This window comes from Psittacula echo, assembly GCF_963264785.1.
Source record: "Psittacula echo genome assembly, chromosome: 4".
Taxonomy (NCBI): Eukaryota; Metazoa; Chordata; class Aves; order Psittaciformes; family Psittacidae; genus Psittacula; species Psittacula echo.
Genome location: NC_137738.1, coordinates 118,112,520 through 118,356,099, shown reverse-complemented (window position 1 = coordinate 118,356,099; position 243,580 = coordinate 118,112,520). Strand labels below are relative to the sequence as shown.

Sequence of the window (243,580 nt, the reverse complement as noted above, 5' to 3'; positions counted from 1 at the left end):
GGATGGTTTCTTCTTCTTCTTCTTTAATAGGAAATTGCACAATTTCGTTCTGCTTTACAAAAAACTTGTTTCTGTCTCCCCTTGTTTTATAAATGAATTTCATATTTAGCCATGGCACTGAGGAACTGGTTTGGAGGAAGAGTTTTCTGATTTGCTTATGTCAGTTTCAATGAAGCATAAATGCTTCTCCCAGCTCAGACTCCACTGAACTACGTGTAATTGCTCTTTGTGTCATGGAGATAGGGCTTAGAGAGCTTTAGAGATGGAATGTGTAGGACCCAAATAGGGAAGCCCACAGGGGCTTCCACCCACCCCAATTTCCGTTTGCCAAAGAAGCCCATTATTCCCATAGCTCAGGGTGCAAGATTTCGTGTATTAAGCCTTGCATAGCACTTGTATTTCTGTAATGAGAAGTCCTATAAAATGTCAAATCTTAATAATTTTTAACTTAAATATTAATCATTTTAATCTTAACTGTTTTCTTTTTAGGCTGGCTTTTCCCAGGGACACTTTATTCATAACAGTACTTTGTTTACTGTGGATATCCCTGGGACACTTTCATTGAGTGACACAGAACTGGACAGGGAGACTACACCTGGCTTCACTTTACAAGTAAATCTGGGGACAAGCACTGCAGCTTGGGCTTCATTCCCTTGAACTCTTTCTCGTATCTTCACGAGATGGTTAAAATGGCAATGCAGTCAACTAAAATTCCATTGTTGTTTCTTGCTTTGGCAGGTATGGGCAGTTGATGCTGCAACGAATGGCCTTAGTTCAAGTGCCTTGTTCCACATCACTGTTCTGGATGTGAATGATAATAACCCAGAGTTTCAGATGCAGCCATACAGTTTTGAGATTCTGGAAGGAGATTACATGTTGGGTGCTCCCGCTGGGCAAGTGACTGCTACTGATCTGGATGAGGGAGAGAATGCACGAATTACTTATCACTTGTCAGCTGAGGATGGGGATAATCCGTATAGCATCCAACAGGTAGGGATTTGGATATGCTGAAAACAGTATTTAGATATTGCTTTTCATGAGCTGGGCTTGTCCAGCCTGGGGAAGAGAAGACTATGTGGAGATCTTATTGTGGCCTTTCAGTACCTAAAGTGGCCTGTAAGGAATCTGGAGAGGGACTTTTAACAAGGACATGTAGTGACAGGACAAGGGGGAATGGCTTTAGACTGACAGAGGGGAGACTGAGATGAGCTCTTAGGCAGAAGCTCTTCCCTGTGAGGGTGCTGAGGCGCTGGCACAGGGTGCCCAGAGAAGCTGTGGCTGCCCCATCCCTGGCAGTGTTCAAGGCCAGGTTGGACACAGGGGCTTGGAGCAACCTGCTCTAGTGGAAGGTGTCCCTGCCCGTGGCAGGGGTTGGAGCTGGATGAGCTTTAATGTCCCTTCCAACCCAAACCATTCTGTGAAGTTGCTTGACACAGTAAGAAGATACATCAGGTAAAAGGAGCAGACAGTAACCATTCTAGTATGCATTAAAGTCAGCATGTACTCTCTAGTTTGGAAGTATAAGCTGATGTTTAAAAACTCAGGTATACTGACCAGATTTTGCTTGAAATCTGTACTATATTTGTCCAAAGGAGATGATTTCAATCCTACATCTTTTTTGAGAACTCAGTGTACAAGAGTTATCAAAATGATCTGTGCACTGAACCTTATTATCTCCTCTAGGATGGAACCATTTTAGTCACTGGCTATGTAGATCGAGAAACTAAAGACAAGTATGAGCTGCTGTTGGTGGCATCTGATAATGGAGTACCTCAAAGGCAGGTAAGAGAGGGGAACACATTATTCTTTATTTTCAGCTCCTTTTATTCATAAATGGAATTGTCTGTGCATTTTCTGAACCATGGTTTCCTCCTCTTGCATGCCAGAATTTCACCTACGTCAACATTCAAGTACTAGATGTGAATGATAACCCTCCTCAGTTTACCAGAGCTCAATACTCAGCCAGTGTACGTGTAGCAACAGCAAAAGAAGGAGTGTCTGTACTCTTCGTGTCTGCTACTGACCCTGACATTGGGAATAATTCCCTTATTTCATACAGGTAAATTTCTGTGAGGTTAATAAGTATCTTCTGTTAAAGAAGCAGAAGGGTGGTTTTATTTCTCACAAACTCTTTTTTATGGTCATAAGAAGATAAGACCTGTTCACAGATGGTTTCCAAGTGCTATAATTGGCAATTGTTTTTAAACCTGGGACAAAGGACAGTCGTTACTGCGTGGTATAGAGATTATCAAATCATGGTTACACCATAAGGAGAAGAACGCAATCAAATGATAAACTTAGCAACAGGGACTGAAAGCCGAGATTTGTTTGAATTTCTGCAATATTGAGTCATATGTTGGAGCTTCTTCTGCAGTTATCTTCCTTCTGAGTTGGAAGTAGATGAATCTGAATGAAGTATCTGCCTTCTTTTCATGAGAAGATCAAAGGCTTGGGGTGTAATGGGAACTGAAGGCATGAATGCTGCTGGTTTTGATGATGGAAGACTTACTTGGAAATCAAAAGGCCAATATATTTAGGCTAATGACACAGCAATTTAAATCTGTTGCTTAGCCATTCTTTATAAGTAGGCAAATACCATCTGTTGAGTGCTTGTTACAGTAGTAACAGTAAGTGGATGGTACTTCCAAGGTCATTAATACAATTGGTATATTGATTTCTCTTTATTCAGCCTCCTGAACCATTCTGATGATTTCCGTATAAATAACCACACCGGAGAAATCACCATCAGCCGTAACTTGGACCATATCACAGCCGACAAGGTTGTTACACTGATAGTCATTGCTAGCGACCATGGAGTTCCTCAGCTTACATCAAATGGTAAATGATGTCTTTTCACCTTCTTTTCTTATTTTCCCTATATAAACATAACCTTTGCAAACACTGAAATGTTAAATGAATCCCATCATGCCAAGTCAAAGTGAATTAGGGCTGGAATCCATGTTACATCTCAGCAATGAGGAATATTTGCTTTTCACCCTTTGATCTCCTTCCTAGCTGATCACATTAACAGGAAGTTTGGTTTAATAATCCTGGTTAGAAATAAACTCTGTATTTCTTGCAGTGATGCTCATGGTACAAAGCCCAGGACTTCATAGTAGCAGCCACTCTAAAAAGATGTATTAAAATAATATAAATAATGTGTGTTTCTCTTTCAGTTTTCCTTTGTTTTCTTAGAATTAGAAACATTAAAACAAATTGGAAACTGGCAAATGCCTCTCAGAAAAGATCCTGCTCTTGCAAAAAATATTCAGTCATGTGCAATTTTTGGTGACTTCATCTATTTTTAGGGATTAGCTTTGAGATGTCATGAGCAGGAGAAGCAACTGATTTTCTTACTATAGGGAGAGTGGCCATGGCAGAATTTGTACTCAGATGGTCTGACATATAGCCTTTATGTGTTGTTACAAAGGAATTTAGTATAAGATTATTAACAAGTAGCAAACACCTGCTTTATTCCATTGACTTCAAATTTGTGATCCTTGCCCTCCTCTCGTATTGAAGCAACACTGCTGAGATTAGTGAAGTGGGGTTGCTCTGGAACATTAGGTATAAAAGATATCATGTGCTATATATTACATATCAATCCTTATTGCTATTGAACATGAGCTGGCAGTGTGCGCTCACAGCCCAGAAAGCCAACTGTATCCTGGGCTGCATCAAAAGGAGCGTGACCAGCAGGTCGAAGGAGGTGATCCTGCCCCTCTGCTCTGCTCTCGTGAGACCTCACTTGGAGCATTGTGTGCAGTTCTGGTGTCCTCAGCATAAAAAGGACATGGAACTGTTGGAACAAGTCCAGAGGAGGCCACGAGGATGATCAGGGACTGGAGCACCTCCCGTATGAAGAGAGGCTGAGAAAGCTGGGGCTGTTCAGCCTGGAGGAGAGAAGGCTGCGTGGAGACCTCAGAGCAGCTTCCAGTGTCTGAAGGGGGCCTACAAGGATGCTGGGGATGGACTCTTCATCAGGGACTGTAGTGACAGGACAAGGGGTAACGGGTTCAAACTTAAACAGGGGAAGTTTAGATTGGATCTAAGGAAGAAATTCTTTACTGAGAGGGTGGTGAGGCACTGGAATGGGTTGCCCAGGGAGGTTGTGAATGCTCCATCCCTGGTGGTGTTCAAGGCCAGGTTGGACAGAGCCTTGGGTGCCATGGTTTAGTGTGAGGTGTCCCTGCCCATGGGAGGGGGGTTGGAACTGGATGATCTTAAGGTCCTTTCCAACACAAACCATTCTATGATTGTATAATTCTATGATTTTATGTATTTTTCTTCTTGTTCCTCTTTCAGTCATTTTCCCAGTTCCTCAAAATTTAGGGAAACAAAGCACAGCTCATGATGATTTTAGCAGCAACTTCACCATTTTAACTTGTTTTCTCCCATTAGCCTCTGTCACTCTCTACTTGCTGGTCAATGACACCAGCTTCGGACTGACCTTTGAAAGCTCCAGCTACGAGTTCAGCATTCAAGAGAATGAACCCGCAGGGACTGCTGTTGGCTCAGTGAAGGCTGTGACTGGCAGCATAGCTGTCCAAGTGGTGTACTCCCTGAAATCTCACAGCGACAGGTTCTCTGTTAGTGACCAAGGAGACATTGCGGCTCTGACCATGTTAGATCGAGAAGAAAGGGACCTATACAGCATCATTGTAGAAGCTGTTGATTCTGTGGTGCCACCCAATACAGCTGTTGCCTTGGTACAGTATATTGCATTTTAAAAAGGAATATAAAATATTAAGTATATATATATTTTAAATCAAGCAATATCCAGATAAGTATCATCATTCATTCAAGCATGATGATTGGAGAAGAGAAGGCTGCGTGGAGACTTCAGGGCAGCCTTCCAGTATCTGAAGGGGGCCTACAAGGATGCTGGGGAGGGACTCTTCATCAGGGACTGTAGTGACAGGACAAGGGGTAATGGGTTCAAACTGAAACAGGGGAAGTTTAGATTGGATCTAAGGAAGAAATTCTTTACTGTGAGGGTGGTGAGGCACTGGAATGGGTTGCCCAGGGAGGTTGTGAATGCTCCACCCCTGGCAGTGTTCAAGGCCAGGTTGGACAGAGCCTTGGGTGCCATCGTTTAGTGTGAGGTGTCCCTGCCCATGGCAGGGGGATTGGAACTGGATGATCTTGAGGTCCTTTCCAACCCTGACTATTCTATGATTCTATGATACTTTAAACCACCCAAATTGCATCATTTCCTGAAAGTGCCTCTGTGAACAACCCATAACCAGAGAAACTGATCGACCCTAAAACTGTTTCTGTGCATAGTTCTGTCAAACGCATGAGGTAGATGAACCCAAAACCCCCAGATTATTAATCCTACTCATGTCTTAAGATGGTATCTAACATAGAGACAACATGTGAGATAATGTGTTAGAATACCTGTTATCTCACTTCTAGCAGTTGAGAATAATAAAAATGCTAAGATGTTGAAGTTGTAAAAATGTTTTAAAATGCTGCAGTTTTTACATATCCCTTTGGATTTTTGGGGGTGTGAGTTTTGTTGGTTGGGGTTTTTTCCCCTATTGGCTTCTATAGGGGAAAATTAACCAAAATTCCCCTTTCAGTGCTGTTTCTACATTTCAAATGTGTCTTTTTCTTTCTGTTCTTTCTTTTTTATAAAAAACACAGGTGACTGTGAGAGTCAATGATGTGAATGACAATCCTCCAGTTTTCTCAACACTGATTCAAACTGAACTATCAGTTCCTGAGAATGCAGCAGATCTAGACTTGGGTGTATTTTCTGCTACTGATCTGGATATAGGAGTAAATGCACTCATAAGCTACTCTCTGCAAGATGATTTTGCTGGGACATTCCATATTGACAGCTCTACTGGCAAGCTGACTACAAAAACATCCTTAGACAGAGAGATGGTGGACAGCTATGAGCTGAAAATAATAGTAAGTACACAAATTTGATGCTTTCTCAACATAAAAACAAGAAAATATTGAGTCATCACAAGAAAACCACTTAATCTCAGTGAATTCCATTAGAATCCATTAGTGAATTTCGACTATTTATTATGTTTCGCACCAAGAGCTTTGTTTTCTGCTGTGTAAATTGCTATTAGTCAATAAATGACCTCTGAACATCAGATCTTAAAGGTCATGGTCCCATACTAGCTTACTGTGAAATCTGCAAAGTGTTCCTGAGTCCATTTTAGACCATGCAGTTGCCATACTGCTAGATTGCTTTTACTGCTTTGCCGTTCCATATTGTTTGTCTCTTTCCCTTATTTTTTGTCATTTTTCAAATAATATAGACTTAGATATTTTTAAAACACTTGAAATACAGATTTCCAAATTAAAAGTAAAAGCATCAAGTTTCATCCAATATTCATATAGGTATCTAATTATTCCGATTTACTTGATTCTTACTACTTACAGATTAATTATTGGGCATAAAAAGAAGTGTTCCAGCACTGGCCATCATGTACAAATGTATTTGAAGAAGCTCTTTATTGCTAACAAGCAATTTAACAGGTCAAGGAGCTTGTGGAATGTGATCAGGACAGCAAAGGAAACATACTAAAAATGGAACAGTGTCTTCTGAAAGCTTTAGAATTAATAAAAGTGGACACTTTTTAAGATTAATTGAAAATAGTGTATCTATAGATCAGAACTTTCCTATGGTAGATGTTCGTGCCGTGCAAAACTGACCATGAATCTGCCATCTACTCTTCACAGCTTGCTTTGTAGACACTTTAAACCCTCAAAATCTAAGGGATTTTCTTATTCTTTTAAATGCCCCATCACAAATATGTACCTGTTTGCTATAGTTTCATGTTGATTAGTGCTACATCTAATCCCATGACACATCTGATCTGGATCCAGGCTTGTGCTTTGATTAGTTGTTCACTAAGTGAGGCAGAGCATGTGTTATGGTGAGGATAGCAGCCGCAGGAGGATATGCAACACTTAACCTGGAGCTAGAGCAATGTCACGGGGTGACAACTGGTCCAGCAGAAAGTCTTCTGAGACAAAGCTTCACATTTTTTGGCCCAAAATTGAACTGGTGAAATGGGTTTTTTGTCAACGTAGTGCTGCATTTAATGACAAATTGTTTCTACACAGGCCACTGATTCTGGCAAACCGCCCCAATCTGCAAGCTTAGTTCTAAGCATCACCGTGGAAGACGAGAATGACAACCCACCAGTGTTCCCTCAGAGATCGTACTCTGTGACTGTGAAAGAGAATGAGCCTCCACATGTGGTATGTGGTATTGAAGAATAAGCAGGCCATTGTGTGATTGGTTTCTATATGTACACTTGGAAGTGGCAGTAATCCAATGGTGAACATATAACTTTTACTTTGTGGAGCCTGTACAACCACACAGCATATTCAATTTATATGACAGTGAAATGCCTGTCTCACTGACTCTTCCCAAAGCACCCTTTCCCTCCTGTCCCCAGCAGTGTGCCACACTGCATGGATCTAGCTTTTCAGAGCAATGTGTTTTAAAGATACTGTAGGTGCTGTGCATATATCCAGCATCCCCTGTGTTCTTCCTTCTCTTCTCCCAGTGTATCCATTTCTGGCTCCATATCTGCCTTGCAGATGTGAACTAATGATTTACAGCAATCAAGAAGTACCACCTAGGAATCTGTAACATCTGATACCTGCTCTGCTGTATGATATGTCACTATTCTAGCAATACAATTAATGGCCATATGAGTAATACCATCAGTAAACACTGCGTAGTTAAACACCAGTTTTGTGTGTGTGTTGCTGCTTCTTTGTTCTCCTCTGAACCTGATGGCTTTGGCGTTTGTTTTGTTGTTGTTTTTCTCATTCAGATTCTGAGTGCAGCAGCCACAGATGCAGATATAGGGTACAATGCCATTATTCATTATGCTATAATTGGAGAGACCTCTTCATTTCTTGTTGGAGAACTTTCTGGAAACATTACAACTCTTCAACCTCTGGACTATGAAAGTCGTTCTGAGTATGCATTTCTTCTGAGAGCTTTTAACCCTGGAGAGCCCAGTCTCCAGGACACAGCAAACATCACAGGTAGCCCCAATTTATCACATAAGATTTACCTTTGTTTCCCTCAGGGAATGTTTCACCATGTGTAATTATGAGGCATAAGGATAGCCTTCAGTAGTAACACAGTCTGCTCAAGTAAATAATCAGAAATGATGATGTGACCTTTTCACTGCAGCCAGATGAAGTTTTCCTCAGAAAATATTTGGCTTGTGTGAAAAATCTTCATTTTTGACTAACTGACATTACTTTCTTCAGTGTATTCACAATGTTTTCTATGGCGTTTTTGCAGTACCTATTGACATTTTGATTGAAAAGGTTTCCAAAACCATGAGTCAGTATTTTTCTGCTTGGTTACAGAAAGCCTGCTAAAAAAAATGTTGACCATGATTTTAGTGTTGTTAAAATAACAGTACTTGATTATTTGTGTTTTTTCCTTAAATCAATCTACCTGCCTACCTACCTGCCTACCTACCTGCCTACCTACCTGCCTACCTACCTGCCTACCTACCTACCTATCTACCTACCTACTTACCTACCTACTTACCTATCTACCTACCTACTTACCTACCTACCTACCTACTTACCTACCTACCTACCTACCTACTTACCTACCTACCTATCTACCTACCTACCTACCTACCTACTTACCAACTTACCTACTTACCTACTTACCTATCTATCTACCTATCTACATACCTATCTATCCATCCATCCATCTATCCGTGCATCTGTGTATCTGTCTATATCTTTCCAACACAACATAAAAGATTTCTGTGAAGTTATTTACGTTACTGTACAGCCGCTTCACTAATTGTGGACCCTCATTGTGCCAGGTCATGTACAAATATAACACTAAGCAATCCTGTCTCACAGGGTTTGCAATCTGAGCCAAAGACTAGAGATACCAGATGAATATGGACACAGAAGGGAGCTCAGTGAAACAATAAGATGGTATTATTTATGACAGATAGTAGTGACAACAATAAGATGTCACTACTATTTGTCATAAATAATACCAACATGTCAGCTAGAAGTTTCCCTATTGTAGAGAAACTATTGCTTCAACAGTAATAGTTTAATCCAAAAAGGCAAGTGTTTTGAAGTACAGAAAACAAGATTTCCATCTGGTTTAAACTGGAAGAGCTCCAACTCAACCCAGAGGAGCTGTGCTGGTTTATATTTGCTGAAGAAATAGCTTGTAACCGTTTAGGTGCAATTCTTGTTCACACTCAGACATGGACCTTCTTTTATTAGTTACCGTGGAAGATGTTAATGAAGAAGGACCCATATTTGACAAGCCCTCGTATCACCAGGTCCTTCTAGACAATTCTACAGCTGGCACACTGGTAGTAGATATCAATGCAAGAGATGAAAACAAGGATTATGATGAAGGCATTTTCTACAGCATTTCAGGTATGTTAGAAAAATATGGCTGTTTATTAGTGGGGTACTTGCATGATGCTAAACTGAGCTGCATGACACAAGAATGAGAAGTAATGGTAGCAAATTGAAATGGCAGGGAAAACAAGTCCTCTGTGAGGATAGCCAAGTACTGGAACAGGTAGCTCAGAGAGGCTGTCCTGGGTGGTTTTCAGCTCCTGATGGATCAAGGCCTTGAGCTTTCTATTCTGAATTCACTCATGACTGCTTTGAGGCAAGAGGTTGGACTAGAGGCCTCACAAGGGTTTTTGAGCCCAAGTGATTCTGAGATGCAGACACAGAATTAAGAGAGGCCACGTATCCTTGCTCCAAATCACATGGACAGATTATGATTTCAACCCATGTCTCTGAAGTCCTGTGTGTATAATTCAGTCTCTTGTCTCTGCTGGCCCTGTTAAACATCTCCAACACTTGTTTTTCTGTTTTCAGGTGGAAACTCAGAAGGCCTCTTCAGTCTTTCCAGTACCACAGGAGAACTCAGGTTAACAAGAGACTTATCCAAACTGAGTGCTCCTGTGTATTACTCCTTGATAGTCACTGCTACAGATTCAGGTCTGCCACCTCTTTCAACTTCTGTAAAGGTACTGAAATGCTTACTTGTGCAGTTTATTCCTCAGGTTGTTTTATTCTAAACTGAGTGTAACTACACCAGGAAATGGGTATTAGTGAGGCAAAACTAAGCAAAATGGGAATCGGAATGTCAGAGTCCCACTTCTGTGTCGGGAACAGGATACAGGATGATTACAAAGTTATGGCACTATATGTCGTGGTTTAAGCCCAGGCCGTAAATCAGAACCACGAAGTCCACTTCCCCCCCCACCTTTCTTCCCTCCACTTCTGGAGGGACGGGGAGGAGAATCAAAAGAATGCAACTCCCGTGGGTTGAGATAAGAACAGTTTAATAACCAAGGTATAACACAAATCACTACTGCTACCACCAATAATAATGATAAAGGAAATAACAAGGAAGAGAATACAACCGCTCACCAACCGGTACCTCGCCCCCACCCCGCCATGATCCAGCCCTTCTGGGAACTCTCCGTTCTACATCCTGGGCATGACGTGCTGTGGTATGGAATACCTCTTTGGCTAGTTTGGGTCAGGTGTCCTGTCCCTGCTTCCTCCCGGCTTCTCCTCCTCCCTGGCAGAGCATGAGACTCACAAAGTCCTTGGTCAGGGTAAACATTCTGACCAGCAACTGAAAACATCAGCTTTATCAGTACTATTCCCAGGCCAAAAGTCAAAACACAGCACTGCACCAGTAGAAAAAATGACTGCTACTGCTAAACCAGGACACTATACAATGGTCATTCCATTTCAGAAAGAAAGTCAGAAGTTCTAGACTCTGTGAGGGAGGAAAATGAGAGGAGTGGAGATTTCCGTGCAAGGTCAAAGAGTGGGACAGTCACAGGGGATGTAAAGGAAGTATGTGAGAAAATAAAGAGGAGACAGCAAATAAAGTGTTCCTGCTTACTTGCCTATATTAGAAGGAAGAAATATCTAAATTGAAGACTGAGGAATGTAAATATGATAAAAGAAATATTTTTTAATATAGTGCTTGTGACTTGCTGGTGATCTTCTGCCGCTAAATATCACAGCTTAGCAGAACTGAAAAACAGGACTAGAAAAGTGTATGGATCCGGACATACAGAAAATGATATTCAATACAACCTTAAAATGTAGACTTCTGAGGCATCATTCTTCAGAGCTTTGGGGAGCAGCTGCCTGGCATCATTTATAAATGAATTACCTTTATTTTTGTGAAGCAGCAGGCATTATTTGTGTACTGCGGGAGGGACTCTTCACCAGGGACTGTAGTGACAGGACAAGGGGTAACGGGTTCAAACTGAAACAGGGGAAGTTTAGATTGGATATAAGGAAGAAATTCTTTACTGTGAGGGTGGTGAGGCACTGGAATGGGTTGCCCAGGGAGGTTGTGAATGCTCCATCCTTGGCGGTGTTCAAGGCCAGGTTGGATGAGGCCTTGGTTGACATGGTTTAGTGTGAGGTGTCCCTGCTCATGGCAGGGAGGTTGGAACTGGATGATCTTAAGGTCCTTTCCAACCCTAACTATTCTATGATTCTATGATTCTATCTATGAAGTCAGTTGCTATGATCTAAAATACTTACAAACTCCTGCTCTGGTCATGCATTCTCCAGTGGAAGAATTTGTTGCAAATACGGGTCAGTACCTCTCTCCAGGAGCTGTTTAGTTAGAAAAGTCATCTCAAATGTGGTGTATGTGCCAAACTGGAATCCCTCTCTGCATTTAGGAAGGCGTACAGGTGAACCTAAACTGATGAGGCATTTTCACTGACCTTCACAGCCTACAAGGCACTAATGTCTCAAACTCAACACACAGCAATCATCAACTTCTTATTGACAAAGTTCTGGACCTGTGCTGTTGCATACCTCAGTAGGCAAGCCTGCTGCACCTGAAAACAGAACCCCTGTGGTCATCTCCTTTTCTCTGCAGGTGTCAGTAACCATAGCTCCCATCAACGTGTCATTCCCGGTGTTCTCTGAAGAAGTCTATCAGCCTGCCCCTCTGAGTGAGAAGACGCTGCCAGATACGTTCGTTGTACACATTGATGCGTTGTATAAGGACCCTGTGATATACAGCATTGTGTCTGGGGATGAAAAGGGTAAGCTCTTTATGTGAAGTAACGAGAGTGTGTTAAACAACTGGTGCTGCAGGGCGTTAGCTTTGACTTGTTTCTTCTCTCTCTGTTCTCTCTTATCTCAGCTCCACAGCCATTAATATTGGATGTGTATCATCCAGATGTACACACATGATATGGATCGGGTGTGGGCACATGATTGAATTTCTGTCAGATTAGGGTTGATACAGATACGTGATACAGAGCTGGCTGCACCAGCTGTATGCTTTTCTGTGCCTGCTACAGGAAGATCAGGTGGTGCCTCACCAGGCATAATATTACAGTGACTGGAGAAAGAATACCCAATTCAGTATAGAGCCTGCTGGTTGAGAAACTAACTCAGCAACGTCCTCTTAACAAATGTGAATGTGTGGAGTAAGTTTACATGGGATGGAGTAGACCAGTGCTTTGTTGTGTGCCTTTCTTTACTAAACATAGAGCTGATTTTATTGTATCACCAAACTTAGCACCTCTTGGCATTTCTTTTTTGTAAAGTGTTTTGTATGAAGCTGTGGTCTTCTTGAAGTTATTTGCAGAATTCTTCAGTAAGAACAGGACTTAAAGGAAATAAAACAGTTTCTGACTGGAACAGGGCCATGAGGATGATCAGGGGACTGGAGCACCTCCTGTATGAAGATAGGCTGAGAAAGTTGGGGCTGTTCAGCCTGGAGAAGAGAAGCTGCGTGGAGACCTCAGAGCAGCCTTCCAGTATCTGAAGGGGGCCTACAAGGATGCTGGGGAGGGACTCTTCATCAGGGACTGTAGTGACAGGACAAGGGGTAATGGGTTCAAACTGAAACAGGGGAAGTTTAGATTGGATCTAAGGAAGAAATTCTTTACTGTGAGGGTGGTGAGGCACTGGAATGGGTTGCCCAGGGAGGTTGTGAATGCTCCATCCCTGGTGGTGTTCAAGGCCAGGTTGGATGAGGCCTTGGGTGACATGGTTTAGTGTGAGGTTTCCCTGCCCATGGGAGGGGTGCTGGAACTGGATGATCTTGAGGCCCTTTCCAACCCAAACTGTTCTATGATTCTGTGATTCTATGAAATGAAGGTGGAGACCTTCTGAATAGAGTGGTGGAGAGAACTTCTCCCTTTTGGTTTCTATCTGACCTTCTAAATTACTTGTTTTTGTTAATTACAGACCTGGATATCTCTGACATTCCCACAAATCCAAGCTGAATTTTGCTTTGTTCTTTGAACGATCCTGTAACACACAATATTCATACACATAATGTATCATTTGCATTGAAGGATTCACATAATCAGATTTACTATTAAAATCATAAACAGAATAATTTCTCTGTGTGTTTGGTTTTTAAACAGGTTATTTCAATATTGATTCATCCACTGGCATTGTAAGAACAAGGAAGAATTTGGAGCTGGAAGATTTCCCAGCCATTTTCAATGTGCGAGCAACAGATTCTTCTACCGCTAGCATATTCAATGAAGTTTCTGTGAATGTGACAGTTATTGATGAAAATGATTTCCCTCCGGTTTTCCCATCCTCTCTACTAGAAGCAAGATTGGAAGAGGTAAGAAAATGCCATCAAAACTGAATCACAAAAATAAATCGTTAGAATAATAATAACAATTCTAAAACTCTTTTGGAGAGTGTGTGAGTAAACATCGTGGAACTGGACGGGCTTGCATTCTGTTCTGCCATATGGTCTTGTAAGGTTTATTTCAAGCTGAAAATCCCAATGCACAAGGAGAATGGTCTGGAAGTGTGGACATATTGAATGAAAAGTGCAACTTTAAATATTAAGGGGCTCCATGAAGGAAAAGCAGCCACCTGGTTTTGCATCTCTGTACACAGAATATTTGTGTGCATTCAAAATCCAGTGGATGTGCTGGGCACCTCATAGACTCCCACTCAGCCTTTTGGAAGGGAGCTTCCTACAGAGAAGTAACAGGCAGAATGGTCTCATTTAGCACCATTTCTCCTCTTTCTCCTGTACAATCTGTTGTGATTCTTCCTGACACGAAGACATCAGTGGCGGAAAGCAAGCCAGATTTCAGTCTGGGGCTGCTCTGTTATGATAAGCCTGCAAAAGAAGCCACTGGGTTTAATTATGCAAAAGCATCTAGCTCAGTGTTTCACTCCTCAATTTTCAAACAGCACTTTTCACACTTCAATCTGCTAGCTACATCTTAAAAACAAGCACACTGAATTTCCCAGCTGATTCCCACACACTCTCTCTAACAGCCACAACTGATTTAAAATCCCAGCCATTCCTAACACTGAGCTCGATATAGGCTTCATTATTGCACCTGTTTTTAACATTCCCAGTTAGTTCAGTGGAGAAGAGTTGGAATCACATTTCCCGACCTTAAAAATTGTTTTCCATGTGAAATATTTAGAGAGTAGGAATTGCTGGATGCCCTGTTGGATCAAATAACTTCAGAGCAGGTCTCAAATAGCCATGCAAGTGAAGCACTGATATTTACTGTCCATCTTGATTCAAACAGCGTTGTGAAAAAGGAAGAAATGTATTATTTATTCATTATTAGCCAAACAGTGTTCAGAAAGAAAAATGAGTTCGAAGTTGAGAACATCCATTGAGTTTCATGGAAGCAGAAACTCTTAAACATGAGTAATTCCTCAACAAGTCAGATGCTCAAGGTTAACACTTGATCTGTTTGAAATCACCCTGAATTTTCCTTCTGGAGGTTGCTGCTGTAGGTAGAGATATGGTGGGGGCAAATAGTTCCTTTCTGGAAATCAGAGAGAACAAGATATTCTCTTATTGTGCTCAACAAGTTGTATACTTTTGTACTCTTGTAAGTTTAGTCACTATTTGTCACTTCCACCCTTTTATATCACTTAAGAAACTGCAGCTAACCAGTCTCTGACGGCCTCAACCTATTCTCCGTCTACAGAATTTACCTGCTACTCAGATCATCCAGCTGGAAGCTCAGGATAATGATACAGGCAGAAATGGTTTCCTGACATACGGCATTCTTAGTGGAGACACACTAAAGTTCAGGATAGATGAAGCGACTGGAATTCTTTATTCCACCACCTCCTTTGATTATGAAGAGGAACCTACTGAGTATCAGGTTTGCTTTAAGTCTTAACTCTTCCGAAATCTTTCTCTTTGATATCAGGTCCCAATTTTTTGTTTAGCTTGATATTGCCCGAACATTTTATGCACTGTTTTAGGATATGAGCATCTCAAGATGTGATGCATTATTAGAGCAAGACACTGCCTCAATACTACAAGGAAATTCAAGCAAGGCTCATTGTTCATGTGGCCTACAAACTCTCAAACACTTCAGCACATGAATAACTAACTTTGCAATGACAGCTTGTGTATTCAGAGCAGTCTGTTTGCTTGAATCCATACTGGACTGATACCTTGCAGATAGATATATATATATCTCAGTTACAGATATATAACTGAGAATCAATTTGATTTAACCAATTAAATTTAATTAAAATTTTTATTAAAATTTTTTTTAAAATTTTTTTAAAAATTTTTTTAAATTTTTATTAAAATTTAATTAAAATTTAATTAATAATTAAATCAATTTGATTTAATTTTAATTTTGATTTAATAAAAATCAATTTGAATAACCTTCTTTACTGTTGCTGGAACTGCTGGTTATTTTGTGTGATCTTATTTTGCTTCATGTAAAAAGATCAGTGAATTTGTTTGCCCTACATAGAAAGACTTCATCTATTGACAAAGTACTCCAGTAATAATTTTGAGGCGAATTCAGACTTTGACTTAACATTTCAAAGAATACTCCAAAGTTTAAAATTCATCAACACGTTTTAATCCTTATGCAGGTACCTATTTGTATGATTTCTGACAACTGTACAACTTGCAGGTTGTGATATATGCTGAAGATGATGGAATCCCTGAGAAGAAGAGAGGTTACTGCACGGTTGTCATAAAGATCATTGATGTTAACGACTGGCCGCCTGTGTTTGATCCAGTGACTGAATTCAGTGTAAATGAGAATGTGCCTGTGGGATTCATAGTTGGAAAAATCACAGCAACGGACAGAGACACAGGAGACAATGCCTTTGTTGTATATAACCTTACAGGTAATAACAAGGAATTCTCTCAGTGCACTGGAACAACTGTCACTTTGTGGTCTACACTGTTACAAGTATAACAAGCATTATGTGTGTTATCTCCTCACCCCTTTCTACATAAGATTCTTTCTAACCTGGTTTGATATTTTACTAATTTATGCTCACACAACTTTCAAACTGATTGAATAGGAACTTCTTCTGCAGAAATGACAACTTGTGCTTTAAATCATACTCTTAATTCTGTTAAAAATCAGCTTTTAAAAAAGCCTTTAGCTGTGTGGCTGCCATAGCTGCAATCAGCAGGAGTAATTTTGATAAGAAAGATGCTCATGGCTTTCTTGAACAAAGCTTAAGGGTCTAGGGCCTTGAAGAACCCAGTGTGCCTGCACCAGGTAATAAATGCTGCTAAATTAGGCCCCTCCTCATGCTATGGACTGTGAGCACTTCACAGCTACTAGGAGCAGATGTAAATGGTATCACAAGCGTGTCAGGGACTTGAGTCACTACCGAGGGCTGCTGGAGGGCTGTGTTCTTCACCCTTGTGCTTGACACCTTTACCTCTGCAGCACAAGTGCCACAATAGGCAGCAGGTCACCTACTCTGTGCCTCAGATCTCTGCCCAGGCTATTAATACAAAGGGCCTGTAATTTCATTTTACATTCATGTGCCAACTTGTGAACTGAAGTGACCGATAGCTCTAAGTTGTGCTTCCTGTCACATTTAACTGTGGTAGCTGATGGCATTACAGTTGAGAGGAGCACCCCTTTGGCCACTGCTCCTATATCTGACAGAGATGGAGACCTAGCCTCCTCTGGACCAAAGGCTGCAGGAGTTGAAATAGCTGGTTTTGTTGTATGGACCATCAAGAGCGATATGTGTACAGTTTATATGTTTTTAGAGTCTCTTATTTCCAGTATGCATACAGACTTTGAGGTGGCTTTCGACATGGGTGGCCAAAACCAGCAAAAGTCACTGCCAGGTCTTTTCACAGTCAAACTGATTTCTCGTAGAGATCTGTGTGCCAATCAGTCCACCTGTGTTAGAATAAATTCAGTGACATCTCTTAGAGGTCTTGGCAGCAGCACTCTCTTGTTAACCTCACGTGGGCTCACGTTTCAAACATTCATCCACTGCAAGTATTATCTGGGTTTCTTCTACATTATCTAAATGATACTTAAAAAGTGGTTTTAATGAGCTCAAGAAACAGGTAAACATATAATTTAACAGTGTAGTTAATAATGTGTTTCTAAGATATATTCATGTGCTTCTCAGATGTATTCATTGATAATGCTTCTTTAAATGTATCTTAGGTGGTGCAGAAAATGTATTTGAAATAGATGAAATAACTGGCAACATTAAGATAAAGAACTCTCCAGACTATGAAACCATGAATAAATACAACCTTACAGTGAATGCAGTCAACAATAAATCTGCCCCTTTCTTTCAGGTAAAAGACCATTACTGTAATGAACAGTGACTCTTCTATTCAGAGTGGATTTGGCACTAGTAGAAGGGGGACCTATCAAACACATTTATGGTGCGGAATAAATTAGTCACCTAATCATGTTTGGGGTCAGACTTCTGTGCCCTTTGCCCATGCTGAGTACTATTATACACCATAATTAGTTGAAAATCGTGGTAGAATTTGACCCTGAATTGTTTGCAGACAAACCTGTGCTGGGAAACTGGATTTCTTGCCTGCTGCTGTCAGTACTGTGAGTGCCGTGACAATTTTTCATGGGAGGAAAAGTAATTTGCAGCAAATTGCCCTAGTTGTGCTGTATTTATTTGGAAAGATATTGAACACTCATTGAACAGAATTGGAACACGTGTGGTTCCCTTACCTGCATCCAGCAGCAGCAGTAGGACATGTTGGCATCCTGGTCTTATTCATTCAGACACCTTTCAAGAAGTAGAATCTACTGCAACACTGATTTCCTTTCTCTCTTGCATTAAAGTCCTGTAGTGATCTCTGATATTGAGCTCACAAAATTAAACCTAACACAATGTTTCACTATGGCATTTTCAAAGCCTGATTTATACTTTCTTGTGCATGAAAATAACGGAAAAATATCACTGAGACATTCTAAACCGCATGAAACCATTTTGTTTTCTAGGCAACTACTCATGTCACTGTTCTGGTGATGGATGTGAATGATAACGCTCCAGTGTTCACTCAGGATTCCTATTCTGCTTCTATAAACATGATTAATCCTGTAGGTGCTCATGTCATAACCGTGAGCGCTACCGACAAAGATCAGGTAACTACGCCTGATTGACACTGCTTGAGGCTGCAGCCCGAATGTGTTACTCTCCATTCTCTAGGCATGAAATACCAAATGCAGCAGAAAGTGAATTCTGTCTGACTAACAGCACTAGGAATTGGAAGTTAGGACTGTTGATGTTTCTGCCTTGATGCTCATGTACTCACTGTCTTTGGTCATGTTTCTTCAGCTATATTTGCCTTGATTTTTCCCCTTACTATATGGAGTTGTACCAGTCTGTCAGGAGTACACAAGGACTGAAGCAATTCAGTGTCTGTGAAGTTATTTGAACTTCTGAAGTAGAACTTGTAAAACAGATTCTATAGCTGTATATAGCTACAAACATCATATAGCTGGCTTGAACATGGCTGCTTACCAAACACCTCTGAAGTTGGCACTGCAGCTCACTCTCTTTGTTCCCATTGTTTGAAGTAATTTTGTTTGCTAGATCTGTACTGCACCCATCAAATAGTACCCAGGCACTGGCAGAGATATGCAGTAGTCAACCAGATCACCATGACAACATCAGCACTAATTATGTCATTTAAAAGATGAAACATCAAGAAGTGACAACAAAAGAGGTGTAGCAGGCGCCTTCCTAGTTCTTCATGCATCATTTTGGTTAAAACAGCGTCAGCTGTGGTACACTGCTGCAAAGAATCCAAGGGCCCCTTTTTGTCATCCTTCTCTATGATGTGAGAAATCTGGAGAGGGGCTTTTTACAAGGGCCTGTAGAGACAGGACAAGGAGAAATGGCTTCAAGCTGACAGACGGGAGACTGAGACGAGCTCTTAGGCAGAAGCTCTTCCCTGTGAGGGTGCTGAGGCGCTGGCACAGGGTGCCCAGAGAAGCTGTGGCTGCCCCATCCCTGGCAGTGTTCAAGGCCAGGTTGGACACAGGGGCTTGGAGCCGCCTGCTCTAGTGGAAGGTGTCCCTGCCCGTGGCAGGGGGTTGGAACTGGAGGAGCTTTCAGGTCCCTTCTGACCAAAACCAGTCTGGGATTCTGTGATTTTATATAAGAAGTGAAATTGCTTGTGAAAGTTGCTGGACCCTGTGAGATGTGCACTGAATTCCTAATGAAACTCATCCTTCAGATAAGTCTGTCTGGTCCTCTGCTGCACTTTGAGGATTCTGGGGCAGAGTCCAACACTGAAATTACTGGACAGTGTCTCTCTTCCTCCCTCTTCCTGAAATAACTCTAGCTATGCAGATTCCCTGGTACTAACAGGCATTCCTGGCAGGGTTTGCTCCTGCTGCCACAGAGCCATAGAAGAACAGAATCCAGTGCTTTTCAGAAATAAGAGCAAAGCTCAATAGAGCAAACCCTAAGGGTTTGTCAAAATGGCTTGTTTCAGGAAAGTGAAGTGATGTGCAGAGTAAAACGTGTCCAGCTGTCCTGTGGTGGGCACGAGTGGGGCTCACCCTCATAGCAGTGGACAGGCTGCACTTCTCCTCAAGGTGTCAAAAGGATCCAAGGGACTTTGGCTTATTGTCATTGACACCTTTAGATGACTCTTTCACTACTCTGACTGTCCCACTCTACACGTGCCCTTAACTTACTTCCTTCAGAGATCTTTTTAGTCCATGTTTTTACTATGTAACTGGCCAGCTGCTTCTGAATTTTCCTTTGCTATGTGGTTCCATCATCACCCATCTACCATAGCTAACCCCAGCTTTCCATTCTCGAAACAAATTCACTGGAGTCATTCAGACATTGTCAAGTCTTGTTTCAATGTGTACCCTACCCTTCAAGATGTGCTCCCAATGCATGTAGTTCTCTTTAGCTTTGCTATGGCTGTTTTTTGGCTCTTAGAACATCAAAATTAGTTTGAGAGGAGTTGGAAGGGTTCTGCCCACTGGCCCTTTCCCTTGCTGCGACTTTTGTGTTACAGCTTAAGCCCAAAGTAGCTCTGAGCCTGGTTCTCTCTAGTTACTTACAATGCCTCTGACATTCTGTCCTTTAAGCATGGAAATACTGAACTTGGGGCACTGAAACAATGTGGTCCTGCAAGCAAGAGTTTCATGAAGCTGTGTTCTTTTCACGACAGGGGTTAAATGGCCTTGTTGAGTACTACATCCTCCCTGATCAAAACTTCATCCCATTCTTCCTGATAGAAGATATGAGTGAGGGGAACATAATTACAACTGGAAACCTGTCTCGGTCTGGGGAGATGCATTTAACAGTGATGGCAAGGGACAAAGGCTCTCCCTCTTTAAATGCCACTGCTGTGATTACTCTCTACGTGTTTGACAACAGCCCATTTGTTCCTCAGTTTAACAGGAGTGAAATCAGGTGAGGCTTTCATATTAAGTAAGTACTCTGCTCTTGTGAGACCTCACTTGGAGTATTGTGTGCAGTTCTGGTGTCCTCAACATAAAAAGGACATGGAACTGTTGGAACAAGTCCAGAGGAGGCCACGAGGACGCTCAGGGGCTGGAGCACCTCCCGTATGGAGACAGGCTGAGAAAGTTGGGAGGAATATAAGGCTGCTGCTAGAGGATGTAGGAAGGCAGCTAGGATGGCTAAGGCCTCCTTAGAATTAAATCTGGCGAGAGGGGTCAAGGACAGCAGAAAGAGCTTTTTCAAATACATAGCTGATAAAACTAACACCAGAGGCAAGGTTGGCCCACTGGTGAACGAGATGGGTGCCCTGGTGACAGAGGATACAGAGATGGCAGAGTTATTGAATGCCTTCTTTGTCTCAGTCTACTCTGCTGGAGGCAGTCCTGAAGAGCCCTGTACTCCTGAGACCTCAGATGAAGTCAGGTCACTGGAGCAGTTTGCCTTAGTCGACGAGGAATGGGTTAGGGACCAGTTGAGCAATCTGGACATCCATAAATCCATGGGTCCAGATGGGATGCACCCGCGGGTGCTGAGGGAACTGGCGGAAGTCATTGCTAGACCACTCTCCATCATCTTTACCAAGTGTTGGGAAATGGGAGAGGTGCCTGAGGACTGGAGGAAAGCAAATGTCACTCCAGTCTTCAAAAAGGGCAAGAAGGAGGACCCGGGTAACTATAGACCGGTCAGCCTCACCTCCATCCCTGGGAAAGTGATGGAAAACCTTATCCTTGGTGCCATCTTAAGGCAGGTCAAGGATAAGAGGGTTATGAGGGGCAGTCAACATGGCTTTACCAAGGGGAAGTCATGCTTGACCAACCTCCTAGCCTTTTATGAGGAAATAACACGATGGATGGATGATGGCAGAGCGGTGGACGTGGTCTACCTTGACTTCAGCAAAGCATTTGACAGAGTCTCCCACAGCATCCTCATAGCTAAATTGAGGAAGTGTGGCCTGGATGATCAGGTAGTGAGATGGACTGCGAACTGGCTGAAGGACAGAAGCCAGAGAGTTGTAGTCTATGGGGCGGAGTCCAGTTGGAGGCCTGTATCTAGTGGAGTGCCTCAAGGGTCAGTATTGGGACCAGTATTATTTAATATATTCATCAATGCTTTAGATGAGGGAATTGAGTGTACTGTCAGCAAGTTTGCTGATGACACTAAGCTGGGAGGAGTGGCTGACACGCCAGAAGGCTGTGCTGCCATCCAGCGGGACCTGGACAGGCTGGAGAGTTGGGCAGGGAGAAACTTGATGAAATATAACAAGGGAAAGTGTAGAGCCCTGCATCTGGGCAGGAACAACCCCAGGTTCCAGTATAGGTTGGGGAACGACCTGTTAGAGAGCAGTGTAGGGGAGAGGGACCTGGGGGTCCTAGTGGACAGCAGGATGACCATGAGCCAGCACTGTGCCCTTGTGGCCAAGAAGGCCAATGGCATCCTGGGGTGTATTAGAAGGGGGGTGGTCAGTAGGTCGAGAGAGGTCCTCCTTCCCCTCTACTCTGCCCTGGTGAGACCGCACCTGGAATATTGTGTCCAGTTCTGGGCCCCTCAGTTCAAGAAGGACAGGGACCTGCTGGAGAGAGTCCAGCGCAGGGCGACAAAGATGATTAAGGGAGTGGAGCATCTCCCTTATGAGGAAAGGCTGAGGGAGCTGGGTCTCTATAGTTTGGAGAAGAGGAGACTGAGGGGTGACCCTGTTACTGTATATAAATATATAAAGGGGGAGTGTCACGAGGATGGAGCCAGGCTCTTCTCAGTGGCAAACAATGATAGGACAAGGGGTAATGGGTACAAACTGGAACACAAGAGGTTTCACTTAAACTTGAGAAGAAACTTCTTCTCAGTGAGGGTGACGGAACACTGGAACAGGCTGCCCAGGGAGGTTGTGGAGTCTCCTTCTCTGGAGACATTCAAAACCCACCTGGACACATTCCTGTGTAACCTCATCTGGGTGTTCCTGCTCCGGCAGGGGGATTGGACTAGATGATCTTTTGAGGTCCCTTCCAATCTCTAACATACTGTGATACTGTGATACTGTGATACTGTGTTCAGCCTGGAGAAGAGAAGGCTGTGTGGAGACCTCAGAGCAGCCTTCCAGTATCTGAAGGGGGCCTACAAGGATGCTGGGGATGGACTCTTCATCAGGGACTGCAGTGACAGGACAAGGGGTAACGGGTTCAAACTGAAACAGGGGAAGTTTAGATTGGATATAAGGAAGAAATTCTTTACTGAGAGGGTGGTGAGGCACTGGAATGGGTTGCCCAGGGAGGTTGTGAATGCTCCATCCTTGGCGGTGTTCAAGGCCAGGCTGGACAGAGCCTTGGGTGCCATGGTTTAGTGTGGGGTGTCCCTGCCCATGGGAGGGGGGTTGGAACTGGATGATCTTAAGGTCCTTTCTAACCCTGACTATTCTATGATTCTATGGTTCTATAACTAGTACATATTCTCCAGGCAGTTGGAAACATAGTACAGTTGAAGCTCATTTTTGCATTCTTCCATGCAGAAGAAAGGACATGGGTGTTTCTTCAAACAACACATCCAAGAAATTCTGCTATGCCACTGGTTCTGTGAATCTGATTTGAGGCATCACCTTTTCTTTATCGTGCAGCCTGTATGAGCCAGGCTCTTTGTCCCTTTCCTCTTGCACACTAATAAAGCATTTTTCCTTAGCCTTTACTCAAGGATAAACAACGTCTGGCTAGGAAAGTAGTGCTTGTACTCTGAAAGTCATGGAACTCTAGCAAACAACTAGAGGGGAGGGAGCAGGGTTTCCCACAGAGAACTTGCTATTAACGAGTTAAATTGCAAAGCCTGCCAGTGCAACAACTGCTGGGGAGTTTAACATTATGGTTTCTCATTTATTTCCTGTATCAGCGTTTCCATTCTGGAAAACACAGGAGTGGATTATTTAATTTATGATTTTACTGTGATTGAAACTTCAGGAAAACAGATTGACTACACGATTGCATCTGGCAATGAAAAAGGTGAGTGCTATTTCCCCTACGAGTTAAAACAGATAACAGAATAACCTGTCTTTTGTGTGGCAGATGTTGCTGTATGTAAATGAGGAGATGGAAAGCAAGGATAGAAATTTGTGTCTTATTTTAAAAAGAAAATACACAAAATTTGTTTCCTGAGCTTTTTTTTTTTCCAGCATGGACTTTGTTTCATCTTCTTTGGCTAAAAAAGGGGTAGTAACTTGCTAGAAAATGGGTTCCTGCAGTCTCAAGTTAGGGTAATTTGCAGGTTGAGGGAGCCAAAACTGAAGTCGTTCTTAGCAAGCAGCTTCCTCCCTGCCAATCACTTTCAGTCTATCATTTCCTTGCACTGGCACCTATGTTAGGGCATCTGCCTCCTTCAGCTCCTGCAGCTGTGCTGCATCTCCATATGGTGCACAGAAAAGGAGAAATATATATATGGAAACTGAGAGAAAAAACTTGGAAATCTGTGAAAAAGGAGTTGTGCAACGAGAAGCTGCAGTTCTGTTTCCCAAGTATATTGCTCCTTGACATGTTTAAGGCCTGCTTGCTGTGATGCCTCTTCTGCTCACCATGGGAAGTGTTGCATTTCACATTCTTGAGAGCAAAGGACCCATGGCAACATCCAGGGCAACTAAGAGGTAGGAGGGATACAAGTGAAATGGTAGCTATAACAATGAAGGTGCATGCTTTACCTTTCAGGTCATTTTAGATTGGATCCAAGAAGCGGTCAGCTGAGAACAGCAGTTAATTTGAACTATGAGGAAGTTTCTGAGTATGTGCTTTTAGTTGAAGCAAATGAAAACCTCCCATCTGTCACACAAGTCCAGTATGCCAGTAAGTTTATGCTTTGGAGGACATTTCAACTTAAATCAGGGGCAAAGAACACGTCTTCTGTATTTGCAACCCAATATAGGCTCTCACTGAGGCCTCCGGAGGAGTGAGTTTACAGTTCCTCTGGGCACATTCCTGCTGCATTCCCTTTCTTCTCTCTCCTCCTCACATGCAGCACAGATACGGCTGCAAAGCCACAGCCTGACCCAGCCTTTGAAAGCTGTACTTTGATGCTGTCTGTTGCTGCAGTTGTGTTTCTTTCACAGGCCTGTTTGCTGAAAACGTGGCAATGCTGAGAGTCTCAGTGCAGGATGTAAATGAAGAGCCAGTATTTCTGAGCGACACCTACTCTGCTCGGATACCCAACACCGTGCCGTACAAGTACCCTGTTATCACAGTGCAGGTAAAGCATCCTCCTCTGCTCTTCATGAGGACGGAATCTTTTGTAAGATTTGGATTTCTTCCATAGTTAAACTGGTTTAAAGGGGCTCTTCTATCTGCTCTTGAAAGCTTGAGACAGATTCAGCCCATCATCCAGGTTTAATATAATGCTGGTGAAAGACTGGGTGTTCAGGTAACTGGTCCATACTTGTCCTACCAGTGAGTCTGTCAGAAGAGCTAGATACTCTGTTCTGACCCATGCTGCCACTATGGATTACATACTGCACAGCCTATTGTTGTTTCTTTGGCACTGTTAACCACTTTGTTACCTATCAGACCCAAAAGGGAAACGAGTTACAAAATGAAGCAATTTCCAAGTCTGGTGTTATCACTCAGTTCTAGCCTGCTCCTTTTATGCTTGTGGCTGTAGAATCCTCCAGACCTTATTATGGCAAATGTCTTTCCTCTTTCATACCCTTGCTCTGATTCTGATAGTTTGTGCCCCACTTTGTGTTTAGTGCAAAGAGAAAAACATGACAGCACCATCCTAGAATACCTGGTCTTACAAACAGCAACTGCAGTTTAATGACTGAAGAGCAATGTGCAGCCCAAAAGCCGTAAGTTGAGTTTCACAAATTGCCTTTTTTAAACCCAGGCCACAGATCCAGATTCAGGAGACAACGGACGTCTGCTGTACAGCTTAGTGAACAATGAAAGCAATGAATTTGACATAGATGAAAATACAGGGCAGGTTTTCACCGTGTCTGTAGCAGGAAAGGCTGGAACATTTTATCTGGAAGTCCAAGCTACAGACCAAGGCACAAGCAGACTCACAGCCCGGACAACAGTCAATGTAAGAAAGATTATTTACAGTCCTGATTTGCTTCTATGTCCATACTCTGAATACAAGAAGGGTTTGGTAATGGCACTTAACATCACACAGTGAGAGTAGGTGATACACCAATATTCACTATGTACTTCCAGGCCAGAATTATGTGGTTACTGTTTCCGCTGACATAAAAATATGCTGCCATGAAGACTGGCTTTTAGAGGACAACTATTTTACATCAGAGGGGACCTTGGGGGTTTATTTATTACGGTTTTCTTTGAAAGTCAATCTAAGCAAGGTACAAATGCTTGAGAAAACCTTAGAATCATAGAATAGAATCATAGAATAGTTTGGGTTGGAAAGGACCTTAAGATCATCCAGTTCCAACCCCCCTGCCATGGGCAGGGACACCCACACTAAACCATGTCACCCAAGGCCTCATCCAACCTGGCCTTGAACACCGCCAGGGATGGAGCATTCACAACCTCCCTGGGCAACCCATTCCAGTGCCTCACCACCCTCACAGTAAAGAATTTCTTCCTTATATCCAATCTAAACTTCCCCTGTTTCAGTTTGAACCCGTTACCCCTTGTCCTGTCACTACAGTCCCTGATGAAGAGTCCATCCCCAGCATCCTTGTAGGCCCCCTTCAGACACTGGAAGCTGCTCTGAGGTCTCCACGCAGCCTTCTCTTCTCCAGGCTGAACAGCCCCAACTTTCTCAGCCTGTCTCCGTACAGGAGGTGCTCCAGTCCCCTGATCATCCTCGTGGCCTCCTCTGGACTTGTTCCAACAGTTCCATGTCCTTTTTATGTTGAGGACACCAGAACTGCACACAATACTCCCAGTGAGGTCTCACGAGAGCAGAGTAGAGGGGCAGGATCACCTCCTTCGACCTGCTGGTCACGCTCCTCTTGATGCAGCCCAGGATACATGTGCTTTCTTTCTTTCTTAGGTAACTGTGGATTCCAGTTCCAGTAACAACATTGTGCTGGTGGTACTTAGTGAGATGATCAATATTGTTGAAAGAAACATTATTGAAGTAAAAAGGTATTTCTGAAACTGCGAAGCTTATTGTTATATAATATCTAATGACAAGTTTAGGGTCCCTTTGAGATACAGGGGTCTGACAGCCTGTAGTGAGGGAAGGTGTACAGCCAGTGCCCATGAAAGACAAGGCCTTCAACTTGTTGCAGTTCAGGATAATTTGAGGGAATTCAGAGGAATCCACCAGTTTTTACCTGGTAAGGCTTTGGCTTAGGCTGATGAGTGCCAGAGTGGCCACTGCACTAGACAATTCCAAGAGGTCTCTTCCCACCTCCATGTTTCTGTGATTTTTAACAGCCTAGGATACAGCTTTCATTGACAGTAGGCCAAGATGCAAATGTGGAAACAGGCAGAAGCCACAAACCAAACCCACCTTCGCTACACATCAAAAACCCCCTGTGGTGCAGCAGCAGAGCTCCTCAAGGAGGTTTCAGACATACTGTGCTAATGGATTAGCTAGTGGTATGTGGATGGCCACAATTAGAAACATATTTTGGCCTTTTGCGTACATTAATGAAGACACAGGGTCTTTTGTTTGATTATACATAAACATGGATTTACATTGGAAATATTGAGTCTTGTGCTTTTGAGGCGAAATCACTTTGAAGGCTGGAAACATGAGTTTGTGATGTTGAAATTATTATGGCACCAGTTTCTGGTCAGTAAAAATTAAATGCATCAGCTGGGCCTGAGGTCTGATCCAGTGTGAAAACCTCCCTGTGAAAAACGAGAAAACAATGAGAATCTTAGAATGGTTGGGGTTGGAAAGAACTTCATAGAATAGTTTGGACTGGAAGAGACCTTCAGAAGTCATGTAGCCTAACCCCCTGCAATCAGCAGGGACATCTTCAACTAGATCAGGCTGCCCAGAACACGTCCAGCCTGGCCTTGAATGTCTCCAGGGATGGTGCATTATGAGGCTAAATATTCCTCCTCCCCACCTTTACTGTTTATAATACTCTATTGGTATAACAAACTTATAAAAGCCTGTATTTATAATGTCAAGCACGAAATGAGACATATGCCACTTTGAAAAGCATGACTAAATATATGATCTACTATACAATATTGGTTATGAAATCTAGGTAATAAGGGGTTTTAACCCTGCCTTTCTCTAATTAATTATTCAGCTATGCTAATGGCACCTAACTAAGAATTTTCAGGCTATATGCACAAGTTATGTAGCACTACTAATGAAAAGTATCTTTGCTTATCAGACACAAGGACTGGATTTCTTTTCCCCCCTGCTATTCACTCAATGATATTGGCCAAAGAGCTTAACTCTTTTGCTGATGATAATCCTGCATTTTCACATGCTTAGATTAAACTACTAAACATATGCCAAATTTATATCATTTAATTTCCAGAGTAAAACAATTTGTCATTACCCAGTTAATTTAAAATGTGTTCTTCATATGATGGCAGGGTCCTGGAAGATAAACTTGCATGGAATGTCTACATCACTGATGTTTATTCCAATGAGGCTGAAAGAAAAGCAAGAAGCAGCACTGATGTAACCTATGTAAAAATCATCGCCTTTGATGAGGCAAACCAGGAGGTACCTGCAGATGATGTAAAAAGGTCAGTATGGCACAGTTTGTGTTCACGGTGTCAGAGCTATGCAGTTGGGGTTTGTTTCCATGAAGGTTATTAATGTCTTGGACTGGGCAGGTTTAGATCAAATAACAGTTTATCTGAGGTTTATCTCAAGGTTTAAAGGGAGTTTTTAGAATTCAGAAAGCTTTCATTCTTTATTGAAAAGTAATTTTCAGAGTTTGTCAAAAACATGAATGTTGTTTATTGCATAGAATTATAGAATGGTTTGGGTTGGAAGGGTCCTTAAAGCTCATCCAGTTCCAACCCCTTGCCATGGGCAGGGACACCTTCCACTAGAGCAGGTTGCTCCAAGCCCCTGTGTCCAACCTGGCCTTGAACACTGCCAGGGATGGGGCAGCCACAGCTTCTCTGGGCACCCTGTGCCAGCGCCTCAGCACCCTCACAGGGAAGAGCTTCTGCATAATGAATAATCTAAAATCTCCCCTCTGTCAGTTTAAAGCCATTTCTTCTTGTCCTGTCCCTACATGCCCTTGTAAAAAGCCACTCTTCAGACTTCTTCCAGGCCCCTTTAGGCATTGGAAAGCTACTGTGAAGCTGCTTTTCCCCTGAGGAAAGTGCTGTTGGTATCTATAAGAGTACATGCCGCTGCCTTCATGTGGCTTTAAAGGATACTGACCTCTCAAGTTCCATTTTTCCCAGTGTTGCACCACTTAGCTCATAAGCAGCACAGTTTGTTGCTAGAAAACAGAGTTTTTCCTGAATTAAAGACATGTCTGAATCTTTGGAATAGGTCCAAGAAGTGCTATTTCTGTTGTTTTCTTCACTAGTCTGCAAGCCAAAGTGAAGGTCTGATAAGTAATGAGCAGTTTACTCTTCTATCTTCAGAAAACTTCAGGAGCAGAAGAGTAACATTGAGACAGAACTGGAGAAAATATTTTCAAGGCCTGTTACCACCAGCATAGAAGAAGCTCCTGCTGACTCAGCAAGTCCTGAACTCATTGCAACGATAGCGCTCAGTGTTCTGCTGGCCTGCAGCCTCATCGGCTTCCTGGTATATGTAGCTTTTACCATAAAAAGGAGAAGGTACAAATATTTTAACAATAAAACTTTGACTTACAACTAATAAGTTCACTTTAGATGTCAAGCTGAAAAATACTTAGCTGATGAATTACTGATATTTGCCTGGAGTATTGCCTAAGATTTGCTGCAAACCAAAATGCCTGGTGTACTGTATTAGAGACACTTTGTGTAACTGAACGTTGGATTCTCCTTGTGTTTGTCACGCAGCAACAGCAGAAACAAATAGATTTAAAATCAGAAATCTGGACAGCAGACATTTCAGCTGTGAAGGGGGGCACAAGGAGCTGTAATATACCCACAAACATTTCCTGTAACCCCACAAATGCTGAAATCAGAGCAGGTTTTGCTGCAAACTTCAGTGGCAGCAGGACTGCTTTGTAGAGGAAAACAAGTCCTCATTTCCAAGAGGGCAGCGGGTATTCACCCTCCTGCCATTATGGGAAAACAGGAAATACTCCAAACTTATCCTGAAACATTGTGTATTAAAGCCCTGACACAAGTACTTTGAGTTCTGTTTTTAAAACAACTGTAAAGCCAATCTCCAAAATGAACTAACCATTCTATTTGAATGTATTTATCACTTGCAGGAAGCAGGAGCAGCAGTATTTGGTTAAGCAGCGAGCTGAAATTGCGGAGGGTATTGATAATCCGTGGGCAACTGACAAAAATGGAAGTGTGAAAAGCTTAGAGAAACTCGAGCACGTCAATAATGTGTAAGTCAAATGGTGGTAACACAAACTTATAAAAACATAGGATATCAAAAGGTTTGGCTCTCGTTTATTCTGGTGACAGAGCATTTTCCTTGTATATTTCAGTGGTGTACAGGTCAATTCTTAAGAACCCTTACAGTTACAAGTAAAAACTCAATGCATGAAGGGTCCTAATGCCCTTTAATTTTATATCAAAAATCACAAGTGCAAACTCCTATTCATTCTTTAGCCTTATGCATAAAAAAACCCTTCAGGATACAAGAAGCCACTTAATGTTCCTCTGAATGTTAAATCCCATTCATTTTGAGATGAGCGTACATGCTGCTCTCAGTTGTAGAGAGGCTGAGATTCTTCTCACTTAACTGTTTGCCAGCTCAAGGTGTTGGGAATTCTCTTCACTCCTTCAGGGAAAAGGAAATGGTCGCGTTTAGCAACATGGGAAACACCAAAGGAGGAGACTCCGACAAAGATCTGATTCAGGCTGATGAAAAATGCAGTTATCTTGAGACGCTGCTGTTAGATTTCAACAGCAAACACGAAGATAATGGAGCATCTGGAAAAGCTGCTGAGCCCCGAAATGCGGATGCCCAGCACACTGCAGATTTCACAGCCAAGCAGGTAACCAGCTTCCCAATTGCAAAGAGTGGGGTGAGATTTTATCATCCTCCATCAAATAACTGACAGCATTATAAAAAAAAAAGTAACCCACTGATGGAAACAGAAATAATAGTAATAAAATCTTATATGAAGTAATGATCAGTTATTGGGGAGGGGCTGCTTGTCCTGCTTAGAAGGAGGACAATAGTTTTGTGGTCCAGAAATGATGATTTTCTTCTACCTTTTATGGAACGTGTAAAGGGTACTCATGGGCTGCTCCTAAAACCTGCAGCCTTAAAACGAATGCTTTCATTGCAAGCTTCGGAAACAGAATATAGAATTATAGAATGGTTTGGGTTGGAAGGGTCCTTAAAGCTCATCCAGTTCCAACCCCCTGCCACGGGCAGGGACACCTTCCACTAGAGCAGGTTGCTCCAAGCCCCTGTGTCCAACCTGGCCTTGAACACTGCCAGGGATGGGGCAGCCACAGCTTCTCTGGGCACAGCGCCCTCAGCATCCCCACAGTAAAGAACTTCTTCCTTATATCTAACCTGCACTTCCCCTGTTTCAGTTTGAACCCATCACCCCTTGTCCTGTCACTACAGTCCCTGACAAAGAGTATCCTGCTCTTCATCAGCGGTTGGATCTAATCCTCCAGCATCCTCGTAGGCCCCTTTAGACACTGGAAGCTGCTCTGAGCTCTCCACGCAGCTTCGCCTCTCCACAAAATAGATTTATATATATATAAAGTTAACCTCTGCTTGCAACGCATCACACTCCAGCACTCACCGCTTCCTGCCTCACCCGTGCTACGTTCTCTCGCAGGACTCCTTTCTGACAGACAGGAACCAGGAGCCAGCTCTTTCCTTAACCCCACACCCCAGAACACCTCCCCCTGAGAAAGACCTGAAAGGAGTGAAGTTCTCCGAGGTGGCCATCATTTTGGAGGCGGAGTCTGAAGACGATGAGCCTGACACTGCCGATGGGCTCTGCACCACCGGCAATGCTTGAAGCAGCAAGCTGTTAGGAAGAACACAGTGCCACTCCTTGGACCGGTACAGAGTGAAATGAGCAATAGGGATATGGGGATGCTATCCAGGTTTTGATTCCTTCTGCTCCTCTTGCGGTGCAAGAGATGGACAAGCAATAACCGTAAGCCCTAGGGCTGCAGGGTGGTTGTAACACAAGGTGCTGCCTCACAGCGCATTGATTTCAATGGCGAAACAATAAAACCGCTTCCCCGTGTGCTGCCGTGGCCTTACCTGAGGTGAAGCACAGCTCGGGTGCGGGTTCTGCTGCTCCTTTGCACTGAGCTCCTCCCCAGGGCTACTTTACCCCAAGGGACAAGGGATGGGACAAGAGGAACCGGCCTCAAGCTGCACCAGGGCAGGTTTAGATGGAGCTGAGGAACAATTCCTTCCCCAGAGGGTGCTCAGGCATTGGAACAGGCTGCCCAGGGCAGGGCTGCAGGCACCGTCCCTGCAAGTGTTCACACACTGTGGAGACGAAGCCTCAGTGCCATGGGTTAGTGGTGGCCTTGGCCAAGATCCACTTGGCCGGGATCTCAGAGCTCTTTCCCAACCCCGTTGATCTATGACCGGGACGCCCCCCCCTCCCCGCCCACCTCCCCCGGGGGCCGCCGGTTCCCCGCGGGGTCAGGATCCGGCCGCCGGCCCTGCGAGCGAGCGGGACCGATCCCGGTGCCTCCTCCTTCCCGCCCGCGCCCTGCGGCGCGGCCCTGCCTCCTCCCCGCTGCCGCCTGAGGGGGGGGGGGGCAGAGGAAGGGCGGCGCGGCCTCGCCTTCCTCTTCCTCCGGCGCGCGGGGCGGGGAAGGTTCTGGCACCTTCGGTGCGGGCGGCGGGAGCGGTTGCGCCGCGGGGCCGGGGCTGAGGCGGCGCCATGGCCAAGTGGGGACAGGGGGACCCGCGGTGGATCGTGGAGGAGCGCGCGGACGCCACCAACGTCAACAACTGGCACTGGTGAGGGGCGGCCCCTGAGGAGAGGGAAGGGAAGGGAACGGGGCGGGGGGGACGACACCCGTGGGTTCGCGGTTAACGGCGGCGCTCCCCGGGCCAGGACGGAGCGGGACGCGACCAGCTGGTCCAAGAGCAAGCTGAAGGAGGTGCTGGTGGGGCTGGTGGTGGAGAGCGAGGCCGGGCGCTGCGAGATCAGTGACCTGAAGCACGTGGAAGGCGAAGCGTCCTGCAACAGCCGCAAGGGGAAACTCATCTTCTTCTACGAGTGGAACCTGCGCCTCAGCTGGAGAGGTACGGGAGGGGTTGTGAGGGGAGGCACCGCCATTGCCGGGGAGAGAGAGGGCAGGGGTTGGGGTCCTGGTGTGCGCCCGCACCCCTGTGCTTTGGTGGGGGTTGGCCTGGAGTGTATCCTGGTCTGGCGCTGCTGGTTCTGCTGATGTGCCCGGGAGAGATGGCTTTGGGAAGGGAGCTCTGCTTTGGGTTGGAAAAGCGGGAATGCTGTAGTAAACTGAGAGTCAAGGAGATGCATGGGCCTGAACTCTATGCTTGTATTTAAGTAATGTGGAAACCCCAGCTTCTCTTCCTCTGCCCTTCACCCAGTTTGTTTTGTGCTACACATGTATTTTAGTGTTGTTTTAACAGTACAGTATTCATAGAGACATGGGGGAGGTTGGAAGGGACCTTAAAGCTCATCCGGTTCCAGCCCCTGTCACTGGTCGGGACACCTGCCACTAGAGCAGGTCGCTCCAAGCCCCGCCGTTTTGCTTTGCAGGAAGTAGATACTTGTGGTGAGATCCGTATTGCTCATAACAGCGGGTTTGAGTTGTCCCAGTGCCTGCCGTGTGAGAATTGCAGCTGTGCTGATAGCAGGAGGCAGGAGAACCCAGGAAGTGTTGTGCATGTGTTCCCAGAAATCCCGTGGCCTTTACATTGAGGATAATGAATTGCATGAGGAAAAAAACATCCAGGGGGAATAAGGAAGCTGCAGATCGTGATTATTTGGGATAAAGGGGCTGTGCTGCATCCCCTTGCCACACCGACTATTGGAGGTTCGTCCTCCGCTGTGCTTGTCCCGTGGCATCTCTTTGTCTGCAGCCTGACCTGATAATGTATCTTTTGGTAGTATCAAGGGATTATATTCATGTATTAGATGCCTAAAACTTGATGGCAGGCTGCGGACCATCTCTTGTATTGCAGTAAAAGGCAGCAAGAGCTGATAAAAAGAGCCTGCCTGCACAGTAAATTGTGCCTGGATATTGTAATGTCAAATGACAGCTGTTCCTCCCCAAAATACTGCACTTCCCAGGCCTCAGTTGTTACTGTAGGAGGTGGGAATAGCAGGGGCCATACTTAATGTCCCCCTCTTCATTGCCATGCCCCAGAACAGTTCTGTAGTCTCTGGATCAGTGTTTGAGGTGATGCTGTTGCAGTGGGTGTCTCTGTTTTGCACTTCTCTGTTTCATGATGCTCTCTCCAATGCAGTTCTTACAGACTGTTTCCTGTTTTCTTCCAGTTTTCCTGACTGGAACTTTAATGTTTCTTTGGATGCTGAGGCCAGTGCTCCTGTTGGAACAGATTTGCAGTTGAGGTCTGCTCCCACAGTAACAGGGGACTTAAAGAAGTTCACATTGAGAGTTCTGTTTTAAATGTTACAGGTGTGTTATAACCTACGGACACACAGTGGTGAGCTGAACATTAGCAGAGAGGAAGGCAAACATTATCCTCTGGCCTGCAGTTTGTACCAGTGCAGTTTAAGTGAAATCAGCTTTCTGATGTTCCGTTCGTTTGGGTGGTTTAAGGTTAAGTGTTAAACACTGGTTAGTTTGTTGGGTTTACTTCTGTGAACAAAGCTTAGAAATAGGCAGAAGCAGTATTTGGTTTGTATTTCTATACAGATCCTTTCTGCGTTCTTTTTCCTCTGCTTGATCTTTCTGCTTTTCAGAGTTTAACTATAGAGAGCTCTATTTTGATCAGGTACTTTGCTTAGTGTTGTGGTGAGTGGATAAGGTCTTGAGAGCTCAGTTTAAAGGAGTTTGCTGCTACACAGTGAAATCCTATAAGAGCAGGGGCTGATGATTTTCCCTCTTAATCTGATAGTGTTTTCTGCAAGCTCTGAATTAGACATGAGAGTTCAAACTGAAACGCTAAAAACACTAATTGCTGTAGTTAGATCCTGCTACTAGTCCTGTGGCATAGCTGGGAGTTCAAGCTATGATTAAGATGTGGGTACATAAGGACAAGATGAAATCTGCAGGCAGTTTGGAAAGTCTAATGTTGGAAAAACATTTCCTGTAGCCATTTAGATTACAGAGCAGCAAGAAAGTGAGGAACTAAGAGTAATTAATGGCACTGAAGCTGAGCAAAATGGCTCTTCAGTTTGTTTGAAGGTGTAGTGAGGATTTTTATGGCTTATTCTATGCTGTGGTGGAAGCTTGGGGAAAACGTGTGTGTCCTTTTAAAACCTAGGTATTTCAGCAGTGCGTTTATAGGTAGGTGTTGCTGAGACATTTGCTTTCACTGTTCATTTTCTGAAGTACCGAATTGGCAGGGCACACAAGAATGATGTATTCTTAGGTCTGTTATTGGAGTCCTGTGGGCTTCCAGCCAACAATGTGATTATTTACTTAATAAATAGGTAATAGTTTTGCCTACGTTGCAGTGATGCTGAAAATGCAGAGCTGTACTCAAGTTCTGCCTACGCCGGTGTTAGCTGACACAGCTTTGCTGTCCCGCACGGTACCATCTGCATTAACCCCTTGGACAGGCAGTCTTTTGAAAGGGAAGAAGCCCATCTATTTACTGGTTTAATGAATTTAAAGTTGTTCTGTGGCCTGTGTTGTTTGGCATTCTTTATTGTAAGAGTTGTGGAAATTGTTATTAAAATGAGCTGAGCGGGTATAAGTCAGGTTTGTGTTTTGTGCCTAAAATCTGCTTCCTGCATACTTGCACTTCCTTCTTGAGGAGAGTAGCTGGGAAGAAGATTTGCTTTGCTATCTGCAAAGGTAGTGTTGTGTGGTTTTCTCTGTACTAATCCTGGAGCTGGGGGAAAGCAGTAAAGAGCAAATTGAGATGGATGTGTGTGATTTTCTGTATACCAGAAGTGTTTCACTGGTAAAATTGAACTAGTTCACATGGCTTCATACTGGAGCTGACAGGTTCTTCTGGGACACTTAAAGATGCCCAAGAGAGGTCTTTTAGCTTAGCTTTTCCCTGCATGGATGTGGTTGCCTGTGTCTGGGTTAGCAGACTTTGCATAGTGCCCTGTGCTTCATTGGGTCCCAACTAGGAAGGGATCTTTGCTCTGTGCTCCACTTGGTGTTAGTAACCATCATGTGCTCTTTGTCTTGCCAAGACGCATCTGAGCATTTGTTCATGTACTTGACCAGTAGCATGTTAGGTTATATTCCTGCGTAGGTTACCCTGTGTGGGTTGTTTTCAGGCTAGTAATTAAAAATAATGGAAGGAGAGTGATGTTAAGCAGTAGCTGGACCTGAGTAGCATCTTTGAGGGTGAGAGAATCCAAAGAACTATTACATCTCCTTCCTGGTAATTCCCTTTCTGCAGTCATGCTTGACACTGGGTTGTTTGTATGTTTAGAGTTCTGCTGATAAGACTGCTAAAGCTTGTTGTGTTTTGACAACTAAGCTGATAAAACAGTACGCAGATAACTGGATTTGGGGTAGAACTGCATGTTCTGCTGCTGCTTTCTAAAGAGATCTAAACAGTGGATTAATTTAAATAACTAAATGCTTTTGCAAGGCCAGGGGGAAGAGTCTTCAGCGTAAGATAAAAAAAAAAAGCATCAGTCCTTAAATTCAGCCGTTTCACTGTCAGGCATGAGGTAAGAAAGTGCAGTGCAGGGTCATATCCCATATCCATTACCAGTCAGTGATGGTGGGCCTTTGCCCAGGAGGATGCAGGAGCAGAGTGTAACTTCTGTTCTTGCAGAGTCTTTCTGGTGTGTGCAGTGATCACAGGCAGTCTGCAGTAAAGCTGTTAGCAAAGAGTGTTCTAAAAAGTCTCCATTACATACCTGTTACACGTACATATGTTTTACAGTAACATGCCTGTATGTTGGAAGCTTTTTGGATATTCAGGAAGCAGGTAAGAGCATTCTGGGGAGCTTCTAAATAAAGGGCAGACATGTTTAGGGAAGAGGAAGTTATTTTTCCCCTACCCCCTTCTAGATACACATTTTGTGTTGGCAGACACAACACAAGAAGTAAGTGTAGAGTATCAGAACAACTGAGAGCTGAAGGTGAGAGCAGTGGCAGAACGAGTACCTGTGTGCGTGTAATGATCTGACTGCATCCATACAGGAACATACAGTCCTAGGAAGAGTTTACTGTCAAAACTTTCCTGCTGAGTTTACCTTTGAGACTTTCGGTTGTGGTTCAGTTCCTTTAAATCGCGTTAGAGGCAGCTTGCTTCAAGTAACACTTTGGTACAACTAATTTCCAAGCCTAAAAGTCTTGCTATGGGGGAAATAGTTTTTAATAATGCATTTAAGAATTCGTTATGTTAATACAGGTACAGTGAAAGAGTCTGGTGAGAAACATAAGGGATCTCTTGAAATTCCTAACCTGTCAGAAGAAAATGAGGTAGATGATACAGAGGTAGGTGTGAAACACTGATACGGCTGTATAGGTTCAGAATTCTTAAATCATTAATCAACATAGAGGCATCATGTTTTGTTTTATCCTGTGATTAAGTGGGGTAATTACACTTGGATAGTTTATTTCATGCTTTTGTTTCTTATACTTAGGTTAATGACTTATGTCTGTCCTCAGATTTACCTGCTAGGAATGTGCACAACTTACTCTGCTAATTATTGTTTGTGACAATGTATTCAACCACAAGTTTGAGAAGAACTTTGCTCATTGTAGTGTTAAAAGACCCAAACTCTAAGAACTTAAGGACCCTCCTTGTTGGTTGTGTAGCAGCAGTCAGTACTGTGGCTTCCACAGGTTCCTCAGCCTCAGCTGTGTAGTAGGCAACTCCGCTTATACTTGATGAACTTGACTAAGCTATTGTGGAGGTGAGATACAGCATTTATTTAAGTCAAAACCCAAGAGAATGTGTTTTTAGCAAAGGTGGGATAAACTGAGAAGATAATGAAGTTGAAGCTGTCCTCTGAATGTAGTAAACAGAGCCAAAATACTTTCTTCTGTTGCCAGAAGCCTCATGTTCAGACGCCTCTTAGATCCTGTAATTTTTCTGTTTCTAGATAAATGTTAGCAAAAAGAAAGGGGAAGGCGATGTCCTGAAGGATCTTATGAGAACTGAAGGAACCACAAAAGTCAGAGAGGCCTTGAGAGATTATCTGAAAGCACTTAAAACAGGTAAATCAAACCTTTGTGTGAAGGATGGTTTTATGCAGGCTACTTTCTTGAACAGATTGGTGATATATTGACAGGTCCGTGGGTTTGTATTGGTTGTAATTGCCACCAGCTGAAATGACAGAAGTTAATCCTACCAGTCGAAACCATTACTGCTGTCAGACGTGGCAGTGTCCAGAAGCCTCTGCAGTGACCCAGCCCGGATTGTGTTACACACTGCCCACAGCCATCACTGCCAGCCCTGCAGCCTGACTGCTTGGCTGGCAAAGCAGTGCCTGACCCTCAGCTTGTTGGTTCTCTGCCAAACTGGTCAGAGCTTTGTGGAGATGGTGCAGTACTTAATGGGCAGATGGTAGTAATTTGGGGTAACTTTGGAAAACCTGTGTTTTTAGAGATCACTCTTAGGCTCTGTTACCAGTATAAAACATACAGGTGAAGCGAGGAAGCTGGATTAAAGTTGTATGTCCCATTCTGTGCTCCCATTCTAGCAGTCTTTGTTAGGTATCTAAATGCCAGGGTGGTTTTTACAGCTCAGTTTCATGCTGAAAAGTGCTTTTCTTTATTCCAGAGTTTACCTTGGGAATGATTCTGCCAACAAAAGCTACTGGTGGTCAGGAGATGGCCACTGAGCGAAAACTAAGTGGGCACACCATGCAAGTACGTTGGCTTTGTGTGTTAAAGCTTAAGTTTACCATCGATGTAGCCCCTCCAGCTTTTGCTATGGTCACAACTGTGACCACCTGCAAAAGTGAAAGGCTTTGGGGTGGAACACTCTTCTCACTGCTGTGATTAGGGCCTGCAATACAGAAAGGACCCATCACAGCTCCCGGGTATGGGCTTGCCAGGGATGGAAGGAATCACAGCATTTATGTACCCCTCAGGGCTTTGTTCTGTGATGGTTGTGGCTCCAGCAGGGTGAAGCTGGAATCCACCTGCACAGATCCCTTTCCCCAGGCTAAAGTTAGCTTCAGGTGGCTTTAGAGCAGATCACACACTTAATTTAGTGAATCCTAATTAATAATACTGTCAAGTAAGTATGGAAATACATTGTATAATTGACATCTTTCACAACACAGTATGTTTAAGAATGCATAGGTAACACCATTCCTGCCATGCCAGATGTGTGTTTGATCCTGCATGCATTGACATGTGTGGTTTCTTCTTTGCAGGATTCTGTTTCACCACAGGATATAGTTGGTGTAAAAATCCCAACAGTGAAGATACTTATGAGAGAAATCTTCAACTCTCCAGCAGATGAACTTTACAGCATCTTCACAACTAAGGAAGTAAGTGATGCTTTCAATGGGCAATATAAAGTCATGTGGATGCTGTTATAGCTGAACAGTTGTGTAAGCAATAAATGAACCTCAGGTGCTCAGTAATGATGTTGCTGTGATCCACAGCTTGCAGGTTAATTAGATTAACTATTGGATGAGATGATAATGTTGCTTACAGGGTATGAAACAGAAAATTGCTAATAATTCAGAAGAGCCTGGGTTGGTATCAGAGAACTTCAAATCACAATCCCAGTGCCTCCAGTGGGAAACAGCAATGGCTCTCAGCAGCCCTCCTGCACCTTCCTGGAGCTGCTGCTAGGTCTCACTCATTCCCAAACCAAGCAACAGCCAGTCATGTCTATGTATATGTCTGTATGTGGTTTGTCCATGCCCCTTGCAGGTGGCTACAGCCTGTATTAGTCTTTATATTTGCCAATACATCGTTGTCACCTCACTGGACCCACCACGGAGCTCAGTGGAGTGCTGCATAAAATGAACCATCCAGTTAGCGCGTGATGACTCTTATGTATATTAGTTCATTTCTTCAGTAGACCTCCCTTGTCTCATACAATGTGCACTATGTATCAGTATAGAGTTGCAGTGAGATGACTTGTGCTGTGTTCTGGTTTTGCTAGCTGGTACAGAAGTTTTCTAAGTGCCCTGCTGTGATTGAAGCTGAGAAAGGAGGCAAACTTCAGATGTTTGATGGCTCTGTCTGCGGTGAATACACAGAATTGGTAAAAAGTTCCTGCTTTGCACTTTAAAAGTGGGGGGTGGCAGTGGTGCCTTCTTCTCTGAGGTAAAAATGGAGCATAAGAAAGTTCCTGACAGTTCAGTTTCTGTAATGAATGTTCAGTTCCTCTTCTTCAAAGCCAAAAAATAGCTATTATGGTGTGTGGCTTTTCTTCCCCATCAAAAGAGCAGGTGCTGAGCACACCTGCAGGTGCTGACCTGCTCTGGGGTAGAAAACTCTCAGCACTACCCTCTTTTACTGGGCTGGGGGGTGAGGAAGCAGGTTTAAGGTTTATCTCCCAACTCCCATATCAGTTATTCCTGTAACTGGAAAAAGGATCTCTGTTCCATTTGGGGCTTTTGACAATTAGAGCTCAGCTCCATTTGTGAAACCTCTGAAATCCATTTTCACAGTTGCTGAGCTTAGACTTGGGTACCTTACATCCATCCAGATGGCAGGCAGTGCGTATCACCAACGGCTGGATTTGGAAAACTAGATTCTTGGTCCAGCCTAGTAAAATCTCTTGCAGATAGCAGAAAGGGTCTGGAACACAGACTCTGCAGAACTGTTCTGCCTGAGCTTGGCTTCAGTAGTGACAGCCCACGAGGGAAGTAAGTTCCAGTCATCAGCCTTTGCAATTAGATGAGGAACTATTGAAATGAAACAGTCAAGATCGATATAAATTTAATGGCTTAGTGAAAACATTGAGCTGGTTTAGGCCAGCCTTCAGCTGACTGAATGCTTACACTGAAGCATTGCCTCCCTTTGCACATGAGCTGGTGCAGGCTGTAAATCGTTTTCATGCAGTGCTGCCTAACCTGGACATTCAGGCAGGCCCAGTTGCTTAACAGAAAGTCATGGGCAGGCTCTGTCATGCTTATAGATTTCAGAGCTGAAACCATTCCCAATGCCCATTTCAAGGTCTGCAAGAAAACCAGTGTTAGATGTTTAGTAACTGATCAGCCTGACCTTAACCCGTCCAGAAAACAGAACAGTGGAAGGCACGAAGCAGAGACCTTGATGAAAAGTTTATTTAAAACCCAAACCCCAATCTCTGTGTTACCTATTACATAAAACACCGCTCCTCTCGCTTCTCAGGGGAGAATTAGCATTGAGTAGGCGCGATGTGAATTGTCTCCAGTGCTAATGAGGAGAACCTTCTGCTCTTCTTCCAGGTGCCAAGCCAAAGAATTGTCCTGAAGTGGAGGTGTAGAAGCTGGCCCGATGGTGAGTCTTTCTGAGGACCTCTGATAGCAGCTACACTTGGCAGGGAGAAGGAGCAAACATGAGTGGTGCCTTGTATTCTTTGGAGGCAGCCTCGTGACCATAGCTGCTGTGGGCTGTGGAAAGAAGCTTTGCTCTCACAGGCAGAAGCAGATAGGAAATTAGCAACAACAGACATGATCCTTTAAAAACCACTATTGAAATGTCTTATTTTCTTCCCCCAGAACATTATGCAGTGGTTGCCTTGAGTTTCAAGGATATGGCTGCTCAAACAGAACTGCAGGTAGAGTGCAAAGGAGTTCCCATCTCTAGTGAAGACAGCACAAGGCAATGTTGGAAGCAGCAGCATTTTGAAGAAATCCATATTTTACTCCAGCAATCCAAAGACACCATGGAATGACGACAGCTCCGTCGTGTTGTTAGGGCATTACTTTTTATACTTTGTTAACATTTGGTTTTTTAAAAGAAGTAATTTATTTGTGGGAGGAATAAAGACCCACGTCTGATACTGTATATAACATAAGCATTATTTATGGATTTTTAGTGAATGAGGAGGCACGTAATGCAGACTCTGGCTATAAACAGCTTTACTGGGGGAAACTGATCTCTCTTCTGCTTGCTTGCAACTAAATCTAAAGTAGTAACAATCCAGCTGCAGTGAGGCACCATCATAGGTAGGTAAGTGAAATGAATCAGTAGGAAGCATTTGCTGTTCTTTCATATTCAGTGTATCCAGCGGAAAACTTAAATCCCTCAAGGACATGGGGTTCCCATCTGCGGTGAACTAAAAGGGATTATAAAACTGTTTGATACATTAAATCTTTTAAGAAATGGGAGGGATTTCACTTACAGCATCTTTAAATACTTCTTATAATGGCTTTAACTGCAAACTGAATTTGTTCCTAACTCTGTAGCCAATTTTAGGGAAAGATCATTACCAATCCATGTTCTGGTTGGTACAACAGTTACCACTGGTAAGTCTGCATGCACTTACTTGACCTCAGAATGAAATTCCCTTTGGAAGAAACCAACAGTAATAATGCTTTCTCTTCGCAATCCTGTGGCCCTTCCCCTCCAATCATTTATGGGCCTTTGCAGTGCTGTAGCTCAGATTGAAGAGAGCAACTGTTTGTTGGAGAACCATGACAGGAGCAAAGCTGGGCTGTTGAAGGTAAAGAATTGTTACTCTTACATTGAGGTTAGCGAGGAAAACGTAAATGTTTTATAAAAAGTGTATGAATTAAGTATGCAATTTGAACAAATTGACCAAAAAAAGGGCAAAATGCCTTTGGAAAATGTGGCTGACTCAATAAAAGGTTATTTTACGTGCAGTTTGTTTTCTCCATTAACTGATACTGACAAACTAAATGAGTCCGTGTTGAAGTTAAGTCCTACATACTTCATCTTTACCCTCCACCAACATGTGGCAACCTTACCACCCATAACCTTCCATCATCCAGGAGCTAATAGAAATGTGCTGCTCTTCTCCACAGGCGAGGTTTTCCCTGGAGGGTTTGCAGTCAGTTATTATCCCATTTGCACTTCAGTGAGGTTTGTTGTAGTAACACAAAGGAACACCCCATAGGGACAAAGTAGACGTACAAATTGGTTACTAAGTGTTGTGGTGTTGGTGTTTCAGGTGTCCAAATAGAGGGTGTGGAACCTCTTGAGAAGTGTCATGTTTTAGCATCTTTCTGCATACTTCAAATGTAGTAGCCTTTTGTAGTAAACATTTGAGGACAAAGAGCCTAACAGCTGGAATACAGAAATGATTTAGTCTTGGTTGATGGAAGGAACCTTTAAATAGAAAGTCTAGGCTTAAGACAGGCTGGACAGCTTTTTGTGTAATGACCCATTTTGTGACAATTCAGTATCTGAGAGTGGGCTGTTCCACGTAATTACAACTGTCCTACAGCCCTTGTACTTCTCTGGGATGTATTCCTCGCCAGTTCTCCCTCCTAAGAAAGCCCTTCCTCCATAGGGTCACAAGAGCCCACCCCTTGTGTGTTTTACTACGTCTCAATTTTCTTGTGTCCTCCCACAAGCAGGAGTATTCAGCTGCACCAACTGCTGACTACTGGCATTACAGAAGTGACTTACTTGTGTGTCCAGTGTCGCACCACTCACTTCAGGTGCCCCAGAGAACTGCAGCAGTGGCTGCTGGGAGGCCCAAGGAGAAGGCAGTGAACTGAGAAAGACACATCTTCTTTAGTGTTCCTGTCCCCTCGTGCCTGCACAGCTGTAGGTGTGATAACATGTACAACCTTTCTTGGGTTTAAACCATGAAGTACCTACCCTGCTGGTAAGGCAGCCTGGTGTAAGAAAGGGGCAGACAGCATCCCAGCCACGAACAGCCCCCAATGGCTGTTGCAGGCAAAGAAACCAGGATGTCTTTTTCCTTCCCCAGCATCCCTGCATTATTCCCATCTTCACCACATGTGCAGCTGACACCAGTGTTGTCACTGACCTGGAAGTTCAATTTCTGCACACAGTTACTTTGGAATGGAGAAAAATCAAAGAGAAGTTCATTTTACCCGCAGCAGGAGGGTTCCCAGCACCATCAGCTGTAGCAAACAGGGGCAGTCACCAGCTTACAGAGGCAAAATTCATTCACAAGTGCTAAAATTCCTCATAGACTCTAAGAGTAATCAGTAAACCCAAAGGATGTTTAACTCCTTTGTTATCCCCAGCCCTTGAGCTGGAGGGAGCAGTTAGGAATCACACATCAATTAGTAACAGGCTGATGATAATAATCTGATAGGATCATACATGATGGAATTACAGTGTCATGAATGTAGCTTGTTTTCCAAACAAGTCCCCATGAAGAGCTCCATACCCTGGAATTCTCCCCAGCATAACAAAAGGGAAAAATGACAGGAGTGGAGACAGATGCATGGAGATTGCGGGAATGTGTTCAGATTTACCCGAATTCCTGTTTTAAAGAGACGAAAATGAGCACGGAGGACACTCCAGGGAGAGCAAACAGTATGCAATAAGCAACAGAGCAGAAACAGGAAGAGACAGATAGCTTTGCTTGTGATGTAGTGCTTTTATAAAGTAAGGTTCTGGACAACCACCTGGTCTCTGAGAAAGCCAAAAGGAAAACTAATTAAATGGGAAGAACATGGTGTGTGTGACTATAGCCAGAGATCAGTGCAGAGGATGGTCTCGACAGTCTTGAGTGCAGGGGCAGGGACTGGCTGCTGGGGACTCTGCACAGGGAGAGAAGTACCCTAAAAGCTGAATTGTGAAGGGGTTAAAAGGGAGGTGGGAATTCCAGGAGGAAATGCACAATCACATGAGAGGTGGGATGAGCCATGGAACAGAATGAGAGCTTTAAGAGATGAGGATGTCGGTTAAAGATGGAGTTGTCAAAGACAGGGATGAAAAAGCATCCTGGAATGCAGAGAAATACAACTCAGAAACTGATTTTAAGAAGGGGAATACTGTGGAAGAAATGGGTCACTTACAGGGCATGGAACATGAGGACCCAGAGGAAGATACAGCAGCAGCGGCAGACAAGGGTAGGGAAGAGGAGATGAGTAGTGGGGAAAAATTCCCAGTAAAAATTGCAGGAATACTGCAGGGGGGCAGTGGGAAGGCGATGTGACGGAGGAGCAGGAAGAACAGTTACACTGCTGTGAGCCTGGCCCCAGTTTTTAAGTGAAACAATAGAAAAGGTCCTATTAAATTCAGTCAGTTGAGACCTACAGGATAAATAATGACAGCTCACAACTTGCTCCATGCCATCTTGTAACGTTTGCTCAAGCTTTCTGAAGAGACTGCAAGGGAGCTGCTGGCCTGACATATCTTGTTCAACATCTTTGTTGGTGACATGGACAGGGGGATTGAGTGCGCCCTCAGCAAGTTTGCCGATGACACCAAGCTGTGTGGTTCGGTTGATACGCCAGAGGGAAGGGATGCCATGAGAGGGACCTCGACACGCTTGTGAGGTGGGCTGATGCCAACCTGATGAAGTTTAACCATGCCAAGTGCAAGGTCCTACACCTGGGTCAGAGCAATCCCAGGCACGGCTACAGGTTGGGCAGAGAAGAGATTCAGAGCAGCCCTGCAGAGAAGGACTTGGGGGTGTTGGTCGATGAGAAAATGAACATGAGCTGGCTTCAGTGTGCGCTCGCAGCCCAGAAAGCAACCGTATCCTGGGCTGCATCAAGAGGAGCGTGACCAGCAGGTCGAAGGAGGTGATCCTGCCCCTCTACTCTGCTCTCGTGAGACCTCACTTGGAGCATTGTGTGCAGTTCTGGTGTGCTCAACATAAAAAGGACATGGAACTGTTGGAACAAGTCCAGAGGAGGCCACGAGGATGAGCAGGGACTGGAGCACCTCCTGTATGGAGACAGGCTGAGAAAGTTGGGGCTGTTCAGCCTGGAGAAGAGAAGGCTGCGTGGAGACCTCAGAGCAGCCTTCCAGTATCTGAAGGGGGCCTACAAGGATGCTGGGGATGGACTCTTCATCATGGACTGCAGTGACAGGACAAGGGGTAACGGGTTCAAACTTAAACAGGGGAAGTTTAGATTGGATCTAAGGAAGAAATTCTTTACTGTGAGGGTGGTGAGGCACTGGAATGGGTTGCCCAGGGAGGTTGTGAATGCTCCATCCCTGGTGGTGTTCAAGGCCAGGTTGGATGAGGCCTTGGGTGACATGGTTTAGTGTGGGGTTTCCCTGCCCATGCAGGGGGGTTGGAACTGGATGATCTTAAGGTCCTGTCCAACCCTAACTATTCTATGATTCTATGATCTTACATGTGTCTCAACTGTGTAAAGGTGCTTGGCTTAAGGAGCCACCAAATCCCAACACCCCCCAACACTGAGACATCATAGGGAATTGTAACTTTCAGAGTCCTTGTTAATGGAAAATCATTATAAATGGACTTCTGCTGGCACTCCAAATGCCACTAGGCACCCGTATTTGTGAGAAAATAATTGACAATGCAATATAACTACTGACAGCATTGGCAAATGACATATATGGGTCTGCAGGAGCAAACAAAGACCCGGGTCAGTGACCAGCTGAATATCAAAGTGCTGATGTTCAGCTGGAAGCACAGGAGAGCAAGAAGGATGCAACACTTAAAATACTGTTTGTACTTGTACACTTCACAAAGGGGGGCTGAAATAATGAGAAAGAAACATAAAAGGCAGAATTCCTTGCTTTAATACCAGAATTATGGTGTGATGTCATCCTCTATGTGAAGCTAAAGCCAACAAAGGGCACTATCCAACAACGTACCAAGGATCAGATGCACGTTTTTAACAGGAGTAATTAACTGAGGTTACTCACCCAAGGGTCAGAATGGCTGCTCCAGCTCCTGAAGGTGTATCTTGAAGGTATCTTCCTACACACATCTTAATCCAACCGCAAATAGTAGGCTTGGTGGAAGCCGACAGATGAACTCTGATACTCGTTAGGGAGAGGCTTTGAGTTATTTCTCTGAAGTTACAATCTATGGAGAAGTTGATCAGAAACAACAATAAAATTACTCCTAAAGGGAGTGAAACCATAATTACTTCATGTCTGAATAATAAGGAGACCAACTTAGGCACTCACCAGCATCAATACAGTGTCTAACTGCAGGAGTAAAAGTGCTGATTAAGGGGAATATAAAGTGTAAACTTTAAAGACACATTATTGCTTGTAGAAGGTTAAAAATACTGAGAGCAGATTCAAGGAAAGTAAGAGGAGCCACAAAAGCATCACGTAATAGAATCGTGGAGAAGCAAATGATGCTCAACTACATTAAATGGTAGGATGAAGGAATCTGGAAGAAAAAAGGCCCAGATAGATGCATCATGAAGACAACAGAGAAACAAATGAGCTAAGCAACTGGAAAATGAAGCTGAAAATGGAGTTTAATCAGATATTAAAACCAGTACCATTGACAGTCTGAAAAGTCACATAGGAAATAATGGATATTGCTCGGAAATCACAGGAGGAAGTGGGACAGGGAAAGATGATAAAAGTCATTCCAGCATTTGAGGGGTGCAGAAGCCATCAAGAAAGCAACAGCCAGAGGGAGCAGGCCCCTGGGCAGCAGGCGGAGGGGAAAAGGAAGCAAATCTATGGATGGTGCGAGGATAAAACACGGCTAACACAGGTCAGTGAGGGAAATGGAAAGTTCCACTGGCTTCTGCACCTCTTCGTGTTCCAACATAGGGGGGAGAAAGTCAACAACCACCAGTCCCTCTCAACTGCGTGACTGAACATCCAGGCAAAGTAAACCAGAAGAGGACCAAGCTTTACATCGATTATATACAACTGATCACCGCTCCTCTCTGCAGCCGTTTCAGTGAGCAAGTTGTCTTTGCTGGGGAATCCAAAGACTGAAGCCACATATCATAAACAAATGAAAAGTCATCACAATCAGTTTAATGAAGTGCACAGAAGAGCAATTGATCATGTCAATAAAAATAAAACAATTAATTTTACATCAAGTGTGCTTTATTTCCTCCACAGGTATTCTGTTAAATAAAGCACCATATATATACTGCCAGGCCACAGCTAAAGAGGATTCTTTACAGAATCAAATTTCTTGTGGTTGTTTAGTATACAAGTAAACTTAATTTTTGATAATAAGAACCACAGCGATCTGAGGCAATCTGCCTCTATTATAAGGTACAAAACTGGCACAGAGGACACCATATTATACACAGTAAAAATGCCATAAGTTTAAATTACATCATCCAGGGCCAGGAGGCCCTGTTCTCCCAGACAGCCAATATTAAATGAAAGCCACTACAGTGAACTCTTAATTACATAAAACATACCCATTTATCTGATTGCCCTTTAAGAAAGTGTACGGTAGATGCAAAAGAAAACAGAAAATCAAATAGAAAAAAAAAGAAAAACCAACCCAAATCTTGAGTTCTGCCTGACCAAGAAGGAAGCATAATAATAAATCTATCTTGCCATTCAAGCAGAGAGCACTGGACAAACTGAAGCACAAAACCAGAAATAAGCAAAACTTATACAAACAGCATTTTTTGGGGGTAGAGGGGAAGGAAGGAAGGAAGGAAGGAGAGAAAAATAAAAGAAAGACTTAAAAGCAGACATGCTCCATCTAATGTCAAGAAGCAGCTTGGTTTCCTTTTCCAGATATCCTTGTGACCACGTGAATCGTCGACTCAATGGTCCTACACAGGATGTCTAAAATGTCATGCTGCGGCATGTGACTAAAGAGTCCTCTGGAATGGCCACAACTGATTGATAAACTAGTTTCGGGGTCCTGGGATGGTAAGGCTTGACCATCACAGCCTCTCAGATCTGCGAGGTCGGATAAAACCGCTGAAATCGACGTGGAGGGAAACTCCGAGTCCTCCTCGGCTCCAATGGGATCCTTGGAAGCTTGCAGGTCTTTAAACTCTTTGCATTCTTCAAATTTACCGTTTCCTGCCTGCTCGTCCACGTGCTGCGGCCGCGTTGCTAACATGATGTCTTCGGAAAACGAAGATGGAACTTCCATTCTGTACTCCTTGACAGAACTGTTCTCGGGGGAAGGAGGATCTTGCTCGGTGCCCGGGTCAATGATGGAAGAGTCCCGTGTCTCGTTATCCGAAGTGCTCGTCGGGGTCAAGGCCTCCCGGGGTTCAGTTTTTATGTCACTGATACAGCTATCTACAGTGTGCTCCTCATCGCTGCTCACCCGCCGCCTCTTCACAGGAGTAGCTCCTTCATCATCTGCAAGGAACAGGGAAACTCACTTAGGGAAATGACATGGAACTGTTGGAACAAGTCCAGAGGAGGCCATGAGGATGATCAGGGGCTGGAGCACCTCCTGTACGGAGACAGGCTGAGAAAGTTGGGGCTGTTCAGCCTGGAGAAGAGAAGGCTGCGTGGAGACCTCAGAGCAGCTTCCAGTGTCTGAAGGGGGCCTACAAGGATGCTGGGGAGGGACTCTTCATCAGGGACTGTAGTGACAGGACAAGGGGTAACGGGTTCAAACTGAAACAGGGGAAGTTTAGATTGGATCTAAGGAAGAAATTCTTTACTGTGAGGGTGGTGAGGCACTGGAATGGGTTGCCCAGGGAGGTTGTGAATGCTCCATCCCTGGTGGTGTTAAAGGCCAGGTTGGACAGAGCCCTGAGTGCCATGGTTTAGTGTGGGGTGTCCCTGCCCATGGCAGGGGGGTTGGAACTGGATGATCTTAAGGTCCTTTCCAGCCCTAACTATTCTATGATTCTATGTTGGATGGGCCTCGGGTGACATGGTCTAGTGTGAGTGTCCCTGCCCACGGCAGGGGTTTGGAACTGTGTGATCTTAAGGTCCTTTCCAACCCAAACTGCTCTATGGCTCTATGTTTTTCATGCCATACATACACCCAAATGTGTTACATTTTTAGGCATGGAATTGCCTAGAATTTTAGCTCCATAATAAAATAACACTTCTTGTGTAGTACTGGGGATTGAAGCCAAGAAATGGCCCAATCTACTGTGGTGAGAAAACAATGTGCACATGAATCTTGTGACAGTTTGTAAAACCTTAGTCTGAGTGACATTTATAAGAGAAAGCAAACCTTTAGTTTTTCTTTCTTTGGCTTCTTGCTCTTGTAGTGAGTTCCTCTGTTGCTGACAAGTTCTACATTTGCTTAAAAGCTCTTGTAAGGTTGGAATCAGGGCTGAATTGAGCTGTTTGGGAGTATGCACCGAAAGCAGCAAGGCAAGTGCTCGGAGGTCCTAAAAATACAGAAGCAAACCGATTTCACTTATTTCAAGCGCATGTTCGATTAATCCTACACAGAGATCTGTGCAACGAGCAGAGGCTTCATGTTCTAAACATCCAAAAGATCAAGTTCTAAATATACTTACACTACTGAAATTTCCCACTCAGTACTAATGTGCTGACTTTAACGTAGATCTGTCCTGAGTAGATAACAGTGCGCTGCTTAATGTAGGATGAAATCTGTTGCTGGGTTAGAATGTTTCTACCATGAAATATCTTGTTGGCAGGGGTCACATTTCCCACCAGACAGGTGAGGGTAACAGCAACCCCCTCTTTGATTAGAACTGGGCACATGGCACTGAGGAGTCTCCAAGGGCAAACATACTGTCTCCTAATCCATGCCAATACTTGAAGGGCTTAGGAAAGACTCACCCCGTTTAAAGTAGAGCTTGCTTTGGAAATTTCAACTCTCTGGTTGCTGAAGTCAGATTCTAGGCTTTGATACTGATTAATTAGGTTCGTAATTAGAGTGTTGATTAAGTTGGCACAGTTTGCTTCAGAAAACACCTGCCCCTGGACCTGTGAAAAGAATTTGTTTTGTTTAAACCACAACAAACACTGGAATGCATTCTTTGAAATAGGAATGATTGCTAAAAGCCACATACCTTGAGAAGGAAGTGGGTCAGGAAGGTGTACACAATGTTGTTGTTAAGAAAGGTCCTTTCATCCATCAGAATGCATTTTATATACTCTGCAAAAACCGGGTCTTCACAGAGGAGCTTCACACAGTTCTTGGACATCGGGGACTGGTGAAGAGACAGAGAGCAGATGGCAAAGTCATCCCTAGAGGTACAGCACTGCGGTATTGGACTATTCTTAGTGATAACAGTATTTCAGGTCAATCAGTACCGGTACGTGGTACAAGTTAATTATTGTCAATTATTATTTCACATTCTCCTTTATGACATTTGTTCCATGGGAATGCCAGTTTAGCACAATCACTATGTATGTGAAGGGCCAACGTCTCCTCATCTGTGAACCAGTATGCACTGGGCACACAATGATGTCCAGGCTTGGAGATCTCCCAGTTTTTATTTCATCAGATCAGCATTTAAGCTACACAAAACCCTGGGAGCTCACCGAGGCAGGATGCAGCAGCCTTTGTGCACTGCGCAGACCACCACATAACCAGTGTTACACCGTGTGAAGGTGCTGCCTCTGTTTCTGCAGGGCCCAGGTGTATGGACTTGATTTATCAGGTTTTATCACATGACCGAAAGCATCAGCAGAAGTATTTTCTATTCAAAATACTGCTAGTTGGAATGATTAAACAATACCCACTAATTACAGGTTGATCTTTGTTTCCTACTCATTGTATTTTGCCTGTGTTTCCATTCCGTCAGCTTTCAAACTCACTGACTCTTACCTGAGTCTGACAAAGCTCAGTCCAAAGCTTGGGGAATAGCGCAAGGTGAAGTGGCAAACCTTCATATGCGACTAGCACACCTGCAATTTTAGGAGAAAATAAGATAGCCTGTGAGAATTCACTTGGAGCTACTCACCTCTTGGTAGCACTAGTACCAAGGCACCGTATTATTTCATAAGGCCACATTCTAAGCAGTTTTTACAATCAGAAAGACCCAGTGTGTGTAGGTGTGTGAAGTTTTTATAGGGCATTTAATAAGTAGAGGTATCCCTTCATTATCCTATGAAACGTAAAAAGCTGAAGAACTGGCTCTAGTTCTGGGTTTGTCATCAGGTTATTTTATTACTGCCTCACAATTTCACCTGGTCAGTACAGAACTTAAAGGTTTTAAATGGTTGGGGGTTGGAGCTGGATGATCTTGAGGTCCTTTCTAACCCAAACCATTCTATGATCCCATTCTATGATTCCAATAGCTTTTTTTTTTTTTCTAAAACAGTACGTAAAAGGGCAATCTTCCTTACTAGCCCTATCACCACTGTTATCTTTATCATTAACACAACCTATAGGAAGTATTAATAGTACCAGAGTGACAACCAGAAAAGCGTGACAAACAGTGAGCAGATGGGAGGTTCAGGGGATCAAAAGAACATTGCTACTATCACTGCTCTTTGGGCAAGATTAATTTTGCCTAGAAGTGGTATTTAATCATAGCCAGCAGCTTCTACAGGCAGAGTAAACAAAAGCAGCAGGTATTTGCAGGAGGTGGTTCATTCTGCTTAAGCTATTTAAGCATCAGAAGACTGAGTTTCTCCTGGAAGCAATCTCCATCTCTCCACAGAGATCAGAGGAAGACCTGGCTATACAGCTAGCTTTTAGACAACTGAAGTGAGATGTTTCCCAGTGCCTGGGTCCCTGTAGTAACTGTTTGTGTGGCACTGGGGTCTGTGCCCCTGCACTTACCATGGGCAACTCGGCTCATCCTTGGTCTGTGGTGGAAGGAATTTAAACCCCCGCATACTATGCCTCTGGAGTAGCACATGGATGTAACGGGCCAACTAGAGGCAGGACGTGGTGCTGCAAAGCCAGCTGAATGGCTGGAGTCATCAGATAAAGCCACAAATGCCTTGTTCACACCCCAAAACCAGGTTTACATTGTGAGAGGAGGAAACCCAATACTGGCAGTCTCTGCTGGCAGAGCTCAAGCAAGTATTGGGTACAAACTACAGGCTGAATGGTTATAACTGTAACCGAATGTTGTGATGGTTCAAAAAACTATGGGGTAAAATCAACCCAGGTTGCTATGAACAGAACCAGCATCGTCTGGATGATCATGTACATCCCTGGGCAGGCTGCCAATAAGTGCCATTAATTGCATGTCACTGTTGAGGATTCAGGATCTGATCCAAAGCCATTTAAACTGCCAACCAAAAAATAATGCAGCTTCAGTGAGCCCTGTATTAACCTCTAAATACGGAAGGAGACTGAATTCTCACTGGTTGCCTCAGCTCCTCTCTGGACAGTCACATAGGTAAGACTGCAATACATCATACACACCAAACCACACTATTTGTGGATACAAAATGATGTCCAGAACAATATAGATTCTGAACGTAAAACGTAGCGGAGAAGTGCTCACAGTTATCACAGAACAAAATCCTTCAGCTGTTTCACCTTCATACTTACTCATTTTAACTAAAGTTTCAGTAAACTTTTCACAGTTGATTGCAACTCGACAGAGTAGGTGGATGAACTGATGATAAGAAAAGAAGTAGTCTAGCAGCATACGATCGTAAACATCATCTTTGCCCTGAAGATTTAAGAGAGCTTCATTTAAACTACATAAGTAACTGGACAGCAACCAGGTTTCCTAAGCATCCAGCTTAACGTCACTGCACTTGATCATGTACTAGAGGAAACCCCAATGGGCATTTCCAGGTGTAACCTATGTCTCTTTGCTTTGGCAAGCACAACAGGGAGACTGGAGGAGGGATGGCAAAGCGATTCCCCCACCAGTGAAAACTTTCAGTGTAGGATTCTGAATCGACAGACTGAGAAGGTGCCAAGCTGTGTGAATCCCACATCTCGGAGATGACAAGGATGCAGTGATTTTATATCCCATACAGATACTTAGATACATACACATGACTGCTTTTTAAATCATCGCTTGTCAGTTATGATCTGTGGAAGTCAGGATTTTCTTAAGGCCAAGCTTCACAAGCTTTCAAAGCAGCTTTTTCAGGAATGCCTCAAACCAAATGATAAATATATGCCATGGTTTCGTTTGCCAATAATTGTCATGTATCTTGGACGTATACACTTAAAATGGCATCAGATTCTGTAGAGCAGACAGCCAAAAGGAAATCTCAAAAACTCAAGCAAATGAATGCAGCCTCATACAAAATGAATGAAAAATAAGCATGCACAACCACAGGAAGCTGTAATCATGGATGTGGTTTGAGGGGCTTAAAAATCTCCTGGTTCCTAATGTATCTGAATTCATTACAAGTACTGCGTCAAGGAAGTTGTGGCTGCCCCATCCCTGGCAGTGTTCAAGGCCAGGCTGGATGGGGCTTGGAGCAACCTGGTCTAGTGGAAGGTGTCCCTGCCTGTGGCAGGGGGTTGGAACTGGATGAGCTTTAAGGACCCTTCCAACCCAAACCATTCCCGAGTTTTAAGTTCCAATATTTACATTATTTAGCGTTGCATCCACGACCTCTGGATACACAACAGAAAAATACCACTACAGACAATTTCTGGCTCTATGCATGTTTTAAAAGCTTTGGTTACACAGTAGACTTGATGGTGCACAAATATACACAGCATCGTTCTGAAAGCTTTAAAAAAGAAGGGTTACTTACCCTACAGTAACCGTGCTTCTTCGAAATGTGTTGCCCACACAGATTCCCATCTACGTGCACATAGGCCCCATGTGCAGGAGATTGGATTCTTTCTGAATAGCAGTGTCCACTGGGGCTGTGCCTGCACCCAGTGTGTCCTTGCGACCACTGTACCTGAGGGCATAAGGGGTATGGCGGCTTCAACCACCACTCAATTCCTTCACCCATAAGAATCCCCTATGACAGGACTTGGAGTCAGCACAGGAGGAGGAGGACCACAGAATCTGTGTGGACAAAGCATCTTGAAGAACCACAGTTACTGTACAGCAAGTAACCAGTTCTCCTTCTTCAAATGATTGTCCATACATATTCCTTTTAGGGTGGGATTCACCTTACCTGACTTTAGCTATCTAAAATCTAGTCATTTCAGTATTCCCTGCAGTCAGTGGAGAGACAGACTCCTCTGGAGAAAGAGTCACCCCATCAGACTTGGGGGCCTAAGTCAGGAAGGAGAGGGACTATTTGTCTCCTTCCACAGGTAACTGTTTAGCACCATTAACCACAGAAAGAGCCAGACACCGACCTTTTAGATAGGCAAAGTTATGTGAGCTGAATCCCACCATTGCTGCACCTGTAGTAATGGGATGTTGTGAGCGACTACAAAGTAGCCCCACTAGAGCTGGCATCCCATCAGGAAGCCCACAGATGTGACAGGGACAGACTGAAAGCCCTGTTCCCTACTTCAGGTGCTGGTATTTCACCGAAACAAAGAGCAGATCCCACTTCAGTCCTGCTGAATGGACTCTACCGAAACCTGAAGGATCTACTCAGGTGCTTGGTAATAAACCTTAACACAGCTTGAAACCCATCTGGACAGTCCCTGGGTGGCTCCTGAATTGTCTTTATAAATGCCACAAGCAGACTGGGAGAGTTTTCCTGAATACAAGGTCCAACCCCTTATCATGTCTGGAATATGAAGCTGTGTGTCACCAAGGGCAGGGAAATGGTGCTTCTGGAGTGCACATCTAGAATGGAGTATATGAGGACAACACATCTTGAAGAAGAATTACGCTTTGCTTACAAAGAAAATATAAATGCATCATGCTACTGGATTCTTGTTATACTTCTAGAAGATATGGGAAAACAATAGAGAAATGGCTACTGATAAGCCCAAAGCTTTACTTACCTTGCTGGCTTCCACCATGGTGGGCAAGAGGCACATGTTAAGTTCAGGACGTGGAGGACGAATATTGCTTTTTCCCCCTATTAATTTCAAATTTTCACGACATGGAAAATAAGGTCCAAGAGACACTGTAGTATAAGTTAGGATAAAACAGGGATATATTCAAAAGGTCAATATTTGGCATCAGCAAGGAACACGGTAGAGTAATAATAGCATAAGAGAACTTCAAAATACAATCACTGAAATACCTACTTGGGATATTACTGTGGTGGTATGTACAATGATTGTGCTGTAGAAATGGAACCAGAGTATGTAGGAAATCATGAGGACTTAAAAGTACAAGCTCCTTGAGGACATCTACAAACAAAAAGTTGTTTTTGCTATTACATATTGTTATTTCTTTAACAGCAAACAGTTTAACTTCAGGCTCATGCATTTGCAAACTCGCTTTTGTATCACTCTCGCTGCACTTATTGTGCACCATGGAAGCAGGCTCTAGTGTGAGTAACCATGGCATGAACACCCCTGACTCAGTCAAGATTCCCTTCACGTCTGCACCGGGGGAAGACCTGCTCAGTGGCAGAGCAACAACCAGTGAGAGGGCTTCCAGCCTGTATAAGCTCAATAAAATTACCCTCTTTTCTTCTTAAACATATTGGGTTTGATGTCTCTAAACTGTCAACTGGCAGCGTCAGGAGGGCAATGAGAAAGGCACTCAAAATAAGGGGAAAATGCACAAAAATCGAACACGAAAAGTAATTTGGACACAGTTTTAGGCCTTTGTCAGCAAGCATAAAAATGCAGATTATATCTATTAAATAGTATCAAAAAAGCCCAAAGTAGAACAAACCCAGATCTTTGTGAACTAGACCTTGTAATGCAAGAGAGACACATCTAATGTCTACACCTACAACTTGGAAAGGCAAATCCATTCCATTCCACAAGCTATTTAAGCTTTACTGTTGTTCTTATACCTCCCAGTAACAGATCATAAAGCACATAAAAAAACTCAGTCACCATGCACCCTTCTGAGTGGAGTGTTAGTATTTTAATGTAAGATCTGGGATTTCATCCTAAACTCACTGACACCTGAATTCAGGAGTTATTATCCTTTAACATGCCCCTTATGAGGGAGAAAACTGGTCTCTCAAAACTGAGGCTGAGTTATTGGGGTTTGGAACTAGATGATCTTAAGGTCCCTTCCAACCCAACCATTCTACGTTTTTGGCTATGATTTTTGTGCATGTCTACATGCCCAGGGAAGTGGGAATACTAATTTTAACCTGACAAAATGAGGATTATTTAGGACAATGGCAATAGGGACGTATTGACAAAACCAACCCCAATCTACAGAGTATCTAGGAAGCATCTGCAGTTGCAAAAACATGATTTCAATCTCAGTGGGTAACTGCACAGAGCAAGTCCTCCCTGGCTGCAGTTACGCTGTTCCAACTTACCGATACAAGCATTTCGAAGCTCCGGAGGACTGTAGGAATTCAGCAGAGTTAAGAGCTTATGGGCAAATTCAATTCGCTCCTGCCACTGAATGAGAGCTTGCTTCACATCTGCAGGGACAAAATCCAGAGCAATTCCTTGAGTTCATTTCTCATTAAGTAAAGCAGAGGATTTTACTGCTGAAGAATCTCTTTTTCTTCCAGCATGATTTTAATCCATCTAGAAATCTGTTATATCTCACTTGTCTACTGCTCTTAAATTTGCTAAATCTAGTTTCATATTCTGCTAACAAATAATTAAGTACCAACTGAACAACTTTTAATTATCATATCCCCCACTGTATGGGAAGTTCTTAACCACAGACAATAATCAAGATAAAATACTGGGGTTTGGCTCATTTGAAGAGTTATAATCAAACCTTTTCTTTGAAGATATGGACGCGTGGACTTAAGAACTGAAAGAAAAATAGACAGAAGTTCTACCAGGTCTCCAGTCACATGGCAAGCTGTGGCCTCGTGGTACATCATGTGCAACGTGTTGAAGGACTGCAAAGAAAAAATAGCCAAAGCCTTTTGTTGACACATTAACAGACTTGTTTTACTTGTTATCATTTCTCCTTCTATCCTACAGAGACCACTCTGACATTTATTGTACGCTCAAACAAGATGTACCAACATGTACAGTGCAGATGCAATCACAAAGTTACTCAAAGATAACGACATTTTAAAAGAGAGTAATTCTGAGTACAGAATTAGGATATTTACCAATAAAGGTAAAGAGTGGGGAACAGGGAAAAGGGACAGAAAGGGAGGAGAAAAGAAAGAGAACAAATGAATAATCAGGTGTCTTTTGGAACAACCAAATACAGCCGTTGACTTGGACATGTGGTTCTGGGAACGAACACCAGGCAACCTTGTATGAGGGGTTAAATTGAAACTTCCCTTTTTGTTCTTCTCATCTGATCCATACAGAGTCATATCAGATCTTTATCACGTGCAGGCCAGAGGGAAACTGCATTTGTAAAACGCATGGTAACATCAACCATACATTTACTGGTTTAACCTGTACTACAGGAAACCCCTACAAGTAGCTACCACCCATCTCAGCTCAGGAAATCGGTGTTTTGGCAAGCACATCCAATACAGCTGAGAAACATTTAATACCAGCCTTAGGTTGTTTTCAAGGTAAAAGCTTTATATTAGTGGCTGAAAAGAATGACAAGGTTTTCACACATTTATCTAAGACCCAATAAGCAAAGCATTATTTGTAATCCCAATCTTTCTGTGCCAACCAACATACAAAGTGATACTAGGGATGTGTAAAGACAGGCATGTGAATTTGAGGGGAAAAAACTAAGATTAACATAGATGCTAGCCATTTTTCAAAGTGCTGCTTAAGGACCCACACTATATGATTGTACATCAGACAGATTATTTCTCCTTTATAACTAAAATATCTTCTGGGCATCTGTGATTTACAGAAATACTGGGAAGGAAAAGCAGCTTGTTTCCGAACTGCAGAAATTCCAGCACAAGATGTGAGAGAAGATATTTAATCTGCTGACATTTTAGAGGTAAGAGAACAGTAACCTCACTCCTTGTAACACAAAATCTTGACATGTCATTTTCATATTACAGTGACACTAAAGGACACGTGGCCAACCCTGCAAAGTGGAAAACTTCTCTGGATGGTCCAAATCCTTGATCCAGTGTTCACTTCTAGTGAACAACTGAAAATACGAGCCCCGGTTATTTCAAGCTCTAAGGCAACACCAGTTTTATCCAATTTCTCAAAATGTTTTACATAGGATAAATGACATCTTATGTTACACATTATTCAAAAACCTTATTACCCACTGTCGGTATGGATCAGGCTTAACTAAGCTGTTAAAGAAGTTCTTTTTATACATATATATGTATCTTAGTCTACTTACAAATTTCACGCATGGGTCAAGTTATAGCTCAGTTCCTGACTTTTTAGTCCATGCTTTTTGAATGCAAGCATTTACAAGACAAAGAGGAACAGATATTCTGCAGTCATTAACTACACTTAACTAATCGATAGCCTTGCATATATAACAAGCTCCTGAAAATTTTTCAGATAGCACTGCAGTGTCTCCATCTTTCTACCTGATTATTTTGTAATTCCAGCTTTTTCTGTCACGCTTTTCCCCAGAAAATACAAACCAGTGACGTAAAAAAAGTTAAAGAGAATTTTGTATATAAATCATATAAAAATGGGATTGCAATAAATCTCCAAGCATCACCTAGTACATCCACATGTCTTAAAGCAGACTAAATATCTTTATAGCCTTGACAGGTGTCTGGGTCAAGTCCTCCTGACAACTTCCAGTTGTGCTGGCTGGCACCTTCTGATGCAATCCATTCCAATGGTCACAGCTGCCCACTGGTCTTGCACCATGGACTTCCACCAGTTTATCACGTCTCCCTGACCACACCATACTACATATGACAAGAATGAGCTGCACCTCATTTATACACCTTCTCCAACACATCCAGACAATCTTAGTTTTTATTCTTGTACTCAAAAGGAGCTGTGTCCTTCCCCATTTTGCACTGCCAGGATATTTAATAAACACGTGCTCTCATCCATCGGCTCCATAATGGAAGTGCTGAACAGAATCCAAGATTACTTTTTTTCCCCTCTATTTTGAACTAACTCTGGTCTGGTCTCATGGCCCAAATACCCATATACAACTGAAATACACTGTATGTGCTGCAGAAACACACTTTAGGTTTAGTTGCATCAGAAAGAATTCCAGCTTGTCTGTTCTGAGACCACTCCTCTTTGCAAACAGAAGCACAATAGGTAGGAAGGGTAGGGAGAACTGCCTCAGAAGTGCCCACAAATATTAATCACAATTACATTTAAGGATCCTTTATTTCTGTATTTTAACCTGTTGCCTTAACACTTCATAACTAGTAATAATTGCGTGTCTGTGCTCAGCTGATCTGTAACAAAGAGAATGACACCAAACCAGCATTAACTCACTCCTCTCCACGTCATCTGTTGGTGGCTTTCCCTGTGTCTTGAGAACCTGGCAAACATTGTCCTGATCTTCTTTTTACTACTAAAGAAATCTTACTGAAGACAACAGGGGAAGTATCTACATGAAGAAGGCCAAGACTGATTCCTTCCTATTCATGACATCTCTTACTAGTTGCACTTTTTCCACAGGCTTAACTTGCACTCCATATGATACCATGCTAAAACAATTGATTCTATGAATTTAAAGCAAACAAGTTGTTGGGAAAGAAGGAATGACTTGATGAGAAAGCGAGATGTTTATTAGTACTAAATAATAACTTACCTCAGTCATCAGGATCAATCCTCTATTGAACACAACAAGAAGTCTGTCTTCATCAGATTCTAATAATATTCTGAAGGCACTAGGAAAAAAAATCCAAATATTGAGAACACTGAAAACTACAAATCATCTTGTCATAAACTCAGGATTCATTTTAAAATGCCTCTGATGTCAACTTCCCATTAGCCAAAGCAATTTATGAACAACCTTTACAGAAATATTGAAAGGATGCTGGGGAGGGTCTCTTCATCAGGGACTGTAGTGACAGGACAAGGGGTAACGGGTTCAAACTGAAACAGGGGAAGTTTAGATTGGATATAAGGAAGAAATTCTTTACTGTGAGGGTGGTGAGGCACTGGAATGGGTTGCCCAGGGAAGCTGTGAATGCTCCATCCCTGGTGGTGTTCAAGGCCAGGTTGGATGAGGCCTTGGGTGGCATGGTTTAGTGTGAGGTGTCCCTGCCCATAGCAGGGGTGTTGGAACTGGATGATCTTAAGGTCCTTTCCAACCCAAACTATTCTATGATTCTGTGATTTCCCAAATAAAGTCTGCAAAAATGCTAAAAATGAAGGAAAAAGATGGAAGTTTATGCTTGTGAAATGATCTGCTTAAATAGCTTCAGTTAAGCATATATCTGGACTTTCAAATGTATAAAAACATTTCTGACAGAAGATCTGATGCTTACAGCAGAACAGAAAATAAAGGATTATGCTACTGAATAGTTCCTCTCAATTCTTCCAGAGCATTTCAGAACACCTGGCTCTATAACAGACTATAATCCCCTCAGGTAACGCAGGCCCATTTTCCTTTTCATAATCATTTCAATACCTCGACAGTTGCACTTAAACCCTTAATTTCTGATCCATTTACAGTCATACCCAAACATCAGTTTCAGATGTACAACTAAGACTAGAAATGAAAAACTGCTTGAAGATACGATACAATGGGACTCTGTCCTACAAGCACAACTCCTAAAAACCATCTCTGCCCCCAAACAACAAATGTCAACGACAGCAGCTCAAATTACTGCTTTCCCCATCTAGACTGGGAATGGTAGGCTGAGAATGGAATTTCAGCTTAAATGCTGAAGTAAGAATTGACTGATTTGGTTTTAGGTTCTTCCCAAGGGCTCTACTGATGCAATTTTGTTATTGTGTTTCTTTTTGACTCCAACAATACACATCTTGGTTTACATCTTTTGCGGTAAAACATTTGCTTAGTTTCTCAATTTTCAGCTGATGAAATATTCTCAATAAATTATATTCACAAACAATAGATTTGGGAAAAAAACCCCAAACCTATAATTGTAACATTCTGTTTGCTTACTTCTGAATAAAAGTGTCCCCCAAACTTTTGCCAAAAGAACAGATATATTTTCCAAAATGCCAACACTAGTTTTTATGGCACTTTGCACTGGGTAAAATACAGCTCTTATTGAAACAGAACTGATTATTTCAGTACAAGTTCACCTCGACCGTACCTTATTAAAGTCGTCCAACAAGACCGTCCGTCCAAGCAGCGCAGGTAACAGCTTATGGTTGTTTTCTTAAATTGCTTGATGTCTTCTATCTCCTCCTCTCTCATGTCTGGTCTCTGAGCTACAAACAGCTGCATGAGGTTAAACAGCTCTTCTACTGCCTGAAACACACAAAACATTAGGTTAGAGTAACCTCTCTCGGTGTGTTATGGTTTATATCTACCTCACATTACGTACTGTGTATTGCTTCTGCTGAGGAGCATGTAGACCGAAGCATGTAGAAGCAAATTCAGATGGGAACACATTCTTAAGCATTACTACAATGTTCTAAAATCAGCAGACAACATTTTAACCTTAAGTAATTAAAACTAAATGGTGCTTACAAGCTAAAATTGTGACATGGATATTTCTCACCTATCTCTACCGTAGTTTGCTTACTGTGTGGATAAGGACACAGATATTGGAAATAACCCTTTTGAACCTGAAATGGATGTTTTGAGGCTTCTTGAGAGCAGAGCCCATTGTCCATATACCTATATTAAAAAATTATATCTGAAATCCTGATCCATGTGACAAACTTCCCAGACCTCCTTAAAGAATGCAGGGGGTTATCTTCACCATTCTGTGATGATGACAATATTACATTCTAAGTAACAGAATTCAGAAGGTTGCTTATGCTAAAACTTGCTGAAGCCCCATATGCATAGGAAACACTAAACACCAGTGGGGTAACTAAAGGCCCCTTCTAAACAATCAGCCTTCCAACGGGAGATGCAAACAGTGAAAGCAGCAGGACTACTCACAGGACTGTCAGAGTGTAACTTTACTTTGTGAGCTGAATGAGACCAAAAGTTCATCACAGAATCCCAGACTGGTTTAGGTTGGAAGGGACCTTAAAGTTCATCCAGTTCCAACCCTCTGCCATGGACAGGGACACCTTCCACTAGAGCAAGTTGCTCCAAGACCCTGTGTCCAACCTGGCCTTGAACACTGCCAGGGATGGGGCAACCACAGCTTCTCTGGGCACCCTGTTCCTCCTTCTCTCCACAGTGAAGGAAAACTTAGAATCATCGAATCATAGAATAGTTAGGGTTGGAAAGGACCTTAAGATCATCCAGTTCCAACACCCCTCCCATGGGCAGGGACACCTCACACTAAACCATGTCACCCAAGGCCTCATCCAACCTGGCCTTTAACACCGCCAGGGATGGAGCATTCACAACCTCCCTGGGCAACCCATTCCAGTGCCTCACCACCCTCACAGTAAAGAATTTCTTCCTTAGATCCAATCTAAACTTCCCCTGTTTAAGTTTGGACCCATTACCCCTTGTCCTGTCACTACAGTCCCTGATGAAGAGTCCCTCCCCAGCATCCTTGTAGGCCTCCTTCAGATACTGGAAGGCTGCTCTGAGGTCTCCACGCAGCCTTCTCTTCTCCAGTCTGAACAGCCCCAACTTTCTCAGCCTGTCTCCATACAGGAGGTGCTCCAGTCCCTGATCATCCCCGTGGCCTCCTCTGGACTTGTTCCAACAGTTCCATGTCCTTTTTATGTTGAGGACACCAGAACTGCACACACTGCTCCAAGTGAGGTCTCACGAGAGCAGAGTAGAGGGGCAGGATCACCTCCTTCGACCTGCTGGTCACGCTCCTCTTGATGCAGCCCAGGATACAGTTGGCTTTCTGGACTGCAAACGCACACTGCCAGCTCATGTTCATTTTCTCATCAACCAAAACCCCAAGTCCTTCTCCATAGGGCTGCTCTGAATCTCTTCTCTTCTTTGTAGTGTTTCTGTCCTTGAAGACCCATAAGGGACCCCAAGGCAACATTTACCGAATAATCACTCAAATCCACATACTTTGCCTCTTAAAAACTTTGTAAGCCTGTTTCTTCACCATTACACATGGACCATTTTAACTGGCATCTCCTCTCTACTGCAAGTGTCATAATGTTGCAGAGACAGTGCAACTCCTTGTGTTCCAATGCTCTGCAGATATTGTACAGAAGTGTTCCCAAGGTGAACCCCAGGCCATCCTCCATTTGCATGCCACAAGCTCAATATTAATGCTATTCCTCAAGCCGAAAGCCAAGAAGAAACTCACTGGGAATTCCTCCAGTTTAGTATGTTAGAATGCAACACATTCCTCTCCTGAGACCACATTAAAGGTACCTTTTGGTATCCATCTACTTACCCCTGGGTACTGACTGGCATGTGGCGTGAGGTTCTTGAAAGCCCACTGGATATTCTGGTGTGAAGCCAGCTGCCTCGTGAACGCAGGGGACTGCTCGCAGCAGAGGCGCAGGATGCCGTAGTAGGCAGGCAGCATCCCCCGGTTGAAGAGCACCACATCCTGATCATCATGGTCTGCAAGGATGTAATTGAAGGCAATGTTCTTTGTCACCACGGGGTTCTGTACAATAAGGCGGACGTTCTCTGGACAGTCAACACACACGTTGTACCAAAAAGACAGCAAAGCCTGTTTGTTGTGGTTGGTGGCTATAGCCGGCTCAGAAAGTTTAGGCTGGAAAAGGTTCCATAAGTCCATGAAGTAAGTAGAAAACATGAGTTTCTCGGTCTTGGAGATCAAACAGTATGTCATGAAACTGAAGTATGGCACAAGTTTTGTGGTGCCATGAACAGCAGCATCAACATATAGCTTAGCTCTTGAAAGAAGGCCAAGAAGCACGTTGTAGACTTGATGAAGAACTACTGTAGTATCTGGGCTGAGGGGCAGGTCGCGGGTAGGGATGTGCAAAGAGCGGGTTGATCGGAACATCTGACGGAAGGAATTGCTTGGAATAAGCGACACCAAGAGATAGGCTGCAGCTTCAAATGAAAACAAATTTGTTACACCTTTGAAAGTGACACACATGCTAAACAGCCATTTAAATACAAATTACATCATATGTTTCATTCACAGATCTCAAAGCATTTTACAGAATCTGGTATTACTACATTCACACTAGAGCCGAAATAAAAATAACCAGAGTGGGTAAGACTAGCACAAAGCATGCTGAAAGTGGTGCTGTGATTTGCTTTAGGGCCTCTTCCCCCATGCTCCCGGCTGCTGCTTGGTTCTAACTATTCTAAAACACACCCAGTTTTCAATGACTAAACTGTCTACTGCTTGATCAAGACCTCATTACCTCCTCAGAGATGTTTATAATCAGTCTGTTGTAAAGCTGTACCTCCAGTTTCCCTCAATCACAGAAAACCTATCAAAGTTCCCTGTGGCCTGTTGCTGTGGAATCAGGAAAGGCTGAGAATGCGATCTGGCAATCTGACAGTGTGATTCCTGGCAGAACAAATTAGAGCCAGGACACCCTGGAGCTGGGGAGAACAGGCTGCTTCTCCTTGACCCACAGTTCAAGGGCCTCAGCTGACAATTACTCCGTGAGAAATGAAAGATGAACTAGGACATGAACTAATCCTATCTACAGCACAACTCTGTGATGGACACTAGGGAGAACCTCTTGGCTCTTTCTCTTCTTTGGGTTCTCCTGGATCTTGTAGGTTAACCACATCAGATAAAGAACCTGCTAATGTATCATTCAAGTTATGAAATCAAAACCTAGTCTTCATCAACACAAGGCAGCATTCTTGATGAGGCACCACAGTTAAAATACAGCAATTCTAAAGAAAAGACAGGCACGACAGCATGGACTTCATTTGTGACATGAATGCCCCATGCATAGTAACGTGCTACAGCACAAGAATCATTTTCTTCAATTTAAATTAACTTACAAGTTCTGACTCTAGGATAGTTGTGTGCCAGAAGGAAACGTTCCACCCAGTTTTCCATGTTTTGCAGCACCCAGCTGTGAGCTAGTTTGTTTCGAGGTGTTTGCACAGCCAGCCAATCCAGGCACTGAGAAGGGTTGTATTCAATGACCTGAAAGAGGAGTGGAAAAATCAAAAAGAATACATTGACCTTGATACTATGTACTGATTGCATATATATATATCAAATACCCCCCACAACCCTAAAAATAATTGCTAAGACTTCCAAAATGTATTTCCAAATCACTCAGGGCTATTAAGGCACTGACAAGAACGAGGTGGCTCTGGCAAGCAAAGAAAACCCTTAGCAAATTTCCCTGGTTTGGGCTTCTGAATCTTTTCTGAATAGAAGTTCAGAGCTTTTGAAAGGTCAGTCCAGAGAGTTATTCGCCAAACCTGGTCTGCATGTGAATCCTTTCTGCATCCTAAGAGAAGAGAAGGGTCAGGGGAGATGTTATAACAAGTCTTCCAATGCCTAAAGAAATCTGGAGAGGGGCTTTTTACAAGGGCCTGCAGTGACAGGACAAGGGGGAATGGCTTTAAGTGACATTAGGAAGAAGCTCTTCCCTGTGAGGGTGCTGAGGTGCTGGCACAGGGTGCCCAGAGAAGCTGTGGCTGCCCCATCCCTGGCAGTGTTCAAGGCCAGGTTGGACACAGGGGCTTGGACCAACCTGCTCTGGTGGAAGGTGTCCCTGCCCATGGCAGGGGGTTGGAACTGGATGAGCTTTAGGGTCCCTTCCAACCCAAACCCTGTTTGTTAATGCAATGTTAAGCACTTGGAAAACTGAACAATCTTCTCTTTAGAAGAAATAAAGCCTTTTGTATTTTAAAGAACTAACACAAAACCTTAACATCGAATCAGTATTTTCATGAGTTCTATCAAAAGAACACAAACGGTATGCAAATGTGTGCATATAGCTTCATGCTGAGGGTAACCATTATGATTTTTATGAAAAGAAAATTTCAAGGAATAAATTCATCTGGTGCTTTCCATAGGTAACGACAAGCCCATTGTCGTAAGCACAATGGAGTGCTGTTGTGCAGTTATCAAAGCCTTACAAATAACAAGGCCAAATGGCGCTTCCTTGCCTTTCTGGCTCTGTGTAGTTGAAAATCTGCTGACATCAGGCCAATAAATGTAGTTCATTCATGTGCTAGTGTTAAAAAGCTGTTTTCTTTTTACCTTGAGACCCGGGTGCCCAGACAAGGAAAAAGGAACTCTATCTACCTAAAGAACCACAGGCAGTAATTCGGTTGCTGAAGCTGTTCCCAACTACTCCAATCCACCTGAAGAGTATGAGCAGCTGAAATGACCCAACTTCTGCTTATAAAATATTAATGACAGTTTAAAAATATACACGTTAAGAACAATCTCCTCCTTTATTTTTTTTTTTTTTTAGAAATGACAAATGGATCTGTCAAGTTTCCTTTGTAATAGCTGGAGGGTCTCTCCAAGAAAGAGACTGTCATTGTTCACTGTCTTCACAGCTCAAGCACTTTTTAATGCATTCCAGAAGCTGGAGTGGCTGCAAAAGTAGGTTCTACATCCCAAACCTGTCTCTGCACGAACAACTGAGCCCCTAGTCCGTGCCTGCACAATTAGTATCTCTAGACCCGGGTCATCAAGGGAAGGATAAAGATGCTGGCAACACCAGAGACTGAATCCGTGACTTTACCCCTGAAAGTGTGACTTCCCAGCAGAAACCTGTCACTGACTCGCTTATTCTGTAGGTTCAGTTTGTGTAGTAAGAATAAAGAGGGAAATAAACCAGGATTACTTAACAAATTACATACCTAAACTCTGTGGCTAACAGAAGCATAAAGCAGGGGTACTCACTTCATGCCACAGCTTGCGTAGTGTCATAGGAAGTTTAACTACTAAAAACTCTCTTGGAAAACAAGAGACATTCATAATCCACCACTTCCCTGTATACAGAAAGCAGCTAGATGTAATTCTTGACCTTGAGATCTGCTGTTTGGACTCTCTTTACCTGAGGTACAGCAGTTACAGTTAATATATATTATAATCAGACACCTAGCAAACACTTTGGTACGTGCTTTCCCAGATTACCTAGTGGTTCCTATCCTTAACTTCCCCCAGCCAGGAATAAAATACTCTTGAATATTTTATCCTGAAGTGCTTGAGTGGGTAAGACAGGTTTGTGTCTTACCAGAGGGCTCAGTACTGCACAGCAATAACCTGCTACAAGCCCCAGCCTCACTTTTTGAAGAGTATTAAAGGTAGTGAGTGTTCAGCAGCTTGCGCTCAGCAGTCTTCAGGCTGGACTCACTGTGCTCAGGCAGTGATAGACAGCAAATTTGTACTGGGAATTTAAAGAGCAGCTACCTGCAGTGAAAGCTTAATTCCTAACCTATCGCTCAGAGCAAGGAATTCCTCTCTCTGCCAACTTGGTTAAAAAGTCTCTTACTAGCTTTTGAAATGGAAGGAAGAATGGTCCTGCACCCTAGCAATTATCCACTACATTCAATTTAGCACTACTTAAGGGGTGAAAAATGTTAATGAGCATTTTACAGAGAACAAAAAATGTCAAACCAACACTCAAAGAACCAGCATATAATGGACACCCCCCTGAAATGCTTTACAGTCCTTGTAAAAGAACAACTGAGAAAAATCAGTGGAATTTGCCTAGAAGAAGCATTTTAGACCCTTATTATGAATCCAATAATTTCTCATTAAACTGCAATTTAGAGTTAAACTGAAATACCAATTAACCCAAATACTGTTAAAATGAAAGTTACACCAGAACTTCTAAATGTCTATTATCTGTTGCTCTTTATTTGGAAGAGAAATGGTCATAAAATAATGAAAATCAAATCAGGAATTGATGCAGCAATAACAACAAGGAAATGTAAAACTTTTTCATAGACATAAAAGAAACAAGAGAAAACCAATTTGACTTCTGTTTTCTTTTACATGTTGTACCTCCCATATCCTCTGCAGAATGTAAGAAGCGAAGGGTGGCATTCCCGGTGGTCCACCGGCAAATTCCATGAGCATGGTCAGCAATTTGAAGAAAGGATTGGCTGCCTGGAATGCATAAGGAAGAAAAATGTCCATTTGATCTATTTCACTCCCTAATTTTGTACAGTCTTTGTAAAACAGCCCAACTGTTTTTATAAAAATAGATTTCTATAAACTTCAGCCATGAACTGAATATTAGTTTTAATCCCTTATTATTTAATCTGCAAATAATCCATATATGTTGATATTCACGTGGGTACAACAGAATTAAGCCACTGGTTATAGCTAGTGCCAGGCAACACGCTCACACTACCTAGGATCAGTGTAGAAGTATATAGGTACAAGGAAGTAACAGTTCACACTTTGTCACATTACCCTGAACAAAGAAGGGGGATCAAACTGTACAGTGCTGAAGAACCCAATTTATCCTGGTTTATAGATATAAAGGATTTCCCTGCCTCAAAGAAGGTATTATTCTTAGGTATTTGCATAACATGTAACATGGATCCTGAAGAGTTTATCCTAAAGCAGCACATTCTAAGAGTTACACTGTTTTCCTCTGAAACAACTAACAGTTCTACACCAACATGTTGGCTCTACTATGAATTTTGTTGTTCAAGTTTGCTAAGACTCACCCAGCTTTTAACAAGGCTTCAAGAAAGTGCTTACTACTGCTGTTACATATTTTGCACCTCACCAAAAACATCTCCGGTGCATGTGTGTGTGTGCAAAGCATAAAAACATAGCATATGTTAGCATGAGGAGGGAAGCACACTGTCATCCGATAGTGTCCATTCCATCACACAAAGCAAAGCTGTCATGAGAGCGATTTCAGATGTGCCTCTTTTCCAGTCATGATCATAACTCCTCTGCTTGACATGCCCTCAATTTTTCCTGATTATTTTTCCTTTCCTGACAGCACTATATAAGAACTGCCTTGTGTGAGCATAAACTTCTCCACTCCATATTTTCCATGTGGAATCCATCTGGAACTCTCAGCATTTTTGTTATTACCAGGGCAGGAATTTATTCTGACTGAGAAACACGTTTGCATGCACAGAACTGCAAAGTAGTGCCCCAAAACTGAACAACAAGATGATAATTATGTCGGAGCAATCCCAGGCACAGCTACAGGTTGGGCAGAGAAGAGATTCAGAGCAGCCCTGCAGAGAAGGACTTGGGGGTGTTGGTCAATGAGAAAATGAACATGAGCTGGCTTCAGTGTGCGCTCGCAGCCCAGAAAGCAACCGTATCCTGGGCTGCATCAAGAGGAGCGTGACCAGCAGGTCGAAGGAGGTGATCCTGCCCCTCTACTCTGCTCTCGTGAGACCTCACTTGGAGCACTGTGTGCAGTTCTGGTGTCCTCAACATAAAAAGGACATGGAACTGTTGGAACAAGTCCAGAGGAGGCCACGAGGATGAGCAGGGGCTGGAGCACCTCCTGTATGGAGACAGGCTGAGAAAGTTGGGGCTGTTCAGCCTGGAGAAGAGAAGGCTGCGTAGAGACCTCAGAGCAGCTTCCAGTGTCTGAAGGGGGCCTACAAGGATGCTGGGGAGGGACTCTTCATCAGGGACTGTAGTGACAGGACAAGGGGTAATGGGTTCAAACTTAAACAGGGGAAGTTTAGATTGGATCTAAGGAAGAAATTCTTTACTGTGAGGGTGGTGAGGCACTGGAATGGGTTGCCCAGGGAGGTTGTGAATGCTCCATCCCTGGTGGTGTTCAAGGCCAGGCTGGACTGAGCCTTGGGTGCCATGGTTTAGTGTGAGGTGTCCCTGCCCAGGGCAGGGGTGTTGGAACTGGATGATCTTAAGGTCCTTTCCAACCCAAACCATTCTATGATTCTACGATTATTGTTACCAATTCTTTTAACTCATGTGGGTGGAGAAGCTAGAAATACATTGTCTTTGATTAGAACCTTCATCTTAAATTGCATACCAGGTTTAGAAAACTTAATACACAGTGTAGTTAGACTTCACTTCATGTCACAAAAACTTCCATGGATCATCTCCCATGCAAGAATTTTGGTTAGGGAAGGATTATTTAAGTAAGTTAAAACACAAAAATATTAACACAGATGATTTAATATACAAGCAGGATGTTTACATACCTCAGGAGTCAGCTTCGCTATAGATGTGAAAAGCATGGACACAATCTGAAAAACAAAACAAATAACACTCACTTAGACTTGTGCTTATTCAGTTAAAAGAATGCAAATTACCCCCTTACACTTATCAGATAAGCTTTTCAACAACCAGTTACAGTCTCTGATACTTACATGTTCTGCGAGCCGATTATTGTACCGACACAAACTGAAAATGAGATTGCAAGTCTGCCTGATGTTGATACCATCACGGATATGTTGAAACAAAAAAGGGAAACCCTGCAACAAACAACGAGATACTAGCACACTGTCTACAGTTATGTATGTACACATGCATCTGTGCTTTTCTATGAGGCTTATACAGTCATATTTAAAGGAATTACCTTTCCTCCTGTTAATGCTGCCATGTCGTTTTGTGACAGGGTCAAATGTCTAAAATACAAAAGAAAACCTTTATCAATCAGCAATTAAGGCAAAGGAGAAATACAGGACTGAGTGGTAGTTTATATTCTTTATATCACAATATATAAACGAAAATAAAGGTATTGATATAAAACTCAACAAAAGTGATAAATACAGTCTGATTAAACTAAATAAATAAAAGAAATACAAATGTGGGCAACTAAATGTGCTCAAGGATTTAGCCTGACTGTTATTTGGTCAACACTAACTAAACACTTATCTTTTAAATGGTTAAAAATATAATAGGCCCATACACAATCTCATTCATACTGTTAAAAAAGCACACAAGAAAACCTCCCTCACCAACAAATCCCTACAATCTGTAATTTCGTTCTGGCCTAGCTCAGATTAGAATTTACTTTGGGTTTTCAGAAGCTCTTGCCTTTCTGAGCGAGACTGTTCGACTAGAAGAGCAATCAGGGCAATCATCTTCTCCAGCGCAGCAGGTCTGTATTTTTCTTCTGCTAGAGAAAGTATGTCTTCCTCTTCCTCCTCTTCCTCCCCTTCTTCCTCAGAAAGCACTTCAACCTGTGGCTGAAGGGAGAAATAAGGTAACTTCAGTGTGGACATTCTGTGCCTTAATTTCAAAGAGCCTGTATGTGGGTTTTGTCATTTATCCAGAACAACCTAATAAACTTGCATGAATCAAACCAACCTCATCACTTGATTTTCACATTGAAATATTCAGCTTGCACAAGCTAAACTGTATTTACAAATACAAGATGTCGGTCGGTTGAAGGCACTACACAGCCTGATATCCTCATCTATGTAATAAAAAAGCAAATGCATTTAAAAGCTCAAATTGTACAGTAAGAGTAAGCAATTGATTGCTATTACCATTAACAGCATGGTAAGGGCAACTTTAATTGTTTCTACTTAAGAACTATTTCTATAGTAAATAGAAATAGCTAATTCAGCATCCTTCCGGAATATTATATTCACTTAAACATTGAAAAAAATAACATGAGTGAAGCAATTTAAATTTAACAGCTGAAAGGTGGCTCAAGAGACAGAGCACGAACAATGACATATGTAAAATAGGAAAGTGCTTCTTGTTACACAAGATATTCAAACTTACATTTTCAGGTCCTTTAGTTCCCATGTAGAAATGGACCATTGTAGATATGGCTTGCAGTGAAAGCAAGAACTGGCTCTGAAACAAGCAGATATTGAATTACTTGAAAATATATACGTGCTTATACACAACTCATTCTCCAAACTACCAGGCTATACTCACTTCCTCTTCTCCCATTTTGGCAAACTCATAAAGAAAGGCAAAGTATTCTGTGAGATGTTTACTGTGAGGCTTCACACCATGCTCCATGATTGACAAGAGCGTCTTCACAAAGCGTGTCACACAAGAGCGACTGCCGATGTCCTCCACAGGCCCATCCATGTCATCCGAACTGAAAACAAAACCCAATCTAGGTTATTTCATGCAACACATAGAGCATAAAATCATCTAGAACCAGGAACACAATAAAATATTCAGACAAACTTGCAGTTTTCTACTCTGTCCCGCTATCATGCACTGCTATCTCATACTTCCTCTTATGCTAAACATACCCCACGTAACAACATGGCTTAACATAAGGTAGCATCCACCACTCAAAATGTTGAAAGGGCAATAAAATCAGTATTCTGAGTCAAGATTCCAGTCGGGAAAAGAATTCTTAGAAAAACAGCATTAGGGGATCTCCTACTTAAAGTCATTCCCTTGATGAAGGGGATCTTACTCATCTACTGGAAGTCGGATCTTAACACTGAACAAAACAAGTGACAGAGGCTTTAAAAGTAAAGTTTCCAGAGAAAACGAAATTCTATTTATTGCCATGAAAACTGTATCTTCAGGTCCTGAATTTTGTCCTGGCACTGTGATTATTACAAACTCTGCCATTTTTGCTCTGGAAAAAAAGTTATTATCAGGATTAACAAGCTTAACCCAAGAAATGAAAGAAAAAACACTTTCTTCTTCTCATGATGTATCAAAAAGGATTAGGATTTCATAATTGGAGACAATGTGACAGCTTTCTAGACAATCGGCAGAAAAAATGGAATCCAATGGTTTTTTCCTACTTTTTGACAAAGCCTGTGATTTAGTTACAAGATACAGGACATCGCCAACCTCTTCTACCTGACTTACAACTAAAATTTGCACCTATATGCCTCTGGATCCAATCTACAATCAGATTCTCATGTGGAAGCAGTGAGATTTACACTTGCAGCATGTTACTGGCAGTGAAAAGACCATACTGAAAACCTAGGCTAAGGGAACAAATGTTTCAAACAATGTCTTCTTAGACACTGGCTTTTGCAACCATTGTAGTGTTTTTAAATAAATCAGAGCACTTTGGGTAGAATAATAAAGAAAACTAAACCAGAACTATTTTTATGAGCCCAAGCAGTTAGGGTAATGCATGTAGTAAGTAGAAGTGCTGAGGTGCTTTGATTTTACCAGTCTTCCATTCCTGGCTGAAGATAGAGATGCGCATGCACTGGCCTCAGTCTCTGTATCACGTGAATACACAAACGCTGGAACATCTGCAAATGGACAAGCAAATGAACTCCACATGTTCATTCTTTCACGTAGAGATGTCAACACTGATTTCCTAAGCAAGGACTATTCTGTCGCTGAGCACTACTTCCAGCTCTGTGGAATTCAAAGTTAAAGTTGGGATTGAGACACCCAAATTCCATTTCTTACTGCACTGACACGTCGTATTTTAACAAAGCTGGTATTTATAAACACATCTGACAGAGGAGCCCTAAAAAGTGCTTTTAATATTGGTGTGCACTGTTCACTACTGAAACATGACTCAAGACTGCTGCTCATAAACATTATTGTTTCTTCAATCTCTATTTTCTGGAATGCTTAGATATTTTTTGCAAGGTATTTCTTATTTTGCCTCTGGCTATAAGAATTTATGGATAAATTTTAAGGGAATTCCTTCCAGTAACTTAGAATTTGTAAAACATTCATCAGCTTTGCCTGAAATCTGGCATAGAGTTTTCCCGTTGAAGGAATATATTCCTTTAATGAAATGCTGCATATGGGAACTACGGAGGGTTCTGTATCTAAGTATTACTTCAATAATCAGAAACTCAACTGAGGTATTCAGATGAGAAAGTAATTGCTAAGGTTTTTACCTAAACAACTTGTGAAGAAGGTGTAAGTGAAACTATTAATAGTACTTGTATTTGTGAATATCAAATGCTGCTAATATAGGTTTGGGTTTATTTTCCAGTTTGAGCTATTTGCAGAAAAGGAAAACAAAACTTTGTCGCATAATATAAAATCAAATCTACCCACAAAAACCAAATGCAGAAGTTAAGAACTGAAGCTCTGAGTACTGAAGTACTGAATGTGCATAATCTATTCTTTTTTATTTGATGAATGTGTACCTTGACACATTATTGTTGAACTAATTCAGAAAATAAGATCTTTTCATGTAATGTGTTCAAATTTAGAGATCATGAGGCAGTTGTAGAAAACTTAACTTGCATCTATTGTGTCATTGTGTGACTACGGCACTATATTAATATCGATTTTGTTTCTAACAACAATAAAGCTCCCATGGCCAAATATATTCTCTAAGTTATATGCAAGAATGGAAAAGAGTAAGACAATTACAGGAATGAACAAAAACTTTCAGAATCACTGTATGTGTCATAATAATTGTCTGTTTCTGTTCATAGGTCAAGCAGTCACTTGACTTAGAAAGGAACATTCTTTCTTACCTGTCTCACAATCTGATTGGGACACTTTATTAGAATCTGCATTGGCCACCAATCATCATCAGCCATACGATCCAAAAACCACTGCAGAAGATACATACTTTGTTAGTTTTGTTCCAAACTTGTTCTAGTCCAATCTTCTTTTTGCATGATATTAAAGTCTGAAGAGAAATTGATGTAACTATTATTAAGGAATAAGCGAGTTTTAATCCAAGGGAAATCTAAATGTCTTCTGTGCGTGAGAAGAAAGGAATAAAGATCAACAGCAGTAAACATCAACATTAACTTATATCCAGTTTCTTCTGTGTTCTGCATGTCATTGTTCAATTAGCTGGAAGAACATACTCATCCTGAAAAGTGATGTCAACAGAATAAAAAGCAATGCTTACAATGAATCTTGTAGAATAGGGATAGGCTTAAACAAGAATGGAGCTCCTGAATTAATCTCTTATGCATTTTAACATGTGGAAAAGCCTTACTACCCTCCAGAGACAGAAAAGGTATAAAAGTGACAGAGAATGATTTAAAGTTAAGACTCAGCAAATAATACAGCTGAGTTTCCCAGGATTTTGTTTTAGTCACAAGGAAAACCAGTTTAATATCAAGAATCCAAGTTGTTCTCCCTTTCGTTGTAATTGCACCTGAGTATTCTTTACTAGATTAAATGTCTTCACTTGTTCTAAGCATCTTAAGACTACACCACACAAACAAAACTGTATCACCCACATACAGAATGTTACATAAAAATTGAGCAATCTAGAATCAATTTATAAAAGAATAAATCATTTAATTCTTTTCTACTGAATTAGGTCTAGTGCGGGATACAGGATGTACTGGGATCCTTGCGCATTTAAACTATCACAGAAAGTCCACCACAGTATCCCAGTATTGTTTTGGCTAACAGCACAGTGAATTCTTTGGTGTTTCTCAGTCCTCTTCACTTTGTCTCAGACTCTCTTCAGGCAGAATCTTTAAAAGCTTTATATAAAAACATTCCTCCATTTTTTTCCTTCTCCTTCTAGGACTTTCAAGTCTTTCTATACATTGGGTTCAAGGTCCACAGCTTCACAAGCACAGTGCCATACTGCTTTGTTTTCAGCCAAATTTGACTTCAGCTGCTCTTACTCCCCCCAGGCTTCTTCATTGCATCACAGCCTTTTATCCCACTGTCCTCTGCCCTTGGATCCAACTCCAGGCCCAGCTACTCCTTAAACATTAGTCTGTCTTTCCATTTCTCTTGGGTGATTTCATTTAAACACCTCTTAATGACATAAATCAGTATGTAATAATCAAATAACGAGGTGGTGACACTCTCTTTTTATTCAGTGTCAAAATGATTTGGGGCTGTGGTCTCACCACAGGTTTCTGAAAACAAAAGGTCAAGTCATTCCCCAGAATCTGCAGTAATCAGAGAGGATGAATTTCATCTTATAGTGCACAAATATGCCAAATACAGTAGTTCCAAAATATTCCAGGGATACGAACCTCCAGGAAAGTTAAACAATACATAGAAAGTTGGTTTGTACTTTGCTGAGTTCCTAAGTCACTTACTTCACAAGCTGCCTGACTGTTATTAAACTGTTTTGTTAACAGTTCAATCCACTGAAGCATTGTAGGCTGCAAAAAGAAATACAGAAAAAACTATAACTTAGAATAATAAGTTGTTCCTTAATCCTTAAACGTTTCTAAACAATCAGTCAGAACAACAGATTTTAAGCATACAAATAATAAATGCTTTATGAACTGGTTGTACCTACACGAAAATAACGGTACATACATTTGAAATCAATGCAAGTTGCAAGCAATGTGTATCAGCTACTCATGTAATTCTATCCAAACATAATTCTTACTAATCCCAGACCATCTAGAATTAGCAGCATGTCACCAAGGACAAGAAAGAAGTAATATCTAAGAATAAAGACGGTTCAGATGGAACAGAACTTTCCTGTTGTTCATGGGAGTATTTACACATACTTTAATATATATAAATACACATTTTTATTATGCGTTAAAACCAGAACCAACGCTTTCACCATTGTGCAGTGCTTCTTTTAAATGTGTTTAAATAGCACTATTTATCCATTAACTTTGTATCACCTGTGGTACTTATTACACCCCAAAATCAGGCTTTTAAAATGAAAAAGTACAGACATCCTTCCCACTGTATTCATGCAGCTATTTAATGAGAATTTACAAGTAAATGGAATACCTTTTCCTTTGAATGAATAAATGTCTCTAGCACAAAGGAAGTGCTTAACTGAAAAGAAAAAAATAATAATATTGCACCATTAATTATAGAAATGCCTGAATTAAAATGTAAGAAAGGTAAAAATACAGAATAAACATGATATATTTTCAAAGTACTTACTTTTGCTGTCATCAGGGAAACTGCTTTTGGGTCTGGTAGCGTGCTTGGGATGCTACTACACAACTGCCACATAAACCTAGAGCCAGAAATTTTACTTGTTAAGTAAAATAAATAATGAAAATCAGCAAGAAAAGATGCATTAATATTACATTTTTTAAAGGAAAACTTACCCAAAATATGTATGTTCAAAAATGTTCTTGTCTTGAAGAAACTGCATGTTATCATGCCATATCCACTGAAGAAAAAATGCTAACATCAGATACAAGAAAGCAGTTTATTTCACTACATAAGCATGATTTTAAGAATATTTAAACACTTGCCATGGCTAAGAAAGCAGCATTTTTTCTTATGAAAAATTATGTGTGGAAGCATTTTCTTTATTTTAAAGGATTAGCTCAAAGTTGTGCTATTCATATCATAGTATTAGTTTTGCTTGTCTTATGACTGCGAAACAGAGCTCAGAATCTTCTCTTTCTGTGATCTCATTTTTTACAACTTAATTACATTTTTAGGCTGAGATTTTCGAGAACTGATCCAACATGTTAAAAAAGGAACCACAGTTTCAGACCTTATTGTGCTGTCTGTGATAGTGTAGTAACTTAACCCCCCCCAAACCTCTCTAAACACAGTTTCACTAACTGCAGTCAGGCCTTCCAGCAGCCAGGTATGGCTGAAGTTCTGACCGAAAGCCCGGTGAGCTCTGTGAACTGTTGATAAATTCTCAAATAGGAATATTTAACTCTCCATCATTAACCAGAACAGGATTTCATGCCAGGTCTCCCCGTTCCTCTCCACAAAATGATGGTTTTGACCACATCTGTAGTGGTTTCACATAAAAATAAAAGTTTAACCTTGATAAAATCTGTCATTATTTTTAAGAGAAGGATGAAAAGCACAATCTGCTTTGCTGGCTAGGGATGAGTCTCTTTAAGTTAAGAACCTAACACATGACGGGTGATAAAGCAATGCCCTAGAGGGAGCAGGGAAACGGGCTTTTCAGGAGATAAAAAAGGAGAAGAATGTCTTTCAAATCCCATATTGGGGATGTATCTAGCACAGGGGGATCCCTAGTGAAACACTCTGCTCCTGTGCTCTACCTTTTCCAATTTCTCAGGCCATACATGGCTTAAATAGTATCTTTATATAAACAGCCAAGTGTCCTAAAACCAGCCCCATCACTGTGGAGAACAGGGAGGTTTAGCTGTAACTGGGGCTTGTTTCCCCTACCTCTTTTCCTAACACCTGGTCTACTCTATGCCTATGGGGAAGAAGGGATCCTTTTCTGCTTGATGCTTTCACTTTGAATTTCACAACCCACTAGCAAAAGTGCAAACAAACAGCGGGAACTATTATCTTGCCCCACCTCAAAGATAGAAGTTGCTGAGGAACTAAAGGATGAAAAGGATGGTGGTTAACAGGTACCACTACTTCCTGTAGTACTGCAACTGTTCACAAAATGCTGGTAAGTGCTCACAAAACCCAACCAACCAGTGTTCTACCAATTTTATAAATACGAAGCAGAATGATGCAGAATTAAATTAAAAAATACAGCACAGAATGAGAAAATGTCTAAAATTTACATTCAATGGAAATCTGAATTTACTTCCTATCAAAGAACATTGTCCTAAGGCAGGCAACTCAATGAAAGAATTGTCATCTTATTGATTTAAATTGTATTTGCTTTCCTGGGGTTACGGAGAGTCCTGATTTGTTTAGTATTTCCTACGGCATTTTAAAATTGATATTAAAACAAATCAACTTGTACCTCCAGCAATTCTGATGAAACATCAAATTTGTAGTCTTTGCCATTTTCCTCCTCTGGTTCCATCCGCTTATAAAACAGCATGTAAGCACTGTGTGTCTTTAAGAGAAAAACATCTGTATCATTTTTGCTTTGAGAGATAAATTGTGGAAGTAGAAATATAATCATGTAACAAGTGTTTGGAAGAGAAATACCTTTTCAAAGGAGAAGTCCATAAATTTATCAGTAACAGAATCGTAAGTTTTTGTCTGTCAAGAAGAAAGCAAAACCATTAATTACAAGTTTGTTAATGGTCTGGTTATGGACAGTTTGTGATAAATGTGCAAGTGAATTATATCAGAGAGGCTGCTGACAATCTATTTCTTGTTCAAAGTCATTTTCTTTCTTTTTTCCCTCCTTTTTGGATTTTTCACAGTTGCTATGCAATATTGTGATCTGTATCCCGTGCAATTTCCTGCCTCACCCATCTCATTGACACCTCTTCCTTTGAGGCACCTGAAGGTCTTTTATCCATTTGACAGACAAAATATGATATTGTTTCATTGTCTTTATCAGACAAAGAGTTTTCTTACGCACAGGACTGTTCTAGTAAGATCCTGCATTAATCCTTGTTTTATGCAACGATACAGAACTATAAAACATGATTGATTCAAGCATAACCTCAGAACATTTGAGTGTCATTCAACTATTATCTGTATTAATACCATATAAAAATATTCAGACTGATGTCACAGGACAGTGGGCTGACCCAAAAGATAAAGCTCATAGTGTATTACAAAACCTTGCCCTGCTGAAAGCAAGCAAACATTAACTTAAGAAACTTTATCTCCTTGCAATAAAAGCAAAACTATCTAAGCCTGGAAATCCTTTAGATCCGTTAGCTTGACAACCACTTACTAATATAAGAGCTCAAACTTTCCTGCTGAACCACAGCATAAGCTGTTCACAGATCTGACAAGTTCTTAGTTCCGGTCTGTCACCAATGAAAAAGGATCTGGCCATAAGAGATTCACAGACCAGAATCTGGAAATTACTGACACAAGGCACAGACAAAGATCAAAAAGTCCTGTTTTGAGGCATAAGCTTGAAGTAATTACTCCTTCAGTCAATGGTCTGAGCAAAGCAGCCATCCAAGCAAAGGATTCCTAAACTAGTTAAGTACCCACTTTTCAGTATGTATAATGTGATAAAATCAGATATAGTGAAGAAATACCTCTACTTTGGAGAGACACTAATTCCCTTAATTCATTTTGATTCATTAACGATACCTACACTGTACTTCTGATACCTGTCTTTCAAAACCACATAAAAATACCTGTATTCATGTTCACAAATTAAATGATACGAGAGTTGTTACAGGAGAAATTAAGCCCCTTCTCCTTTACTGTCCTAACTACACTTGTTGCTCTACGCTTTATTACTATAGCAAGTGTAGAAAAACTAGAAAGCTGCATCAGCAGTTGCAAGCAGTTTCACTCGGTCAAATCTTTCAGCCCCCAAAGGAGAGGGAGACCCTTTGAAAAGAACAATGGTGGAAGAACAACCATCTACTAAATGAACACAGGGTAAAAGTTCACATGCTCAACAAAGGTGTCAAAGGTTTAATAAAACCCAGCTAACACTTTTGTTTCATATACGTTCACAACAGATGGCAGACCACACGTGAGCCCTATGTAATTCTTCATGCAAGTACTGACAACAGTTATGGTAATGGTTGAACATGACAAAAATAGAAGTCAGAACTTACAGTCATTTCTCCACCAAAACATTCTGAAGCAAGCTGGGCAGAATCAAATGGTTTCACTTCGGCATCATTGAAAAGATACCTGTAAAACAGAAAGCTTTTGAAACAACTGCTGTTTGTCTCTAAGGGCAAACAAAGCGTAACAAGCACTTAAAACAGTTCTTCAGATTAAAGTATTCCTATTAACTTCTACTGTCTTGGTTGAATCACAGCAAACTAAACTAACTGATCCCAAAAAGGACTTCTTTTCAGTAAGAGCAAGAAGTCAGCATTTAACAGTTCTTGGTTTTTCTTATCAAGAGACACATTACTTCCCTCATTTTTCCAGCCTGACTCTCATACAGACAGGGTTTTAATGCAGTCAGGAAGATTTGCCTTTTCTTTTTCAGTATGAGTGACATGGAAATCAAAATTAAATAGAGAATCATTCCATAGAACAGTAGAACACAAAGCGGAAGGAGCCAGAGAAGATGGTACAACTGTGATAGATTTCCTCTGCAGCAGGGACTGGGTTACAAGTTGAACTGTTAAAAAATGCTCCAGCTAGCTATTCTGGGGAATGGGAATAGAGGAAATCTTGTCTCCCATGCCAGGGCCTCAGATAAGAATCCAAGATATGGCATTCAGAAATGAGAGGCAGAGTGTTTCCTGCTTTATGTCACCTAGCAAGACCCTTCTCCTTTCCACGCACATATCTCATCCCTTTCCAAGGTTACTTCTCCCAGCTTTTTCTTCCTCTTCACAACCATGATATGCCCAATGCATGTAGAATTTTCCTAATCAGAAGTGGGATGTCACAGTTAAAAGGTTATTCATCTATCGCTGATGTGCAAGAAGATCCTGAATCTTTTTTTAATCTTTGAAAAGAAGAGATAGAAAAACCAATGCTGTCTAACATCTCAGTACGTCACTAAACTGCATCTAGAAGGAGCTGGCAATAGAAGATCACCAGCTAGATCAACTTGAAAATCAAATGTGAAAACAATTCCATATATAAAAAGCAGAGTAAGAACAGATTTAGATAACCCAGCTACTGTAGCAGCATTTCCAAACTCACTGCATCCTGTGTGGCAAAGTGAAGAAAAATTCAAGCTGTTGTGCCACTGAAAATGGACAAAATGAAAAGGACTGAATTCCACAAACGTAAATGTAGCTGTATGCTTGTCAAAGGTAACAACCAGATTTTCTGAAGGATAATCTATTAAATATGACTTATAGTCATTAATAGTCCTGTCAAGAAATAAGCATTGGCTGTAATGTGAGGCTGGCGTGGCGTTCACCTGCTACTCCTGCATCCAAGGCACTCCACAACTGTTACAGCTACAGCACGCAAATCCATATGCTGATAGATTAACATACTTATACCCATCAAAACCCAACCTCTTGTGCTTTTGAGAGGAACCTACAGCACGTATCTCCTAAATAACTGTGTTTGATATAGCCAAATAATATTAGTTATTTTAAAATAAGAAATTGTAAGATGCTGTTTGGCATAACTCACCATTTGTTGTTTTTGTAAGCATGAGGATTGACTATATCTCTGATGAAACTGTAGTAATGCCCACCATCTGCTGTTCCCGTGTGAACCGTTACACCTATCAGATCGTATTCATAACTTTCAGTTTCTTTCAGATATCCACCATCTTCCTTAAACCCTGCAATAATGGAATGCAATATTTAATGTTATTCCCTGAACACCTGATCTCCAACATGAGCATGCCTTACATACACATTTCCTATAGCTGCACTTCTTTTCAGCACAGTACAGTGATGACAGACAGAAACTCCATACCCAGAACAAGGAGCACAGACCTCAACCCTTGTGAAACAATTACTGCAGAACACCACTACTGCAGAGATGAGGACTAATAACTAAGTTAGGCCTAGTTAGCACATCTTATTTATGAGGGCAGTTAGTCACCCATCAGCTGAAGTCAAGCATCACTCTGAAAATCAAAATAAGCCAGCAACAAACTGTAGGTAATTATGTGCAATTTCTCTCATATTTTAAAAACAAATGTAAGAATAACTCAAACTGAACAGTAAATGAAAGCAGAAATAACTGGCCAGTTTTCTCATATTAAATAGAATGTGTAATAGGTTGATTAAAATGATCTTTGATTTTATTTGTTTAAAATGAATTGTTTGCTTATGTTATGCATACATGAAGTGGTACAGCTGAAAGAGGCAAAGCTTGCTGAATTCAGTTTATGAAGCATACCTTCTTTTCTGTCGCTTTTTCCCATGAGGAAATCTTCAGTGTAAGGTGTCATATCCAAACGTAACGGGAATGAAAAATGTGTATTGACTTTCTCCTTCATCATGGTTACCATATTAAATGTGTATCTCATTGTGTTGAAGCTTAAGATTCGAGGTAGTTTCTTAAAACATGCCCTGAAGGATTAGAAATAATCATGATTTACAAAAGCTTAGCAGGTTGAACTGTATTTTCACAAAGATTTTAAACACATTTATTTCAAACATAAAACTGGAATTGCTAAGACAGATGAATATAAAATTCAGCTATCAGAATGCCCTGGAGCAGGGCAGCAAGAAGGTTAAACTCAGCCTCCTGAACAATTCTATCTAGCCTAACATCATGTCTTGGAAGAAACATCAAGCTTACTCATGGCTTGAATGACAGTTTGGTAAACTGATACCATAAAATGAGTCATGAACGTATTTAACAATGCAAATCCCCTCATTATATGGAGTTACTCTCCTGTAACTGTTGAGTTTCAATGCAGAACATATTGTGTATTAAATCTCATTAACGTCACAATACTGATTTTAAAGTAGGTTTCTCTTTCACCCATGTTGTTTTAACAGCTACAAAAACGATTAGGTTTGTCATTTGTAAATCAGAAATTTGTTAGCTGCAATATAAAGGCAATATACCTTTTATATTCAGCTTTCTCTTTATTAGCAGACTTAAAATACCAAAACATTTTTGCTGCATGGAGACCTCAGAGCAGCAAATGTCTGAAGTATCTGAAGGGGGCCTACAAGGATGCTGGAGAGGGGACTCTTCATCAAGGACTGTAATGTTAGGACAAGGGGTGATGGGTTTAAATGGGAGATTTAGGTAAGATATTAATTAGAAGTTCCTCCCTGTGAGGGTGCTGAGGCGCTGGCACAGGGTGCCCAGAGAAGCTGTGGATGCCCCATCCCTAGCGGTGTTCAAAGTCAGGTTGGACAGGGCTGGGAGCAGCCTGCTCTAGTGGAAGGTGTCCCTGCCTGTGGCAGGGGGCTGGAACTGGATGAGCTTCAGGTCCTTTCCAACCAAACCATTCTGGGATTCTATGATTTCTAAAACTATGAATTTCAATTAAGAACTTTGGGGTTGTGCATGAAACCCTAAGCAATTACATAGCATAAGGGGTAACACAGGTCCTGAATAACCTCTGAAAAATTAATAACAAGAGAAGCAACAGATTTCAAAAGGCACAAATTTCTACAGATTTACTTTTACTTACATTGAAAAAGGTCACAACCATTTTATTCTCTAGGTGATCTTTTGCTAAGTTACCTTATATTCCTTGTTTTGGCAATTTGATTTCTTATTTATGTGCTCACTTGCACAGGGACCACATCCTCACAGGCATACACAGCGGCAAGCCAAATGACACCACAGTCCTGCTCATCTACAGGATCACCCTCATTCCAATAGTAATTTCAGTAATTTACTAAAAAGACACATTAGGAAAGTTTATTTCTTCTTAATCATACCTTTTTTCAGCCCGCACTTTCTTCCCACAATGCGAACACGTATACATGTTGTCACCTTCCAAGGTATCTTTAATAGTCACTTCATCAAGAGATTCCTGATGGAAGAAACAAAGAAGGAGCTTACATTTTTCCTAGGTATCTATATCTTGTGCTTGCATGGCCTGCTTTATAAACCCCTCTCTTTCAATCTTACAGTTAATTTAACACTGCCATTAAGTTATGAAAGTAAAGGTGGTCAAAGGCATCAAAAAGGTTGCAAGAAGTACATGCACTTGAACTAAGAGCAGGGCTTGACAGGAAAACCAGTTCCTGACCCAAAAACAGAATTTAGGAGCCAATTCAGAAAGAGGGCACTCAATATTCCAAGCTGTCCCAAGGAATTTAAGTACTTAAAATTCAAATTCCAAGTGTGGGGATTAATACTTGTTTAAAACCTAAAATTATGCTGGTGTAAGTTTTAAATTAACTTAATAAGCAATAGTGCACATATCTATAAAACCTTTTGACATTCACAATTCTTCGATATAAAAATGGCCATGGTATTTTTAAAGCACAGAAGCAAGTAGCAATTACTGACTGTAACACAATCTTTACTCAATTCCAAATGGCACCAGCTGATAGCATGTTGCATTGAAAAGATGAAACAATTCAACCAAATCACCCAGTAATATAAACCTAGTAATACACCAAAATTAGATACAGAAAGCACCAACACATTCAACAGTGTACAGAAGAGTCTTTTAGACTCGACTGCACCTGGTTATAATTGTGATCTACGGTACACATCTCAGCCTGGCAGTACTTACATAAATATTCTTCATATCTGCCACCTGGCATCTTACTGTATAGAACTCCTCAGCAGTCTGACTTACATGCTCACAGTCCTGAATCACAGCAATGAAAGAGGAAAGCAATGAAGTAACTGTTTTGAGAAGTTAAACCCCCCCTAATCTTTAAAAGATAAGCATGAGGGATGAACACTTACCAAAGAAACAACATTGTTTGTGATAACACCTCCAAACAAGCTTTTCACTGTATTTTTCTGTGAATGAATTAATACATTCTGTCAAGGAAATTTGAGCAAATCTGTAAGTTTTCAAGCTCCCTTTTGTTCCCTCTTAATAACTCACCAGTTCTGGAGACATTTCTTCTATTTTTGTTATTAGGTCAGTGAAGAACTCTGTCATATCTTTCTGCTCTCCAGTGTTCAGCGGCTGCTTATCCATGGTGTAGGTTTTACAGAAAGGCCTTGGATTGTATGCCTTACACTCACTTTCCTTGAAGTAAAAAATACCAAGCAAAGCAAATCAACACCAATCCTTATATTTTATATTACACAGATACACCAAGCATATGTATCATATAAATTTAAAGTCTATTTAAAAAGGGACATACTTTTACATACATCTCCATATGGGTGTTACAGTTAAGTGTTTAAATGCTTCTGATGAAATGTAAACCCATTTTTAACAGATTATTATGAAATCCATCAGTAAAATATTAAATAATATTTAATAAATACTTAAAATTACTCAATAAAAGACAATAACTTGGCTGAAGATGTCACATATCCATTTTCTGCATGGCTGTTCAGATACTAAACAATATGAAGGACATTAGCCTGTGTTTATGTATTTCTGGACATTACTGACTTTAATCTTGACAAGTGCTCCATTCTCATTCAGACTTCTCTATGGGATAAACTTATCACCCAGTTCTCATGCATGTGTTTAGTCAGAGAAAAGAATGTGTCATATAAAGCAGTTCTTTAGAATACATCCCCTATTCTGCTGCCTTGCACACTGGGAATGCAGAACTTACTTACAGCAGAAGGAACTTTGTTGTTGTAAGTAACAACATACATAATGTTTTCTTTTAAGGACATGTGTCAAGACAGTGCTTCCTGTAAGTATTACCTTGTTTGGAAAAAGTCTTTCTCCAACATTATAATAATGGTAAATCATCCCAAGATTTTATGTTCCTGTATTATTTTATGCTTATGTAAATACATGGATTTATTTTTATTATGATTTATAGCAGGCACTACATGCCTAAATTCCTTTCCTCTATTTTGTCTTCAAAGTGGTCATGAACTTCTTCCACAAAAGCCAGTGCCAAGAACAAAACCACTCAGCTCTCCTCAGGTTTTTCATCATTTCAGGAATGTCTCACTATTTTAACAACAGTGAACACCTCTGAGCTGCCTCAATTTTTTTTGATTCTGGAATCTCGAAGTTTTTAGTGGCTTTTTAATGCTTTATTACATTAGATCAGCCTTTAAAATACTGGAGCAAGGAAAATGCAATGAATAAAATAATATAGTTTATTTTATCACCAGCAAAACTGGGGCAAACAAGTTGTTTCACGATACAAAGAATCAGGCTCAGAACCCTTTACAAGGTCCATGTGAAAGAAGGTGAATGGCAATGGTGCAGGACAGTCCCTCACAGCAGGGTGCTTGTTAAAAAGAACAAATAATTTATTGGGATTTATTGGCATGGTGCTCACATATGGAATCAAAACATCCTAATGGGACAGCCAGGCTGCGTTTGGTGGTGATGGAACTCTGCTGCTAGGGTCCTTCCTGTGCTTATCTTCGGTTAAGACCTGGGGAGGCTCCTTGAAGCACCACTTTGCTAAATTCTTATAATCCAGCTGGGAGCCCTCTGTGACCTCCCCAGCATCTGTGTAATTCACGACTATTTACTCACCTTATTACATACAAAGTATCTCTAAACTATCTTAAGTCCATACAGAAGACTGATGCAGTCATTTCTGCTGGAACAGTTTCTATTGACTATTCACAAAGTCAGTTTGGAGACTGGACTAAACACAGCAGTGTAATAGTAGAACTGTCCCAGATTCTTACCTGGAGGGCTCCTGTAACAATCAAATACTTCATTAGGAAGGCACAGTCAATTACCCAGTTTCAACCTGGTCTGCTGTCTGAATCCACCCTGTTACTGCGTCCAAGCAGACAGCTGGCCAAGGAGCTCCTGGGCCACTCTGACATTTAGCAATGTAAGGGCACAGGGTGTCCACACAGGGCACAGCCCAGACACAGCATGTAACTAAAAAGCAGCTGGATTTTCAGACTTGTAACTAATGTCCCATAACTATGGTAACATCCTGTTCTCACTTGAGCATTAATGTGCTGGGGTGAAAGGTTTATATGAAGGATGTTCAGACTGTAGCACCGGATCCTCATGTTCCCATTAATAAACATCTTTTAAGAACACATTAGACAGTCAGTAATGTCTGAGAGCTGGTGCTTGCTCGTTATAGTTGCTGCCCAATATCAAAACCTCTCTTAGATTAGGATTACATTGTCTCTTCATGGAAACCATTACATTTGCTTAACTGATTTGCTAAGTAATAGTTCCCAAGTAAGTAAAAAGTAAAGGAATTAAGATGCTGACGTACAGAATAGTAACTACATTTTTCTTGCCCTTGTCTCCCTATCCACACCACCCCCCCCCCAAATAAGATACTTCATAAAATATCCTCTATTTGCACCTACCATTAAGTACGTAAACATTTTCTGGAGCTCTAGGAGAGTGGTCTTGTGTTTCATATCTTCTGAATACTAAAAGAAATCCATAAAAGAAGATTTTATCTTTTGGCTTGTAACTTTCCCCAAACAGCCCTTAAGCAGATGAAATAACCATCTTTTGAAGGAAAACTCCAACCACTCTATTATGGACAATTATGGAAAACGCTTGTGTACAAGAACACACAGTGCACTATTTTACACTTGTATATAAAGCACCACCTACTCGATTTTTTGGCATGTCAACATTAAACCTAAGTCAAATAATGACTCTCTTCGCTAAAAATTTACTGCAGCTGGGAGCTTTTGTGAAGGTATTACAAAGACTGAAGCAATTTGGGGGTAATTTTTATCAATTCTCTTATGTGGGAGTTTTGATCCACCCACTATATAATGCATTTCACATACAACAGCAGCTGTATTGAATTTTTTTGTTTCTTTATAAATGGCTAACTCTAAATGAAGTTAAGGGAATACTACCACTAACACAACGATAACAAACAATGATGAGGTCACTGCAATGAGGGTGTTTCACACATACATGCCCTGTTGATGACAAGGACCAAAACAAAGCTTTCTCTTTTATAACGAATAGCTAGAAGTAATATTGTATTTCATGAATGCATGGTAATTTACAGGACTTGCTGTACTTCTGGTAGCATGAGATACATGCCTTCCAATATCTGAAGGGTGCCTGCAATGATGCTGGAGGCTGGAGACAGTCTTTATTAGGGACTGTAGTCATAGGACAAGGGGTGATGGATTCAAGCTTAAACATGGGAAGTTCAGGTTGGATATAAGGAAGAAGTTCTTTACTGTGAGGATGGTGAGGCGCTGGCAAAGGTTGCCCAAGGAAGTGGTGAATGCTCCATCCCTGGCAGTGTTCAAGGCCAGGCTAGACAGAGCCTTGGGTGACATGGTTTAGTGTGAGGTGTCCCTGCCCATGGCAGGGGTTGGAACTGGATGATCTTAAGGATCCTTTTCAACCCAAACTATTCTATGATTCTATGTTGTGGGCCTTTATAAACATTCAATAAGAATGACATTTACCCTAACAAAATGATGAATTAGGAGTTAAGAAACAACAGACAAGTCACATAAACCCACACTTGAATTTATCTAGTTGACAGCAAAAGAAACATGAGTTTGAGAACATATTTTATCACAATGCCACCTTAAGATCCTACCACATTACAAATACATTAAGAAGACAACTCTTCACCTTAGACATCAGCAAAATAATCCAACTGAACAACAAGCAAACTAAACCCTGCAGAAATCTTCTGTATCAAGATGTCTTAAAATTTATACTTTATCAGCATTTGCATCAATTCTAAATTTAAACTTCTATCAGAAGCATACCTTTGCAGTAAATATTGCTTGTCTGGCCTCTGGTATCATGTACAGTTGCTGAATGGTGGATGCCAAGTAACACGTTGCTCCAAGATTAGTTAGACCCACAAATCTGCATTCAGCACGAACATCGTCGTGTGGCCAATAATCCCACTTGTAAGGTGCATGGGAAGCTGTAAAAAACATAAATGACACATGCACAAAAAAATCAATTCAAAGTCCGATTAAAAAAGCATAAATACAATTAAAACTTTATGCTTACATTAATAAGATGGATCCTGTTTCTGCAGACTACATTTACAGACATGAGCTAGACTGTACCTGATGCACTACAGGTACATCAGGAAAGTCACTTGATACAGCAGTGAGCCTTTCTAGGTGCCACACTATGGACTGCAAGTGATGTGCTGTGCTCTCCAAAGCATTGCTCATGGCAAGTATCATCTCTCACACTTGTTTTGGTGGTAGTTTTACACATAGTTATGGTCTTCCAACCTCTTTCTTTAAACTGAAGCTTGGTAAAACCACAACGTAACATTTTCATTATCAAGAGCATCCATAAACTCTAAACATAATAAACATATGAAATTTGTTCTTATACTTTGTTTTTCAAGGCCAGGTTAAATAGAGCCTTGGGCAACATGGTCTAGCGTGAGGTATCCCTGCCCATGGCAAGGTGGTTGGAACTGGATGATCTTAAGGTCCTTTACAACCCAAATCATTCTGTGATTCTATACAAGCCAACCATAGCTTCCTTAACACTTGCACTGCCTAAACCACTGAGAACATACTTCTATCTCATCACATACTACACTTAGGAGCTCCCAAACGTACACCAGTCATTCCTCCAACACAAAAATTATTCACAGTTTCTACTACCCATTCTCACACACCCCTATGTCACACTGCAATAGAGCAAAGCAAGCCTCTGCACCCACAGAGACAAGCTTGAGAGCCTTCCCTTCATGTATCAAAGTACAAATTTAGCATCAGAGACAACCACACACCAAGTGAGACCTCCCTTTTCAGAAGAGAAGCTGGTTTCAGAATGACATCTACTATAAAGGATGCCAGACTAGCAAAAGATCTTTTTGACCAGTACAGAAGATGGATAGAGGCTTATCAGAGGAAAGACACAAAAGTGCAGTGGAATAAAGTGGTTGGCTATACACAAGCTTGAATAAACTTGGGAACAGTTTTTACAGGAAGAGAAGGAATGTTTTTTACTGCACTTCAAAGCCATACCTACCAAAGAAATGTGCAGTCTATAAGAAAAATAGAGAATCAGGTTGGAAATACATTTTCTTTCCCTGCAAGCTTTCTATTCCTCTATATTTCAGATCAGATGTAGCAATCTGTTTCTTACAGTGTGGCACTAGACAGTCTTCTTAATAAGCCTTGTTCTGATAAGGCTGCCAAGAAATCGGAAGAATGGGAAAGTTCTCCTCATCTGCCAGTCAAGAAGATGGTAACCAGACTAGACAAACCATTTGTAAGTGGTTAGTAGTGCTTCTAGACACTGACAAGCTTCTCTTTCTAGCATCCCACGCTGGAGAATGGAATGGGCAATTATTCCTTTGAGCTGCAGAGGCAACTAAACGACACAAGCACTGAATTAGAGAGGAACTAAGCCAGTATCCAAAGAAATTCTGCAGCTTGTTTTCCTTGGTATGCAAGAAGTTTGGCACAAAAACTTAGATCCAGCTTTGCTATTCCTACCCAAAGATACCATTCTCCAAAAAGGCAGTGTCCTATAAGTAATTCAACACTTCTACTGAAGTCTATGTTCAGATATACAGAGAAAAAGGGGAAAAAAAGTACTCTGGATTCATTTTACAATCCACAAAAGCCACATGGATTCAAGATTTGGATTTTAAATCCTTAATTATTTTGTCACAGATTAAAAGCTCATTAAGGATTATTCTCAATTCATACTACCAGCTATAAATTCAGGAAACTATTTGGCATCCTCTGAACAGATCCTCACATCTTCAGAGACCAGAGCCACAAAATGTTCTGTTGCACAACAAATAAGGGTTGTAATCTTCATTTTGGCACTGGCATCAAAACAACTATTAGCCCTGCAGCTTCAAGTAGGGAAGGGAAAAGTTTTACTTCTTCTATTTCAACAAATCTCAGCAGGGTGACCTCATGTTACCTGGTTACATTGGGCTGATCAGCCAGTTGAAACAAAGCTCTCCTCCATGTTTAACCTCCTAACAAAGTGATAAGCATGGTGTAACACTACAGAATTCCCTCCTTTAACTGAAATCCTTAAATTGCAACATCTCAATTCACCCTTTCTGATGTAAGGACTCAGCATCTATCATGCTGCTTACAGCTCACCAAGTTGTAATTACAAAAAAAACCAGATTACTACTTTATAGTAATATATATTATATATAATATATAAAATATATAATACATATAATAATTATAATAATATATTATAATAATATATATATACACACTGAGAACAGTCGGGAGCATCTTCCACCTACTTCAGTCTGACAAAGGGCTTTCAGAAATTTGACAAGGAATGGATCAGGAAGATCCTGTTTTCTCCACCCTGGGATTTTTAAGTGACTTGCCTTCATTTTCATAATAAAAGCTTTCCTTCTTCCATATGGATCTTAAGCAGAAAGGTAAATTTGAGCCTATCTTCTTTATTCCTCACTGTCGCAACAGAAATCAGCCTCTTCTCAGGTAGGGAAACCTGTACCCAAACTTACAATATTCACATTCTATTTTAAGCAAAATAAATCTTAATTTCTTCCTTTTGGAATGACGGTGTATGTCTCCCTACTCCACCTTCTCATCATGCTTCTGCTCCAAACATAACATCAGACACCATCTTAAAACTTCCAGGAAGCAAAGCGGCTGGTCTTGTTTCCCTCCTTTGAACTGAATGCTTTTATTAGTCTTGGTCTTTGAAGAAAGCGAAACTCCAAAACTGCGATTTTATGAGCAACAACAGAGGTTACCTAAATCCCCTCTTTAAGAAGATCAGAGTCTGCATAATTGTTAGCCTTGTTGAGAAAAGGAGGAAAGAAGTCCACTGACTCAGCTACTTAGTTCATTTCCTACAGTATCATGAAGGTCTTCAGTGAAAACCACCTATCTGTGAAGTAGAAAAAAGCACCCAAGTCATTCTCTTCTTCCACTCATCAATGAAGGAAGCTCCATTAGTGGAAATGAAGAAGCAAAATGCTGCTAAAATTGAAACTTTACTACAACTATGTTATGTTATTCATACTACTACAAGTCTGAACAACAGTATACAGTGTACATTTTAATGACTGCCAGAATAGAGTCTTAGTAACAGTATGCTTAATTGGAACCCTATTTAATTGTCTTTTTTTTGTCCCAAGGAAGATAAGACTAGAGATCCTTTAGTAAGATGGTTTCCTTTTGAAACTTCTACTTCATTTTGCTGCATTAAATTAACGCCATCTCATAAGAGCATCCTGGCTTCACTCAGTAAGGAGGAAAACATGGTAGAATAGCAGAGATAGCAACTGGTGAGAATAGGGGACAACAACTGTAAAGTTGCTGGCAGGAACAAAGTGGCAGGAACAAAAATTTCTACAATGAACCACAAAAGTAAAATGTTTAAAGCAAAGACAGGATGGAAATTTATGATATTTTCCTTAATATTTCTAGCAGCCTTCCAGTAGCTGAAGGGGGACTACAGGGGTGCTGGGGATGGACTCTTCATTAGAGACTCTAGTGACAGGACAAGGGGTAATGGGTTCAAACTTAAACAGGTAAAGTTTAGATTGGATATAAGGAAGAAATTCTTTACTGTGAGGGTGGTGAGGCACTGGAATGGGTTGCCCAAGGAAGTTGTGAATGCTCAATCCCTGGCAGTGTTCAAGGCCAGGTTGGACAGAGCCTTGGATGGCATGGTTCAGTGTGAGGTGTCCCTGCCCATGGCAGGGGGGTTGGAACTGGATGATCTTAAGGTCCTTTCCAACCCTAACTATTCTATGATTCTATGAGAAGAACAGGGAGACATGACTAAAACTAAGATTTTTAAAGACTAATAAGATCAGAGATAAGCGGAAAAATCCAGTTTTAAGCATCTTTGGATCACATCAGTGGAATAACAAGACTTCAAACAAATGAGGTATCAGAAGTCCTATGTCAAGTTGCACATCAGGAAGAGACAATGGCACTCGGCCAGTTGTAATAAAATTAGCATTCACGAAACTGAGATACACTGAATATGGAGCAGGAACACGGACCAGATGGCTCTGGAGAACTCAGGAAGGAACATAAAAATCTAGAGAAGAGCATTTGGAAGGAAGTAACAACTGTGGTAGATGTGACAGAAAACTCCAGCACGTAGGAATTACTGGGATTGGGAGTGATGAAAAATATTAACTGTGGAAAATGAATGATTGCACCTGGAGAGATACAACCTCAGCAGCAGAAGGTGTACTCAGAGCAAACAGAAATATTCAATCTTCATAGTATACCCTGAGCACAGAAGACTTTGGAATGCAGAACACAAAACACTAATATGATCAGATTTCTCTTTTGCTTCCTGAATTGTGAGGTGCTAAATCAATTCCATAGATTATAATAAATTACAGATCCTCAGGTGACAGGAATTTAAACCAGGCATGTGAAAGGAAATCTATCAAGCTAAAAACGCATACTGAGAATTTGCAAATCAAAGATAAAATATTAAGTAACTTCAAATTCTGGTACTTTACATATTATGCATAGAGATTGTGTTTCCAAAGCACAGGAAGGATGAAAGCCAAGAGGCAGAACAAAATTGTATTAGCACTGTATGCAGACACGTGGGTACAGACTGAAGTCAACTGCGGAGATATTAGAGACTTTGGAAACACAACACTGCTGTTAAGAGCCACTACACCTCAGTGTGGTTTATAGACTTTGGTTTATGTACCATGTTTCTTCATGTTAGAAAGGGAAAACAGAAATTTAAATCCAGCACAAACATAATGAAATATGGAAAATCCACTCTCACAATGTTATCTGTGTGTTGGTATCATTTAACAGGACCACATACTATAAGTAACCCATAGTTAAGAACAGATAATCTGAAAATCATACATGGGGTTAAAGCCACTCATTTGCTACGTGAGCAAAAGATGCCAATATCTGCTCTGTGACACTGCTGTAAGTGATGGCGGATGAGCAGTAGAGCTACAAAGTGGAATTTTAAGAGCAGCGTTAATGGCAACAGTGTCTTACTTCATCATCACTACTTTTGGAAAGTGGGACTATTCAGTATAATGAAAGTCCATATGACAAGTACCCTAATATTTTCTTTACTGAACTTCATAAATCCAGAAATTCAAAACAAACGTGAAAGAAACAGAGAATGTTCATTGTGGAAAAACGGACTTGTTTTCCACAAAATACTCAAAATCTGTATATGAATAAAGATCTTACACTGCATGTGTTGTGCCATAACCCAGTTGTGGAGCAGCCTGTAGTTTTCCACGGACCCCTTTACCATTTCTACCAGCAAGTCATAAGCAGCAGCCCTTGAAGAATGTGACTTGCATTTTGGCTGTTGTCTATCTTTCAAGCTTGGCAGCAAGAAGAGAAGATTGAAGATGTCTCTCAGAAACTCCTGTAAAACAGTTCAATTGGCACATTTAGCAGTTTGAACGCATTCCTAAAGGACAAGTAATGTATTAACAATCTTATAGAAACGTCTATAGACCTTCTAGACCTCCATGATTTACAGAACTTTCTGACTTGTATACAGGTTCTGAATTAGGGAATTCAACAACTTACTTTATGCTACATAAAGTGCACTGTAACCATACTAGAGCCTAAAGAGAAACATGTCCAGTGGAAAAGAATGATGAATTATGCTTGATTCACGATTGATTTCACAAACCGCACACATTTTTAGTAACGTTAAGGCCAGTCTCTCCTAGTGAAAGACAGCACATAACCTTAATAACTCGATTTGAGTTTTATGAGTTGCTAATCAACCTTAAAACACATACTAAATTATGTACCATGTCTACTATAAGTGTATCTTTGTGATGCTTCATGTTTGGAATATTAACTGAGCTACAAAAGACGTGATAGTTGTTCCAAGTCAGGCTGCCTTTGGATGATAAATACTTATTACACACTTATTTATCTTTACTGTCCCAGATTAATATTATTAATTAAATACTCTAATAATAATACACTAAAAAGATTGATCTGTCTAAACTTCAGCACCTTCAAAGAAGTGCAGAATGGTGATATAGCCAACCTTTCGGCTACGAAGTGAACATTAATACTCATTTCAGTGGTATAATGACAGCCCATGAAAGAAAAAACTGAGCAGGATTTATAAAGCAGTATTTCAACAAATACCCATAAGCAACCAGCAATTCATGTGCACACTTTATGTCTAGGGCTGGTGACATGATCCATCACCTGCACTCTGCTGCTTCTTGTAAAATGTCTGCAATCTAGCCAAACTCTATTCAATCATTAAATCATATTAATAGTGTACCACTTTAGTTGTCTATACATTCAGACAATAAATCCTCTACCTCTGCGGAACTTTCATTACTCTTTTCCCCCTCCAAAGGTGTCATCTTGATTTTTTTAGGGACAAAATTCCTCCCCGTTTGTTGAGCACAGGGTGCCAATCCAGCTATTACACTTCATTCTGCAGTTTCTACACTGCAATTAATAATTGTTCTTCCTGTATTTCCCTGCTCAGGAATACTCACTTTTGAAGCCTTTAAATGTTAAAAGGTAGGCTCTGCTGTAAAATCTAAACTCTAAATATTTCAACAAACGGCCTTCTGCAGAGTACACAGCAAAATCACCATGAAAAGCCTTGCTCCAGTGTGCAGGGAAATTCCTACAGTTTTAATATAAAAATCATAGAATCATGCAAAATCTTACAAGCAAGGTCTTACGGTAATGAAAGAATAATATGGAAAGGTCTTCCCCCTGCCAATATAGTTAAAGATCTTTCAGATTTCTGCACACTTTGTAGAAAAAAAACATGTAAAATTAACAATTTTATATACCTGGTTCCTTGGTAGCTAGTCTGTGCCAGGAAAGCTTCCGGGGCAGCAGCCTGCTTCCTTTTCATTCCTAACTGTATGTGTCAGGTTTAGATGATTACAGCTCGTCAGCAGACAGCTGCACCTACTAAACCAAGTTTTAGACTGTGCTCTCAGCTGCAGCCTAATGCTGTGCTGCAGCCTTCTTGAAACAGGTTTGTTAACAGATCAGCCCTGTCTCAGATCAGAAAAGAGGTAACTTCAGAGACCTGGAACTATGTTTTTCTGATTAACGTTCTCAATCTTGCGTTTGTACTCATTGAATTCTGACATGTTGGAGCAGGGGAGACAAAGAACACTAGAGATGATTTTGCTCAGAGAAGGAAATTAGTAGGGAAGAAAAGGCCCAGCAGAGCATCAGAATCCTCTAGGCAAGCCTAATCTATCTTCAGTATTTGACAATGTATTTTCCTGGCTGTTTTTTCCTCAGCCTTTGCTCAGAGGGAAGCGTATGGTTTCACAACCCTGTTCTATTACACTGAACACAATACAAAGCTCTTCACTAATGCACTTTATAATGTGCAGTTAATAAGTGTTCTTAATTGTACATAGAATTAAAAAAACTAATACTAGATCATGACTTGGTCTCAGAACATGTACTAAGTCCTTCTCTCCCAGCAAAGCCAAATTCCTTGCGAGTACTTCGTGTGGATACTGCTCTGTTCACATTCATCCATTTTTCCAATCAAATTCCTGGCCTCCCTGTGATATACTACATATATGCACCATATTTTAGGGTTCTGTATGGTATCACTCCTCTCTACTTAAGCTTCCCTTTTGCTTTCTTCTTATACTTTCCACATATCCAATCTACATAAACCTGATCTTTGGGTACCTCCACCACTTAAATTTCTACATCATCCTCCACGCTAAACTCTGTGAATTGAATTCTTGCTCTAATTTAATCTGCAAGCTCTCCATACTTAAAAGACACTTATTCCAGGAGAATTACATAGTATTAGTCTGTTAAAATGCTGTTGGCAGTGTAATTTTCCGTTAGGTCCTGCACAATGTGGACACTGTTGAAACTTTTGGTCAGTAAAATTACCTTAAGGGCCATTTTATGATAACAGAGTAAACAGACAGCATAGACACAACCTAATTAGATACAGAGGACTGTTCTTCTGGTGAAACCTCACTAAAGGTTGAATCATAAGCTCCGAGCAGCCTATAGAAAAACCCATCAGTTTAAATCAGGTTTTACACCAGGTGAAAACATCACTACAAGGTTTTTATTTAATAGACCATGTGTCCTTGAAACACAAAGTAGGAATTTTTCAGCAATTTCCCCTGCTTGGCCACTGTCCCATCTCACAAGCACAGGTGAAATGTAATATTCTTTTAAGAGGTGTATACCACTGTGCAGATGTAGAGCTTAAATGCTACTTTTAAATCACAACTGACCTAGGATATGGTCAAAAAGCAGCTGCTGTTAATGACTTAAATCAGTTGATGCTGATCAATGCTAAAATCCTTTAAGGGCTATGAATGAAAATAACTTACATTTCAAGGATGCAAGAACTCTACCTTGAAATTTAATATGGTTATAAAGGAAAGGGACTGTATGTACTACTTTTTAATGTGGTTAGATATAAGGAAGAAGTTCTTTATTGTGAAGGTGATGAGGCAGTAGCACAGGTTGCCCAGAGATGTGGTAAATGCTCCATGCCTGGCAGTGTTCAAGGCCAGGTTGGACAAAGCCTTGGGTGACATGGTTTAGTGTGAGGTGTCCTTGCCCATCGCAGGGAGTTGGAACTGAATGATCTTAAGGTCCTTTCCAACCCTAACTATTCCATGATTGTATGCGTGTTTTTATCGATCATCCTAAGGCTAGAAATATGATATACTGACCTCTGCAATCAAAATGGTGGAAAAACAGGTGAAATGAAGACAGTACAGTAACAAGAGATGACACGATTTAGATCTCTTTGTGGTCTTTTCTTACCTGGCCTTCACGAGAAAACTTAAATGGTGGTTTGTGCTTAATAACACTTGTTGCAAGACGAAGTAGTCCTGTAAGTCCATCATCTTCTATGTTGCCATCCTGATGATCAAGGATTTCTCTGCTATATGTACATATATATATATATAAAAGAAATGTTAAAGCTCTATCCCACTAAATATAATGCAATTTACAAGAGAAATTAGTTAGCAAACCTTACCTCCGAATGCAGTCAGCAAGATGTCTTGCTAGTGCATCTAAATCAAGCAGTGTTGTCTGATTAAAAATAAAGAAAATGGAATATAAATGGAAAAAAATTATGAACTCCATGAATTACAATTTATAAGCCCAGTCTAAAACTACGGCTATGCTTTCAGATGAAATTTTGCTATTGTACACAGGGACAATTAAAACTCATCTTTCAAGCATGCTTGCAACAGTATTTTAATGCATTTTTATACAGAGATGAAACTGTTTCTTAAAATCAATGTGATAGCTCAAATTAAGTAACATTTATTCTTTCAATTCCAGATCCCACAAATATAACACCATACCCCAAAAAAACAGAATACCACTATTTTAAAGAGAAATGTTTCATTGCTGTTTCTCACAAGAACACAGTTTGTCATCAGAAGTTTTACAAGTCCCATTAGCATTTCTTCCTTGAGCAACATACAGAAGAAGCAGGCCTCACTGTAGCCTATAGCTAAGAGATTCAATAAAGCAGAAATGGAAAGAAACTGAGCAGAGGAAGAGGAGCAGGGGAAACAAAGGAGCCAAATATTTGCCTCTACTGAGAACATTCAGAGTCAGGAGAGGACAAGACTCTTCCATTCGGGAGAAACCAAGATAAGGCTTTACCTTCCTTCCCTTCCCTTCCCACACTCCTGCTACAACTCTGATAATGAACTAGAAAGATCTATGCAGGGCCATGAGCCAGCACAAGCAGTTGCAGAGTTTGCCCAAAAGGTAGTTTAATTCTCTTGAGATGTTTTAAGAGTTGTGAGTAAGTTTTCTACCCTGTGTTAAGTGGCTGTTAACTGACAATTGTTCCTCTTTCAGCTTTAGTCAAATACTTGATTACCTCCTCCTTAGACCATACTGAAATTATGAACAGTGAATCTCACAGATATTTATAGTATTCCCAATGTGTGTCACCTTCACTTAAGCTCACCCTCTTTGTGTAGTATACCCTTCCCCCTTCTTGACTCCGCAGGTTCAGTAACTGAAGCTTCCTTTGGCCAAGAGCTACTAAATACATACCAGAGAGTAAGGAAAGCTGGGAGATGGGAAAGATCCAAGAGCTGTTTACAGCAGTTCAGCAGATCTTCAGTAAAAATGTCTCATGCTGCAGTAAAAGTGCTTTGAATACTCACATTTAAAAAAGCAAACATTCGTATGAATACAAAGCAAGCCCTACCTGACTTGCATCTTTGACGTGTATGTTATCAATCAGTTTGCACAGCAGCCAAAAATATTCCTTACAACCTGGTCGCAGCACGGTTTCTTCTTCATAATCCTCTATCTGTGAAAAGAAATTGCTTTTGGTCTGAAGCACATCAGACAAAAGAACAAAAGACTTAATATCGCAGTGTATCAGAAACACTATGTCAGACGTAGCCAGATAATTTGTCTGACGTGATAATGCTATTATTTTTTCTTTCTGTATTAACAAAAGGAAGTTTAAATAGATCTGTGATAAAGTCTTGTAATTTCTGAAGTCCTCACCCGGATTGGTTTCAGAGCTTGAGCATCAGGGAGAAACTTTAATAACGTTGATGCAGCCAGCAGCAGAAAGGATCGATTAATTGAGTCTCCTCCATCCAGTCCAGAGAGAGATAACTTGTACAAACCATTGCAAGACTCGTGGCGAACAGCAGTCTTCATGAAAAACCAAAGAATTAAATGACTAAATACATTAAATCAGAAGATTTTTTTCTTCTTGATGTTTCTTTCATATGTACGTAATAACTTCCTCTCAAAATCTAGCATGTTATGCAGGGTAGAATGCGTCTTTCTAAAAACACTATTACAAATAACATACATTTAAATTACTTGCATGAACATACAAAAGACACTGTTCTTAACAAAAAAGCTGACTTGCCTGTGCCCCTTGTCTCCTGAGTTATGTATGAGTAAAGATAACAGCCAGTTACTAAATAGAAAACTAAACAGTTACTAAACCACAAAGTATCACATCTGGGCAAATTAGGGCAATCTATGTGATGCTGGAACACAGCACTTACTCATTCCTAACTACATAGTTACTTGGTTTAATTTCCCTAGAAGAATTATTTTCTTCTTTCTTTTATTCTTTTTCAAAGAGAAGTACCCACAGGCTATCTCTAATCCAGCTTTGGAAGTCTGCACTCTTTGTCTTCTAGGGTCAGCATGTAAGCTTTTTCTGTGCTTCAGTAATAAAGCAACAGATAATAATTACCACATCACGTCCATATTGCACCTTTAAGCAATCACTAGTAAATACAAACATTTTATGCTGTGCATATTTTCATGCAATTCAAGTTTTTTCTTACATCAGCAAGAATCACATCAGGCCAGGCAAAGATTTTGGTAATAAACATTTTTATATTAACTCTCATTCATCTCCTTTAGTGATAAAAAGTAAAAGTGAAAAAAGAATATATAATGAGGGAAGTATATTTAGACTGATGCACATTAGATGGCATCACCCAGACATTTCAACAAATTACCATGAAAAAATTACCGTCATACAGAAGCCAAGAACAAAGACGAGTTTATAAACTGGTTTGCAATCAACCACAAATGTGCCTTCTTACATGGTATTTTAACTCCAAAAGATTACTTCTTATATGGGATTGCAAGTCATTGAGTCAGGTCCTGCCTACTTTCAGCAGGAAACAACATGTTTTGAATTTAATGGCAACCTGAAACCGAAGTTTAGCTTGTTCCATATTATGCGCTAATTAGTAACACAATAACCCCTCCCTTAACGTACCTCTGGAATAAGAAGAGTAAGTTTCTTCAGCCAGTCTTGCAAATGATCGCTGTCTGCCAGACTGGATTTCACCAGGGAACAGCAATGAGCCCAGCTCACCAGAAGCCACATTGAATAATGAGTGACTGAAAGAAAGTAAGAGTAAATCGCACTGTCACTAACAGAGCAGGCTTTTTAGGTTGAAGAGTTGCATAGTTATAGCACATATGATACTTAATTCCGCCATAAAAATGTATAAGATTAAATCCTTACTTAGAACTTACTGGAACATCAGATACGACCTGAAGTTAGAATTTTACCTATATGCTCACTAAATACTGACCACTGTGCTACTGATAGCAATTAAATTAGATTAAATATTACCAATCTGACGAACGAAACTTTCCTGCATCTCTCCTTCTTATGCAGTGAATTTGTACTTTGCTAATGGGTTGCATCATGTCTTAACATGAACATTTCCCTGGACTAACTAGTATATCTGCTCCTTTCTTCTTAAGAGCTAAAAGTAAGACTTTAGTAGGTGATAGTTAGCATTTACTGAGAATCCGAGTTCATAGACATTAGCATCCGCAGGGCACAACAAAGTGCAAAAAAAGAAGACAACACATAAGCCTAGCAGGACATACCTGCATTTATACACACCAATGATGTATTTTTGACACATACTTTGATACAGACTTAATCTGACAGAGGTCACCTAGACCTTTCGTAACAAACCTCCACAAAAGGGATAGATGAGGGAGCTCCAAGGAATTCTAGGCCCAGAATCATTTTTGTAAACCAGAATGAAGGTGACTTGGTGACTCCATTACGGAATTCTATATGCTGCTCTTTGAAAGGTAAGTCAAGAGCTGGTTTTCCTGCCAAAACCAGCTCTTCTGGAGATGAAGGCTACTACAGTATAAAACTGCAACTCTTCTCAGCCTGGAGAAGAGAAGGCTGCGTGGAGACCTCAGAGCAGCCTTCCAGTATCTGAAGGGGGGCTATAGGGATGCTGGGGATGGACTCTTCATCAGGGACTGTAGTGACAGGACAAGGGGTAACGGGTTCAAACTTAAACAGGGGAAGTTTAGATTGGATCTAAGGAAGAAATTCTTTACTGTGAGGGTGATGAGGCACTGGAATGGGTTGCCCAGGGAGGTTGTGAATGCTCCATCCTTGGCGGTGTTCAAGGCCAGGTTGGACAAATCCTTGGGTGACATGGTTTAGTGTGGGGTGGGGGTTGGGGGGGTTGGAACTGGATGATCTTAAGGTCCTTTCCAAACCAAACTATTTTATGATTCTATGATAAAACAATTGCTAGAGAAGGAAAGCCAGGCAGGTCTTCTGGGACCTCTCCATGTGTTCCCACCTAGCATGCAGCAGCCCCCACACTACCAAGGAACACAATTTTATAGCATTCTAATAGTGGAATACATCAAACACACAACTTGTTGTCTTCAATATGTTTTCACTGCTATTAGTTCATAACATATAGTTGTTTTGCAGCACTAACCTTCATGTCTTGATCTGTGATCAGACTGAGCCTTCAGCACCCTGAATAGGAAGAAGACAGAGCCATTTGAACTTTGTCACAGAACACAACCGTATCACTTAGAAATACAAGTACACACAAGTAACAACACAGTTACTCTGAAATACTCCCTAAGAAAACAAAAATGTTCATCTTAAAAGGATTCATTTCTCTCAATATTCAAATAAGCAATAATAGAACTATGAAAACTTTCAATCACCCCCTTAAAGCTTTACTGACTAGAAGAAAGTCAAGAAAAAACACCCACAACTCCATTATTTTATCCAAAAAAGAGAAGATGTAAAACAGACCCAAGAACTGACCCATGCAGAAGCAAGCTAGTATTCTTCATAAAGAACTGCATGTTGAACAAGCATTTGTAAATGTGAAACAAACTTAAGTTTATGAAACCAAAACCATACTGTATATGTCTAAAATTAATCCCGCAACTCAACTAGAGATTAACGTTAGGCACACTTGCAGGCTTGACTGGAAATGCTCTGAATGCCCTTAATAGTCTTAAAAATACAGTAAAAGAAACTATCTGTTACTTGGAATCAAGTAATTCTACAACATCAAATGCAGCAAAACCCCTCCCTCCCCACCATCAGGCTGAGTGTCACGATGCAGTTTTACACAGAATTGCTTTTCTCAGGACAAAGGGACAAAAATTTCTAATAGCCCAGTTCTGAAGGTAAAATTGTGCCTTCAGTACACGAACACTCACTAAAGCAGTCAGGGTAATTTCAGCAGTAATTAGCTAATGTTATTAGGATGGGAAAATAAGTCAAAACCAGCAGACAAAGAAGCAACTTAAAAGTTACTTTATTTTCATTTCTCCTTTACATTACTTTGAAATTGAGAACGCTAATTGCTACAGAGAGAACAAAGGAACAGCTTTGCGTGAGAATTTATGAGAGCATACCATGTATAGGCTGTTGCTCTGTGTCTTATTCACTGACCAGTGAGAGTTCTCACCACTCTCTTCTCTCACCCCTATAAGGGTAGGATAACTGCCAGACGAGGCGACTAAGAAAAGCAAGTCTAACGCCTATAGACTTAAATTTCTGATATGGGTGTTAATGGGGACTACAACTGAAAGAGCTATTTACTGTATTTAAAGCAGGGATGAAAATGTGCACACTTGATTAGCTTGATTACAAAAACAAGAAGATATTGTACCTAGGTGCCAAGTTGTCATATGTATAAGCAACTGACATAAGTCGCTGAATCAAACTGGTTCCCTGGACAAGTACAAGAAACACCTTTAAAAATTGAAGTCAAAAGAAAAAAAAAAAAAAAAAAACAACAGTTAATATAACAACAAGCTTTTTGATCTGTTTTTAAATTATACACACTGTGTGAAACTAAAACAAACCCACCTGTCTAGAGGGAGGAAGAGCGGGAGACAAATCACAGCAGCTCCATAGTTACAACATGGATTGTTTTTTATTAAAGCAGATCTAAACTGCTGTGTTTCATTGGCTAAGTCTAGATGTTAAATGTAATTCTAGTTCTCTAAGAAAGACAATTTAACTGAATAGAAAAATCAATAATTTCTTCATTCCTTTTAGTAAAAACACTGTATTTTTTAAAAAAGCAGAGGCTATTCACTTCTAAAAATCTTCTAAAAAACTGAGGAGACAGGGTTGAGGATGAGGTTGGACGTATAAATTTCACCTATCTCTGTGATCAACACATCTTATTGACTGTACATACACTTACATTCCTCATCTTTAGAGAACCTCACAGGCTACACAATATTTTCAATTCAAAAAAGAAGGTCCTTTAAAGCATTTCAATAACAAATTTACTGCACTCAAAAATATTCAATCGACAATTAAAAATCGAAAACCAGCAGCAGCACTTACAGCCAATGTTAAAATATTTCATGCATTTAATAATTGCCCTGTATCATCATAGCTTTGGTAATTCAGGGATCTGTTTTGTCAAAACCAGATGCTAATACTTAGAGAATAGTTAAGGTATTCCCATGTATAACAATGATGAATGCAACGCTTGGCTCCAGCTCACAGTTCAGATCTACCCTTTCTGGCAATCACAGCTGGTCCTGTGCCCAAGGAGGAATGGATTTACAGTGAACGTATTTCTGATGCCAAAATACTACACTTGTCTGGTCTACATTAGGAGATCAGCATGGAGGGATGTGGTAGGAAAGTTTACAGTTTAGGTAATTTTACCTTAACACTCACTCATATCCTTAAGTAGAGAAAGCTATTTTAGGGTTTAATAAGGGAATCTAAAATAGATGTAGTGAGGATGGGGACAGCCCATAGAACAGGTTACCATAGAAGAAAAGGAGTAATTAATTTAGAAAACAAACTCTAAGAAACAGGGATAAAGCACTGCAATTCTGAATTACCAATTCGTGTGCTCATCGATCACCAAAACCTCTTTTTGTTGCAGCTTTTAGAACTGCCACGTTTAAAGCAATTAAAATACTTTTTAGAAGGGAATAACATGTAGGATATAGATTAACAGAAGTAATTTTTCCATTACATTATTTTACCACCAAAATAAAGGCTTCACACACCAAAGCAGTCATTTCTCTAAAGTTCACAAACTGGACACCCTGTTTATCTCTTACCTCTGTTAAACGAGGTATGTGAAGGCCCTTTGCATGGTCACTTGCAGTCTTCCTTGATTTGCCTGGCCATGTTCTCTTCCTGTGACTCTCTGCTACACCAGACCAGGCAAAGACATCGTGGTAAGCTAAATCCAGATCTGAAGGATCAACTGCAAACTGGCATATCAGCTTCAGCAAGCAAGCAAGACAGTCTAGCTGCCACTGTGGGTAAGAAGAAAATGAAATGCTATTTTTTCAGGGATTTATTTCACAAATAATCCTATTCCTACTACAGATTTGAAATGAAAAGCTTAAGTGAGGTATAAACAGCAAGAAATAAGTGGCAAAACCTCATCAGAATAGACCCCAAAGTGGAAGGATACTTGAAAATGCTTAGTTATAATGAAGACATTTTCATGACCTACTCTATTAACAGGTGCATTCAAGACATTCTGTTATTCAGTGTATGATACAACACAGAAGAGATAAGTTCAATAGCTAAGAGCCTTTCCTGCACTATAGTCAACAGGGTTTAAAGTATGGTACACAGAAGTGCTTTCAAGCTGAATATTACTGAACCATGTAGAGACAAAACTACCATTTTGTATTGTAACATCTCTTGTTAGATGAAAACCACTCATTCATTTAATAACTCTTGAGATCAATTTTCACGATGCTCAGCTGTGTGGCTACGACCAAACAAGCACCTCCTCAGCTCCACCAGAAGAAGGTGTATTATGATAGTAAAATTAATAATAATCAGAGAATCATAGAATGGTTTGGGTTGAATAGGGGCGTTAAGCTCGTCCAGTTCCAACCCCCCGCCACAGGCAGGGACACCTTCTACTAGAGCAGGTTGCTCCAAGCCCCATCCAACATGACTTTGAACTCTGCCAGGGATAATACAATAGAGCACCATGTCACAGCATTTGTTATAGTAGTGAAATAATTTAGAACAAACACATCAAAACCAGTTAGAAACTATTAAATTTTTGATAAAGACTATACCTGCCTTCTTTTTAGTACTTCAGTACCTGTCACCAGTTTTATACATACGTGGGTATGCTTGTTCATTGACACCTTTTTACATACCTGACTCAGAGCTTGAGAGATAGAATTTTTTGTAAGTAAATGCCACAGAATTGAAAATAAAAGAGAAAAATTAACTCTAATATAAAAAAGTTTTCGTTATGGTATGAATTTAGCTCAAACTAATTAAAAGAGTAATGATGAAAAAGGCATTATATAAGAATGACTAATAATGTTCATTATTGAAAAGTGCCTTTATTGACACCCCAGTCACATTGCTACCACTTTTGTCCCAATGCCAACAAGAGGAAATGGTATCTCTTTGGCCTCTTCAGAGAGAAAGATAATTAAGAGAGTACTGCTTCTAAAAGAGATTATGATAAAAGTTTCCAAATAACAACCTTTCCTGAAACCAGCAGAAAAAAGGCAAAAATAAAGCACCCAGTGTTTGTTTTGTAGATTCTGACTTTGCTGAGGAAGTGGAAAATGCAACAGAATTGTCAATGCCGCTGCAATCATTGCTAAAGATGGAGCCCAGTTTTTGCTCTAAGATGTTCCCATGATCTGCAGTTTTACATTCTACAAACTAGGATTTCTTAAGACTGGACAAAAAATTAAATCAAAAGTACAGAAGTACAAAGGGTGGTTTTAAAAATAAAAAAGCAGAAGTATGAGATTTTTTTTTTTAAGAAAATAAATTCTTCTGGGAGTAGAAAATATTCAAGAAAAAGATGCCACTGCATAGGGTCTGGTGGCTTCAATTACAGAATTCATTTATTTCACTTACTACAGAAAAGTAATTATAACAAAGGCAGAAAGAAATGAAAGCTTTTACAAATGACAGCTGTTATTCTGGAATGAACACCTACCACAGTCCATGATTCTTGTTCTTTAGGCTCTAATATTCCAGAATTGAAAATTTCTAGCAACTGTTGGAGCCCTCCAGCAGCAACAAACTGTGAATACAGTATGGAACCAATGTGAGAAAAAGCAAGTACAGAAACATCACAAAGTTCAGTTAGATACCAACCTGAGCTTTATAAATACATGAATGATGAACTATTCAGCTGGGTATTTTATGAAAAACAAAAGAAATAGTTTTACACAACTATGACAAATTTACAGGCCTGATAACACAGAAAAGTTTAAAGTGTTATACCTGTATTTGAGATCAAAAACTTTAAGACACATAATGTTTTAAATGGGTTTCCATTTACATCCTATTTGAAAAACTCTATTAGGTATCACAGAATACTGTAGGAAAATCAAACCTTGCAGCTCCACGTGTTTTTACTGTTTTCTATCTGATCTTCACTTGAGTCATCAGAGTCTGGATAAAGATCACTGTAACTTCCCTAAAGATAAGTAAGTACAATTTGTTGTAGAAACAGTTAAGGAATTAAAGCACTAAAAATCAACTCAATATATACTTTGGTTCAGAGAGAAAAACACATATTCAGTGCAAGAAATTCTGTTACCGTAGATTCGCGCCTTATTCTCCTGTTGGGCTTTCCCAAAGCTTCAATAATTTCCAGGGCATACAAAAGTTTATGGGCACTTTTTATTCGCAGAAGATCCTTCCAGCTAAAGCCATCATTACCCTTACAAAAGACAGAAAACACTTAACACAATTTTATGCAATGCTGAGCTATCTAAAAAATGCGAAGAGAGGATTTTTAAAGTGACATGGACAAATAATTTGGGTTTTAATTTAATTAGTTTTTTTAAATGAAGACAATAATCTATACATGATGAATGCTTTGAATGATGTGCATTCCACAATGAAATGTGAGTACACTCCCAACATTATTGTAAGTTACGCTACACACAATTTTAAAGAAGAGGAAGCCAAATGTTATGCTCTAAACTCTAATTTCCACCAATATTTTGAGACATGTGTCCATAAAGATCCATAATAGCTAAAACCTGTTAATATATAATTGCAACAACTTCAAAAGAGGCAAAATTTTCATGTACAGGGCAAGAATTCAATTAGGTAGGTACTCATGCTCTGAACTTATAGAAGAGAGCACAAAAGGATTGCTGTCACGAGAGTCATAATGTTAAAGCAAGGCTGCAGATGAAGAAAATTGCTGTTTCAATTCCAGCCAAACTACTGTGACAATTAGTACTGACTATTCATTTATTCAACAGGTTTTTAAAAGAAATCATGAAAACAAACTTTGGGAGCTAAATGACATCTCTTTAATTTCATAAGAATAATTAGGTTTGTCTATTAGGTTTACGTAGGTCTCAGCATACTTAACATACACACTATTTAACATTCCTATATGGGGAAAAGTCAACTAAACCACTAGACACTAAAACATCCACATAACATAAACATGTAAAACAAGCATTCTTTGTTCACCTGCTCATCTGAAATATTCTGGAATGCCTGCAACATATTAGGGCACGTTGGCAGAAGCATTAACAGCTCCCAGACTCGTCTGGATAAGTTTTCTGCGTGGAGATGGAGTTCCTCACACCTTGCGCTCTGACAAACCACAGAACAACCATTTTTATTGTGAGCTTCAGTGTGAAAATAAGATTTCAAAGTCACAAAATGTATTTCATAGAATCATAGAATCATTATTCTTAATGAAGAAGCTGTTTCCTATCTAATGCAAATCTTTAAATAGAACATGAAGAAGAACTGAAATCTCACTGAACCTGCAAGAAACTAAGTGACATCTTTACATTTTGAAATACTGGAGTGTAGATTAAACTTAAATATAAACTACTGGTTCAAATAAACCATTATTTAATCTTCCACAAGCTAATGATGGCACATAAGACATGAAGCTTGAGTTTTTGCAATAAAACCTTTACAAACCTTTCTTCAAGCCAATTCCTATGATAATAGGATAACAGTCACCTAAGATAATAGTCACCACATCTATTTAAATAATCAAGATTCTTTCTTAAGAATTAATTTTTTTATAGCTTCTACTACTTAGAACATTTAAAATATATCAGAACAATGTTGTTAAGAAAATCAGAAAAACCACGGTGATGGTTATACCATATGTGAAATGCGAATCTACAGGCAATAAACACATCTAGTGAACGGACAGAGTACACGAGAATTAGGCTAGGTAAGAAAAACAGCTGCAGTAAATCTTAAATGTAATTATTCTAATAAAACTAATTTACCTCACTATCTTCCATAGCCACTTCTCCAGAAGGAGGCTTGAAAGAGGCAAGCATTTCTAACAAATCAAAAAGGGTGGTAAGATGAGGTTCTTGCAGGAGTAAAAGCATTGGAATGTTGTCCTTCTGAGGAGGAGGTAGGCAGGATGCTGGAAGCTGAACACCTTCACCTTTACGTTCTCTCCTTGGTGCACCCAGAGATACAAACACCATCTAGAAAGAGAGGGAAACAACAAGGAGAGAGACAATTTTAAAAATGCATATGATAAGCCATGGAATACTTTCAATAGGATCGTAATTAAGAACTTAAAAGACTACATTAATCTCTTTGTGGTCAAATCTTTGCTGAGCAGCATTCTGAGCAACTGCCATAATTAAAGCTTGGTTTTGCTTTCACTTAAGGCATTCCTGGTTGCATGTACTTTTTGCTGCTGCTGCTACAGTAAAAGGTCCTGTTTTCTTGTCCCTCCCTCCATTGTTTTGCCATTCAGGCTGGGGAGACTCTAGTACTTGTCTGACTTCTCAGTACATTAATGAAATGGCACAAAAACTGATCCAGAGTTAAAATCAGAGAAATCAGCTTAAAGAACCAGAACACTACGGAGGGCACGGCAACATAAACAGCAGTGTGGCTGGAAAAGCAGACATTTGTAACTGGCATAACCACGTTGTGGAAAGCCATTCTCAGATGAACTGTTCCTGTTGCTCTTAGTTATCTCTTCCATATATTGATCACACCCAGCCATTCAAACTGAATGCTACTGCTCCTCTGAGTTCTGCAGACATAAGAATTCATCTGATTGAACTTCAGTTCAATTCTTTAAAAATTATGTATGTTAGTAAGAAAAAAAATACTTTAAAAATAGTTTTGCTTTTGAATTAACCTATTTCAGTTATCAAAAAGAACCAACAAACAACTGAAGACCTAGTTCAACAGATCATCCAATAGGTAACTGTCAAGTAATAGTCAAGACAGACTGCCACACTTGCTAACAGCCAACAATGGCATATCTAAGTGCCGCAGTCAGTAATAATCCTTCTAAAAGGATGTGAGCAGATACTGAGGGTGTACAGCATGAGGTTCGTTTTCCTTTAGATAGAAAGAACGTGTCTGATGGTCTGCCAGTAGGTTTTGTTACAGTCCCGCCTCCCGTAACAGTTGTGGTGTCACCGACACGTACACAAGTCTAATGAGGCCTTTCCATACTGTTGATTTCAGCAAACTTATGAGTAGATCACTCTAACGGCAGCTCTGAATTGAGGTAAAATATTACAGATGAGCACTAAAAAAATGCTCCTGTGAAAGGACAAAGCTAGTCACTGCTTCTATGGAAGTAGCATGCATTCAATAATTAACACAAAACATGCACATTCGATTCTGTTTTCACTGGTCCCTTGTTTTCCTTGATGAATGAAAACCCTGGTATTTTTCTATTATTCCTTGAGTTTCCACATCTGCTGACATAACCAGAATTAGGTTTTTAAAATTACTAAGTAAACACTGGCAGCAGCAAGGACCAACAGCATTAGTTTGAGCTTCCAGGAGGCATGTGTGGGATAGCATGAAACAACTGGTATTAGAAAACTATAGGATGCTCTCAAAGATAAGCTTATTTTCCACCACCATTATATCTATCAGCTGCACAAGACAAAAGCAGCCTATCAACCAGTCTTGTTCAGCGACTGCTATCTATATGCTGGTAATACCTGCATATCCTTAAAACCCAATTCATGAAGTGTTTTCTCATCGTAATCAGTTGTCAGTTCATGCCCGGATGAAATCATTCTCACGGGTCCCATGAGGCCACCTAGGACAAAAACATACTTCAGTAAATTTCTGGAATCATGGTAAAAACTTAATGTGATTTCCTTAAGAAATTACATTACATTAAATTAGATTTACTTGCACGTATTCAGAAATACCCTTTCCCATAATAATTCACCCAATCTTCTAGCAAAAAAGTGTTCACAACACAGCTTAAAACGTCTTCCATATTTTGTAGTAATTTATGCTATGCCAGAGAAGGATAATGGAAAATAACTGCGATCATCAACAAAATCCCTTTGTATCACACACCTGTGATAAAGGCAGTAAAGGCAAAGAAGCAATGATTAAAGCTACTTAAACATAAGTTTGAAGGAAAGTACTTCAGAAAAGAGAATCTGAGAGCCAAGAATTCTCAACACTGAACAAGAAATCTGAACAACTGAAAGATGGAGAATTAAATTTCATTTGGTGCAGAGAATCAAGCAGTAACGAAGAATTAGAATGCACAATGACTCTGTAACTCAGAATATTCATATAGTTCTAACCACCATTTGTGGTGCACAAAGATATTTGTCCTGGATTGAAATTTGCTGTGCTTTTCAGCCGTTCTCACAAGTACACTCTTCCAACATTAGGCCCTGCTCCTCCACACCAGTGAAAAGCATGGATATGCTATCCCACTATACTTCAACACTGGGATTTCAGCGAGGCTTCTTCAGAAAAGCCTATTTTTTTAACCTCTTGCAGAAACCTTGGGAAGTTCTCAGAGTTCTGTAACCTGAAAATGCTTCAAACCAGTCTATGTCCTGGAACACAGTATTAAAAAACATGGGTTAAAACAAAAAGCCTATGTATACCTCTTTCTTTCACTATCATAACTGTAGTGCTTTTCCAAACCAGCTGAGATATACACATAAGTGCTGTCATTTCCAAACTAGAGCAATCTAGCGAGATGTACATACAGAAACTTTGATGGGACTGCCAGATAAATGGAGGTTATCAGGCAAATACATATATATGTATTTGTATATATTTATATATATGTGTGTATATATGTATATAGAATCATACAATAGTTAGGGTTGGAAAGGACCTTAAGATCATCCAGTTCCAACCCCCCTGCCACGGGCAGGGACACCTCACACTAAACCATGGCACCCAAGGCCTCATCCAACCTGGCCTTGAACACTGCCAGGGATGGAGCATTCACAACCTCCCTGGGCAACCCATTCCAGTGCCTCACCACCCTCACAGTAAAGAATTTCTTCCTTAGATCCAATCTAAACTTCCCCTGTTTCAGTTTGAACCCGTTACCCCTTGTCCTGTCACTACAGTCCCTGATGAAGAGTCCCTCCCCAGCATCCTTGTAGGCCCCCTTCAGATACTGGAAGGCTGCTCTGAGGTCTCCACGCAGCCTTCTCTTCTCCAGGCTGAACAGCCCCAACTTTCTCAGCCTGTCTCCATACGGGAGGTGCTCCAGTCCCCTGATCATCCTCGTGGCCCTCCTCTGGACTTGTTCCAACAGTTCCATCCTCAAATACTGCCCAAAAAAAATTTCCAGGATATTCTTGGGAAAAACTGGATAGACAGCAGCCCTCCAAAGATATCTGTCAGTGAGCAATAAAACCATGAAGGTTTTACATGGAGTTGGGAATAATTTCACATATCTATCACTGTTCCCATCCTCCCCAGCTGGCTGCTTTGAAACTTATCACTGCGGTCAGACAAAATAATTTCCAAGAGATAAAGGCAGGCAAAACCATCATCCACAAAAATAACACAGCAATCTACCATCCTCTGCACTTCAGCAAACTGGTAACAGGTTTCAGAAGAGAGAATACAACAAACAACCTGAGGGAGAAGCAAACGCAATGTCACGTTTTGCTGAACAATGCATAAATTAAATGAGCAAAAGATGTTACAAAAGGTATTGGAACCTCAAAAGAATTATGTGATAAATGGAAGAAAGAATAAGTTCATTGTGCTGAATAAGAATTAAAAGGAACATTTAATAAGTGTGACTGAGTCTACTGCTTACAGATACATTCCCAAAGTTTTGGCTAGGGTTCTTGGATAGTCCCTTAACAGAAGCATGATGATAAAAGCCTCAAAAATGTATCTGTAACTAATAAATGCTTTAAGGTTCTTTTAGCCCATCTCAGAACCTGCAGCTTCATTTTCCAAAATAATAGTTACTCCACCTTTGTAACAATCTGTTTAACATTAACTTTCAGTGTCTTTGTCTTCTCAAACTAAGATAACAAGTCTTAGTTTTTAAGACAAGTGTGAGATGTGACTGAAACCACTTCAGACATGTCATTAGTTCAGGAATCCCAAGAGCAGGAAAATAATAATGACCCTTTATGCAAAGCTGCTGGAAAGGAAACAGTCAACTACATGATGATAAAAAAAGGGAGGCTAAGTGAAGGGCTGAAGGAGGCCCAGCAGCCTAAGAAAGTGCCAGGTCCAATTAACAACAGATGAAACAAATAAGAAGTTAAAAATAAGTGCAAGCCTAGAATTCCAAGAGTCAAAAGTTGGTACAAAACTTCTGTTTTGTAAAACCGAAAACCCACCTGAGAAAAGAACTACAAATCAACAGAGGACAATGAGATTTAGCTCTGTAAGGACAAGACGAGAAAAAATGGTGCTCTACTGTCATGAGCCTTTAGTATTTATCACCATTTCAGGTTCTTAAATAGGAATTGTTTTTCTGTTGTAGATTAACTAATACAGGTATATTAAAATGGACATAGTAAAGGTCACCGAGACAGAAGTGTGCACTATGTACCTTACAGTACACGTCTCCAGTGATGCAGAATGACCCAAGTTAAGTGTAAACAGTCAATACACTGAAGCATAATTCAGGGAGATCTTTGTGACCAACAAAATGTTATTAAAAGGCGCTTTTTTATATAGAATCTATACAAAACAGTCCCCAAAATAGGGTGTGGATGAGTAAAACTGCAGATTTTAACCACAAGTCTCAGTTTCAATCCTATTTCTTCAAAAGCAGTTGAAAAGTAAAGCCGAACATCCCAAACATAGGGTGGCATGCAGAGAACAATGCAGAGACACTCCTTCAGGAGTTTGGTTAATGAGAGATTTAGCCTCGTAAGAGTTTTATGCATTTATCAGCTAGCACAGGTATCAACTACAAGACAAAACACTTTGAGTCATTAGAACACGTTTTAAAGCTAGCAAAGGACACTGGGTTTATGAATCAATGGATATAAATGTTACGGTTCTCCAGTTCCCCATAGTTACGGTATGTTAATCATTAGTGTAATAAACACAGAAAAAATTAAAACATCATCCACAAAAAGTGTATAAAGTTATGAGTACCAGCACAGGCAAAAGGTTTTGTACATATGTAACATGACTGAAGTACAGGTGCTGTAGGACTGCAACTCTGAACTGTCAATCACGTGTTTCTGAAATCCCAGCTACCACAAACATCAACATCCCTGCTATGTGGCTACACTTGGTGGAAAACAAGATAGTTTCTTCACTACAACAGCTTCTGAGGAGTGGCTGGAAAAGGATTTCACAAAGAAGTAATTAAGATGCCTAAAATTCAGTCTGGTTTCATGACAGTATCTCACTAACACATTTCTTTGTATGTTGTTAAACTTTGAAAAGGAAAGTCAGATTCATGTGTACACATAGACTAACGGTCAGTGAGGTTGGGAAAAGATGCTTGTGGGGGGTAGGAACTAGATGATCTTAAGGTCCTTTCCAACTCGATGACAGAATGTTCAGATAACACGCATTACATGCTAACTCTTGCTTGTAATGGGAAAGAACAAGAAAACCTTGAGGAGAAGATACCTGAGAAAACAGTAACATTCTGAACAGCAATAACTGGTAAGAATGCTATAAGTAGGATGTAGCAAATGTCCTTCTCCTAAAGGATAAACACTTAGCTCAAAAACACATTAAGAAAGGGAAGAACAGCAGGATGCATAATCATAACACTCTAAGTAAGCAATGACCATCTCAGGAGCAAGGTGACATTCCAAATTTAAGAGCATCAAAACAAGATGAATGATCATTTTTGCTACAGGGTGATCACAAATTAAAAAGTTGTACGAGTAAGGAAAATCTTATTATACCTGACTGGAATACATGTATGTGGGGTATAATGAATCCGAATTATAACACCAAACTCTGAATCAACGGCAGAGCCAGAAATGTCTGAATTTCAGGAAACACAGAATAAGGTTCTATGTAACAGAATCTCCAAATTACAGAAAACAATACAATTAATTAAAACAACCATGAGAAAAAAAATAATATGGGGAAAAGTCTCTTGGATCTTGGCTAGATCTATGGACTACATTTTCTTTGTTATTTCAAACAAATGACACAGCACTTAAGAAACTATTAATTAAAAGTGAGGGTGATGCTTATTAGAACTACAGTTAGAAGAAAATAAACCACAATGCCTGCTTAGTTAGGCCATCTGGGGAAGAAAAAGACCATAATCTTCAAAGTTCTAAATGGATGAACCCTTGTAAGGGCAAAAAATTGCAGATCTGAGTCCTACAGCTTACCAGGGAATTCCCCTTTGCGGCTGCTTTGGCCGAACTCCTGAAGCTGTGCTTGTTGATTTATCTGCTCCTTCTGCAAGTTTTCATACCAGTGGGTGACTTCTGCCCGTAGATCAGCCACCTGATCACTCGGATACATTTCTATGGTCATCTGAAATAAAGCAGGTATCTTATTTTCCAGAGCACACAACGCACTTCCTGAATTTAACCATGCAGGATGTGCCCGGAAAAGGGTTTTGGACTTACCTTGTCAGGAAGCCCAGCTGGCTGACATACAATTCTCAGTGGCAGTGACTGTTTGTCACTCAGGGCTTTCAAGTGGCTGCTGATCCCAGTGCCTTCAATCTGCCACTGTCTCAGGTGATACGCAAACCTTAAGAAGCAGGTAAAAACATTGAAAGAGTATTTTTGACAAAGCCTATTTCAAGCAAATGTTTGATAAATGGGACAAAGAAAAAAACTGCACCTTTATTCACTGGGGTTTTTTGCAAAATAAAAGGAAGTTATTGATATTCTCACTATTTTTCAAATAAAACTAAAATAACTTTGAAGAAGGTTCTCTGGTGAGGGAAGGGGAAACATGAGCCACATCCATACATATTTATACAGGACAAGGGCCAACACTGGTTATATCTTTAAACCTGATATATTACCTTCTAGAATTATCCACTACTGTCTTTACACAAACAAAACCAAAGAAACTACTACTTAAATACATAATTCATTACTCATTCGTCATAGTGATAAGAGGAATGGAACTAAAGTTCGCATACAAATATATCAGTAGAGCTATTTACCTTCTCCTAAAAGCTTCCAGGTGTGTCTTCAGCATTAAGAGTCCTCTTTCAATAATGGTCAGACTTGAATGAGAGTCTTGCTCAAGGTTACTAGAAGCTATCATAAGACTCTCCATACACTTGCTAATAAATTCCTGTTCTTTTTCCAGACCAGTTTTACCTGTAAGAGCAGTTAAAGTAAATTACATATGCACAACTTTGGGATTCTAATACTAAGAATAAAAAGAGGATAACACTATATAGTCTTTACAACACTTTAAACAGAAACCAACAGTGAAAACTCATACCATTGATGTAGTAAGAGTTGATATACTGGATGGCTGCTCGACTGACATCACCAGACTGTGCTCTTAAAGCAATACCCCAGAACTGGTCCATGCCACACAACTGTTTTGACAAAAGGAAAATTAACACAAAAACAAAACCATTATTTTACTGGGAGTGATGTTTTTCTGACCTGAGACATTTTCTTTGCTTCTTGATGCAATAACTAAATATATCCCAGTTTTAACTCTGCTCAGGCTCTCAGCACTGCACACAAGTACTATACAATTCTGTTTCACTGAAACATTTTCATACTTTGAAGCATGAGGAGAACGGGTTAAATTCAAGAGTGAATTTTTATTTCTGACAAACAGAAATACTTTTAAACAAAGCCTTAAAACCACAGCTGTAACTGTGGTTAAAATGAAATCTCTTCACAGAAAAATATCCTATACATAAGTGCATTTCTGAGACGGTTTCTCTGTATAAAACACTACAGAAGAAAAACCTCTAAAGTTCACAATATGTAAACTGAGACACATTTTACAACAGATTTGTAGTCAGAATTAAATATGCCTAATACAATGTCATCTGAATCTACTTATTTAGAAAAGTGAATGTTACAAACCCATGCTTTAAACACAATAGCGAATACAGATCAGTTATGTTAGGATGCAGTCAACTGCACAAAGATATGCAGGCAACAGGTACCACTTTCTTTGTGGTTTCCTAATGCTACCTCTAGAGACAAAAGCCACATAAACTCCAAGTCATGAGGGAAGGTCAGGATCATTGCCCTCTTTCATTTTCATTTCACTATCCCGCTTCTGAGTTCCCACGGCTTTCCTCAAGGCAGTGATCTGTACAGACCCCACCACCACTATGGGCTGTGGCATTACTACCTCAAACCAGTAAGCAATATTCAAGCCAGTAAGTTCTCAACAGATACACCATTGCAGAAAAGTAATTTAACTTTCCTCTTCCCTCAGAAAGATGGAAAACATGAGCACAGAATCAAAGCTTACCTCGGAGTTTGAGCCACCATCGTATGCACTGGTTGCTAATCGAGCCAAATTACACAAATGCTGGAAGAGGTTTAGGCCAGTCATACTGATAGTTTCAGGTTTTAGTTGTGGCATCTAAATAAAATGAATGCACTTTAGTATGAAAAGGGAAATTCTATGATGGAACAGGTACCTATTACAGGGTCATTATTTCATTAGCACAGAAAAGTGTCATTGTTACTACCCAACATATTTAAATGTAGTAGAGCTATTGAAATTGCAGAAGGAACAGAACTCAATGTTGTAACATTACCTCCTTATCAGCAGGACAGTTTACAGCATACATGACATGCCTATTCAAAACACCCATATGCTTACAGAAATAGACAAAAAAACATGTAACCTTGAAAAAGGACCAGACCACATTAATTACTGCCCAATCTATCGGTTTTGCCATGGCATCTGTTGAAATAGATGAGACCCCTGGCAAAAACCTCCACTGCTGCATGTTCATGTTTTCAGAGGATGTACTGATTGAGATTTCTATGCTACCCCCAAAAAGGACAGCAATTTTTTTTAGTCAAGTAGGCTATATCATATATATCATTAAAGTATAGTTTTAGGTGGCCTTTTTTTCCAAGCAAAGATTATTACAAGATTATGACAAGTGGAGCCCTCCCAGACTACTGAAGACGTATTTTACATAGAAACAATTGTAAATATGTTAAATATCGCTGATATGGAAACACTTTCACCCTAATTGAGAGCTTGCAATTAACTCTCCTACCTACCTTTTCCAAAAAAAGATGCTTGTAAGTCTCCATACCCATAGCATGCTGATCTTTACTTCGTACTTGATTTAAGAACCAGTGTAATGCATCGTCGTAACATTCAGAATCTTCTACTAAGCAGTGCCACAGTATGTCCACTTGCTCTAAACTCAACCCTACAATTAGGGAAGAATTTTTAACTGCTCCTTTTTAACACCAAGTATACAGCGATATTCTACAAACCCCAAGAAGACATGCAGAAAAATCAGCATAGTTTTTGTCAGGACAAGAAGGTTTTGGAAACAACAAAAGAAAAATGCACCACCTACCCAGTAGGACTCATGCTTCTTTCTCTTAGAGCTGGCAATCAGCTACAGGTTTTGGTCATTAGTGCTGTCAGTTGTTATTAAAACAATGAGTGGCATGAGCTGACCTGGGATGTGATACCAAACAGCAGCAGGCTGTTTCTCTGTAAGTGCCGGACACAACCTGAAGTCCAGCTTTCAGCTGGGTATTTAGACCATGGCTGAATATAGTCTCTGTAATGACTTCATTGCTTTTGTTTTCAAGAGAACAGTAGGTTTATTTTCTTAGCTGGCATATGATAATATCTCAACACATTTCTTTAAGAAGAATTGTGGCTATCTGTCCTATCAACAGCAGCAAGTATGGTGGTGCAAGTTTTCTGTCTCTTGGCTATAGATATTCTTACTCCTTCCTGTACTCTGCTCTAATGACCACAGGAACAAGCCATGTGTTGTATGCCAACTCTGACTACTGGTAATGAGACTACCCAAATGACTCTTCCCTTCAATCATTCTAATAACTGACCTCAACATACAATCAACTGGAAGTCTGTACAGAGCTGATGCTGACACAACACTGAAAGTTACTAGTTTAGAAGGGACTAAGAAGAGAGCAGACAAAAGAATTTACGGAAGGGAAAGCCACCATGGGTTACTAAAACCACAGAATAATGCTCAACTTTGAATTCCATCAACTACATTTCTATTTTTAACTTTTAAAGCAAAAAGATTTCAGCATCTGTGCAGATCAACTATCACACAGAACACCACTTTTCCAAAGTGGAAACCAATTTCTGACAGTATTAAAATACCATGATTTATTCCTTTCTGGTATCACAACTTAAGAGCGCACTCCAGTAGAGATCTCTGAGAATATTATGGACATGAACCAAACCACACAAGTACAGACTCTATTATCTTCATTTCAGTAATTGCTACAACCTTAATATTTAGAAAAAATGAAACATGAAGAACATAAAATCTATTCTCACAGAACTGCAACAGAATTAAAACTCTATTGTTGGTTCTGTGCATTCATCAGAAAATCTTCCTTCTTTTGAAACAGTATCAGAGATTATTTAAACTGTATGTCTAAAATAGATTTACTTAAGCTAACATTGATTATTATAACTACATGAGCCTTACTAAGAGGTGCTTCTCTGGTAAGGTAACCTCAAATACTTACTGAAATGATCTGGGGATCCCAGAGTTGAAAATACACATGTCAGGAATTGAAGACGAACCTGAACCTCTGCACTGTGGCTGTATCTAAAATTTAAATTGATATAGAAACAGAAGTTTATGTCATTGTTTATTGTCACAGCTGTTTTCCCCACTCACACATGTGCCTCTTAAAGCGTAAGCAGTTTCTTCTTAAAGGTTTCCTTTTGAACTTCTAGTTCAGAATATAGCCTAGACTCCAATTATACCCATTACAGAACCACACCAAACACATGGAATGACACTCTAGTCACTACCAGATAAGGTACTTCTGCTGCTTCTTGGGGGGTGGGAGTGGGTTTTTTTGGCATCAAGTGCATCATTCTGTCATTAGCACCTTTCAGGATCTGACCTTGATTTTCCCCTGACTTGTAAAATGCTGATATTTCTACTCTGAATTTCTGATCCCAGCTGATGCATGTTCTTTATTAAAGTACTTTCAGAACTTACATTAAAATATTAACTTTATTTTTAAGGTAGAAGCTTAATGGTCAAAGGAGTAGAAAAATGTATCATTTTGCCTGAATTTAAAGCAATTCATCCCACTTCCAAACAGGTTTTGAAGTCACTTGTCACTACAGCAGTGTCCAATATAAAGGAGTATGATAAAGTGAAAAAATGACCCATAAAATAGCAACATTTTTCCACTGTGGATGTTTATATTTATATATTGACTTTGACACCTGTCAAAACATGACTAGTTTATTCCCCTGGGATTGGGAAGTTAGGAATTGTATTGTTTCTGTATATAGAATCATAGAATAGTTTGGGTTGGAAAGGACGTTAAGATCATCAAGTTCCACCTCCTGCCATGGGCAAGGACACCTTGCACTAAACCATGCTACTGAAAACTTAATCCAACCTGGCCTTGAATACTGCCAGGGAATGAGCATTCACAACTTCCTTGGGCAACCCATTCCAGTGCCTCACCACCCTCACAGTAAAGAACTTCTTCCTTATACATAACCTGAACTTCCGCTGTTTGAGTTTGAACCCATTACCTATATACACCTAATTTTAATCATATAGATTGGAAAGGAAAAGGAAGCTACTTAAGATGTTAGTGTTTTTACAGACCTTTGCCTCCCTAAGCATATAATGTCCCTACAGAAAGTATTTACATCTAAGAACACATCAGAAGCACCAGAAGAAAGGCAAAAAAGAAACATTTAAAGACATAAAAGATCAAACACTCAGCTGTGTACTCACAATGCGTGTTTATGTCGTCCTTCCCTGACTGCCTGAATGTAGTGTACCAAATTATCGAAGAAAAGTTTCATCATATTAAGTTCCTTTTCTGCCCACCTGTGTCAATTGAAAGGGCAGAAAGATTTATGGTTTGTTTAAAAAGATCAGAAAAGGAACAGAAATTAGACAGTTATTATAGGAAAATTGCAGACACATAAACCCAAAGTAAACATTCCATTTTCCATCTACCATGAATTCAGGAGTATTTTCCAGAACAGCACTCTCTTCTTCCTTGTCATCCATAAGGCTCCACAGTGTTATTTTCAGGACTGACAGAACATTCCCTTTTGAGATCATGAAAACTGTTCCTAAAGGCCCTAATTCAGAAAAGTCTAAGCCAAAACTCAGAACTGGGCATATATTTAAGTGTCATGTCTAAAAGGCCAAGTTAAATTGCTGATTTTCATTGTAATCTTTCCCAGATGTTCCAGTAGTCTCTTCTCTGTAGTCAGAGCAGCTAGTTATATAGTTTGTTCGAGATGGCTTCACATTTCAAAGGTTTTCTTATAAATCATATTTTTTATTACTGAGAAGCATCTGATATACGATCAGAACAGACTGGTGTAATATCAAGTTATTACAACCTTTTACAACATATTATTAGTGGATGTCTACTACTGCCCTGCAAGTCCTTTGGGACTGGGGGCGTGTAATGTGTATTATGAAGGAATCTAGGTCTGAGCAATTAGCCTATACATCTAGGCCAGGCAACAGAGAGATGATAACCTTGGGTCATTATTAATTTGGACCACACTAAAGGAACAAGCCTTGCAGCAGTCCTCTAAATGTCATCACTTCTGGTGGTTCAGTCTGCTGGGGACAGGAGGCTACTTACATTGTTATCCAATGTGTATCATAACTGCTCCCAAATTGTTGAAATGTACCAAAGAGCTTTGGAAGAAGACGAAGTGAAACTACTACTGATCTGAAGGAGACAGAGAGAAATGATGACAATATATGATTGCTATAAGATTAAAATAGTTAATTTTCAAATTACTTTGAGCAGCTCAGGTTCAGTGAGCAGCTGAAAGCACTGTCTGTATCATGTGAAATTCACCATCATGTCAGCCAGCTGGTTTTCTCAATCTGAACTACAAGTACTTCGAATTCTTTACAAGTAATACCTGGGACACCAGCTGTGGGATGAGTATAAAAATAAAACAGTATACATTTTTTATTAAATATTATTTACATTTCAAAAGAGAAAATCTCATTTTTGAGTTTCATAAAACTTATCTTTCGACATTTCAGCAACATTTTTCTACAGCTGGATGACACAGCAGAACTAAATCTGTTTCAAACTCATTATAGACACCCGTAGGTGTGTATTGCAAGACAGTTATCTATGAAAACTTAAGAAGTGCTTAAACTGCATGTAACAGAACATCTATGATTCTGTGATAAGTATCTTCACATTTCTTTTATTAATATCGCAGTATACATATAAGTCATCTCACAAATACAGTTCTTAGCCAGAACGTAACAATGGAACACTGCAGGTGATGTCCAGCAGTTGATTAGCTGTATCAACAAAATTAATTCCACCTCTGCCAGTCTTCCAACCATACATCTCACAGCTTTGGTGGGTATTAAAACAAGTTATCTCAGCTCAAGGTATTACTTCTACCTTCAGGTGCTACTTCAGAACAGACCCCACAAGAGACTTGGTGGAAAAGAACTTGTCTGTTCCCCAGCCACTTGCATGTTTAATCTAAATATTCAGCTCCAAATGCTTATGCTAAGGCACTTGACCTTGCACTCAACTGGCGAAGATGTGGTCCAGATTTTACCAAAGGGTAGGAAGTAACCTCTGGCAGAAGGGAGAACAGACAAATGCAACAAGATGAGAAACTCAGGACATTGATAGAACAGAAATATTGCAGCTCAGATACATCTATGACACCTTGAAAATTATGTTTATACTTTTGCTTGTGTCTGGTTTAACTTGTCTTCCTGTAAAATGAAATAATCGTTATAGTCAACTTGGATATCCTGTATGTCACAAAACAGATACATGTAAAACCAGATAATTTATGACTGGAGTTACCTGTTGTTTGCTAAATTTTCTAAGCAGCCTTCAATAAATCTCATTCGAATCTGTCTGTCAGTGAACCAGCACACTAAAGAACAGAGCAGCTTCTCCGCTTCATTTATTAACCCTTCAGAGAGATGAATCTACATCAAGTAGAAAGAAAGGTTACTGAAGAGTATGTATTTGTTTTCTCTTAAAAACTATTCTTTTCTGGTATTCAACTTACTGCATCTTCATCCTGGACCAGATCCCACAAAAGGGTATTTCCTTTCTTACACACATTATCCAAATTAATGTCCGTCACTGCATTGCTGTTATATTGATGTTTATGAACTGCTGGTCCTGAACGAAAGATAAAGACCATTACTGAATAAATAAAAGGAACCATCTAGTTTGAACATTATTCCCTAAGTGCATGAACAACAAGATGCTTTATCTGTAAACTTGGCTATTTTAAAGTGCCTAAAACAACATTGTAATTGCTGCCTTTTTTCACACATGGGTTCTTGAAGAGGACAAAACCATTATGACCATACAAGAAATCAACAGGGCAGCCAAGCCAATATTGACACTGGTTTTGGCTCATGGCAAGGTTCAATAAAACCAGTATTTAGGAATTGCAGACGTAGGTGCAATTGCTTTTTAATTTAATTAGATTCAATTCATAGTGTAATTAAAGTATTTCTTAAGTCTTTCTGTAGTTCTGTGGTCCAAAGGGAGATATCTTTATAACTACCATTGCCAGAAAGCAAGAAAGCAGCACACTGCAATAAGTTGCCTCCACGATCTCCTGTAACTAACTAAAAACCAGGGAAAACAAACACCATTTTTTATATAGAAACCCATCATGTTTTCATAACACTGACAGACATCTTCCTTCTTCTGTGGCCACAGCTGGCACCACTCATTTACCTACTGTTTGATACTGTTTTCACATAACAGCAAAGTCAAGTAGAAAATGTGGATTGTGCGCAGGACATTGTAGTTACTTGCATGCACAAAACTAGGGGTGTCAAAACTAATCTGCACTGAAGGTCTCGTGCGATTTGGATCTTCAGTAAAATGTGTAATATCTATGGAAAACAGTGAAAAAAGATGCTGATTTACAGCATGTTTTAACTGCAGGTTTAGTAGTTTATTCAACTCTGGAGTGGAGAGAAATAATCCTCCCAAATTTTCAGTGTCAGGCTGGAATTGTAATTCAGTTCCACATAACAAGGAATGTTAAGCCTAAAGAAAAAGAAACTTCTTACTCAACTGTGTTTTAGGGAAAGATATAAATAATACTGGTTTTACTGTCTGTGGAAGATAGCAAACTTGGTTCTGTCAGACCAGTGAATCAAAATGTCAAACCTTCAGTAACCATACCCTTCATTATATTTAAAAGGAGGATAAAACAGAAAATAAAGCTGCCACAATAGCATATGGAAAGACGATACAATTCTTGAGGAGCGTTTTAGTAGCATCTAAAATTGCACCCTGAAGTCAACTCGAAGATTCAGCAGTGTAAGATGAAATAGCACAAAATGCCCTTTACAGCAAGCTCCCAAAGATATCAAGTTATATTTTAACTCATTATTCCAAAATCATCCTCTTTACAATCCATTATGGTTAATTCATTTAAGCTGACAAATGCATAGAATCACAGGAAGATCCATCCACTAGAAGAAAAATCATGTAAGGTTCCAGAGAGGAAAAAACACCCTTGCATTTCAGTACCACCTTTCTTTTTGCTTTAATAACTTCTTAAACAAAAACACTTGCTCTTTAGTGTCTTGATTTGTTTTTAACTTGCACTAAAAGTTCTAGTAGAACTCAGAGTGGGAATGGGAATTATAAAGGCTAACACAGCTACACCTAATGTCATACAAAAATGGATCTCTTGGAGAAACAGCAAAATCTCAGTAGTCACAGAATCATAGAATCACAGAATGGTTTGGGCTGGAAGGGACCTTAAGATCATCCAGTTCCAACTCCCCTGCCATGGGCAGGGACACCTCACACTAAACCATGGCACCCAAGGCTCTGTCCAACCTGGCTTTGAACACCGCCAGGGATGGAGCATTCACAACTTTCCTGGGCAACCCATTCCAGTGTCTCACCATTTCTTCCTTAGATCCAATCTAAACTTCCCCGTTTCAGTTTGAACCCATTACCCCTTGTCCTGTCACTACAGTCCCTGACGAAGAGTCCCTCCCCAGCATCCTTGTAGGCCCCAGGTCACCATGGTTTCTTTGGGAAAATACATATGTAGAGTTACAATAATTTGATTATTTTAATTACTGGAAACTAATTCAAAACTACATAGAACTGAGTTAGAAGAACCATGTTTTTCTCTTTTCTTACCTTGACTAAGATGTTCATGATAGATAGAGGCAAGGTTGGGAAGGTGCTGCTGAAGATGAGATGTTAGCTCAGCATGTGAATTGATCTGTACAAGCTCTTCTTCACAGCCAGACTCTTCGCCATCAAAATCAGCCATATTTTTCTCTGATTTGGCACTGACCTGGGAACTACTGCAGCTGACATCATCTGCACTGAGCATATCATCAACCATGTGCCTGGAAAAGAAGAATATTAGAATGGACAATATCAAAGAGAAAGTTGGTTTTAGCAGACTACAAGCGAGAAGACACCTCCCTAAAGCTAAGGTCAGGATGAACTGTCTGTCTGAACAGCAGACCTATATGTGAATTTGGAAAACAACTACAGATGAATTGAACGTCTCACTATCATGATGATTGTGTTGACTTCTTTAATGTTAATTAAACACAGCATTTCCCAAAACAATTTTAACATCTTCTTTAATGTTGTCTTATTTATTCAATTGAAAACCTTCATAAAAGACTTTAATCAGATGTTAACAAAACAGATCACTGTGTAATTATCTGCTATAGAATCATAGAATAGTTAGGGTTGGAAAGGACCTTAAGATCATCCAGTTCCAACCCCCCTGCCATGGGAAGGGACACCTCACACTAAACCATGGCACCCAAGGCCTCATCCAACCTGGCCTTGAACACTGCCAAGGATGGAGCATTCACAACCTCCCTGGGCAATGCATTCCAGTGCCTCACCACCCTAGCTATTAGTAGTTAGACAGTACTATCCTGAACTACTCCAAAACGTCCATATGAATTTCTGCCCAAATGGAGTATTTTGCTACCACTTTTATTTCTGTTATAGAAGAATCAGAAGAAATACCTACCCGTCATGGTGATGGTGGTGGTGATGGTGGTGGTGGTGATGCTGTGGCCCAATGAACTGTCGACAGTTAAATAATTCATTCCCAATAGTTTCCCCAAGGAAGTCCCCTGTGTGAGTTATACAAGAATCTTGAGACCCTTGTGAAATGTGAGCAGTGCTCATTTCCCCTGTCATGTCATGCTCTGCATCCTCAGCATGAGAACAAGCATCTAGCATTCTAATTCGATTATCCACTGGAGTCACAGAGTCAGTGTTAAAAACGTGGTCCTTTCCTGCCCCATTATTTGCACCACTCCTCTCCGATGCCCCTTGTGAATCTCCCAGGCAAATGCCTGTTTGTGATTCCAGTTTCCTGCTTCGTAGATCTGTGCTCCTATTGCTTTTCTGGGGATTATGACTCCTATCTTCTTCCTCTTCATCCTCCTCCTCTTTGAGAGCTTCAATATCTGCAATGTCTTCAGACTGCACCTCACTGCCAGGGCTTCCAGCAGACTGGCTTGCGTGACTGGAGTTGGCCTCATTACTGGATCCATCACTGTGCCCACTGCTACTACCAGGACCACTGCTGCCATCCTCACCACTGTTGGCTGTCTCATCAGAGCTTCCTTGCATGGATTCCTGTAATTGTTATTGTAAGATTGATGACAAAATAAAACAACAATGAAAACACATAATCAACAACATCATCATCCAAACACTATACTTCATTATAAGGAAATGTGTCAAATCTTCAAGTTTGCATTCATTCTTTCTCAATATGGTTGCCAATGACAAAATGCTCTGAGCAAGATTCTAATGTAATAATTTATTTCCATAGCTTAATAAGCAACTCAGTAACAACATTCACAGACTAAGGTTTAAGCTCTTACCTCTGTATCTGAAAGACGCTGCTGTACATGTTTTGTTCTGTTAATAAGCTGTTCCTCCATTTCAATATCACTGCCTCCACTTTGATGGGTGTCACTGTTGTCACTACTTTGAGGGCTGGCTGCTGGTGACCCTAGTTCAAAACCACACTTCCCAGTTACTTTGTGTTACGTATTAATTGGAATGTAACAGCATTACATAAAGCCTGCAAGTCTGCCTCAAATGTTGAACTCAACAGCATTCTTCCTGCAAATAGCCAAACAAGGGAGACAACCCAAATAGTCTGTGTACCTATACACTAAAATCTGTTTAGAACACTGAGCAATTTACTACAAGATTGGTATTCTGATGCCTCTTCTTGCCAGTATACAGCACAGATATATGAATATCCCACATTCTATATGAAACATAAGTTTCATTTGACTTCCCATAAAAGCGTAACTTCAAATTTCTACCAGTTCTTCCTCTATTAAGATTCCATAGCTGTAGAAAACCACTGTAGTATCAAATATATCAGATTGTGGTGTACTTCTAGAACTATACTTACAAGGTGAAGGGGCTGCTCTTCTGAGCTCCTCTTCTTCTGAAGGAAAAAAGCAGGATGGAAAAATAAGTGACTAAAAATCTTTTTTGTCAGCATATAGTTGTCCACGATTCATAAAAATCAGCAGTAGGAAAAGAAAGGGAAACGACAGTAAAATGGCTTGGCAGCATCTTTAGGACTGACTGTGGGGAAATACACAGTCAAGGAAAAATAAAAGCTAAAAAAACCCCAGAAATAGCATGGAATATCAAAAACTAGGTAAAAATTAGATAAACCGTTGTGAGATTTTAGGGAGCTATGTAAGGTACAGATGTTCAGCAGAACAAGAAAAGTTAAATGGTGAGTTATGGACCATCCTCTGAATTAAAAAAGAAAAAATATAATACAAAAATACATGCTACTTTAGATATTACAAACAGAATTGATTGGAAATAGAAAGCTTTCCAGATGGGCTCCCAAAGCTTTAATGCTTTTGTCTTTATCCTCAACTTCTGCTTGAAAAACGTTAGCATGACACACTTAAAAATACTTTAAGTAAAAAGTTCTAAATATCCTTTTGGTCCAAAGGCAACAAGGAGACTAGAAAAATAAAACATTTAACTACTGGATCTATTGGAAAACCACGTACCTTTTTTGTTTCCCATGGGTAGATTGGTACTCAGTAAAGATGCAAAAGAGCTTTGTTTTGACAGCTGAGCCTTAGCTGCTAGTGCATTATTCCACAGTGCTTTTATAAGCATTGAGGCCAAATACAAGGTCTATAAACATAAACAGGTAATAGTGCCATTAAGAAGCAGTATTTTCTGTTTGCAAAAATCTACTCATCTTTCTATATGGCAATACTACAGTTCACCAACATAAACTCATCGGAATAAATGAATGCACAAAATAATGCGTGAAACACTTGCTAACTTCAGACATAGTTAAAATCTTCTATCAGTGCTTATGCAGTCTTCAAAAATCTCTCAGAAAGATTATCATTCAGAAGCCAGCAAAGGCCTACTTGAAGAAACATGACTTTACTCATATGATTTCCCTCTTATGCATTAGTGAATATTACTTTTGCATGCACTCCCTTAGAAACACAAAGACAAATCCATAATGCTTGTCTAATATACTAACAGAATTTCTCTTGTTCCAGTGATTTTGTTTGCCTTGTCTTTACCTGTTCAGTGTGAGCACTCGGATGAAGAGTTGAGACTAGGTTAAGAAGATGTCTAAGTGGGACAGGGTCCAAGTTTTTGATCAAGGAAGGAAACAAGTCATGTATGTAACGACTGCAATGCTTTAGCTACAAAGTACAAACAGAGAAGGTAACAGGAACAGCAAAATGAACACAAAAATAATTCAAAGATTGATAAAATTAATTATTAAACAACATAATTCTATGATTCTATAATTGCACAAATTCTCAGGAAGCGTTTGTCCAATAATTCCAAACTACATCAGACTTATAATTCTGAATAAACTTAGGTTTTACGTTGTAAAACACATAAAGTTTAATGAAACCAAATATGACAGTGTCTTCCTTAGTTCCAGTTCTAAGAGATATGGTGAAACAAACAACTGGATTTTAACTTAAACAGAACTTCTACAATATAGTGTATATGCTAAAATTTGAGGGAACTACTGCTTGCAATGAGGTGGTAAATACAACTGAAGACATTACAGGCTAATGTGAGACTGAGAGAACAGACTGTGTGAACTATGTGAGGATTATTTATAATACTTTTGTCTTTCCAGTAATGGATGTCAAGAAATATGACAATGTGTTTAGCTAAGAGTACACTCTATTTACACATTAAAGTGACAGTGCTCCTAGATGTTTCCTCTTAGGTTAAATGCCGCTCTTCATAGTCATTCAAAGGGTTTCATGATGTTTGTAAGGATGCTGATATTCAAAACCTAAATAACAGTTACAAGGATCTTCTAGAAAAAACACTTTTAATGTTGGTTACCACAAATTCACCTCAAAAGGGTTTTTTTTTCATTATTTATTTTATTTTGCCTTCCTAGCATATAAAATATGTGTCAGCAGTTAATGGGGTACAGGTTGCCTTTCACAGGATTCAAACTGGATTGCAATGACGTGGATTCTATACAAGGATCCATCTAAACATCTTGAGATGCCTGCTTCAACTCAGAGAAGATAAATTTTTGCCCAGAAGTTAGTTTAAACAGTGGAAAATACATTTTTTAAAGGTCTTCTATTCTTTTAGTCTAAAGCTGTTGGCATTTTAAACAACATTGGAGGGTTAAACCTTTTAGAGGAAGTGATTAGGACACACTTCATTCTGATATCAAATATATATATTGAATATAACAGTATTGTTATATTCAATAATATGTAACAGTATGTCAAAATGAACTTGTGAACTGTAAAAGAATTAGCTCATTTGGGTAATTATATTCAGTTGTTAAAATAGGGTGAAAGAAAAAATCCAGATGTCTAATACTAGCGTGAGTTACTGTAAGTGTGAAAACATTAAGGAAGGTAAAATACTGCTTTAAAAATGTAAGTGTAATAAATAATTATTAATTACTTTGATAAAGAGAATTGTTGGAGCCTTTTAAGGGGGAATGCTGCTACAGTGAGCAGCTGCATGTTATAATGACAATGGAATACAGAGGGTTCAGCATGTGTGTACAGCAGTATTTGACTGAGACAAATCACAGAGAAATACTGAACACATCAAAAATCCCCTTCAAATGCTAACCTGTATAAAAGTGCTCTCTCTGTACCTGTTCAAAAGATCAATTTTATTCCTCTGACCTTCATCTTGAGTGTATTTTTCAGAAAAACTGACACTGAAACCTTGAGGGATTTTTTCTGGGATTTGCTTGTTTGTTGAGTGGCTTTTTTCAATAATAAAAGCAGAATGAAACCACAGAATAACAGTTTCCACAACAGGAAATCAAAATGTCTCCTGCCTTCAAAGCCCCTAAATGAAACATTTCACAACCTAAAATAAAAAGCATATCCATCCCTGAGAAGTAGCAAACAAATACATCTTTCTGAAGGAAAAAAGAGTTTCCAGGTTTACCAAGCTAAAAATAAAACCTCAGTACCTTCTCTACACTTTAACACCAGCACTGTAGCACAGCTGTAAGCTTCACTGCCACAACTGTCACCTGATTGTACCCACCAGGAGTATCAGAAATGGCAGCTACAATACATAGGAGCAAGGCGATTTAGCACAACAGTAAAAACATTACATCTACCCTACAATCTTTATTCCCATTCTTAGTGGAAATACTATGTCCTTGCTACACGAGTGCCTTTTTTTCTCTTGTATGAAAGTAGCCTAGGTCGATCTTTGCATCTGATAAAAACCCAGTAACTGTGGCACTTACCTAACTTACAATTTTGGTCAGCAAAACACTCAGACAAGAAGAAAGAAACTCGACTTTAAAAATCTAAACCAAAACCAACTTGACATTTTCCATTGGGATTTTTTATCACTCCTGCAATCATGAGAGTTTTATAGCTACCTGTGCCGCAGCCCAAATACAGTCTATATGTTGAGTACTAAGTCTCCCTTCTGCTGCAAGAAAATTCAGGATCACTTGGCACTGTTTGATGATCTGCAAAGTGAGAACATATTGAGGAAAAGTTTACTAGAACAATTAGTTACTCCTCCACATTTATACTAAAAATAGTAATTTTACACAAACCTCAATGTGTAAATTTGGTCCAAAAATGTGCTCAACTACATTGTTGCTGATAAGCCAGTCTGCAAGCTCTTTTGCAATTGACCTAGAGTGGAAAAAGAGTAGGAACATGTGAAATTATCTGCCTACAATATACACACTGTGCTCTGCCCCAGCACAGCATGTCTTTTAAATTCATACCTGTAATTGTAGTAAGCATATGAAAACTTGGTTGAATACAAACCATAGTCAGTGGTCATTCATTCAGGTAAGAAGAAAATGATTCCTCTATTTTTTAATTTAGCTGGAAGACTAATGCCAAATACCAACATTTCCCACTCACCCCTCTGGATCATTAGCAAACGTGTAACCAACAACTCTACCCATTAATAGAGTTCAACAGACCACTTTCAAAGTCTTCACAGATTTTGATAAACACTGCTGTTTAACCCAAGTTTATCATGGAATTCCAGACTATTGAGTTCACAAATGCAGCTAATGGTGGGAGTGCTGGAAATTGGTTTTTAAAGAAACCCACTGAAATACTTTTAGATTCCCTTGCATAAAGAGCAGTTCATGTAGCTTTAAACCCGTGTTTTACATGGTCATACTTACACACATGTAGCATAAAGATACTTCAAAATTCTCATTTTGTTTCATCCACAAGAGAAGAGGGAACTTCACCCACTGCCAATCCATAAGCAAACATTCCAACAGAACAGGACAAGGAATCCAAATTTTCCAAAACAAAAGCCGAACTCCCAGAAAGGACTGCCCTGTCTGGAAACTAGTGCATAAGCTCCTTTTTATTCCTTCCTTTCAAGCAAAGATTTGTTTATCCAGATTTTGGCACCAGAAGCAATTAGAGGACATCACAGTATTTAAAGCACAGCCTGCAGTTTAAATGGCCCTGGAATAAAAGCGCTCTGTTTCCCAAGGAGGAGAGGATGGGAGGGAGCGGGTGTCTTGGAGGACTACAGGAAGAAGTATTTTTACTGCTGCTATTGGAACTAGATGGTCTTTAAGGTCTCTTCCAACCCAAACCATTCTGTGATTCTGTGTCACATTTACGGTCACTGTTAAAATTCCAGGATTGCCAATCTTGGATCATTTGCAGTAAGAGAACAAGAATTATTAGGTAAAAAGAGATGCCTTTTAGGTTTTCCAAACAGGATTCACTTTCCAGGGGTACCCTGCCAGTTCTTCAGTTGTCTTGAATTGCCTGATCCATATGGATGAACTCAAGGAGCAAAGAACCTCTTACTCAACACCATTCTCGTCATCCTCCAGTCTAATTCCAGGATATCGGGAATCAAATATTCTTATATTGTTCAAAAATGATAATGTCTCCTAATATTTAAGTAATAACTGGCCTGCAAGGTACAACAATTTACCAACAATATCACTTACGGCTTATTAGTAAATTAGTTCTCATACTGTAAAGTCAGTTCCTGAGGGTATCTGCTCACAGAGGGATTACAAAGATAAGCCAGATCTGTTCTATGAAATCCAAGTCACTTCCTTCCTACAGCCTCATTTCAAAACCAAACCAACATCCAACCACCACCGCAACACCCCAAAGGTGTCTACCCCAGATCAAACTCTGGAGCATGGGCATTACAGACTCATTCAGGGCTTCAATTTCTGTCTAACAAAAACTGAAGTAAGGCCTTTTCACATGCAAACTGTGGCTTTGCAGATTTTACAGCTAAAGGAACTTATCACTCCTTTGAATATATGCTACCAGTCTCCTTTAGTAACAAGTATGGCTCTAAAAAATGCTCTTATCCACCTGCCTCCATGCTGTCAAACCCAATGCCCACAGTGGCATTGCCCATGGAGATGGAGCTCAAGAGACCACAGCACTGTTACTGTTCATTTTGTCAGGCAGCTGGTAGACCTGTTATTACAAATTCACCTTAAATCACAGGTGCCCAACTCACACTTCAAAAACTGAATGCAGCCTGTAAAACGAGTTCCTTGAAGTTACAGTCTGTTCAGCTCCCTCTCACGGCTTTACAGTGCTTCTCCTTGCTGTGGGCACAAGAGCTCCTGCTACATGACCAAAATAAAAGCAGAAAGCCTCACAGCTTGCATTTTGCACATGTAGAAGGTAGATGGATCTGGTGACACGAGTGACCATACATACACCCATTAGGTGCAGGAGGCCTGAATGGATGCGCTTCTGGCTATGAAATGTGAAGGAAATCATTGCATATAGTCCTTCATGAGAGGTAAAAAGCCTTAATGCCAGAGTCGTAAGTCAGTGGAGGTCATTTTGTTCCAGAACCATTTAATTCCGTCTTGGATTTCAATTTTTATACCTGTAGCTTTCAGAATGAATCCCAGCTGAACACAGCTAGATTCACTAGGTGATGTTAATATGAAAGGACATGCTCCTCAGTGCGTCTCCTTAAACCAAGTACTTCTGCTAGGAGCACAATGTCCATTAGACATTGTATCCAGAGTCATATGTTGCATTTTAGCTACTCTAAAGGAAAGAACAAAACCTCCCTTAGAGAGTGCGTTCCTTCACAATGTATTGAACCAGTATGGCAGTTCTCTATCTCTAATCTGCAACATTTTTCTTCTGAGAAATAATGGATTATTCTTTTGCAGGACTGCCTTTTTTTAATGGGTGTATTCTCAGCAGTAAAAACCTCTTTATCCTACTGGTGAGCTCAACTGTGATAAAATGACATCTCAGATTTCTGAAGGTAAACATTCATTTGATATGGATTTGTTGAGGATGACCAAAAACAAGAGGGTCCTTGTGGTGAAAGGCAGAATGCTGCCTTTGTGTTTCCCAGAGAGAACTGTTCCTTCCAGAAAGTTCTGCCGAAAGCACACCCATCACTATATATACTGCCTTTCGAAAGGACGACGTTACTATCAGCACCAAGTGTTTTGTTCTCTGATATACTAAGAAATTACGACAGCAGATTGAAGGATTTACCAAAGAAAGCAGATTTCAGTGTAAATGAAGGATGTCTGACTTATTTCCTGAACACTTCCATTTCAGGAAGAAAACAGTGAGAGTGAAAAACATGCATTATGATCAAAGCATAAATACGCTTTTCCCTCTAACATGAATGTAGCTGTAGAAAGAATGGTTTTACAAATTAGGTATCTACGTCATACAGATCTCAGTAATAATAACATTCACCTTGGTAATAACACGTATTAGCTATTTTTCATGGATTTGGTAATTGGGATAGCAAGGGACAAGTCATTTAAAGAATATGATACTCTCTCTAGGTCTGTGCTGTGGGTGAGGGAGCGGGAGAAGAGAATGAAAAAGTAAAAGCAGCATTGGCTCTAAATCCTTCTCACACTGGAAATCTCCACAACATATTGGGCTAGATGATCTCTAGACTTAATTTCTCCTTCCACTTTTAATTTAAGTTCACTGACAGTTCATATCTGTCAAAAATAACCGGCATACTTCCAAGAAATGAAATTCAAGCACTTCTGACATGAGTTTCCCCAGGCACTCCGCGAGCCTGCAGGGAAGACAGTGGCAGTTATGCAGCTGTGATATAACCTGATGTTTGTGAACTGTACTTACAAAAGGCGAGTATCACAGCTTGAATTTTGTTTGTTATTGTAAATAAAACTATCCGGAAGGAAAGTACAGTTTATGCATTCTCCTGGTAGGTCAAAGCATGCTTCTCTATAAGAGGACTGGGTTAAAGTCCTAGAAACACTTAGGCTGTGGTTGCAATACTTGGTAGCCACATGATAACCCAGATTCAGGAACAAATCCCACATCAAAATAAGCCTCCCCAAAGAAAACCTTATTTATCCAACCAGCCAATTCCCAATACAATTCACCACGCAGCTACAAAGCTGGATGAACTACAACAGCCAGTCAGTAACGTCACTGAAAAATATCATGTAAAACCTCAACAGGAAAGATGTAGCAATAGAACGAGCAGCTTGCAAGGGATGAAGACAAAATCACTGAAATAGCATCTACAACACAACAACAGATGTAGAATACTGATCTCAACTATTTAGGCTCAGAAATACGAAGAGAATAAAGCAGACACCCTCCAAACATACATTCAAGCACACGTTTTTGTGAGCATCCATTTTCTTATGTGATCCTTTGCAGGCTCCGAAACCACCATTCTGACATCATCCCGAGTATTTATTAAACCACTGTGTATGCCACTAGAAAGGTTTGTGTCATTAGACACAAACATCAGTGAGCTGGGTGAAAAACTTCACTACTATGTTTTCAAAGAAAAGCTGAGAAGATCCCTGGAATGTGGAACAGGAGATGGGAAGAGGTGTTTAAACGATGCTGCCATTAATTCAATTAGTGAGCTTGGACAAAAAATTGAGAAAGCAAGAGTTAGCACGAGCTAAGAGAACAGAAAAAGCAATATAAAACTTGCAGATTAACATCCCAACAAATAAGAGAGGGAAAAGAAAGGAGAAGAAATAGTGCAGACCTTTTCGGTTCACAGGTGGAAGGGATTTTGCACACCTGAAATCACTCTGTAAGGAGATTTTTAAAGGAGGGTAATCGAGCTTTGTAAGTGAGGCAGGAGGTCGTGGCAGCATCAACCTGAAACCTGAAACTCAAGTTCTTGGCTGCCTTCCACTTGAGGAGCAAAACAAATATCTCTTTACACGTGTTATTTCCACCAGCTGGTGGTGTCCTCTTTAAGGAAAAAACAAGTTTTTCCTCTTGTGGTCCAAACAGCATAAAACCATCTTTCCCTCCCTGAAAGACATGATGGGTTTTTCACTAACCAACATCAGCAAACTAGTTTGAGGAACCACTACTCAAAGACTTGAAGACTCTTCAATTCAGTCCTGTTATTTTTAGCTTCAATAGATTTCATACTCTTCAGTACCTCCGACTGCAAAGAATTTGATTCTATCTTAAGAGCCAGGAATAGCTAAATTAAAAGTATCTCTCTGAGGGATATTATGAAGTTGAGTCACCGAGACACTGCACATGTCCTGACAATACACATACTCAGTCACCACACACCCTAGAGAAGACAGTCGAGTAAACTAAAGCTAAAAAGACATACAAATACCTACGGAGAGAAAACAGATTTATCTCCCTTGGCTTTCTTCTGTTTTCAAGTGCAAATGGTGAAATCCAATGACTTCCTAGACAAAAGATGCTTTAGCTTATCTTACCCTGGAAAAATTTGCAACCATACAGATAAAGGAGGGAGCCTACTCCTGCAAAACACTTGCTGCAAAATCCTGATGATTCTCCCAAACAAAACGGAAGAACTAGAACTGATAGCTCTTTCTTAAAAAGAGAAGATACCTCCCGCAAACCCACCTTTATCAAGATACAGAAGGAGAAATCCCAAAGGTTGACAGTTCCAAACGCATCTGGAAAAGTCAAAACACATAATGGGGATGACCAGGCACAGTGCAAAACATCTTCCTTTGATAAATCTGCAGAGGCTACAAAGGTACATAATAAATCTTAGACTTCCTTTCTCCTCTAAGGAAAGAAAATAGGAATGAAAAGCTTCCTTTTTGCTGCTCATTCAATCACTGCCAACTCCGTAAGTGCCTTCTCATCCAAAAATTCCTCATGAACAGAGTCTTTAATGAGAGGGAAGCTTTGTACTGAACAAACTGTAGAAGTGAGATGTTTTCCCCATCCTTCTGCACCAGCCATTCCTCATGACTTGGCTGAAAGAAATCAGTGATTCCAAAGACATCTGAAGGTGAGCAGCAACACTCAATACTGATTTGTACCCAACTTTTCAGGTAGAACACCAGAATGACTGGAATTCACGTTAAAAAAAAGCTACGTACTACAAAAGTGGAAAAGAAGGTCTTCTGTTCATGCTGCATTCCTTTCAAATGACAGCCTGTTTACAGATGCCCTTGCCAAGAAAGTAATAGCCCAAATGAGAATTTGACAATTTCCTTCAGCTTTAAAATAACTGATGTTCCTGCACAGTACATCTGCTCTTCTGCAGGGAAATTTCAGCAGCCTCCTCTTCCCCTTCTTGATAAGTTTCCTTTTTTACATTTGAGATAGAAAACCAAACAGCTTTTTAATCGGTTTAACAGGTGGAATAACTTCTTGTTAATGTTCTTTAATTAGTTACTACTCGTTACAAATTATTTCATTCACAGTATGTTTCAGAAGATGAACTAACCAAGAAACACCTCAGTTTCAGATATTCAACGTGAAGGAAGAAAGAGGAAAAAATGGGTAAAACTGAGGTTTGGCAGTCCCAGTGTAAGAATACACCATAATCTGTTAGTACAACATTGAAAATACCCCAGCCAACAAAAACCACCTCACATATCCAAGGTGTTATACTCCTGTAGAACTTACTTGCACTGCTACAGAACTAGAGGCTTTGGAAAAAACCCAACACCTCTCCTAGGCCACAAAATATATAAGAATATATAATAAATAATAATCTTATGTATATAGTAAAGTAATACATGTTGATTACATTTATTACAGTAATGAAAATATTTTGACATGTATATGAGCTTAATAACATGACGTTCCGGTCTCATCAGATCATAGTAAGACACTTATGGCATAGTTAATAATAACGCTTTACTTTTTTCCTGGCACTACGTATCAAAACTTGCTTTGCAATAAATAGATAGCATGGATTCATGTTCACCTACTGATTTAGCAACAAAGGACAAGACAAAAGTTGTCTTATCGACCTAGTCCCCTACATTTCCCGTCAAGTATTCAAGTTATTTACATGAAATCTACAGGGTTGTGGTCCTGACTGCTGCCAGATTTCAATGAGCAGGTGTTCACATAAAACCAGCTATAATAAAAATACCCAGAGAAAAAAAGCAAGCCAACTGCTGCTGCAACAGACTTCTCATTGACGAGCAAAAGACAGTGGAGTGTGTCTGTAGTGAGACAGATCCGCACATGGATACAGCCCCCAAGATAAACATAAAGAGTATTTCACAAGTAATATCCTAGATTTTACCTACTTTGCCTGTGATTTCCAAAGAACAGTTATTTCAACTACTGAAAGACATGCTTTTGCCTAATTTGTAGGGTTCTAACAGTAAGATCACAGTTACAGTACATTTCCTCACTGGAATACAATCCCACACGTGAATCTTCTCAAAGATTATGGGAGTCCCTTTTAGAACTGTTAAACACACCTGAATTACACAAATAAGGACTTTGAAGAAAACCAATAAATAGCACAGGCTCACAGACTCAGTGGAAAACTAATAACAAGGCTGAGAGCCAGTGTTGGCACGAGTTTTGTTAACTAAGTAACCAAGAAAATAAGAATAGGGCAAAAATACTACTTGGATATGAATTAGCTGGCTCTTATTTATACATCACAATGGAGATAATGGCCTGTTACAAGTACTTATTACTTCAGCATCTGCTTTTCTCTAAAGGTTACCTTGACTTTTATGCTTTATGACAGTACAAAAACCAGAGACATTTAGAAATATTTTCAACATTATCACTTAAAACCATTTATTAAACCTCTGCTTAGAATATTTCTAATAAATGCTTCAGATTATTACCACTCCCCACTGTGTATAATCCACAACAACAATACAGGAGAACTGCAATCATATAGCACACTGAAAGTATTCATAGTAATGTTCCTACTTACGTTTCTGTGTCTGAAACTAATGACTCATTATTACACACATCATTGAAGGTATGAAGTTGGTTCTACAGTTAGAAAAAGGAAGAAGAAAGTTAACATTTTGTCTAGACATCTTGTGAGCTAGCTTTCTTACATTTATAAACAGTATCAGTGACTGTAAACAATTTCTTCCAGTACTTTCAATGCTTTTAAATACGTTGCTTTGACAAAACTTTGAACAGGCATTCCAGTAGCAAGAGGCATCACTTTCCCTTTTTAATTGACCTTTCTTTCATTAAAGCATTTAATGATGTTACAAAACTCTACCCAGTCCAGAAATCAAAGTAAGATGTGAGGCAGTCACTTTGCACCCAGGTTTTCATGAGGAATGAAACACACACTCTGGAAACTGATGTCTTAGGATGAGTCTCCCCATTACAGTAACGTTTACTACAACAGCAAAGATTTCTTTTGTCACATTATCAGTGTGAAAGTCTGCAAAATTGGAGAGTGAACGTTATGGGGTTTTATATGAAATGAAACTTTCAAAGGTATATGGACTGATAAATTCACGATAGCTCAGCAAAACAAAAAAGCCTGCTAAAGGTTTCCATCTCTTTACCACCCTTCTCCTCAGCATCAACTTTCCAGATACAGAGGTGGTTTTGCATCCAGTTCTTTACCTGTACATAACCGGTTTTAATAACATTTAAAACTAAGCAATAAAACTTACTTCTCCTCTGGCTTCCAAATATACTAAAGACAAAGTAAAGTGAATTTTTGAAATTCCAATTCAACTTGTTGCTTATTTTTATCAAAATATTTACTCTTTCCTTTCTTGAAACAAGCCTGGTACCTGCATTCTACAGTCTGGGTGACAGCTAATGTCCTGCAGCCTCTACACAGAGATTTATTCATGTCTGATCTCAACAAATTTCAGGGGAAAAAGTGTTTCTGAAGAAATTAGTGAGAGATGAGAGCCTGGCTATACAATTATTAATAGATAAGTTATTAATAGATACTTTCAAATGAAGCCTATTTAGGAGTGGAAAAACATGTGAACAGAACTTCATGAAGAAATCATTATAAGCAGTTCAAATTGGGTCAAATGAAGAAGTGAGAGTTCACTGGCTTTTCTGAAAACTTGTGCCCCAACCAAGACTGTTTTGAAAGGGATCTAAGAGTGATAGAGTATTGAACTGCACCTATCCTCAATTTTAAATCCACGGGCACACATTGATCCAAATTTCCCCTCTGAAATCCTTATCCAAAGGAATTTTGACAAAAGGTGCTCTTTTTGATACTGGAATTCTGAAACACTTTTCACAGTAATTTCAACTAAAGTTGTAGAATTCTGGCACAACCTCACAAAACAAAAGACATTTGGGACAGTGTTGCACCACATTACTCTCATTCAGCTCCTAACAATTTCCTTCACTTCACGTTTCCTTACCGTGAAATGACAGAGCCAATAAAATACTTTTACAACGTTTTAACATATATGAAACATCAAAGGAGCTAAAGATGCCTGTACTTGATTAATGTAACACAAATGTGTTAGTTACGAAGTCAACAAAGATATGAAGTCTTCAGCAAAGGAAGGTGAGAATTAAAAGGCATCTCCCCAGCTAACCTTGTCTGAAGACTCAGGCATCAAAGGTAATTAAACCTTATACATAGGAAACCAATGCAGGAAGAGAAGGCAGATTTAGATTAGATATAAGGCAGAAGCTCTTCCCTGTGAGGGTGCTGAGGCGCTGGCACAGGGTGCCCAGAGAAGCTGTGGCTGCCCCATCCCTGGCAGTGTTCAAGGCCAGGTTGGACACAGGGGCTTGGAGCAAGCTGCTCTAGCGGAAGGTGTCCCTGCCCGTGGCAGGGGTTGGAACTGGATGAGCTTTAAGGTCGGTCTCTTCCAACCCAAGCCAGCCTGGGATACTATGAAATGTGCACGGTTCAAATTTTGCACTGAATTTGTTCAGGAAACACCCAACAAGGTTGCATTGCCACTAATGTACAGAACCAGATAAAAAGAGGTTGAAAAACTGAAAGAGGAAAGACAGCCACATCAGTTGACTATCCATTTCCACACACTTCAGTTCATCTGTAACCGGAAGGACAGGAAAACAAAGTCCTATTCATGAGGGACTAGGAAAGAAGAGTGTATTTTGGAGCTGAACCATCTCAACAGATGATTGGGAGATGAAATCAAAGTGAAACAAGGTAACAACAAAAATAAAGCTTCAGGCTGAGAAAGTTGGGGCTGTTCAGCCTGGAGAAGAGAAGCTGCGTGGAGACCTCAGAACAGCTTCCAGTATCTGAAGGGGGCCTACAAGGATGCTGGGGAGGGACTATTCATCAGGGACTGTAGTGATAGGACACTAGGGGTGATGGGTTCAAACTGAAACAGGGGAAGTATAAGGAAGAAGTTCTTTACTGTGAAGGTATAAAGTTTTGCTTCTGGTAATACATGTCCTGTTATTAAAATCTCACTTTTACAGTCAGATTTATCAATCATAACAGGCCAAAACACAGAACTACATAAAATAACACAACTTCCCAGTCCTAAATGAACTACATGCCTGAAAAAAACCCTCAAACTGGTGGCTTCTTATTTTCAGACTTTCAGAGGATGCACAACAGGGCTTGACTGGTGGTGCAATGTGGAGAATTTCTGTAGGAAAAGGAGGAGTGGCGTTTTGGTTTTTATCTATTTCTATTCGATGCTATATATATTTACCTCTTCAGTCTTCTGCTAATTAATGCAAAAATGCTCTCTCTGGAGAAACAGACTCTACTAAACAAACAGGAAGAAGAGGTATGTACAATACAAAGAAGCAGCTAATTATAGTAGAGTCAAGACACTGCAAAGGTAAAAATGAAAACAGATTGAAAGCCCGTGTAAACAACAAATATAACGATGTCAAGGGACTTGATTTCAACATAGCTGTCACAAAACATGGTTGTAAGAGGGTTTTTTAGCATGGTAAATTGCTCAGGAAATGTGCAACACTTCCATTCCATATGCTGCAGAACATAACCATCGCTTGGAGTTCTCTCTCAGCGAATCCTATATTCACAACCATGGCTATAATTTCCTGAGACTGCAGATGAAAGAGGATTCTGCATTTTCACACATTATAAGAGCCTCAAAACAAGTCTGTAACTCATAAAACACAAAAAGAAACATTCTTCTCCTAAGTATTATTTAGGTTTTTAAAAAGTTCTTACTGTTATTTGACTCAGCCCAGCCAATCTCATTGTCAGAGTTGGAGACATAAAGTATTTGAACGCAAGATCGAGACTTTCTTTATCAAAACACAAGGCTGTATCCAACGGTTCTTTAACTGTGCTCCACATTAAATCTGCCATGTTCCGGGCTGCACTCTGTCGCAACTCCTGGTCTGACAGTTTACATAAATACCTGGAATAAATTACAAAGGGAAGGGAAAAAAGAGTGTGATTCAAACTAGAACGTTCCTGGAACACCTTTTTGATCAGAGCAAATAGATATTTCCAACAGCTGTAAGAGTACTAAGCCTTAATATACCACAATCAAAAGTTGGCAACAAAAAAAATGACGAGGAAAACTAGAATTACACATAATATTTTAAAAAGTAAATAAATTGCTTATTTTAAACCTCTTCAAATTTATTTCGTTCCACAAAATGACAGAAACCCATAGAGTTCTTCAGAAATGGGGGTTGGAATCCTAAACTTCGCATCTGTTTCATGGGAAGGTGCCCTCTCTGGGTAGCTGCATCATGTTTATTTACTTGATTTAAAACTGATGTGTCACAATCTGCTTAAACAGCCCAGGCTGGATGGGGTTTGAGCACCCTGCTCTAGTGGAAGGTGTCCCTGCCTGTGGCAGTGGGTTGGAACTGGATGAGCTTTAAGGTCCCTTCCAACCAAAACCATTCTATGATATTAATACACTTTAGAAGTGAATTTCTGGAAATAGTGGATCACAAACAGTGAGGATACTCTTAAGTTTAATATATCCCTGTCTGTGGTCTCAGACCCAGAACAGAAAAACATTAAAATTGTGCAATTACATTCTGATACAACACATACAACAGGTTCATCATAAAAAGTCATCTAATCCTGTGCAATGAGTCGCAATAGAAGTATGCTCTTCAAATGGAAGGCAGAAAACCCAACCCATTTAAAATAATTATTAATAAAATCATTAATGATAATAACAATTTATGAACACTAACTTTCAGAAGTTAGCCCAACTTTAGTCTTACCTAAGCAACTACAAGATCAAGACATACCAAGAACATCTATACAAAACACTGACACAGCAGCTGAGGGTTTCTTCTAAGCTGAATGCATAAGAGAAGAATGTTTAGAAACAACCCTTCATGGGCTTATTTTGATTTAAGGACTTTGAATTAAAGATTGCCCAGTGAAAGGGACATGCACACAAGGTTGCCATAGTTTTTTCTTGCTGTACTTGAGCATTTTCAAGTTTCAACTACATCCAAACTAGCTTTAACTACACAGAAGTGCTAAAAATCCATTTGTTTGACAGCCTAAGCCTGGATCTATCCTTGGAGACCAGCCAAATAGATGCATGAATCTTTTAAGAAACACAAGAGATATTAAAGTACACTTAACTAGATTTATGCACCATTCCTTTGCATTTACATCATATAAACATCAGTAAATTTTTCTTAAAAAGCAAAAATACAGGCCCTGATACTTATTTAGATTGAGGCCTTTTCACAGCTCTTATGTAGAGGCCATAAAATAAACACACTTGAATGATACTTAACATTGTCAAACAGAAAAGAAACTTCAGTGCAAATAATAATAGAGACTGTAGATTTATGACAGAAATAACAGATAAGTAACAGTAGAACACAAAAAGGATCACTGAGGGCCAAGGCAATCAGATTCTTCACTGTTACGAACTGTGGAATTTGTCTTCTCAGGTGGAGTAGAAGAAACAAGATGATGGCAACAAAGTGCCATGCTTCTGTGCTCTGGTTTTTAAACAGAAGTAGCAACAAGAAGGGGACACTCTGTTTTGTGAAGGATTGCTAAAGATCTCAAACCTGTTCAAATAAATGATATATGAGTTTTCTCATCCTACATAGGGCAGATAAAGAGTGAGGGTACGCAACAGCCCAGTGGGAATGGACATATCTACACACACAGAAACAAGGGTGCTTTTGTGGTTTCACTAGATTTCTGCAACAGGACCTTCATCTGAAATCCTCCCACTACAAAGTTTGGTGAAGCAACTATACTGACCTAGTGTATATAACAAAAGCTTTCTTATTTCAATGCAACCGTCTCAGTATAAGCCTCCTTTCTTTCATAAATTCATATTACAACCACATTTTTAAGGTTCTTTCAGCCCATTTACATTTATTCCAAGCCTGAATCAGACTTGTGTCACGTTTGTTGTATTATAATATCATTAAGAGATAGTGTTTAAAAAAAACTCACTGTATAATAATTGAAACTACCATGTAGATGCATTTTCACAGCTACAGAAGTACTTCAACAGCGTAACCTGTTTTGCCAAGGCCCTAAAGAAAGCTACAAAGAGCACTTTTAACTCATTAACCTGCATGCTAGGTTTTTTTAATTGAAATGGGTTATTCTACCCAGGCCCTGTATCAATGTAGAAGATTTTATACTTGTCTTTACAAGTGCAACTGCATCTACACAGGAAAATCTATTTGCATTACTACACTGGGCATAAATCACATACGATCACATCTTCACTACCAGGACTAAAACTACAGAAACTGTCAGAGTAGGCCACACCTCATTTTTGCTGTGGAAGGATACAGTGGCCTAAACCCATCTGCATCAGTACACTGTGTCTACTTTATGCTTTTACCAGTAGAATGTTATTATGAAACAAAAAAGACATCTTTAGCTAGCATGGACAATTAACACTCATCCTTCTTTACAGTGACTAGAAAAGTCACTTAGAAAAACAGTGATACTGGAGCAAGGCAAAAGGTCTATTTAGCCCAAAATAGCCAGTCTAAAAGCAGATGACTTATCCCATATAATATGGATATTATATTTATCCCATAAAATAATGGATGAACCTACCTAGTACCGTAAATTCATTTATCTCTATACTTTATGCTCCCTCATTAACCTCTTAGTTTCACAATTATGCCTGCATGAAAAACAATCTCCCTTCATGTTTCTTAAGTCTGCAACCTGGCAGTTGTCTTGCATGTTCTCCATGTCTTGGTTTTGAAAACCTGTGAATTATCATTCCCTATTTATTGTCTTCACTCCTGTAACAGCCATCTCCCTGTCAAAAAGAAGAGTCCTAGACTATGTCCCTCCTCCTATCAATGTATTGCATTAATGTACTATCAACCTACATAGTTCTGTTACTACCTCTGTGACATGGAACGATCAGAACTGTATATAGTACATAAATGTGAATGTGACTGACTCATATAACGGCTTAATAATAGCTTCTATTCTGTCCTGCATTATTTTTTTAATCCCTAAATTTTTATCTTTTTGATTCTGATGAGCATTAAAGTCTTAAAAGAATGAATGAACAATTTATGCCTAAATGAGACTCTTGGGAAGAAACGTACCTCTTTTTATAATATATTTAAAGGATAGCCTATATCTGTACAGGACATGTCCTGCCAGCTTGGCATACTTGGAATAATCAGTGAGTATATATTATCCACGTTTAACCAACACATACATATTATCGTCTTTAAAACTCAGGTTTAGTCTACTGAAACTATTTAAGTTGCTGTATTTGAGGACAGAGACAGTTCACTTTTAAACATGCAGTTCCACATTAATGTAATGCTCACAATCACATCTTATGCTCCAGGACTTCAGCTACTCAAGTGTGAAATAATAATTTTTCCCTTAATATGACTCCTCTGGAGCACAGCTGCAAAAGGGATATCTAGCAGAATGAGTCAGAGCTCCTCAGTGATAGGAAGAATTCACTTAAGCTCTTGGCCATTGTCTCCTAACTATATCTACAGTATAAATGTTCGGGGTTTTGGAGGAGTTCAGTATTTTTTGCAATTGAAAACTGCAAGGCTTATTACAAGTGTTTTTGACAATATTTAGTAGTAAGGAGTGGTCTTGGGCACTCCCATAAATCCCAAATTCTTAAGAAAAGTATTTTTAAACAGAAGAGTAATTTGAATTCTTCCAGCTGCGTTCTCTCTCTCTGTATCCCATAGGAAGCATCATGGATTAACAGTTTGGAGCTTCCACTTCCTCTGCATATACCAGCGCTATGGTCGTGCCCTGTGCTGAGACTACACGGCTAACACAGGAGTGACTGCCACGGCAACTTCTTCTCCATGTGCTTGAGCAGAGCTAACTGGGGCAGAGACATGAATCCTTCCTGAAAAATCTCTCAAGCTCCATCTTGAAGCAAGAGAAAGGAAAAAGGGATGGGAGAAGAAAGGGTTAGAACTATGATACTGGTCAGTGCTAATGCTACACAGCTCTGGGATTTTACCAGAGGAACATTAAGTAGGTGATACCAACTGTGCTGTCAAAGAAAGAAAAATTTTAGGTCTTTTCCTTCATCCTATCCAGCACTATTGATGGTTTATAGAGGCACTTACAATATCAGGCATACAATTTTATCTCTTCTCATAAAACTGGGCTTCATTGCTAGTCGTCTTCTTTCTAAACGACAGAACTATCCATGACACTTTCAATCAACAATCCTGCCACTGAAGAAACACTGCCCTCAAAACACTGCTGTTTATAGCTACTGCTCTCTTGTTGCATTCAGTATGTGGAACCATGCAGAGCATCACTCATCTCAGATCGTGAGGTAGAAGTCAGATGGAACCAATGTCTCTTTACAAAGAGGCACCATCAACAACTTGCCTTCATTTATAACTGCAGGAAGCCAGGACTTATCTTCTTGAGTCACCTTGTCGATCAGTCTCTTCTTTTTGCTATGAGAAAGTTGCAATTTGAAATGCAGAATTCTAAGGTATGAGGATCAATAAAAGCTTGAGGAGGGTCAAGCCCACTTTGTTTCCTTATTGAAAGGTGCAATTTTTAATTCAGGTCCTTTATTTCCTTCCCAAACTGCTCAAAAACATAGGCCCTTCAGAGGCAAGATCTGAATGCTAATGCTCCATTCCCCTGGCAAAAAATATCATGTACTGGTCTTTTCTTCTTGCTACTTTACTTAGCAGCTGCAATAATGGCAGGATTGCGTCCATAATCTTTGCAAATTCCAGCAGTGGCCTCCTCTACCCAAATACACACTCTGCTCTTCATTTCATCCACTCCTAGCAAAAATAACCACAGAACAGAAACAAAGGATGACCTCATCTGACAAAAGATGCTGCTAAGATGTCAGTCAGGTGATCTCTCTTTCTGCTTATGCTGATCAGTTCTTGCAAGGCATCTACACGAGTGGCAATTTGGACTAACAGTCAGTTAGAGCACTGAGAGCTCATTCTAGACTAAAACCCTCCCCAAGCAGCAGAAGCAATGGCAGGATTTGTCTCAAAGGTGCTGTGCTGTGTGCCCAGGATCATGTTTGCCTTTTTCTTTTTACTAAAGTAAAAAGCAGATGGAGACCTAGAGACCCAAGCTGCTAAGACAAGATCTGTAAGCTTGACAACCACAGGGGGTGAGCTGCATACATCAAGGAAGTCATCTTTCACTAAAGGCATCTGTGTTAACTTCGGTCCCATATATAGGTACAGCACTAGAGACGATTTTTGTTATACGGCCTTCAAGCTTCATGTCTCATTCTGTAAGTGCATCTTCACAAAAAAAGCTTTGGATTTCATGATGCTGAGAAAACTCAGATCTCCCATCAGGATCCAGTTGTGAAAAATGGAAACTGGGAAAACATTTCCTTCCTTCTCTGAACTGCTAGTGTTTTCCATAGATGTACCCTGTAGTGATATTACTGTTCAGACTGACATGAATGTATTGTAAATGCTAAGAAGCTGCTGACAAATCGCATTTCAAATCAGATGCAAATATTCTATGGGTAAAGAGGAAGAGATGAGGAGAACACAGGAAAAAATATCTATTCATTCCAGTGACTGTAATCACATCTACAGTTATACAATAGAAAATGCTTTAAGAATTAGAGTTTGACAAGAATTAGAGCTTGACAAGCAAGTGAGGATTAACAGCAAAGACTGCAGGTTGTGTTATTCTGTCTCACCCAAGTTCCCTCTTATCAGCCTATCTCTAATTGTTGATCCTTCAATGCTCTTTAATTTCCATACACTGCAATAAGACAGGTAAGGCTCATGACCCAAATTCCCAGGTACAGGAACAACCATTAACAGAATATGTACAGAGACAAGAACTTGAAGATCCTCTGTCTGTCTTTCCTAGGCTGCTCCATGATTAATAATTACCTTTATAAAATTTCAAAGATAACACATCAGCATTAAAGGAGTGCACTTGGCTGGCCTGTAACTCAAGAGTGATATATTTTAATGAAAGATCAGAATACTCTTCTCTCTGCTGGTATCATTTAGTAGAGGCCATATTATAGCAAGACAGACTGACAGCCAAACCAGCACTTCAATTTTTACAATCGAAATTCTTTACAATTAAAACCATAGCATTTTATAATGCGAAACATAGTTCTTGAGCCTCGTTGTTCTGTGCACTTCCTTGTTGCCAATATAATTACTTTTGTTAAGAGTCTGATTTTATAAGGGTATAGTTAAGACACATTTACTTTAAGGCATACACACATACATTAAGGCACATTTACTGCTATTAGCAAAGTCAGCTACAACCAATATAAGCACATTTCTCACATTACAGTTATAGGAAATCCAGAGCCTTGGAGGAGCTGTGGGCCCATGCAAGAGCAGTGGCCTTTTAGGCTGTCTGCACCAGATGTTTAACATTGGGCTACCAGAAGGGGAATTAGGTGTGACCACATCCCTCCACCTCCAGGCAGACACACATACACAACATCATTTCATCAGCAGAAATCATTGGATTTCTTCTATTGCCCTGAGAAACTCAATAAAAATACATAGCTCATATAATGAAATATCTTTACAAATACTTTAATTTTAAAGTATTTTTCATGATAGGCAGCTTGATATAAAGATCTTTGGGACTGGATATATTTAGATACATAAAAGTGCGAGTAGACTTTTGATCACACTTCAGTTCCTGCCAGCTGGAAATACAGAACATCAAAATGTGAAGAAGTGTTAAAACTCTGTATATGAAATCTCGGTGACTACATATTGCCCTTCTACATACATTGTCCCATTGCAAATGTAATGTAAAGTCTTATGAAGATACTGCAGTAAGTGAAACTGTATTACAATCGAACCTGACACAACATGTCAGGATGGGGCTGGATGTCACACTGAAAATGCTATTAACAAGATTGATCTGATTAATACTGAAATCAGATAGATGTAAGGAGCTGCCCAAACTACCTCTAAACATTACCTTCACTCTCCTTGTTGAAATGGTACAGTCAGAGCAACAACTTGAACAATTAAAAGTGTATCAGCTGAAATTATTCATAGGTGCTGTCAAACAGTGCCATAAGAAAAATTCTTAAAAGTAAAAATTTACCTGATAACATAAGTCCTAAAGGGTATAATGTGCTGCATGACAGCAGGGATGTGTAGCCATATTCTGATCTATAATGCAAAAACATAAATAGATAAAAAATTCATTAATGACATTTAATGAGAATGGTACATTTGCACGTGCAACCCCACTTTAAAAAAGGCTTGGTTGTTGTTTCTCATTCAACCTCAATTCTTTCCACTTCTTAACTTTCAAAACTGCTATCTGAGAAATGCTTTGGTGACTTATCAACAGGAGTTGCATCTTTCCTTCTAGTCGATTGGAAAACATAAACTTTGTATAAATAGAATCATACTGCCCAGATGTCTCATTTTCATATTTTCTGTCGTTTCTTCAGTAGAAAAAGCTGCTACTCAGCCTCATGGGGTTTCTTTTTCCTTTTGCTTTTAAAGCCTACAAGAAAATGATTCCACTCTTTCTGTTCCTTGCACATCTCTCCTAAATCAAGTAAAATTATTTGACTTGTGTGGATGTTTTGCTTCTTAGTCCTTCTATATCCTATAAAACAATGTTTTATAACCACTGGTTAAGCACAGTATTTTCACTACCACATTTGCATTCTCATATTTACCAGTCTGCCTTTTACCACCTTTGCAAAACTGTATGCAAGAAGAAAACGCATGCAGAGAAAAAAAGCCCTGAACCAGCTATTTAGCACTGCTGTGAGGAAAAGACAACCAACCAAACTACTTAGGCAGTTACAAGTTCCATCTGCATTTCAAAAAGGAATGCTGAGCCTGTTAAACCTGTTACAGAAAGACAACTACTTGCCAGGTAAGGGATCTAGTGTGGATGAAACATTAGCAGCTGTTACTACTACCCACGTAAGTTTAATCATGTGCACACAAGTCGGGTGACTACCTAACGCCCTCAGTCACTCAAAGCGGTCACGGTAATTTACATCTCTGTGTTTATTCTTAAAAAGATGGCTTAATCTTTGCAACTGATGCAATAAATCCTGGCCAAGGACTGAATTCTCACTCAATTTCAATACTTTGAAAAGAAACCAGCCAAATCTTCACATTGCAAAATAGAACACATTTGGAAGAAGCTTCTGATCCAACTGGCAGCGTCGAGAAGAAAAAAGTGCTAACACCCCAAAGAGAGAAGGTGCAACTAGAAGATGCTTCTAGAAAGAGGAATTAAGTAACATTTTGACAATGAACTGCAAGGATGACAAAGATACCATTGTATTTACACTATTTGATTTTTAACACGATGTGCTCTTTTTCCCAAGCAGTATGAAGCACAAAAGCAAATACATTTCTCTGTGAAATAAAAGGAGGAAATGGTTTTAAAATCTTTTTTGTATAGCTTTCATGGTTCATAGTAATTTTTCACTTTGTATTAATTTGAACTTCTAAAGCCATTTTGTTCACCTGTATCCTTGTATTTAACAATACAACCTTCATCCTCTGAATTGAATTAATGGACAATTTCACACGTTATACCTAAAAATGTAACTTTCACCATGAACCTAAATATAAATACACTCAATTATTTAAATAAAATTACATAAAATAGCGTATAAAAACACATTAAAATAACATAATTAGTATTACATTAAAAATCCACACCTTTCACATACTTTCTTTTTGCCTCTCCCTGCTCTTAAGACAAAGTATTTCCTGCATCTGTTCTGGTCTCAAGCTTCAGAGCTTTTGGGGTTTTGTATGATTTGCTCTTTATCATAGGTATTTAATTTCTACACGGGAGAGCATTTCTCAACAGGTTTTACTTCTGACTTAAGTTTTGAAGCTTCATACAGTAAAATGAAACCAACATTCTGGAAACCATCAGCATTATTTGAATTCATTCATCTCTGCTGAGAGGGCGGTTATTCCCCCACAGCACCCACAAAACTGAAATGGTATGGAATGAAGTAATGACAGGTTTTCCAGTGAGGTTTAAACCCTCCACAGAACAAGCTGCAGGTCACTGATTTCTCTGCATCTGCTTTTAAGAAGACCAACAGAACAAGAGGTAGTTAGGCTGAGTAAATATTGCAGAATAAGACATGGGGGAAGAAAGGAGGATCTAAGTATGTAACTAAAACATAAAGCAAAAAGATACCCTAAAAAGGAACAGGCAGTCCTACCACCATACAGGCTGCTAAGAAAGCATCTTGCAGAGCCTTGAGCTGGAGAAAAACAAGCGTGTGCCAACTTCACACACTCCCTGTGTGAAGTAAATTGCATTGTATTACATTTGTTGGCTTTATTACTACAAACGTAAAAGACATTTACTCAAATGAGATTTGCTGGATAAAAAAGCTCAAGGAAACACCTTTTTAATAATTGTAATGTCCTCTATACAAAGGAGACACCAGTAACCACATACAAGTAGCCAAGCTCCCCACAGGCTTTACTGATTTGTGGTAATGGTCTTCTCTTAAACACACCTGTAGAGTGCACTCAATGAGATATTCACCTTCCTTTGTGGAAGAAACAGAGCAGATGCTTCCCACACCACTGAAGTTAAATGTTACTGGTTAATAGCAAATGATTTCTTTGACTTCAATTGACTATTTCCAGCTTCTTCACCTATTCTACTTCCTGGAGCTTACCACTAAGCTTAACTTTTTAATGAGAAATGGATTTGTTCAGCCACACTAAAACCTTTCTGAAAACATTTTTGGAACATTTAAGGTAGTGGTTAAACAAATCATTCATTTCACAGACTTTACATTCCAGCACGGATATTTCTAGGATTCATTACAATAATGGCTACTTAACTGCCATTCCCAAGAGTTAGTGTAACTGTGAAAATGTACTTAAGAGTTATGGTTCTGGCTTAACACACTGTGAACCAGCTAAGAGTTGACACTGCGGAGCTGTTCACTGAGCTGTTCCTGACAGGGTCATCCATAAATCTCACACTATCTAGAAATCTCATCAACTCAAACACATTGGGATAAACCCAAGTCAGGTTTGCAGAGCTCCTCCTGTGATCGATCACCAATATATTTCTCTACAAACAATACAGGGTTTTGTTTTAGTGGAGTCTCGTGTATCATTTCACACGCAATCAGAAACATTTATTCATTATTTATATTCACCTAAGTTGTATGAATGAGGTGATATAAAAGAAACAGGAAGAGAAATATTACATCAAAATCAGAAGCTTATGCATCATTGTAGAGGGAGAGAAAACTCTTAATATCAGCAAGGTAAAATGTATTTATTAAAAAAAAATAGCTGCCTCATTTGGAATTAATGAACATGTTGCATTTGAATGCCAGAAGCACTGCTAACAAGTTCACTGAGTGACACCAAAATGCAGGAAGTGGACGAATAAAGCACATTACACATAAAACATTTCCTTATTCTGTAGTTAACTGACAGGAAAGATCTAAAGATAGGGATTTTTTTTTAACCAGTTTTCCTCTAACTCACATGGATTTGCCAGCAAAGCCAGGCAGAGCTCAAAAGAAAGATTCTAGTTGAATGGTAAAAGATCTAATGCTGGAAGAGGCTGAAGAAACAGGATTTCTACTGGCTATGGCTTGGGTTGAATTAAATTTTATCTGGCAGGATTAAGCACTGCATTCATCTCAAACAGCTGTAAGAGACAGCTAAATGTATTACCTACTAGAACAAAAGATAAATGCAAAGTTGCTAAGTAATTATATGGAAGGAGAAACTTTGCTGAGAAGTATTCTGGGTTAGAGCACATCACTGTGAATAAAGAAAGTAATCTATGTGGAGAAAAATAAAGACTTGAAAAAGGGACAAAGAAGAAAAGCAGATGCAGTTTGTAACCACGCACTGGTGTGGGATATCTAGGATTTGGGATATCTAGGATATGAGATAGCTAAGAAATAGGATCTGCAGTCAGAATGCTTGTTGAGAACAAATGCTGGTGTGACAGGGAGCTGCCACTCATTGTTCAGAACAGTTCTGCCCATCCTCACAAAAAAGTAAACCAAAATCTAGCACGCAAAAACATTTGATTCCATGACTAAAACCTAAACCAGAATAACCTACAAGACTATACATTTTCAGCAGATGGTTTGATGAAGACTCTGTGTTGCGCTGACAACAGCTAGAGATGAAGAGCTCATCAGATCATCACTTGAAAGCTCATCAGATCGTACAGAAAGAGCCAGAAGGTACACAGCTCTGCTATTTAACATACAGAGGTCCTGCAACAGTGCTCCTGTGCAAGCTTACAGGAAGGGAGCATGCCATGGCCTTACTCATTTGTTCTCTGACCTACAAGATAAGTACCATGCTACAAGAATCAGGAGTGAGTGATACACAACACCGGCACTAGCTTTAGTTCAGTCACTGGTTCCCTCCATGCAAACATATTACAATACTTATTTAGAACAAGGAAGGAGGGAAGATGTGTGGAAGGAACAATCTGATTATAAGTATTTAAAATTGCAATCAATGTCAAAATTTTGTTAAACTCACTTCCTACAAGGTGTAACAAACTGTTGTTCTCCTTTTTGGCCATATGTAACACCTACAAGACAGGTCACGACTTCACATTCTCACATTACGCTAAGTCTTCATATGTCCTTCAGAGACTGGTCTTTATTTCTAGCACCAATCTTCTTCAAATCTCCACTAAAATCAATTCACAATTCTGCTAGTCCAAAATCACCAGTATTTCAAAGTGCAGAAGTGATGAAGGATATGTATTCTAAAGCCAAGTGAAAATAAAAGATAGCTACCTCTGTGCTGCAAACACACATAACGATCTAAAATCACAGAAAACTGAGAAGAAAAGAAATCCATAGGCTTTTCCTTTGCGCCACACAAAAACAGGTAAGAAGTTAATATAACCTGAGAAAGCTTAAAACATTTCCATGACACAATTTCAGGGACAGAAATGACCTCTGACAACGTTCTTGTAAGTATTTTCTGCGGCTGTTGCAATCTTCATATCTAAGTATAGGAGATATACAGGGTTTAGATGACAAAGTGCTCAGTGGTCCAGCAAACTTCACCCTCCTAACACGGAAAATCCAGTGTTTTCCTCCCTCCCTGGTCCTACAGAATTCTGGCAGACTTCAGTCCTTTTACTTTTTGTTGTTTAAGGTTAAGCAATTCAAAGACAATACTTACATTAGATACCACTGTAATAAATGCATGTGCTATAAGAAATGGCAGTGTCTCAGGGGTTCCATATTCAAAACAATCCTTCATGAGGGAAAGGCCATTTTTGCCACAAAACAGACAAACATAACGAAGCAAGTGCAATGGTACTTCTACATCCTAGAAACAGGAAAAAAAAGAAGGAAGAATTTAAACAATTAATACTAGATCAGACATAAAGGAAGTTCAAAAGCTACATTAGTACAACACAATTCTATGAGGAGGAGTGAACGTGGCTACGGAAGTGTCTAGGGAATGTGAACCTATTTAGAAATGGACAACTTACATTCATATCACAGAACGCCCCTAATATATTGCTTTCTTGAGCAGAAATATCCTGTTTAAAAAGAAAAAAGAGTAAAATTAACTGAAGCAATAAACCCATGTTTATAGAATAAAAACAACTGACCTTTAACAAATGTTATAGTCAACTAACAGAAAAACCAAATCCTAATTTAGAGGAAGACAGAAGCTGAAGCTTTGCTCCATTTTCACACTGCTAAACACACTTTTCCAGTTCACCATTTTACCTTTGTTAAGACGTATTTATAAGCACACAAATACACACTTAGAAGAGTATCTCAGCAGTAGCTTTCAGTGGCTGGATGAACAGATTATTCCTCAATCCCACCCCCCCCTTCAGATCATCAATTTCTTCAACAGGAATACTGCAAGGGGATAGTCTGGCTGCACATCAGCCTGAGAAATACAGAACAGACCCAATCTAGGTACTTCTAACGCAATTCTTGCATAAAGATGAGACATCTATCCAAACAGCTGCATTTAGATGAAGTATAGGATGTTTTACAACCCCACTTTTAGTGTATTATGGGGCTAAACTGTCAAACTATTAATTCCCATTAGAATATTAAAACTCTTTACCTTCACTACTATATTCTTTCATCTATAACAAAACACATCAAAAGAAATAAATGTCATACTTCATACAGAATTAAGCTAACTGAAGAGGGGGAAGGAATTGTATCATCCTATCAATCTGCTAGCTATCTGCTGGAACAAGAAATCTATTTTCTAGAAGTACTAAACTGAAAGGGTTTGGAAAAATAGCTTTTCTTTTTAGTGCTCATAACATCCACTCGCTGGGCAGTATAAAGCAGGAATTTTCTTTACCGAGGCTGTAACACATATCTGTGTCTATCTTGCACATGGGCTGAGGGCAGAAGGGCACTGAAGGTATCATTAAGTGTGACTGTAAAACCACGACATTGCCACGGCTACTTGCAGGAAGTTACAGCACACATTCTTCTCCTTCCCATCCCTCCACACCAAACACCCAGGTCTCATATTCACACATCAAATGTAAGTTTAATGTAAAGTTCATTTTTTCAAATGAAGTTTCTTGACTATATTTCAAATAGCTACGTAGGAGTAAGCTGCTTAAAACTGTACCAGGGGATGCTGGAGGCAAGCAATTTTGGATGGATTAAGTGTGATACAAGTTTGAATTATTCAATGTGCTCATATTCTAGCTAAGCATTTCTTCTCTTTTTTATCTTCTGCTGAACTCTAAGTCATGCCTGAACTCGTGATACTCTGTTATTTTTAAACCGCTTTGAAGCCAGTAGGTGGTATGTTTTCAAGTAGCAAGAAAAGGTGTTGAGAACTCTGCTCATGAAAACTTAGGCAGGAATAATGTGAGAAATTGTATTAGTTTTTCTTAAATAAAATAGAGATTTGTTGTCAAGTGAACTATAGTTCTTAGCATCCAGAAATCAAAATCTCACAAAAGTCTGTTACATGAGTCCTGGAAAGCACATTAGAAGTGTGGCAATTCAGAGACTGAGTCTGGACTCATGAGTTTTGGTCTTGCAGCTGTGAAACAGAAGAGAGACTGAGAATTCCTTAAGATCAAGTTTATAAGAAAATGTGTAAATCCCTCAAAGGAATCTAACATGGCATTAAAAAAAACCACCATTGCATCAGGACACCTGGAAGTAGCCTTCCAGCACGTAAAGGGGGCCTACAAGAAATGTGGAGAGGAACTTCTTACAATAGCATAAAGAGACAGGACAATGGGGAATGGCTTTAAGGTGACAGAAGGGAGATTTGGGTTAGATATAAGGAAGAAGCTCTTCCCTGTGAGGGTGCTGAGGCGCTGGCACAGAGTGCCCAGAGAAGCTGTGGCTGCCCCATCCCCGGCAGTGTTCAAGGCCAGGTTGGACACAGGGGCTTGGAGCAACCTGCTCTAGTGTGAGGTGTCCCTGCCCGTGGCAGGAGTGTGGAATTCGGTGAGCTTTAAGGTCCCTTCCAACCCAAACCATGCCATGATTTTATGATAAAATGTACTAGCTGAGGTACGACAACAATCTTGCTATAAAGGTATTTTTAGTTAATTATTTGGGATGAAAAATAGACATGAAGGCCTCACCTAAAATAGTGGTAGATTTCAACAGAAGCAAATGGTGTGTTTCAAGATGTTATCTTTACAGATTGTTTCAGTATTTATGTCCTGAAGTGGGCTGACCTGTCACTGGCTGTAACTAATTGTGATGATTTAGAAATTCAAACTTAGCAGAAAGACATTCTTCATCAGGCTTCTCATCAGTTTAAGCAACACTGAGACAAACTTTAAGTCTATACAGACTCATGTTCATGCTACACAGGTCAAGACTAGTCAGTACACTCAAGTTACTTCCACGTGATGTAGTTTCACTGTCCTCACACACAGCATGTTTCTGGTTAATTTCTGCCCTCTGCAAGGCCACTTGTTCAAGGCAGCCTCTGCTATTGAGTCCACAGTCCTTCCAGCTACCAATCAGGCTTCCACGGTCTTCACACTCTCACTTTAGAAGTGTTCTAAGGGACAGAAATAATTCTTCACCCACATTAACGAAAGAATGTATAGGATCATATACAGCCAGACACCCTTTGACTACCAAACATTGATTTGTTGTTCATTTTCATTCAACTTCATGAACTCCTAAACCAGGGAAAACCTCCTACTTTCACACCAATGTCTTTCTTCTCCACTAGATGGTCAACTATAAAATGGCTTTGACAAGCACCAGATAAGAGGATTAGACTTCAAGCCTTGTCTGCTGTCCTTAACAACAAAGATCTTGCAGGTGTCTACAGAGCAAAGCCTAACAGCAATATTGACTGCTAATCCTTACCAGGAGGTAGTAATACCCTGTGAAAGCCTAACTGGTCATTCCTAGGGAAAGTAAAACCTTACTGGATGTGATTACTCAATGGGATTGTGTAAATTCATCTCAAGAATCTGGAATTTCTGAAGACTGTGAGAGTGGGGATCGGAGTTTGTTTCGCATCAGAAAATGTTTCTTTTTCCAGGGCAAAAGAAATGCTTAGAGAGAGGGGGAAGAGCTACACCAGCTTCTCCTAATGAATTCTTGTCAGTTTTGGTCTGTTCAGGAATCTGTGGAGTTTACAAGTACAGAGACACTCAAACCAGGGGTTTTCTTTTATGATCCCTTGAGGACTGAGTTCCAGCCTGATCTAAACCAAAAAGTGCTCCCATTACTGGGACTAATAACTGCCTCAATTTAACTAAGATGTGCTCTAGACTGAAACGCAAAATTGAATTCTAAACCTCAGTAAATGAGTTACTCATGGTAGCAGAAAGTTTTGACATTAAAACAGCTGATGTTACTGCTTTAGAATAACAGAAGCCTGGTGTGTCCTAGATACAGAAAAGCTCAGTTTGTGAGAAAAATGATGGACATTCAGACCTTTGAAATACAAATAAAAAATGTCCCCCCCAAAAAGAGAAGAGATACACCACAAATCTGGCAGATACCTCTGTAATCCATAACTGGCAACACAAAAAGTCTAGTAGAAAGGTAAAAGAACTTTTCCCTTGCTTCTTTGTTACCTCAGCAAAGTATTTTTCCATCTCAGCTTCCTTCAAATGATGTTTTTAGGAGAGCTAATGAATGTATTCAATAATTCAAATTAGACAGACTAGTATGTCTAGAGTGATAGCCAGTCAGAGTACAGCAATCTGCAGCACATCTGTGTCCAAATCACTTTATGGCTGCACATCAAGTGAAAAGAGAAATCCCACCAGGCACTCTGAGATCTTCTTTTATCATTTGGATGTGAAATTGAAAGAGAAGGGGAAAAAAAAAATATATGAAATTGTCATTTAAAAGAAGCAAATGTGCCTATACATAGAAAAGCTGCTCCAGAATTGTTCATTGCGTATTCCTATGAAGCTCGTTTCAGTAGGCGTCCCATGGGAGCACAAAAGATAAAGCACTTAAAAGACATAAATCAATGACTACTTAACTGACAAGATGGATCTACCCTCCCCAGTTCCTATTTGCAGAGGCTGAACTACAGATTTATTTATGTCTGGCAGGCCAGAATGAACAATGGGAAACATGAAATCCACAAATCCTGACTTTACCTCATTTTTCTATACATGTATATTTGTAAGATAATCTCTGTTAACATATATTTTGGGATAAGGAAGTTCTTCCCTGTGAGGGTGCTGAGGCGCTGGCACAGGGTGCCCAGAGAATCTCTGGCTGCCCCATCCCTGGCAGTGTTCCAGGCCAGGTTAGACACAGGGGTTTGGAGCAACCTGCTCTAGTGGAAGGTATCCCTGTCCGTGGCAGGGGTTGGAACTGGATGAGCTTTAAGGTCCCTTCAACCCAAACCATTATATGAGTCTATATTTTGGGATAAAACCAGAAACCAAAATCCAGCCCACCCAAAACCCCTCCTGTGTTACAGGTTTTAACTAGATTTATTGTCAGGTATGGCAGGATTCAAGAACTGATTATATCTCGTGACAAGCCCAGCATACATAACTAAAAATTATATATGACTTGGTAACTTTCGATTTTGGACTTAAGCTTAAAAAGCAAACTTAACCACTCATAGCTCCAACAGAACTCCCCAGACTTGCAAAATAAAACCTGAGTTAACCATAGCTTAACTCTCCACTCTGACTTGCTCAAAAGTTCGTTGGATAGAAGGTTTTTTTAACAGCTAAATACACATCTTCTTTGCATACAAATACTATACAAGAACTGTTTATTTGTTATTAGACTACCACAAGTTGGATCAAAGTCCAACCTTTCAAAGAACTGCACTGTTTCAATTAGGAAACGCTAACACCATCGTATTTCATTTCAGAAACTGAATTAAACATAGAAGGATTTTTGAGCTTTTTCTTTGTTTGGTGTTTTTCTTCTTTTCAGAAGAAAAGATGGAAAATGTGAGTGGTAGCCATAACAAATACCACAGAGGAAAATCAGCACCAGAGAACAAAGCTACTTGTGTAGAGCTCAGTTATTCCAGTCAATTGAACAGCAGTTCCAACAAGTAAGTTTGGTCTTGCACAAAGTTTAGTTTATGAAGCTTTGCTTCTCTAGCACCACAGACTGTAATGAAAAGAAATTAGTAAACTATTAATGGGTTACCTTCTGGAAGAAAGGCTTCGCTATAGTCCCCTTTTTGCCTTCCTGTTATTTAAACAGTACAATAATTCAGTGTACAGTTCCATCCAACACTTATCAATATATTACCTATAACAATTAAGCATATTTTAAAGAAAGCGTAAGAGTACGTGTCATTTAACAAGTTACTCTGAAAAGTTCTACTGCAGTCAACAGGAGAGCTGAATTTGCCCCTCCTGTGTAAAAGCAACTCTCACCAAACACACACAGTCTACTCAGTAAAGAGAACAAAACAATTCAATATACAGATAAAGAGAAGATATACCTCTATTGTGGGATGAGTATTATGCTTATAAGCAGTGTACAGAGGAAACTGAATCTGAAAGATTTTTGCCACACACAGTAACAACTTCTCCTTCTCATCAGTGCTCCATAAGCTAAAAGCATCAGTGCTCTTCGCAGACTCCTCCTCTGTCAGGACACAAGTTCTTGCAGCATCTAATTTTTTCTCTATAGATTTTTGCCGTTCTCCATTTTCTTCTTCATGAGACTCTCTTTCTACATTCAGGGGCTCATCAGCGTGATTACTCTGATCTTGCCATGTTGAATCGAGATTAATAGTGCAATGTTTACAGAGCTGGTCCCGCAGAGCTTGAACTTGGGCAATCACTAAGTTAATAAGCGCACAGACTACTTGGTTAAAGATCTCCAAATGTTTATACTCCTTGAAACAGCACAGACATTGTCTGCAAGAGAACAGAAAAAAACCAGAAATAAAGACTCCTGAAGCCGCTAAACAGCAGAACAAGTAACTGGCCAAAATAACTCTTCACATTAAAACGCTTTTAACAACAAAATGTTTGACAGACCTATAAAAGTAAGGCAATTCAAATGAAACAGGCTCTACTCAGCAGCAAATGGGAGTCACAAAGCCTTCCTTAAACCCTGTGAACATCTCATTACTTCCAAATGCTTACCAAAACTATAAAGTTCCTGTTATCGTTTAGCAGCTGCCACTGGGAGTAAAATATACAAAATAAATCTTAGGAGCAAGGTCACTCTACTACTACGGCAGCAATGTTCCTCAGTATGTGTCTGAATTGTTTCTTGTCTGGTTATCCCTAGTGATACTCGCTGCAATAAACACCTCACCTGCTGGTCACCCTGGAAGAACACATTATGGTTATTTTTAAGTCAACAGGGCTGCAAAATTATTTTGTTTTGAGTATTTCAGCTCACTTTATCTGCATCTGGATAGAAACCCCATGCATACTGGCACCCTTCATCCATGTGGGATAAAGCAGTATGAAGTATCTTTGTGACTTTCTTCACTTTGTAGGCTCGGAGATTATTCTCCTAAGTATTTACTGACACACTTAAAATGAAAAGAACAAGGGGAAAAAACTATGCATCACCCCTTTATCAATATAATAATCACCAAGCTAGGGAACTCTGAGTTGTGGGCAAATACATGACAAATTGATTCTGGGTGCATAAACCCCCCAACGTAGATGCCCTGCAACCTACTGTCTGGGAACGTTTGCTTCTTGCATACAAACAAGCATCTGCCTCATTATGAGCAAAAGGTGGAGGGTATTCCCCTAAAAGGCTCTAAATCCTGAAGAATGTAGAGAAGAAAGCAGTCAATAAGCAAGAGTGCTTCAATGAAGACTAACATCGAAGGCTACATGCTTGTAATAGAAACTTTGAGATGGGCTCAGCTCTTTGTCACTCACACTCTACTTAATGATGTAACTGCTACATAAGCTGGTCTACTTGCAGTAGAGACCTTTCTTCTGTGAGATGGAGAACAAGGGACTCCAGGTCATGATGAAAGCTCTCAGATACTAAAGTAATATAAAAATTACACATATAATTTCTGAAAGAAACAGCAGGTAAGAGACAGGGCAAGAAGTCATCAGTAAGAAGTGATTAAAAAGTTCTTCTGCAAAGCACAGCATTTAATCTAGAAACTGGGCTTAATAAATTATAATTTGTAAGAAAAAAACCAAGAGAGAGGGCTCTGCACTATGGCAGTTAGAGGGTGCTGCCTCTCTCAATAGAATACAAACATACCCTTGAGCTACAGCTCTTAAAGCAGATATGCTCTGAATACAGGTATCTCTTTTCAGTGGATTAGTCACAAAGGTAACATTCGGTATTCCCTAATTCCAACAAAGATAACAGTGAAGGAAGCATCTAAAACATTGTGTTCCATCTACACAGGAAGAAAAAGAACCCTTTTATCAGTGTATAAGTGGATTGTGCCTTCACCCATTTTAAAAATATCCTTGTGATTTACTTGTAAATGTGTTTTCATAGTAACAAATGACAACAGGAATTGCAGGCAAAACCAAACAATCCTCAAGCATTTATCTTTGAGGAAAGCTATGTACAACAGGTCCATCATTTATGCCTGCAAATTACTACCCCACTTGATTGTAACAAATTATTCTCAACAATAATGAACACAGTCTGGTGAATACTTCTTATGCATCTGTATATAATATAATGTATAATGTATATATATATCATGTATAATAATGTGTATATATATAATGTATATAATGCCAACCAATAGTGGAAAATTCCCGTTTGGACAAAGGCACTTTGTTTTTTTCCAAGATAGAGGTTTGTGCAAAACTTTTAGGTCTTCATGTATCCGAATGTGTTCACAGGAAGAACTCCACCAAAAATTGAGGATCTATGAAAAAGTGAGTGTGCTACAAACTAAAAGGTATTCTTCAGACTGAGTTGCCAGCTGCTCTTCTGAAGGAAAGCAGAGATCTGAAGGACAGGTAATAAAAAGTAGGTCTTAAGGAGGGCTCCAAACACAAACCAACAAGCACAACTCTCAAATGCAGAGAAGAATTTGGCTGAGTAGAAACAGGACGTGAGATTGAAATGTAAAGCAAAACTCCTTGTGGCCTCTTTGCTAGACTCTGCTTTGACTATGTTAAGGACTGGTTTCCATACTCTTCAATAGTATGAGACCATACATATGTGTCCCGGTTTAGCAGTAGCAGTCATTTTTTTCTCTTTCTTAGTAGCTGTTGCAGCACTGTGTTTTTGACTTTCGGCCTGGGAACAGAGCTGATAACACCGATGTTTAGCCTGACCAAGGACTTTGTGAGTCTCATGCTCTGCCAGGGAGGAGGGGAAGCCGGGAGGAAGCAGAGACAGGACACCTGACCCAAACTAGCCAAAGAGGTATTCCATACCACTGCACGTCATGCCTGGGGATGTAGAACTGAGAGTTCCCAGAAGGGCTGGATCACTGCGGGGTGGGGGAGAGGTACCAGTCGGTGAGGTGTTGTATTCTCTTCCCTTGTTATTTCCTTTATCATTATTACTGGTGGTAGCAGCAGTGATTTCTGTTATACCTTAGTTACTAAACTGTTCTTATCTCAACCCGTGGGAGTTGCATTCTTTCGATTCTCCTTCCCATCCCTCCATGAGCGGGGAAAAGAAAGTGGGGGGGGAAGTAGAAACTGCGTGGCTGACTTGCCGATTAGCTTAAACCATGACAATATGGAAGGTAAAAAGAAATCAGAGAAAAAGAGTTAAATGTTATCCAGTCTTCAGTTTTTCCTCAGGTTGCATTTGTCATGCTATAGTTGTTGAACAGAACAAAACTCTAGGCAGATGATGACCTGGAAAACGACCATGTTCCAGTTGTTTTGAGACAAACTTGGGATCTAGGCCCTGTCAAGAAAAGACACTATTCTGTTTGCTGCTGCTGCTCTTTATTTTGATGTAAAATTCCTTCTCCGTGTCTAATGGCATATTGCACAAGATGATGAATTTGCTCCAAGTGCCTTCTTTGGGCAGGATGAGAAAAAGAGGATTCTCCTTTTGCAGGTACCCAAAATGTGACCTTTTCTTTATTTTTAGGTGTTTCCTAAATACCAAAATAATGTTTTCCAACTTATTCTCTATGCTTTTCCCAACATTTCTTACTATCCAGTTTGGTCTTGTGACCACTGCTGAACACTGAATTGAAACATCCTTATTGTAGATCCTTTACAAAAAGTAATATTCATACAATTCCTTCTGCTGGAAAAAAACACGTAGCTGTGAGCTAAGCAGAAGAGCTGATATAGCTCCTTTAAAACCAAACCAACAACAACAACAGTAAATAGATTAGACAGAATAATAAAGTTGATTGAAAAGAACCATGTGCAAAGGGTTTTCGTTATCAGTTTAGTAGCTATGGGCTCCAATCATTCATCATCCTGACTCAGAGCATCCAGACACAGAGAAAAATTTAACATGATGGCCCCATTCAGAGTGATCTTCTTTTAAATTCTTCTTACCCTATACTGCTTCCACAGAAGCTGCTCAGGGAATTTCACATTAAAGCAGCAACACATTTATCTTTGCAGTCTAGCTGTATTTACTGCTACACAATTATTACAGCATCAGAATGCCAATCAGATTCAAAATACACCCTGCCCAAAATGCACTAACATGCTTATTTTTATAAGCAGTAAAATGCCCTTTACTCTCTAAATATCACTTACCTACACATTAGTAACCTGCCCATTCTAATTCACTCTACTCTACGTTTTAAGACTGGAAAACTACTCTTGAGATCCAGCATTATCAACACTCAATCTCCATCCAAAATTACCTTTGTGTCCAGGAATTGATGTAAGCAAATATCTTGAGGGCATGTTCCTTTCTGAGCTGCAACCCATCAGCACCTTCAATGTCTGATACTAAAGAAAACAAAACCATGGATGTATTAGTAGCAGAAAAACCTCATGCAATTGCTCTGGTTTTATTAGAAATCTGCATTTTGAGATGACCATGAGTTATTTCAGACCAGCTATATCGATGCTTATTACTTTTACATATACATGCATTTATACTGACATTTAACCATAACTAATTGGCAATGTGATAAATGCTTACCACATTTATTACAGCCAGAAACCAGAACAGTCATGTACTGAATTCAAAACCCAACTATTTCAATGAGGTGTTATCAAATGTCCCACTTCCATCTAAAAAATGCTTACACACTGTAATAACCCAACTATCAGTAACAGTCCACATCTCCACTTACGCATCAGCTGATTATATATTAGGGCACTGGATTTTGTCTACTGGCCACATTCCTCTCAATGCACAATTCTCATTTCCTCTCTGTTCTAAATTTCCATACACTTCTCCAATTATTTAATTGCTACTCAAATGGAGAATGTCAGCATTCCTTTTGACCGTTTCATTTATAACAAAAATAAGTAATCATTTCCACATTTCACATGAAATTTCAAGTATTACATGCTCACAAATCCACTTCCCAAGCGAGCTTTGTGGGAAAGGTTCTCCAACAGAAGCAAGCTCGTCAGAATCCAAAACTTAACCTTTTTTCCAGCCCCAGCCTTGTGAGGCACTATGTGATCACAGAATCACAGAACGGTTTGGGTTGGAAAGGACCTTAAGATCATCCAGTTCCAATCCCCTGCCATGGTCAGGGACGCCCCACACTAAACCATGCTGCCCAAGGCTCTGTCCAACCTGGCCTTGAACACTGGCAGGGGTAAGAACACTTACCACTTGCCCGGGCAGCCTGTTCCAGTGCCTCACCACCCTCACAGTAAAGAACTTCTTGCTTATATCTAACCTGAACTTCCCCTGTTCTAGTTTGAACCTATCACCCCTTGTGCTATCGCTGCAGGCTCTTTAGAAGAGTCCCTCTCCAGCATCTATCAATACAGGTTTCCAGAAACTAAAGCTAATGAGGAATTCTACCGGCACAGATCACAAAGTGAAGCTCAGAGGAATATCACTTCAGAGGATAATCCCAGAAAACAAATACTTATGACTTCTTTGAAATAAGGACATTACATATGCACATACATACAGATTTTCATATATATGCACACATACAAACACAAAAATACACAAAAAGCAGTCTCTCAGTAAGATAACCATTAAACTTTAAACATCGCTTTGCTGTCTCACTCCTGGAAGGCTCTGAAGATCCCTACCTAACACTGGCACAGTCCAGAAGCGACAAACAGACTAGAAGATAGGTATCACTTGATAATACTTTTTATTTTAAACGACACAAATTACCATGGCACTTGACTCCCTCAAGGCCAAAGCAGAGCCTTGAAGAAACCAACAACTGTCAAACAATTCAGGTCAAGCTCACCACAAAAAGACAGATCCTCAACTACAGATAGTATCTAAAAACAGAGCTGCCCAGCATAAAAGGTTCATAAAACCTTCATTTGTGAGCATTGTTTCAAACTTGACACAACAACCACTGACAGCAATTTAGTAGCAAACCTAATTCTAACTTGTAGGATCCTACACATACCTCATAAAATTTCTTTCATCCCCACATCACCCTACTTGAAGCACACACACTAACAAGTAGGACAGTAACTCAACTTCCAGAGCAGCCTTTTCACTGCAATAGCTTGAAGTGATCCCAGATTTTCCTCTATGAGGATAAGAAAATCTGCAGAACTCAAAGTAAACTGGTACTTTAAAAGCTGCAATTCCACGTAACGTGTACGCAAGGGAGAAGTTATGGAAATACTGAAGTTAATGCCTCAGGTCAGAAAAATCAGGAGGTATATGCACTAGTTGGAGAAACCTGTTACGCCCCTGTTTATACATTCTACATCTCACATATAGAACAGCTTCAACTGGTCTTATTTACTAATCATTCTAATTAATACAGTGGCTACATACACCATTTCCCTTTTGTCTTCTGTAAGAAATAATATTGTTGTTGTTCCTGATATACTCAGGGAGCACAAAAGAGGAGCAACGACAGAGGCTGCAGTTTTCTACTCAGCCAATCTAAGTCTGTGCCACTCTTAAGAGGGGTTCTGACACATCTGGCAATGACTCTCCTACTGAACCTCAATTGAAGCTCTCTCTTTTGCTCCTTAGTAGAAAGGGTATTTTTCAGCTCTGCTAATTTATGTCCTCCCAACCAGAATTTAAATCTTAGGCTTTTGTGCACTTGTCTTATTCAGAATATCAACTTTGTGGGTACTCTTGATTTATAGCACCTGTCTTTAGGGACACAGCTGTTTGAAGTACACCAACAATTGGTTATGAAGCCTATTATTTAATTAAGTACAGAGAGAAAAGTGATAGAAACAAACACATCATCATTCCTGTGCATCTGTTGATTTCAGTCAGTTCTGTAAGGACTCTCTTGCTGCATACGATTTCACTTCCAATTGATATTGATGATGTCTCTCTCCTTTCAAAGTAGTTTTCTTCTAACTTGAATGGGCCAGTAGTTAAAACAGACTCATTCACACATAAATAAAGCAGGTGCTTTTATTCTCGCTCATATTTGAGCACCCCACATGCCTTAGAACCTCCTTATTAACCTGTTGTTCCCAAACTCTTACACTTCCAGTGTTTCTAACCTGGCAATAACCAGCATGCCAAACTTTTCCAGAAACTTTTCCTGTGACAAGCCTCCTTCTAGCAATGGATCTGACTACCCCCAGTTTCATACCTGAGGCAGTGATTCCCACAGGGTGTGCTAACACACACTTAGGTGCCCTGAGAGCATCTGAAGCACATCCAAGTGCCGCCTGTGTGCTCTAATCATTAAGAATTGACAGTAAGTGCTACAGAGCTTTACAGCCAGACATTCCATGAGCTCTCTCGCACCAGTGGTAAGCTCAGCTCCTTCACCCTGTCTCCAGCAGTTGCTTCTTTCTCCAAGCACTCACAACTAGGGATGCCTTCCATAACTCACACCTGAGCTCTCTGTGCTCAACCCTCTTCTCCTTCCTTAAATCTGCTCTAGCAAATCTGTCTTCTTCTTTAAAGCCCCTTAGACCTTCTTACCCTCCAATCCTTCTTTTTCCCTTACTTTCTGTGCACACAAACACCTTCATCCTTCACTAGATCCAGTTTCAAAATCAACATAACCCACTTCAAGCCCACACTAGTAACAGAATCTGTAGACATGTAACTCAACAACCATTACTGCTCCTGCAGGAACCCCAAGAGCCAGACTGGGAACTGAGCAAACCCAACTTATGAATCTAACCAAAAGCCATTCCCATTTTTGTTGGCTTTGTAAGCCACTGAATACTCAAGGTGGGAGCTGTGTAACGACTAGGAAGCAAGTGTGAGGCTGAGAGAAGTCACTACAAACGCCTTCATAGAATCATCGAATAGTTAGGGTTGGAAAGGACATCAAGATCATCCAGTTCCAACCCTCCTGCCATGGGCAGGGACACCTCACACTAAACCATGGCACCCAAGGCCTCATCCAACCTGGCCTTGAACACTGCCAGGGATGGAGCATTCACAACTTCCTTGAGCAACCCATTCCAGTGCCTCACCACCCTCACAGTAAAGAATTTCTTCCTTAGATGTTTAAGTTTGAACCCATTACCCCTTGTCCTGTCACTACAGTCCCTGATGAAGAGTACCTCCCCAGCATCCTTGTAGGCCCCCTTCAGATACTGCAAGGCTGCTATGGGGTCTCCACGCAGCCTTCTCTTCTCCAGGCTGAACAGCCCCAACTTTCTCAGCTTATCTTCATACAGGAGGTGCTCCAGTCCCCTGATCATCCTCATGGCCTCCTCTGGACTTGTTCCAACAGTTCCATGTCCTTTTTATGTTGAGGACACCAGAACTGCACACAATGCTCCAAGTGAGGTCTCTACTCTGTAGTCACTACAGATGTAAACCTGCTTCACCCTATCTGGAGTAACTTCACCCTAATGCTGCTCATCTATATGCAAAGAAAGTAAAGATATGGTTACTATCAGAGTATGGAAAAAAAGAAACATTGAAGGCCTTAAACAGACACATCCAAGACAGAGACCAGCAGAAAGACAGACAGTATGTATATAAATTCCAGCTAAATATATTCTACAAATACACAAGATAGAAAATGGGGTCTTTCTGCACACTAGCAATGTCTTATCTCACCAAATCTTTACAAGAAGATGGTTTGGAGATCTTTCTGGACACAGTAACACCATATAGAAAGAGCCGAGCTCCTTAAAACCCCAAAGTAATAATTCTTTATTACTTGATTGTTAACATCTTCTCGTCTATAAGTTTTCAGATGCTCTTTAAAAAAGGACAGACTCAAACTGCAATTGTTTATTCAAGTAGCTGACAAAAAGCCAAAACACACAATGGTCCAAGTGAAGATTTAAACATTTTGGGATAAAAAGAGTATTTTCCTTACTCTCCCATTTTACTTGGCTTGCTTTAAATGAAAACTTGGGCAATTTACCTCATGTTTCACAAAAGGGTGATTTACTAAAAGTTTATTATAGTACTAGAACCAACACGATCTCCCAAGCTAAGAAAAAACCCCAATTATTAACACAGCTACAAACCCAAGAAAAAGACACAAAATACAGATCAACTGCAAAGAAGGAGCAATATCATTTCAACTGTGAACAAATGAAGCTCAGGTCGTAAGTGCATTTTTAGCAAGAACTTCAGAGCTACAGGAACAGACTGTAATTAGACCTCAAGGACAACTATCATGCTAGACTTGTGGGGAATATCTTATATCCAAAGGTCACTTCTCACACTAAGTACAAAATGAAATGACAAGTAAAAATAATCATTTTCCAAAGCATATTTTCTCTCCTTTCAGAAATGTAATATAGTTTAAAAGTCAACAATAGATAATTTTAATAGATTTAACTAATTTCTACATATTCCAAAGTGTAACAAGGTACAGTTGCATACAGATCACGCTTCCTCTCCTCCCCCAAACCTCATCTGGTATCAGCTTCTCATGGGAAAGACTAGATCACTGTCAAAATGGATATTCTGCTCGGAAATTGTTCCCTGACACTGACTAAATACAGGAGACAACAGCCATACACTGAATTAAACAGTATTAGGGACAATAATACTAATCATGAAAGAAATATAAACACATCTTCTGTATAAGTACCACTGTTCACACAGAGAACCAGCACGTTAGTATTTTTTCATGCATTGAGATGTTTTCTGTTATTTGTAGGGAGGGTTTTTTTGCTTATGATCAATAAGTGAGATGATAGCCACGGAGTTTAGCATCTCCCATTCCCTTCTACTTCCATTTATTAGAATTACTGCTTTATTATAAAGAATTCATGACTGTCTCAGACTGATTCACCAGAGCTCTTCCAAGCCTTTACAAAGCCATCTTTGACAAGCATCTAAAAGGACAGTGTCAACTTGAAGTTCAATGGTGACAGTTAACTGTCCAAGCTTCCCTATAACTTTTTAGTGAGGAAAAAACAGTCTGCTCTCCACTCTTCAGTCTCCGTAAAACAAAAGCACCCCAGAATACTGACTAGACCCACATAACCAAAGACTGCTGAAGCACTATGGCAGAATGTACTGTCAAACAAAAAAGCAAGTTAATTCTTCAGTATTAGACACATCGTTCTAATGGCAGGTTAATGTAGGAAAATCAGGCCTGTAACCCAAAATAATATAGTATTAAAATTCTATAATCCTATTGTAAGGTGCTTCTGGGGCACCTTCATGCTATCTTTACGATACTGAGTCATCAATGCCCACTCTCACCATACCACTACAGCACAGCACTATGGATAACTACACCTGCTTCCAGCCCACAACACATCCAAATTCATGTGAAGTCTAAATCAAATTCTAAATGTTTTATATATATAAATATTCCAACTTGGTAAATTCATTGCTTTCCTGCAAGCTTTTGATTACAACAAAGTATACAGAGATTACAAAACAAATATTAGACAGACAACATAAAAACTTACAGACAGGCATTAGAAACTCTCTTAAAGTCTCATTTCCTTAGAAAAACAAACTGTGAACATGTTACTGGCCTCTGTCAGACACTTGAACTTTTGAATATCAAAGCAATTCAAACAAATCTGACAAAGATTTGCACATCTAAACACTACTATGTTCTTATGAATGGCAATACAGAAGCTATTCAGAAGAGTACAGAAAAAGCAGTTCCAGCCGGTCCTCTAACTATCCCCCAAATCAGTCATCTGCTGGTTATTCAGCACCTGCATCATTCCTCATAGCCACCACCAGATCAGAACAGCCTGAAGAGTTCTAGTTCAGTATTCCAGTGCATAGCATAGTTACACAGCTAGGAGTAGCACAAGTTTTGGTATGTTCATCAGCTAGACAGCACTTTGAAGGTACAACTTCACCTGAACAGGGCAAATCAGCTGATCTTAGGTAAGTGCTATCTTCAGCTACCTCCCTGTTCCCCTGCAAACACCACCAAGTTCTCTATCTGAATCTCCACATTTCCCCTTCCATCCTATCTCTCTCGTTTTCTCCAGCAAACACCTATTTGCCATGATATGTTAATGCAGTCTGAAGCAGAACAGCAGAAGCTGACTCTGAAAAGCTGTATGAAATATAAGAATTGTCATCTTCCAAAAGTGAAGCTATCCTAAAGTTGTCAGCATTAGGTCACTGATTGCTTTGGGTTAAAATGCCACCTTTAGAATGGCCATAGACATCTACCTCAGTAAGGAGTTGTCCTTAATATTATTAAGATCTTATGACTTTCACCTTCCCAAATAGAACATGCCACAGCAACTGCTTTCAAGGAGAACAGTTCACATAATTTAAATGCAGTCAAATCTGTTACCAGCTGACAATTTATGCAGAACAGTGGAGCTGGTTCTTCCCAGAACTATCCAGATGAGTTATAATCTAAATAAACTCTTATATACACCATCTCAAACACAAAATACAACTGTGCTGCTTCATTAACCAGCTTGGGTCCAGAAGCAGCGCTGCAGCTTTCAGACAAAGCAAAGCAGAGTTACTATGCTGTGTAAACTCAACACTGTTCACACAGTTATCCACAGTTCAAAGCCCACAAACACTCCACATCTATGCAGTACTACTCAGCAGCAGAAATTTGGTCTGGACTAGATGGGAATGTTAAATACACCATTCAGGCTGGGTTATGCCAGTGGTGGGACAACAAGCAGTACCACATCCAGCACACAGGGGCACAGATACTGAGTAGCATAAGACCACTCATCAAAAGTTTCAGGAGCAGAATGAGCTTCATCAGCTAAATACTGCATAACATGGATATGGCTTTTTTGATCAAACATTAGAGGAAACCATGTAAGATAAGCCTGTGGAGTATATGGTTGGAATAAAATGGACTAAACTGCTTATCGTTCCGGCTTTGCTGGTCACCAGAATTCTCAGCGTTGTCCTTTCCAACCTCTCAGCTCTTGAAAGGGCTCATTGCCCCCAGCACCACACAGCAGGAATGCACAGAAGCCGCTCAAGACCCACACAGTGTCTAGGCTGCTGCATTTCCATGGAAGCCTGAGTGAGGGGAGAAGCAGCCTACAGGTACAGCAAGGGTGAGCCTGGCTCTGGTGGGGTCTACCAGCTCTGGGTCACTGGTAGCCATGTCAGATGGAAGGTGTCTGGGACAAGATGTGTGGTATCTTTGTGCTGTACCTCCTAACACTTCTGTTATCTTGGGATTTTCAGCAGCAAAGACCTTGCAGCTCCCCCTCACCAGGGAAAAGCAAGTTATATATTACTAAGGAAAAATTCTATAAAGCAATTTCAAAGCATTTGTGCCACTCGCTGGACTTAAAAATCCCAAAAAAGTACTAGTCTTATTTCAGAGTCCTGTTTTAACTCAGTATTGTAAATTGTCTTTGACTCCAAGATAAGACATTACAATTCTGGGAAGGCTGCGTTTTCATCTTTATATTAAACTTGTTATAGTTCCTCTTTCAATAAAAAGAAAATAAATCAGCTCAATTTAAGCAGTATTTCCATACAGTGAAGTCGGCTTGACAGCTCCAAAACTTGCACTACATGTGGAGAGTCAGGCTGCCCATCATAATATTGTGACAACGGACACCACAAATTTCTTAAGGAATCGATTCAGGATTGGACTAGCACAGCATAAAACCTAAATTTCCAAGTGTATCACTAACTACTCCAAGGTACATTTCAAAGCTAGGGCTGAGACCGTCAATGCCAAAGCTACTGCTCTGATAGAGGATTGCTTAACTTCTGTTTAAAATAGAACCACAGAATCACAGAATGGTTTGGGTTGGAAATGACCTTAAGATCATTCAGTTCCAACCTCCTGCCATGGGCAGGTACACCTCACACTAAACCATGGCACCCAAGGCTCTGTCCAACCTGGCCTTGAACACTGCCAGGGATGGAGCATTTACCACGTCTCTGGGCAACCTGTGCCAGTGCCTCATCACCCGCACAGCAGAGAACTTCCTCATATCTAACCTGAACTTCCCCTGAAACCAAATGGTTTCAATTTGAACCCATCGCCCTTTGTCCTATCACTACAGTCCCTAATGAAGAGTCCCTCTCCAGCATCCTTGTAAGACCCCTTCAGATACTGAAAGCTGCTCTGAGGTCTCCACAGTTTCTCTTTTCCCCGCTGAACAGCCCCAACTTTCTCAGCCTGTCTTGCATACTTTCCTCTTAATAACATATTAACTTCAAAACCAACAACATCACTACTTCAATAACTCTGAGTTTGAATTCTTGTTCTTTAAATACTCCAGCTCTGAACTTTTAAAAAACTACTTTAAGGTGAGAATATAAACCTCAAAGTTTATCAAACTATTTCAAAAGCAGAACAAAGATTTAACTGCACGAACAAGGTTCCAAAAGCTAAAAAGAGGTCTTCTCTTAATTAAAAGTAGCAAGGAACACAAAAATTAAACCAGGTACTCCAGGAAGCATTCTGTTTTCAAGAGAGAACCTTGCAGATGAGTTCAGCTGCACCACTTGGCACACTGTGAATCAGTTACAGAAAACAACAGCAGCTTTCCCCGCGCTACCAGCAAGAAAAGGCCCAGGACTGAGCCACCAGAGCCACTAAGAAGCAACAGATTACCAGTAGATGTACAACACAAGCACGTAATGACTGTGCTCCAGGTTTTAGGGACAAAATCTGTGAGAGGCATATATGATTCATTTATTTCTCACAAAGTATATGTAAGCCTGCTCAAGTAAGGAGATAAGGCAGATAAATGGGCAGTGGATCATTATACTAAATGGAGCTTCAGGCAGCTCCAAGAGGAGCGTGCTGAGCATCTGAACTCCAAAGTATTATTTGTTTCTATCAAAAGAGACACAAGCAACGGCCATTGAAAAGGGAGAATAAAACAGTAAGAATATTAAGGATAGGCAAGCAGGAAAGCTGCATTGTCCCTCAACTTTCAAAGAGAGGCTCCAGTATTGCACTCGACTTTTGCTAGATAATCTGTATTTACTAATCCACTGAAACAGTGTAGTAATTTATTGGCTAAAGCATAATTATAGATTGACTTTTCTCTTCCTGAAAGCTTGGAGACTAAAACAAGTAAGAGCTGTCTGAAAGCAAAGCCTATGGCCTATATACACAAGTTTCTCAAGATGCAGCAAAGTTTCATAACAAGATTTGCCCCCCCCCGCCCCGAAAACATATTTACAGATGTCATTCTTGTTTTGTTAGACCCTTATCAGCAAGGACACATGGGTCAAGAGCTGTAACTATGGCTAAACACAATGCACAAAGCCAACTCACTTTGGAAAGATTGAGACTAGCACTGTTAAGACTTAGCAAAGTTTCCAAGATTGTGATGAAAACTGATCTCAAATCTGATCAACTTGATCGCACTGTATTACTTTAAATATTACATCCACAGATCAAATACTGAGACTTAACACTTGAAATACTTTGTGGTAAAAGTTTAATTTTAAAGATTAAGAATAAAAGTAGGTCAGAAAAGAAAGAAAACACAACTATTTCAACCATAAGTAAACTACCAATAGCATATTCTTAACTGTGAAATAAGTCAGAGACTGGCCAATGCAGCAAACAATTTACTGCACTGACCATCCTTAAACCAAGCAAAACAACTTACTTTCAATGGGCTCCTGAGCTCACACTTCACAGTGTTATCCTATACTAGTTCCACAAAGGAAAACAGAAGTTGTTCAGACTCTTGTATCAACTGATGATGTTAGCCAAGGATGTAATTCCACCATACACCTTCTGTCAAAACACTAGGTGACTGAAAAGGGTGGAATAAGCTGTGCTATATGTAAGCCCTTCACAGATAGGCCATTTCCCAAATTCCCAGTAGATTGTGATATTCTGACACTTCCACAGCTTTTCTGGAGTTGTCCTTCCTTGCAAAGATGCCACTGTCTATTTCCAGCACTGTTCACAGGTTCTCCAAACAGAAAGAGTACACAAGTGAAAGCAGTGTTGGTTTTGTTGATGCCCAGAGAGTTCAGAATGAAAACTGATCACCAGATTTGCAAGAAGCAAATCCCCAGCACAAGGGGATTCCGAAAAACATGGGGGTTTCAGTTCACATACACTTAACCAAAATTTCACTAGTGGTAAAAACAAAGGGGGTTGTATCGCAACTTAAATGATGAAGAATTTAATAGTTACACATCAGTGACTAATAAACAGCAACTGACCCCTTCTTGAAAAGGAAATTAAGCTCTCATTTAAAGTTATCAAATCCCCCCAAAATGAGTTGAGAAGTGCAATGGAGATAAAGACAATGAATGCTGCACAACACAGCATATAACGCACACATTAATACCACACCATTTGTACACGTCTTGTACCTATGGTTTCCTACAGACGAACATGTAGCAGGTTAATGGAAAACTACCTTCTCCAGAAAAATCCACCTGCAGTTTCAAAATGGGACGCCTACTCTTGTTAAGTGGAGAGAAATACTTCATGTTTTGAGGGCACTGGTTTTACACAAGTCAGAAATTAGAATTGATGCACTTCTATAGCTGGAAGAAAAAAAAACACCGGACAATTTTTCCAAGGCTTGCAGAAAGCTCCAGTTATTCTTCATGAACCTGACAAAAAGGAGCTACAAGAAATATCCCTGCCTGCTCAATAGCACAGTAGGTATGGAAGTAGCACATTCACAGCTATTAAGGGATCTATACAGTCCTAAAGAACAGTGCATACAGTAAGCCTTTTGACTAACATATTTAATGACCACACTGCCCTGCCTTCCTTTAGTTTTCATCCTGAACTTTTCCCTGTTTCTGTATACAATTACACAGATTAAAAGTTCTCAAGTAGAAGTCAATGAATCAAATGGTGCAATAAATCCGAGTCTTCTTCAACCTAGTGTGAAAAAAGCAACAAAAAGCTTTACCGCTCACTTCCTAGATGGGAATCAATGACTCACTGATGGATGCTGGTCTAGAAATTGTGCCTCAACTGTTGTGTAGTTTTGAAGTCTTATTTTCAGACCTTCTACAAATTCACTAAATAAAGGTCAACACCTAAAGGTACTTTTTCCAGAAGGGCTTTTCTGACAAGTTTCAACTTCTTCAACCAGTTGTTCCAGCACTAAACCTCCCTGAGGAGTTATATACATATGCATACAGCTGTAAAGCACTTGCACCAGATTTCCTCAAGAAGTCCACCTTTACCATATATGCCAGATCTGGAAAATTCCAGAAGTAAAACTCTGGAAAATTACAAATAAGCTGAGTATTTTTACCAAGTGTTGAGAAAACCACAGAGATCCTCGCAGTTGCACGTCCATGGTTAGCATTCAGATTACAAGTTGATTCCCATACAAGAAAAGAAGTTAAGAATGGCTTCTCACCTTTTCACATATTAGATTCTAGAAACTGCTGATTTGCTACACAAAATGAAAAATACGAATTACCCCAACATGTGCTTAAACAACAGAAATTAAAAGGCCACAACTATGCTTAATTGTAGCATTGAGTAATCATCACAACCATTTGCTCCTGAAGATGGCAAGATTATTTCTCATGTTGCCCCAGCATCCTGATGACTACAAATGCAGAGCTTAGCTTGCAGAACTCCTGCCTTACTGGCTACCTGAGCTGGTAAAACTAACAGATGAGCTACATTTAAACGAGGAATTTTAGAAATTAAAAGTACATCATAAACCCCACTCTATACAGAGAACCTTTCTCTCCCTCACTAAGAAACTCTCTTCTGTACAGTGGGAGCCTTAACAGGACTTGCTGGAAGCACCAGGACGCCAGTGTAGCACTGCCATCATCCACAGGCAACATCTGACTGTGCCATTTCTCATCTTTTCTGAATCAGACCAAAATAGTCATACAGAGAATACTGTAATGGAAAAGAAAAAAATCTATTATGGAAGCCTGTTATAGGAAACAGTAATATGAAGATGCAGGATTATACATACATCAACACCTAAGAATTAAGCAGGATGAAAGAGAGAGGGAAAAGCAGAAAGAGCATATGGGTAAGCAGAACAGAAACTGAGAAATGGAAAAGATTATGAGCACAGAAAAATAACATCTTTGAAAGCTAACAGAAATGTTGCAAGAAAGATGGAGTACAGGATAGAGTATGATTGTCAGGTATTTAGATGAAACTAAATACTGAAAGAAGTACAAGAAATAAAAGGAACCAAGAAGTAAACACCGCATTCTCCTTCCAATCTCTAAAACACCAAATAGCAGACTGCTCTTGTCCACAGAACATGATTCCAGGAAGCAAGATCTGCTTTTCTGACTCTGTTACTAGAACACAGGAAGGCAGACACAAACTGCAGTGACACAGAGAAATCAAAGCAGCAACGAATCAAAAGCCATAAAGTAAAAAGTCAGTATTAACAATGAAGAAATAGGTTTTTCTGTTTAACATGGAAAAACCAAGGAAAAAGGAATTCTACAAATGAAAAGAAAGGGTGAATCTTATAATTCCCTGAAGCCACACAAGTCCCTCCATGGAAGACAGAACTGTTGGTCTTCCAGAAGCCAAAGCATCGCCTCCCAGGCAGGCAGAGGGGAACAGGCCCAGCGTCTGCTCTCCAAGGTACTGTCCCTCCAATCACAGCTCAGAATTCCCAGCCCAAGCATCCTTATACTGCCAATTCCCCCACACCACTTGAGCATCTAAGGACAATTTTAACAGTGAGTCTCCCCGAAGAACTGACACTGATAACATCCAGGACAGACTAAACCACCTCAGCTAGTGCATGTCTCAGGAATCGCTCAGGAGTTCTGTAACTTGAAACCAACCCTTAGAGTACAAGCCATACAAGTGCCAAATGGCACGGAAAAGAATGTATCTAACAGGAATTTTTCCCACACAGGAAGCAAGATGACTTTAAGTTCTACACTAGTCAAATATCTTCAAAAAATAAAATGTAATAAAGCAAGGGATCTTTTTCTTTCTTTCTTGATTTTCCTTGAAATTATTCACATAACTGAGCAGGAATACAGCCAGAGAGCCTGCGCAGGCCCATTACAAGGAAGGCTGAGAGCATCTGCAGCATAAAACCTGAGAAGCTTTACTATAAATAATTTCCTTAATATCACATAGAATCACAATGGTTTGCATTGGAAAGGGCCTTAAGATCATCCAGTTCCAACCCCCCTGCCATGGGCAGGTACACTTTGGTGAGAAATGTAAGGATGTTTGTTTCTATGGCTTCCTTAAGCCTTAAAGACAATGTAACAAGTACTTATCCAACAGAAGATTTCCCTAAACACAAAGACGTCAGAAAATACATGTCAACGGTCCATAACTCACAGCAAAACTCAGCAGAATGGGGTTTATGTAACCTCATCTTCAGCATCAGTGATCAAGCGGCTTGAGCAATAAGACCCGGTCTCAAGCAGCCTGAACAGGAAGTTTCAGGACAAAATCATTTTTGATCACATCAAACAACATGAACCAAAATCATTGCACAGAACAAAAGCTGAAATATCCTTCTAAAAATAGAAGCCTTTTAGCTATTAAAGTCACAGAGTTTTTTCTTCACTGCTCTGCAATTACACACAAGTTAAAGGAACTTCATCTTAGTGTCATCTTCCCTTTTGCTTTAGAAAGTTCACAATTAGAAAGGATACGAGTTCCATATTTTTTCCTCTGGTTACTGGGATTCATTTGGAGTAGCCCTTCACCACAGTCCACGATAACTGTAATTTGGCAATACTACTATAAAGAAAAGTTATTTTCATTTTCCTTTAAGTCTGGCTGCTCATCCCCTTAGCAAGGGGCAAAGACAAAAGTAAGCATGAAACAATTACTGAATTAATTTTTACAAGTAACTGAGCTTCTTTTCTTCAACAGGAGACAGGAAAGACTTAGGCTAGTGTAATAAAGTTGTACAACAGCCTCTGCAGAGATTCTGAGCATGGAAATATGATGCAAGTGAAAACATGAATCTCTAAATACAGAGAAAAAAGAAAAAGCCATGAAACACAGACAACTGCTTTATGGTTTTGCACAAGAGAAATCATCAGTCAAGTGAAACCCTAGATCTGCACAAAACACTAGGGATAGCCGAAAAATCAATACTGAAGCTTACAGGCAACCACTGAAGAAGTGACAGCAGCTGTTGGAGACCAAGTGATATTAATTATGCAGTATTTGTAGTAATCTTACTATAACATATACTCAATATCTAAAATTATACATGAATATTCACAGCATAAAATATTCATCCTCTCCAAGCCCCAAAGAGCAAACCAAATGCTGCAATGTTTAGGAATACTTCAATTTCTAACCTACCTCAAGGTAAGCACTGCCTCACTGAAACTCTACATCTACTTTTCATACTTCCTAAATGCCAGAACTGCATGACAAGAAGTCCAGCATCTTCAGCATCCAAATACAGGGCTATCCTGAAGCTACACAAACAGTAAGACACTCCTGAATCTCAAGTGGTTTATGGACCTGATCATACTGGGAGTGGTTCTGCAGGCCAGCTGACAGTGGTAGCAGACACAAAACAACAAATATTAGTGTACATCCATCTCCTGTGCTTGACTAAACTGTGTCGGTTTTGTTTTGGGTTTTACTGTATATTTTACTAAAGGTTTAACAGAAAACAAGAAAAATGGCCTGCAAGCTTGTGTAATAGAATGATACCTGGGAGACTCTATTCATCAATGTGAGCTGATTTCATAAAGTTTCAGAGCTGCTAGGAAAAAAAATGGTCTAAAAAGGCAATCACTGAAGAAAGCGAAGCAGAATGCTGGGAAGAAAACCTTAGTTCCCAGAAACCAAGAGCCAGGAATAACCCTGGCCTACCAAAGTTACCTAAACCCACAGCAGCCACTGTATAACGAAACCTCATTTTTACATGTTGCGTTTTTTTTTCCTTACTTTTATAAAAACCAAACTAAACACCAAGAACAAAACAAACCTAAACCAAAATCGTCTATGGAGTTTTATGTCAACATACAACAGCATCAGCTGCAATCCCAAAGGGAAGTCTCGTAGGTAACCAAGCCCAGTTGGGCTCTCTGGGACATGCCACAGCCAGGACTACAAGCCCAGCTGACTCGGGCCCATCCTGAGGATGAGATTTCCACTTCAAGCTAAGAGGCAGCACTCCCAGGCACATGACAATGATCTTGCACTCAAACACCATGGAGCATCACATACTCTACACTTCCAAGCAAAGCCTGTGTAAGTGCCCAGAGATAGCCTGGTTCTACAGGTAGTTCAAACTATTACCCTGGCTTCAGGTGTGACAGAGCAACCTGCAAAGCTGTGGTGTGAAAGACCTGAGGCAGCAAAATCCCTGTTTGAGGTTATATTTCTGTATTTTCTAGCTTACTTTAGGGTTAAGACTATCTGGGTGCCTGTGCAGTGCCTACTAAAACAGAAGTATCCTGATCAGGGCCCCTGGACAGCACAGTAATGTAAATACTACTAAAGAACAAATGAAACTCAATATAATCCCTCCTAGACTGACAAGAGCTGGCATCCAGAGAAACCAAGGAATGTGCTGTGTGTTGATAGCAGGGTTCATTCTGGGATACAGAATGCTGTAAATTAACATGAAAGCACATTATGTTCTCCACACATTTTTTCCTGCAAAAACCGTGTACATTTACGCGAGCCCCTATAATTCATGACATGAGAATCTGTTCTAAAGTCTTTTGTGAATCAAGTGCCCTTATCTTAAATAGTAAACTATTGTGTCTTCTTTTCTTTTTTCTTTCTATTTAAGGCTACTAAAAAGGTTTATGTCGTGGAAGATCACTTGAGAAATCAGACCAGAGTTTTTACAGGCTTTATTCCTATTAAAGCCCTGCCTAGGAAGATGTAAGTGATGCCAACATACTTCCAGCACTCCATGAGAAATTAAGACTGTTTACTCTGAGTGGACAACAGATTGTCTTGAAATGCAAAAAACTACTTTGTAGCCTAGGCATTTCATTGAGGAACTTGTGTTTTACCAAGTTCCTGGATCAAATCATAACTTGAAACTACTACTACTACTCAGGAAATAACCTCAAGATCAGGGAGTTCACTGGGTTTCATACTTAGATCAAATGCTGAAAACAAAGATGCTGCAAGAGGAAAAAAGGGGGGGGGGGAACCCAAACAAACCAATAAAAAACCCCAACAAAACCAACATTTCTGCTTCTGTTCATAAAACATTGCCCACTTCTCATGCTTAAGCATAGCAATGAAGTTTTGTGTTATATACATATACATACACAGACATATGCATACATGTGATCAAAAACTAAGTCCTTCAAGCGACAGGTTTCCAGCCCCACAGATCTCAGACGGCCTTCAGGAGTGCCACAGAAGCAGATTCACTGACTCTGACTACCTGTTACAAAACAAGGCCTAAGGACCTGGAGTCTTGTACTAAGCTTTAGCAAGACCTAACCCTGGACCTACAAAGGTCACTGCTAGACAAAGGCTCCAGCTCTGCATGCTGTTCTGAGGTGTGGATTAATACTGTACCAGTTTATAGTGGGACTAATATGCTTATAATAAAAATATGCCTGGCTGCTTGCAGAATTGTTAAATCCCATCCTCCTGTCATCCATAAATCAGTATCTTCTGCTGAAGAAAACTGGAGCTTCCCATGTGTCCTTTTCAAAACAACTCATCAAGAGTTGTTAGTCAATTCACTTTCTACATGACCTGTCCTACAACTGGTACCAAATAACTATTTCGTAAACATTAGGGTAAATGAAGACAGGGAGCATTATGTGTTCCATCTAAAAATGTTTGGTTTAGGAAGAAATCTCTAAAACAACCTAGATCATGTTTCCTGGACCTCTTTCAAAACGCTGTTTCAGTAGTCTCAGTGAAGAGGCGATCCCAAATGCTCGGCGGGCAGCAAAGGAAGCTGCTGGCAGTCTCTGGCTCACACATTCTGGGCATGACCTCATTCTTTACTACCAGTTTTCATTTTTGCTGCAGCGTTTCAAAACCCAAAGCTTGACATTATTTTTGTGCATTACTCTTAATGACTGCTTCATAAATGCAAAGAACACAACTTCAAGTCAGAAAAGGAAGTATACCTCCCTTGTAACTCGTTCTCATGCAGTGAGGAGGTAGGTGGCACACAGTGCACCATCATACATACCTTCATCTCCAAACGCACACGCCAAGTAGTTATGTTTATTTATGTGCTTGTTTCTCTGAATAAAAAGCCAAACCTGACAGTAGCTGGTCAGATAAGTATATAGCAATAGTGGTGCATAATCTCCCTAATAAATTTGACTTCAAAGCCAGATTTCCTAATCATAAGTAGCAGGTTTATATCTTAAATTATACAGAACCATTAAGTTATCCATACCCTAGTTACAGATTTAAAAAAGAAACAGTTAAAGTGATTTAAGATATTACTTTATCTGTAGGGGAATATCTAGCAGCCTAAATCACAATTATCTTAAAATGGTTCTAAAAATAAGTCCATACTGGAATTACAGAGATTTCTTGAAATACCATATTTAACATTACAACTTTTTTTCCCTATTTGATCATACCAATCATCTTGATCACATCTGAGCAATGATTATTTACCCATCCATCAAAACCAAAGTTCTCTCTTCAAACAACAGTTGTCATCAATGCACCGTTGACAGTTTAGTCTCATTTTGAACTTACTGTTTAAATAAGCATTCAATCTCTAATACCGACACATTCCCCACCCCTCCAGTTGAGAAAGGTAAGATACAAGATGTAAATTAAGTGAACATCGCAACGATTGTTCAAAACAAGATGCTGGAATGACAAGCTTACTCAAACTTGGCAAACATTTTGAACAACCCAACAGATCTCTTTAACCTTTTAGTCTGCTTTATTCCAGCCTCTTGGCTCTCCTTAAAGTTAGTTCTATACATACATTTTTGCTTTTCAAATAACACACTGGCTATCACTGAATATCATATTTCCCCAGCAAGAAAGAGACCAACATTGGACTACCATAGTATGCACTGATACATTTTAGGAATAAGCAACCACCACATGCAACTAGGCCTCACAAGAGTTAAGGTAAAGAAAACTCTCCCCGAACGCTGTTCTAGGAAGTATTCTGTGCTTCACTTTACTGGAAGATTATTTGCCTCTACGCAGACCGCAGTGTGCAACCAGGAAAAATGGTTCAGATTCGAGACAGCCAAACTTCCCACTAATCACAACTTCAGCTCGTTAAATTCCTTAGCATCTCTACAAATGTTGGGGTTTGGTCTTTGTTCATGAAGCAGTGCAGAGACAAGCCTCGGAAAGGCCGGGACGGTACCTTGCCTGCCGCGGGGAACTGGGAGCAGGTTCCACACGAGGCCTACTGCAGAAGGGTACAGATGATCCCGTGCCCAAAATGAAGACCGGTTTCAGCCGTACCGGGGGGAATAGCTGCTCTATCAACCCTCCGACCCTCCCGGCCGTTCTGTTAATGCTCGTAAGGAGGAAACTTCGGAAGAAAGCAAGAGACCACCCCCGAAGCGAAACACCCGGGGGCTCCTTCTCCCTCCACATCCCCCCCCTCCGGCAGCCCGGCCCTCGCAAAGCCGAGCCAGGCTCCTTCAGGCGCCGACTCCCTCACAGCCAAGCAGTCTCTTCGCAGAAATAGGTACCCGAAAACCATCTCCACCGCGTCTCCCATGCTCCCCACCACCACCACCACCACACCGCGGACAGGAGAGGGGGAGGGGGGAGGCAGGATCACTCAGAGCCGCCTTGTCTGCTGCTTAAAAGGGACCCAGCCCAGGCCCGGCCTCCAGCTGCTCAGCAGCCACCGGAGCGGCTGCCGGGCACCTCCTCGAGCCGAGTGAGGAGCCAGCTAGGCCCCGCCGCGGCTTCCCGGGGATGCGGGGCGAGGAGCGGGCTCCTCACGCCGGCGGCAGGGTCACGTCCCCGCCCGGCCCCACACGCAGACACCCAGGGGGCAGGCGGGAAAGAAGGAAAGGTGGCGGAAGGAGGACGGAAGGGGGGGGTGACTGGGGAAAGGCCCGGCGGGGACAGCCCCTCAGCGCACCCGCCCCAGGCCGCAAGTCGCCCGGCCCCGGTGTGGAGAGGAGGGGAAGGGGAAGAAGGAAACCGCAGAGCAGGCTCTCCCTCTATGGCCACCCCGCAGAGAGGGAGAGAGGTAACCCCGCGCCCAGGAGGCCCGAGCGAGGCGGCGAGCAGGGAAGGAAAGGATAAGGCAGGAGATGAAGCGGGGTTATAACCCAGCCCGTGTAGAGGAGGGTACGTGGGGTCCCGGCCCGGGGCGAGGAGTGCTGGGGGGAGGGTAGCGGGGGAGGGCGGCCGCACTTACTCTCATTTAACACCTCCAGCAGCTCGGCGCAGCTCTCACACATTGTTCATTAACAGCAGCAGCCGCCGCCGCCGCCTCCTCCCGACCATTGATTGATCCACTCGGTGCTGCTGATTGATGATTGATGGGGGCCGGGGCGGGGGTCAGCCGGGGGGGGGGGAGGGGAAGGAGGGGGCGGGAAGGAATAGGAAGAGAAGGGAAGGGGGGGGAAGAGGCAGGGACCGGTCTGGGATCCGGGGGAAGGGGGGGATGGGGCGGCTGATCAATGCAAATGAGCCTGTGGCGGCGGCGGTAGCGGCGGGGAGGAGAAGCCGAGTCACTCACTGGCTCCCAGTGACTCCACGCGCCGCCATTTTGCTGAGGGGGAAGGAGGAGGAGGGGGGACAGGGCGCTCGGGCTCAGCTCGGCAGTTTCCGACCAGGCAGCAGGCGAAGGTGGCCGAGTCCCTCCCTCCTCCCTTTCCTTTTCGCTCCGCCTATCCCACCCCGGGGCCGAGCGGCGGGCTGGCGAGCGGGGAGGAGGAGGAGGAGGAGAAGGAGGAAAGGGGCGGGCCGGTAGCCGGGGCCGGGAGGGTAAAATGGCGGCGGTCGGCGGCGGTTGCGGCTCGGCGCGCGCCCGGGCTGGGAAGGGCGGGAAGCGCTGTTTCCCTGCCCTCTTCCCGCCTCCCGTGAGGGGGGAATTCTCTCCTCCAATGCCGCACACACGCCGCCGTGACAGGGATGGAGGAGCGGCCTCTCCCGCTTTAAAAGCGAGCGGCGGCCGCGGTGGGATTCCCGCCCTCCTCGGGGGCCTGGGACCTCCCGCCTGAAGGGAGCGCTTGGCAGGCGGCGCCGGGTGCCTGAGGGGCCGCGGGGAAGCGTTCTCCTTCCCGGCGGGTTTTCCAGGGAGGGTTATTGGCGGTCTCCGCTGGCGCAGGACGGAGGAGTCGGCGCCATCTCCTTCGCGCCCAACGCGGCTGAGGGGAGGCGAGGCCGGCTTAGGGCAGCTTCTATCCCGGCATCCCGATAACACACTTTTAAAGTACTACGGTAGCGTTTTATGCAAAAAATTACATCATTTTTGCCTCAAGTTTTCGACTTCGCTTTTTTTTTTTTTTTCCCTTGGAGAGTGATTTATTCTCCATAATAAATGTTTAATGGCAACTACAGCATGTGAAGGGCTGGAAATAACATTTTCATTAAAAGACGAGTCTGACTTAAAATTAACTTTCGGTTACATAATTTATGCGGATGACAACCAGCCCTTCAGTTAACTCTGCCTTGGTCACACCGAACAAGATTTCAGGCCCCTGCAAGATAAGTTTTCAGGCAAAGGGCGGTTCTCCATCCACAACCCCTACCTTTCTGCCGTCTGTTACACTTGCAGGCTAACTTGCTCCCTTTCCCAGGTACGTGGAATTGGGAATAGGAATCACATGATGGATCTTGGCACTTCCGTAGCGTTGTGGAGTGGTTTCTGTTTCTGTAGTACCACCCAGTGGTGAGTGAGTGTATTATCCTGAATGCCTCCAGTTCACCGCCTCGTCTATAGGATTAAGGAAACAAATCTATTAATAGCCGCAATGCAGATGCAGTACAGTTTGGTAGAAAGTAAAATAAACCAAAACTGCCAAATTAGGGAAAGGAAAAACAAACCCGTTTTGAGTTGCTCAGTGGTTGATTTAAATGGAAGGAGTATAAATTGTGCAAATGCAGTTGTGTTTCCTTAATCCCATGTGCATGTTTACACAGGCTGATCCCAGCGCTGGTGGTTGTGTGTGTAACCTCCCACTGAAGTCCACAGAACGCCGTCTTAACGATCCTCAAGGCATCGGTTTGTTAAGTAAAGAACCCCACTGCTGTTTAAAAACAAGAGACAAGTTACTGTAAACAACAGGCCCAGTCTCAGCTACAACAACTACTGTGGAAGTCAGCAGTATACTGGAATGATCTTTCACCCAGACCTCTCGTCACTGCTTGGTTTTGGAATACTTTCCAAAGGTAGGGTTAGCACCAAGAACAGGTATTCCAAAATAGTCCCTGCTGGAATTTCCATTTACTGAATTAAACTAATAGGGAACCACTCTGAGAGTCCACATGAAACACAAATTCCTTACCTATCACCTTAATTTACATCATGTTAATGCAAGGATCTTTCCAACAGGATTTCTGAGCATAACAAAGGATTTCAATACAAGAAGCCTGCATGTAAATAAACTTAAAACCTCCCCGAGATGTTTTACTGAGCTTTCTTGTTACACAACCTAAAGAGGCTTGAATTCCTGACAGTTAGAGCCTTACCTAAACAACGTATTTCCTGTGGAAAGACGGAAGTCTAACCACCACTAACTAGTTAGTTATTAATCTACACTGGTGTGGTGGTTTGGTTATTAAAATGACGCAGATGCATCCGACCCTGTAAGGCCTTTTCGGGTAGTGTGATACTTCCAGATAGCTCAAAAGCTTGTGTAATGGAAAAATAAAAGAGCAATTCAGAGTATTTCAGTTACCACATTCTGCTCATGCCTGACTTAAGTACCAACCACTTTTCTACAGCACTTCTTTCAAGGCTCAAGATCTGTCAAAGGTGGATCAGAGGCTTCTGGGTTGTCTATATACATAGTTACATTTCATTTAGTGTTGCGCTGTCTTTGGTGGGTCCAAGATTAATGATCTTTCTTCTGTACGTCAGGTTTCTCATGACTTGTCTTTGCAATATGCCACTTGCTGTTTTCCTAGTTGTATCAGTCTGCATTTCCTGGAATACCCTCTACTTCCGACCATTATCAAAATCGAAGTTACTGAAGTTGGAAGCCGGAGCTGTACAAGGAGATTAGAAAGCGTCTTAACTTTGTCATACCAAGATAACATAAACCCTGTATCTCCAAGAAGTCATGCTTATTTCCTTCCTTAAGCTTTAACATCATATTACCAAAGGTATTCCTGCTAGCATGGAATCATTTGCTATATGATGAGTTGTCTGCATCTAGAAGAAGACCACATTTTTTTAATAGAATCATAGTTCTATAATCTGCATAATCCGATTTGAATTTGCACTTTTCTTTCCCCTTTTCCTTCCTTATAGACCTTGCAGTTTACTTTAGAATAGAACCAAAATTAACTGCCAAAACACCTTAAAAGATAGTTTTTCTGACAAATCAGCTCTTTGATGTGATTGCAGCTCCACACAAACACCCGAGTCAGCACGAGGAAGGGGCCGTTTGAAGCATGGTGTCACATGCCAAGTTCTATGAATACAACAGAAGACTATGGGTGACCTTGAGTCACTCCTTGTGTGCAGACGGGAATGCTGCCAAATTATTTTTACTGCACCCAAGAATTTATTATTTTTCTTAATAGAGGTGAAATTGAATTTGTTTAAATTAAACGTTGGCTTCCAAGCAGAAGACAAGAGCTATAACCAGCCTGGTTGCAGTGATCACCAGCCTCGTGCTTTTTCTTCTCTTGACCTTTATTCTCTCCTCATGCCATCCTTGCAAGGTTGTTAGATCCCTAGGAGGCCCTTTCCTTCCATGGACAATGATGCTCCTCATCTGGAAATATTTGCTCTGGTAAACTGCCAGCACAGTTCTTTCAGAGCAGTGACTGGGATAGATGCAAGACCTGAGCAAAACTAAAATCCTAAATTCAAATTTAGGAGAGGATTCAGAGTATACTTTGCAAAATCAACATCCCACTGTGTGTTCCAGCATTGAACCGATACTGTAACCCTGGTTTTCTTTAATGTAAAGCTGGAATTAACCATTACCAAAAGACAAAACCAGAATAACCCTCAGGTGGATTAGGGGTTGAGGTAGCAAGACCTGCCACTGCCCCTGTTCTTTCTTTGACATACTTCATTCATCCTTTCCTAGCCTGCCTCATACTTTGCATTTTGAAGCCTTCATTTTCTATGTGTACATAGATGCTTTGTCATTTGACCTCAGAAGAGTAATTGTGGAATGTGAAAGACTTAACTGAAACATTTTTTTTTACATTAGTCACATCAACTGCTTTAAGCAGAGCTTTGTCTGGCATGGGATGACTGAATTATCTTCTGTTTGAACTTGCTGTTGCTCTAATGTAGGTTCCCCTTCCTGTCACAACGACAGCCAGATAGATTGCTGCCATGATTTACAATGAAAGGCAAACTACCAATGATATCAGCAGATGCTACCAGATGGGAGCTGAGACAGCTGGAAAGTAAAGAATTAACATCTGCTATACAGAGAATAGTGTCAAAAAGGTCAATTCCAGCCAGTCCAGTCTCTGTTTGTGACCTCTGGTCTGGAATGATGCTGGAAATGGTTGGAATCCATTGCCTAGGAAATCCTTCATTTAACTAAAGGAAGGCGGTCTTTGTAAAGTTACCAACAAAACTTGGCTGAAGTGCAACAGAATCAGTTTAAATTTACACATTCCAAGTCCCAGCACTTCACTTGCATTGCCCTATCAGCATTTTAACCTTTTTAAGCAGGTTTACTTCTAACTAGACTTTGGTATCACAGCACCCTGTGAAGACACAGTTACTTTGACTTACTCCATTAGAGAATACATTCAAAATAATTCATAGCCCTGTTTATTAGGCCAGAAATGTCATGTAATAATAGATAATGCTCAATATACCATCAAGCTACATTGAACAGTCTGCTCCTAAATCAGCTAACTCAGCATTTTGGTAGGAGAGTAGTCTGCATACTTATGAAATTACCAGCGTTGGGTCTGGGAAGAATCACACTGTACAGCCCAGTAAGCAGGACACGCTCCAGTTTTGGAGCCATTTCAGACTGCATCCTGCAGCCTACTTCTTAACTTCTAATCTTAGGTGGCAATTTCAGTTGGAAAGTTTTTTGTTTGAGTACTTCTGCAGTACTCGAAGTAAAGGACTGGTGCAGAGCTGACTGTACTACTTTGAGATTCAGTGCTGCTGGTCTAACCATTCCTGTTTCTAGATGAGAGCCTGTGGATGATACCCACATTCTCAACCTCATTTTGGGATAATGTCCCTCAGCTTGTTTCAATTTTCAATTTGATTACTTCCACCTATAAAGTAGTGGTCAGGTGACTTGTCATCTTATCCCTTTGATTTGAAAGCAAGGCAACAGCTACACATCTGAGCATGAGCAAGTTCCACCAGCCACTGAACCATCTTATCGAAGAGAGCAGACAGCTTTTTTTGTTGTACCTCTTTTGGACTTTCTACTGGTAAAGCCCGTGTTTACAATCTTTTCCTGATGGCAAGTGTCACATTAACCCTGAAAGCAAACTGCTCATAGGTAAAAGCTCTGGGGAGAGCCAATGGCTAATTCACAAGCTAATTGCAAAGATCTGAGAAGTTCCTAAAACCGGTTCTGAAGGTTGATGCAAACCCCTCAAGCTACATCTAATGCTGAAGAGAAGCCACAAGAGAATTCTGGTCATGACTACCTGGCTATCAATATACACGTAAAATAACCAGCAGTGGCAAGAAGTGGGCTGCAGTCAGCTCTCTGCAGCACATACACACTTAGCAGTCACAGCAAACTATTTTAATTCCTCCTCTCATCCTCCTACCTAAATTGGCCAATTCTTCATGAGTCTGAAGTTACAGACTCTATGACGGACTGCAGACTTCAAAACTCTGAAAAAGACCCAAGATCGAAAAGGTGCTCACAATAAAAACCCAGGCCCCTTGATGTACTTTAATGGGGGACTTGGAAAAGGCTACCCCATGCACTGCCAAGGAAAAAGTGCTGTTTAACTTTTAACTTACAAGGGGTAAATAAAAGTGACAATATAAGTGCCTTGTTTTCATATGAATTCAGTCATTCCCAACCCTACTCTTCAGTCCCAAAACATTCCTCCTTAACCCCATCCTTTCTCAGCTGTTTTCTTGTACCCACTTACAGCACAAACAAGCACTCACAGGTAGTGAGAAATGTGTACCAAGACCAACAGCAGCACACAAGATGTGTGTGTGTGTGTGTGTGTGTAGGAAATCAGTGACTTCCTCTGCTTTAAGGTGCATTCTATGTGAAATCTTACCTGAAAAATGAATCTCAACTGGAACAACCTTTTCCCAAAGGAATCAACTTTGGACAATGAAGCAAAGATCTGCTAAATCTGAAAGCTACATTCAGTCTCAAGAAATGCAGTGCAGAGGTGCATTCACGAAGGGCAGCCAAGGGGAGAGGTGTATTCTTTTACTCATATTTGGCACCAATACGGTTTCTAAAAAGCCATCTCCAACGTTTCCATTTTACTCCATAACATTTGGAGACAAAGCTACTAAGTGGGAGAAAGGGGAGAAGTCCAGACATACCTTCCAGCAAATACAAATACCAGTTCCTCAGTTCAGTCAATGCCTCTACATTTTAATGCATTACTTCCAGCATCTTTTCCTGATCTTTTATACCATTAAGAAACCCACAACTGAAGTCTTTTTGCCAGTGCTAAAGACTATTAGAACTCTTAAAGCTTCCTTGAGAGATGAGCATTTCTAAAGCTTTTTTGCATAAATATTAGCTTTATTGGAAAATAGTTCACTTAAACCAGCTTAACACACACCAAATTGTTCTAGTTAAAAAAAAAAAGGAAAAAAGGAAAAACCAAACTCTCCTAAAATGCTTTGGAAAATCATCTGCTTCGGTTACAGTAGCAAACACATCATGGTAGCCTGAAACAAGTACCTGGGGGTGTCTTCATCAGCTAACAGGCAATCAATTCATGTAAACACAGAAAACACCCTTAATATCTGTAGGTATGAATGTACCTGGAGTACACAGAACTGGGGGGTGGGGGGGTGGAAAATCTGTATAGAAATAGCACAAACATTGGTTTACATGTAAGTACAAGTTAGGTAGATGTTTATATGATGGTTCATGCTTTTTATCTGTATATTTTCATTTACAAAGTGTGCATTAGAACTAGAACTGTCTTAACGTACATTGTATTGTCCACATTCAGGGTAACTGCACTAGAAGTATGCACACACACACGTCACATCTTCAGTGGTATCCAGAGCTCTGCATAAGCTGTAGTTTTATAGCATCTGCAGAGCTCAGTCAAAGGCACCAATTTTTAACATAACAAGACCACAGTTAAGATTTTAGCTCTAAAAGGGAAGCAAGAACTAAGATTAAAGTGGTACTAGATAATCCAAAAGTCAGCAAAATAAGGGAACAACTCTTCTCTGCATCAACTTTAAAAAATACATTTTGGATTTGTTGTTTGAGTTTAGGTCAGATTTAATTCTTCAGCAACCAACCAGACCACGAGCCTCAGAATAACCTGAAGCTTAACCCAAAGAAGTAACACACATAAAAGCATACGAGCATTTTTTGTTCACAACCATTTTCAATGCACTGTTAATGCCACTGTGTGTCAGAACCAATTCAGTATTAGCACTGACTCATGGGATGTGATTATTCCGATGGCACACCATCAGTGGTATTTTGTTTCTATTTTAGTAAGACCTTCTTACTTCTCTGCCCAGCTTTTCATAATCTGCAGGTCTATAATGCTGCACCTCGGCCTGCTCACAAACCATTTAATGTCCATTCCAGATGCACCCTTCAACAGTATTTCAAATACATCAAGCTGCCTATTAAAGAAGCTCCCGCCCTCACACAGAACAGAGCCATACATCAACAGGACAGGAAGACATGAACGAGTTTAAATCATGAGCTTTAAGGAGAGAAAGGAACGAGCACTGTAGCTATCAAATTAACAGTTTTGGTAGGCTCTAAGTCACAGCCTTAAAGGGTTTGAGGAACCTTCTCTCCAAGGAGTAGCAACTGCCAGCTCACAACATCCGTATTGCCAACTGATCCTCACACAGGAGCAGCTGTGCTTTCTTAGTGCCAGCCAAGTAAAACAACTGGAGAGATGTTCAGTAACAGAAAGGGGCCAACACTTGACACCAGGAACATCCTGGTCACAGCTAAACTCTACGCGAACGCTGCTAACTCATGCACTTCTACCTCAAACGGTTAACTACACAAAGTTAACTACAGTATCCAAGCTTACACACAACACCTCCACAGCTGTCCAACCTTGTTTTACAGCTCTGTGTGAACGGCTCTACCTCACATCATAGTGACAATCTTACGGTTGGAGGCCAAATAAACAGATAAACTTTAGGAATGCTTAACATCAACTGCTAGTAAACAGAGACAAGACATAACAAAGACAGGGAAGCCAAGACTGCACAGTGTTCATACTGCTTTTTGTATCCATACTTCATATATCTGTGAAAATCATTTAACTACAAAACTTTAGGTAGAAAAATAACTGTAGATCTCATCTACATGTGTTATTAACACATACAAGTATCAATTGTTTTGTCAAGTTACAGTGCAATACCTCTTTGGAATCAACTGCAAAGAGTCCTTGTGGAGAGAGAGCTAGAGTACCTTATTCCTGGCATTTATAGTAGGGGGTGTTTGTGGAGGTAAGTCAGAACAGCTACTGTACTTCCAAATGGAACCCAACTGAGTTGAGGTTAACTTCAAGCACAATCCTTGAGATGAGGCAAGCCAGAAGCAACAGTTAGCTAAGCCCTCAAGGAACTTTTCCTTCAGGATACAAAGCTGAAGTATGATCACAGCATTTCATCCAAGAAAAGAATAAGCCAAAGAAAGAAAAATAAATGTAAACCAAGTTTATTTTGCTTTTAAGTAGTGTTCTTTAAGCACTACAGCATGGTAAACAATGTAAATTAGTATAAGTCATCTCAAAAGCCAGAGGTTTGTTTTTTTTTATTTTATGAGTTGTTAAAAAGATGCAGCCTATTCTAACAGGATAAATATTTTAACCATTTCACTTCGAGTTAATGAAGGCTCACAAATGAGCAACACTCCTCATTGAGGAAAACAAAAAGCTGTTGTCGACAAAGCGACAGCACACACACAAAAACAAAAGAACTGTGTAAAAATAACTAACTGTACTGTGTTCCCATACTCTTTCCAAGTTGCTTTACAATGGGATGATGATATGCACATGATCTTGCTGCAAACTTGCCATACAACTTGCAAATACATGTAGCCTAGCCTTACCACTCAGTCCAAAAAAGCTGCTAACTGCTCCGAACAAACGCAGCGCTATAATCCTCTGCTTAACAATGAAGTCAATCCATTTTTACTCATTCCCTTTCCTCCTAGGCTGCAGGACAGGCTAGAAAGAAAATGATCCCGAATTAAAAATCGATACTCTTCCAGGAAAATGGTAGGATTTTGCAATAGAGTCTTTTACAAGGTATGTTTTTTGCCTATTTTTCCCCTTAGCCACAAAATGGGCATGAAGTAAGTACTTTGAAAATGCCTTAATTTTCAACTTCATGCAAATCTAAAGAAAGATGACCAAACAAAAGCTTAAACAATGGAAGGATATTTCACAGAAAATTTCTTATACAAAAAACACATAAGAAAAAGGGCCACTAGGTGACATTTTAATTTACAAATTGGCATCATTTTGGTCAACAAATATCCAAGTGCTGTTTTCTTCTATCACAACAAAGTAGCTGTACAGAAAGAAAACTGCAAAACTTGTTTTATTTTGTTTTGTTTTTAATCGCACATCTCCTCAGGAATTTCATGTGGATTAAGGATGCCAGGTACAGACATCTGAAGTTTATGCTTCTCCTCTTGAGCCTGCCGAAGGGCTGTTTCTCGTTCCTCCAAGAATAAGTCTGATGTGTCTTCACCTGCAAATTCCTGTGGGATCCACATAAAATCGTTAGTTTATTGGCGAGTGCTTTAAGGCAGAGTAATGAGCTTCCAAAATGACACAGAAAACATCTTCCCTTTGCGTTCCCTGCCAGACTACTGTCTTGTTTTGCTTTCTGTTCCTAATGTCAGAATTAATACAAAGGAGTGGAACACACTGTAGGATGTTCACTGTGCATCACAGAACAGGGTGCTATAGTAACCCAGTGTTTGGAGCACACCACCATTACAGCAGTATCATTAACAATGCTGAAATAGAATCGCACAATGGTTTGGGTTGGAAAGCACCTTAAGATCGTGCAGTTCCAACCCCCTGCCATGGGCAGGGATGCCTCACACTAGACCATGGCACCCAAGGCTCTGTCCAACCTGGGCTTAAATACCTGGCGATTGCAGTCTCAAAACTAATGAACAAGCTCTTTCCTACAAACTTCCCGAATTCTGCCATCTTTAGAAAAATAAAAGCATAGCATCACTTCAGCAAGTTTCAAAGCACATCCCAATCCCAAGCAGGACTGAAACAATATCTGGTTAAAAATCAACTTTATTTCCCATTGGAGTAAGTTTAGCAGCCGTTTTAGACTTATGAATTGTGTGCACTGTGTAAAGCACACGTGGTGGCATTTAACCCCAGTTTATAAAATTAAATCACACTTGAGATAGATCCCATGATCCACCGGTCATGCAAGCCATCTGATGAGAGTTCCAACTGAATTTTTAACAGTTGCAAAATAACTTCTATCTCCTAAAGAAACACTGAGTAAGAAACACTGCCCAAGTACTTTCCAACCATCATAGAATGGCTTGGGTTGGAAAGGACCTTAAGATCATCCAGTTCCAACCCCCTGCCATTGGCAGGGACACCTCACACTAAACCACATCACCAAGGCCCTGTACCATCCATTTCATTCTTGAAGCAAACATACCTTGATTTGGACAAGGAAATCCCTTAGGTGTTCCTTGAAGGCAGGAATATCCTGGTTTAAACTGAAGAGCCCTGTTACAAACAGCTTCACCTGGGCACTAACAGGAAACACACCAGTTAGTATATTCAGACGTAGTAACTCACTGGAATGTTTTAAAGAATGGTGGCAGACTTACTCTTGCAGGTGTGGAAACGCAGATTTGAGAAGGTTAGCAACATACTCCTGAATAAACATTTGGTTGTTCACTGGATTCCCAGGGTTTAATGGAGTACTTATCTTTCCCTCTTCTACTAAGTTGAACATGTATGCAAGGATTGATGCATGCATTGTCAAACCTGAACAGATCAAAGTTATACACATGCTGTTATTACTCATAAACAAATGTGTAACATCATTTTGGTGTACAAAAAGGATTGTTTTCATCAACCAGCTCACATCTGTGCATTCTTACCAGCAGTGTGCGAGGTGTCTGTTACAACTGAGAAGATGTGCTGCAGGATATCACAGAAGTATGTCTGATAGAAACTCTGGGCAGCTGTCTCCTCTTGTGCAACGTTCTGTAGTAGAGTATAAAGTATCTGAAGACCTGCAAAATACACATTAAAACCCCCCAAGTTACTAAGAGAACAGCACTAAAACATCTGTGTGTATCTCTGCCTTTCCAAAATGATACAAATATCCCAAGAAACTGACAGGCCTGGAATATACAAGCATTACACACTAAGGGCTGTTTCAGGCACTTCCTCCAGTAGCCCCCAGAGGGCCACATTTACACAGCACACTGATTTTCTCTGCATTGTTAGATGACAGAAGCATAATGACCCAATTGCATCACTTCAGTGGTACTAGTGAAGGTGAGAGAAACCCTCCACTAAAAGAAGCGTTTTCTAATAAAGGGAGACGTTTTGGTGGTTAGAATTACATGAAAGCTTCAATTACTTTACTGGGTGAAATGGAACTGAAAGGGATGTTTTTATCCCCATCCCTTCCAAAAAACGGTACTTGGCTAAAAACCGAGTGGCTTCACAGCAAGTATTCTATCCAATAGTCAAGACACTGCAGTAAGCACAGTAATGTTTTTAGAATTCAGGACTTTTAAACAGCCTCCCCTATAGTTTCCCTTGGTAAGTGTTATTCTGAAAGGCTTTTTAATTACTCAAACCTGTTAAATGAAGTGATACATTCAACTACTCCATGAAATTTCACCCCATGTTTAAACAGCTTCCTTTTGCCCAAAGGAAGAATAATCCACCTTCTTAATCTAAGGTGTTTCTCCTTCCTTACTCCCAGACTCTGAGTTCAGCCCCTGCCCCAATCATTCACTTTGCTGGGCTTTTCAGTGGTTACTTAACTGTCTTACTGAGGTACTAAGTCAAACCCCACAGGCAGCACTACCAAGGAGCTGGAACACCAGTCAGAGCTGTTGCATCACTTCAGCCATTTCAGAGAAGTGCCAACCCTCACATGGAATAGAAAGCTGAAACCATAAAGGTGTGTTCTTAACAGATGAGAGTGAAAGGGCATCCAAGCATTTCAGCCTATTAATGTGTACCTGGCTGACAGCTTGAAGCTGAGACAGAAGTGTTATTCTTGTGCAAATGCAGTACAGAATCATGTGGTTGGAATGTTCATTTTGACTAAAGATGCAAGAAAACACCATTCTACCAATATTGCATATTAAACCCTTCCATTTACCTGTATCTGCAACGTTTCTCATTGTATGTTTGAAAGCCCAAATGATAGAATCCAGAACGAGTTTGAACTGTGCAGGTGGAATGGCCAGGAACGCTGGGAAGCAATGAGAATTTACAGCCTGGAGTAGCAGGAAGAAGTTTGTTCTATGTTCAGGATATTCTTCAAAGTCCTAGAAGGAGGAGGGGGAGATGAAGTTATATTTCCTAAAGGTCCATCGTAAGACCCTGTGTTGAGTGTCAGTAACTGACACAGAACAGCATTTAGATCTATGTGTAAAACAGCCTTAGACACAAAGCAAAGATTACATTTCTCAGTGAACTTTTCCTCCCAGTTTTCCCAACTAAAGCTTAAGACCATCTAGAGTCACACAACACAGACTGAGCCACACACTTTGTCAGTGCACAGCCTTCAGTACTACTCTGCCCCCAGATAAACAGGCAGATGGTCCCAGCACCTATGTTGCTACAAGGATACAAGTTGTGGTTACACGCTATTGCAAAGCAGCACTAATTCAGCTGGTAGCACTCCAAGTGTCGTGCAAATACATATTGCACACTATGGCGTAAGAACTGCGTTAGAGAGGAAATACTCAAAAGGACTGATCAGTACTTATAGGCATACATTTTAAGTATTTATGAATTCTAGCAGTTAGTCCTACACTGGCATTGGACTCAAGTACATTTCTGCTTCCAGAAGCACAACATTCCAAGGTCCCAGAACTGAAAGATTGCTCATTACTTAAATCAGAGAAATTTAAGGTAATGAGATTAAAACATCTCACTGGACAGACGTCAAAGCAAGTATCATGGCTTGATCAGAGACCACTTCAAATGCCATAAATGCACTTTGTGACTGCAGAAGAACAGGGAGACAATCCACAAGACATGTGGAAATGATATTCAACGAAACAAGGCAGGACCCCGCCACTTAAATAAGACGAAAGCTGTCTAAAAACTCTACCTTTACCACAATCTGCCTCCCTTCACTGCAAGAAAAGAGTATCTTTCACTTACAGATGTAGAAACACAGCCAAGAGAAGTACCAACAAGCCAAGACTAATGCTTTCCTAACACCCCACTTGCCTTCAGTTCCTAGAGAGATGCTTACCTTGTTGATCATATTTAATGTGCACTCAAAAACAGCATCAAATATCTGAGGTATTTCAGCAGTAATGTGTCCACCCAGCTTGTTGACAATGATGGCCATAGTACTGAGTACTTCGGGTTCTCTAGCAGCTGGAACATTTCTCTGGTAGTCAATGAGAACTGCATCCAACAAGGGAGGAACAAAGTTTTCAGCTACCTGATTGAAAGAGGAAGCCATGGTTATAACAGTGCAGCTACTGAAGAGTCTCCAGCACACAGCCTATTGCAAAGTTCTCTGTTTAGTTACAAGTGATATTGTTCCCAACGAAGTTGAAATACACTTCCACAAACTCCCCTTTGTATCCATTCAGACTTCCAATGGGGTTTCCTTACTCCTCCTTGATTCTCTTTAGGATTACTCTCAGCTAAAACTAACAAGTTCTCAAACACAGCCCAGGCTTACCTCTGTGTGATCGTACTTTCTCCTTTATATCTTACAGACATCGTGAAGCAATTTCTTGTGACCCGCTGATTCAGCCAACAACAGAACAAGACCCAGAGCTGTTCCTACTTCTGTCTTAGGAGTTATTTGTATAGAATGAACCTACTTACCATCTGAGGATCATTGGACCTGCTCACCCAGCCAGAAATGAGTTTTAAAGTTTCCCTTTTGACAGTCCTCATACTTCTAATCAAGGGCTGCTTTGTCACCATTTCACCTGAAAAAGTTGCGAAGCTTCAGTTAATCAGGTAAGGTGTAACAAAAAGATTAACTTAGAATGGTATTACAAAACAGAGAATGCTTCATTTTTGTATCTTAATGACTGTTGAAGACTTCTTACATGTACTGAGCAAATAAAGTATCTCCCCACTCCAGCTCCACAGGTCCAAGTTGCCATTTAGCATTACAAAACCACTACTGGCAGTACCCAGCTTACAGGGTTCAAAAACAAAGCTGCAACCTACTTTTCAAGTAAGGGAAACCAGCACATATCCACTGAACCACACGGACCGAGCTTACATCTGGTTCTCATTAAGTGATGGGGAGGAGAACAATAAAGCTCCTGATTTCATCTAAGAGAATGAATCTTTCCATGTCTTTGTATGTGAAGTCTGCACTTATCTTTACGAAGCCTTATCCATAGTTCAGTTTCTTACCCCAAAATCAACATAGTCTCATCAGCAAACCCCAATTTAGTTAACTGTACAGCCATACAACCATTACACTACATGCACAGGAAAACCTGCAGCCAGGAAAAGGGTAGGATCACTTGTTGGCATCAGAGCCATCGCTGGCAAGGTAGAGCCAGTTGTAAAAACAGACTCCAAGGCACCAGTCACAAATCACAAGTAGCACATCAGAACTTTTGTCCTAGCAACTGCTTCCTAAAGTTCACTGCTTCCAACAGGGACAAATCCTGGCCATCAGAGCTGCAGAACCAAAAGGTATTGATTTTTCAGCCAGCTTTAATCGGAGTTCTGAGAAACCACTTCAAGGTAAACCAGCTGCTCAGTTACCACATGTTACTGAACACCCCCATCTCCCAATATCATTGTCTGCACTGGCAAGAAAACTGACCACTACACAACTCAGCAACCAACTCGTTTAGTTTTGTAATGAACTACTACAGAAGTACACTGTTCTGACATAGCACAGACCCTAATTTATCTAGTAATAACAGGCTGGGCAATTGACGATTCCTTCTGCAAGCCTGGTTTATTGTGACTTTCAGGCATCCTCACTACAGTTACACTGCCATAATAAAGCTATTTCATAGCACAGTATCGTACCAAAACTCTGCCAGCATCTTTTGAATGAGATTCTATTTAAAGATAGTCTTTTAATAATCAAAATCAGAGTAAGCTAAAAGAACACATGCTACAACTCTCTCAGCAAGGTGCCTATTAATTCTAAGCATCTTTGGTGGTTTGCATCTTTCCTAAGCTCTCATTTACAGGTGTTTCTCCTTTCTAAAATCAGTTCTTTATTGCAATAGAAGATCTGGTTAATAAAAACCCCTATCTAGCTTGTCCATTTGCCCAAACAATACAGCAAACACAGTAACATTAAACGAACACAGCAACATCAGCCTCATTGGAATGTACTCTGAGACCTGTGACACACACAGTTAGCCCCCACTTTCAGGAAGAACATGGAATTCCTTACCATTAGCCTGAATAGCTGCAGAAATATTTTCACTTAGGCACTTGTACACATTCAGCATATCTAAATAAATTCTTCCAAGCTGAATCACAAAGGGGTGGCCAACTGCTTTACACGCTCTGACGTTGGTTTTCAGGATGCTACCGAGCTGCTTCACTGTTTCAGGATCCTTTAGAATATCAACGTTCTGGTAGAAACAGAAAGTCCATGTTGTTTAGAGAGTAAAACCGTCCTTAGATTTCAACATAAAAGTGTAAGTTTAAGGCATTTACTTTACACACTGCATTAAAGAATGTATCACTGTAGTTTACAGACTATATGTAACTGCTGACTTCAACGGCACTTGCCACTACCTCAGAATCACAACAAAGCTTCAGTTCACTTAATTCTGCTCTTCTGCAGAAGTATTTCTGCTGCAGTGGTACATGCACTACTGTAGTCAAAAAGGGGAGATGATAAAGCAGGTGGAAACAGGCAGCAGTGGCCCAGAGGAAAGGGGGTATGCTCCTGATTTAAGAGGGAGACCAGAGTAAGAAACAAAATGCAAGCTTTCCTAAGGATTGGGATCAGACTAACCCCCAGTGAAGTGTTCTCTTGAGCAGTACAGGACTGTTGGTCTTTTAGTATGTGGAGAAAAGACTGAAAGAAACGGAAATTAAAAGAACTAAAGATGCACTTTCAGAGAACAACAGAAGAGCAAGGAGGAAGAGTGAATTCTGTTCTTAACATTTTAACTTCTCTGCTATTCAGAAAACCCACTTCTAAGCCAGATAATAGGGCGCCTTGGAAAAAAACTACTGAAACATTCTGTACAGTATCAGAAAACTGTCCTTTAAATCAGATTAAAACCAGTATTTGTTTTGCCATAGAATCATAGAATAGTTAGGGTTGGAAAGGACCTTAAGACCATCTACTTCCAACCCCCCTGCCATGAGCAGGGACACCTCACACTAAACCATGCCACCCAAGGCCTCATCCAACCTGGCCTTGAACACCGCCAAGGATGGAGCATTCACAACCTCCCTGGGCAACCCATTCCAGTGCCTCACCACCCTCACAGTAAAGAACTTCCTCCTTATATCCAATCTAAACTTCCCCTGTTTAAGTTTGAACCCGTTACCCCTTGTCCTGTCACTACAGTCCCTGATGAAGAGACCCTCCCCAGCATCCCTGTGGGCCCCCTTCAGATACTTGGAAGGCTGCTATGAGGTCATCTAAGTCTCCTCTCTCAAAACACCACCTTTATTGCCAGGGCAATCACTGCCATCAACTCATATCCACCATGTACACTTTATGTCATGCCATGTGAAAAATAAACCCAGGGTAAGAGAACACAGAATACACTTAAAATTTATGAGCTTACTTTTGTCGCCTGTTGGATTATGCTGTCCCATACTTGATTAGGCAGCAACATGTATTTTTCTATCAGATGCTCCTGCACAGTCTGGTCTGTCTGTGCCCCAATCATGTATCCTACTGCTTCATAGAACGTATGCACCTGATTGGAACAACAACAGGAAATCCAACACGAAGGTTAAAAATGAGCAAGGAAACTTTACACTATTCTGAAGATAGAGCGAAGGCTGAAAGTGGGTTTTGCTGTCTAAATAGGTTTTCCCGCCTCTTGACTTTTAAGATCTTTCTCCGTTCTTTCCTTACTTCCATCATGCATAAACCAAACCTCCATCCCCTTCCCTTCAAATGCCATTATGTACATTCCAGAGCACTTCATTTTGCCATCATATCCTGAAGTGAGGAAGCTCAGACATATCCCACTTAAGTAATCCCAGACGCATCTATACTGTGGACTGGATTACATCACTTCTTGAAGTACTTTCATCCAGGTGCCAGATCCACTCTGCTCGAAGTACACACTATTGCGACACCTCTGTGCGTGCCACATTGTGCACTACACTCCCACTCCATGAGATGGGCCCTTCCCAGACACAGGCACTTATGGGATTGTTGCCCAAATAGCTATAGGTGTTATAGGTATTGCTCTTTTGCTCTTTCCTGAAGTAGAACCATGAGATACAGCATCTCATTTCTCTGCTAAAACATTCCAGAAATCAAAATTCCAACTAAACACACTCCAATTCTCCTTTCAAGCTTTCCAACCGAGATCTCAGTGATGCAACCTGATCATGCTATTTATACCAGAACACTGGCACTACCAAAAACCTAATGCATACAATTCAAGCCTTCAAAATCACTACTACATTTCAATATGAAGTGACTCTGATTGGTGTTTAGAATGAACCACAACGCTGAATGAAACGTACCTGCTGTGGCTGAAGGTCACAGATGATTGTATTAATATTGTTCAGGATTTCATCAATAAATGGCATCACCTCTCCCACTTGAACCTGAACAAAATGCCGGCGGCATTTCTGCGCTATCTTTATGAAGGTATCACAAGCCATGTCCTGGACACCATCGTGGGTTTCTGGATTAAAACAAGGTAGTTACTGCTTTGTACTTTGTATTTCCCCCCTATACACGTCCCTGTATAGGCACTTATTATTACTCTTTAATTAAACCCAGCTACTTACCATGCATGAACTCAAACAGCTTGTTGACGACTGTCTTCAGGAACTTCCAGTGAGCTCTCAGAAACCGTGGGTATTGACCTACTATGTACATTATGTTGGATGCAATAATGGCTTTGTTGTCTTTTCCTCGCTTTTGTTCACAGAGTCCCAAGAGATCCTACAACAAAGCACATTTCTTAGGTTCCTCTCCCAAGTTTGCCCAGTTCAATTTAAAGCACTACAAGTATAAAATCCCCCAAGAAGTTATACTAAAGGAAAGGGGTTGCCATAATCAAGGTCAAAGTCCAAATAAATAAGAATGGATAAAGACCGGGGTGAAGTTTCAGCCAAACCAGGAACACTTTAGAATGGATTCAGCTATGGAATCTCCATATTGAAATAGAACTAAGGATTTCTGCAAGGGGGACTTCCACAGCCTCACAGTATGGAATAGTGCAGTTGATATCAATACGGACTCCACATCAAATAGAAGAAATTAAAGTAAGTCTTCTGCATGAATTTGGGATATTTACCAAGAAATTAGTTTGATCATGAATATAAGGAAAACCAAGTACCAGGGTGCAAGGCCAGTTCAAAAACGTGGGTTATTTTCCTTTGTTTCACCATTTCTGTATCCTCCAAGAAAAACATTTCCTCATCAACTCCATTTCATCCCCAAAATTTCCACTGCAAAAAGACTATTTAGAATAATTCCTTGTTATGGCCAATGAATTCATCAGCCTTAAGTTCAGGATATAAGATTTCCCATTAGTTTATTCCTCTCAACTTGCTGGCCACACAAGGTATCTTGCTAAGAACACAGAGCAGTGTTTGTGTAACCTCAGCTTCTTGAGTATAAACCATCAAGTGTGACAAAGCTGCTCATTTTGCACCACAATACCTTAATTACTGTAACAAGGAATCTTTTTTCATCTTCCTCATGCATCGCACCACTGATGGAGCCTATAGCCCAGCAGAGGGTATTCAAATTCTTCCACGACCATTCTGTTCCGTTCACTTGATTGTGAAGCTTTTCAGTCATAATTCGTTCTGTGTCTGCATAATCCAGATGCGTAAGGTAAACTGGAAGACAGCAAGGTCGAATATGCACATTTTAAAGCTTCAACCTGGATCATAGCTCCACAGGCAAAGTTATGCTTGTTAAGACAACCAAATTGTTAGGCAAGGGCAATGCTTCTTGCCTGAACTCACGACCAAATGAGCTATAAAGCAGTTACAACCTGATTAAAACTATACTTTAAAGACAGACAGTAAGTTTTATTAAGAATTTACTTTTGTTCTAAGAGATCTCAGTGAAGCACCATAAACAAGTGATGTGAAGAGTCTAAAGCAATGCATGTTTCACTCTGCAACTTAACTCATTTGGCTGGTATGCTGAATTATTAACCAAAGGCATACATAGGGATGGTCTACAGGGAATACAGGATTGGCTGCCTATGGGGGCCATGTGTAAGTCTATCAATTTTCTTTCACTCCTTATTTAGGTGTCATTAAGTCTGCTGGTTGCAATCACCACCACCGCAATGGAGATGGTACTCCTGAACAAGTCTAGATGGGAAGATTCAAGTATCACAACGCAGACACTTGCATCAGCCCATAACAGGGTTAGTGTCCATAATATCATATCTGAAATTCCAGCAAGTCAAAAGCAATTTAAGGCCAGATTCAGATACAGGTTTTTACTGTGCCACAGCACACAGCTTCCACCGTATTCTTGCTTTTAAATGAGTCTGAAAGGTAATACACTATAAGCAGTAGTTAACACCAGAAATCAGACACCAACTAAATCTGCACTTCCATGTAAATCATCTGATGTCTGAAAATAGGACTAAGGCTCAGGACATAATTTCAATACAGTAAATTAAACAGTTTATAAAACAATTCTTTATGTTCCATATGAAAAGAGAGAACAATTCCCTAAAGCTGGCTGTACCTACACCTCAAGTAAAAAGTGAGAATAAGTTTCTACAAACACTTTGCATCACACAGCCTCCTAGTTCAGAAACCTCTTACTAACACCCAGTGTTCTCCCTTAAGCACATGCACTTGATAGAAGAATATTTAGTACTGAACGCCTGATGTCCTAAATACGTGACTCCCTCACTTAAGTTATCACTACAATACATAGGGACTGTGAATGCAAAGATCAGTCACAGCTGAACATGAGACTCCTAAACATAGCAGCACACTAGTATACACACACTAAATATAAAGCATACTTGCTATATTAAATGCTATAAAAATAATGGTTCTGGTGTTCTTCAGTGTGCTCACAGCTTTCCATTTTTCATTCCTACAGGAGCTATAATTAACTGCAGCTTTAGTACTGTCAAGCAAGGTCATTACAAGACCTCAGCACTAACTGGAAAAGACTCTGGAAGCTTTAGTTCAGGCTGGAATTTTGTGTTGTGTTTAAGAAAGCTATAAAAAGATGCTGAAGCACTCACAAGACCTACTGAAGGAGAAACCATTTTTGCTGAGGTGCACTTGGTCTGCACCAGACAACTACAGTAATAACCAGCAAGTCCACTGCAGAAGCATCCTTCCACTTTAACAACTTTCTGACAGAACTGAAGCTCCATTGGATCTGAAACATCCTGATAAGGAACTATCAAAAGGTGATTTAAAAGGGTAAAAGCAAGGGACAAAAATTAAACAGTGTATTACTACTTAACCGAGTTACACAACACTACATGCTTAAAGCAGAACTTCAAACCCCTCTTCTGAGTTTGTGTATTATTCCTCACTGATACCCACTTTACACCCACAGTAAATCAGACCCTAAGCTAACATTCTGTAACATGCACCTGCACAGACCTAGAGCCCAGGAACACCACGCAGGAAACTTACCCAATGTTTCTCTCATGTTTTTATACAAGTTTATGGAATCTGTATCCTTCATGAATTCTCGTACTACTTCCCCTTGATCGTTTTCCACAACTAGGACTTCCTCAGGCTTAGCCATGCGGCTCACCATTAGCAATCGAACCTGTGAGTTGCAAAGGAAAGGAAAGGTAAAATGGAATCAAATCTACCATGAAAACACACCCACAGCTCCACAGACATTGTCAGAGCACTCTGGTCAGGCTGCCTGACCCGTATAAAGGGTACATACAGCACCTCATGAGATTAGCTCCCATTAAGATTCAAGAGACCCACGTTAACTAAAGAGCTGTTAAGAACAGAGCCTGCTGATTTCTCTCTGTCCATGAACAAGCTGAGTAGGTAAAGAAAACTACCCTATGAAACACGCTTCCTAGAGCTTCAAAACAGCGCATTAGGGATCCTTCGGAAGATCATTTTCCACACACACACTTTTTTCCTCTAACATTCCAACCTTTATATGCTTACAGTTGAATACGGGTTTATTTCTCTTTTAAATTACATCTTTTATAACAAATATCTTAAACTAAACCACCACATTAATACTGACTGCTGTCATCTCCATGTATTTTTGCACATGAAATGACTAGAGTTGAACCAATTACCAGCTACTCAAAGCAAGAAGTTTTCTTGTGTCACTCCGCACATGAAGCAAAGTCTCCAGTGCAGGAACAGTACCTAAATCTTCCCAGTTCCTTTACGTTAGCATGGATTACCTTGGACAATACAGGTAAATAAAGCTGTCTCCTTGGAGGAACATCGAAGTGTTGACTTCCTGAAAGCAACGGAGAAGCGGATGTTGAGAACGGGCTTTCCCTGTAGAGCTCGGCAGCTAAATGGTTCCAATACTCCAGACAGATCTTGAAGATTTCAGTTTCTTCAACTTCTGATACCAACAACATATAATGAAGGGCCTGGAAAAGTGTGGTTGAAACATCTGATTAGTAACTTCAGCAGTTAAAACGTACTGCTTCAAGTTCAGTTATCCAGATACAGATAAAATGCCAATATGAAAGTTAGCGACAAGAAGCATAACGATTGCTGCCCCTCAGTGATACAGTTTAGCGGTGGTCTTGGCAGTCCTGGGGTAATGGTTGGACCTGATGATCTCAAAGGCCTTTTCCAACCTAGTTGATTCTATGACTTTACAGGTCAGCTCTGAGGTACAGAGCAACTCAAAACCAAAGCACCGTGTCAATTACTGTTATTTTCCAGATGTGTATCAATTCTAAATCTAAAGCAGCCTAAAGACATCTTCAAAAGTGGCAAAGCCTTGTCTGTAAACTATCAAGCTTGCAGCCTCTGGAGCTTCTGCAAGACATTTTGGTTTAGAGCCTCCAAAACCCTTCAACAGCTAGTTTCAATGACTGCTACGGTCAAAGACTGCTACTTTGGTCTGGATCCTTATACCCTGGAAGAACTCAACCATCAAAGCCATCCTGATGCCTTGCTTTCTACAGAAGTCATCTATCAGGACACTTTCAACCTCTTCACTGGTGGAACAGCCACAGCAGGCTGAGGAGGGAAGGCCACTGATGCAATTCTGACAGACTGAGGTACCAACCATAGAAATTAAGAGTTACGTAGCTCTTTGCCTAGCTTATTTTTCAGTCCCCTGGTGAAAGATATCAAAGCAACAGCCACCAGTGAACAGCACAAAACAATGAAATCTGAAGACACTTTCACTGCATAGGTACTACAGCAACTCAGAGCATTTGAGATGGTAAAGACCCGACTGACTCAGCATCTGTATCTACAGTGCCAAACAAGAGCTTCAGAATGACCACACATTAGTCTAAGACACATCATTTTTTCTTGGTAATTCCACTTGAAGTAACTTATGCAGCTTCCTCCACTTGCCTAAACACTTCCAATGAATCCATGGACCAATTGCAGATCTGCTACATCCACAGTGTAGCAATGAACAGGTTAGAATGACATGGAACTTTAAAGTAGTTGTGTAATTAGGTTCTATCACACTGGAACTTACAGAAGTGAAATTCATCGCCACTTTAGGCCAGCCTAAGAACTCAGTCAAGCATTTCACCATCCTGTGCAAGACAAAACCATCCAGAACTGAGTTTTGTAAATGTCTGTTTCAAAGAGGAATTTAACATAGCTCTGCTGGACAAGAGAAGAGGCCAATACCTAACAACTGCACTCCAGCTTACACACAATGACAAAGGACATGGAAGAGCTTCAGCCTTTTACACAGCTCTTCCTAATAAAACCTCAACATAAGTAGAAACTTTTGCTGCACTCCCCCAATTCACAGCTATTTTGAAAGCTTACTCTTTGCAAGTTCAGGAATTATCTGGGAACTGTTGACAGTTGTTCTTTTTAAATCAGTAAAGTTTAGTCCATCTTCTACGTGAGCTGCAAGTTTGATATTTGCAACCGAGTTATATTAATACACTTCTTTTGTAGAAGACCTCTAGAAGAGACATATTGAGAACACTAGCTGGAAAACAGAGTAGAACTGAGATGGACATGCTAGAGAACACCTATCTAACTGCAGGATGTACTTACCCCTCCCAGTGGACCCTGGTCTCCAGGTCTGAACAGTTGTATTGATCTTCTATCTCTGTTTCAGGGCAGTTCCTCACCCTATCGCCTCCATACCTGCACATGGCTTTGTGGCTTGGTACTGGGCACAGGAAATGGTGCTTCAAGGGGCTGTGGGGCCAGTTTCATCCCCTTGGACCTCAGCAGTGGGAGAGGGACAGCCTAATTTCCCAAAGATTAACAAAACAACTGAAACTCCCTAATTTTGTGATCCAGCCCCACTACCATATGAGGTAGTACCTTCAGTGTTTAGTAGTCACCTAGAATTTAAGCCTGTCCACCCTTCATTCCTAGCTAAATTTCCACAGATCCCAGTGGTTTTGACAGGGAAGCTGCACTTTACTGTCAAAATTGCAAAGTACGTAGCAGTCTCCAAGAAAATAAGAGAACAAGCAAAGAAGGACAACTGTAGATCTTGTTCTCAGCTGTAACAGCTGATAACTGAGGCCAGCAGGTCCTCCTCCAAGGCCAGTAATGCTACAACAAAGCACACAGAGTCACTCTGCCATTACACACCGCTTTTACTACATCGAAACAGAGCATCATCCTTGAGGATGACATTCAAAGCCTTTCAGTTAATCTTCAGGAAATGAGGCAACAAACTACACCAGGACGGAAGCACTGAACCACAGCATGTGTGTAACATAAAATGTAACTGTGCTGCTCCATACAGACTGATTGAAGTCACAGCAACACTTTCTCCAGGAGAGTTAAACAGCAAAGAAAGAATGTCAAGACCCATGGAAAAAATACATGGATTTATTTTAAAGCAGTATTTAACACTTTCAAGGAGGAACGAGTAAGAAGAGGGAGGAAGGACAGACGTATGTCTTCGGACATACAGGATCACGGGAAATAGAAAGCCACTGAAGCACATCAGGAAGCAAATCTGAAAGGCTTTTTGTATTCGTGTGATTTACTAATTATGAAGAAAACAGGATTTCTTTTCCCCCCACCCACTTTAAGTACAATGATCTAGAGATCGTGTTAGTATCACATCCTTTGAGTACGAGGACACACTTGCACATCTTTAAAGCAGATAAACTGAGCAGCGTACCTCCATTAATGTCTCCCTCAGATTTAATCTTTTCTCTATAAGTTGGCCGTGTTCTTTGAGGAACGTGCAGAGAAACAAGCTGAGATTCTGGATGAAGTTCTGTTCATCATCTTTTCCATTCGAGTATGCAAGTCGGATATTGGTATTTAAAGGAAGCATCTAATAAAAAGAATGAGCATTAAGCAAGGATTTCCCTTTTAATAAAGGCGTAGAACTGCTATATTTCAGCAAATATGTTGGTTTCTTTACAAGAAAGCTCTTCTGCTTTTCATGGTACCCCCTCTTTACAGAGCTTTACTAAAGTCTTACAGCTCCCTCATTTCATACCAAGACGGACAGGCAAGGGGAAAACGCAAACAGACACAAGAAGTTCCAATGAACTAAACCTTTATCCACCCCTTGGAACAGCAGCTGTAAACAAGGAGAGTATTTACTCTGTCAGAGACATTTCCAACTGGCTTTGGGCAGAGATGTTCCAAAAATGTGTTTGTTACCTGCCCCAGTAACATTAAGTTAGAAAACATTACATCATCATAATGTTAGAACAACATGAAATGCCTCCTCCTTAACACTTAGAAATGAACAGGGAAGGCTCTGAAGGACACTGGAGTATGTTCTTCAGTAAACTTGTAAAGATCTCTGGCACCTCTTAAGAATGCACTGGCTTTTAAATTCTATCATCATACACCTGAAACAGGTTCAACACTGTCATAAAGTAGTGAACTACACTATTGTTAATACTATTAAGCTATAGAACAGAGAGAACAAAGTTTAACACTTTGCTGCTGCCAGGTTTTGTGTGGTTTTGACTGCTTTCCACCTTCATTTTACAAAGCCAAGAGTCAAATATTTGCAATAAATGCAACAGTGTGCATCAAATCCACACACAACAACAGTCATCCTAAAACCCCGTAGGTTGCAAAACATGCAAAACACCCCAATTTAGGCCAGGTTAAACTTAATTATAAATAAAAACCCTTTAGCTCCACTTAAAGCTGAGGCAGAAAGAGAGCATTAAAAGTAGCATGCCTGTTCTAACATTGCAAACAGAGGAAAAACTAACCCCAAAACCACCAAACCTTCAACTGTCACATAAAGATGCAAATGCAATGAGGAAAGCTACAAACCCATGTACCTGAATCCGAACTGCTCAGAGGGTAATCATCAACTTATATAAAGCAGGGCTTTGTATGACAAACATGTCTATCAGTTTCAAACATGAAAGAGAAACTCACGGAAGTCAGGTCAGTTCAGGTCTTTCAAGTCTCACAGTGCACATTTTGTTGCATCTCTCTCAACTTTCCCCACCAGACACAGTCTTAGTGCTCAAAATGCCTCTTAAATTAATCAGATCAATGCAACAGAAATATAGCTGTGATCTAGAGTCAGAAAAATACACTTAACACCTTCTGACCAAGCCATAAATGTCACTGAAGAACTATATTTGTCCTATCAAGACCTCTATGATGAATATAAACGCATAAACCCAAGTAGGTTCTACAGAAATGGATTTTGTGAAATGGAAGAGCCAGGAGGTAGGTTACAAAAAGCGTTACCTGTTTTAACTGCATCATGGTCAGTGTGAAAAGCGTTACAAACTGTTCTTCATACTGGCTTACACTGACACCCGCAATCTCTGTGAGGCACTTCAAAGAGACGTTTCGAAACATGGGAACATTTAGGAACTGTTGAGAGAAGAAAAGGGTATTGTACGTGTTACACACTAAGCTGATTTCCAACTGCTATTGAATTCAAGGGCTGTCAGTTCTGGCATGAGTACCTTGTATATTAGTGTGCTGATTAACTTGGTCTCAAATATATATCCCAGAGGAATCCAGTTCAGAAATCGTAACAAAGTCTCCAAAGTTGCTTGAACTAAAGGAGCATTTTGGGAGTTTTCCTGCAAAGGGACATTAATGTTTATACCACTGTTAGGCATGATGGGGGAACCTTGAAAAAGAGCATTAAAGAAACAAGACTTACCATTACAAACTGACACAGCTGAAATATCTGAGAGAATTCATTGCACATGCTGTAAGAGATAAAAATAATTAAGCATTTCCACATTCCACAATATCTGTTTTAATCACAGTATCTGTGCTCACGGAACAGGTCCTGAAGACCTTGAAGCCTGTGCCTGCAAATTCTAGCTTGGAAATATAAGCAATGCTGAACCTAAACAGGTAGGAACAATCAGTCAACAGATGCTGCTTGCAGTAAGGTAGAAATGCACGCACAAAGGAAGTTTGTTATTACCTGACAGTACTGCTAAAGGAAGAATCAGTAACCCACTCAGCTTCCTAAATCAAATCAGACAGCTGTAGGTGTGCACTCGAAAGTGACAGCAACTATTCAGCAGCAAGCACAAAGTCTGCCCTACTTATTAAGATGTAAATATAGATACTTGCCTGTCTTTCAAATGCTTAGCTTTCACTTGAGTAATCTGGCCACTGGAGAAATCAAACACTTCTTCACTCAATAGCTTAAGGATCACCATATTGTTCTGACAAAGGCTTTCACTAGTCCTGCTTGCTCCCACAATATCACTTATAAAAGTTGGCCAGTGCTTTGGCCATTCCTGTTTCAGTATCTGTAAAGCGAAGCATCCTGGTGTTAGATACACATGCAAAACCAAAGACTGTGACAGTATTTAGAACTTCATGAGCTCTACCTTACCTGAACAAGAATCATATTCAATTTCCCAATATACACTTTCTCTTTCTGGAGAAGAGAAGAGAAGAGTCAGGTTGTGCATAATATTCCCCTCCCTCTTCCTCCCCTGAAGAGAACTCACTTACTTCTACACACGTTGGGTCAGACGAGGTCTTGATAATTAGGCCAACAACGTATTTTTTAATGCCTGCAGAAGAGTTAGGAATTTATTATCATCTCTGCCACACATCATGAATAGTCATGAGTATTTGTGGATTCAGATTGTTCACATGGTTTTAAAAAGAAACACTGCCAAGGAACGTACGTGCAATTCTTAGTGAGCATCCCTCTTGACTTTAGTGCTAGATGGAAAAATCCACCTCTGTATCTATTCTGCAAGAGCATCATTTCAAATGTACAAAATGGCTTTAAGGTGAAGCTATTTCAGTGAAACAAAAGGAAAACAGACTAAGGGTGAGAGTGTACTTGCAGTAATTTGCAACAGATCAATGTATCAGTTTCCTAAAGGCTGCAAGAAATTGAGGAACATTGCATTGGTCGGACTGCACAATACTTTATTAGGCTGAAGATGGAATTCAGCGCTGCCCAGACACTGAAATATGTTGCAATAGGTACTTACAAACGCTACTGTAGAGCTCCTTCAGAGAAACGTGTTTCTACCCATCATGCGTTTTCAGACCATACCTAACAACTCCAACTTGGCAGATACGCTCTTACTGCCTCAGCCAAGTGTTTACAAAGGAAGACAAAATACAAACTGGAGTCCATGGATAGAAATAGAAAGGGAACTCCAAGATTAAACAGAGCTTTTTAAGCATGACTCCAGCTTTAATGCCAAGTTAGCCAGAACTGCACAGAAAGCTTTGATAACATCACCTTGACTGCATACGAAAGTCCAGAGATGCTCCAGGTGATCCATTTTAAACACAGCATTTCAAAGTGAAACACTGTGCCAGGGCTTAGGGAAGTTTTCCTTGCATCACCTTACAAGAACGAAACTGAAACTTCACTCACCAATGCAGCACAATGCACTTGGGATTTGAACTATTGTGCTTTTACAGCACCCGTGGATGCTACAGATTACAAAGCTCTTGATGAATTCTGGTTTATTGATTTCATTTTTGCTTAAAGTGACCATGTGTTAACTGGGGGGCACAGACTGTATTTAAATCAATTGTGTTTCTGCTACAAATGTTTTTAAAGGACTTTTCAGCTCCACCACAGGGGAAAAAAAACCCCAAAAAAACTCATAGCAAAACACTGTAGCAAGCTGTACTGCTTAACGTTTTGTTTTGTCGTCTAATCCTCAGCTCCCTCCTCACCATTCACTAAAGACAAGCAAACAATGGCTTTCCAAGTGACTTTTCAACACAATATCTGTATCTAAAGCCATTCTGTACAAAACCATCTGACTCCAAGAAGAGGCATGCACAGAGAATCTGGAGTGATGAATTAGGTGAACATAACTAATACTTCCACTTAAACACAGCTTTGACTGGATGATCGACCTGAGCACAGCAGGGATTAAATGCTTCTAACAAGGCAAGTGTTTTCTTGTCACAGGGAAGTGTTACAATAGCTGAAGGTTTTGCTATTCAAATCCATGAACCCAAAACCTGGTTTCAATCAGTTCTTCAACAAAGACAATCACCTGACTCATGCAGACAGAAGCATATGTTGAAGGCTTAGAGCAAGTTGTCACTTCACTGAGGAGGATGCCCCAGGTTGAAGGCTTTTGTTTTCCCATAGCCGCTATTCTATATTTTAAGACATTTCTAAGGTTTTACCAGAATTAGTCTTGAGGTTTTTTGCACTTCAAGCCTGAACAACAGAATTAACTGTATGGTAACTGCATTCTCATGAAACCCCAGAAAAACAGGTCTAGACTTTGAGCCATTAGATACAGGGGCTGCTCTACAGGCAGTTCTGATAAATTAAACTATTCATCATTATCAACTGTGATCAATCCCTACTGCTTCAGAAGAGCGGTCATTAACAAAGTAAATATCACTGTCAGTCACTGGGTAAGAGCTCTTACCGAGCACTAGCATTAGGCTGACATCACAGGCCTGGCCTACTATTTTAAAGCTAAAAAACCCACACTCTTGCTGAAGCATTACAGTCATTCACAAATGAAACATGAAAGCCCCCAAAATAGTATGGAAATCGGTTTGCAGTGCCAGAAACTCAACTATTGTAACTGTCTGCCAAACCACTAAGGGAAACCTACTGTTGCAACTCTGCATTTCCAAATGGAATTAGAAAGTGAGTCTTGTTCTTATTAGACTCCAAAGCTACATATTTTCCATCCTGCTGCATCAGTAGTACTATGTAGTTTGGTTACAACTTCAATGTTGTGCTACCAGCAATCTCGCAGATAAAACAAGTTCCTCTGCTCCAAAGTTTCTCCATTGAGGGGAAAAAAACCCATAAAACTTAATTACTATTAAAATAATTGTCGAAAGACAACCTAAGAAGTTTGCTCCTTTCTACACACACACACTGCAGGCATTGAAGGTCTTCCATTCAGTGAAAAAAGTCATATTCTTAAGCCCTGAAAAGCAGCAGCTCTCCAATTCTCAATGCTTTCAGCTTAAATGGCATTTTCTACCTGAAACAACTGCAGAATCATGGGGTTTATATATTTAACAGCTCACTCCTGGTGGCCCTGCTTTGGTGGGGGGGTTGAACTAGATGATCTCCACAAGTCCCTTCCAACCTTACTCATTCTGTGATTTTATTCCACAGGAGAGAATTCCCAGTAGAACATATTTCAGTTTTGCACAGAACACGTCCAAGAGACTGTTCAAGGGTTGTAGTCCATTGGATTTACTAAAAATCACTGTTTCAACTTAAAGGAAGTGTTATTATAAGGAGGCAGCACAGGGCATGCACAAGCCACACAACCACTGCCCAGAAGGTCTCCTTCAACCACAGGAGCAGCTGAACAAGTCTCGAAGATGGCAACAACACAACTGTCAAGTTCAGACCCTTCACTGAGACAAATGGGAAGAGACAGACCTTCCAACAGAACAAAAGTAAAACCTAACACCACCACCCGGGACACGCAGCATTCTTCAAGGACCATCCAACGTTACAACTACATTGATCTCATGGCAACCTGTGACCAAAGGGAGGCAGATCCTGTTTTCCATTGAGACAGCACTGACAGTCCTAATACATGCTCAGGAACTTGTTCAGTCTGATCTAGCAGAAAAACAGTTCCCATAAAGGTCAGTCATTCTAAAACTGTTTTGCAATGATCTCCTGCCAGCTCAGCTCCCCAAACCAATTCAAAGGGCCAGAGAAGCACCAGTACTAGCTCTAAGACATCACAAAGCGCTCGGGTGAGGAACACTCTCATCCACAGCAGTTTAACAATAGATCAGCCCAGCTGCAACATCAAAATATGTTCCCATTATCAGAAATGATGGCCATCATCACTGTTAGAAGGCCTGGACAAGCATCACTTATCTGGATGAGCATTAGATATTGTAGTCCTGTGAAAGCTGCTCCGCTACAGAGGCAAACATAAGTAACAAACACTTTCTAAAGGGAAAGTGTTTTCACAAGTGACCCAAGCTATGCAATAGTTGGAGCTGAACTGGGACACTGAGGAACATCACATTATGCAAACCCAGTAAATTCTGCAGTCTAAACTTGAACAGTGTGAAATACCTGGGAGTTTAATCTCTGAACATGCTTTTAGAAGCAAGTGCATCCCATCAACTGTTTAACCTGAGCTCCTATCGTGACCAAACACGGCATGTTACCATGAATGCACAGTCAGTAAGCAGACAAAAGCACTCCTTGCACTTAAGACATACAAGCACATTCCTTTATGCAGTTAGAGCACAAGCATCCAGGAAGCGCTGAAAACTATTCTAGCTGGTGCTGCAGATGCAAGTTTACACTAATGCACTAAAATCAAGAAATTCTCTGCTTACATCAAAGAATAAGAGGCATAAATAAAGCAGGCAGACAATGTAACTCAGCCAATTAACATTAGTTTGCAACCAAAATTCGGATGTCAAACCCTAAAGCTGAGTTGTCCCCTCCAGGGATGGTTGTATGCATACACACCTATACTGAACTGTTTTAGTCCCAAAATCCATTCTTATTTTTAGTCTTAAGAAACAGTGCTTTCCCATATTGTCCTAAAAATCATCTGTTCCCATTAGTGAACCCCGTTCATTATGTGTTTCCTTTTTCAATAGAATAGGATGTTATCATGAAAATCCTTATAAAGGGCACAGAGCTTGTCTTACACACGTAAGTGCCACGCAGTTCACAGAATAGTTAGGGTTGGAAAGGACCTTAAGATCATTCAGCTTCAAACCCTCACTTGCCATGGGCAGGGACACCTCACACTAAACCATGTCACCAAGGCTCTGTTCAACCTGGCCTTGAACACTGCCAGGGATGGAGCATTCACAACCTCCCTGGGCAACCCATTCCAGTGCCTCACCACCCTCACTGTAAAGAATTTCTTCCTTAGATCCAATCTAAACTTCCCCTGTTTAAGTTTTAACCCACTACCCCCTTGTCCTATCACTACAGTCACTAATGAAGAGTCCCTCCCCAGCATCCTTACAGGCCCCCTTCAGATACTGGAATTCATTCCCCCTTCATTACACAGAATCAAAACCCATCTCTTCCTGAAGCAGGCCAGAAATTTCCATTAAAATATCTCATCATTCCACACTCGTTACAGCAGCCTAAACTGCATCAAAAGCTTTACACTCAACTCCAGAGCCTTCCTGTGAGCCACTAAACCACGTCTCTCTGAATACTTCACTTTGAGGGAAGTTGTACAAGCAATTCAGGTTTCATAATGAAGAAATGCTTATCCATTCCAGCTCGAAACACTCCAGACAAGCTCACTCTGTTCACAGGAACTGAATTTCATTATCCATTGCAGGATTAATGACACGTATCACTGAACTGAAGACCAACAAGCCCTTATTTCGAAGCCCTTATTTCTAGCCAGGTTTTCACACTGTAAGATAGAATCCTTCCGAGACCATAGCACTTTAATCAAATTACATCCTTTGTAAGTATTATTAAACAATCAACTCTACAGAATATGACAGTTTAAAGCAATTTAGTATCACCTCTATAAACTGCAAACTTTGATTGACAATGGTAGTACAATACTCTGGAAATAAGCCAAGTTCACTAGGAGATGTTTTGGAATATGCCACCCACCTTTCACTAAAGAGCAGCCTCAGTAAGGTCTGAATGAAAACCACATTACACCATTTGTACATGTGTAAGCAAACCAAAACATTCTCTTTGGGACTAAATGCATTATAAAGAACAAGTCTAATCCATTGCTATGGTCTATGGCTAAACATGTCTCAAGGCTGAATATGCAGGCCAGGCACCAGATCCAATCTCATCTTACTAGTTCTGTGCCCCATAAACTCCACTCCTGTCTAGATAACCCACTGGTTCAAACTATGAACTCCAAAACCAAGAAAAAGCAGACTCATCATTATGTATTTCCAAAAAAGTAAATCTATTGTTTTGCCCAATTCCCACTTCAGAACTATGGCAGGATACAGACAAGCTCTCCAAATGTGCTTACAATCCTCAACCTTCAAAATCAGTGACACCTGAGGAACAGAAAAACTTTCTACGAGCATCCTGGGTTCAGCTATAATAGTCATTTTTCTCCTTCCTGGTAGCTGGTGCAGTGCTGTGTCTCGGCTTTAGTCTGAAGACAGTGTTGATAACACATCGATGGTTTAGTTATTGTTAAGTAATGCTTACCCCGATCAAGGACTTTCAGTCTCTCATGCTCTACCAGCAAGGAGGAGCACGACAAGCTGGGAGGAAGCAGACACAGGACACCTGACCCAAACTAGCCAAAGGGGTATTCCATACCACAGCACATCATGCCCAGTATATAAATGGGGGGGAAGTCACCCAGAAGGCCCAAATCACTGCTCAGGTTGGGCTGTTTATCAGTCAGCAGGTGGTGAGCAATTGTATTGTGCATGACTTGTGTTTATTGGCATTTTTTTGCTTTCCCTTTCAGTTTTATATTCTCCCCCCTTGTTATTTCCCTTATCATTATTATCATCAGTGGTAGCTGTTTTGCATTATACAGTTACTGGACTGTTCTTATCTCAACCCATGGGGTTCATATTCTTTCCATTCTCCTCCCCCTCCCACCCAGAGTGAGTGAGCATGGTGCCGCGTTACCAGCTGGGCTTACACCCTGATTACAAGGCAAAAGGTACCATGGCCAGAAGAGTTCAACTAAGAGCTATTATAAAATAAGAGCAAACTTAAGAATGGAGTTCCAAGGCTAAAGAATGCCTTTTCCTACTTGCATTTGGAATTTGGAAGCTAAAACCTCCCAGGCATTCTGACTGCAGCAGTAACAAAGCCCTGGCTAACCTCAAGACCCAACAAGTCATTCTGATGAACAACTGGAGGTACAGCTAGGAAAAGACACACAATTAAAAGGTTACAGTTCAGGCTCTGTAATTAACGACAGTTTTGGAAACAACCTCCCTGAAAATTCTGGGAGAAATACAACTTTTCCATTCACTGACAGCTCAATTCAGGCCGCTCTTCACCTCAACTCTTAAGTGCTGCTATTGCTACAAAGAGAGAATAGTATTGTCTCATAAATGGATTTAGCTTCATCTTAACCAAACATAAGATCTGCCAGCCGTATTTACTACACAAATCAAATTGGGTATGTTAAGTCTTCTAAAGTAAGATATAAGATAAAATTAACTGATTTATAACCTGCAGGAATTGTCACTAAGCACTCCTTTGTTACACTGAGTTTGTTTCCTGCACCCGTATTTTACTAGTTACTCCAAACCGGAAAATCCTGTCAACTAAAGGAACAACTGGAGCCAGGGTGAAAAACCCCCTCAATTTAACCAGTTTTCTTATCTCCCAGGTAATCAAAGCACCTGAACGAGCTCTGGAGCAGTTCTTTTGTACCAGCCAGCACCATCAGCCAAAAAAATAGAACACCAACTACCACCACAGGGCAAATGAAACTGCATGAGAGAGGGAACATTGATTCTGCCTTCTAAACCACTGAGGTCAAGATGCCATGGTAGCTAAATATGTTTAGTTCCTCTTCTACTGATGTACAGGAGAAACCAGACAAGTAAAGCCAACTAACCCAGTTCCGCTAAAATACAAAGTCATTTCACAAATACCAATTTAGCTCTGTGAAAGGGAAAAATACTTTATAAGGTTGAACTAAAGACACACATTATAGAATTGCAGAATGGTTTGGGCTGGAAAGGACCTTAAGATCACCCCGTTCCAACCCTCTGCCGTGGGCAGGGATGCCTCACACTAGACCATGTTGCCCAAGGCTCTGTCCAGCCTGGCCTTGAACAGTGCCAGGGATGGAGCTTTAACCACTTCTTTGGGCAGCCTGTTCCAGTGCCTCAGCACCCTCACAGTCAAGAACTTTCTTCTTATTCCTTAGGATAAAGGATTCCCCCTCCCCAAAATCTTCAGAAAAAGTACAAAAGTCAGGAAAAAAAATAATAAGAATACTTAAAACTGACTGCATAGCTACTGACAGTAGCTTTATTTTGTATTGCAATGTACTGAGCTACAGACACTGTGTCTTCTCAACTGACAGGAACAAGTCAAACAGCGCTATCATGACTGCAAACAGCAAAGTAACAAATCTAAAGCACCAACTCAAATATATCAGTTCCACAATTCATTGAAGTCAATATCCAATATTATCTTGGCATCTTGAGACTAAATGAGGTAGCATGATACAAAACACAGCTAACCACTTCACCCTACCACCATGGTTTCTCATCTATTCCATGCATTTAGAGTGTGCCTTTTTAAGACTTAGAATTACTGAGTTACATTCTGTATTTGGCACTGTATTTGGTTCAGATCCAAGCTATCAAGCAAGTCTAACTCAGTATCATCTCCTATTCTACATCTCTCTTCACCAATGGGCAGTAGTAAGCTGCGTAACTGCTGCAAACTGCCGACTCTTTACTTTCTTCCTGCTCTGCTGACACAGCCAAAAACATTAGGAGAACAACTTCCAAACGCTGAAACTGAGTGCTCATATAATAAGATACAAGTTGAGATACTCTACAGGCACACAGAAAACTGAACTTCAGGGTGCTCCCTTGATTTCTCAGAAGGACATAGTTGTGCCTGAGCCTCAGTTGAATCTGTTTCCTAGAAACCTACAAGTGTGTTTACAAGAGCAAAATGAATGTGAAACCTTACTTTCACTTTCAGAGAGAACTCTGCTTTATCTGTCAACCTATAGTTGGAAGAGATGGGGGAGGGAAGGTGAGAATGACCACAGAAATGTGGAAGTCTCCCTCAACACGCTTTCTTCCATCAACACTTACATTCTAATCAATATAGTTTCAGAACCAAAGCACTGAGTAAAAATATAAAACGCATCTAAACACTGTTAATGTAAACTCACAGCGTAACTCATCAAACTGTATTGACTTTAATGAGTTCCAAGACCAGCATTCAGTATAAAGTCAAGTATGGAACAACATTCAATGTCAAAAATTGACAGTAGCTGTACTTCATATTTTGAAGTCCAAGCGACAATGGCTTGACAGAAAACTACATGAACAAGCACTAATCCTGTACCATCGAGGTACCTCCATTTACCACAGGTAACATCTAAAACTCAGCAGACACTGCAAGCTGGGAGAGCGAAAAAATTGAAATACATTAAAAAGTACAGGATTTATGTTAAGACTCTTCCAGCCTCTGCAATGAAAGAAGACCGGAGACTTTTTTCTACACCGTGCTGCGAATTACAGTAATGTAGCTGCACATACACTTACATGAATTAAAGCAGACTTTATAGTATTTCACTGCCTAGAAGAATGAATTACCATTAGTAGGTAAGACTATGCATTTACTTAGTGTTTCTGTCTTAAAAGAATCACAACAGTTTACAATCTCAAAGTTACATAAATCTACACAATGCTACCAGATGGACCATGTAGCCTACCAGAAACATGACAGGATACTGGATGGGGCTGTGTGCACTCCTCTGCCAACTACAGAGAGCCAAAACCTTCACCTCAAGGCCAGGAGCTGACCTCAGAAGCTGCTTATAGTTAGAACTCTTCAGATAAGTCAGTACAACACCCAAGCAATGACATTTCAAAACTATCAGTCACACCTTTTACCTTCACAGAGTTTCAGGTGCTCACCACCCCACCTGGACCACAGTCACAAAAGGGAAAGCTATGGCTGCATCATCCAGAAAAGCACAGATGGTCTTACTACATGACAAAAAGTTACTAGCCTAATTGGATTTGAAGCTAAAAACGAATTCACTGGGGACTGACAGTCTAAATCTCAGTTAATACACAAACAGGAAAAGACAAAAATCCCTCCCTACCTTCACACTGGTTCCTTGGTAGTATCTTCCATCTTGTTTTTATCACATTTTCCAAGATTTGCAGTCCATAATACTGAAATTGGAGAAGAACAGAATGTGAGTACAATTACTGTAGGACTACCTAACTTTCAGGACTCTCATTCAATCAGACATTCACACTTAACATCTACGACTTCAAGTTTATTAAGCTAACAATTTTATTAAATATACATATATATGTCTATTCACCCATTTACTGAGGTTTCATGCATTTTTCTTTCTTGCTTTATTCTTCACTACTCTAAGTCCTGCTGTTTGATCATGCTCACACCAGGAGGGGAGGGGGGGGAAATAACACTAACGAAAAGCCCTCACTCTGGCAGACAATTTTGGCTAGCTGGAGAAGTAGCAGCCAGGTATGAGTTTCTATCATAAATGACTGCTCATATGTTCAGGTATTAACACAACCAGGCTCCTAAAAGATTTAGCAGCTTGGATGGTCTCAAGCTTCCTATCGTTCTTCTAAGAGCTGGAAAAAAAAAGAGGTCTTGTCTTAGCATCACATGTCCTGACACTGGCACTTCCTAAAGAAGGACTTCCCAAACTTCCCTGGAGTGTTACTTTAGGAACAGCAAGACAACCCACAAGGTTTATTTAATTTCAATACCCACCCCAATATGGCAGCTATTTCTACTATTTAAAGATGAACTTTTGTGCTCAGTCAAAGAATAACAGAAATGTGAATAAACTCTCGGAAATCCTTTTACCTTTCAGGAATTCCTTCCTATGTTCTTACCCAAAACCATTAGGTTTGCAAAGTAATCGGTAAGGCCACAGTCCCTCTGCCCATTTGTCCCTACTGCCAACTCACAGTAACAGGGAAAGAAGTTTGTGGTACCATGATGGAAGAACTTTAATATGTAAAACCCCATTAGCATGAATAGACAGGAGAGAAAAGGGGACGAGGAGGTTTGTTGTTATTTTATCTGCAGTGGATTAGGAAGAAAAAAAAAAAATCATCATCACAACAATGCCTGAAAGGTAAAACTCAAGTTTTCACAGTTCAAAGTTTGGCTGAGAATAAGAGTTCCTCTTTAAAACGGTTAGTTGTTATACAAAGTAGGATCAAGAGCATTTCAACCAAAGGGATCACAAACACTTCAGTTTCATTAAAAAACACAGCGTCGACTGTCCCAAACTACATTGTATTAAAATATCACTTTTGCTGTTCTCATCTTAATACAACCTACATCCCTTTGCTTCTCCATCCGACCAGGTTTCTACAAGCTTCACGTATACCTCCTGCATTTGCATTCTGTCATCTTCCAAAACTCTTGGGTACCAAGAAAAAGTATGCGTTAACAAACTAGTAATGGTTATTTTTCTTCTGCACAGTCAGCAGCAAAAGTTTATCAATGACATTTTGAATCTGTGAATTTACTTAATTACTTAACATAAAAACCTAAATGAAATCAAGGGATGTTCATAGAAGGAAATGTATGGAGACATTCTTCAGTAAAATGCTTCACTTCACGGGAAGTGATTTCAGACACTGCTACAGATTCACAGACACCATCTGCAACTGATCAGGCTCACAAAACATCCTTACAAAAGCTTCTAACAATGTTGAAAATACACACATTGGTATCAGACAGTGCTAACATTCCTGAAGCAGATCTAAACACCAGTTAAATGTCTAGATTCTACAGGCACCTGCATCACTTGTCCTTTCAGGTAACAGCTAACCACAGATGTTTTGCTTCCAGACTTTTAGCTACAAGTCAACTTATTTAGCCTTTAAGACCAGAATGGCAAGTCTATACTCACTGTACAAAAGCATTAGCATACCAACTACCAGGTAAATGAAAATCCTGACCTAAACTAAGGACAAACCTCATCTTTGGTCTTTTTCTGTTCCCGGCTTAGAATTTCCTCCAAGTCAAAGAAAAGGACAGACACTTCTCCCAATTTGCCACACCTATTCCTTATTACCTGCCCTTATACCTAACTCAGATTCACATACCTTAAACTGTGAAGAGGTTCATGCTGTCTAGATTTCTCTTCATTCCTTTTTACAGATTTGACTTCAGTTCTGCTCTCTGCTACTGTCTTGTTCATCTCTTCCTCAGTACTATTCATTTTTCCTAACACTTGCATATGAAATTAAACTGCAGCAGAAATGAAATCACTGTATGCAGTCTTCACCTACACATCCTTCTTGCCATACCATGTTTGAAGGCTTCCTCAGCCTGCCTGAACAATCTGCAAAGAGCTTTCTGGGTTTTTCGTCTCAGTTTTTTAGCTTCATTTGATTTGATGGCTCTAATTTTTCCTTATTTCCCTGATAATCAGCTACACTAAATGCAAAAGAAGTCACTGACACCAGTTAGAAGTTTTGCTATTTGAACTGTTGGAAGTGTATAAAATCAACTCTTCCAATAGAACACAAAAGAAACTTGTATCAACTGCTCATAAAACAAAACTTTCAAAGTTCCTTTGCTCTTGGTTTGCTTATTTCTAACTAATAGAAATTCACTACCCAGTTATGTAGATGAGGGACAGGTAACAACAAAGACTGGAAAAAAAAGGCATGAAATGATCCCTATGGTAGAAACGTCTGTGGTACCCTTATTACTCATTCTATGCACCGAATCCCTTTCCCTCCCACCTCCCAAGAAACAAAAACAATTGATGAACAGAATTCAGTTAAAGGGAATCAAAAGGGTAGACCTTGTGGAGGCCTGCCGTCAAAGCCTAGCTGTGTCAGTTGCACAGGAAGACACCCCTTTTCTTCCTATTACAAGCAATCAACATAATGGAACATTATGATTAATATCAGGTAGTGTTAACAGCTTTAATTAAAGAAAAAATATGATTGCATAAAAGCCAAATGTCATAGTGCATAAATTTAGCACCAAATCATTTGCAATTTATGTAAATTGAAGAATTCTTTACCTGTTGCTTTCTTTCTGTTCCTTTAATCATCTCATTTTTCACAAGACAAATTTTGAGTTTTTAAAAATACTGTTGATAAATCAACTTAAACATTAGTAACGTCTGTCAGTATAAAAAGCAAAGTTTACCAGGCAAGCAAACAGGCAAACACTGTTCCTTAAAGGTTAGCACTTTGAGGAAGTTCTTTAAACTCTTTTCCCCTGAACTTCAGAGAATGGAACTGCTTCATGAATAGCCCTGATTTCAGCAACCAGCCAAACACGGTTATTTTCTGTTCGAACACAGTGTGTATCAAGCAGAAAAACATGCATGTCAGTTATCTGAGATAATAAAAGACAGTGAAAACACATTTCCATCAACTTTTCGCTTCAAACTTCAAAAGTCTTCGGTATAGCATTTAAAGTTGTAGAAAGAAACAACCTGAATGCTGCCCCTTTTAGTCTCTATCACAATGGATGGATTTAAACCAGCAGTACAAAGTAAATGTGTTCTGCACATTAGTAAAGACTACCCTCCTACTACAAAGAGTTTGGGGTGTTTAACTTTCATTGATTGCTCAAAATCTTGGCCTAAAAAGGTGTCTATTTTGTCTTTTATATACCTAGGGACAAATTCTCTCCTCAGTTACATGCATATGGCTCTCATTACAATCAAGAGCAGACAAGCACTTATCCAAGGACAAAATGTGGCTCTACGAGACTTTTCATTACTCAGATGTACACAGACACACACCAATCTTTGGAACTGGCATTATGCTTGTATGTGCCTTGAAAAAAACCCTTGTATTTCCAATTTAGCTCTTCCTTTTTTGCAAAAAAGGGAGAAAAACTCTTGCCAATATAAAAGGAGGTTTCTCCTCCTTTTGTCCATTTACAGTTCTTGTTTAAAGCCAACTTTGGAAACAAGACAATAAGAAAAATATGGCTTGAATCAAGAAAGTCTATGGCTAAAAATGAGATACCTTCCTCAAAGTTTATGAATGGAAGAAAGAGGAAATCCAAATAAATAAAAGTTGATTTGCTTACTTTGGTATTCATGTTCTGAGAGAACTCCAAAATAGTATCAACTCTTGTCCACGCATCAGGATGTTCTTTTAAATGAGTCAAGACTTCCTGTGCCATTCTTTGCTAAAATCAAGTTTAATAAAAAAAGTATTAGCATTAGATTACTTAAGAAATTATATACTCTCAGTGAAGACATTAATATATAACATATCTTTAAACCACTTATCCAAGAGTTACAAAACTCAATCAGGTGCAACAAGTCCCTTAAGTCTCCTTCTGTGTGACAGCTGAAGTGTTAACAACCAAACTCCAAAGAAGTATTGATGCAACAGTGCTTTACTTCCACTTTTCCATACTGAACAGTTTATCTAGAGCAGCAGTGAACACGTGAGAACTCCACACATTACAGGGAAAACATATTAGAGAATGAGGTTTTCTTCCCTTCAAGAAAGTCATCCACATATGATTGTATTCAAGGGCATCAAACCTTTCTAGTTCTACTGTAGGCATTCATATAAAGTGCCAGCTTTAAAGTGTACTGAATCATGCTGTGAAGTTGTTGATTTTCTTTTGAAGAGCCAGGGAGCAGAGCATTAGAGATCTTCAATCCCTACTTTTGAGGAATCCCTTGGTACATCTAACAGCTTACAAAACAGTAATAAAAACTGGCTGGGGGGAGGAGGAAGGGAGTTGGTCATGCTAATGGTTTGCTCTTCCTTGGGACTGACCTTACCAATTCTTGTGCTAGATTCAGTACAGTTTCAGTACCTTGCAAAACCTCATCTGAGGCAGTTACACACTGAAATAGTCGAGTTCATTTTAGCTATCCTTTCAAAAGCCTGCGTGCCCATAAGCATTTTTTAGGAGCCAAATGATAGCTCTTTTCAAAAATGCAGTGTGCTGACAAATCTTGCTGCAAATTGCATCATCTCCACCATCAGACACTGTCTTGCCAACAAGATGTACATTTCGCATCACAATCATCAAAACTTAGCTCATTCTTTCACTGCAGAGCCAATTCAATGGCATTACAAAGCAGTTAAAGCTTCACTTTAGCATTAACTTCAACAGAAATTACTACAGCTGTGCAGATTTCTAGCTTGCTACAAGAACATACTTGGGCTAATCACCAACTGATGTAAGAAAATAATGTTCTTCAGTAAGAAAGAAACCCCATCAAGACCCCAAATCTATATATTTATCATGCAAGAAACACAAATTGGGCATGGGATTTACCAGATAAAAATTAAAGGCTACAACAGTAAGGAGCAAGGATGTCTAAAATACCTGTACAACACTGGCATCCCTACTTCATACAATTGAGCCTATAGTTCCCTGCCTGACGCTGATCAGAAAGGAAATTCCTGTAGATTTGATATGGAGAAGTACCACACCAATATTCCTTTTAAGTCCCAAAGCTGTACAATCATATTCTCACAGTATGACATCAGAGCTCTACAATAAAATATATAAAGGGGAAAGAGTAACTATTACTTCCAGGTTCAGCCTGGGCGTGTTTTTATAGTGGCCTCCTTAGCGCTTCCAATACTGCTGACATATCACAGGATCAAGTTTCAACACCAACACCACACATACAGCTCAATATTCCTCTCCCAAGCACTGAAGAGTTTGCTGTCACAACCACTAACCCCTTTTCTGGACATCAAGTTCTGTAGTTTCTTAAAACCCATATAAACCAAACAGTAATGCAGAATCAAGATAGAAGCCTCACTGTTTTGTAGGTACCAAAAAAGGGTATCAAATAACAAATAATCCTTCTGGACACATAAAGATCTAACAGACCAGTAGAATTAAGAGCCTGGGATGAGCCCAGGTAAATACCTATGAGTTGTCTCAAGCCTGGTGCACTGAGGTGGGGTTGGGGAATATTTATTCTTTCCAGAGTCATACAACAAAAAAAAAAAAAAAGCCCCAAGAACAGAAAAAAAAATCAGCCAGAAGTCAGGACAGAAAAGAGCTTCTTCCTTGCCTAACCCAGATCAGCAGATAAAGGCTTTTGCAAGCAGAGAGAAGAATTAAGCAGAAGGAGGAGACAGGTGAATCTGAAGGCAAGTTCAACATGGGCCATCCAGGCCACATTCTAAACCTTTCTTACCCCAGCATACACTCATCTATTCCAGGCAAACTACTGTTAATCTCCCAATTTTAATACTTAGTTTCCTAAGCTTCCCTTATTCCTGTCACCCTTTAAGACATGATTTGAGCTGACAGGCTGCACAGAGAAGCATTGACTTCTGAACTCCTTGCAAGAGGTAAGAGCTCAGACTCACTGAAATACATCTCCACCTTTGAAAGCATACAATAGGAAACCAAACTTTCACTGAAGCAACACATGCACTTCAAAGAGGTTTCTCTCCTAATTCACTTTTGCCAGTTAAGTGCCACCTCTTGAATTTTTGCTTGTTACTACATTAGCCTTCTGAACACCAGAGACTAAACCCAGCTGTTTCAAGTGAAGAAACTTCTCACAGCACCAGAACAATGGCAATGTGATCACTGCGTTTAGTGGTAATCCTCTATTCTCCTCATAAACCTTCCCAACCTTTCAAACTCCATTCAAACCAAACAATACTTTAAGCACCACCTACTCTGTGTATCACAGAACAAGAACTCAGATGTTCATACTCTGAAGGCAAAAGCTACAAGCAGTTTTCTGTCACAGAATGATAGAATAGTTAGGGTTGGAAAAGTACCTTAAGATCATCTAGTTTCAGCTAGTAACTGTTTCAATTCAGGACACTCAAAATGCAAATACTTCAAGAAACAGCAAAGTATTTTTAAAAACCCATAGGAATTCACATTAAGTCTTACAAAAGCTTCTTTTAAGACACACAAAAAACAAGTATAAGCAAGTATATTACTGTTTATTCTAACAGCTGGAAGGAATAGAAAAGCATCAGCTACTTTGTCTCATTTTAATTCACTTATTGTTGTGCAAGAATATCTTAGGAAGAGATGCCCGACACTGAAACTCCCAATTTGTTAAGCACAAACAATTAACATTTGCCAGAACAGGACCTCTGCCAACACCCTTGTGGCAGTACTTGCTTTCAACATTTAAGTCTTATTTCCGAAGTAGTTCAAGAAATACATCAATCAAAGCAATACAAGATTCACTTTCAAGACAATATATGCAAGCCCACAAATGCACATTCTCCCAGTTTGAACTTAGACTTCACAATCTGTTCTAAGGCCAAAGAAAGAGTGCAAGAACAAACAATAATGGGGGTGGGAGAAGACACAAGAAAGAACAAACTCTTCTCTTAAATTGTGCATGACATGGTTCTTTGATTTTCATGGTTTTCTGATTCTATGATTCTAAGTACCAATACAGTAATAATGTCATTAACATTTTTTTTTTCAATACAACCCGTCAGTGAAGCCAACATTAAATCTATGGCTTCACAATCCCACCCACAATAATAAACTCCAGGTAAATCAGACCTTCCTCAAGAACTAAGTCAGAGAAGGCAAGCTGCAAGCAGAAGTGCCCTTACAAAATTTTACTTGGCAACACTTTTCAGCAGCAGGAGGCACGCTAAAAATGAATGCACACTAAACTAACATTGTTCCAAGTGCCATTCCAATGTTTACAACATTAGGCCTGCCTTTAAATCAGGGCATGTCAATTGACAGTGAGATTCCAGTCACTAGCAGAGTAAATTCACTAATATTACTGATTTTTATTGAATTCATTTTGCTCAACTGATTTTCTGTAAGGTTAAACACAGCCAAGAAACACAGGTTCTAGTTCCACATTACCTGCGCGCCTTCTCCATGGTACAAGCAGTTCACCACATTGTCCAAGAGGTTGATATCCAGTTTCTGGTTAAAATCCAGCAGCTGGCGAGCTGCATGGTCTGCTAACATTGTCATAATTGCTGGCATAGATTACTGCAAAATAAACAAAAAAACATTAAGAAATTATTATTCTATGTAGTTACAAAGCAAGTGCTTCAACTTCAGCATCTCATTTGAATGAGGCGAGCTATGTTAGCAGTATTGGACAGCACTGAACAAAACACTCCTTCAATTGCTAAATAATGAGTAGGACAAAGCCTTTCTCAAGAACTCACCCATCACTGCCCCAACTAAATTCACAGAATCAACTATGTTGGAAAAGACCATCAAGATCATCAAGACAGATCCAACCACTACTCCAGGACTGCCAAATTCTCAGGGTCTTCAGCAGGTATAGCACGTAAGACACACTAGTCTACCAGCTGCATTATCGGCAAGCTAAAACTGATTTCAAAGCAACTACAAACCCCTACCAGCCCCTAAACACATGTAAGCCACCAAGTTTGCTGGCACAAACACCTAATATCATTACAACCCAACACGCACATTTAGAAGATCAATTCTAAAGAGCTTTTCAACAATTGGTTATGGAAGTGAATATGACCTACATACACAGTAAGAAACTAGCCAGAGGACGTTTTTCAAATACTTGGGGGAAACAATAACTACACACAAGTAAAAAAAATAGCATTGAAACTAAGGCAGTTGACTGTTTGAAGGCACTTTGAGAGGATGAAGTAAGAGGACTGTGAAGTCAGCAGGTTACTCCACGCACCACGTTAGACCACTTGAAACTGCAATGGAATTCTACTGGAGCTTTCAGGCCCCATAAAATCAGCCACACATGCATTAACTCTTTGTCCTAGATACTACGGCCTCAATATTATGCAAAGGAAGTCAGGTGGGGTGCGTGTGTGATTGTGGGAGTGCATCTAAGATGCTTCCCCACTGGAGACTGGTACAGGGCAACTGTGAAAAGCCAGAAGCCAAAGAATTGTGGATGATAAGCTATACGCTACCCTTTTCACACCACATGCACCCCACCCCATGTTGGAAGCATCTGATCTAAGTTTATTGCCTTCTTCTCACAGTTACTGGCAATTGTAACACATATTCCTACCTTCCCCTCTACAGCGGCTCTCTGCCATTCACCCCCCTTTTCAGAATCTTCCATAAAGCTTCACTTGAGAATTAGCCAGAAGTCTGGACACTGCAAGAGCTTTACTGTAACTTTTCCAGGGATATGTGCATGCTCAGGAAGATACCATTTGAAACTTCCAGAAACACCCCCATGCTCCCAGCCAACCCCTTCAGAGTAAGCTGGAAGTCAGATTTGCTCTAACTAAATAACCTCATGTGCAAATAAGGATTCTTTTTATGCCTTGCATGTTTAAGTCATGCTCAAAAGTTAAGAGCAAGACAAACCTGTGCCTCAACCCAAGTAATTACTAATTAAGTGAAAATCCTACAGAAGCATACAGACAAGGAAAATCTTTTGGTTACAAATTCTTATTTGCAAGCAGCATCAAGGAACTTCATCTACTTCTATACAGAAAGACATTAACTTCAAAACCCAATCGTTTTAATTGTATTTTGAAGTAAACCACTCAGTATTACTACACTAATGTAATCACTTTGAGAGCTCAATCTCAACATCCAGTCAGCCATCTACCTGGGAAGACGGATGGAAATAAACATCAAGTAGAATAAATAAATCAAAACTAACACTCTGCATCTGTCCTTTCCCCACAGCCCCTGAAGTTTACAAAACCCAGTGTTAAGTACAGAAGCAAGAACCAAAACAAAGCAGCAGGGAAGACCTATTTAGTTCTTTTAACTTAAGAGGCCACTTGAAATCCCAGCTCATCTGGCAGAGGGGCAGAAAGCAGCACTACTAGAAGGGAGCTGCACCCATGAATAAGCTCTGAAGCTCAGCACAGTTAATTCTCCCACCAGACACGCCCCTTTTTGTTCACATCTGGCCTCTACCGGGAGCGGGGAAAGCGCTTTTCAAACTACAACAAGCCTCCTAAAGCGGTCGTTCCTCAGGTAGGGCCATTCATTTCTGATTTAAGCCTCTTTGGGTGGTTTTTAGGCCCTAAGAGCACAAACGAGGAGCCACGTGACGCAGAGAAGTTATTAACCACATGGAAGCAGAAAGGAAATGTTTTGAATAGGGCCCTCTGCCACTCCCAGCATTATCTTCAAAATGACCTACCTACTGGCAAACTGAAATACACAAATGGCGGCTTTGTGGTCAATACCAACTGCAATCAACTCTATTTCCGACTCCTCACACTGCACCCACATGAAGCTTCTCATCTTTGATTGACTACCCTCCTATACTTCGTTCCTCATCATGCCTGAACTTCAGAACAGGTTTAAACCTCGGTTCTAAGAACCACCCCTCATCAATTCTTCGATACTGTTGGGGAAATAGAAACAAAAAGTTGAATATCTTAACTACAACATAGCAAGAATCTGACATCTACCGAAGGTCAAAAGAACTGCATTTGCAGCACTGTTTACATAGTTATCCCAACTTCCAATGACCCTGGACCTTTAACACAACAGTTAAATTATGATATACTTGATATACTCATTAAGCATGTCGTGCACGGGAACAGCAGCATACATTTAAGCAGTGAGAAACGTTGAGTATTCACAGTGAACACTCAGAGCACCTTCAACCTTAAAGCTCACTGGGGGCAGCGATTAAAAGCAAACAAAACCCAAAAAAAGACAACCTGGGAGAGTCACTCAGCCCCATTCCTCAGCATGCAGTTCCTCTACTGAACGCAAGTGAATTACCGCCCCAAGACCCTCTTCCAACGAATTAGTTGCATCACTTCTGAATTCCTCCAGCTGCACCGCATGGAGGGGAGCACACCGCAGCCGCATTACACTTGAAACGCGCCCGCAATCGCAACGAGACGATCCCTCCCCTCCCCACTTCACACACACGTGAATGGACGAGATGCAATCACACCGCTCCACCAACATCCTCCCGACACCTCGGAGCATTCATTTTCGGGCACGGCCGCGCCCGAAATCACCTCCTCACCCCAGCGCCGAGGCCTTCCCCCGCTCCCGCCGCACGGCCGCGCCGCTGCCCGGCTCACGAAGGGGATGCGGGGCGGGGGGGAGCAGGCCCGGTGCGTTGGAGCAAGGCGCGGAGAGCGGGCGGGCCGGGGCCCTGCGGAGCGCGGCGGGCCGGCGGCGGCGCGGCCCCTCCCTCCCTTCTCTCCTCCTCTCCCTCCCTCCGCTCCAGCCCTGCGCTCTATACAGGGCCCCCCACGTGATCCAGGCGGACGTTTCAATACTGCTGCACAGACACACAAAAATATTTCTGGAAACTTCCACTCCTAATAATTTACAGATTATGTCCCTGCTTCGTGCCCGTACCCGAGCCCAACCCCCCCACCCGAGCCCGCTCCATCCCCGTCGGAAAGACGGGCAAAGCCCCCGCCGTGCGGCCCCGCTGCCGCCCTTCCCGCAGCATCAGCGCTCCGCTCGACCAGGCCGAGGATGCTCAGACCCCAAACCCCATTTTAAGCACACACACACACACCCCGCCCGCCTGCCCTCCTTAGGGGTTTCTCTCCTTCCACTTCGCGCCCTTCATACACACACGCGCGGCCGTACCCCTCCCGCTGCCCCTCACCTCCTCCCGAGCGCTCCCCTCATTGCCCCCCACCACGTTCCTCATCGCGGCAACCCCCCCCGACCATTCCCTGCAGCCTGAGCGCGGACTTACCTAGGTGTTTCTTACAGCCTCTTCCTTCAAAAAGTAGGAGTGGGTGAGGGAAGTTTCTAACCACACGCCAAAAAAAATAATTCGAAAATAAAAAAAGGCCACTAAAAATAACCCTTCCCCCCACTCCAAAAAAAGAACCACAGAAGGGGTGTGGGGGGGAAGACGAGCGCAGCCTCCTCCCTGCCGGCTATGGACGAGGAGCGCCACTCCTCCCCACACTACCCCTGCAAGAAGCGTGCCCTGGCCTGACTGCACTAAGCGCCCAGCACAAGCCCGCGGCCCCCGGGCGGGCGCTCCCCTCAGCGCCTTCCGCTCAGCTCCGGCGCTCGGCCGCCCGCGCTCCCGACAGACGGGCCGCGCTCCCCTCCTCTTGCTCGGGGAGGGGGGAGGAGAGGGGGGGGGAACTGGGGAGGGGAAGGGGGGTCGGCCTCCCGAGGCCGCTGGTAGGGCGGAGGGAACTTCTACCTTCCCGGCGGCCCTGGCTGCCCCAGTAGCGGCCCGGCGGGGCCCTGGCGCTGTCTCCCGCGTCGCTGGCTACTCAGGCCCGGGCCCGCGCGGCCGGGTCTGTCGGTGCTGCTGCTGCGGCTGCCGCCTTTCCCCGAGGCCCGGCGGAGCGCTCAGTTCAGCCCCATGCCCACCCCCCCCCGGGCTCGCACTAAACTTTGCCCCCTCAGCTGCGCCGGCGGCTCCCCCCCTACGAGCAGGTCACACGCACAGCGGCGGAGGCGGCGGTGGTAACAGGGACTGAGCGCGGCGCGTCTCCCCCTCCTAATGCCACAGGCTCGGAACCGGCTCAAACCGGTTCAGACTGGGAGATTCCATCTCGGTTTAGTTTTCAGCCCATGGCGCCGCGGAGCGTTTGGAAACCTCGAGCCTCCGCCCAGCTGGCGCTCCCATTGGTCCCGAGCCGTGCAGCCGCGCAAGCGGCCTCCACGCTCATTGGCTGGAGGGCCTGTCAATCACCTGCTGTCCTCGGAGGGGCGGAGGGAGCGAGCGGCCGCGGGGGGGGGTAAGATAGAGGGGATCCGCCCCCTCTCCAGCAGCGTTTTGTGCGCAGAGGGGGGGGCGGGGGGCGGGACTCTGATCGCTGATTGGTCAAGACGAGCTGTCACTCAAAAGGCGGACGCGCCTCCGGGTGGCAAACGGCGGGCGCAGGTGTCGCCGCGCTCTGATTGGCTGGCGGCTCGGCGTGACGCGCGTGTCTGAGCGCGGCTTTTGGGGCTGCTGAGGGGAGAGAGCGCGCGCGCGCGCGTGGGGGGGAGGGGCGGCGGTGGCCGTTGGGGGCGGAGGGCTCGTTGCTGATGGGAGTGGGGTGCTGGGGGTGTCCCTGATGGGGAGAAGGGCTTTACCTCAGCTCGGGCGGGCTCCGGGTGTCTCTCGGGCCGCGTCCCGGTGCCGCTGAGGTGCTGTGTCTGTGGGAGAGCAAGGATATGGGGAAGGGCTCTCACTGGGAGAGCCGTGTGGCGATGGCGGGCTCTGCGTTACCTCACGGGTCCTATCGCCTGGGTGTTCTTTGCAAGCTGGCTGGGTGGCAGAGCCCAGAGTGAATGCTGTCACATTGAGTGGCTGACTGGTTGATAGTGGTCTTCCTCAGGGCTCAGTACTGGGGCCAGTATTCTTTAATACCTTTATATTAAAAGGACCACGGAAATGATTGTTCCCCTGTACTTGGCACTGGTGAGGCTGTACCTCGAACCCTGTGTTCAGTTCTGGGCCCTTCACTACAAGAGAGACATTGAGGAGCTGGAGCAGGGCCAGAGAAGGGCAACGGGGCTGGTGCAGGGCCTGGAGCCCAAGTGTGATGGGGAACGGCTGAGGGACCTCGGGGGTTCTGTCTGGAGAAGGGAAGGCTCAGGGGGGACCTGATCGCTCCCTACAGCTGCCTGACAGGAGGATGGAGCCAGGAGGGGCTGGGCTCTGCTCCCAAGGGACAAGGGATGGGACAAGAGGAACCGGCCTCAAGCTGCACCAGGGCAGGTTTAGATGGAGCTGAGGAACAATTCCTTCCCCAAAGGGTGCTCAGGCATTGGAACAGGCTGCCCAGGGCAGGGCTGGAGTCACCGTCCCTGCAAGTGTTCACACACTGTGGAGACGAGGCCCTCAGTGCCATGGGTTAGTGGTGGCCTTGGCAGTGCTGGGGTAGTGGTTGAGCTTCATTTTAAAGGTCTTTTCCAACCCAGTTGATTCTCTGGAGCGGGGGCTACCAATGAGGTGGGTGATGAGCCCATGGATGGGCCCTGCTTTGGTGGCCTGAGGCCGGTGAGTGATTAAATCCTTGGCTGTAGATTGGGCTGTGTGAGCAGGAGGGGCATCAGTGAGGGATGGGTGCTGGCTTACCCCTTACACTGTCCTGTTTCCTCCACCAAGGCCTGCATGGGTTGGAAGGGTGGTGTATGCCCCATCCTCTATGTTGCCTGTATTCATGGGGTATCCAGCTTGCCGCAGCAGCTGTGTTCCTCAGGCTCTCACAGCTGCCTGCCAACCTGTGGTTCAGGTTGGTTTGCCTGCATATGAGAGAAACCTTGAGCTGTGCGAGGAGGAATGCCCATCTGCTGGATGTGAACAGGGGTGATCTCAGGGCATAGACTGGATTTTCAGTGGTGACAGAAACTCAGCAGGCTATGGCTGCATGTCTTGTTGCTACCTGAAAGAGTGGAAGAATGTGCTTGCCAACTTCCATATGGAAAAACCCTTATGCAGTGAAGGTACTCAGTACTTGTGTATGCATTTCTTGAGAATCTCATTCCCTCATTTTAAAAAATGATAACTGTAGACAACTTATTTATGACAATAATTTGTATGAGGGGGATCCTGGATGATCTTTAAGGTCTATTCCAACCCAAACCATTCTATGATGATGTTATAAAGTATTTAAATCACCTTCTAGGAAAAAGCTTTGCAGTTTTCATCCCCTAGTCTGAAGCAAAACTTCCTCTTTGATTAAGATTTTGGAACAGCAGAACGCTGTCAATGAAACTGGTTGTAGAAGTGATATTTTTCATCTTTAGAATGCCATGTCCTCTTGGTAATATCCAAAGGAATCTTGCAGAGTGAGGTTCATCTGTGCTATGCTCAGGTTTATAGGGGGGAAGCTTATACTTAAGCCCTTCTGCACAGTTTAAAAGGGAAAAAAATAGTGCTTTCTTGTTTAGACTTGACAAAGAAGTCTGTCCTTTCAGAAATGCTGAGGTTTGCTTGCAAAAGCTTTTTTACATTGCCCTAATCTCTGTTGTATACCTGGAAAAGCCAAACAGGCAGTTGTCTTTGAGAAACTGGGAAAACATTTGGGTTTGCTCTGGTGGGTTTTTGGGGAGTGGGTTGCTTGGGGCTTGTTTAGTTGTTGGCTTTTTATTTTCAGAATGGAAGTGTTACGAGCCATTAGCTATATGCTTGGGTTTAGCTTACATGTAACTCAGTGCAGCTGCAGACAAACAATAGCAAGCCAAGATAACAGGAACTGAAAAATCCCGAGAATTGTGAAAACTATGAGCCAGGGCAACCAAAATGTATAGAAAACCCAGTTCAAACGGGCTCATTCTTGAGGATTGAGCAGCTTGTGACCTCTGGCAAGGAATCAAGAAAGAGAACAAAGAAAGGTGAACCAGCGGACAGCAGAATGACCACCAAGGGTCTTGGAGACCGTCAGAGACCACAAGAAGACACTTGTGTGCCAGCACAAGGGAGAAGGACTCTGTGGTGATGAGGTCACAGAAATCTTTTACTATGTATAACTTTTCAGGAAAAAGAATAAGTATGTATGTTTAAACTGCATTATATTTATGCAGTCTCTTGGTGAGCTCAGAGAACACGACTGGAGGAGCAATCCCCTGTGTCCCCAGTGCTGAAATAAAGGAACTGTCTCTTCTTAACACTCAGTTATGTGTAGAGAGATTTCTTTATTGTTGTTTTGGGCAACAATAAGAGAAATCTTGAAATGTTTGAGGAGGAATGGTCATCTGTCAGATGTGAACAGGATGATCTCGCGGCAGAGACTGGCTTTTCAGTGGTGGCACAAACTCAGCAGGTTATTGTTGCATGTCTTGTTGCTACCTGAAGGAGTGGAAGAATGTTCATGCCATCTTCCATATGGAAAACCCTTATGCAGTGAAGGTACTCAGTACCTATGTATGCATTTTTTTCAAAACCATATCTCCTTATTTAAGAAAAAAAAAATACAGCTGTAGAAAACTTAAAGCTAATTTCTATGAGGAGGATACTGGATGATCTTTAAGGTCTCTTTCAACCCAAGCCATTCAATGTTGATATTCTAAAGTATTTAAATATCCTTCTAGGAACGAGTTCTGCAGTTTTCATCCTCTAGTCCGAAGCAAAACTTCCCCTTTGATTATGGACTTGGGACAACAGTACATGGTCAATGAAACTCATTACGGAAGTGATACTCTTGATCTGTAGAATGCCATGTCCTGTTGGTAGTATCCAAAGGAATTTTGCTTCATGACAGGGTGAGCTATGCCCAGGTGTATAGGAGGGAAGCTTGTTCTTTAACCCTTTTACACAGTTTAAAAGGAAAAAAACATAGTGCTTTCTTGTGTGTGTTCAGCTTGAGCCTTTACAAAGTAGTCTGTCCTTTCAGAATGCTGACTTTTGCTCACAAAGCCTTTTTACATTGTCCTAATCTCTGTTCCGGACTGTGAAAACTAACCATGGAGTTGTATTTGAGAAAGTGGGAAAATCCTTTGGGTTTGCTCTGACAGGTTTTGTGGGGGTAGGTTGTTTGGGGTTGTGAGTTAGTGGTTGTTTTGGGGTTTTTTTGGGAGGTGTGAAATGGAAGCACAGCAAAGATCTGGAATTACTAGTATTGATCTCTTGGAAAAGGTTTAACTTGTCCTTAGCAATCCTATAGACAACTCCAGCATGTTCAGTGGCGTATAGAGAAGTTAAAGTTTGTATTGATCTTGTTTGCCACACTACTTTGTTACACTGTGAACTTTAGCAACCTATAGAATAAAATGTCACTCACAGAAGTTAACAGGCTGGCTTAACAAAAACAAGCCCTTTGATTCCTGATCAGTGAGTTATTTAAAATAGAAGTTACAAAAATGAATTGGAAAATGGAAAAAAATTAAGTGGTGCTCCTATATCAACATGTTTAATTTCTTTATCCATTATGATTTTAAGTGGTTTGCCCTGGTAGTTTTCTGAGCTCCTGGCATGTGAAATATAAGCCTCTCAATTACTGTTTGTTTTTCATCTGAAGGCTGTAAGAAGCTTTTGGTCGAACCTGCTTGGATAAGTTCTCAAGGCTTAAAAATCTGTAGCAGAACTGAATGGAATGATTATAGAAAGAAATACTCTGCCATACATGCTTGGGACAGTAATGGGCAGGCTGGGGCACCTGTGAGACCTCATTTTGGAGAGAGAAAAGTAATCTCGGAAAGTGCTTTGGGATCTTTCTATAAGCTATAAATGCCGACATAAGGTTTCCAGTAACATTAGCATGATTATTGTTCAAGTTGTCTTAATCTTATTTTCTTTTACTTTTTTAATATCCTATAAAGTGTGTGTGTGTTAGCAAAGACCTTTCAGCATTTGTTTTCATAAGTTGAGGGATAATTACAGCACCAACTTAATAAAGCTTTTTCCTCAAGTTCTTCTACATGAATATTAGAAGTTTTATCAGAGAATGTTGTTAACCTTATCCTAACAACTGATTCTCTACAATTTACATGATATTCATTTAATTTTCGTTGCATTATAGATGATAGCTAGGTATATAACATTTCACTACCTGCTGGAAATACCTTAAAACTGACCTTTAAATAAAGCTTCATGCTTCTTTAAAAATCAATAGCTTCTACAAAAGAGTTTAAGTGGGAGTTGACTCTTTCAACCAAGAATCCATCAACAAGTGTATATTTACTGATGCTGGGAACTTGCTCTGTCGTGTTAAATGAGCTCGAAAATACTGTCTGAACGTATGACATGGCAAAGTATGTGCAGTAGTTCAGAACTGAACTGAAGAAGGATCCCCTCTCAGAAGGTTACTTTTCCCCAGTGCATTTGTTTTTTTAGCTGAGGCTGGTTTTGAGATCACAGTCCAAAAAAGGAGGACATTTTACAGAATTAATACTAGATATAGAGCGGTGGTGTGATGTGTTTCCTATTTAAACAGGCATTTCCTCACTGGTAGAGAGTCACCACAGAGAAAGCTTGTCAGAACTAAATCAATAAATCAAAGTTTAGCCTGGAAACACCAGGCTCCTTTTACGTAGGAAAGTTAGATTCAGTGTAGTTGCCTTCCCTAATGCTGATACTGTAGGACATGGGGCATGATCATGGAGAAAATCTCAACTGGTGTAAGTGAAGGTCACTGCTAAATTACCGTTGGTGTGAGGTTTGTATCCTAGCAGGAAGATTTTCAGCAGTCAGGGACTGTGCTGTTGCTGCTAAATCACAGAAAGGAAACTTAGTTGTATGTTTCTGAAGTCTTTCTCTTAGCTTTCTGCTTTACAGATAGTGTGGGTTCAGCCGTGAAACTGCCGGATTATGCTCAAAACCTGTATTTTTTCCATACGATTTTTTTTAATCCATTCCTTCTGTGAAATGTAACAATTTAACGTTAGGCTTCCGTAGTGATCCCTAAAAGGTTTCTAGTAGTATGCAAATCAGAACATACTTTGATACATAAACTATAATTACATGTACTTACACTATTCTGATAACTATGGTTCTCCACTGCTTTACAAGTTCCAGAAGTGCTGTGGGGATTCCAATTCTTCAAACTTCATTTTGTGGCTTTGCGTTACGTGGTTTTGTTACGTACAATTCTGGGATGGCCAGGGAAACAACACTGCTATCCAAATACACACTTATGTTTCAGCAGAAGCTGAGGAGATGCAAGACCATCTGATACCAAATTTAGGTCCTGTGTGATATATTGCTGGGGACAGAGCTGTGCCACTGATACAGTCACAGGTCAGCTGGAGAGGTGAGGGCAGGAGGAGGTGTGACTGAGAGCTGTGTATCATCTGGGCTTGCCTCAGTTCAAGAAGGTGTTTGTAGAAGCTGTGACCCATGTTTGTGTGATGTCTCTGTAGTCTGTAAGTTCACAAGCTGTGAGTTATTCTGCTTTTTATAAATGGAAACTGTAACTGTATGTAACTTAAAAGCCACAGTTGTCTTAAAGCAGTCACAGCAGAGGGCTGCATAAATCAAATCTCTTGGGATAAGTTTTGCAGCATTTAAGGATTTGAAGAGCTGAAATATGAACACTCACCTTTTTTATCATGCATAAAAGGAACTGCATCCTGTAACATTTCTGTCACGATGGTAACAAAGTGCTTTTCTTGCCTTGTTTATCTTGCCCTTGTGTAAGAATTAACAAATCTGGAGGTTTTGCAGTGTAACATAATTGAAGGTAGCATTGTAGTTGGTGGGATTGCATTTGTAAGATTGGATAGAAACAGCAAGCTGCTGATGGGTTAAAAACAGCGCTGTAACTCTAGCACTTAGAATAAACAGTGTGTCTGCGTGTTTTGATGTTCTAGCTAGCCCTGGTGTTCAAAACAAACCAATGTAAGAGACCAAAAAGTCAGATTCTTTTTTAACTCCTTCGTCTTGAGCTGGAGGTTCACTTCTGTTTGTTTTCTTGTTTTGCTTTTTGGGTGGTTTGTGGGGTTTTTTGTTTTGTTTTGTGCATGAGAAAAGTGTTAAAATCCTTGACATTGGTTTGTTAAACTGAATGTTAACTGCTTCTGTGTGAGGCAGAAGAGTAGATGCAGCTTTTCACATCTTCATCAGGTGTGGATAATGCCTCAGAGTGAAATGTGTTTGTAATAAACTGCAATAGTAACCAACACAACAGGACTTAGTTTTGCAAGTGTGCTATCTAAATCCTGTGCTTGAGGAGAGAGATGGTTTCTAGCTCTCCTGTAGTGGGAAGCAGTATCACTGACTCTGCTTATCTCATAAAACATTTTAATCTCTTTCAGAAACAGCCCTCCTATCTTTATGCAAGCTGTGGCTGAACATGCTGTAGTTTGAGAAGGCAGAATATTTCTGATTTCTGTAAGGAGTTAGGTAAAGACTGGTTCAGAAGCTGAGGACTGTAATGCAAAAAGCAGCTGTTTTAGTGGGGTGAGTATATCTAGAGCTCAACTTTTTTGACACACATACTATCGGTAGTTGTTGTAAGCTTATGCTTGCTGTTTTGTTACCACAGCTCCCTGTCTGTTGGCTCCTTTATTAGATGTTCAGTCTGGTATTTAGGCCTTGCTGAAATCAATAGGAAAATTTTTCTTGGGTTTCAGGTCAGCAGTGTGCCCTGGTAGTGATAAAAGCTAACTGCATCAAAAGGCTGTATCAAAAGGAGCGTAACCCGTAGATCAAGTGAAGTGCGTATTCCTCTCTATTTGGCACTCAGTTGCTGCATCTGGAACACTGTGCCTGGTTTTGGGTTCATCAGTACTGGAAAGATATTGAAAACTCTATATGAGGCCAGCCACCAAGATGGAGGAGAGATTGAGGGAGCTGGGCTGCTTCAGCCTGGAGAAGAGAGGAGTGAAGGGAGACCTACTAGCAGCCCGAGTACCTATAGTGACCATTATGGAGAACATGGTAAGGACAACAAGAGTGAAAGGTGTAAATTGAAGGACTCTCTCCTACTGGAGATGAGGAGATTATTTTTCACTGTGAAGATAATTAGGCCCAACAAAGCTCTGAGCATCTTGGTGTGAATTTAGTGTGGATCCTACCCTGAGTAGGAAGTTGGCTAAGAGATGTCCTAAGGTACCTTACAACTTGAGTAGTTTGAAGAAACTTGGATATATGACATTCTTCACTAATAATTTTGTAAGTTAAAGTGTTGTTTACTTCTGGTCTCTTTCAATGGTTTAACTCCTGATGTGATCAAATCACAGTTTTCTTCATTTGACATACATCACTGATTTTAGTCTAAATAAATGCTATCAGGAATGTTTTGTGGCCTAGGAAATAAATGCTGAAATGATCAGCTGCCTTGTACCCTACTACTATCTTTCTACTACGTATTTTATCATGGAGTCATATTGGAGAAGTGCTGACAGATCTAATGCACTGATCTTTTACATCAATTCAAACCTTTGTTGCTTTAGTGTCTCTGAAATTTGGGTGCTCTGAGATGATTTTTTGCAGGTGTGTATAAGTATTATATATGACTATCAGCCAGTATTGCTGATGCTACTCCCAAGGCAGAGAAGTAAATGCATAACATGTACTGAAGTTGGAAATTAATAAGAATATTTAGCTTTAGTTTTCCTTTGCAAAAGAAAAACTGAAGTGTGTGGAAGTAATCCTGTGCAATATCATACAACCACTTTAGAGACTTCAAGAAGCTATTTGCTACCTTTTCTGAGGAAATCTTTGCTTTCCATGAAAGCCACAAACCTAAGGTGGAATGTGGGAAGCATATGGGCAGAATTAAGTAAATAAGCTTTTGTAGTCTGCTTGTTCTTCACAAGGGCCCTACAATTTGTGGTAGCTGATATATTTTGAATGCTTGTCTAATCCCTGCACATACTGTTTATGGGTGATGGGATGGGCCACTGTTGTCTGAGCCTGTCACAAAATAAAGATTATGAGGCTGGGCATAGTGATTACTAGCACTACGAAACTAGAGAGCTGTGTAGCACTCACATTTCCTTCCTTTTATCTGTTATGCAAAGAATATTTTTACCATTGAAAGCTGTTTTTTTGTTTGTTTTAATACCCTTTCTGTAGATTTACTTTAGCAGTTTAGCAGAAGACTGTCTTTAGCTACAGTTAATTTAGTCTTCTGAGGCTTTTCAGAAGCGGAATCTATTTCCTTGGACTGTGTGCTAGTGCTAGGTGGTGCACACATAGAAAAGCTGATGTTCAGAAAATAGGAGTCATATGAATAAGAGAAGAACATCAAGTTAGTGTCATAATTTCTTTGCTGCGTAAACTAGGACTAGTAAACAGACTAAGGAAGGGAGAAAAGTACAACTAAGGAAAATAAGGCAAAGGAGAGGAAAAGAGAAGGCAGATGTTGCTGGGGGCTGAAGTGAAAGGAATGAGGCATTCAGAGGAAATTGCCAGCTGTAAATTTCCAAGGATGTCTGGGCAACACACAACTGAAACAATCTGTTAATGTCCTGAGTCTCATTGTAAAGGACTTCAGCTTCTACCTCATTCTTCAGTAAAGGTCCTTTCCCCAAAGCATTCATTTGGGTGTGTGGGTGTGTGTGTGTAATGACTGCAGAGTTTTTATTTTAGCATGCAGTGTCCATTGCAAAAGCTTTCTCCTGAAAGCAGGGAAAGAAACCTTGTAGTTCCCACTGTCGCATGCAGCTGTCCAGCTTAGTTCTAGGGTTATTGACATGATAGGACCAGGAGATATGTTTGGCTAATGAAAGGAATGTAGAGAACT

The 243,580-nt window shown here is 40.7% G+C and overlaps 4 protein-coding genes across 23 annotated transcripts; 2 read left to right on the top strand and 2 right to left on the bottom strand.

The window, feature by feature from the left end:
* Positions 1-18,356: 18,356 nt before the first annotated feature.
* On the top strand, positions 18,357-31,876 carry LOC308220179 (uncharacterized protein; the record flags this gene model as incomplete). Its single annotated transcript, XM_080615972.1, has 11 exons — positions 18,357-18,413; positions 20,465-20,709; positions 23,632-23,741; positions 24,836-24,972; positions 25,606-25,803; positions 26,734-26,828; positions 28,251-28,406; positions 29,268-29,465; positions 30,050-30,175; positions 30,580-30,790; positions 31,595-31,876. The coding sequence occupies 11 exons, from the start codon at positions 18,357-18,359 to the stop codon at positions 31,778-31,780; spliced, it is 1,719 nt and encodes a 572-aa protein (XP_080472098.1). The 3' UTR covers positions 31,781-31,876.
* A 747-nt stretch (positions 31,877-32,623) lies between these two features.
* On the top strand, positions 32,624-41,719 carry LOC308219748 (activator of 90 kDa heat shock protein ATPase homolog 2-like). Its single transcript, XM_080615164.1, has 9 exons — positions 32,624-32,748; positions 32,846-33,036; positions 37,276-37,361; positions 37,973-38,087; positions 38,653-38,741; positions 39,254-39,370; positions 39,997-40,098; positions 41,270-41,321; positions 41,543-41,719. The coding sequence occupies exons 1-9, from the start codon at positions 32,669-32,671 to the stop codon at positions 41,716-41,718; spliced, it is 1,008 nt and encodes a 335-aa protein (XP_080471290.1). The 5' UTR covers positions 32,624-32,668; the 3' UTR covers position 41,719.
* On the bottom strand, positions 41,116-185,503 carry USP34 (ubiquitin specific peptidase 34). Of its 19 annotated transcripts, none has more exons than XR_013956568.1 (85): positions 184,995-185,503; positions 165,080-165,167; positions 160,772-161,192; positions 155,346-155,396; positions 155,030-155,179; positions 149,937-150,004; positions 142,593-142,785; positions 139,389-139,450; positions 131,794-131,875; positions 131,611-131,703; positions 129,284-129,409; positions 128,747-128,876; positions 128,122-128,157; positions 127,577-127,707; positions 126,709-127,325; positions 125,847-126,061; positions 123,727-123,842; positions 123,516-123,643; positions 122,304-122,393; positions 121,430-121,525; positions 120,186-120,268; positions 118,716-118,870; positions 117,946-118,059; positions 116,944-117,043; positions 116,657-116,816; positions 116,106-116,232; positions 115,863-116,010; positions 111,246-111,346; positions 109,542-109,751; positions 108,757-108,882; positions 107,864-107,986; positions 107,657-107,740; positions 107,255-107,341; positions 105,378-105,578; positions 103,952-104,034; positions 102,752-102,792; positions 101,257-101,381; positions 100,008-100,160; positions 99,700-99,804; positions 98,500-98,555; positions 98,283-98,403; positions 94,701-94,884; positions 89,280-89,443; positions 87,888-87,953; positions 85,498-85,644; positions 85,353-85,409; positions 85,174-85,251; positions 84,368-84,462; positions 82,860-83,032; positions 82,140-82,293; positions 80,642-80,720; positions 79,089-79,142; positions 78,898-78,993; positions 77,303-77,367; positions 77,133-77,208; positions 76,974-77,021; positions 76,250-76,381; positions 74,768-74,848; positions 73,485-73,570; positions 72,267-72,435; positions 72,108-72,182; positions 71,412-71,563; positions 70,951-70,999; positions 70,742-70,846; positions 70,574-70,618; positions 68,424-68,528; positions 65,444-65,591; positions 63,891-64,525; positions 61,704-61,861; positions 60,227-60,305; positions 57,314-57,440; positions 56,898-57,005; positions 55,693-55,797; positions 55,444-55,568; positions 54,279-54,431; positions 53,104-53,227; positions 51,421-51,500; positions 50,660-50,800; positions 50,427-50,573; positions 49,849-50,008; positions 48,720-49,013; positions 46,620-46,782; positions 43,614-43,785; positions 42,313-42,480; positions 41,116-41,434 (listed from the first exon to the last, which is right to left on the bottom strand). XR_013956568.1 is itself a non-coding variant. In XM_080615155.1 (85 exons), the coding sequence occupies exons 1-84, from the start codon at positions 185,035-185,037 to the stop codon at positions 43,447-43,449; spliced, it is 10,953 nt and encodes a 3,650-aa protein (XP_080471281.1). In that variant the 5' UTR covers positions 185,038-185,503; the 3' UTR covers positions 42,341-42,480; positions 43,419-43,446. The 19 variants fall into 19 exon arrangements, 15 of the variants coding, with proteins under 15 accessions (XP_080471281.1, XP_080471270.1, XP_080471282.1 ...); XR_013956569.1 differs by having other exon boundaries at positions 41,116-41,351; XM_080615155.1 differs by lacking the exon at positions 41,116-41,434 and adding an exon at positions 43,419-43,506 and having other exon boundaries at positions 42,341-42,480.
* An 8,088-nt stretch (positions 185,504-193,591) lies between these two features.
* XPO1 (exportin 1) lies at positions 193,592-234,023 on the bottom strand. Of its 2 annotated transcripts, none has more exons than XM_080615162.1 (26): positions 233,909-234,023; positions 233,194-233,217; positions 229,398-229,529; positions 225,636-225,737; positions 221,677-221,749; positions 212,402-212,463; positions 212,280-212,324; positions 212,012-212,193; positions 211,587-211,635; positions 211,384-211,503; positions 211,160-211,288; positions 209,604-209,762; positions 206,698-206,895; positions 205,949-206,087; positions 203,979-204,160; positions 203,099-203,255; positions 202,829-202,992; positions 201,910-202,044; positions 200,550-200,733; positions 198,995-199,101; positions 198,405-198,599; positions 197,298-197,466; positions 196,054-196,188; positions 195,778-195,937; positions 195,603-195,699; positions 193,592-194,664 (listed from the first exon to the last, which is right to left on the bottom strand). In XM_080615162.1, exons 3-26 carry the CDS (start codon positions 229,521-229,523, stop codon positions 194,518-194,520), a joined length of 3,216 nt encoding a protein of 1,071 aa, XP_080471288.1. In that variant the 5' UTR covers positions 229,524-229,529; positions 233,194-233,217; positions 233,909-234,023; the 3' UTR covers positions 193,592-194,517. The 2 variants fall into 2 exon arrangements, with proteins under 2 accessions (XP_080471288.1, XP_080471289.1); XM_080615163.1 differs by having other exon boundaries at positions 233,194-233,249; positions 233,909-233,986.
* Positions 234,024-243,580: the final 9,557 nt, after the last annotated feature.

Excerpts from the sequence above, each read along its gene's own strand:
- LOC308219748 (XM_080615164.1), top strand. The coding sequence starts at position 32,669 with ATGGCCAAGTGGGGACAGGGGGACCCGCGGTGGATCGTGGAGGAGCGC. Across the intron at positions 33,037-37,275 it reads CCTGCGCCTCAGCTGGAGAG|GTACAGTGAAAGAGTCTGGT; the intron begins GTACGGGAGGGG and ends ATGTTAATACAG. Across the intron at positions 39,371-39,996 it reads GCATCTTCACAACTAAGGAA|CTGGTACAGAAGTTTTCTAA; the intron begins GTAAGTGATGCT and ends TGGTTTTGCTAG.
- USP34 (XM_080615144.1), bottom strand. The coding sequence starts at position 185,037 with ATGTGTGAGAGCTGCGCCGAGCTGCTGGAGGTGTTAAATGAGA. Across the intron at positions 102,793-103,951 it reads TATGACAACTTGGCACCTAG|GGTGCTGAAGGCTCAGTCTG; the intron begins GTACAATATCTT and ends CTTCCTATTCAG. Across the intron at positions 72,436-73,484 it reads CAGCCAGGAATGGAAGACTG|TTCGGATGACATGGATGGGC; the intron begins GTAAAATCAAAG and ends TTTTGTTTTCAG.
- XPO1 (XM_080615162.1), bottom strand. The coding sequence starts at position 229,523 with ATGCCAGCAATTATGACAATGTTAGCAGACCATGCAGCTCGCCAGCTG. Across the intron at positions 221,750-225,635 it reads CTCAGAACATGAATACCAAA|TATTATGGACTGCAAATCTT; the intron begins GTAAGCAAATCA and ends CTCCAATTTCAG. Across the intron at positions 206,088-206,697 it reads ATTTACCTGTATTGTCCAAG|GTTCGATTGCTAATGGTGAG; the intron begins GTAATCCATGCT and ends TGCAACTCACAG.